Genomic DNA, 273,271 nt, shown 5'->3' on the forward strand with positions numbered 1-273,271 from the left:
AAACCTTATTATATACTCTCAATGTTTGTCAGAATGAGGGTCATGAACTCAGTGGGTTGTGAAATCAATGAAGTGTATATCCTGAGGATTTGGGAAAACTAAACGAAACAAATGGGATAGCAAGTATCAGGGTGGTTGTACCTAGTAAGTACTGAATCATGAAACTTTTATTGGGTCACAGTGCAAAATACATCTTTTCACTGTCATGGCCAAAAAATTCTAAAGCCACTGTTTTCATGAAAGTCACATGAATTCCTTATTGTACCAGAAGTTATGATAATGATAAACGTCTGAATTTTATGAAACCAAAACAAAAAGGACTGCTCTAACTCCATGCTAAATACAATATTTGCTATTCCTTAAAATCAGAGAACTGTAGAGCTGAAATATCTCATAGGCGGAAAACCAAAACAGAATTTTAGAGATTTGTGAAGGCCAGACAGCTGTTAGCGGGGCCTAGACCCTAGGGTTTCTGATTTGTACTCTATTATTCTTTTACTTGTTGCCATAAGTTGATATAATTTTTATTTATACAATATAAAGATTATTTCTTTATAATAAATAAGAAAATTAGGTACAAAATTCAACAAATCACTCCCAGATAGTAAGTCAATGACAGGTTACAAAACTGCTGAAGGCTTTAATTGAAGGAAAAAACTGCTTTAGAGATACTTCGGTGCTGAGGTCTAAACAGGATCCAGCTAATAACTAATTAATGTAATACCCCACGTTACTAGGTGGGGCCATTTGGTTTCTCGTTTGAACATGTAAGTGCCCTGTATACACGATTTTGAGAAGACTTAGCAGACAACACATCAGTGAACACAAACCACCTGTAAGGTAAAGATGCAACGATTAAATAATGAATCAAAGTATGCCCTCCAAACCCTCCAAACTCACACCGTTTTTAAAAGAAAAGGAACTATGACGTATTGAGACATCCCTTACCAAAACAAACAGTAGTTTCTGCACATTTTCTTTTAGGCAGGCCTCTGAAAGACTCCTTCCAGTTGAAGTCTTGAAAATCAGACCTAAATTTGTGCCTTTTCACTCTTGTCTCATGATCTGTTCTAGAGAGGGAGTGTCAGAAACCGGTCAGTGGAAGTTGGAAGTATTTCCTTTTCCATCCCTCTCCTCCCTGGAAAGTTGCCCACAGGAGTCAACGCTAAGGAAGTGGGCCTGGGCTTGGATTCCAGCAAACTCTGAAGTCTCTGGAGCCCAGGTTGGTGTTATCTCTTCCCAGGAAGCTCCGAGCCACACAGGGCAGAAATCATTTGATAACTTAATCTTGGTGAGAGGAAGAGACGCTAGGCCTGTGTGTGTACTCTTGTGATAAACGGAAGCATCCGGGTGACTCAAGAAAGACACATGGCATCGTTTAAAACTAATATAAACTAATAAAGCATAAACAACTTAAAGGGGGGAAGAAGCACATCCCAAAAGAAAAAAAGAAAAAACGTGCTAGGCGTCTGGTGTCCGGAGGGGAGGTGACCGCGTCCTAATGACCGGACCGGAAGGTTCCCGGGGTTCTCTCCGGGGAGACGGGTCCCCGGCTGGGAGAGCAGTGGAGGTAGGACGAGGTGAATTTCCTAAAGCCCAGGACCGGCCTTTGGACCCTCCCCCTTCCTATAATTAACTCAAAGCAGGTCCCGCCAGTCGGGGTCCGTGGCTCTCCTGGACTGCCACCTCCCCTCGCCCATCTCGCGGGGAAGGACAGGATCCCGGGTTGAGGGGAGGTGTGTGGGTCGAATCCGGGCCACTCGAGTCCCCTCGTGGTTTCAAACCCTGACCCTGCCTGGGGCCAGCCGCCGGCGGCGTCCTCCCCACTCCTCCCCGCTCCTCCAGCGCCGGCCGCGCCCGCCCGGGCGGGCGCAGGGGGCGCGGGCCCCGGCCTCGCGTGACGTGGGCGCAGCGGCGGGAGGGGCCGCCCGGGGGGCTCCGGCCGCCTTATTAGCGCCCTGCGGGTCGCCGGCAGCGAGCAGACGGCCGCTCTGCGAGCAACAGGAGCCGGCGAGCGGCCCACTCCTCCCACCTCCTCTGCCTGCCTCCTCCTCCTCCCCTCCGGCTCCTCCCGCCCCCACCTCTGTGCGAGCGGCGGAGTCGCCCTCTCCCTGCGTCTTTCTCCCGCTCCCGCTCGCTCGTCTCTCTCTTTAATACTTCCCCCTGCTGTGCTCCAGGGGACCCAAGCATTCTCAGCGCTAACCTTAGGGACCAATGGTGCTCGAAAAGCCTAGAAAAAGCCGCTTCGGGCAGAGATAGTTGGAAACCCCTCGTCCCTTCCCCCTCTCCTGGCGCAGCCCGTGCCCAGCTCGCAGCACCTTCTCGCTCCTGCACACTCTGTTTGGGAGGACGGGGTGAGAAGGTGAAGTGGAAAGAACTGCAGAGCAGAGGGGGCCAGTCTCAGAGCTCAGATTTCATTTTCATTGAAGCAAAGCACGGAAGATCAGTTTTTTTTTTTAATTCTGTTATTTTTTTCCTTTTTTATTTTGATTTTTACTTTTTAAGAAACTTATTTTGGGGGGATTTGCTCTGGGCATTTGTTTTGCCCAGTGGTTGAAAAGTGAACTCGACTCGTGATGGTTCTCCTGTCACTTTGGTTGATAGCAGCCGCTCTGGTAGAGGTTAGGACTTCAGCTGATGGACAAGTAAGTGGAAAATAATAACAATAAAAAACTCAAACCCAACCTTTTCCCGAAAAAGTTCCTCCCCTCTTTCCCCTCCTCTCTCTCCTCCTCCCCCTCCCATCCTTCCCTGTTATCTTGTGCATTCACGAACGGTGTTTCAAGGGCTGGGTGCAGCGTGCGGGGCTTTCTGGGGGTGGGGGTTTGAATTGCACGGGAGGTTAGGACTCCCACTCGGGGAGCCCAGGCTTGTCACACCTAGGGCTTCACTTTGCGGCATTCGTAACAATTCCTGGTGACAAACTGCAGCCAATTCGCATCCTCGCCGGGCCATCTGGGTTTCCCCTTTCCGGAGGGCGGTCTGGGCGCTTGAATGAAGTTCTGGACGCTGGGTCCAGGATCCCAGTACTCTGGTTGCTGCAGCCGGAGTCGGGTTCGCGGGGCTTTCTCTCCTCACTGACTCACAGCTTTTTCGGGCAGCCGGATGCGGGGGTTTCAGGAAGTCCTTGGGCCGGACAGGGAGCGATCCAGTAGACACGTGTCCTGGGAGGACCGCGGCCGGGCTGGGGTTTGACAGTTGTGGAGGGGGGCCCGGGGACGTTTCCTGCCCTGCATTTTCCTGGGCAGAGGCTGGAGGCGCCGGCCGCTTTTCTCCCCTCCCCCTCTGCACAACTCCTCCTCTTTTTAAAGCTAAGTTGAGTGCAGCTCTGTTTCTTTTCGGCCCAGCCCCCACCCTTTGGAGACTCAAGGTGAAGCCCGATGTTCTCAGAAGAGTCCTTGAGAAGGCTCAGCGGGACAAGCCGAGCCGTTTGTAGTAAATCATCAGCGCAGGGCCGGTGGGACTTTGGGTACAGAATTTCTCTGTGAGTTTTGGTAGCGTCTCTGGTCCTCCTGGTTCGACCATAGGGTAGAAAGTATAAAATTGTCGAGCTGATTTCTGACTTCAAATCTGATAAATCAGACTTCTTTTTGCACGTATAAATTCAGAGCCTTTCTTTTCTACCGCTGAGGAGTTTTCAGAAGAGAATATTGAGTGTCAGTATTTATTTTTGCTGGCTTCATGAATGTTAAATTAAAATTGAAATGAGCAAACAACACCCTGTCCCAAATTGTTATTGAACTAGTTCATGCTTCTGCCGCAAGAACCTTCTACAAGCGGAGGTGCAGCCTTTAGACACCAACCCCGGTCTCCAGCACCTCCTGATTAGCCAGCTCCTGAAAAGCATTAATGGTAGAAATAAAACTCACAAGGTGATAAGATGAAACCCAGTAACTGTTTCTTTTTCTTACTTTTCCCCCTCCTTTCCAGGCTGGTAATGAAGAAATGGTGCAAATAGGTAAGCCTTGTTCTCAGATGTCACTGTTACCTTAGTAGAAAGTAGGGAATGAAGTAAGCTAAGCAAAATGCTGTTTCTGAAATTTCTACCATTGATAGTTAAAGAAATAATTTGTAGTCTAGGAACTTTTCTATTCTTCTCTTCCTATTTCCAGAGGAGGGTCCCACTTTCCTCAGGCTGAATTGTAGTGATGTAAAAATTCTCCTGCAGTTGGACTTTTCAGGTGTCAATTTATTGCTGTCTTTGGACAAGCCACTGGTAGGTACTTGGAGGGTGATGGAGGGGCTGGAAGAAGATACCAAGATAAAGCAAATTAAATCAACTTGTATAGCATGAGGAGCACATCTGATTAGGAGAGAAACAAAGTGTAAGAATGCTACAAAGAAGGGGAAAATGAAGTACAGAGAATGGAAAGTTTTCTCTTAAATTTTTCCAGCTTTGAGTAATCCCTCTGATGACTTCTCTTGTGCCATCTGCTTTAAAATAATTATCTACTGATGTATAAGATTCTGGTAGGCCTTCTGCAAATAACATCTAAAACCTCAGTATTACTTGATGATATGGGAATTATTCCCATTTTATGGGTGAGGAGACTGAGGCTCAGAGTGTGACTTGTAACATGTCACTCCAAAGTCCATGGTCTTTTTAAAATCTGTTTATAATAATATATTTGTTCTGAATTCAAAGACTAAAAGTCATCTGGCAGGAAGCCAGACTCCATTCAAAGTCTTTTTATACACACATTTAACTTGGGTTACCTTAAAAGATACTTTTCTTTTTGGCAGAGTATTAATCTCTGTAAATTGTGTATTTGTCAAGTGATTTTGTAAAGTCATCCTTTAGACGAAAAGTTTTTATTACTGCAGACACAGTTATAAGTCACTGCCTGTGTGCTACATGGCAGGCACAGTGCTAGTGGCTTTATGTGCCTTGTGTCACCTAATTCTCCCCTCTGTGCTGGGGGGGGGGGGGGACACATTGTGCCTAGTTTAGATTTGAAGGAAATGAAGCTTGAGAGGTCAGACAGCAACCTGCTGTAGTGCATAGTGGAGAGCTGGGGGGATTCCACACTTGTAAACTAATGAAGGGACCCCAAGATCCAGGCCCAGAGATATCTGTATGCAGGTGTGTATCATCCTATGTCCGAACGCTCCCTTCCTACTCAGTGCTTACCGTTGTTAGAGCTCCTTCCCAAACCTAGACCTCTGCAGGAGGAGCAGGATAAAGGGGAGGAGACTGACTGAGAACTGCACTGAGAAGATAGTGTCTGTGAAGACACATTTGTCGTTTGTAGTTGCTAGCATTCAGCCATCAATATGTATCTTTTGAAAGAATTTTTTTTTTACCAGTCTTCAAATAGAGAAAACAAAGCTGTCTTACTTTTTATTTCTCAAACATTTGATTACTTAAAGGTCCAATGTTTTGATATATAAATTAAAAAGCTAATTTAAGATTACATATTCTACAAGGAATAAAATAGATTGCTTTGATTAAATTTTCAGATGGAATTAGCAAGCTCATATGTGAAAGGCCCAGGGTTAGACTTTGGTCCAGTCTTTTTGCTCATATAACTACTTTAGTAGCTCTTTTCTTCAGGGAAGAAAGTAGTACAAGTACGCTTTAATTTGGTGAGAAAGAGATGAGTAATGATACTATTAGATTGTGTTGCTGGAGGTTTATTTGTTCCCAAGTTCCTCTGCTTTATGAGATTTCTCCTTTTTATTATTATCATTTCTATTTACCATTTTCAAGTTGAGTGGAGAGAAGAAATAAAGATAAAAATAGACTTGACTCCTCAGTCTTGTGATTGCAGAATTGTATCATATGGCTTTGGGTTATAACATTTATGTAGTTTTTAAGAGGAATTTAAAAATACATTTCAAAAATTTTATGTGCAGTAATGAGATTTCTTTCCCCTGTTCCCATGCATAAGGGGATTGCTAACCTGGAGGTTTGGTAAAATGTACTCCTCTACATATAATTAATTTTTCCCCATAATTGATTTAAAAACAGCTTTATGTATCTGCTTGGAGGTGCTATTTGGTCAGTGACACAATTAGGAAAGACTAATAAGGTTTGTGGAATTAATTAGTTTATATTTATTGGTCTATAAATTGGCTAGAGAAAATTCCATGTTTCCAAATAATTTGTGAATAGTTTACTGTCTCAGGAAGAGATAAATATGAATTAGTAACAAACCACAAGTTTTTAGGAAGCTGAATTAAAAACAAATACTTTCTATTGAGATATAATACACCTGCAGAATAGAGTGTGTAAGTGGCACCTTGCTGATTCCTCACTAAGGGAGCACATGTAGGTACCAGCACCTCTGTCCATAAAAACAGCGCTAGTGCTTGGGCCACTTCCTTAGCACTAGCCCCACACAAAGGATGACTTGATTTCTAACAGAATAGATTAATTCTGCCAATTCTGTAAATGCTTTTAAAGACTAGAAACACAATACATACTTTTTTAGTATTTGGCTTAGGAAACCAATTAAAAATATATATCTGATCTGCTTCACCCCCCTAGGCTAGAAAGGCTTTTATTTAAGTGGGAGAAGGCAGTCTCTGATGGGGGCAGGTTAGAAAATACACACACACACACACACATACTCATATACTAACTACTGTATATAAAAATAGATAAACAGCAAGTTTCTTCTGTATAGCACAGGGAACTATATTCAATATCTTGTAGTAACCTATAATTAAAAAGAGTATGAAAAGGAATGTATGTCTGTGTGTGTATGACTGAAACGTTGCGCTATACACCAGAAATTGACACAACATTGTAAACTGACTCTACTTCAATAAAAAAGACATATATATATGAACCATGAAGTGTATAGTATGGGATATGACTTCTTCCTTCTTTTTCCACCTAGTGGAAAAATGCCCTCTTGGTATGTGGGAAAGTATAATTCACTCTCAGGAAAATGGGCAAATAGGTTTTGAACTGTAACCTAGTTTGCCGCTCCTTTGTCAACCAGAGAGGAGCTACCTACCTACCTCCACCCATATATACGCACATACACCCATGTCTACATACATACACAGTATATACATATACCCACAAGTATGCACATACACATACACACATACATACAGGTGCACATGTGAATGTGTATGCACTGTGTATGTATGTGTAGAAGTGTTTTGTAAGATCAGGAGCATACTTCTGTGGCATCTCAGGAGCTCTTTCATTTCTGTCTCAGAATATGGCCTTGGTAGATGCTGAGGGTAATTGTGGGCAGCTCGCTGGCAGACCTCATTGGGTAAGGAGGCTTGTTCTGTGACACATGTGGCTTAGGAAATAATTATAGTTCTGTAGAAATTGGAGAATCTGGAAAAGAATTCTTTGAGTCCTTTTGTTTCAAAGTCACGGCTGTGAGATTGCCTGAGTATCATCAGAGGAAGAATTGTGAGGCTCTGGTGCTCAGCTCTCTTCCCTCTCCCCCTCCCACTCTTGGAATTGGGGCATGCCCATCTTTCTCTGCCCTGATTGTTTCCCAGTTGTTAATTCCATTTCATTCTATTCTTAACAAAGTTGCTGATCTTGTCCTCTCAAATATCCAGTTTCCTGAGAAACAATTTTTCATCATTTTCAGGTACTTGTTTGGGTTTCAAGGTGTAGTGTGGGTCACTGTACCTTCTCCTTGGCACAGAGTATGTGTTTCCACTGGTGTAGACCTCTAGAGAGCAAAGACTTTGTCTTGAGGACTGCTCTATTCCCGTACATAAAACAGAGCTTCGTACCTTGTGACTTCTCAGATATTTGTTATTTAATGCATAGATCTAATAAGCAGGTTATTATCATATTGGGATTTGCCTGTTTCTGAATTTCCTAAAATGCCCTTGTTCTATGTCCCTCTCCAGGTTTAATTGGTCCCCAGGAAAATGAGGATTGAAACAATGGCTATACAATTAATTGTTCAATGTTATCAAGGCTTCTTGTGACATCTTTTCTCACTCCACAAAGCCAAGGACCTAGGCTTATCAGTTTTTACACTTTTGTGGTTGTGCTCAATAAATGTTTGGCAAATTGAATTGAATTATGTGCAAGGTTTGGAGTGTCCACATTTTGCTCTGAAGTCTGTTTGGGATAACTTGCCTTGTTGCTGGCATCAGTGGAAGTAAAATAAGCTACGACTGGCATCTGCCGATCCAGTTTGCAGCAGCAATACTAAAAAGTGTCTTAAAGGAGGTGTAAAGGGATCCTTTGTAAAATTTTTGATTTCAGCCACCTAAGCCATTGCTCTTCCTTGTAACTAAAGAGCATACACTTTACTGACGTAACTCCCACTCCTCTATTGAACATCAGAATGATTAAAGTCAAATGCTTTGAGCTTTAGATGAAGATGTTATTAAATGCAGCACGTTACCTGTCACCAGCAACTTACTGCTGTTTAGCTGAAATATTTCTTCCTCATACTTTTGTTTTCTTTTGTCATTGTACCAAATCAGCATAATATTACTCAGAAATGTTAAGAAATCTCCAAGGTCACGTCTGTCTCCAGGATGGTTATCTTTAAGCATTGTTCACTTGTGTGTAGCCAACCTAGATTACCTTGGAAATTCATTAGGGACAATGCCAAATTGCCTGCTAAAATCATGAGTGGTTTCAGTATGAAGGGCTTGGTTATACTACTTTGACTTGATATATCGACAGTGAAGACTTAAAAGGAACCTTAATGCTTCCTCAAAGAGGATTGCTATTACAAGAATTTTGGGAACCCTCTCCTTAGACTTCCTTAGATAGAGATCAGCATTTATTTCTAAGCTGTGCTACTTCTATTGTTATAAGTTGCTGAATTATTCTTTTTAATTAATCAGCTTTTGTTCTGATTGTAGATGCTTTATATGTGGCCATTGTAATTATCTTCTTTTTCTGTATTCCCCAGATTTTTGACAATCATCACAAATATCAAACTGTTGTTATAATTTAGCATATTCTAGTCAGTCTTCTTTTAATACACAGATTGTGGGCGATTTTTGGTATACCTGTTTTTGTTTTGTTTAATATTTTAGTATAATTTTCCATATCATTACAAACTCCTTGTAAACATCATTTTCATCCCATCATACTAATAGCCCTTAATTTATGTAATTATTTTCCATTTTCTCATGATAGTGAACAGTGCCACATGATGTTGTAAGTAGATTATTGCCTTTTTCAAATGACCGCTTTCAGAGAGAGCCCTAGAAGTTGATTCCTGAGTAAAACCACATTAGCATGCTACATTTTGACAAATAACTTTTGAAGAAGTTTGTATGACCTGAGGTCCTGTGACCTTAGCAATATAGGAAAGTGTTGATTTTAAACATTTTAATTTGGCTCTGTTCTTCTTGACATTTGAACATAATTTTAAAATATTTGGTTATGCAGTCTCTGAAAGTTGCCATGAATTAATCATGTTTCTAGTTATCAAGTACCTCAAAGTATGAACAATTATATTATTAAAATGTTTTGGTTTTTTATCGGGACTGTAAGAAGATTTATCTACCTCGTAGGACAGAATTTGAGAGTTGTGTATTCTTTAGAATGGATCAGAAAGCGTGGGAAGAGCCTTCTAGCTTAGGAATCTCGGTGCCCACATGTAATTGATCTACCCCAATTTTCCGAGTACGTTTACATGACTTTGCTGACTAACTGTAAATCTGTAGGAGAGATTTTGTGGTAAAATGTCAGTCTCTTGTTTATAAAAATGAGGGCCACAAATTCATCATGATGAATCTTAGTGGAATTTAGAGTAAGTTATGAGCAGCATGAAACAGTCTGTCTTGTTCTTGAAATGACTGATAAAAATAGTATTTAGGAAACTTATAGAAAGCAAAATAGGATTAAATACATGACTCTTCAGATACTTTAATAGTAAATTACATTTCCTACAATTTTTCTTCCTGTTTAGTACATGTAGTTTTATATGTACTAATGCACACAAATAAAAGCAGAAAGAATGATTGAAATAATTACTTATATGAGTTTGAGTTCTCCTTCTTATATGTATGAAAACCTCTCTTTTTTGCAGGTAGAGTCCATTTGTTAATCTAAACTCTAGCCAGTACATGCATTAGAGGACCTATTATTGTTCATTGCCTCTTCTCCATCAGATGGTCAGGGGCACAATTCTGCTCACTGTGTGGTTTAAAATCCTGACTCTACCACTTTTCTGGCTGATGAACTTAACCTCTCAAAGCATCATTTTCTCGTATGTAACATAGGCATATTACTACTACTTACTTCATAGGGTTTTTAAGAAATATTTTTTAATTAAAGTATAGTTGATTTACAGTGTTTCTGGTGTACAACAAAGTGACATTCTTTTTCAGATTCATTTCCATTATGGGTTATTACTAGATATTGAATATAGTTCACTGTGCTATGCAGTAGGTCCTTGTTGTTTATCTATTGTATATATAGTAGTATGTATCTGTTAATCCCAAATTTAAAATTCATCCCCCTCTTTTCCCTTTGGTAACCATAAGTTTATTTTATATGTTTATGAGTCTGTTTTTGTTTTGTAAATAAGTTCATTTGTATCATTTTTTTAGATTCCACATGGAAGATTCCATATTAGATTCCACATATATCATATGATATTTGTCTTTCTCACTCTGACCTACTTCAGTTAGTATGATAATCTCTAAATCCATCCATGTTGCTGCACATGGCATTTTTTCATTCTCTTTTATGGCTGAGTAGTATTCCTTTGTCTATACGTACACCACATCTTCTTTATCCAGTCATCTGTCGATGGACATTTAGGTTGCTTTCATGTCAGCGCTATTGTAGATAGTGCTGCTAGGGACATTGGGGTCGGGTATCTTTTTGAATTAGAGCTCCCTCCGGATATATGCCCAAGAGTGGGATTACTGGATCATACAGTAACTCTATTTTTAGTTTTTTAAGGAAACTCCATACTGTTTTCCACAGTGGCTGCACCAGTTTACATTCCCACCAGCAGTGTAGAAGTGTTCCCTTTTCTCCTCACCCTCTCCAGCATTTATCATTTAGAGACTTTTTGATGATGGCCATTCTGTTCTTACTGAAGTACTGCTTACTTCATAGTGTTTTAAAGGATTCATAAAATGCTGGCACATGGTAAGCAAGCTGGAATGATAGTTATTATTATTAGTATGTCTTAGTCTATGCTTTTTAAAAAAACACTTATATTCAAGGAAAGCTACCTCGTTCCAGTCCCTACATTTCTGATAGGTCTGCCTGCCACCAGGGCTTTCCAGGAATGGATTTAGTGTGTCATGGACTTGTAAGCTCTCCAGACACTCAGCTCACCATGTGACAGCTCTTTAAGAGTTCTATTTTCATGTATTATCTTCATGTTGGTATCTCATTTTAGTGTTGCTTAATATATTGGAATATAGCAGTAGGGGGAGGAGTTGAATAAGGAATAGTGCAAAAGCAGTTATTCCATATGGATTCCACACCAACTATATCTTGTGTATTCTATTTTTCATTTCACCTTATTTCTTTTTTCATTTCACCTTATTTATTGAAATTCCTTCTTTCTATTTCACTAAGAGAAAGTTCCTGTATTATTCATGACTCCTTTGGATGCAAATAACAGGAACCCAGTTGACAGTGGTTAAGGAAAACAAAATTGATCAGGTAATCAAAGTCAGGTATAGCTGAATCTAGGGCTCAAATAATGTCAGAAATCAGTCTCTCTCTCTCCCCACTCCCCTTCCTCTGTCCCTCCCTTTTTCCCTTCCCTCTTTCTTACTTTCTCATTTTTCCTCTGTGTTGGCTTTTCTTCTCTCTGTCAGGATAAGATTGTGACTGTCCTAGTTGTGGCAAAGGCGTCACCAGCAACTCTAGGCTATCAGTCTACTTTTCTCCCCACTAGACAGAACTCTTCTGTTTTGGCAGTGCAGTAATAGATCCAGGTAGGTCTTTTACTGGCTACCCAGCTCAAGTCATGAGCTTATCCTTGAACTGTTCACTGTGCTCAGGGGATGCAGTGCTCTGATTAGCCGGGATTGAGATGTTTCACTCTTGATTTACAGCGACTCAAAGTGGAGTGTGGGGTGCTTAACTGGAGGGAAATTTGAGGTTCAGTTAAAAGAAAAAGGAGGGATGAATGCTGGGAAGCACTCATGTGCATTAAGGCCACAGCTGTGAGGACTTCCAGCACATTGCATGGGACCTGGAGGCTGTGGCAGGTAGAAGAATGGCCCCCAAGATATCCATGTCTGAATCCCTGGAACCTGTTTATATGTTACATGGCAGAGAGGAATTAAGTTTTCAGATGGAATTAGGTTGCTGATCAGTTGACCCTAAAATAGGGAGATTATCCTGGATTATCCATTGGGGCATCCTTATAAATGGAAGAGGGTGGTGAAAGAGAGACTTGATTGGATGTCACTAGCTTTGAAGATGGAAGGAGGGAGCCATGAGCCTGGGAGTGCAGGTGGCCTCTGGGTGTTGAAAAAGGCAAGGGGACAGATCACTTTTAGCATTTACAAAAGAAATGCAGCCCACTGACACTTTGATTTTAGCCCTGTGCAACCTGTTTCAGACTTCTGAACTCCAGAACTATAGGATAATATATTCGCATTGTTTTAGGTCGTCAGGTGTGTGGCAGTTTGTTACAGCAGCAGTAGGAGACTAATACAGTGGCCTAGTGGACTGTCCTAGTTTCTCATATTTTTGTCAAACCATGATCCAGACTATTTTTTAAATTATTATTTTGGAGTTTTTTTTTGGAGGGAGTGGTAATTAGGTTTTTTTTTTAAATTTTTTTTTTAAATGATGGTAGAAGAGATTGAACCCAGGACCTCAGGCATGCTAAGCATACACTCTACCACTGAGGTATACCCTCCCCCACTAGACTATTTTAGATCTGGAAAATACAATTACTACAAGTAAATTTTTGGTGAAAACCTTTAAAAATTATATCCACATTTCTTATCTGTCATATTTTCTCCTGCCTTTGGCCCTGAGTACAAATGCTAATTTTCCTGGCTTTAAATTCTAGGCTCAATAATAGCCTTTAAAAGTATTATCCATTAAAAAATTTTAAGATGTGTGAAAAATATTAATTTTTAGAATGTCTTAATATTTTTCTTGCATGTGTAAAATTTCCAATGCTGATAAATATAACCAGTAGAAGTGCTTCTTTTAAAACTAAGATTGGAATGTTATTTGGCATTTGGGCCTCATTAAAAAGAAAATAAATCTCCTCTGCTTGTTATCCTGTTATTGATTATTTAATCATTTTAAGATGTAGCAAAGAAAGTAAATACTTGGATATTTTTCTTTAAAACAGTTTTTCTTTTCTTTTCTTAAAAGATCTCCTCTTACCTGATTTCATGTTCTGGAATGCTAGAGAATGTGCTGTTCTTTCCTAAATGACTCTCTTGAACATAAACATTGTGCAATTGCAACAAATATTTATGAAAAATCCAGATTAAAAAAAATGAGAAGAATTTTTAAGTTCACAACTATTTGTTCTTTCTTAATAATGAGTGGGGGAAAAAAAAAGCATCTCCTCCCGCAATCCCCCAATAGCTATGAAAATAGATTTGCAACTAAAATAAAAGACATCAAAGAGTTTCTTTGCCTTGTGTTGATAAGAGCCTGGAGGAGATGAAGTGAGGAAAAAAGAATTTGGCTGGGTTCAGAATTTCAGCATGTGTCGCGATTAATTTTTAATTGCCTTTGAGAGAAGATGTGTCCCTTTCTCTGTTAGTGTTTACAGCCTTGGTGAGCGCTTTGGCATGTGATGTCCTCTTTAACGTCCACTCTTCACCCCGCTCACATCTTTCCTGGAGCAGCTGGCTCCTGTCATTTCTGATGAAAGTCATTCTCTTTCCCTCGGCTCAGGATTTGGAAATGTTGTTGTTGGAGCTGCTTCTTTAGCAGATCTTGAAAATGCTTATTTGATTTCATTCTTGTGGCCAGATTGTTGCATACTGAGAATTTATACCTGATAAAGGAAATTGCCTGTGTGACTTTCTCTATAGTAGGGCAATCAGCCAATTCATGGGAGAGAATCCCAGTCTCTGGGTTGGGGAATGGAGCATGAGTTCTTACAGCCAGCTGAGACTTCAGGCCCTCTGTTGACATGGAGCTTAAGATCCCTTCTAGCCAGCAGAGACCCTGGGTTTGGGTGGGAATGGAGTGAGGAGAGGCCTGAGAGGTGCTGGGATACAGAAGGAATCTGATATTGACTTCCTTCTATGGCTCGAGGTAGATGATTATGGTGATGGTGATAATAACACCACCTAATTTTTCATTTAGTGAAATGTTATTAGGCTGACCAAGCCCTTTATATACCTTATCTCTTACTCCTGTTTTACAGGTAACCTTTCTGAGCCTTGCTTTTCATAGTTTGCTCACAGGATGCTAACAGGATTGCTCATACCAGCTTGAAACCAGAATTCAAACACAGTGCTTTTTGACTCCAGACCTTTAGTGTTCAACCATTGTACATCGTACCCCATTTCCTTTCTTGCTTGGGAACTAAAGTTGCATTGCATCAATCACAAGTATTCCAATAGTCTGTATGCCTGGGGTGTCTTTGCTCTTAATCAGATCAGCTAAAAATTGCTGTGATACACGGGAACTTTGCACCACAGCCCTCCGGGTCCTAGCAGTGTTGACTGTACTACTGGAGACTTCTCTTACTGTTCTATCATGTGGTCTTTGTAATGTGCAGGGGACATCTAGTCTCCTCTAGGGGACATTTGTGTAGCATTCTACAATGTAAAGCATCCCCAGCTGCCTGTCCTCAGTTGTGAGCACATGTGGCTGAATGCATGAAGGAGTTACGGTGATCTCCAAGCTAGGCCGCAGGGTCCTACTGTGAGCCCACTCCCTCCTGAGAATCCCCACTTCCAAAAGTAGCCATTGATTTCTCTTTTTCCCCAAAGACTGATGTCCACTGGGGACATTTGAACACATTTAAGATCATACCTCTGCCCCAACGAGCTTAAAATCGCTGAAAGGACAAGAGGTGAGCCTGTAACTTTTCACCTATAGGGATTTTTATAACTTTGATGCAGACAGTACACAGCCGCAGGAGTTAGGAAGCTTGGACCAGGGGGTCTGTACTCTAGACAAGTTAGCAGGGGAGGTTTCTTGGAAAAGATGGGGCTTGAGAAAGACCATGAGGGCCAGGTTGGATTTGCAGAGATGGAGAGAAAGCAGCAGGCCTTGCCGCCGTTGATGCAGTAGAAGGGGCTCTAAAGGCAGGGGTGGTAAGTTGGGTCTAGTGAGCACTTTAAAATGTTTCCATAGGTAACATGGGAGATGATGTCAAAACGCAGTTAGAGACCAGACGCAGAGGGCCTTAAATGACGAAGTTAAGTTTTGACTTGGGTTAAATTACCTAACTTTGAGTTTCAGTTTCTTAAGTGCAAAGAGAGGGGGTTTGATTAGCAGACGGTCTTACAAGCAGTTTTCGGGTCCAACATGGAAATAAAGATATTAATTTTCTGAATCTATTTTATCCTGAAGTAATGATGAGATAGTTGAGACTATTTAGAGAGAATAACAGAGTAATATTAATATCTAACATTTATTGAGTGCTTACTATGTGCTGAATACTGTGTTAAGCACTTTGGATCAGGCTGTTTAATTTTATAACAAGCCTATGAATTCAGTACTATTGAATATATACATATATATAAATGAATCACTATGCTGTACACCGAAAGTTAACACAACATTGTAAACCAATCACATACTTCAATTAAAAAAAAAAAGATATAGTGAAAATACCTCTTAGAAAAGAGGAGGGGGTGGAGCCCGAGGCTTTCACTTGGGCAGGCAGTGCGCCGTCTAACGGGCTCCCCCTCTGGTGTGTGTCAGCCCCGCTGGGCTGGGATAGGGGGCCTGCCCCTCGGGAAGTGGAAGAGAACCCGGGGCCTAGGAAGAAAGATGATGTGGGAGTGCCAAGCTTTGCAAACTGCTTATCTTTCCCAGACTTGCCAGTCACATCCAGCACTCTTCTTTGTGGGGGGAGGGGTGAGTTAAGGGGGATGGAAAGGCCTGGAATCCTCAGAAAAATCTCTCCTCACAGAGAGCCGGAGTAGATGAAAGACACTGCACCTCTAACTTAAGACAACATAACGCCTTCAGCTTGAGATGGCACTTCTAACTGTAAGAGACAAGGGTGAGATGGTTTTTCAAGGTCTTTTTAATTCTTGACCCGCAGAGTTATAATCCTATGAGTATCAGAGGGATTGCAGAGTGGGGGCTAATTTCCTGCCGCCTGTTCCTAAGTACCAGGGGCTCTCTGTCTGCATTCCAGGAGGTCTGTTTTAGTGATTAGATCCATTTTTGTTGTTGTTCTTAGTAGTTTAAAATGTAAGTTCTGGATACTGTGAAATGTTTGATTTACAGGCCAGCAGGAACTGTGAGAAACAGACCCAACATTCGCAAGCAGATTCTGGCTATAGAGGTATATGGCAACTTGTGTGGTTTGCTGTCATCGATTGCTTGGTGGTAAACTGCTATTTGGAAAAGAGGATGCATTCTAATTTTAGATACTCCTTCAGGCTCAAACTGCTCTCCTTCATTCATTCACTCATTCACAGGTATCTACTGAGTGACTTCAGAGTCAGTTTTAGACACTGGGGAACTACGGTGAAGAGAATGGATAAAAAATCCCTTCCCTCATGAAACTTACATGGTAGTAGGTATAAAGAAACAATGAACAAATAAACATATAAATAAAATTTATAGTGTCTGAGAGGGTGACAGATTTTTTAGGGGAAAAGTAAAGTGCAGAAGGGAGATAGTTAGGAGGTTGTTACTGGTGGTCGGGGGAGCTCTGAAGGAACTGAGGGGTGGGTGAGACGTGCAGCTGTCGGGGGAAGACGCTTTGGCAGAGGAAATGGCGAACACAGTAACCTTGAGATGAGAGGTCCCAGTGCTGGCCCTTGGGGGCCAGTTACCCTGCGTGGGCCGGGTTTTAAGAGCGACATGATCTGCCATTTGAATTACTCTGGCTCCATTCTGAGGATGACCTAGAAAGCGGAAGGACAGAAGCAAGGGGAGAGCAGTCATGGTCTCATTTTAAACTGAGCTGGTGGTGCACTGGACTAGGGCAGTGGTGGGGGGAGTAGGGTGAGCAGTGATCAAGAGTCTGGAGATAGCCTGCAGTTAGAGTCAATAGGATTTGTTGAAAGATTTATGTGTGGTGTGGGAAGAGTTAAGGATGGCTTAGTTAGGCTTTTGGTCTGAGTAACTAAGAGGTGGAGTTGCCACTTACACTGAGGTGGGCAGGAAGCACAGATGTGGGAGCAGAAAAGCAGGAAGTTGCTTTTGGAAGTGTTGAGGTGCCCGGTGAATACCCACAGGGAGAGGGTCTGGGGGCGACTGGCTTGACAAGAGAAGAGCTCCTGGAGGAAACCTGGGCCGGAGACTGAGACTGGGAAGGCGTTCAGTGTCACAGCATGGGATGTGTTCACCCGGCTGGGGAGGGGAGAGGTGGAAGAGGAGGGGCCAGGGCCAGGTCCTGGGCAGTGCAGTGTGTACAGGCCAGGGGCATAAAGCGGGGAGAGGAGGGAGGATGAGAAGGGGAGATGAGGAAAGAGGAGAACCAGAAGAGAGAGTGGTGTCCTGGAGCCTAGAGGAAATGTGTCAAGAAGGAAAGAGAAACAAACGGAGTCAGATGCCACTAGTCAGACAGGTGAGAAGGTGGAGTCTTGACCATTGGTTTCAGCTCATGAGGTTACTAATGATGTTGACAAGAGCATGATTGGAGTGGGTTCCAGAAGGAACAAGGATGGGAAAAGAGGAATTGGAGAGATCTCATATAGTCACATTTTTGGAAGTGTTTTGCTATAAAGTGTGGCGAAGTAGTGAGGAATTAGCTAGAGGCAGATGTGGCATCAAGAAGGTTTTTTGTTCAAAGTGGGAAGTATGGCAGTTTATTGATTTGCTGGTGGGAATGACCTAGTGATGGGAATGACCTAGTGATGGGAAAACCGATGAGAAAAGAGAGAGAGGACAATGGCTGAAGCCATCCTGCAAAGGCAAGAGGGGCTAGGATGGGGTACGCAAGTGGAGGGTTTGCTCTTGTCTAAGACCACAGACCATCCATACTACAGGAGGCAATGGACCAGGCATGCACAGATGCCAGCGGGTTGTGGACAATTCACTGCGTCTGAGTCAGGCTTGGATAATCAGTGACCACAGTGTGGCTTTACAGTGGCCCTAGCTCTCTGTGCTTGTGGAATTTACGGCTCATGAAAACCTTTACATGCTTATTGCTGTGGCCCTTCAGCCATCCCAGTTGACAGTTGTGTAGTTTCACATTTTGAAATTGCACATGGGCACTACTTTTAATAAGTATCTAATTTACATTTAAGTTACAGTAGTTTAAATTTACCAAATCCTCTGCATAATCTCATCTAAACCTCTCACCCAACCTATGAAGTTGAGACTGTTATTAACCTCCAGTTAACAACTGAAGAAACTGAGCCTAAAGGGAAAATAAAGAACTTGTTCAAGTTCATGTGTTGACTTAACTTCCTGCTTTCAGACACTGCTGTCTGTTCCTCGGTTGTGGGCTGGATTGCTTTGTGGAAGTATTTGAGTGTATGAATTGTATCATTTCTGAGTGCAGTTAATTAACATTGGTTTGCATATGTGATTGTAATCTGAGATTAAGTACTTTTGATACCTTTGAGCTTTCCCCACCAACCCTTTATTTTTCTCCCCAAGACCAAGAATTTTTTTTAAACTTTTTTTTTATTGGGTTATAGTAATTTTACAATGTTGTGTCAAATTCCAGTGTAGAGCACAATTTTTCAGTTATACATGAACATATATATATTCATTGTCACATTTTTTTCTCTGTGAGCTACCATAAGATCTTGTATATATTTCCCTGTGCTATACAGTATAATCTTGTTTATCTATTCTACATTTTGAAATCCCAGTCTCTCCCTACCCCCCCCCCCCCCCCGGCAACCACAAGTTTGTATTCTATGTCTATGACCAAGACCAAGAATTTGACAGTCTTTTATAGAACTTTTTGAAGCTACACTAGGGGAAAAATTGGTTGGCTGCATGCAGGTGGGCAGAACATCATCCTTCATGGGGAAGTTTTCCTTTGTAAGTCAGATCTCAGTTTAGGAATTGACAGTAGAATGTTCCATCTATTCTGCAGGGAATGAGTGCAGAGGAGTAGGATCTTCAACTTCCAGATGACCAGAATTGAAAGTTTCCCTTGGCTCCTTGTTTGCTATGCATCAGGCCCTCTAGGCCGCTTGCCTAGAGGCAACTAAGGGTAACAATGCTCACCCACTGTGACTGGTGTGGGAATTAGAGAAGATACATTCTTGAGCACAAAGCACATTACCTAGTATTTATTCTGCAGTAATGGCAGGTGACTGGGCGGCTCCCTTGTCAGTTCCCTTAACTGCGTTCAGGGGATGGTAGCCTGAGGGGATACCAAGTGCATGTTTTCTTTTGGTTACTTTAATTCCCACCTGGAAAATGACTCATTCAGAGTTTAATTTCAGAAATTGTTTCTTACGCGTGCGTTTTAGGAATGGTTTCTTATTTAACATCAGAGAAGACAAAGCTCTATAGAGGAACACCATCTTTATTTTGAGTAAAAATTCAGAAGATATTGTCTGACAGTAGAAAATGGAGCCATCCCAGAGAACCTAGGATGTATGGTTTGCTGTAAGCATGAAGCTCTGGGTATCCTCTTGGGTGCAGAGGAGATGGCCTGTATTCTTCTTAAATTTTCTCGTTCTCCAGTCACTTCATCCAGGCATCAGTATATTGTCTCGATTTCGGTTGTGTGAATTCCCTTTAGCAGAGATGGGAAATTCATACATTAAAATGAAATACTGCTTTTCCTTCCCTTGAAACAGAAAACTGATGGTTCGAGGAAGAGTTACAACTGGGCTTGTTGGTGTAGCCAGATGCTCCTGGGCCATGGGTGTGAAGTCAGCACGTGGTACAGCGTAGACAAAGCAAATGTCCTCCGGTTACTTCTGTTACTTACACATCGTAAACAAGTCCTACTGATGAGAGACGCTGGTCGGTACAAAATCTTGCGTTAAGATGACACTGAGAAGATCGAGTTGAATGGGTTTCTTATCCTCAAGGAATTAATTTGGGGTTAGCTTTGTCAATCCACATCCAAAAGCCCAATTCATCGCTTCCTGTAGAAACTTTCCCCTCCATCACTTGGCTTCTGTGACACTTGAGTTCATTCCCTAAAATGTTGAGGTTTTTTTTTTCTAAACCAGAATTTACAGACGTATTCACCATCGATTTGGTTATAAGGGAGACAGTCTGTGTGTCCTGCTCACACCATGCCTAGTGTGGGTCTTTGGGATGTAGGGAGCCTGTGAAGCAGGAATTGTGTTGCTGCTGCTCCCAGTTTGGAAGCCAGGCTTCCCTTGACTCTGTGATAGGACCATCCTCACTCCTTCTCTGCCTAGTGCAATCAGGTTACTTGCTCTATGCATTGAATAAAGTAAGGGATATTTTGTTTAAATACATTGGTCATTATATTACTGTACTCAAGGAATTTCCAAGTTGCAAAACACGTTCATTTGTGTTCTGGTACTTTACACATTGTTTGAGGTATTAAAAAAAAAAAGGAAATAATGAAAACATAGTGATTCTATAAGGATGCTTTAAGAGCATAAGTTGTAGGTTCATTTATGGGTCTCATGCTCTAACGTGTTTGATGACGTGCATGCAGTTCCCACAGGTGAGCAGTATTTGTGAATCATATAATTTTTTTCAGGGCACTTTATTATACAACAGGACTAGCCTTAGGCTAAAATTATGGAGGTGGGGAACTTTAAAATTCACGTTCTCAGATTTTCCTTTCCATGTGTTCTTCCTTCATCCTTGTTGCCCTCCTTGTTTCTTTCTATTCACTTCCTTCTGCCTTCAAAATCATTTCTGTTATGGGAGAAGTGGTTCACTTTGTGTGTTATCCTTCCCAAGGGTGTTTGCATTTTAGCAGACACAATACTCAAATTTGGCTAAACTTGGGGAATTAAGTTCTAATCGTGAAATTCAGTTTAATGCATAAGTGGCCACCCGTGTTGTAACATAAGACACATCGTATTCAAATGAGTGTCTGTCCCATGTAAGGAATATGGTGCCAAATGGCAATGCCATTTGTTCTTGACTAACCAGTACTGGTATATCCAATTTATAGATTTTTATTTCTTCTTTTTCACCCCATTCTCCTCATTGGCTGAAAATGTTCTGTGATTTATGGTGCCGCACATGACGTGGCAGAGTGAGTCTCTGGGCTTTAGAGTATGACTTGGAGTCATAGCTGAACGTCACACTTATTTGACCTTGGACGCACACCTCTGAGTCCCAGTTTCCTCACCTGTAAAGAATGATTATTAGGGTTGTTATGATGGAAAAATACGTGCAAACCACAGCATCATAAACCACAGTGTATAAATTACACTGTAATGTAGGCTAATGGTAGATGTGACATAAAGTATCTATTATAATTAGTATGCATTCTAGGATTCTTACAAGGAAAAAATTAAAGCAGAAAAAAATTTCTTCTACATCATATCAACTTTGTTAAAAGTTTGTAGCAGGTCAGTTATGCCAATGATACATTAATTAGGAATATGTCTTGATTATAAGCAAGCCAGGTATAGTTTATGGAAAGTTATTATATTCATATTCTCAAACATAAATGAGATGAATATTCACATTGCAGTAAACGTTTTTAAAAATTGAAAGAAATGATCTCTTGAACACATTGAATGCATTTGAAAATGATTTGCATTCTCAAAATTTACTAATCTTGAGATGATTCGAGAATATATTTATTATGCAAGTTAAGGGACGGTCTTGTGAGGTGGTCATGTGTTATGTTGCCTGTGTTCTCTTGTTGCACAGGGTTCTACAATTCTATTTTTCATTCCACAGATTTAACAGGAAAGAGACAGAAAGAGTATGAGCTGGTGACTCCAGTCAGCACGAATTCTGAAGGACACTACCTCTCCCACATTCTTTCTGCAAATCACAAAAAGAGGTCAGCGAGGGATGTGTCTTCCACCTCTGAGCAATTGTTCTTTAACATCACAGCATTTGGAAGGGATTTTCATTTGCGACTAAAGCCCAACACTCAGCTAGTAGCTCCTGGCGCTGTTGTGGAATGGCAGGAGACATCTCCGGTGCCTGGGAATATAACCCACCCTGTTAATGACCGGCAACCAGGAAGTGCCTCCGAAAGAGTCTGGAAAACAGAGCCTTTGCAGACTAACTGTGCTTATGTTGGTGACATCATGGACATTCCGGGAACCTCTGTTGCCATTAGCAACTGTGATGGTCTGGTAAGACTCATTGCCTTTTGTGTCTGATGTTTGCAGGTGTTTGGGAGTGCGGGGTGGCTGCAGCATGGTTTGGAAGGTGAAAGTGGAAAGAAAGCCTCATTATGATATTTTAAGTTCAGGAAGAAGCGCTAGAAAGCATTATACTTACTATCCAAGATGTGTGCTTTGGCTTAATTTTGACAGGAAGACAACATTATTCTAAGAAACCAAAGACAACTATTTTAGCATTCTTTGCTTATATTTTCACTTGTGTTATGTTGAGCAATTTTATTTCCTTATTTCTTTCAAAGCATTCTGAGAACTTTCTAAAGAAGCAGAGATTCCTTCAAAGTGATAGTATTTCAGTTTTTATGTGGAAAGGTTGGATATTTTCTTTTGAAAGCATTCTTTCGCTTCCACACAGAATGCTAGAGTGGGGAATGAGAAATTTGTTAGAATTTGTTCCAATAGCATTACTCTGTGAACATCCTCTTTGCCTGGTGACTTTGGCTCATTTTTTTTTTCCCTCTATTTTTGAATAACAGGCCCCTATCTTGCTCTTCAGTTTTGTGGTTGAGGCCAATAGTAACTTATCCCGCTTTACATGCTCTGAAGATGGGAAGTATTTTTATTTATTTTGTATCTCCAGATGTTATTTGAAAAGCGTGTCAATGTTTATGCCTCTTCCCTTCACAGTTGACTCCAAGTCTTTGTTCAAAAAGAGCAACCATTTTTCCTCGTATGGTTGCCAGGCTGCTGTTTCTTGGGAGTTTAGAGCTGTTCTTTGTTTCGTCTCTCTACGAGAGTTCTCAGAATGCTCTTTGCAGTCCTGCTTGTAATGATTCTGCTTTGGCGGGTCCTCCAGCAACACCTTGAATGCTCTTCTGCGGCCCTCCCCGTGCGTGAGCACAGCCCAGAGGAGTTATGGTGCTGTACGTTTTACCAAACGCTGGTCAGTTCCTGGTTGTAGGCTCTGTCTGGGGGTCTTGTACTGCCTCTTGATGTTCCGTGGGGTTTTAGGAATCATCATAGGAAACTGAATAGAGTGTGTGTGGCAGTTCCAAGTCGGCAAATTGGACTTCATGTCAGTTTAGGATTCGACTGTCGCGTCTGGTGCTGGACCATTTACTCTGGGCTTGGAAGGCACGAGGGATCTCTCCAGTTCCTCTCGTTTCACACAAACATTCAACAGACCTGGATTAACTAGGTCGTTGAATTAAAAAATGGAAAGAAAGCACATTCTGGAAGACTAAGCTTAAAGTATTTGCTAAGAGAGCGTGATTCAATACTACTCAGATGATAACGGAAATAAATCACAGAAAGGTAGTTTTATAATAGTTCTAAGTAAAATATATTGAGTATTAAACCTCATTCAGTGTTATTGTTTAGTTTTTATAGCATAAAAACTATGTACATTTTATCTCCTCAGTTTAGATTGAAGCTTGGCATATAAGATTTGAAGCTTGAAGATAAGTTTAAGGAAGACAAAAGGCAAAGAATTTTAATGGTTTATCATAGTGATTTTTAAACCTGACTTAGCAATGAGTATTTTTCTTCTTGTGCATGTCAAATTATCTAATCATATAGATACAGAAATCTGGGGCATTAACGAGTTGTTTTAAGGAAGAGGAAAATGGATACAGAACGTGACTGAACATTGATTATTAGGATTGATTTCTCATTTTTAAGATACAGTGTTAGCTACTGACATCATGTATATGTTGATATAGTGTGTGTGTGTATACAGCAGTACCAGTGTATACTACAAGTATCCATTTGTTCCATTCTTTGATCTGCTAATTAATTAATTAATTAAAAGATATTTGTAGGAAGCCAGTTATGGGCCAAGCGCTATCCCAGGCACTGTGAAATGGTAAAGGAATGATCACAATCACCGTTCTCATGGAGCTCAAAGATGTTAAATTTGCCGGGGATTTTAAGTGTCAAAGTATCTGGCATATATGCACATGTGTACATGTATATGTATATATATGCACATGTGTTTAAATCATGTTTAGCTTTAAAAAATTATGGTAAAGGGAAGTATGTTCTGGAGAGATTTTATGAGTGGGGACAGTTTCAAACCAGACATAAGTGATTCAGGCCTTGAGCTTGATCCAGGGAAAGGGTGGGGTCTGGCCTACAGCAGGCCGTGCTGACTCTGTGGGTACGCAGAGGCAGAAGCCTTTCCTAGAGTCCAGCTCAGAGCAGCTATGAGCTTGGGAGGAAGAATAAAGATGGTGGTGGGAGAGACAGCGTCATAGAGAGCAGATGGTTACACTGGAGGGGTAATGCCAGTGGCTACTTCATTAAGCTGGGGACAAGTTCTTAAAATTGCAGAGTTGCACTGGTTGGGGTACACCTCTTAGCAGAGATGAAACGGGAAGTGAAATTGATGGGAATGTAAATAAATTTGGCTGATTAGCTGATTCCTCAACCCTTTTTGTTCCTTTAACTTGCTATATAGGGATTTAAGCTTGACCTTCTTGACCTGAGGAAGGGAAGCAGGGCTACTCAAATAACAGACATGCCTGAGGATTAACCTGACGGGCTATAAAGCCATTGCCCCAGGAAGCTCTGAGATACTAGTCAAATCCAAGTTTCCTGGTAGAAAGCACGGCCACTCCTGGCCTGAACATACCAACGGGAAGATCCCTGTCCAGCAAATGTAAAGTTGTCTCCCGCTATGGAGGAGAACGGCAGTGAAGCCCTACCTGGTGTCGATGGGATTCCAGGGATTTGATTTTCTACATGTGTCCTTTGAAGCTCTTGCTCATAGAAAGGGAGCACAGGCATTAATTTTTCATTTCCATTAGAGAGTTCTTAGCATGACCTTTGCCCTGAGTGAAATTCCTTACCTCTTTATTTTTATTTTTTACTTTTTGATCTATGTATTTATTACTTATTTCTACCACCTAGAATATTGCCTGGCGTAGTGGGCACTCAGTAAATATTTGTGAATGATTGAATGATTCAAATGAGACACTCTGTGCTTTTTCCTATGTGCCGTTTTACTCCTGAACTTTAATTTATGAAACTGTGACAACTGTTGTCTTTAGTTCTTTAAAGGCCTTTAAAAATGTATGGATTTATTCTTTTAACTTAGTCATGTTCCAAGTACAGGTTGAGAAATAAATTAATTGCAACAGAGTGCAGTGTTTCTGTATGTGTCCATGTCTGCAAGGCTGTGTGGAAGCATATGGAGAGGTGTAAGATGGTGGTTGTTGCTGCTACACAGTGGTGGTCAGTCAGACCCATATCACTGACTTGGGGCACCTACAGCAGGCTGAGAGCAGGAGAATGAACCTGATCAGTCAGGCTGCTTCCCGATGTGCTCAGAGGAGGTGTGCGTCTCACTTTGGCCTCAGTCTGGCCTTAGACCCCTTTCCTCTTCTTTCTCTAATGCTACCTTGTTTAAGTTTGAAATGGGCAGTGGACTGAGACAGAATTAATTTTTATTAAACAGAATTCTTTAATTAAAAAAATAGTGCTATTCAAAGTGTCTCTGTAGACTCAGGTTTTTGACAAGATACATGCAGAGAGTGAGACTATATACAGAAACTTTTTAAACAATGTAACAGTTATTATATTTGTATTGAATCTAATAATTTTTTTTAAAAGTTGGGGCTGGTGTTTTCTGCTTTTTTTTTCATTTCATTTTTCTAGTAATTAGTTTTTCAAAATTATGGGTCTGAGGCCAACTGGGGAGAAAAGAAACTTTTTTTCCTCCAGATAGTTTGAAAAGCAAGCAGTAATGCTCAGCTATTTTTAATCCTTTGGACATCAGAAACTTGACTGAAATAGGTAGATTTTACTTATTCCAGGAACCTGTATGAAATGACAAGAAAGTTATTTTAACACGGGCATTATTGAGGAGGATAGAAAAATGCCGTGAGTGACATTCAGAGCCGTGGTCTAGAATGTGACTAGGCTTAGATATGCATAATGACTAAATTGTTATTCTGTGGGTTTCTGAAATCAACGTCAAAGTCTTCTGCAGGGAGGAACTGACAGTGACTCTCAGCCAGTGTGGCCAAGGATATCTATTCCTGTCTAGCATGACCTTTTCCTGTTCTTTGCCACGATTATCATTTATGAGTGGCTGCTAATTCTTTACCAATTCCAGCTTTATGCCTGCTCTAGTCTGTCCTATTTATGGGTGAGAATTTATGGGTGAGATTATTGCAATGTTCAATCACGGGATTGTCCTTGTTTTCTGACAGCATTCAATTTTTTAAAAAGCCTGCTTCTCTGGAACCTCTTCCAAATTACTCATCCAAAGCCTACATCCCGTTAATAGGTTCTTTCTAAAGCTCTCTCACTGAGAGGCTTGCGATTCCCTCTGGTGTGCGCTCAGCTCCGTGCAACATGTAATAAACCCAGCTTGTCAACTGGAGATGTGTTCCTCGTGGTCCTTGGCCTGAGGCTGGAGAAATGCTTTTCCTCTCTGCTTCTGTGTCTCTGAAGCGAGAGTCCAGTGGTCAGGAGTCACGGTGATGGCAGGCGTTTCACACACTTCTGAGCGCGAAGACACGTCTGCCTGGGAATCCCTGTTGAAAGTAGGTTTCTTTATTCCACGGAGCCCTGGCACTTGCCCTGTAACACCATACAGTCTCCCCTGTGAGTAGTGGTGGCTCACAGTCATATTTTGTGGTCTTCAGATTTGCCAAAATAAAGGGTCACTTGGTTAGTGGGCTTTATGTCATGTATTCACAACATAAGGAAACTGGATTTTTCTGGACTTGCTAGAACAATACTGCTGTGTTAATTCCCCTGGATTACCATCAGTGGAGACTGATTGGGAGTGGAAGAACTGACTGGTGTGGGCTGATTTTACAATCAAGGGAGCTTATCTGGGACAGAAGTTTTCAGTTTTTTTTTTAACATTTGGGATTCTCCTTCAAATGAAATCACTGGGGGTTACCTAACAAAATAATACGTAAAATGGGTAAGCTCAGGGAGGGCCAGGTGAAAACACAGGTAGAGATGCTCTTCCTCCTGCCTGGTGCTCACTCCAGACCACTTGTAGGTGCCCTGGGGCGTCTATCGGGGATCTTCTCTATTACAGCAGGGGTCTCAGAAGCTTGAGGTTAACCATCTGGGGACCATAAACAGAACCTCTTTTCTAAAATATCTGGTAGTCACATCTGGTTAGTATTGCAGTTATCTGATCCTTTTTAGATTTGGGGCATGGCCAGATGAAGTCTTTGTGGACAGCTGCAAATTTACAAGGAAAACAGTCTTAAGACTTCTCTGCCTTAAGACTTATGCTTTGGGACTTGGTCTCTTCAAATGTATGTTCTTGCCTTGCTTATTTCCTTAAGTCCAGTTCCAGAGACACTTTTTAAAAAGTCTGTTTTAAAAGGTATTGTGAGCCAGTGTGCTTGGGCTTGAGAACATTTGACTGGAGATTATAAATACCACTCAATCTGGTAAATGAAATGTTTGGTACTAAAAATAGTTCCAAATCTGTAGCTATTTATAGTGGACTCAGAGTTTTCAAGGACTGATGCTTAGATGCTGACATTTGAACGTCTGCTTTTATAAGGCAAACCTGATCGTTAAAGGCCAGGCACCTGCCACATTTTTCTCCTATGGAACATGTCTGTCGAAGGTGTCATGTATTTTACTGAAGGCACAGAGGGAGATGTGTGTCTTCACAGTTTTCATGCTGATGTAAGAAACCTCAGAAGGTATGAGGAATAAAGGACTGAAATTTTGTTTCACGTCTGGGCACCTACACGAGGCTGTTTTAGCAGTGCATGATTAGAAGACACTCCGAGCCCCCATACCTTGTAATTTCCAGAAGTTGAAGGGGAAAAGTGGTTAAGTGTCCTCTAATTTAACTAGTTTGGGAGAACCAGTACCATGACAAGGCCTCACTACTTCTCACCTGAGATTTAGCCAAGTTGTGGCCCTACAGTGTTAATCCTCGTGGTGAGTAGTGCCTGCCTGGGCTGGGTCTGGGCTGTGGATACATTTCCCAGCCTGCCTCCTTTCTCAAGTGCATAGGCAGCCAGTTTGTGCTTAGCCAGGGTGAAGAAGGAGGGTTTGGCAAAGTCCTTGATCATTTTCACATTTTGCATCTAATTTGCATCAACCCAGAGTCATGCATATGTCAAGCCTTTTCCAGATTTTTTGGCTGCAATTCTCTTGTGTAATTTAGTCGATCTTATAGAAAAAATACCCAAGGATGTGAGTTTGGAATAAAGTTGGAAGTGGAAAAAAAAAAAAAGTCTAAATGTTTTCAGATTTTGAACTTACTTCTTTTTAATAGTTATTTTGTAGTTAATCTAAACTATTCATGTTTGTTTATAAGTACCACTTGGTCAGCTTATGATTTGATTTACATCAATTTGATTATGATTCATTTCCCATTATCTTGTCTAACTTTGGTATAGTGGTACATTTTTTAATTAAGTTTAAAGATGAGTTAAAAATTGAGAAAGAAAGTAAATATGATATTACACATATTTCTTTGTATAGGAATGGAAAAACAGAAAGTAAAAGGGGAGGGAAAGTGCTTTTTCTTTCTGCTCTTGGCCTGGGAAGTAATGCTTGCTAGTCTTTTCAGTGCCTTGGCAACTAGGGCTTCATTATACCCCTAATATCGAGTTTTAGATACTCAAGAAATGCTTTAGGAACTGTAAAATAGTGATGACCACATCTTTAATATCTTCTTCTGGATAAATTATCTTTAAAACAAGAACAAAAGCGCAGCGAGATATTGATATGAGGCCCTTGTGCATAATCAGGCTTTGAGGTCACAGAGTTCTTGTAAATGAAACCCAACCTCAAGGTTCTTAACCGTAAAAACTGTGTTATTCATTTGTCTTAATAATCTTTGGCTTTAGAAATAGTGATCACTCAATAAAGCATTTTGAAAAGCTAAGATATGTAGAGTGTAGACTAATTGCTGTGGGAAATACTGAGACATAACCTTTGTCTTCCAAGAGTGCTGGAAATAAGACACGCAAAAGCATAACCAAAGTACAAGGCAGAATGTTTTAAACTCTCTAAGACTAGAAGAGATGGGCTGTGAGACTCTGGATGATGGAAAGATTGTTTCTGCCTTGAAGGATGGTAGAAAGTTCCTGGAGAAAGCAATATTTGTGACATCAGACAATTGAAAAGAGAACCATGTATGTGAAAGCGATCACTGATAATGGCAGAGGATGAGATGGCGAGGAGGAGGAGCCTCTGAGGAAAGTAGGAGGTTTTGTGATGGCCATTAAAACGAAGAGACGATGGGGTAAGTTGATTTCGTGAACTCTGTAACATATATAATGAATACACGGGAGAACCAAAGTAGTCTTGGTCAGTATTTACCTTAATATAGGATCAAATATGATACAAGAGAGAGAGACAGAGAGACAGAGAGAGAAGGGGGGTAAATCCTAGAGATGTGTCTCAAGGCCGAAGTCAGTGGCTGTGTAGGTGATATTGACAGGCTTGCCCGGGCATTCGGAATGAGAGAGAGGCGAGGATTCCTGTTCCTTGATTATGTTGCTTTCTTCCTAGAAAAGTTTTGCGAAAGTCATAGGACCTTCTGTGGAGTTTAGGGAGGTTTTTTTTTTCTCTCAGTAACTTTTTTCTCAGTTTTGTTCCCCACATGTTCTCTTAAGGGGGTTATGAACAATGAATTTGAAAACTCTGACTTCTCCCATCATCAGCCTTCATCTTTTCAAGTTTGGTGAATTAAGTGCCTTGTTTAGTAAACCTCTTTCTATGGCTGTACTTTCTTCCATCTGAAATGTTTTCCTCACTTTCTTATTGTATTTACTTATACAATACTTATATGTTCTTATGCCTTACATCTTTCTGCTCTCTCAGGAGAATCTCTAATATTGTTTTAGTGACTTGTTTACAGCATAAAGAGTAATTTGATCAGCTCTACCTAACTTCCAAAAAAACAAAACATATAAGAATAACCCTATCAATAAATGAGTTGCTTTTGATATTAAATTCCATTTTATTTTATGTCATTTAACATATTTACTATACTTATATGAGTGTGTGTGTATGGAAATATATGTATATATGCATACATAAATATTTATACACACATAAACACACAAATGTATACACATACGCACACATCTATATGAAAAACCATAGAAAAGGCAGAGAAAATCAGTGTTTAATTACATGCTTTGATTCAAAGGCCAGTGACAAATTTGTTGTTAGGTCTTTAGTACTGGTGGCAGAGCTGGATTGGCCCTAAGGTCTGTGGACAACAAAGCGCCTAGTGGTTCCCATGCCTCAGGCTACCTGAATGTGCTCCTCATAATGTGGGTGGCTGACAAGGAGGCCAGGACATTTATTAACGTGTATATTTTTAATACTGTTAGAAATATAGAGAGATTAATCAGAAATGCAATTGAAAAAGGAGGTTTTATCTTACTATTGTCAGTCTATGACAATGAAACTAAAAAAAAATATTTTGGAGAAAAAAAACCCAATTGTACTTTTTGTTAAGGTAGGCAGATTTGAATTCTCTGTCTCTAAAATAAGAAATTTTAAACACTTGTTTTTTTTTTCATTTATTTTCAAAGGAGTTGATTACTTTTTGAGCAATATTAGACTTCGCTAAATGTGTCAAGAGATTATCATTGCTCTTATTGTGGTTTAATTGTCAGTTCTTTGATAAACAGGTTCAAATCTTCCATAACTATAACAAATTTCTAAAAATTCTGGTTTATTGATTGAAGAAACAGGGATATATGATTGCACCGATGTCTTAAGTCCAGAGTCAGTAGTCTTAAAGAAACAGAAAGACAGTATATAGTCTGATCAGTTTTGAAAAACATTATCTAGTTTACTTTTATAAAATATTTAGAAGATACTAAATTTAGAGTTTTATAGTGCGAATGATCAATAAACACCAAAGAAGAGGAACAGCAGCCAAACTAAGTATTTTTAGAGTTATGATACTTTGGAAGAGTTCAGTTTGGTAAAATCTAAGTGCTATTGATGAAAGAAGTGAAAATTTTGTAAAATGGTTGAGGGAAATGGCTCATGCTGGGAGCGGGCGTGGTGTTGGTTTAGAATCAGGGAAACCTGGACTCCACTTTCAGTTCTACTGCCTATCAGCCTTGTGACCTTCAACAAGTTATTTAACCTTTTGGAAGTCTTTTTCCTTCCGTGAAGTGGGGAAAGTAATGCTTGTTAGGTCAAGGCCTTACCAGAATGTTGATGCGTCTTTCACACAGCCTAGCTCTAGGAAGTTGCTGATTGTTGCTACAATCCCTTTCTTTCTTTTTCCATTTATTATAATTACTTGTCCTTAATATTTTCATAATTAGTAATAATGACGATGAGGATTAAGTTTGCAAAATAAAAAAGGCTGCAGTTATCTAACTCAGCCTGTGACCTGACTTATGGAAAACACAGTCTCCTGTGAAGTGAATACTTTGGGGGAAAATCCTGTAATTTTCAGATCACTTTCTCCACCTGATACAGGGCTCCTTTAGCATCCTCTTCTCTGAGGGATGCTCTGATCTGTGCTCTCCTGAAGACTCTTAAGGATGGGAGACTCACTCCTTTCCATCTTCTTTATATACATATACAGCTCTGCCATGTAGAAAGTTCTTGCTTAGATTCTATTTAGAAATATAAAGTGAAAATATCTTGTTCCGTGTATTAGCATCTTCAGAGTTGATAAAGGTGATGGTAACTGTGATTGACCTCTTACTGTTGTTATTATTATAATACTTCAGTTTTATACAGTTGACCACTCAGTCATTCAGTGCATGTATGTACACAGCACACTACTCCTGCTTTAGAAACATTTCCCTTTGGTGGTGTGGTATAGCCATGGATGGAATGGAATTAATGAGGCATAAGTCATAATTTTAACATCTCTCTCAGGCCTTTCGTTTTGCTCAGATATTTTAAATTATGAATCTCAGAATGAGACATTTTGGGGATAAAGAGTTTGGTGGCATTAGGTGGTATATACTGTTGCTCAGGGTCTGATTTTCTTTTCTTGTTTCTTTCATATCTCCTATTTGGTGATGTTAGTTAATATGCTATGCTATCTTATATCTATTTTTTTCCAGTCTAGAATCTTCCATTAAAAAAAAAAAGCATACAGCAGAGAGGATGCATTATTTACAGGTCTATGGAGGCAATTGGGATTGGGGGTGGAGATAAAGGTGGCATGGTGGGTCCCTAGCTTCAACTACCAGAAAATGCATTTTTGAACTAAAATGGCATATAAAAGTAGGCTTTTGGGGGTCCTGGTGAGTTTTTTGACTAGCTGATAGAACTTTCCAATCCCAATTTAAAACATATGAGATTTCTGGAAGGCCTGCTTCTGTCCGGTGGTGTCCTTCAATATGGAAGATCTTTATAGATTGAGAGGGCTGTGCTGTTAGAAGCTTGGGTGTCATGTGAATATAGCGGGACCCAGTCTGAGCAAGTAAGCCCAAAAGAAAATGAAGAACAGCACTTAGAGAGAGATTCTGCAAATGTTAGCAACCCAAACACAGTGGGAAACGTTTTATTTAGCATTATCTGTGAAATGTGATGCTTTCTAACATAGTGATTGGAATCTTGGGGTAGTACTTCCTTTGGGCTTGCAGGATATTTGATCTTGCTTATAGGGTGCCAATATGTCATGCTTTCCTGCCTGGCTTCATATAGTCCTTTATTTTGCATACCTGGCTCTGAGGATGGTATTAACTGGCTGCCAGGACAAGAAAACAGACCAAGCATAGTGATGTGGGCCCAGATAAAATTAAGTCACCGTGAGAGCTCTGTTTCTATTTGGTCAGCTGCACATCATTGTCACATTTGGCTTGAACTATGGTACCACACCAAGACCTAGCATAATGGTGGGGGAGGTCTCCAGAAACCTAGTATATTGGCCCTAGACCCTAACCATTAAACTAAAAATTTTAGGGAGAGTTTTTTTTTTGTTTTTTTTGTTTTTTTTTTTTATGTGCTATGCTTGGAAACATTTTAGAAACATGTTAACCTATGAAGATGTTTAAATTAAATTTGGGCTGTACTCATGAAACTACCTTGTTATCTTCCCCATGCTTAAAAATTAGGGGTTTGAATTAGATCTGTGATTTTTTTGTTGTTGTTCTACCTGTTGGATCTTATGTTTTGAAATATTTTGTAAACCAGATAAATGATTTATCAAGTAATTAATCATTTAACCTATCTATTAATAATCAAAAAATAATAATACAAAATTGTGCTGGTCTAAGTCCCCAGTGAGTACAAATTACTCTCCCTCTGTACTGGTTGATGATCTTTTCTAATAAAAAGATTAAATTGTTCATTGACCTGTACTGTTCTGTTCAGCCTTATGACGTAGAGACAGTCATTCACAGATCTGCATTGCTGCCTCCACTGGTCCCTAGGAGCCCAGCGACTTAAAATTAGGAAACTGCTGACTATAAGCTTCCTGAGATTCCTTCTGGAACTGTTGTTCTTTGACTCTGTAACTAAGTTTGTGTTCTGTTTATCCTTACGGACAGTGCAGTCCTGGCCCAAGGGAGAAATCAAAACATCACACTAACCATTATTCATTAATCCTAGTTTGGAGTGGAAATTGCATGTGTATTACCTTTGAGATATGATTACTTTCTAATAATGCTCTTTCTTTCCTTCTTTCCTTCTTTCTTTCCTTCTTTCTTTCCTTCTTTCTTTCCTTCTTTCTTTCCTTCTTTCTTTCCTTCTTTCTTTCCTTCTTTCTTTCCTTCTTTCTTTCCTCCTTTCTTTCCTTCTTTCTTTCTTTCTTTCTTTCTTTCTTTCTTTCTTTCTTTCTTTCTTTCTTTCTTTCTTTCTTTCTTTCTTTCTTTCTTTCTTTCTTTCTTTCTTTCTTTCTTTCTTTCTTTCTTTCTTTCTTTCTTTCTTTCTTTCTTTCTTTCTTGTTTATTTTTAATCCACTAAGTATGCACAAATCCTGTGTTCTTGAAGACTTCAAAGAACCTAACTGCTATTACCATTTTGGGAGATATTATAGCTTGACTCCTAATGCAATGTGGAAATAATCAGATTAGAGAGAAATCTGCCGATCTGTCTACCTACCTATCTACACGTGCATGTGTATATTAGAGAAATATATTTAGAAGTTTATAAAACATTAATAGCAGAAGGGACTGCCCCTTGGATATGCTGTACGGGAGGACCAAGTTACCTCATCATAGCAATGTTGTGCCAGCTCTGTTGATGCAGCCGTTTCCCTGGGAGAGTTCCTCATACATTGCATTTGAGGAAGAGCTAACCGATGCTGAGAACCATCATTCTTCCCAAGGGGCCGCTAACCTTAGTGTGCATCAGAACCTCCTGCGGGCTTGCTGAAACATTGCTTGCTAGGTGCCACCTCACAGTTTCTGATTTAGTAGGTTTGCAGAAGGACCTGAAAGCTTACATTTCTAACATGATCTCAGTCAGTGCCAGACACCATAACTCAGCTGTCTGCTTCTTGTTTGTGTGCAGGGATACTGGATACTAGTTTTTCCCAGCTGATCTGCTTTCTCTGGTAAAAAAAGTTTGAACTTTTTCTTTCTTTTGGTCTGTAATGCTGTCTTGGCCCTTGCCCACTGCCCAGTCATAATTCCAGCCAGTTTGACTCAGCACCTGTCAGTCCCACGTTGGATTAACTGTGCACAACTACAACTTCCTCTCTTGGTCCTCTTGCCCGGAGGCTGCATGTACGTTGGAAGCACTGGTAAGCGCTATCTCCTGAGGCCAAGCTCTGGCAGAATACAGAAACTGTGAACTTGGACAAACCGCTTAATGTGTCTGATCCTTGGATACCTCTTTTGATTCATGTAAAGATTTCCCAATGGTAGATGGAGCTTGTATCCTCATTTTAATTTATTCAGTAGCCAGCAGTCACTATGAAGTGCTTGTAAGTTTCTGAAGTTACTTTGCTTTCAAGAACTGGTGGCGGGACTGTGCCGTGGGGCAGCACAGAGACCTTGAGGTCTTCAGTCATCCTGTGCTTTAACAGTGTGGGGGCATCACACTTTTTGGGCTCTCATGAATCAAGCATGTACTCTGTCCATACACCAGCTCAGTGCTACACTGAGCTGTATCTACACTCTAAACCTAGATGATCTCGTGTGATTTTGTGGCTTCAAATATCATCAAATAGCAATGACTCCGTGGGTCTGGCCCTGACCTCTTCCCTGAGCTCTAGACTTTTACGTGTGTCCTGCTTCCCATTCAGCTTCTCCACTTGGATGTCAGGTAGCCGTCTCAAACTTAACAGTGCTGAAGATCGTCCCTTAACAGCTACCCCTGTGTGACTTCCTCCAAACAGAAAAGTTTGAGCCATAATTCTCAGGCTGCAAATATAGGCTTATGCTAGACTCCTCTTTCCCTCATCTCTTTCGTAAAACCCATGCATAAATCTTCAGATTGTTCTCTAAAATATATTCTGAATCTACATATGAAATCTCCAATGCTACAGCTTTGGTTTAAACCATTATCCCATTATCGTTTCTCCCCTGGATACTACAGAGACCTCCTGGAGGTTTGCTTTTTGCTTTTTTTTTTTTTTTGGTCCATTTGTGTCTCTCTTCATCCTTTACATAAAAGTTGAAGTGACCTTTCTAAACATGATGAACTTTTCTTTGTTTAAAAGCTTTCAGTTGCTTCCCATTAAAATTCACATTCTTGCCATGACTTTTAAGACCCTATGTCCGTAGTTCTAATAAGCACTGTGTCTCATAATCACCTAAAGAGCTTTTAAAAAAATATAGATGCCGAAACCCCAGCCCCAGCAATATAGATTCATTTAGTTTGGAGTAAAGCTCAGCATAAGTAGACTAAATACTGCTCTAGATGTTTCTTTTCTTTTTTTTTTTAAACATTTTTTTATTGAGTTATAGTCATTTTACAATGTTGTGTCAAACTCCAGTGTGGAGCACAATTTTTCAGTTATACATGAACATACATATATTCATTGTCACATTTTTTTTCTCTGTGAGCTACCACAAGATCTTGTATATATTTCCCTGTGCTATACAGTATAATCTTGTTTATCTATTCTACATATGCCTTTCGGTATCTACAAATTCTGGACTACAGTCTATCCTTTCACACCCCCATCCCCCTTGGCAACTGCAAGTTTGTATTCTATGTCTATGAGTCTGTTTCTGTTTTGTATTTATCTAGATGTTTCTAATGTGCAACTTGAGTTGAGAATCATTGTTCTATCTAGGAGGCCTTTAACCTTAGTGGGCATGAGAGGGCTTGTTAAAACATAGATTTCTAGGTGCCACATGAGGGTTTCTATTTCAGTAGATCTGCAGAGGAGCCTGAAAATTTGCATTCCTAGCAAGTTCCCAGGTGACCCTACGTTTGGAGAACCACTGTTCTGCAAGATCTGGTCTTGGCATTTTTCTCTGATATCATTCCCTTGTTCGCTACGTTCAGCCCCTCTGGTCGTCCTTTGTCTTTCAAATCCAAATTTTTTCTGTCTCTAGCCCTTTGGAAATGTTGTTTTTTTGTCTCAGAACATTCTTTTCTAGATCGTTAAATAGAGAGTCCTACTCATCATTTGGGTGTTAACTTAAATTCCATTTCCTCAAAGAGGACTTTTTTGGCCTTCTAGCTGAAACAGAAACCTTGATCACTTTACACTATGGTAGTGTTTTCAATCTTACTTGTAGCCATTATTGGCATCTAAAATTTATCTTGAATTTGTTTTTTACATTTATTGTTGAGGGCTCTCTCTACTGAGGACAAGGACTCTTTCTTCTGGGTCTTGTGCCACAATGCTTGGCACACAGTGTTTGCTCAGCAAATCATTATTGACAAACTGAATGGTGTGAATATTGGCATCGGGAATTGATTACCACTTTTGAAAGGTGAATTATAGACCTTCCTTGATGTGTTTAGATTTCCCAGTGTGTAACTTTCACACACAAAGGGAGTGCTATGAACTTGAAAGTTTTAAGGTTCCTAAAGTTTCGTGTAAATCAATTCCATCCTCCTGAATAGTGTTTTAATGCTGTGGTTTCACAAGTAAGCTTTTTTTTCCCCTTCTCATTCTCCATATCTTCTTCTTTTACATATGAGCCAGTGAAGGGACAATATCATTTTGATGCAAGCCCACACTTGAGTTCAACACCAGAGTCGAGGTACAGTGCATCTCTTAATTAATTTATTCCTGTGAAGCAACGGAAACGTATAGAAATCAGCACGGCAATGTGTTGCTTAAAAAAAGGATAAGATTTTTAAAGAGACATTATAAAAATATTATACTTTGGACTAATTCCTTGGAAGAGAATGAATATATTGACTTTTTCTAGTCAAGGTTGTGACTATAGCAACCTATGGTTCTTCTTTCTGAGCACTGATTGCACATAAATTGTTTGTTTAATGCTTTCCCTCTGTTAAACTGGAAACTCCATGAGAGTTGGAACTGTGTCAGTGATGATCACTCCTATAGCCACAAAACCAGGCATCATGCCTGATAATGGTAGGCACACAATGAATATCTGATGAGTTACTGAATGAATGAAGACACAGTACATAAATTCCTTGTCGCTGTACTATAATCTGCTTGCTACCACCTTTCAGATTTTATGAACTTTAGTTGAATAAATGCTTCTTCTGTTCAGAAAGCCCCTCCTTCCTTTCCCTTTGGTATCCAGAACTCTGCCTTGTAACCTTTTATTTCTTTTCCTGGTTTCTCCTTGATGGAATGTAAAAAGGATCCTCAAGCCAAGTACAGAAAGCCACACTTCAGTTTCTTGGATCGTTTGATTTCTTTTAAGCAACTATTGGTTTTTCCAACTTTTGTGTCTCTCAGTAACTCCTAGGATTCTTTATATTCCTGTGAGTGAGTTCTCTCTCTTTCTGTTTCTTAGGAAGCAATAAATAGATTGATTAACATCTGGATAGAACTTGACTGAGTCATTTTTTCAATCAAGAGTACTGTGTACTTTCAGTGCTGGGGATGCAACAGTGAACAAAAACAGGCATAGTATTTGCCCCCATGGAGTTTAGATAAAGTGGGAAATACAGGCTTTACTTTTTACAAAGTCACCCAACTGAGTAAAGATAAACTGGCATAAATGCTATGAAGAAAAGGGACATTGTTTTATGAAATAAGTAACAAACTCATCTGACCTAGGCTCGGGATTGGGGAAAGTTTCCCTGCAGAAACGGTATTTAAGCTGAGTTTTTAAGGATGAATAGGAGTTCCCTAGATAAGGTGCTTGCTGAACACATTTTAGGAAGTAAAAGGGTGCAGAGACCACAAGGTCATGTTACCAGGGTTGACTAAGATAAAATTTGACTTTCAGAAGAAAACTAATCTGTCACTGTTGTCCTCCTGAGCTACCACAGGTGTTTTATCTGTGTTTTACTAATACTAATACTAGTTAAAAATTTGTAAGCACCGATTATTGTGTGCCAGACCCAGACCTGCCCTTTACAGGAATTATCTTAATCCTGACAGCAGTTCCCATTTATGGATTAGGAATCTGGGGAACTGAGTGTCCTGTCTCATGGAAGACCCCAGTATCTGCATTCAGAACCTGAACTTTTGACTGTTATGTTGTCCTGGTTCCCAGAGGGTGTTCCTAATATTTCAGATAGCTTGGACAGCTTGCATTCCAACATAGACACATATGGATCTCTCTTTGTTTATGTATTTCCTGTCCATATACTTATGTATATAATGGTGTATGTCTGTATGTTTATGTAAAATATAACCTTGTGGGTATCTGGGAGGTATATAGATAGTAAAAAAATATATATTTCATTAGTATATTTTGAGGCTGAAAATTGGATCTAAGGACTTAATATCAGTTTAACAATGAAAAAAACTGCTGATTGGGATAGATGGATGAGTATTAATAATTAATAAATGGAATTGGGCTGTTGTCTATCAAACTTGGGTGCCTAACCACAGCAGGTGTGTGAATTTCATTAGGGCAAGTGAAAATCTTCTGCGTCTGGCCTTATCCTCTGCCGCTAAAGCAGCTCATCTCCATCCACAGTAGCTGCTTATAGCTTTAAATAGCACACCCTGGACTCCCTCTGCCAACTTTTTTCAAGCCAGCCAGGGTTACAGTGGGGCCATGGTTGCACGGACGATGCTGTCTGTGCGAGGCCAGGGAAGGGGTTAGCGAATTGGCCAGCTGCCTGGGCACCGGTGCAGGGAAGCCGTGGAGCAGTGCAGCAATTTCCTGCTTGGGGTGAAGCCCTAGAAGGCTGGTGCTGGCTAATCCCAGATTCTTAAATTCTTTAGTGATACCTCACTGCTCCCCTTCCACGCCCCTGTGTTTTTCTCCAGGGAGATTTGATTTGTGCTATTCACAGGTACACGGGGGATGATTTAAGGGACCCCTGCCCTGACTCAGAGTCATTTTGCCTGGAATTTTCACTATTAGAAAACGCAAGTGTCATACTCTCTAGTAGTGAGTTTCTAACTTAGATTAAATCACATTAGCAGTTGAGCAGGCTTGCTCCTGAGGCCACTGACGGGCTGGGAGAAAGGACCAGTGAGGAAGACTGAAAACATGAAGCATAGGCCAGGAAGGGCGGGAAGAACTGGGCAGTGCCTGGGAAATAGACCTTCAGGAAGGAGATGAACTAAAGAAAAGGACTGCACATTTTCTGCTCTTCACTCTTTTACTCAAGTCTGATCTTGACTTTGCCCATTTCTCTTTCTTTGGAGAATGAGACCGAAAGAAAATCAGCAGATTTATTCCTATAAATTCCTTAAAGTGTCACTTCTGTCAAGGTGATGAACTCTCCCACACCAGATAGGGCTAATAATTGGCTTCTTTTCTGAGTTATCCTAATTGTCTTGGCAGACGTATATGTGTTTTACTTTATTTTTTAACTTCTGATGCCCCTCTAATAATTGGTGGCGTTTCAGGGAAAACTTTGAGGACAAGGTTTTTCCTTAAGTTATGTCAGAGGGGTGGGGCACTTCTTAATGGAAGGGACATCTGGTCGCGCCTTACGTCTGGTCCTTTTATCTGATCCCTGTGCTTATCCAGGGCTTGTCCAGCATGGAGCATTCTTCCCCAGGGAAGTGGCATCTCCCAGAAGCGTTTACTCTGACTCAAAATGAGTGAGTCCTGAGACTTTGTGCTTTGACTGTCGATAATGTGGAGCAGGGACCGTCCCCAGGGCGGACCACCCTGGAGCTGTGAGCACACCTGGCAGGAACATAGAGGCTTGCGTGTTCTCCCAGGGTCTCAGTCAGAGAGCTGCAGGTACAGATCACTCACATCGTTGTAGATGGAACTGACGCCCAGGAAGTCCGATGATGAAATCAGCATCACATTTCTAATCAGCAGCAGGGAAAGACCTGGGACCCAGGTCTCACTACTCCTGTCTCCAGTGTTTCCCTGTCGACCACTGGGTTATGAATCCAGAGTACTTTAGAGAGATCGCGGGGCAGCTTCCTGTTCTATCCAGTTCTAGTTTTTTCCTTCTCCTCAGCTCGAATACTTGGTTTGATGTTGTAAAATTACTATCCATTCCAGTATTTATTTGAGCTATCTGCCCTATGCCTAGTTCTCATGACGTATCATACCAGTTCTGTACTTCAGAACGTATATATCAGACGAACAACAGGCATTTTACTTAAGAACAGTGAAGAGCACGTACAGGTTAAGGGCACAGACTCTGGAGTTGGTGAGCAGCGTGAGTCCTGACTTCGCCACATCCCTAGGCATAAAACCATCCCAAGTGTCTCATTTCCTCATTAGTAAAGTGGCTATAATAATAAATAATAATTTAATAATAATAATAAAACCTGTTTCATGGGTTATTGTGAGCAATACATTTTCCATGTGAGCACTTAGTCCTGTACCCGGGATTTAATCAAGTTAAATATTATTACTCTTTTAAATATGATTGGTTTTTATAGTTTATTACTCATACAGATTATCATTGCCTCTGCTTTATAAATCATGGAACATTGTCAGCATGTATGCATTTAGAGAGAGTCCAGGGCTGTTTTCACAGAGAAGCAGTTCTGAGGGTCAGGTGAGTGTAGGTGCCTGCGTGCAGTCCCGCCCTCCTCCTGCCTGCCCTTCTCCCTCCCCATCCCTCTCCCCTCTCTCCTTCTGTTGAAGTCTCTGCTGTTGCTGACTTTTCAAGGGACTCAAAGAGATCATATGTTAGGACAATGTCAGCTAAGCATTTAAGGAAAGATCAAAACCAAGACCATGTGAAGAAAGCTAAAAAGGACTCTTTCCGAGTATGTGACCTGAGCAAGATTAAATACTTGGGAAGTAAAGGTTGCTCTACAGTTTTTGGCAGTTAAAGCTTAAAAGGAAATCTATTAGGTCTCATAGTTCTCATTTCTTGATAATAGAAAACAATATACATTAAACCTTCAGAGGCAAATGATTTTTTTTTCCCAGAAAGGCTAAACTCAAGTCATAATAATTGTAGACCTTACTCATAAATCAAACATTGATCTTAATAAACTGAACTTGATAGACAACTTAGTCTTTGCATTTGCAAGTCACATTTTCATGTTATTTTTGCCTTTTAATGTGATCTAACTATAATCGGGCTGTATGTTAAAGCTGTTGTTCAGATTATGCATGGAAGTGCATAATGCAGTGTCGGGTGAGTCGCTTTCAAGTGGGTTGCATTTTGCCATTTTCTAAATTTTTTAAACTAGCAAAGGCAACAGGGATGAGTCATGAAATTATTTAAATGACTGTTTAAAAGCTTTTAATACAGATTCTTCATAGTTAATCTTAATTAAGATTTAGTGTAATGTGTAGAATTGCTTCACATGTTACCTTACACAAGGTAGACAATAAGTTTTCTTGTATATTTCATTTTAATTTGAGAGTGACGTTTGCATACAATTTTACTGTTTGGTTTAATTTGCTTTCACAGTACTGAAAAACGAAGTACTTGTAAAACATATAGGACAATATTACTCTCAGGGTGTTTTTTTATGTTAATTGTGTAAACGGGTAAGAACTCTAGAAACTGCTTTTCAGAAACAAAACAACTAATTACTCTGGGCTTGTGTTACCTGTATGAAGTTATAAAGAAATTGCCTCAAAATTCATTGGAAATGGAAAGTTTTTTTTCCTTTAATGCATGTGTCAAATATAGACTGAATAGACACCGCCTATATTTTTTTTACTTTTCGTATTCAACTTTTACAATAGTTAAATCTTTACTCTTTGTTATATGAGAGATTATTGGGTATATGACTATAAGGTTAAAAATTAGGTAATTAGATTCAGGCATCAGCATCCTCTCTCATTCACTTTTATATGAGCCCTGTCTGAAAATAAAGTAAGAAAAATATTACTTTCTATCTTGTGGGGTTATGGTTGGGATTTTATAGTTTTAAAACTTAAAGCAATTCTGTTAAACAATTACGAGTGTGAGGAAATTAGCTCACTTTGGCATTCTCTTAGTCTTAAGTATGTCTTTTTTCCTTTTATTAACTTTGTCTACCATTAACATTTTAACTTTTGTAATGGTTTTAACTTTAAAAAATGTTTTAACATTGTCAGGAATGAAGACTGTTCTTTTTTTTTGGTTATGATTCATTTGTACACCAGTTTCCAAAAAAGCTCTTACACAAGGTGTAATGATTGAATAGAATTGAACCTGTGTGTGGGAGACTTAGAAGTTAGTTTGATAAGTACAATCATCCTGTTTTTATTCTAAAGTTAGAAGGAGAACAGTTTAAGTTTAGAGAATCACTGTTTTCTCACCACAGTGCCTGGCATGAATCACCAACTTTGTAGGTAACTTCGTTTCCCTTTCTGTTTCTGGCCTCTGAGTCTCAAGCAACCTTAAGTGTTCTGTGAAGTGCCCTCAACATGCAAGCATTCTGTCATCTCCAGAGGATTAGCACCCGGACAACGTAAGGAGATGCTGCTTATCCTGTTCTGAGAGAGAGGAAATTTCATGGAAGTGAAATGGAAGTTGAATGGAGAGAAACTAGCTGGAGTAAATTTTACTTAGTGACCTTGCAGACTGGACCAGGTGTTAGAAAGATCAGAATCCGTGGTGAGTGTTGAGGGTGAAGTTTGGCCCACTGCACCCACTCAGAAGGTCAACGGTGGGAGGAAAGGTTTCCAGTCTTTTTTTCCAATTATGGATTTGTGTGTAGGAGAAAGGATGTTCCATTTCCTATTTGACTGTGAAATGTCCTTCCTTTGGGGTCTCTTTTATTGTATTGGCTCCAGCAGTTTAACCTGCCATCTCACTTAGGCTTCATTTCTATAGAAGTTTCCCATGTTTTTACTTAAAATTCTTGAGCTTTCTTTCCTTGTTTAGTTAAGGGGTCATTTAAAGCTCCATGTTTTAGTGGGAAGTTTTGGGGCCATCTCAAATAGAAATTTAGGTATTTGACATTATTTTAGAGATCTAGGTAGAGCAATGCTATGGTTAAAGAGCTTGGAAACTTGTTGAAATCATTTTGTTTGCTTGCTGAAAGCATTCATTCATATGTGATTACTATGGCTTGACTTTTCTGAGAATTGCTCTTTATTATAGTAATGGAGGTAGATAATAAAAGCTATAAATAACTTCAATTTAAATAGAGGATATTATTGACAAAGATAGACTTCAACATAAACAGTAGGCAATGCACAGTATTTGGCAATGTACAATATACTTTCACATATAGTTTAAGAACTAGTCAATTTTGAGGATGTTTCTCTGTAGAATTTGTTTTTGGAACAGTTATAAGGAAACTCACTTTTACAATGAGAATATAAATAAATATTTATTGAGTATTGGTTACATGCCAGACACTCTGCTAAGTACTTTATATGTATTATGTTTAATAATATAAAAATATAAAAATAGGTAAGAGAGGTTGATCACCGACTGTATAGAATTAGGCTTAACTACTTAGGGCCTGGATTATTTCACATAAAGTTTATAAATATTTGGATTGATTTTTAAATGTTGCCAGATAATCATTAATTTACACAATTTATTTTATTTTATTTTGCAATTATAGGTTGATTGTTTATATGAAACTATATGAAATGTTTTGGTGAGAATATAGATTATTCAAACATGGTCTTTGAGAATTTACAGCATGGTGAGGAACAGTGACTATAGTTTGAGTTTGGGCAGAAATATGGAAAAGTGTGGGGCACAGCTGGTAGACTGGTTAGCTACATCCAGGAGAAAATTATTGCATGAAAATCTGATGAGCCTCCTGAAAGAGAGAGTTTACCTCAGGGAAGAAGAATTCGGCTCTTCTGAGCTTGACTTGGTCTTGGGCATTGAGGGATGGAACAATTCTAAGCATAGAATAATGTTTCTTCTTCATATTTTTTTTTTTATTTCTGTAGCTCTCAATAGATTTATGTCTGAGTTCCATGGAAATATAGGAGGACATTTAAATAAAAACCGTGAGAGAAGCCTTGTTCACAGACATATGGGAAACGTGTCTTGGAGTCTTCCAGAAATACTTGTGACTTATATGGGCCTAGGAACCCCATATTGGTGACATTTAAGTTATTACTATTAAGACTCACCTGATTGCACCTGTAGATGGGCAAGGCCTGGTAATACAGGGGTTACAGAAATAACTGTCATACTAATGAAAATGCAGTGGAGATACTGAGAGAGAGAGAGGTGTGGCGAGATGGACAGATGGGCATTCAGAGGACAGAATGACAAGAATGATTACTTCCATCTCCCTCCTTGTGGTCAAGGAAGACTTCAGGGAGGTGAATCTTAAAGAATATTTAATAGTGAAACATGGAGAAATAAGAAAGAGAGGGGATGCCAGTCCATATGGAAGAGAATATGGAAGTAAAGACATGGACATAGCAAGTATGGGGAAGGACGGCAGTGAAAACTTTAGTTGGCTTCATCATAGAACATTGTAAAGAGTGGCAATAAACAAGAGTGTCCCGATCAGAATTGTATTCAGGAAAGTTAATTAAATAGGTTACATGGTAGAAAGCGACATAGAAGTAGATGTGATGCAGAGCAGTTCGAAAGCTAGTGCAACAACTATGATAGTCTAACGCAATACAACACAGTAACAGGTAGTATGATTAGGAACCAGAGAAGCAGCTGTGGACAGAGTGAAAGGGGAGACATTCATGACATCGCTGAGTGGATTTCTATGGTTTGGCAACAAAAGTGGATGGAGAAGAAGAAGAGAGTGTGTCTAGGGGTATCAAAGATGAGCTGAAAGTTTTAAGCTGGCATGATTAAAGAAATCCGGAAAACAGAAGAACACGGGAAGAAAAATGTGATAAATTCTCCCTGAGACACAGATGAGCAGGCTGTGCAGATGGAGATGTTTAGCAGACAGCTGGAAGTTGTGGGAACTCTGGAGAGGATAACATGGCCAGGGACAGGAGTTGGAAGACTTGTGCATGAAGGAGATAACTGAAGCTGGGCCAGTGGATTGAGTTGAGGTTGTCCAGATAGGCGAGCTGAAGTAAAAGTTTGGAGAATACCTATTTTTAAATAGGCTTTTTAAAAAAAGCAAATTTAGGTTTAAAGCAAAATTGGGCAGCAGGTACAGAGATCCCCCCATTACCCCCTGACTCCACATGAGCAGAAAATACCTGTTTATAGAGCAAGAAGAGCAAGAGCCAGAGGAAAAGACAGAAGTGACTGAGCAAAGGGAACAAAACTCCGAGAGTAGAATGTTTATAGAAACCAAAGGATTTAATTTAGGGTCAAATTTAAATTGGTGAACAAATAACATTACATAATACTTTTTGTTTGGAGTGTTCTTGTTAACCCAAATAAGGACAAAATAGCATTCCTAGAGTAATTATTAGAGGATCTACTAAAAAATAGCCACAAGTGATTGTGACTTATGTATTGGTATCATGAAATATATCTGTTCATGGTCGACAGCTAGGTATTTCAAAGTTTCTCTTTAAAAGTGTAAAATATTTTCCCCAAATCTTATTTTTCTCAGGTATCAGAAAATCACTTAAATCCCTTTTGACTCATCTTCCCCATGTGAAAAAGGACCATACTCACTGTTTTCTAATGTTGCCTTGGAAAATATCTTAGAAAAGTAAAATAGAAATGACTCAGTTTTTTAGCCCAAGAGTTATTGAGAAATTTTAACAACTAATCTGTACTAACCCTCTCCTTCAGTCTGCTTATAGACTAGTCAGAATCGTTGCTGCGAATGAGTCATTGCTGAGGGACAGAGCAGAAGCAAACACTCCAATTCTTAGCCTGGTAGTAGAGAGGAGGTGTGGAGGGTGAGTGAGGTTTGTTTATGCAGGGGAACTTCCATATTGTACTTTAAAGACTTACGTGTGTTTTATAATGTGCACATTTGTTTATTGCAATTTGTGGATGTACTTTTTGAATTGGGCATATAACTGTGCATATTATTCTTCATGGGGAATGATATCATGCATTTCCATGTTATTGTGTTTGTTATTTGTGTGTACTCTGAGCTAAAAGTTATATGCCTGATGTGAATAGGGATATATGTGGCTTTTAAAAATAAGCATAAATTCATGGGCATTTATTTATATGACCCCTGTGGATGGGCAATAAAGTATTTAACGTGCAAGTCAAGAGACAAGGGCGTTTAACTCTGTATCGGACATTAATAACAAGAGACATCGAGTCCTTAGGAAGAAAATAGACAAAGTGCCTATAGAGTTTCATGTTAGGCTAGTAGAATAAATGCAAGAGTGGCTCTTGATTTTCCATCATCCTGAAAGGATTTCAGGGAGGAAGTAGTAGAATTTTATAGTGGTTTAAATGCTCATTGAGAAACACTGCCATACAAACAGTGGACCAAAACAAGGTGTGTTCTCAGCATATCCCATCCTTATCAGTTGTTTGTTGTTGTTGTTGGCAAGAGAAATAGTATTGACTAACGTGGAAAAATACGAAATACTAGAAGTATATTAGGTAACTCACAGAAGTTGAAGGAAAAGCCAAAGAGCCAAGTTTCAAAAAGGCAGGACCCAGGACAGCTCACAAACTCTCAGTCAAAATCTGTTTCTAGGGAGATTGGAATAGTTGGGTTTCAACCATTATTATCATGTATGGCCTTTCTCTAGATTCACATTCCCAGGAATGAGATCCCAATTAGGTCATCTTGGACTGGGTCACCCTTTGAAATCTGGCCTGGTAATTAATGGATTGAGAGGACTTGCTCTCCAAAGAGGCATGAGATGTGGTTACCACAGGAAGGAAAAAGAGATGCTGGACAGGCAGACACAAGAAGCCTGCCGTAGACAGTGATGGTGTTGTAGGTCTTTGAAAAAAAAAGTGAATAAAATGGACTTGAGAGGTCTGAAACCAAATCTAGAATTATACACACTCACATACGCAGATACACACACTCACATATGCAGATACACACACCCAGTCGTGTATTTTATACGCTGCTTATGGATGATCTCTGCCGCTTTTTTCCTTCATTCACTACTCTTATGGTTGACATATTGAGTAACATACTACAGGCTGCTTTTCTTCCCTCAAAGAGAAAACTTAAAGAAATACAAGAGGCCCCCAGAGATACATTATTATAGAGTATAATATATGACAAGTGCTGAGGTGGAAGGTCATTTTTTGGTTGTTAATGAAGGCAGTTTATTTTTTGTTAGGCAAAGAAGTGTGTTCTCACATCATTTTGTTTGAGTACAATTTCTATTGACTTCCATGAATATTCTTATCTGTCAGTAGGCATAGATTCTCCTGCCGAAATAAGCTTTTCCTTCTGGTGTACCGTTTGGTTTCTGATCCAGAACTTGATTTACTATAATTAGAAACATGTACTGTGCTGTCAACAAAAATCTAAAACTTGTCACTGACTTTGTGAATGATTGTTTTAGATAGATTCTCATTTTATTTTAATAAGGGGAAGAAATTTCTCATTGTAGTTCACACATTCTAGACAAAAGAATAAAAAATATCATCTGAAGTCATTTATAGATCTTTCAGTTTCCAGCAGTGGTTCTCAAACTTCATTTGGCATGAGTCTCACCTGGGGAGATTGCTAAAAATACAGATGTCTCGATCACCATCCAGAGATTTGGATATTTATTTATTTATTTATTTATTTAGTTAGTTATTATTTATTTATTTACAATTGAAATATAGTCAGTTACAACGTGTCAATCTCTGGTGTACAGCATAATATCCCTTATAAACATACGTAATTCATTTTCATACTTTTTCATTAAAGATTATTACAAGATTCTGAACATAGTTCCCTAGGCTATTCAGAAGAAATTTTTTTTTATTTATTTTTATATATAGTAGTTAATATTTGCAGATCTCAGAGATTTGGATTTGATCAGTCAGGATGGGGCTCAAGATTCCAGTTTTATCAAATATTCCAGATGATTATGATGTCTGGGGACCACACTCTGGAACATCCTCCTCTAGATGGTTTTGTATTAGCTTGTGAACAGTGTCAGAAAAGTAAGAATTGTGTGTAATTCGTTCAGAGGTTTGGAATTGAATTATTATAACAATGATCATTCAGGTCACTAATTGTTGAACTACCCTTTGACTCAAGTGGGCCAAGAATTCTGTTCTTACTGAAAATGGTAGATGACTTATATGGAAGTTAATGAGAAAGGAAAGTCTGTGAGTGAATTCTACATTCTTAAATAATATTTTAGTTCTAGATGCATCTCATTTACTAATAACATGAGTTTTGTTTTTTTGTATATGAGAATATTCCAAGGTGTGTTAGAACATTCTTCTCTTTGTTCTTTCTTCTGACAAGTCAGTATTCTCTGATAAATATATTACAGCAGATGCATAAAGACTGTAGTTTTATCCTATATTCCCTTGCAAGTTGTATTCTCGTGGATGTACTTTTTCTTCTGAAAACAAAGTGGGTTTTTTCCCCCAGGTTTTTCTAGCAAAAAACTTTTTTTTTTTCACATCTGTCTCTCTCAACATGAGATGGTTTGAGTTGTGATGTCATTTTTTTAAATTAACTGTGAATGGAGCTGACACTGTCAGTGATACAGTGGGAAGGACGCCAGGAAGTCAGATTTCCGTTGCCAGAGGCACTGTTCATCGTATAAAAAGTTACAGGGAGCAGGTAGACCAGCATGGAGCACAGCAATCAGACGCAGTGTTCACTTTTGAGCAGAATTATAAGCATTTAGCATATCGTGGTTAGCTGTATAAGACAAAGGACACATTTTACTACATGTAATATGGGAAAAAATGGGTTACATACTAGTCCTTTCAGTAATATCTGAACATACATAGTTATAATCATCTGCAGAAGCATCCACATATATACATAGAAAGGCTAGACAGCCACATGGCTGATACCTAAATTTTTAAATTACCATAGCTTTTCAAAGTCTCAAGTAAGAAAAGCAAATCTAGTAGGTTTTTTGCCTTTTAACTGAGCTGAAAAAGGCCCTCAAAGCAAAAATAATGGCCTACTTTTAGTGGTGTGAATGCAACAACATGTTTTTTGCTCAAATTATTTAGGCAAACTTCTGTATAATGTCAAGATTAGGTCAGTTTTAATGTAAACAGACACTATTTTTCTTATGATGATCATTAACCTAGGACAAAAAGCGCTGAGATTTTGTTGGAGGAGGCTTGGTCATATTTTGAACACTAGTGCCCTAGCTGCAGAACCCTGAATATTTGTGAATCCTATGGCACAGTGTGTTTAGGGGTGTGAAAATACGCTTTCCTTAGAAGCTTGGCTGGAATTTTATGATATTCTCCTGGGCTAATAATTATTGAGCTATCTTCTGATAAAATATTTTAATGTTTAATTTAATACTAAATGGTGTATAGTAACAGAAAGATTCTCATTGATGTGTCTTCAGTCATATCATTTCCATAATATAAGAGATGGACATCTTTTGCAAGTTCTTCAAAAGAGTATGTTTGTAGGTACATTTTATAGAACATAAGTAATGACATTAAACTAGTAATAAAGGTGCTAATTCTACCACATGCCAAGGTCCACCTTATTCTACTTTTTTCATCATGAAACAAAACATAGTCTGGATTTTATGGTAGGATCTATATACCTGTTTCCAGAGTAGAAGTTTCTGTAGCCTTAAGTGATAGGATAAAATACGCTGACATTTTATCTTTACAAAAATCATTTCTGAACGCTTTTGCCCTTCCATTTTAAATTTGTGGATTAGATAGGGAAGAAACCTTCAATTACTTGGCTTGTGTATTTAATAACTTCCCTGTAGAAAGACAAGCAAAGCGTGCTTTGAATTCAGGGCTGTGACGACCACCAAAGGTGAGAACTGGAATGACTCCAGGAAGAAACACAGGGTACTAGAAATTATTACTGTGCAAAGTGAGAGGTGAGGACAGGAGGAGAGAAGTCCCTTTAGGTTTTGAACTTTCAAAATATGGAATCAAAATGAAAGATTTTTACTGATGTGTGGCTGAGTGTTATTGTTATAATAAATGGATTATTTCTTAGATGTATTTGAGTTGAAATACATAGAATCATAATTATCATCTTCAGAAACCAAATGGGAAAAGAATGTGCAAAAGAACAGAAAACCATAGAGAGTGGGGAGGCAATTGGGCCCCCTACTCCCCCATGTCTCAGCTTTAAAGAGTCTTGCTCATTCTGTTTAATATCTGTCCTCTTAGACATGTCAATGGATTTAAAATGAGTAAGTCTTGTGTGTTACCTACAGGAGCGCCAACTACCTCTGACACTGAGCAGTGCTGCTCCTGGTGGGCTGGAACCAGTCAGCTCCGTCGTGGTGGCAGCAGTGGTGATACTGGGAGTGGCAGGCACTTTTACACTCCTCTGCCGCGCGGAGGGATGCTTGTGAGGGTTAATACTCAACAGGAAACAATCGTTCGACAGATTGTGAAAGTTGTAAGGGATCAGGCTGATGCTCCTCCTGCCTCTTCAGACTTGAGGAAGGTGAGATCTGAATGCCATGGTCACGACAATCCACAAGATGGAGTTATTTTACACTGCTAAAACATTTCCAAAATGGACACTTGCGTGAACAATGCTGCTTTCAGCAAGACCAGGCACAAAATAGGAACACTTGATTTATTACATTCAAAGATGTGTCTGGAAATCTGCACAAAAGCTGCTGCTTTGATGACCCCTTAATCATTCCAGTTGTATCAAGCCTGTAGGTTGAACATTTACTCTGTAGGATTAAATATGCTCCTTTCCTATGCCATGTTTGTAGGAAATACAGCTGGATCTTGGGAAAAGTCTAATAAACTTCTTTTGAAAAAATTGTAACTCATTTCAATAGATTAAATGGAAGAAATGAGAAAAAGACTTTCCCATCATAGTCATCTTCTATCCCTTAGCATAATGATTGGCACATAGCGGGCACATGGTCTGTCTGTGGCGAGCAAGATCACTTATGTGGGAAGACGTAGAACAGACATAGTGCTGAATTGAACTAGGACATAATCTGTTAATTTGTTTCTGTGCAACATCCTTCCTGCTTAGTAGGTCTGGTTTATGCTCCTTTTTCCTTTTTACCATGCTGACATGTATATTCCAAGAAGAGTCTTTTCCCTAAATTGTTTGTAATGTTCACAAGATCTGGGTTGGTAGCATACCTAAGGGATCTGTGCTATTGTGGGAAAGTGGGATTTTTTTGCTGCAAATAATTAAGGAATCATTCAACTGAAACAAGTAGGTGTGACTGGATGATTTTCCAGGTATTTGTTTGGAATTGTTATTACATGTGTTGTAGCCTCAATTGTGTATTTCTATAAAACAAGGTTTTGAAGCAGTTTGACAGTATTTCCCTGCTCTTTTTTCTCTTTTGTAACAAAAAGTAGTGAATATCACCTGCATAATTTCTGAACATATAGATGATAATATATAAAGTATAAGCTCATTGATAATGTAAACATAGCCTTTTTAATTTGAGTGATAAGAAACTGAATTGTGTAACTTTTCTGGCTATAGCAATATGTGTAGAAATTTTTGGTCTCAAACACAAAATGCAAAAGATTTGGACGGTTCTATATGTTTTTTTTTTTCTTCTTCAAATGTGGCCAAGAAAATAGATACGGAAAGGGCCAAAGTTTTTACAAATCAAGCTTTATAAGCTCATCAGAGTTCTTATTGATGGTAGTGCCTATTTGGATTATTAAACTCTTTTTAGCAGAATAGAGCTCTTTACTAGTTAATACAATTTACCAAGTTTGTTGGCTTGGCTTGGCTTTTCAGAATATAGAACCTGACTTTACAGTGATATGCTTTGGTTTATACGCAAAGGGAGAAAATAAGACACTGAATATATAGGGAAAGGTATTGTTAATAAGAGTCACTATGCTGTACACCAGAAACTAACACAACATTGTATATCAACTATACTTCAATGAAAAAAAATAAGTCACTGCCCGGCATAAGACTGTGCACTCATAGTAAATCTGGAACCAAACGTGATAATTACAGAATGATGTAACTGATTGTCTGTGTATGTTGCCTGGGGCTTCTGTCTCTCTTCGTGGCAGCCTTTAAAATTTTGCTTTGCTGGTTGGCCTTGTGACTCTCTTCTTTACTGTCATCTAGTGGGTTGTTTTTGGCTCTGAGCCACCTCTTAAGGAGGTCATTGATTCTTGTGATGGAGCGAAATTACTTCCTGCAAAATTTTAAGGACCTATTTTTAGCACAGGCATCTTTTTCTTTCTTCTCAACAGAAGAAAATTCTTGTTAGCTTTCTTCCTTTACTGTCTTCTGTTTGTTTTTCTGAACGTTGAGTCAATATACTCTATTAACGTACATATTTACAATGAGTCATGTATTCTGTGAGAAAGATGATGACCTAAGAGTCAACATACCTTTTATAAAGCGTGTAAAACCTCTAGCCCAACATCTGACATAGAGTAGCTACTCTGCTTCTCCTCTTGAGACTTGAGAAAATTTCAGCCTCTCAGTATCTTTTTTAAAAAATTCTCATCTATAAAATAAAAGTAGTGAATAAGCACAGTTTTCATTAAATCCAGTCAACAGACAGTGATAGCTTACTGAGCATTTATTATTTGCAAGGCTCTGTTTTACCCTACCACCTTTTAAAACTAACGACACAAGGTGGGGAACTAGGAAGTGATGGAGCAGATGAGAAGTGAAGCCCGTCAGAGTGGGGCTGAAGTGTTCCATTCGAGCTGTCACACCAGCTGCTCTAAGCAGTGCATTGACCGTCAGAAGCCTAGATTCTTCCCTCAATTTATGAACTTGACACTCTTTTTTCTTCAACTATTTCTTCCATCTGGTAATTCAGTCTGTTTGGGAGAAGCAGCATTTTTTTTCCTCCTATGTCTGATTCGATTTTTTGGTATTAGAAATCTTCCTACTTGAAAGTTTGATTTTACTAGCTTTTGGTTCTCTTGATCCATTCTAAAAAATACACGTCCTGAATGTATTAACCCTGGAGGACTTGTTTCAGAGGCATGATGGAGAGCTAGATTGCCAGTTGTCTTTGTGAAATAGGCGTAGAATCTGTGGTTCAAAAACTTTTATTTGCAAATGGGATCCAGATAGGGCTGTGTGCATTGGAATAAGCCAGGATATAAGTAAAGTGTATGAATATCAAAATTTGGTAGTTTAACTAGTATAGAGACAAGTATTGACCATGAGGATGAATGTAAATACTGGGTTTTGAAGTAAATTAGAGTTGGATAAAGCCTGGCTCTGCCACCTATAAACTTTGTTACACCAGGCAAATTTAATTGATTTCTGTAGGCCATAGTCTCATTTATAAAGTAGGAACAATATTTTCTATGAAGGTTTTTTGGTCTGGCTTAAACTAAGATAACGTGTAAACGCCCTACTACGCACTGTGCTTTCATGAAAGTAGATACATGGTTGTTATGTCTGTTAGAAGTTTAGAAGGTATGAAAAATGTAAATACGGCTAGAACCAGCAAGCGTATCTCAGGAGAGAAAAGAAAAGAAATTAGGGGTTGAAAACTAAGGAAACTTGAAAAATGGAAAGTTGGGAATTAAGAGAACTGGAAGAAAGATTTCCTTGAATGATTTTATTGTGAACATACATTCTCAATGATCTTTTAAAAAGTCAATAACCTGTTAAACCAGAATGCAGATAATTAAAGCTTGAGGGTGACACAGGCAAACCTACCAAGATTTTGTTTTAGAATAGGTTTGATTTGTCTGTTTCCATGATCTGCTCAACTTTTATAGTTTATACCAGATCTGAAATCACTACTTGATAACTGAACTTTAGTCTGAATTGTACAGATTTTTAGCTTAAGCCCTTTATGAATGAATCACTGTGATTAGCACATCTGTAGAGGTTCAAGAAATGGAGTAACAGAGTTGGAAACAAAATATGCAAGAGGAGTATACTGGACCATGTGGGGATATTTTGGACGATTGTATTTCTTTGAACTGCGGATCTTATTCCCTGTTTTAGTGTTTGTTGTCATGAAAATAATCACAAACCCACATGCCCAAGGCTTAATGAAAACCTGGTGGCTGCAGAAATAATCAGAAGTATAACATGCTGCAATTCTCTTGTTAACCCATTTCACCTAACTTAACATTTCACACAGTATTTTAAAAAAGTTTTGAGCATACCAATCCCATGCAGAAGCTTGGTTTTTAAAAACTTTTGTAATCTGGGAAATTGATGAAAGAAAGAGAAATAATTGAAAAGGAGTGGCATTCATAATCCAGCGTTTTTCAAACTGTAGAGAATTTTTAGTGCTGTATAGTTTTAGAAATCTATTCTCAAGAGTTGTCTATAGCCACTGTTTGACTGCTGTGTTACTTGAGTATCTTTAGGTGCTCATCTTGAGTGTAGGCTGTAATCACAATAATATCAATAACCCTTACCGTCACTCTTTGCACACTTCCCGCCATGATGCCTGTCTTCACCGTCTGGGGAAATTCGTAATTTTTTCTCTATGAAACTTGTGGGTACAGCAGATTTACTGTGAGTAGCTTGGGAGTTCACCCCATTTCTGTTAAGGTGAATATAGAAACTCAAAGGAATTGAATTTTCCTGACCTCATCTCTGGTCTGGTGTAGGAATGCAGAGCAGATGCAGTGACTCAGATGTAACTCCATCTGTGCCTTAATAAGATTCAGACACACTCATCTGTCTTTTGGTCTTTTGTTCTTTTGTTCTTCTGCTTAAACCTTCTCTACTCAGGGAGTATTCTGGTAAGACATAGAGGGTCAAGCTTCTGAGTTTTGAGAAGGTAAAGGTAGTTGTTTGTTTAGTGAATGATATTGAAAGAAATAAATATTTTAAAAGAAAAAAGGAGGCCAGTAGCTTTCAGGACATCACTTGAAGAACTTCACACATGAAACTAGGATTGTACCCTTATACTTAACATGCCCTGTAATTTAGTGTTAGGTTTTTAAGGATTTATTATTCATTTGCTTTCCTTTTTTATACATTACAGTAATTCTGATGTATTTAAGGGAGCATGGAATTGGGGTAGTGGATGGGGAAGGAGGCAAGGTTATTTTAGAATAGGAATATTGCAAATAAATGCCATCTTAATGAGATTTGGTACTCCTTGGCTTTTTCTCCATACTTTTATCCAAATCATTATATTGTTTTGCAATGAGAATGGACGCTAGGGGCAGTGTAAACCTCCCTGAGAACCACTGTTGGCAACAAATTTGTTCTCCACCTGATACCAAGGTAGACCACATGTGTTATATGTCTATTTTGGAGACAAATGAAGAGTGTGTTTCTTGGAAGTCATTGTTGAGGAATTGTTATGCTTCTGGAAAGAAGATAAATAAAAGAGGGAGGGCTTGCCATCAACAGAAATGAAATGAAAACATTTATTATAAGGTTAATCACTGTTACTGCCCTAACCAAGACTAGAAGATTTAGTTTAGCTATAGAGTTTAAAAACTCAGATTTGTTGAAGTAGAACTTAGATACAGTGAAATTCATCAATTTTAGGTGAATTATTTGATAAATTCTGACTATTGTATACAGTCATGATTTTTGAAAAGTCCCTCATGTGCCTTTGCAGTCAGTTGCTTCCAGCAACCACTGATCTGCTTTCTTTCACTATAATTTTACCTCTTTTAGAACTTTTTACAAATGAAATCATACACTAGGTATTTTGATTGTGTGTGTATGTTTGGTTTCTTTCAATTATCAGAAAGCTTTTGAGCTTCAGCCATGTTATTGCTGAATCCATAATGTGTGTATTTTTATTGCAGAATACTATTCCACCATATGGATACACCAAAATTTGTTTATCATTCACTAGTCAAAAAAGACCTTTGGATTTAATTTTTTGGCTATTGCAAATAAATCTGCTATGAACCTTAAGGTAAAAGTCTGTGTGTGGACAGGTTTGCACCTCATTTAAGTAAATAGTTAGAAGTAGAATTGCCAGATCATACAATAAGTGTATGTTTTAATTTTATAACAGACTGTCAAACTATTTTATGAACTGGCCTCACCATTTTTCATTGCTCATATCAAGGTAAGAGAGTTCCAGTTCCTCTACATCCTTGCCAGCATTAGGTAATGCCAGGCTTTTAAATTTTAGTTGTTCTTCTGTGTGTGTAGGGATATCTCATTAAGATTTTGATAATTTTCATTGCTGTAATGACTGGTGACGTTGAGTATTTTCTCCATGTATGTATTTGTCATTCACATATCTTCCTTTTGAGATGTGTAAATCTTTTGTTGATTTTAAAAAACAGATTGTCTTCCTGAGTTAAAAAATTCTTTTTCTATTCTGGATAATAATATTGTATTTTCTTCTGTGTGTAGCTAGCCTTTTCATTTTCTTAGTTTTTTTTTTTAAGAACAATTTTTAAAAATTGTGCATTCTAATTTTTTGATGTTTTCTTCTATATTCATGCTCTTTGTGTTCTATTTAAGAAATCCTTAACAAACTCAAAATGCTTTGTTTCCTAGAAATTTTGTAGTTTTGGTCTGTATAGTTAGTCTAATCTATTTAGACAGATCACTTCCACTTTATTTTTCAAAATTGCTTCAGCTATCCTAGTCTCTTTCCCTTTCTGTATAAATTTTAGAGTAATCTTGCCTGTATCTATTAAAACTCTTGCTTAGATTTTGATAGGAATTGTATTAAAATTGTATCAAAATTTGGGAAGAATTGATACCTTTGCTATGTTGAATCCTTCAATCCATGATCACAGTATATCTTTTTGTTTATTTAGATCTTCCTTGATTTCTTTCATGAGTATTATGGAGTCTTCAGCATATAAGTCCTGTGCATGTTTCCTTAGATTTAAACTTACTACTCATCTTTTTTTCCCTGAATGGTTGTAAATGGTGTTGTGTTTTTTGATTTTAGTGGCCACATGTTCATTACTTATAAAAATATACCTGTTTTGTGCATGTGTATCTTGTATAATGCTACCCTGGTCAACTTACAGATCTATGAAGTGTTTTGGGGGGTAGATTCTTTGGAAAGTCCTACATAGACAACCATATCATCTGGAATTAGGGACAGTTTTATTTCTTCCTTTTTAATCTTCATGTTTTTTAATGTCCTCTTCCTGTACTATGTTAAATAAGAATGCTCAGAACAGACGTCTTTGCCCTGTTCCCAATCTTAAAAGGAAAGCCTTGAGTCTTTCATTAACTATAATGTTATCGATAGATTTTTTTTTGAAGATACTGTTGATCAAATTGAGGAAGTTCCCTTCTATTCCTATTTTTCTCAACATTTTTATCATAAATGGAGTTGAGTTTTGTCAGATGATTTTTATGTATCAATTGATATGATCATGTGATTTTTCTTTTTTAATACACTTAATGTGGTAGATTGCATTGATTGATTTTCAATTTTGACCCAGCCTTGCATCCCTGGAATAAACCTCATTAGGTCATGTTGTATAATTTTTTATACTGTTACATTGTTGAATCCTATTTGTTGGTATTTTGTTAAGGATTTCTGCATCAGTATTCATAAAGAGTATTGATGTGGAGTATGCTTTTTCTTTTTACTGCCTTTGGTTTTGGTATCAAGGTAATATTAGCTTCATAAAATGAATCGGTAAGTGTTCCTTCCTCTTCTGTCTGCTAGAAGAGATTATACGGAATTGGTATTAATTCTTCTTTGCCCATTTGGTGGAATTCTCCAGTGAAGCCATTTGGGCCTGTAGATTCCTTTTTGGGAACAGAAGGATTTTCAAAGTTATGAATTTGATTGCCTTAATAGTCGTAGGACTATTCAGGGTATCTATCTGATACTGGATGAGTTGTAATAGTTTCTGGGTTTTTTTTTTTAAAGTAGTTTATTTTGTCTGACTTGTCAAATTTATGTTTATGGAGTTCATTGTATTCCCTTATTATCCTTTTGATGTCTGTAGGGTCTTGAATGAATCTCCTGTTTCATTCCAGATATTAGTAAGTTGTGTCTTCTCTTTTATTTAATTTCAGTCTTGCTAGAGACTTGTCAATTTTATTTAAGTTTTTCAGTAATCAGCTCTTTGTTTCATTGATATTCTCTTTTCATTTCACTGATTTCTACTCTATTATTTCCTTCCTTTTACTTGCTTTGGGTTTCTTTCACTCTTTTTATCCTCTATGTTCTTCAAGTGGAGCTTAAAATTACTGATTAGAGACTTTTCCTCTTTTCTAATGTATTCATTTCATACTATAAATTTCCCAATCTGTGCTACTTTAGCTGAGTCCCATAAATTTTGATATGTTGTATATTCATTCATTTAATTTTTTAAAATTTCCCTGGAGAATTCCTCTTTGATTCATGAGTTATTTTAAATGGTTGTTTAATTTCGAAGTGTTGGGGGAATATTCCTATTGTTTTGATTCCATTAGTTTTATTCCATTGTAGTCAGAGAACACAGTCTGATTTCAATTATATTAAATTGGTTGGGATTTTTTATGGAGTACAGTATGGTCTGTTTGTCTGTGGGCTCATGAAGGTACGTGTATTTTTCTGTTCTTGGGTGGGATGTTGTACAAACATTGATTAGACACTGTTGGTTGATGGTGTTGTTGAATTCTTCCATATCCTTGCTGGTTTTCTGTCTAGTAGTTCTGTCAGTTCTTGCAAGAGACATGTTGAAGACACCAGCTATAATCGTGGATTTGTCTATTTCTCCTTTCAATTCTGTCAGTTTTTGTCCAACCTATTTTGCAGCTCTATTATTTGGTTCATATACATAAGATTCCTATGTATTCTTGGTGGACCGACGATTATTATTATATAATATCTCTTTCTGTGTCTGGTAATTTTCTTTGCTCTAAGGTCGATCTTATCTGATATTATTGTAGCCAGTTGTGATTTGCTTTGATGTTTAACTGACATATCTTTTTTCATTCTTTTACTTTGATCTTGCTTATATTATTACATTTGAAGTGAGTTTGTAGATAGATTGTAGTTAGCATATAGCTTGGTCATATGGCAAGAGAGAGGATGCTTCATTACTTCTGGGCAGAGGGTGGGAGTTTTGGCTCTCCATGTGATCTCCACTGATAACACAAGGGACTGGGGCAGGGCTGGTTACCGACTGGTGGGGATGAAAGTTCCAGCTCCCCACTTGGCTTGCTGCCACACATCAGCTAGAGTGTTGGGGTGGCTCATAATAGCATTGAGAAGAGTGGAAGGCTCTTCATCTTGGCCAGTGCTGGTGTGGTGTGGGTGGGGCCACTGTTTTTTTCTGTGGTGTTTGGCTGAAGTAGAGATGTTATTGTCTAAGGTTTTCTATCTTCTGAGGCTGGCCCTTTCCTGTCCTTTGGCTAAAGAGATCAGTCTTTTGTTGGAGCTTTTGTGTTTTGTCTGTGCCTGTTGTTATTTCTTACTTGCCAGCTTTTTCCTCTCCAAGTCTGGAGTATATGAGGCAAAAAGACAACCCAGCATCTCACCATGGGTCCTGAGGTCTCTAGCCAGTATCTCTTCCCTTCACCTTTAGACCTTATGTTTGCTGTATATATGATGTCCGGGGTATTCAGTTGTACTTAGTGGCAGGAATCCCTAGTTGGAGAATAGGTCTACCCTACTTTCCTGGGTATGGAAGTCCATAATCTGCATTCAAACAAGATTTCTGAGATCTGTAGCTTCAGGTACACATGTTAAATAGCAAAGCTTGTGTAAGTTAGTTACCATTATTTTTGTTAATCTTGACATTTCATTCTTTTTAGGAGTTTGGAAATGGAGTACCAAGTTACCTTTGTTGGAAATTTTGCTTTACTGGACTTCATGCTAATTTTTAGATGAACGTCTCCTTCACTCATATTCACGATTATAAAATATTACAATTAGGTTTGAGGCAACTCAGATTTACCAATGTCTTAACATGAAACGAATCGGTAGTAAAAGTTTCCTGAGGCGCTTAAGGCATTCTACAGCATGAGCTATTTATAAATAATTACTTTTACCCTTCATCTTGACTGTCTTTTGTGTGGCATATCCAATAATTATTACCACAAGAGCACTTGCTAATACAATTCTGATTTTTCTGTTATACACATTGGGGATTCAGTAGAACTGCAGAGTGACGTAAGCAATACTTCCCCTGGATGGAATCCAGTTTTTATACCTTCTTTTCAAATATTTGTTGGGAAACGGAAAAGATGACATTGTTAGATTCTTAACTTCAAAGAGATTTATAACATGATCTAGTAGGTTAATTAGCCTGTTTCGGTGAAAACAGTAAGAAAACAATATGCTTTTCATGGAAACAAAAATTTATGAGTCACTTTTAAGTTCAAAAGCACTGTTTATGTGCCCTTAATATACTGTATAAACCTACAGTGAATTGCTTTGCATGCTGTTAAAAGATATTTCACTAGGGATCTTTCCGTATTTGGCAGGTATTCTGCAGGAACAGAGGCTAACATTTTATTTTCAGAAGAAAAATGATCAGTATGTAGTTTGTTTTTTATAGGCTTCTTTTCTCCTATGGGGCATGAAATTTTGGCCTTGACAAAAACAAGAGATGTAGTGGAATTGAGAATGTATGAATATCAGAATATTTACAAAAACAGTTTTACTTTTTCTATTTGCCATTTGTATTGTCAAGTCCCATCTCATTTTTTCCTGGACCAAGATTTCCAGATGTGAAGTAATATCACTTTCAAGACCTCAGTTCTCATTTCTAGGTCTTCCTTGAATTTATCTTAGGAATTTAAAGTATCTGCTTTATGTTGCATAATTTTTGACATTCCAGCTTCAGACTGAGGGAGGAGTGATCTCTACTGATAGCCTTCTTCAGTGGGGGGATCTTGGTTTCTCTAAGATAGTGGTTCTCAAACTTTCTGACCTTGGAACTCTTATAGTCTGAAAAATTATTGAAAACTTCAAAGAGATTTTGCTTATATAGATTACGTCTGTCTACATTTAGCAGATCAGAAATTAAAGCTGAGAAAATGTTACAATATTGATTTATTAATGTATTTAAAATAACAACACTAAACCCATTATGTGTTAACATAAAAAACTTTTTATGCAAAAGAGATGTATTTTCAAAAAAAAAATAGAAGGATGGCATTAGTTTTCATTTTCCCAAACCTCTTTAATATCTGGCTTAATAGAAGTCTGCTAGGTTTTCATATCTGCTTTTGTATTTTCATAGGTTGGTTTTGGTTGAAGTATGTGAAAAAAGTTTGATTTTATGAACAAATGCAGTTGGAAAAGAAAGTATTTTAATAGCCTTTTCAGATAATTAAGGATCTTATTTTATCCTGTCCTAAAATTTAACAAACGGTAACATTTTAAGGGTTAGTTGCAGCGTGGAATCTGAAACCATATCAAGTATTTTTGTACTCTGTTACATTAAAATCCATGTTGTTCTTCCAGTGGATCATTTAGCCGTGTATGATTTTGTAATTTCATGCGTTGGTCGTTTGGAAAATATTGGTTCACTGAGTTATGAGATATTACAATATCAACATTTGTTAATATATTCCCAGATAGAATCAGAAAAAAAGTCTTTTAGGGTTGGGTTGTTGTCAGGCATACAGTGGAAGATACAAGTACTCCACAATTCTAATTTTCATTGGAAAGCTTGAATTTTATCGTTGGCAGCAAATCATGTCAGTTGTTTTCCTTGAAGAGGCAGGCTTGCTTTATTCATTTTCAAGATGTTTGCCAAATACCCAAGTTTGAATAACCATAATTTATTTTAGTTGTTATTTCAAGTGAGAATGATGTTCCCTGAAAAAAAAGTGGCTAGTTCAAGTCACACCTCAAACAATAGTGCGTAAGTGATCTTCCTTGCGGTCTCCCTTATATTTTGATATGTGATAGAAGTGTGATTATGGTTGTGTACTTCCCACTGTGTCACAGAATATTTAAAGTTTTGTGCTTAAGGCTAAAGATTTAATAAAATGTGTTACTGCTTTCTCAGGACGTTGTTAAGTTCAACTGGCCTTTTGAAAATTATTGTGATTACTGTAGGTGTTGGTGATAAGGAGCATCGTGGCAGCCAGCACAGTGGGGACTCGATGCCTAGAGTCATGCTCAGGTGCCAGAAGTTTCACTCACCATTGCTTTTGCACCATCAGAGCAAATGTCAACACAGTGAAAAGGCAAAAACATCTGCATATTAAGGTGAAACTAGTTTTGACCTTGCAGAACCCCTTTAAGAGAATGGGTCTCAGCATCCCCAGGGATTCACAGACCAACCTTGGAGAACCACTGCTCTAAATCATGGATGTATAGGATAATGTATGTCATTGTTAAAAATGCTTACTGTTATATATATTTTTTCATCTTTTTATTCTTTGAAATTTAAAGGAACTTCTAAAAATTAGTCCTGGTTATCCTCTAGTCTGAGAAGTAGGTGGCAATTAGAGTATGTGTCCGAGAGGTGGAGAAATCCAGTCAGTGTGGCTAAGCCACTTTGCCTGTGGCCAGGCACAGAGTGACAGGATATGCCGAAAGGACTGGAATCCTGATTCAGAATGAAACCAGCATGAGAGCCAGTATCTGCCTAGTGATATTGAATGTGACCTGAAACCAACTTGCTCTTCTTATCATGTATGCAAATTTGAAGTCTTCCCTGAGAGAGTGTCTCCAAATATATGGCACACTGAGAATATTTGAAAGAGGCAGACCTGAGAAACTTGTGTGCGCTTACCATTGAGATGTGAGGACTAAGACAGCAGTAAGGAGGGAGGGAAGCAGATTTCTTCATGAACTCATGCGTGCCAGGTGCTGTGCAAGTCACTGAACGTGTGTTACCTCATGACAGACCTGTGAAGTCGCTATTATCAGACTCGTTCTAGAGATGATGCAGTGGCGCTTATGATGTGAAACAGCTAGCCTGGGACAGCATTGCTCCCATGGGTTGGAGCTGGAATTCAGACGATCTCTTTTCACTATAATGTGGCGTGCTCACATCAGTGCTCACGAGGCTCTTGGATGACACTGCTAACTGGTTAGTAGCTACTCTTGTCTTCTAAGCACATTTCTGAATATACAGTCAGCTCTCTATAGCCACAGGTTCTGTATCCACTGATCCAACCAACTGTGAATAGAAAATATCCTGAAACAATTCCAGAAAGTTCCCAAAAGCAAAACTCAAATATGCTATGTGTTGACAACTATTTACATAGCATTTGTATTGTATTAGGTATTAAAGTAATCTAGAGATGATTACTCATCTCTATATGGGAGGGTGTGCATAGGCTATATACAAATACTATGTTTTATATAAGGGACTTGAGCATCCTTGGATTTGGGTATCTGCGCGGTGGGCGGAGGTGCTGGGACCAGTCTCCCTGGATACCAAGGGATGACTGTTCATTTACACCCTTCAGGCTTAGTTTTTACCTTTCTGGGAAAAACAAACACAGTTTTGTATTCATTCACCCACTAGGGGGGGCAAGAGTGCTAACTTGTTATTTGGTAATAATTGATGAGTAGGGTTTAATTATATGATTACAGTATAGTTTATAATTGTATGTACTGTAGGATATTGTATATGAAAAATTCTGATTGATTATCTAACAATTATTCCTGGTAAGAAAGATGCTGTGCTGTCTTCTTATTGAAACTGAGGAGACTGCTTTCCCTCTAAATATGAAAAATAAACAAGGTATAGCTTAAATTAGAAGTGTGTCTGTCAGTTGAAGGGAGGGATCATGTGATGGGGTTGGCAAAATCAGCCATGAACCAAGTCAGGAGGATTCAAATTCTAATCTCGTTTGTTTGTTTTAATACATGCAAAATTCAACACTGTTAGTTTAACTTCATTATGATCTGTTTAATGGAGTGGTGTCTGAAAGAAATAATAAGATTTTTCTAAGACATTATTTAAGCCCTAATGGAAAGTATTACATGCCTTATGGTATTTGGATAATGCTTTTCTTAACCATTATTTCTTATTCCATTTAAATATGGCTAGGTATAGAGTACCTCTTAAAATAAGTGATATATCCAGCTCCTCATTTATATAATTGCCATGTGGGTAGTTTACAGTAAAATTATGAAGTACTTTAAAAAATGAAAACTGTGAACTGTGAAATAATTGCATGATATTTGCCATCAATTTATTTGTATTTGGAAATAAATTTGGCTATTGTCCCTTAAGACTCCTGTAAGACTTTGGATGATGATTACTGTGGAAAAAAATTATCAATTTCATGAACATCATAACCATGATAATAGAGAAACTTTACCAACCAGATTCTTATCTGTATGCCACGTGTATTTTTCGGTTGAGTAAGGGTTTGTAAATGAGGTGATCTAAAATAGTTTATTATTTGAATATTTTTAGATACAGTGAAGATTTTCTTGAGCTCTACATAAAGAGTTTTTTTCAAACTCTGAAAATCTCTGAAGGATTAAAAAAATAATATATCTTTACATGATTCTGATTTTGAGGAGGTGTAGATGTTGGAGCAAAATGGGCCTGGGATCATAATCTTCTTTGCTCCGAGAATATAGGCCATGTGATGTTGAGACGTAGTTTAATATCTTTGAATGTTAGAATGTGATTGGACTGTGGGTTGCAGTGGGGTGATAACCACTGAGGAAACAAGGATGAGTCATGAGTTGTCCTATTTTCAAGGATGGCAGTCTAGTGGGGGTGCTGTACCAGTAAGTGAAGAATTACAATGAGATGTGATGAGGTAAAGTGATGCAGACTGACTACTATGGCATCACCTAGAGGGACACCAACTCAGTCTGGGACACACGCCATGAGGATGCTTCAGAGGAGGTAAGACTTGAAGCTATAGGACAAGTAGGTATAGAATGTAGAAAGCTGGAAGGAAGGAAAGTTTTTAAGCAGAGGAAATAGCATGGGACAAATCATGGTGGAAGAGGCTAGTATGAATTTTTAAATTGTGAGAATATAGAGTAAAAATGGGATAATGCAAGAGAGTACGTTGGAGATCTACAGTGGGGCTGACACCAGTGTATCCTGAGTGTATATTAGTAAGTGTGGAACTTCTTTCAATGATAGGAAGCCATTCATTGCATTTGTATAAGGCGTGATGTGGTCTTGTGTTTTAGGAGGATCACTGGCACGGCGCTGGGGAGAAGTCAGAAGTAGATCCAGTGGGAAGTGATGTGTCCTGAGATAAGGCTGTAGTAGTGACACTCGAGATGGGGGTCGGCAGATGCCATGGGTAATAGCTATGTATCGGATTAACAGGAGGGAGTGAAATCAGGAGGTTTGTAGGGGGTTGAATCTGCTGACTGGGCAATTGGAAATGGGTCCTGAAGAGGCTGAAGGGAGGAGGCCTAGGGTGACTCTTAGGCTGCAGGTTTGGGTGACTGTTTGGAAGAGAGAAGCAAGCTTTTTTGAGGGGCGGGCTTGAGCTGGGAGTGAAGATTCAAACAGAATGAAACACAGCCTTGTTTGAGTACTTTTAATGTACCAGGGATACAGTAAGATTTTTAACAATATGTAATTATCTCAGTATCCACTGAGGTAGTACCATCTGTAATGGACAGATGAGGAAGCAGGTTCAGAAAGCACGTATCTGACCTCAGATCATGTAGCTGGAAGTGCTGGAACTTGGAACAAAGTCTAGGTTTATCTGACCCTAAAGTACAACGTTTTCCCACTCGGTTATTTTGGGAATCATCACATAGAGCTATAGTTGAAGCGATGGGAATAAATGAAAATGTTCAGGAAGAGTATCTAGACAGAGAAGAGACAATGGTCAAAGATAGAACTTGGGCAGATAACATTAGGTTTAATGCAGCCCACCAGGAATATATAGAAAGTGCAGCCAGGGAGTAGGTAGAGGGTAACTAGAAAAAGCATTGTGTCCAAGGCAAAAACATCAGAATCATCCTTCAAGGCTCTCATTCCTTCTCATCCAACACCTCCTGTCCACCAGCAAATTCTGCTGGCACTGCCTTCAGAATATATCCAGAATCTGACCATGTCTTCCTGTCCAAGCCACTCAGATTTCCTATGCTCTAACTGGATTTCCTACATCTGTGCTTGGTCCCATACCATCCTTTCTCCACCCGGTAGTCAGACTGAAACTTTCAAAATACAGATCAGGTTGTCACTCCTCTGCTTAGGACCATCCAGCGGTCTTCCTTGTTATTCAGAAGGTAATCCAAACTACCACAGCTCACAAGGCAGCCACGACCCTGCCCCAGGCTACCTCTCTAATTTCTATGTTGTCCGCCAGGCCACACTGCCAGCCACAAGCCAGGTCTGCTCCCATCTCGACCTCTCCACTGACTACCTGCCTAGAATACTTTTCCAGCAGAGCTCTGTCAGTTCATCAAAGAGACCTTCCCCAACCAACCAGTCTGAAGTGGCACCTTCGATCATGATATTCCACTTCCTCTTTCTCGTTTTCTTCATAGAAGTTTTCATCACTGGACATATTAAGCTGGCTTGTTTGCTTTGTGTTAATTGCCCTTAGAGTCTCCGCCCTATGCCCAAGCTTCATGAACGTAGAGATTTTGCTTTTTGTTGTTGACTCCTGTATCCCTAACATCTCAAATACAGTAAATACTCAAAAAAATTTGGATGAATGAATTCAGCCAGACTTACTTTTAAAAACAAGTAAATCAGATCGTGACCCCCACCCGTGTATAACCCTCCCCTCCCAGTGGTCTCCCATTACCCCTGGAATAAAATCCAAACTCCTTTCTGTGGTCTACAGGCCTTTCATGATCTGGACCTTGGCTGAGACTGACCCTGAGTCTTGCCACTTCGCCCTGGCTGACTATATGCCAGCCGCTTTGGCCTTCTTGTTCTTCCTGGAACTTGCTAAGCTCATTTCTTCCTCTTGCTGCTCCTTCTGCCAGCCACTCCTTCTACATGGTTGGCTCCTTTTGATCCTTCAGATCTTTGCTCAAGTATTACTTCTGCAAAACGGCCTCCCTACACTATCCTTCTCTTAAAACAGTCCTCCCAATACTTGGGCTTCCACCTCAGCTCTTCCCAGGACTCGGGCTAATTTTTATCATTGTAATTGTCACTGACTAAGCAATAGTATTCTTTTATTTACTTGTTAATATTCTTTCTCCCAACCTGGGTTGTAAATTTCATGAGGATGAGGGCTTTTTCTGTCTCATTTTCTATCATATTCCCAACACCTAGAGAACACTGCTTGGAACATCCTAGATGCCCAGTACTTAAGAGGATGAATGAATGAAATACTTCTCCCACTCCTGTGAGGGTGGCTCATTGTTACCATGGATACTTGAATCCTCTTTTGGTGACACACAGTTTAAATAAATGCCTGAAACTTCTAGGATGAAGGTTATGAAGTTTAAGCATTAAGTAATGAGACTGCCTTTCCAAACTGGCTCATGGAATTCTGGTACATCACTTTATAGAGATTCTTTGTGCACATTCTTGGGAACACAAATCTCTCAAGTGTTCACGATTTGTAATTTTTCTTTTTTTAGTTGTTGCCAAAAGTATTTGACTGAATTAGATTGCTGGTTCCTCAAGGAGACTGAATGCCATATTCTCTTTTGTATCTCTAGTGCCTTACCCAGAGTTCAGCACAGAGTAGACGTAGATAGTCCACAAATGTTCATCAATAGTAATTTTTAAAATTTACATTTAAAAATTTAGAATTTCCTGTAAAATATTTTCAGTGTTTTTAGGTTTCAGAACTGAGCCTCCCCTCCACCATCTCTAAGAAGCTTAACCTTTAAGAAATATTTGGCTACTGACAAACTGTAGAAAAGGAATGAAGGAGGGCTATCCCATACTAAATTTAACTTCTGTCCACCAAGCTGGAGTAACAGAGGGGACCTATAATCATTTATTCACCTCCTGTAAACTCCCTATTTGGATGAGGTCGGGGTGGAGGCAGGGAAGGGCTCTGTGGCCCAGCATCCTTCTTTACTCTTATTTTCTTTCTGATAAAACAGCCAGTGTTCAGTGTGGCTCCCAACGTTTTGGTTTGGGGATTAAAAAAGTGAGCAGCAGGTAGCTGTGACGCAGGTTTTGCATAGTCACTGAGCTGCACACACCTTAAGCCAACATAACCAGTGAAAGGTGGCAGTGTTTGAACTGAATCTACGCTTTTTAGATGGGGCAGCACCTTTTCCATAAAAGCACGTTTATACCGACTCCTTAAGAAGTTTAGACTGGAGGGTTGTCTCCAGAAACTTGCCCCCCTTCTGCCAAGCCCCATTTGTTTGTCTTGGCAGCCTGGCTGTGTCTGCTTGGCTGGTGCTAATGCTGGGATGTGAAATTGATGAAACACAGAGCTCTTGATCCTTTTCAGTGAGGCTTCTATTTGGTTAATGGCAGGGTACAGCTCTTTGCTGCTAGCCACCTGTAACTGGCCAAGTTTAAAAAAAATATAGGTGCAGAGATATGGAAGAGGAAATTTTTCTTTAAAAAAAATCTTACCAACTACTTCAGTTTTTGTTTGTTTGCCTGTTTTAATATCCAAAATAGGTTTAAAAACACTGAAAAAGACAATAAGAAAAAATATCACCTAAGTCTCAGTACTTTCTTTGGACAGAAGCAGTGGAGAATGGATACTCTTGTTGGGAGAGGCATGGAGAATGGAGACTCTTGTAATGTAGTTAGGGATTTGGGGACCTGTGGGAAGATATTTCATTACCATAATTAACCTTGCTCTTCATCATGACTTTTTTCTTACCCTTTCTTTGGTCTAGATAGGATTGTATTTTTCTTCAGATGATTGCAATATGTGATTCTACTTGGCAAAAATAGTCAAGCATAGGTAAGCTGACCAAAATATGAAGAGGTTTGACTTTTTGAGAATTTGGGCATTTCACAGCCAGGGACCAACTGTGCCTGTGTGAAATGCACCCATGTTGGTATGGTGCACTTGGGATCAGGCCAGCTTTGGCCTTCATGGCTGTTCCTTGTTCCAGAAGGCTTGGGCCGTGACTAGACTTTTCAGGACTGACAGCACAGAAGGGAAACGAGTCTAAATCATCCCTCTGGTTTCTGTTTCTCCAGAGGGATTTGAACCAGTGCTGATGTTGTTACAGGTGTTGATAGTTCCCGAAGGTTGGGGACTTCATCACTCCCTCACTCAATTCAGGCTTCTGCTCAAACCTCCCACCTCTCAGAAGAGTCAAAACAGCAAGCCCCCTCCCCAGTCACTGTTTAACCGCTTCCTTGCTTTATGTTTTCGTAGCAGTTATCATGATCTGAAATGACACATTTTTTAAAAATGTTGTATCTCAACTGCAGCGTGAGTTCTCTGAGGGGAGGGATTATTTTCTTACTCACTGCTTAACCCTCAGTGCTCGGAACAGAAGTCCAGCGTATAGTAAGTGCATGATAAACGTGTGTTGAATGACTGAATAAATAAGAAAAGGAAAGGAGCAGTGAAGGATGGAGTACAGAAAGGAGCGAATGACTGTTTCCCAGATAAAATCATTCAACATGTCTCAAGTTCAACCAGGACAGGCAAGTCTGCCAATCTTGCACATGGGAAACGTTTATGAGTACTTTTAATAAAACTTTGTGTGAAAACTGAATTGCATGTAGCAAACATATCACTTAGCCCAAGTAAATGAAATTATTAAGTCAGCCAAAGATCAGGGAATATGAAAACATTTCTTTGTATGGTTGAACTGAAGGATTGAGCAGAGAAATCAAATTTGTTTGAATAAAGGTGTTAAAAGAGTGTGAGTTTGGAACTTTTACCATTGGTCCTAAGAGTACATTTAAAATTCACTTGCCTACAAGACCCTCTCTCTTAAAAGGAGTAGGTTTGTCAATTTTGGAATCTCTATTATTTGTGTGGATGAGTTCTCTGAGTATACCAGCTTTTATGGTGGTGCTATAGCACACGTTGGCACAAACAGATGGAATTGACAGAAGAAAATATCTCCCGTCCACTAGAGAAAAATGTTTAAAGGGGATGTTTGATGCATAACAGATGGCATGAGAAGTAGCCTGTCAAATTAAGATTGGTGATAATGAATTAGTGAGCACCCTATAATTAACTTAATTAACTTCCAGTTAATCATGATTGTATTTCTTACCCCACTGTATGTCCAATTTCTATCTGATTCAAATCATTGTATTTCATATTTTCTATTTCATATTTTTATATACTTTTACCATGCAGATTTATCTGTTTTGTTTTACTGTTTCCTAATGGGTGTTTTGTATTTCGTCAGATTGATATCTTAGAGTTGAGGCTGTATGGAGAGCAAGGCTATCGTGTGTTAGCCATGTGCCTGGCATGTAGAATACATTTGATTTGTGGTTGCTGATTTTAATTGAATATTCCAAATGTATTTGGCCTTTGCTTTATGACAGGACATTTTGTTTCTTTCTGGTTATTGATAGCATAGGTAATGATGTGGTGACTACCTGAGTGCCTGTGGCTTCATGATTCTTTTGACTTACGGTCTTATAATGAATTCCAACAGGGAGATTCTCAGTCAAAGGTTGTGAATATTTTTGTATCTCTTGATTGTGAATGGTGACATCATTTTGCAATGATACTTCCAAAGTTTGAATATTCCTTTGGTCTTATAAATAAGGTTTGTTTGTTTGTTTGTTTGTTTTACCTTATCTAGCATTTGTTGTGGCTTTTCTTCTTTCTGACACTTTATAGCTAAAAGTATTCTCCAAATTTAGATATAGGTAACAACTTATTTAAATTTTCCTTTTAATTCTAAGCCTTTTTTGAAGTGTGGTTATAGCATGTTTATGGCTTTTATTAATATATGATTTTGTTATAAAATATGCATCTCAATGTTTCAAGAAATGGATAGATCTTTGAGCTTGGACACTTATTAATTATTGTTGCTAGCTTAATTTTCAAATCTTTTTTCATGTGGGGTCTTTAAAGTGTTGACATTCCTAAAGTTCTTTTTCCTTCCTCTCTCTCAGTTTTTTGAAATTCTGGTGGCTTCTGAAGTTTTTTCAAATTGTTAGCACACATCTTTATATGACCTGTGGTACAAAATAATCATTCCTTCCTCAGCTTGGTTACTCTGTAGAGGAGCAAGATAAACTGGAAAACCCATCTTGAGCAGCTCCAATAAACAAGAAAAGAAATCTGTGACTATTTAAGATAACCATATCTGGTTAAAAATTATCTAATGACCATTTTTTTTTAAAAAGGAGATACTCTCAATAGTTAACTTTTTGTTTTTTGGTTCTATTTAAAAGTTTGGAATACTAAATTCTACCCCTTTATGCTAATAGTGTTGTTACTGACATTAAGATGATAGCTGTTAGTAATAGTAAGTATAATTTGAGATTTGTACACATGCAAGACACTGGATTTCCTGTGCATTTTCTCATTTAATCCTATTATTATCCTCCTTTCACAGATGGTGAAACTGAGGTTTTGAGAAGTTAGCAGAAACTTTTCCTAGAGGTCGACATAATGTTCAGAATTGGGTCTGTCCAGTGTTAAAATACCGTACTTTTAACTGTGATGCTGTGCTGCATACATTGGTTTTGATAATTTGCATTTATCCCTAAGTATTTCTTTTTAGAAGTATTTCTGATTGTGTGGATTTGTATGACCATCATAGTCAAAATATTAAGTAAATACATTTAAAATTTTTATCCAGAATATTCTTGATGACCAGATGTTGATATACACTGGGAAAGCCATCGTCTAGTCTCTCTGCACAGTTCCTAGTTCTCTCTAAGCCCTACCCCCTAGTTTCAGTCTTTTCCCTAATCCTAGGCTTTTCCCTTAAACAGAGTCCTCATCCTTCACCAAACTCCAGAGCTAATCAAAATAAAATTGATTCTGATCTTGAACATTTCTAATACATTCGTTATCTAATAGTAGTTTTTATATTTAATGGTTTGCAGTGTGTAAAACACCTCTGAAAAGGCAAAAGGACTTTGTGTGTACAAAGCTGTATTTCATTAGCATTTTTCATTAATATTTCCTATGTTCTGCCAGTTTTTGGCAACCAATGCCCTATGGGCAATAAATAAACTGAGCTTGGTAACATTGCGTCATTTGTGGTCACCAGTTTCCAATAGAATATTTAAGTGTTCTCTCAAGGTCCTTGTTACATTCAGCCCTGCTCTTACTGAAAATGGCACATATCAAGCAGAAACCCTTTTTGGTGTCTGGAGTTAGTCACTAAATACCTATTTGAAATCATGATCATTATTTAATTTAGAAGTTCTTAAACAGGGGACCACGTAGAGGGCTTCAGAATATCTTAGAAGAGCCTGGAGTGTGGGAAGAAAATGTGTCACAGGACTATCTTAAAGAAAATTTCTGAGTTTTCATTATTCATTCAGTTACTCATTGAATCATCATTTGCTCAAATTCCACAAAAGAAAACTAGACCAGAGAAAGTTATAAAACCTTCATATTGTCAAAATGTCATCTGCATGTATTTAACCACTTCTACTTCAATACCAGACTTCATTTATTCATTTTTATTTTTTAACATTTTTTATTGAGTTATAGTCGTTTTACAATGTTGTGTCAAATTCCAGTTTAGTACACAGTTTTTCAGTTATACACAAACGTACATATATTCATTGTCACATTTTTTTTTTGCTGTGAGCTACCACAAGATTTTGTATGTATTTCCCTGTGCTATACAGTATAATCTTGTTTATCTATTCTGCATATGCCTGTCAGTATCTACAAATTTTGAACCCCCAGTCTATCCCTTCCCATCGCCTTTGGCAACCACAAGTTTGTATTCTATGTCTAGGAGTCTGTTTCCGTTTTGTATTTATGTTCTTTTTTTTTTTTTTTTTTTTTTAGATTCTACATGTGAGTGATCTCATACAGTATTTTTCTTTCTCTCTGGCTTACTTCACTTAGAATGACATTCTCCAGGGACGTCCATGTTGCTGCAAATGGCGTTATGTTGTCATTTTTATGGCTGAATAGTATTCCATTGTATAAACATACCACTTCTTCTTTATCCAGTCATCTGTTGATGGACATTTAGGCTGTTTCCATGTCTTGGCTATTGTAAATAGTGCTGCTATGAACATTGGGGTGCAGGTGTCTTTTTGAAGTAGGCTTCCTTCTGGATATAGGCCCAGGAGCGGGGTTACTGGGTCATATGAATAGCAGACCTTTTAGATAACCTATTTTGACCATCTTTTCTGTTCCTATTTTTTGGTCAAGTTTCCTATGCTGAATGCTAGGCATTTTTGTTGTTGTTGTTGTCTGCTGCTCTCTTTGTTTTTAAGGCAAAGAGGGCGTGGGCATTTGGTCCATGTTTTTAATTAACGTCATGATCAGTTTGTCTCTAGTTGTGTAAGTGGCCATATTTTAGGGAGAGGGAAGAGGAGGCGCAGGGGTGGGGGGAAGACTGACTATAACTTGGAGACTGTGGACCTCTGGGATGATTGGCTGATCTGAGCTTGGATATTTGAAACCTGTTATTTCAGTGATGTATACAGTATACTCTAATAGTCTTAAACACAGCCCCAGGGTTCCCTCTTCTCTCCTGATGGTAAGAAAATGAATTAATCAGTTTCTTTTCTCCTCATCATCACGAGGGCCACTACCTCCACCTCCAGATATTGCTAGCCTTTGACTCGCTCGATTAAAGTCCTGCTCTCATGTCAATTAGGATGGACTTTAGTCCCAGAAGTGAAAAAGGAAGCAGTCACTCAGTGCCAGGGAACCCCTGTCATCTGTGGCTACTCACTCTTCACTTTGTATCCTCCCTCCCTAAGGTAAATTACTGCCTTTCTTATAATTGTCTAGTAAGTTTATTTCGTGCATGAAAAAGCAGACAGAGGGTATGAAAGAAAGACATGGAGTGTGCTGTAGAGTTTAAGGATAAACGTTGGTTTGAATTAGTCTTTCATGATTCTAAGAGAGGACAGTATTTTGTTACAGTTAACTGCTGAGGGATCTGTGTATCCTAGACCTGCCACCAGTTAGCTGTGTCATCTTTACAACTCAGGGTGAGATGGACTTGTAGTGCTGCTACAGGCTAGGGGTAAAGCTCGCAGCCTGCTCAGCCCACAGGGAGTCCTCACTAAATATTTGTTTATTGGTGACTTGGAGGCATCTTTTGAAATTTCCCAGTTTTAGTGATTTATCTAGGAACTACTACATTCCATTTAAAATAAGACGACGACTTCTATTTAAAGTAAAATATCCAACAATCTATATTAACTAATTCCAGAAGCATGTAATAGCTAATCTGGAAGTGACTCTTATTCCTTTTGCCTGCCTAGCTATCAGATCGCTGAACATTCCAAACCTATTCAAAATAAAATTGATTGTGTTCCCTTAAATTGCAAATGAATTACAGTGTTATTACTGTTGTGTGAGTATTTAATGATTTTCAGCTTGTAAAAGTAAATGATTTATCTCTAATGTTTGCTGTGTTCTGCCAGTTTCTTGTAAGTGATGCCTATCGACAATGAGCAAGCAGAAGCCCATAAAATTCACTCACTACTGGAGGACATTTTGGGTTACTAAAAAGAGCTCTCTTCATTTATTAATTTTTGATTTTCCTTATAAATGTAGCACATCTTGATTTCATTTAGCATTTAGAAATGCTAAAATAATTTTAAACATAGGAGAAAAAAATTACATCCCTACAACTCAAAGGTCTGTATTATTTAAATTTTGAGTAATGTCCTTCCATGATTATTTCTGCAAATTTAAAACTGTTATCTCTCAAGAAATGCCATTTTGAATCCATTCACTTTAGTATATTTCTGCTGGATTTTCTTCTGTCTTTTGATCCTTTTGTAATTCCTCTCTGTGGGCTTGGAGCACTACACAGGGAGTGCTCTGTTTAAAAGCAAAACAAGTGAAGAAGCAAATATACACAAATAAATAATGAACCCACAATACAAGAGGAGCCCACCATTCTAAGCAGCATGGTATGTGGAAAATGTACAATATCCCCAAACGGTGGCCTCGCATGGAAGGTAGGGATCACGTGGACGTGACCGCTGGTAAGGCTCAGTGGATGCCTTTGTAAATGAATTATCAGCATTTTCAGCAGGTCTAAGTACTTTAAAAAATCACTTAGAAATTATTTTAAATGTGTTTGTCTTTGACTCTAGGATATAGCGGATATCTAAACAGCTCACTAAGGACATTGCTGGTGGAGGGCATACAAATGCCAGGGGTGGATTCAGGTTTCGTGGGATCTGAAACCTGCATAAAATTAGGTTACAATACTGACTATTCATTTGGCATGAGAAAAAAAATCCCTAAAATTACAAACTTGCTAAAGCTGACCAATATTACTATCATCTCAAGATCCAGAAGAAGCATAATGTTTTTTATTAAGTGACTGTTGGCATATTTCTGTGTTTTTTCCTTTTTTTTTTTTTTTTTTTTTGGCTCCCATCCTTTAATCTCCTCTTTATCACTGATTTTGCAATATCATTTTTTTGTAGAGAATATGGAAAGTTAAGTCGTTTTTTTCCTTTAGGGTGGTGGATCAGAATTAGTATTTTATTAATGATAACTGAGATGCAAACAACACGTGCCTATTACAGATAATAAAGATGACGTGCCATCTCTATTGTTTATAGTACTGCTACTGGATTGTGCCTTACAAACAAAGGAGTTCTGATAAATTCAATCTTACGCATTTCTCATTAAAAAAAGGAAAAAAATCAGCACAGATAGAGTGCTCATAATTACATATGTTCAATTATCAAATATATTTCTGACAAGGGTGAATTTCCATTTTGAGCAGGCACTGATGAAAATCAGTTCCTTTGCAGTTTTGCATATCTGAGGACTGGGAGAATTTTCTGCAGTCCAGATTCTGGCTTCATACATTTCAAACCCTGTTTCTTCTCCACTAATCATACACTTCCAGGCCATGCACTTTTTCTGATTCTATCTTTGTTTCATCCTCATAGTGCAATTAATATCCCTTTTCTGGTCTTCTTCAATCTATTACATTTTATTAAGGTAACTTTTCAACTAATGTGATTTTATCTAGGACAAAGCCTACTAACTGATAAGAACGATAGTAATAGCTAATAAGTGTCAAGCACTGTGTGTCAGGCTTGTGCCAAGTTGCTGTGCCATCAATCCTTGAAGCAACTCTCTGGAGTGATTGCTGTACTGATCCCAATTTTACAGATGAGAAAACTGAACTTGGAATTTCTGTTCAGGTCTGCCAGACTCCCAAGCTTGCGACTCACTTATAATGGGGTAGGTTTGAATCCAAACATGACCCTATGTTTTCATTAGTATGAGTATAGTAATATAATATTAATAATATAATTACACTAATTCATACTATATATATTCTAATCACAATTCCCCATATCTTTGGATTTTCTTAATTTAGTGGTTCTAGCCCTTCTGACAACAAATCATTTTATAGTAAGTTATCTATAAAACTAAAAATGCTTATGTCAGACGGAATTATTAGAGTAAACTTTTCAGAATTCTATGCAATAATGTATTATTTTGTAAGCAGAAAAGATCCAATACTTAATTCAAAAAATTAGTACCACAAAATAAAATAACCAGTCCTTATGAGTTGAAATACAGAATTTACTAATTTCATTAATATTTTTCATTCAAATTGCTTTTAGTCTTTGTGAATGAAAGTAAAATGTTAACGCTCCTCATCTTTGTTTTAAAGTTTCAGAAGTGTGTGTGTCTACACATATTCCCACCAAATTGGCAAAGTTAATACAGCCTTAAAGTCAAAATCTATCCAGTTCTTCCTTTTCTCACTGTAGAACGCGAAGTTTGGTATTTTTGGAGGCAGAGAGTTTCTCTTTTAACTCCTGAAGCTCACTTGGTGCTTTACTTAAAGTTAACTATCATGACAACCATTCCTACTGAGTTTGCACTCTGGTCCTTGTTTTAACACACTTGTCTCACAAGCAAAGGGAAAGAAAATCAACAAGTGCCAGTCTTAAGGATGGCCATTGTGTACTGGGACCACACCACTTTGTATTTGTGTTACTTCATTGTTCTCCAAAGGGTTATTATCTAACCGAACAGATTTATCTCATTTAAAATGTTTATTAGAGATATTAATATGCAGGGATTCTGGAGCCAGATGCTTGGATTTGAATCCCACCTCTACCACGTATGAGCAGTGTTTTCCTTTAAGTGATTTAGCCTTTTTGTGCCTCAGTTTCCTTATCTATGCAATACAAATGATTGGAACCCCGAGCACTACACACTAAACTCTCAGTTAAGTCTTAGCTGTTATTTTTAACAGCAGGCAGGCTCTGTAGTTACAAGGAGGAATAACTCTAGATGTATTAGGACTGGTTCTCTGCAACTATTTCTACTACCAACAGGCATGAGGTTTTAAATGGTATTATCAAAGATTCATCAGGAACCTCCTAATAAATCCAGATTCCCCTCAGAGGGGTGATAAGTCATCATTTCCACATTTTTGAGGTGTAATTAACATATAACATGATATTCGTTCCAGGTGTACAACATAATGGTTCCATATTTGTATATCTTGTGAAATGATCTGTACTGTACTTGGTTAATAGATTTTGTTTTTCTTATGATAAGATCTACTCTCTCAGCAACTTCCAAATGTGCAATACAGCATTAGTAATTATATTTACCATGCTGTATGTCACTTCCTTATGACTTACTTTATAAATGAAAGTTTTTATTTTATCTTTATATGGAAAAGTTTTTTTTAAATGGAAAAGTTTTTATTTTTATTTTCATATGGAAGTTTGTACTTTCTGAGCCCCTTCACCCATTCGCCCACCCCTCATCTTCTGCCTCTGGCAACCACCAATCAGATTCCACATACAATTGAGATCATATGGTGGTATCTTTCTTTCTCTGTGTGGTGATTTTTTGGGGGGTTTTTGTTCATTTGTTTGTTTGTTTTTTAGAATGTTAGTGGGTGGTGAGAAAAATGAAATGTAATAAAATAAAGCAAAGGTTTGTGGTCAAATACATTTAGGGAGCATTTGGTTAAGCACTCTAGCTTCTTTTACAGTAGGACTCTTCAGATCTTTTGATACACAAATATAATAACAAACTTCTAAGTAGAGTCAAAGTACAGAGCAATGGCTGCAGGGGGATTTCTCACTTCCCCAGCCTCTCCTCGACCTTCTTTAAAGACCATTCCTCATGTTTATTTTTCTTTGAGGCCAGACTCTGTTATACCCCTTAGGAGATTATCAGCTTAAGATGTAGTAGAACAACATTTGACAATTCAACATGGCAGATAGTTGCAACCAAGATTGTGGTTTCAGGCTGAGGGAGAGGCTGTGAAGGAGGTGGTGATGGGAGGTACCAAAGGCAAGGGAACCTGAGTCACTTGGTAGGAGTAAATGGCTAAGACCATCTACACTGCAGAGACCCCTTCCACTCGTGCATAAAATTGGCTCGTATGCATTTGTATTATGAGACCTGTAGGGATGCAGACCAGTGCTGAATTTGATTTAATAAGAAACTTAGTTGAAAACAGGAGCCTGGTTGCTCAGGCAGTTTCAAAAGGAGGGTCTTACTGGATGGTGGACTTATGTGCTAATGTGCTGTTCCCTAGCCTGATACGGCAGCTTGAGAAACAGTTTCACTGGGAAGCAATTTGAAATGTGAAATACCCGAGTCCTAACTTGTGCTTCCTCAAGGTAATTAGGACAACTTTGTTTATGAGAAAAAAAAGGGAGATCGGTTTTACAGAAATACCCCAAAACATGTTCATTGACTGGTAAACATACTATATTTATTTAATTATGTTATGTTACGTTATGTTATGTTACATTATGTTCTATTGATTATATTAATACAGCAAATGTATTATACATACATATATTATAAAATGACTCTGTTGTTATAGTTGACACTTTGCAGATGATAAAGTTATATAGCTGGCCAATACTTTTTAAGATTTCCAAGCACAACAGCTTTTATTTTTGCAAACAGTTTCTGTTTTTATAAATGTGATTCCATGAATAAAAGGAAAAACAACTTTAAAAATATTTTTTACTGTTTAAAACCTCCAATAATGATCCACTTACATATGAGCATAATGGGTGGATTATATATTTCCTTCAACATACATCATTTACTTCTGAAAAATATGTTCAGAAATATATATTGGGTTTTGCTTTTGGTTTCATTATTTTGAAATTTTGAAAAGTATTTGGAGCCAGTTAGTGTAACAAACTTTTTTCCCCAGTATCATCAGTATCATGCTATTTCTGCATCTGTAGTTACAAACTTCTGGATCTGAAAAATGTTCAATTTACATCATAAAATAGCATTGGCCTTATTTCTAAATATACTGGCATTAGAACAGGGCTAGCTTTTCCACTAGTGCGTCCACACCTCTTTTAAATATTTGGTTTCATATATTTTCTTTTGATTGCCAATCTAGTATATTCATGGTTTGCTACCATTTTGGAACCTGCCAGTAAGAAATGACCTCAGACATTATTGAGAAATCAGTGTCATTCTTTTCCCATTATCGACTGTTTTGTTTTTTGTTTTGCCTTTTTTTTTTTTTTTTCCTTTGGCTGACATCTGTTCTGAGCAGCTCAGATTCATTTTAGCCAGGAGGCAGTCACTTTGTGCTAAATGTTAGTTGACCTTCAAGAATCCATAGATCCAGCCAGGATTGGGTCAGACTTGATCCTTTCCAGTTTTAGATACCTGGCCAACTTCTCCGGCCAGAATTCAGCTTTGACACTCCTAAAGGTCTGCAGATGATTTCATGAAAAGGTATGCTGTCCTTCCACTTGTCTGCAGTCTGTCTCTTTAGTGCAAATAATGGAAATTGTGTGTTAGTGCTATTTTCTTTTGGAACATCTTATCAGATGGCAGTTTCTTTCTTTCTGCTTTTCTTTACTTTCTACCTTCCTTCCTCCCTTCCTCCCTTCCTTCCTTCCTTCCTTCCTTGCTTCCTTTCTCTTTCACTGTCTCCCTCTTTCTCTGTTCACTTCCTCCCTCTCTTCCCTTTTCCGCTCTTCCTCTTTATTTCTCTCTCCCCTCTGCCCCCAACACATTCCTTCTCCTATTCCTCCTATTCTTTTTCTGAGAGTAGTGAGGGATGGAAACATTCATACACTGTTTTTGTCTATCTGAACCGTCCTGGTTCTTTTATGAAGGTCCTTCTAGCAAGGCAGGTGAGAGAGACTGTCATGATTGCACCAGCCACCAGCTGGAATGGACCAGTATTGCTGATTGAGAAGAACTTCATGGAGACTGCATCTTTGTGGGAGTAGAACCTTTGTCACAGATTAGGTTCACCGTAGACATTCTTGATGTCATAATCATGGCAGGCCTTATGTGTATTTGTGGCATTGGCACCATTGAAAGTCTAGGAAAAAATTCTCTAGGACAAACCAGTTGCTACCTCTACACAGGCAGGGTGAAGCACTGTGTTGTAAAAGACTTCTGCAGAGAACAGCGATTTGGAAATAGTCACAGGATGGATTAAATGTAGATTTTTGTAGTTTTGATGCCTCTTACACAGACGCATAAACAAGTCTTGCCTGAAAAACTAAATGAGATGTCTTTTTCTAGGGCAGGAGTGCCTTACATGCTTTTCCTTAGTGCCAAAGCCCAGTCACATGGCCCCTGCAGCATATTTATGATCACAAAAGCTGGTTACATCATTCAGTGCCTCTGTGAAGTACAAAAATATGGTTCCAAGCAGTGGTCATATAAAGAAAAATGTAATACCGGCTTTGTCTACCCCTTTTCCAAAACAAACAGTGTAATATAACCTTTGAGACAGATCTGGAGTCATGCACACCAAGATTATTAGTGTCATTTTTCAGAACAGTGTATTGAGGGCTTAAGAGGGCAGGTGAAGCACTGTTCTAGGTGGTGGGGCCACCATGATGAGAATGCCAGGCAAGGTTTCTAGAGAGAGATGGATAGTAAACCAATAAATATACACAAAATCAGATTAATAAAGGACTAAGTGTGACGCAGAGAAATAAAACACGGTGAGGTGACAAGAAGTGACTGAGGTGTTTGAGGTACTCAGGGAGAGGTGATGTTTAGGTTGACAGCGGAAAGAAAAGAAAGTGTGAGATTTAAGGAAAATCAGGAGGATCGAGAGGCAAAACATATCAGGCAGAGAGAACTGCTAAGGAGGGGAGCTTTGGGTTAGAGGACAAAGTCAGCGAGACGGGAAAAAGTCACACCTTATATTGTAGACCAGAGTAAAACGTTTAATTGTCGGTGCCATGGAGGGTTTTAAGCAGAAGGATGATGTAGTACGATCTACTTTTTTTAAAAAAAGGTAAACTTGCTGTGTAGAGAATGGAATGGGGGAGGGGCAAGTCTAAGGAAGAGACTTGTTTTCAAGGTGAAAGATGATGGTGGCTTGGACCATAGCAGCAGTAAGGGGGATGAAAAGGAGAGATGAATTTGGGATAACTTTTGAGGGTAGATTGACAAGATTTGCTGATAAATGTGACTTGTGGAGTGAGAGAAAGAGAGGAAACAGTGGTTAAGTCTCAGATTTTGGCTGTGAGGAAAAGTACTGATGGGGTATTTCCTAAAATGGGGACCTCTAGTGGGGCAGTGGGTTTAGGTAGCAAGTTCAAGAGTTCTGTTTTGGCCGTGGAGAGTACGAGAGGTCTGTTAGATGCTCCTGTGGAGATGTGTCGAGTAGGCAGCTGTATAACCAAGACGGGAGCCTCACCATGAGGACAGGGCTGGAGATTTAGGTGACACCAGCAGTTGGAGATGCACTTTAGAGTCACGGGATTGGATGGGATCCCCTAAGGGAGGTAAATTGTCAGAAAAAAGAAGGGGATCCAGAACAGAGTCTTCATGCCCCATTACAAGAAGTATGGACATTTTATGGGTTAGAGAAAGATCTAGTAAATGAGACAGACGAGTAGTCAGTATAATGGGAGGAAAAGGAAGAGAGTATTATTCCCCAGAGGCCAAGGGAAGATAGCGTTTTCAACAATGAGTCAGATGTGGCTTTAGGTTTGGTGGGATCTGAACTTAATCAATGCTAGGGTCTTTTTAAAGATAAATAATGTAGAATTATTAATACCAATTAGGTACTAATGTGATTATTTAGAATGAGAAAGAAACCTTGGAAAATCACAAAGTAAAGAGCTAAAAAATGCCACACATATCACAGAATTCAGGAAAACATAATTTTGTTAATTGAAACACCTGCTGCACTTACATAACACTTTTTCTTCTACTTTTTTGTGGGGTGTACTTATTCTGGTATTGCTTCTTTGTATTACAATTTTGTAATATATTTTATAGAGAGAGTAGACAGGTAATTAGCTCAGTATTTATCATGGCTGTTTGAAATTATAGTTTTATTATTGATATATTTAGAAAAGTTATTTTAAGTATCACAGCCTACTACTGATAATGTCATGTAAAATTTTTAGGATTATTGCCAAAATGTGGAAAGCATCTCTCACATTTCTTTCATAGATGAGCTTTAAGATTTCAGGGCATTTCAAGTTTGCACACACACTGACTGATCATAAATAATCTTTGACTTGATGATACTCATCAACTAGTGTATTACTGATGTTTTTGTAACCCAGGAAGGCGTTTCTACCCTGGGGACAAGTAGCAATAACTGAACTACACAAGAAAGTTATGTGAACCACAGAAATAGACCCCACTGAACCCACATTGAATATACTCCCGACTCAGTTTCTATCTATACAGATCCCAAAAATGCTCACCAGAGCCTCCCAACATAAGGGCAAATGTGATAGAGGGGAAGTCAAAGTGAAAGAGACAGCAGTCTTAACAAGTTGAGGATAACATATCTTATTTTTTGCAATGTGTCATGGAAATGCTTCATGGAACATTGTTAAGGCCCCTCCCTGGGCCTTAGATGTGATGTTTGCAAAAAAAAAAAAAAGGGGGGTCTGAACCTTAAACTTCTTTAGCTTCCTCTGGAAGCAGAGAGTAATAAGGTGAGGTACACACAGGACAGGCAAAAGATCAGGTGAGATGAAAACAGAGAGGCCTCCATTGGATTTATACTCAAAAATTAATTATTTTGGGTGAAGAAAATAAGTCTAGGTCTTTGGTGAAAATTCAGTGGAAGTAGCACTGTGATGGGCCTGACAAGTACACTGGTGAAACCTGCAGGCCAGCAGGGACACGTGATTACGTTTTTAGACATGAACTGCACGGGGTGACTTCCCGTTTTCCTCTCTGAAACAAAGGAAGAGACAAACTAGGGCTGACACTTGCTGTGTTAGGGTCAGAATTTTTGCCTTTTAGAGTCATTTGTGTTCCTTTTTTTTTTTTTAACTTTGTATAACCTTTTGTTTTATTATTTTATTTTTTTTAAATTGAAGTATAGTCAATTATAATGTGTCAATTTCTAGTGTACAGCACAATATCCCAGTCATGCATATACATACATATATTTTCATATTCTTTTTCATTAAAGGTTATTACAAGATAGTGAATATAGTTTCCTGTGCTGTACAGAAGAAATTTGTTTTTTGTCTGTTTTTATATATAGTAGCTAGCATCTGCAAATCTCGAACTCCCAAATTTATCCCTCCTCACTCCCTTTCCCCCAGTAACCTTAAGATTGTTTACTGTGTCTGCAAGTCTGCTTCTGTTTTGTAGATGGGTTCACTAGTGTCCTCTTTTCTTTCTTTCTTTTTTTTTTTTAGATTCCACATATGTGTGATATCATATGGTATTTTTCTTTCTCTTTCTGTCACTCCACTTAGAATGACAATCTCCAGATGCATCCATGTTGCTGCAAATGGCATTGTTTTATTATTTTTAATGGGTGAGGAGTATTCCATCGTATAAATATACCATGACTTCTTTATCCAGTCATCTGTGGATGGACATTTAGGCTGCTTCCATGTCTTGGCTATTGTAAATAGTGCTGCTATGAACATTGGGATTCTGTATCTTTTTGAATTAGAATTCCCTCCAGATATATGCCCAGGAGTGGGATTGCTGGATCATATGGTAAGTCTATTTTCAGTCTTTTGAGGAATCTCTGTACTGTTTTCCATAGTGGCTGCACCAAACTACATGCCCAACAACAGTATAGGAGGGTTCGCTTTTCTCCACACCCTCTCCAGCATTTATCATTCATGGACTTTTTAATGATGGCCATTCTGACTGATGTGAAGTGATATCTCGTAGTTTTGATTTGCATTTCTCTGATAATTAGCAATATTGAGCATTTTTTCATGTGCCTATTGGCCATTTGTGTGTCTTCATTGGAGAATTGCTTGTTTAGGTCTTCTGCCCATTTTTGGATTGGGCTATTTGTTTTTTTCTTATTAAATTGTATGAGATGTTCATATATTCTGGCGCCAGTCGCATCATTTGCATCATTTGCAAATGTTTTCTCCCATTCCATAGGTTGTCATTTTTTTTGCTTATGGTTTCCTTTGCTGTGCAAAAGCTTGTAAATTTAATTAGGTCCCATTTGTTTATTTTTGCTTTTATTTCTATTGCCTGGGTAGACCACCCTAGGAGAACATTGTTAAGATTAATGTCAGAGAATGTTTTGCCTATATTTTCTTCTAGGGGGTTTATAGAGTCTTATGTGTAAGTCTTTAAGCCATTTTGAGTTTATTTTTGTGTATGGTGTGAGGGAGTGTTCTAACTTCACGGATTTACATGCTACTGTCCAGTTTTCCCAACACCACTTGCTGAAGAGACTGTTTCTTTTCTCCATTCTATGTTCTCGCCTCCTTCTTTATGTTTAAAATCTACTGTCAAATGTGTAAATGAAGTTGTAAGTGATTGAGATGAAGAGGAGTATGGAGCAAAGACATTTCTCAAAAAAATTTAGATCCTTTTTGCCTCATGTCTCAAAATCTGAGTCGTTTTTGAACACAAGGAAAACCTAAGTAGATTTAACATCTACATTTTGTTAAATTTATTTACAAAATGTGCTGTCAGGGAGAATGTTTTGACTCAGATTTTGCAGTGATTGAATACCTGATAACTTTATCTGCACTTGACTGAAGTTCTGTTCTTGAAGTCAAATAAATTTGGGTTGGGATCCTATTATTCGTCTAAATAGTCATCAATATTAACTGCGTGAAAAGATGTCAGAATGGAAATTGGAAAGTAGAACTTGGCAGAATGGCGGAGGGTGATTGTTAGTAACAGGCTCCCTCCATGGTCTCAATGATATTGCTCCTTTTTCTTGTTCTCTTTGGCAGTTGGGATAACAGTAAAGAAAGGCATAAGGAATTCTCAGACATTTGTATTTATTTAGTAAGCTCTGGCTGAAGCCAGGGACCTTGTAAGATCAGCAATCCTTTCTGCTTAATAGACTGACCAGTAAAAACATTTGCCTTTGATAGGATTGGAGCTCTGATTGAAGACTATCAGGGAAATGGAAAATGGCAAATGGTGCTGATGTTTAGACTTGCTTTAGACCCCTCGAAATTCTCTTTGTTTTCTTTACTATATTGTTGGATTTCAGAAAAGGCTATTTGGCTTATGAAAAATCATTTTGTTGTTTCCTTTCTTGATACTTAATAATATCACTTTTAGATTTTTAATTTAAATTGGCAGATTTGTAAAGGAGGATGAGAGAGGAAACTTGGGGCAAATTTCCTACGTGCTTGATTCAGCCAAACTAGAGAAGGGGTACAAAAAAATCTTAGGTTAGCTAGTTCTATCCAATGACTATATTCTGAGTTGATGGTGAGTCAGCCTTTACATGACTAGTCTAAATACTGCCCTCCCAGGAGTCTGCTCTGCACATATTGGTGGAGAGCTATGGTTTGTAAGGCTTCAGATTAAATTAACCAGGGATCTTGTCCTTCATGCGATCCTTCCCGTATCTGAAGACTTCAACATAGCCTTCCCTGCTGTAGGTTAAACAGCCTGTTTATTTGTTCTGCATGTGAGATGGTGTTTGGATCAAGCACTGCTCTGATCACCTGTCATTCTGAGGTGGTTGTTCACCTTCCTTCCTGGAAGGGCTCTGACTTTGTTCATTGTTCTACCCTCCCAGTTGATTTTAGGGGACCCTCCATTTCCTCCCATTGCTTTCCCTCTCCCCTCAGTTCTAGGCAACCGCTGATCTATTTTCTGTTTCTGTGGATTTGCCTATTCTAGGCATTTTGCATAAATTGAATCATACAGTATGTGTTCTTGCGTGATTGGCTTCTTTCACTTAGCATGTTTTTAAAAGCTCATCCATGTCATACACATATCAGTTCTTTATTACTTTTTATTACAGAAGTGATATTCCATCATATGGCTATATCACATTTCATTTATCCATTCTTCAGTTGAGGGATGTTTGGCTTTTCCACTTCTTGGCTATTATGAATTATCTAGTATTATGATCTGAGTTTATCCTTTGCTTCTTCCAGTTTGCACCCCAACTCACAAAGTAAAATAGGTAAAAATAAAAAGTCAACTATTCTATCTTCCTTTGATTATATCCAGGCTTTAAATGCCATTTTCATGTGTGAGACTAACTGACCACTTAATTCCTTAAAACATGTTTATAGCTTCACACAAACAAGAAGAATGAAAGAAAGAAAGCTGAACACACATCCAAACACAAATGCTCATATATTTAAATCCCCAGATTTAAAAAGTTAGAGAAATTCACATGTGAACACATTACCTTTAACACAGACAGTAATTGTAAACCTGGGTTTAGATTTAAATTGGAAAAAAACACCCTGAGGTGTTTAATGTTTATCTTTCAATGTCCAGGATAAGACCATGATGACAGCTACTAACTTATTTTTTACAATCTTGGAAAGACTTGAGAGGAATAAATTTTTATCATGAGTCATACACGGAAATTTGTGTACCTCTTTACCTCTCAATTTAGAATTTGGTGATAGTAGCAGGGAATCCTTTCCTCATTTGCTTTTCTAGGAATAGGAAAAGGAACTGTCTGTGCATTTATGTGTTTGCATTTCCTCCTGAGAAAGGAAGTCAGCACCGGACCAGTTTTCACTCAGACACGCACAGCAGGAGCAGTGTGTGTCCTCTTGCCTGCTGCCACCATAGCCAAAAATGGAGCTGCTTTTTAAGTTTCCTGCAGGATGTGGTGATACATACAGGGACTGTTCACTAGGGTGATTACTTACCTGTGTTTCAGTTCCACAAATATGAGACTCTGTCTTCCTTGGATAGCTGTTCTGCTGCCCATTAGGCTTGTGTTGGTTGGAACTGGAGATCACACTTGAATGACCACAGAGGATCACCAGAATGACTGGCCATCATTCTTTTATATTGCCAGGATTTTGAGGAATATTGACCTAATAATAGTGAAAAAATGAAACGAGACTTGTTGAACTGGGAATATGAATGAGTTGTCCTGGACCTATTAATTAATTAACTCATTCATTCATTCATTTTGTTTCCCATTCTGGTGTCTCTGGGATCACAGATTTCTCTAAATGGAAACATTGCCTGTTAAAATCACATTAGTTTATTGTAATATGGATTGTGCTGGATTACCAAGGCTTAAGCTGCTCTATATTTTGTGAAAAGTTAATTCCATGAACATTTGTGAGAGTCTATCAATGGTCAGGAGTGTGCTGAACAAGATACCGTGGTGACCCTCAGTCAGATCATTGTATAGGTGCGGATAAAGACATTTTAATTCTAGAGGGTAAGCTTTGTGATGGTGGGGACTCAAACTGTTTTTACTAAACAATGCACATCTATTCCCAAACATAGTGCTTGTCACTCAACAGATGCTTGTTGAATGGCTGAATGCACAAATTATATCATGAGACGAACATGGAAGGAACTGACTTTTACTGGTGAAGGAGGGAGTTTTAGGTATACACATCTTTTAACTGGGTTGTGGTGACTGAACAGGATTTCACCAGGCAGATAAGAGTAGGGAACTAACTTTTGAAAATTAATTCCCATGTTCCAGACATCATGATGGGTAAGTTTCATAACTTTCATATTAATTGGTCAAAGTAGTATTACTATTGGAGCATTATATAGTAACATATTAGTATATACTATAATATCCTCTTATTATTGTATTATTATTATTATTATTACTATTACTATTACTATTATTATTATTATTATTATTATTATTATTATTATTATTATTATTATTATAAAACAAAGGGGAAAATTGAAGTTTGGAGATCTTAGGTGACTAGAACTTCCAGTGGTGAATCTAGTCTTTGAACTTAAGGATATCTGTCACCCCTTTTCACATGAGTGGCAAGTAACATCCTAAATAACAGCCAAAGATCTAATTTCAAGATGAAACAACAGAAAACTGCCTCTTTCTTGATACTATCTAAAATGCACTGGTAAGTTTTTTCATGTAAAGCTACCTTTCCTGGCACTCTGAGCAGTCCCTCTCCAGTGCTCCCCACCTAGGTGATTCCTCTTGGGTGCTCCCCTCTGGTATCTTTCTCAGAAACCAGCCACCCACTGTGGGAAGCCCTAGCTACATGGAGAGGCAAGTCTTTGAGTTATGGCAGTCTAGGTGCTAGATGTAAAAATGAAGATTCTTCAGATGATTCTAGACCTCAGCCATTCAAGTCACTTCCAGCTCTTTAAATCTTCCCAGCTAGTCCCAAGACATTTGGAACAAAGACCAGCCATCCTTATTGGGCCCTGTCTGAAATCCTGACACACAGAAGCCAAAGAACACATGATGGCTGGAGCTACAGCAGTCATCTGGTGACCATGAGGAAAAGGCTATGAGAATTTCTCAGGTGTCAGCCTCAATATCATTAAGTTGAAGAATCAACGAATGTAGTCACTTAATGAGGAGTTTTGTTAAGGCTTCAGTTTCATTTTAACGTAGTTTGGGGAGCACCAGAAAGTGGTTCTGTGTAGGAAAAGGCTAGGAATATTTATGTTCGTAGCTACAGTATTGAGTTGACTGATGAATAAACCAAGACCAGCTCTTTGTTTAGCTTTTTCTTTATGAGAAAAATGCAACCTCTGATGAGAGAACCATTATAACAGAGTAGGATGCTTTGAATCTGCAGAGGATTTTTGGTACATAGAATGAATCATGGACAATTGTAAATAATGTGACTGCATTTTTTGGTAACAAAATCTCAAGAGAATGCTTAGTTGTTCGTGTAATCTGTGGACATACACAAGAGTTGGAAACCATACAATTTCTAAATCAACTCCTTTGGAATGCATAGAGACCAAGGTATTTTTTTTAATTGAAGTATAGTGAGTTTACAATGCTGTGTCAGTTTCTCATGTACAGCATAATAGTTCAGTCACACATATACATGCATGTATTTGTTTTCACATTCTTTTTCATTATAAGTTACTGCAATATATTGCATATGGTTTCCTGTGCTATATGGTAGAAACTTGTTGTTTATCTATTTTATATGTAGTAGTGGTATGTGCAAATCTGAAACTCCCAATTTATCCCTTCCTGCACCTTTTCCCCCTTGGTAACCATAAGTTTGTTTTCTATGTCTGTGAGTCTGTTTCTGTTTTGTACCTAAGTTCATTTGTCTTTTTTTTTTTTTTTGATTCCACATATAAGTGATGTCACATGGTATTTTTCTTTCTCTTTCTGGCTTACTTCACTTAGAAATAGCAATCTCTAGGTCCATCCATGTTGCTGCAAATGGATTATTTTATTCTTTTTTATGGCAGAGTAATATTCCATTGTATAAATATACTACAACTTCTTTATCCAGTCATCTGTTGATAAGACATTTAGGTTGTTTCCATGTCTTTGCTATTGTAAATAGTGCTGCTATGAACATTGGGGTACATATATCTTTTCGAATTAAAGTTCCTTCTGGATATATGCCCAGGAGTAGGATTGCTGGATCATACGGTAAGTGTATTTTTAGTCTTTTGAAGAATCTCCATTACTGTTTTCCATAATGGCTGCACCAAGCTACATTCCCACCAAGTGTAGGAGGGTTCCCTTTTCTCCACACTCTCTCCAGCATTTATCATTGTGGACTCTTGAATGATGGCCATTCTGACTGGTGTGAGATGATACCTCATTGTAGTTTGATTTGCATTTCTCTGATAATTAGCGATATTGAGCATTTTTCATGTGCCTATTGGTCATTTGTATGTCATCATTGAAGAATTGCTTGTTTAGTTCTTCTGCCCATTTTTAGATTGGGGTTTTTTTTTTGTTATTAAGTTGTATGAGCTGTTTGTATATTGTGGAAATTAAATCCTTGTCAGTCTCATCTTTTGCAAATATTTTCTCCCATTCCATACAGTGCCTTTTTGTTTTGTTTGTGGTTTCCTTTGCTGTGCAAAAGCTTATAAGTTTAATTAGGTCCCACTTGTTTATTTTTGCTTTTATTTCTGTTACCTGGGTAGACCACCCTAGGAGAACATTGCTAAGATTTATGTCAGAGAATGTTTTGTCTATGTTTTCTTCTAGGAGGTTTATAGTGTCTTGTCTTATGTATAAGTCTTTAAGCCATTTTGAGTTTATTTTTGTGTATGGTGTGAGGGAGTATTCTAACTTCACTGATTTACATGCAGCTGTTCTGTTTTCCCAATGCCATTTGCTGAAGAGACTGTCTTTACTCTTTTGGTATATTCTTGCCTCCTTTGTCAAGGTTAATTGACCAGAATTCTGTGAGTTTATTTCTGGGCTCTCTATTCTGTTCCATTGGTCCATTTGTTTTGTGAGACCAAGTTGTTATTCATTCCTCTGCCTTATCCGCAGAGTTCGATCCTAGTGGAGGAAGCTGCTCAGCCTCTTTCCAGAGAGGAGAAATGGAGTGTTTTATGCCCCACTTCATTCACACAGGGCTGAATCCCCATCTCTCTCAAACACTGATACAGTTCAAATAACCATTCATGAACCCTCCACCTCTATCTCCCTCCATGTGCAACATTAATTTGAGATGGATCACTTCTAATAGAAAGTTTTGTGGTAGACAGTGAATTCTTTAGCAGGACACCAAAATCAGTAACCATAAAAACTACTAATAAGTTGGACTTCATCAAAATTAAAGATTCTTCCCCTTATAAGTCTCCATTAAAATCAGGCAAGCCACAGATTAGATTGGGAAAAAATATTCACAACATATATATCTTAAAAATGACAAATGAATATACTGAATATTTAAAGAAATCCTACAAATTAATGATGAAAAGATGAACAATCTATTTTTTAATGGGCAAAAGAATTGTGCAGACATTTCGTAAAAGAAGATATACAAGGTGTAAATAAACAGATGAAAAATACAGGGTAAATTCATATAGATAGAATACTACTCAACAATAATTATAAGGAACTACTGATCCATGCAACAACATGGACGGATCTCAAAAGTATTATGCTGAGTAAAAGAAGCCAAATTCAAAGATCTGCATATACTGTTTCTATTTATGTGAAGTCTGAGAATAGATTTTTAAAAATCTGTGATGATAGAAAGGTGGTTGCCTGGGGATGGGAGAGAGAAATTGTCCTGAAAAGAGCATGAGAGAACCTTTTGATTCTGACAGCTCTGTCTTATATTTTGTTTTCAGTGTTGGTTACAGAGTTATTTACAGTTGTGAAGACTCATTGTACTGAACACCGAAGGTCTGTGTTTTTATTGTGTATCAGTTTTACTTCAGTGAAAAATGACACACAAAAGTAGTCATTTTCTCATCAGAATTATTCTAGTGAAAGAGTAGAAATCTAAGTTGAATAGATATATTTTTCCTCTATGGGACTTAGTGAAATTATTTGGATGTATTTATGGATAGGCAAAATTGGCAAAGTGAGAAATTTTAATCTTCCTGAATTGTTCCTTTTGTGTATGGTTCTCACCTGCACTGTGCTGTATCATAACAGGAAGAACTAAGAGTGTGTCCAAGGGCATATGGGAATGAGCTCGTAAGGAGGTTGCTTTGGCTGGTGCAGAAAGTGTGACTGTGCATCATCGTGGGGCGGGTGCTGAAGGGCACTCAGTGTCTGCTTGTTGGAAGAATGAATTGGCGAAAGATAAGGTGTTTGGGGGACTGAATGGCATCATGTACTATGCTAAGAAAAGAAGTTCAGGCTTTCTTTTCTAGGAAACTGATATTCATGAAAGTTTTTAAGCAGGGAAGTGATTCCCCTTCACCCACACACCCTCCAGAAGTTGACTAGGCTTGTGGAGGGTAAGCTAAAATTTGGAGAAACTGAAGACAGGGATCTTATTGTGTGACTGTGATGTTTCAGCTGTTGAGCAGTTGATCTACAGTAAAAATATCTTTTAAATTCTAATGTTTTCCCAGATTTTGATGAGAGGTTATAAAATGGGATCAGACCTTTGTCTTTTTTGAAATATGTTTGAAAAATACTATGAAGCTCATCTGTCACTTGTATGTTTATTCCTTTTTTATTATTAATATTATGTAATTATTATTCTTTGGGGCAATTAACTACAAGTGGCTTGTATCAAAATTATGAAGTTTGAAATATTAGTGGTATTTCCTTGTAAAATATTTTGCTTTTTTCCTATTTGAAGTAGAAAAGCTGTCAACTAATGTTCTTTCTATCTTAGGAAAATTTGCATTGACATTATAAGACATGATTCCTTCTTAAAAATTCATGAATATCCTTCTTAGTGAGCTTGTAGACAACCGAAGAGTGAAAAAAACTCAAAATAAGTAAAATTGGTGAAGGAAGTCACATTTTTTCTTTTAGGGGATTATTGCTTTTGGAAATATATTTTAAAGTTTCAGCAAACACCTTTTTAGAAAATGATTTATTTAAACAAAATTACTATGCCAAGGTAAGGCTTATACCAGTAACATAGCAACTGTAGGTACACATTTAATTTTGTGAGAAAGATGGCAAGAAATATGGCTTGAGCTTGAAATGAATGTCTATTGCCAAATCAATAATGTGAAAATATCTCATATGAAGAAAAACCACTGGTTACGATGGTGATTTCTTATAACATTTTAATCTAAATAATATGATTTTGTCATTCATGTTTTATAAAAAAAAGAACCTTAGGAATTGTTAAAATATTATATTGGTCACTGTTAGTTATTATATACATACCATTTAAGAAATACTTCATCTAAAAAAAGGAAAAAATGATGGAAACAGATGACTGCATTATTTGACTAAAGGCTTACTCATACACAATTTCATTTAAAAGGAACTAAAAGGTGATGGAGGGAAAACGTGGTTTGGCACTTGAATGTCATAAAGCAAATTTAATATACTTTATTCAGTAAAGCTTTTTGAAAAAATGAAATAATTCTCAGGAAGCTAAATACTTTTATTGTTGCTCAAGGTAATTAATTATCAGAATAGTAAGAATTCTCATTGCATTTTGTGAATAAATATTTAGTGGGATGGCATGTAGTACTTTTCTTTCAAAAAATAATATATTATTGGTGGACATTTATTAAATTACATTAGTTCAATCCCAAGGCCCCAAACCACACAAAATTAAATATAGCTTAATTTTGACTTTTCCTAATATCATAATATAACATATCAAGCCTTTACTTTGCATATGCTTAACTGTGTGCTACTTGGAAGATTCCACTGATTTCAAATTAGTACTCTATTATTAAACACTATGTAAAACTAATAATAAATATGTATAGCCAGGAATTAATAGGTAGACTTGTGATTTTGAAGGGATAGCAGTATTTAGTGGATGTTGTGATGTTTTTGATTTTGTTTTAGCACTTCTGTTCTTCCAGTATAGCATGTAGTACAGAGAGGGTGACTAATTGTCCTTGTCTGCCGCAGACTGAGGGGTTTCCCTAGGACATGGACTTTTGGTGCTAAAACTAGGGTAGTCCCAGGCAAACCAGGAAGGTTTGCTCTGTGTCCTCAAGACCTTTTCAGGGGTTTTGTTATTTAAAAATTATTTTTATAGTGATACTAAGACATTATTTGCTTCTTTCACTCTCATTCTCACTCACATGTACTGTGGAGTTTTCGAGAGTCGGCGAGAGGTATGATGCTACAACAGATTAAATTGAGAAACGCGTAGGAGAAACCGTCTTTAATTAAGTCAGATGTAAAGAGATTTTTCAAGAATGTAAAACTCTCTTTACAAAATTTTCTTTGTTTTGAAAATCATAGTTATTTTTCATAAAATGTATTATTTATAGTACCGTGTAATGGATTCATTATTTTATTTTAAATGAATTAATAAATATTTTTGTTTTAATTTTTAGTATAATAAGTACCAAGAAACATAATTTACATAAATGAAGGCTCTTTGGGAGTCCTCAATAATTTTTAAGAGTGTAATTACGAAGTGTCCTGATACCAAAAAGTTTGAGAAATACTAATTTGGAATTTTTCTACATTTAAGAAGAAACTTTCACTTGTGACCAATATCATACATTGAGCCTTCGGCAGGCTTTGTTTATAGGGCCGTGAATTCTTGTCTTACTCCTCTTACCTCTCTGTGTAATTAGGCTGCTTCTCTGTGCTCTCATTTCTGTACATGCAGAGTAAAGGAGGGTGCTTTTAGTTTACTCTGGCTAGTTCTCACTCTAACTCACAATAGCTAAAGTTCAACAGGAAGGGGGAAAAACAATAAGAACCACAACACTTGTGGGAACTTAAAAGTATTAAGCAGTTCCATCAGACTAAACACCCATCATATTTAATGGAAAGAATCTTGTAAATAGTAAGGGCACTTTTTTGTTTCTCCAGAACTGCCTGTGTTTTGGCATTACTGCTATTCATGTGTTACCTATTATTGATATTTATGAATATAGACATACACATGACTCCACCTAGCAGTTGTAAGACCGGAAAGAATTCTTGTTTTCTTCACTTTCTGGGCCTGAGTTCTTGTTAGTACTGAAATAATTAAAGCCGAGCCATTCTAGGGGAGCTCATCCTACTATTGCTGCTGGTTCATAGTGGGCCAACAGGCAGACCTGGCTGTGAGCTTTGGAACTGGTGAATGTTGCTGACCACTTAACACCATCAGAAGGTATTCTGTGTCGACCTAAACGCACTTCAACCTGAACACTTACTTGAGAGTGATACATTGTGATAGCAAAGGTGTGGGCGGAAAGATTCAGGAAGATTTAATGAAATGTGTGAAACACTCTAGACTCCGCCTGATGCACATCAGATCAACAAATGTAGTTCTTCAAAATAACAAATACTTTAGCCTCATGTTTGATGTGTCCAGGTCAAGACTTGTTTTGCAATAAGGTATAAATTTTGTTTGACACATATGCCTTCTCCTTTTCTTGGAATGGTACACGTTCGTTAATGTTGCATCTCAGAACAAGAACACTGGAAGAAACTCAAGGCATGAGATGAGTGCTGCAGAGCAAGGGTAAATTTAGAGGGAAATAGAGGGAATTAGGAAAAGTCTTTATCTATGGAGCTTGATAATGGACATTTGCTGCTACCAGACTTCTAGCTGGAGAGATGCTTTAGCATTTTAATGTGACTTGCAGACAGGGTGTGGCTCTTGATCAGGAGCTAACATTAATGATCAAGGTCAGCTGTGGTTAAAGCTTGTTTTTTCCATCATAAGAAGATCATCAGGGGAAAAAGTCAGTATATTTCAGTACTGTAAACTGTTTGAGGCTGTTTCAGCCATTTGGCAGCTCTATAAACAGAGTAGGGTTTCATTGAAAGAATGAGAACTGAGAAATATATGTTCTTTGCCTTCCAGCTGAGGTGGACTCTGTTCCAATGTAGAACTAGCTTCTGGGTGTTAATTTTAAGAATTGCATCTTGTGACTTTTTTTCTGAAAATATTATAAATATCATAAATAAGTATCCTGAAATATATAAAAAGTTTGACATATACTTTTCTTTTGATGTGAGCTAAATTTAATGACTATGTAGAAAATGTGAAAAGGAAATCCATTATAGGTTGTTGGTAACATCAGTGTAAAATAAGGTGAATGGGCTCAAGGTGATTTCCAGGATAACTCTCAGTTCTAAAATTCTTATCATTTTACTAGTTCTTTTTAAGACATAAGTATTATGCTCTTTATTTGAATTTTTAACGACGTAGAGTAGTGTATCTGTCACGGTCCTGGTGGGGAGCAGTGACATTCTTAAAAAGGTTTCATTAGACGAGTTTTGTTTAGGGACTCTTTAAGTGGGTGTGCGCAGAGATAAGGAAACCAGCATGGGATGCTGAGGCACCCAGAGCCTTGAGTCTCAAGCACTGAATGTTGTTTTGTCCCAGGGTCTCAAAGGGCAAGGCAGGGAAATGGTACTAAAGTTGGGGCCATGGAAGGGAGTACTTGAGGAAACTAGACACTACCACTCTCAGATATTTTGTTTGGTAGGGAGCAAAACAGACAAACACCTAACTTTCTCTTCTCTCATCTACTCACGTAGAGGATCTTATGGCCCAGTCTAAGACGTGGCATATATTACTTCCACCGGTATTCCATTGGCTAGTATCTGAATATATCTACTTGCAGGGAAGGCTGGGAAATGCAGTCTTCTGCTGTGTGCACAGAAAGAAGAGGAAAACACAGCTACATCATTTATTTACTTGTTTATTGTCTTCACTAGTATTTTAAACTTTATAGGGCAGGACTTTGTCATATTCCTCACTATATCCCAGTTCCTAGACCAGTGAATGAGCCACAGTAGGGACTCAAACATTTTTGTTAGGAGGAAGTTTCACAGGAATCCATGAATCATTTTGGCCATTCTGCCATCATTCTTTCTTCCCACTGTTATTTATGCCCACTGAGTGTTCTATTTGTATCACTTTCATTTCTCTCCTTACAGCTTTTCCTTTGTTCTCTGGTTTGATTTATGTTTTGCTTTATGGGTATTCAGTTGGTCTAGTAAAAGGGGCTCCATTGATGGAACCAGAAGCCATCCTACAGTCTTAACAGTTCCTGTTCCATTTTTGAATTCCATTATATATTCTCAGGTTTCCATCTAATTGGTTACTATTTATTTGTTGCTGATGCCTTCAAATTTCCTTTGCTATTGTCCCCATCAATTTCTGTTATAATCTCTTGCCTCATCTCAGGACTTGTCTCCTATTCCCCCAAACTTTTTCCTTGAGTTCTTGTAACAGTTTTGAAAGCTTTGTCTCTATCACCAGACCTTCCATCTCTTCACTATACAACTTTGTCTAAACAATTAAAAATAATATGTAAGTATCAAGTATTTGCTTTTATTCACTCCATGTCCTTCTTCTTCTACCTTAACTCTAATTCCATTCTTTGTTTTCCATTGCTGTGTAACAAACCACCCAGATTTGGGTGTGAAACAACAGCCATTTTATTATGCTCATGGATTTTGTGTGGCAGGACTTCAGAAAGGGCAAGAGTGGTTGATTTGTCTTTGCTCCAGAATGTCTGGGTCCTCATCTGGGATTGCTCAAAAGAATGGGAGTGAGTGAATGGCTGAGTGTTGGGACTATATGGAGGTTTCTTCATTCACATGTCTGGTGATTGGGCTGAGTGATTCAGAGGCTTGGACTGTTACCAGAGTGCCTACCTGTGGCCTCTTCATGTGACTTGGACCTCTCACAGTGTGACAGCTGGTTTTGAGAGGAAGCATTTGGAAAGAGAGTGTTTCTTAAGACTGTGGCAGAAGCTTTAAGACTTCTTCCAAACTAGGCTCAGAAATCATGCAGTGATAACCTCCACTACGTTTTCTTTCATTACAAGTGAATCACAAAAGCTGCCCAGGGTTCAAGGGGAGGGCAATTAAACTCTTCCTCTTGATAGGGGAGTGGCAAGGTCATGCTGAGAAAAGCAGTTTGGAATGGGAGACTGTGTTCTGGGCCATCTTTGGAAAATAAAATGTGCCACATTAACATATATCCAATTCATGGGATTTCCTCTGTTTAACTCAATGAGGTTGAAATGCCCTGAGGCTTTGTTACTCAAAGTGTTATCCAGGGACCAGAAGCATCCACATCATCTGGGTGCTTATTTGAAATTTAGAATCTCAGACCTGTGAATCAGCATTTGTATTAATAAGATCTCCAGCTGATGCATTTAAGCTTTAAAGTTTGAGAAACACTGCCCTAGGAGCCATCAACCCTGATGCCGCTTGCCAATCCAATGATTTAAATTATATTATTTATGTATAAATTTATATATATATTATAAAAATATAACCGTAATTTATATATAATATTAATTGTAATCTAGCTTCTCTTTTTTGGAACAGCAAATATATCTTTCTATGTGTACCCTCCAAATGTAGTATAATGCACAATCCTGACTATAATAATTATTAATCATTAATCTCCTTGACTCAGGAAGGTTTGGAATGGCTATGTACTTTGGTATGTATTATAATGTTATAATGCTATTTTGAATAATTTCTAAGGTGAAAAAGTTAAATTCTTTTGAATTTTACATTCCCCTTAAACTATTTTTTAATTGTTGGAATTTATAAAGCTTTTTCTTTCCTGTGACAGCTGACTGTTAGTATATACCTATTTCCTGCTAAATGAAAGAATATGATTTAAAATTTTCCTTGTAACTGTTAATTTGACAGCCTGACTCATTCTGCAAACTCTTAAAAACCTGAGAACTATATACATATTTTATTATATCTTTAGTAGATGACTATTATGTATTTTAATTATTACATAGAGTTCAATTCACAGATTCCATTTACTCATGTTTCCTTTAAATAGTCATCTTTTTAAAATTTGTTTTAGCATAAGGGAGTAAATATCCCAGAATTCATTTTGATTGGCACATTATTTTTAAGCAGTTTTTCTCAAACTATAATTTGCAGACTACTGTTATCTGCAGCATTTAACAAGAAGTGCTTGTTAAAATTGCAGATTTCTGATCCCCATCCCAGGCCTTTTGAATCAGACTCTCTGGAGTTGAAACATGGAAAAATCTCTGAGGTTGGGACCTAATTTCTTTGGCACACTAAAGTTTGCGACCTACTTTACATTAATCTTATAATAATATTTCGAGTTATTTGTCATGGGAATGAGTGGGTCTTGGAATATTGGCAGGGCACAGCTTTTCAAATACACGTCTTTCCTGGGAGCTCCACTATTGGAAGATAATTTAATTGGAAGTCATTTTTGTGATTAATCTAGTAAAACTCTTGTAGTTTTTCAGATTATGAAACTTGAGTGCCAAAGAACTTAAATTAACTTTCAAAAGTCATGCTAATTAGTAGCAAAGCTATGATCAAAACCCAAATCTTGTGTGAATCAAGCAAGATTCCTCTTTTATGCTAAGATGAAGTAGGTTTCATCTTATCTTTAAGCCTGGCAAGTATGTTAATGGCAAGATCATAAAGGAAGTTCTGAACATTTAATCAGAAGGGTTCTATTGGTTTCCTGAACTGATCATATTAATAAAGTGAATATTTGTAGTCTTTGATCCTATTAGTCATCGAATTCAAGTTTTTTCTTAGCAATTTCTTATATATCCTTATAAATCTCATTGTGACTTGGGGAAATTATCAGATAAAATGCTTTGCTGTGAAAAAACTCAATATAAAAAACTAAATCTGATATGCTAGGTATGATTTATTCTCTTTATGAAAAAGAACCAAAGTTTTCTTTAAATAAATAAAGTATTTATATGCCATACATTCCACAAATGTCAAATGTTTATGAAAATCATCTTATTAGAGATTTTTAAGACTTTCTGAAAATTAGGGTAGAGAGAACCTCTCCCTACATTCATCTCCAGACTCCGTCCCCTTCACATCCTTCTCCCTTCTTCACTTTTGTATCCCATCCTTTCCCTCTGTAGTTGTACAAGCACAGCAGCTATGAGTGAGCCACAGTAAACATGGTTTCTTTGTAGGGTGTGCAATCATTAAACTGACTTTTAAATTGCAAAAGGGTACTTAAGAGTGTTGCATAATTTTAGTTTTTCCATTTTCTGCTTCCTTCCACAAAAGAAAAGATCAACTGTATTTTCCATGCTTGAACATTTTTTGATGTTTTACCTTTACAGATATTTAGCAACAAATTTATCATGACTGTTGTGGCACGTCTGCACTAGGCACATATACAAGGAGGTGGAGGAGGGCCTAATGTGCATTCTTAGTGTATAGTGAAAGGTGCAAGGACTCCTCGGAAGTTCCTGTTTTGTCCCTCTGCATCTTGCTCATGCTCATTCTCTCGTTTTGCTGAATTTGGAACCTAAAGCTCGGTTGGACTAGCTTTTCTTCTCTTCTTTCTTTCCTTTTTAATTCATTAAAAAAAATTTTTTTTTGCCCTTTTGTTCTTCTCTTATTGGCTACTTTGATTCAGTTTCTTTGTTCTTATTGATATTGTTGGTTTGTTTTGTTTTATGTTTTAAACAACGAGAGGCAATAAATGACAAAAAACGTGCTGTTTTGGTTCACATAAGCCCTCTGCCAAGATTCATGAGGTTATATCTTGGGTATGCATATTTATTAATATAGATGGAATTCACAGCTACATAAAATCATCACCCAAATTAAAAATAAATGCATTTAATACTTATATTTTATGTTGTACAACATCAATCATTAAGAAATTAGAGGAAAACAAGATTTAGAGTCATGAGCTGTCACATTTTATGCTAAAAATGATAAAAATAATTTAGCCTCAACTTTTTGAGGGCTACTCAGATACTTGTGAAGTATTGAATAATGCTAAACATTGTTAATACACTTAAATCCGATAATTTACACATTTCTAGAGCAATATGCTTTCCTGTTGCAAATTAAACCATAGTGTCTTAGTTTTCCCTTGAAGTATATAGGGCTTGTGCTTTAACTCAGCAAGTACCTACCTTCTTCAATATGATAAAGATATAGGGCAGTTTATATGCATTCACACAATAAAATATTGAAAATGGAAAACTAATACCCAAGAAAAATTCAGTTTCCAAGGATTCATGGCACAAGATTATCTTAAAGGTAGAATACAAATTGGACTCTGAGTTTTCTCACAGATATTGGTTAATTATATAATATAAAGTGCTTGTAAAATAAAAATGAACCTGTTTCTCAGGAGAGGCAAAACTGTTCCTATTAATAAATCTGAGAGATTGTTCCCCCCTGATGCTAACATAGCAAACAGAGTATGATATTGAGAGAGGTCCTCAACAGCAAACATACTGTTGTTACACTAACGAGCTTCCTAGGGCTCTTTTTGTGTAATCTTCATCAGAGGCTGATGTTCTGGCACTTTTACATAGTTGAATGAAAACAGTCTTATTGGTGGCCCAAATAATGATGGCCTCGCTTAATGGTAAGGCAGGGGCTGGTAACGGAGATTAGAGAAAATAAAGCAATTAAACCAGATGTCTAGAAAATCCTTTAGCCTTCAGTAAATCTTCCTAGAATTTTATTTCTTGTAACCTAGATTTTGATAAGAATCAGGCAGCAGAGGCTTGGAGGTTATGCTGTCTAATAAAGGAACTGAAATGGCGATGTCTAATGTCACTGGTTAAAGTTAGACCCAATTGCTTTAGCAATTAATTGAGTCAAGATTTATTCAGTCAAATGGCTTTTTTTTTTTTTAAACTTGTGACTCTAGCTCTAACACCTGCCTGACTAGAGGGCCTATTCACTCCCTTCACAGAGAAGATTCTGCAAATATACATTCAGTGTCATCAATTTGGGGGATTATGTTAGATGCTGTTGAGATTCAGAAGTCACTCTGAAGGGATCGTTGTTGAATGAAACTCCAGCCAAACCCACATAGAAATACAGAATTTGATCAGATTTATTTTTTAGTTCAATTGACATCTTACTCAACATCTCTTAATTTCCAGGTAGTAGAACAGTTGACATAAATAACTATAATAAAAGATTGACTATGGTAAGTGCCATAGAAATATAGATAAAATGCTGGGAGTCCAAAAAGAGTAAAAATTACTTCTGGCTTTAGAACAAGGGAAGACTTTATGGAAACCAATGGCATGGCTTCAGGGATATTTTAGCTACTTCTCACTCTTCGTAAACTCTATCCAAATGCATTCCAAATAATTAAGCTTCTTTATGTAAATAAAGAAATAATGCTTTTGTTTGACAAATACAGCTTTTGAGTCTGTTCTCCTCATTCCATTTTCTAACAGTTCTCAACTACGTTGCCTTCTCCTGTGCCTCCTCTCTCGAAATTTTGAGGGTGTCATTGAAATTCTAACCAAAATTCAGGAAAGACATGAAAATCATACTCGTATAATAATACCTGTCCATTCTAATGAAAAAATGGAACTAGGCAATGAATTTTATTGACACATTGACAGAATAAATGCTGAAGGAAGCAACACAGTAAAATGACAATTCTCAAAATGTGTTTTTATGAACCTTAGTGAGCTAAGATGGAGTTGTTGTACTGCTAAAGTACAATTATAGTCTTTCTTGAATATTATATTTTACACTTATTCTCTCTCACATATACACACAACATTAATATAAAATTTTCTCAGTGTGTCTTCTAGGTATTCAAAACTAAACTAAATTTAATTAAACTAGCTTAATTCAAACTTAAACTAGAAATTTGAAACTTATTATTGCTTTTCTATGGTATGACCTAGTATAAGATTATAATCAATTTGCACAAAATAATGGATATTGAGTTAGCTCAGCTTCAATTATGTATTGCATTATTTGGCACATATTTCTTGGCCTTCTAAAAAAAGCTATCTAGCTCTCCTCTCCTTCCTTAATAGATTTGAGAATCACTACAGTAAAATGACATTTAAGTGTCACAATTAAAAATAGAATGTTTCCATAGCATAAGATTTTTTAGAATATCTAGCACAGAATTTTCAAGAAAAGGTTAGTAATTTTTGTTGGAATTCTTTTTAAAATGTCTTTTATATGATTTTCATTTTAAACTAAGTTGAACACGAATTAGTCTTTTCTTGGTGACTGCTGTTTGCTATTACAGACATGCAGAGACTGGAGCTTTACATTTGCTGTAGTGCTTTACAGTCTTACAAAGAGCATTTACAGACATTATCTCATCTGAAGCTCCCTGGACCCCACACCCCTTACCCTTGTTGGCCATTTACATTCTGATGCGGATTAGGAAACCATCTAACCTGGTTTATTAGAATTGGGTGTCAAATATAGCTGTGAGGACCCCTCCTAGTGAATAAGGAGGGTGGCCTTTGTAATAGCTGTTTCCATGCTCAGAAGCTATTTGGCTTAATTCTGGTTCTTGGCAGTGTTTAAGCTGAGTGATGTAGCTGGAAGAGTTGCCAGATGAGAGGGGACTTATGCAGCTGGCTTTTTAGCATAGATCATTGTTTTATAAATATCCCCTGAAAACTGATGTCAAAGGGATTGTATGAAGATTTAATTAAAATATAATAAAATATTTACTACAATGTGCTTAATGCTGTAAATACACATAGTAAATATTTAAACAATTAATCTGTGCTAAATCTTGGAAAGTAGTTTGAGAAATACCATAAATAGTTTCTGTATTTTTACATGGGATCATAGAATGGTAAATGTGGAGGGCTTTGTGTCATAAAGGGAAATTTATGAAGTATTGTCTTGATACCGTACATCAGTTAAAGAACATTAAAGATGGATTAGAAGTGATTGCATCTGTTTAAACAGAATCCTTCAGCACCATATGTAATCTTGTGTGTGACATTTCTAAATATTTCTAAGTTATAATTTAAGAGTTGTAAATTTCTGGAAGCATTATAAATAATAGTAGTACTTAGAATGTCATGGTCTGAGACTTCTTAATTTTATATATATTGGGTTTTATTCCTTTCAGTCACTCCATTATATACTGTGAAATAAAACTATAGGGCTTGAAGGCAGGAGTGTGAGTTATTTAATATAATAAATAAAAATGCATGATCTTTGAGCTTCCAAAAATATTCATTGAATGCATGACTACCTAAATGAATATATTAGTGAATAAAAGAAACTTCACTACTTAACTGTTGGTACTGATGATTTTTTACATGGGACAGTCTCATCTAAAAGCATGAGTGCCTTTTTTTTTCTTTTAACTGAAGTGTAGTTGATTTACAATATTGTGTTAGTTTCAGCTGTACAGCAAAGTGATTCAGTTATATATATATATGTATTTTAAATTGCATTCCATTATTGGTTATTACGAGATATTGAATGTATTTCATTGTACGATACAGTAAATCCTTGTTGCTTATCTATTTTATGTATAGTAGTTTGTGTCTGTTAATCCCATTCTCCTAATTTGTCCCTCCTTCTGTTCCTCTCCCCTTTGGTAACCGTAAGTTTGTTTTTTAAGTCTGTGAGGCTGTTTCTGTTTTGTATATAGATTCATTTGTCTTATTTCTCATATAAGTTGATATCATACAGTATTTGTCTTTCTCTGTCTGACTTACTTCACTAAGCATAATATTCTCCAGGTCCATCCATGTTGCTGCAAATGACAGTATTTCATTCTTTTTTATGGCTGAGTAATATGCTATTGCATACATATAGCCCATCTTCTTAAGCCAATTTCCTGTTGATGGGCATTTGGATTGTAAAAAAATGCAATTACTTTAAAAAATAGTCACTCCATTTTTGGTAGCGACTGAGGGCAACATAGTGTGGTGGGAAGAGCAGCAGAAGAATCTACCTACAACGGCTCTGAATAGTCTAGGGTCTGGAATATATTTGGCTTTACCACTTGCTCTTTCCACTGCCTCTTCAGCCCTGCTACTCTAATTAGACTCTGTGTGTGTCTGGTTACCTCTCGCAGTCTTCACTCTATGTGTCTTCTTCACTGCAGTCACTTTTATTTTGATGAAACTCTTTCCTATTTAGATGCCCATGACATTCTACTCTGTTTTCCTCCCATCTCCCTGGCCATCCCTTTTCAGTTTCCTTCTAAGATGTTTTGTTTTCACTTGTCCATTTCTTACATTAATTTCCTCATCTACCCTTCCTCAAATATTAGGCACCTAGTTTGAGCCAAAAACTGTCTGGACCCTGGGATACAGCAGTGAGTTTGACAAAGTCTATGCTTGATAAAGTTTATGTTCCAAAAGGGTGACAGACAATCACATAGGTGATGCCTTGAAGTAAAAAAGGCTGGGATAGAGAGGGAAGGGGAGGCTAATTTATGTAAGTGGGGGTAGTGCCAGTGGGGCCAGGGACCATGTGGCTCCAGCAGAAAGAGCAAGGTATAAAGTATTAGGAGAAGCCAGAAAAAGAGACAGTGTCAAGCCATGCAGGGCCTTGAAGGCCATGGTCTTCAGTTCAGATCTTAGGAATTTCCTATGTAGTAATAGTCTAAGATTCTGGAAGTATTTCTCAAGATTCTCTATAGGCTCTTCCTCAAATCTCTTTGTGAATTTTTTTTCTGTATTTTATTTTTTTCAAGAATTTTAGCTATTGCCTCTGAGAAGACGCATTGTTGGCTGTGGCAGTTTTTCTGAATAACAATTCTGCATTTCTCCACTGCGTGTTGGGCATTTTCACCACCACCTCAAGTGAACATGCTTAAAACTAAACTAATTTTCTCTCTGCCTTTCTAATCAGCTTTCCATTTTAGCTTTTCTGTTTCTGTGAATGAAAGTATTCGTTTCCTAGTCACTCAACTTCAAAATTTAGGGGTGATTTTGGATCGCACCTTCCTCTCTTCCTTTTTCTTTTCTTCTCATTTTGTCATTCAGCAAATATTTATTGAACATCTAGTTTGTGCCAGGCACTGTTTTAGGCACTTGGAATACACAGTGAACAGAGTAGACTAAAAGTAATACCTGACCATCCCTATTCCCAGGAGACTGTTGGGACGTTGACAGTGAACAATGGACATGATAAATGGTTATGTTGGCTAGTGTGTTAGAAAGCAGTGTGTACAATGGGAAGGATGGAGCAGAGCGAGAGGGCTTGGAGGTGCTGGGTGGGGAAGCAGGTGCGTAGTCAGGGTGTGCGTCATGGGAAGTTAGGCAAGGACCAGAAGATATGAAAGAGTAAGGCATGTGGAATTCTGAGGAAGAAGATCCCACAAAAGGAAAGTGCAAGTGGAAAGTGCCTTTCTGGTTCAAAGGCCTTAATAAGGGCACTGTCTGGGGTGTCGCGCATCATCGAGGAGCCCTCTGTGGCTGAAGTGGAACCAGCAAGGGCGCGAGTAAAGAGACGAGGCCCTAGAGGTAGAGGTGCTGAGAGCAGGGGAGGCTGAGTGACCTACCTAAGAACTTTGGTTATTCTAAAGCATGGAAGGGGAGCTCTTGGCAGCTTTAAATGTAAGCAGAGAAGCTTACGTTTTAAAAGGCACCAAGTATTTATTTTTGCCTGTAATCACTCTTGAATTCATTCTTTTTTCTCTTTTTCTCTTGCCATTACATCCTCTGCTACCTGAACTTTATTTTAGCCTCGTGCTTGCTTATTTTCTGGACTTTCTTCCACTTGGAACATAATCATCAGAGAAATCTTTTAAACACTGCCTTGTTTTAGTCCATCTGGTCAACCATAGTTGTTGCTGCTGGTCTCCATTCTTCATTAAAATTCAGACGCAAGGTGACACAAGTCCTCCATGCCCTTATTTTCCAGAACTGCCCTGTGCAGACTCTGCTCTGAATGAATTGGTTACCCACTGTCCTCAAGCGTATCTTGGGCTTTTGCACTGGACAGCCTTTGCTCAAGCCTGAGCTGTCTCACGTCTAATGCCTCCTCTCACACCACCAGCATGGCAGTCCTCCCACCTTTTGAAGATCATCACAGCCTCTAAAAATGCTTCTCCTTCCACCCCTTACCACTTATTCATGTCATTTTTCATCAAATATGTATTGAAGGCATATTTTATGCAGCGATTGTGCTGGCACTTAAGGAGACAAAGGGGAGTGAAGAGACACTAGTCCTTCTCAGGACCTGACAGTGCCAGGGGGAGACAGAATAATAAAGGTAACATTTAGGTAAAGCAACCTGGGACTTGTGTTAAGGGCCATGAGAGAAAACACATTGCTCCGAGTCAGAATGATTGGTTAAGATGGGCCCTAATTCAGATGGGAGCACCTAATCTATGTGGGAATGAGGAAGTCAGAGGATCATTTCTAAGGAAACGATACATATGCTAAGACCTGGAGAATAAAAAATTGCCAGCTAGGGGAAGTGTGGCATGGTGGAGAAGGAGCCTTCTAAGCAGAGCCATTGGCATTTCAAAAGCCTGGGGCTGTAAAGAGCTTGGGACTATCAAAAGAAAATCAGAACTGAGCAAAGGCCCAGCGGTCTGGGGTGCTGTAAGTGCAGGGGGAGTGGCGAAGCTTGAGCATGACAGGCAGGGCAGGTGATGCAGGCCTTGAAGGCCATGGTGGAGGGTGTCACTTTAAGTGCAATGGGAAGCAACTGAAGTGTGGTAAGTGACGGAGTGACACCATCTTATTGAGGTTGAGACTGCCATCTGTTCCTCAAAATCCATTTGTCTTTCTCCCTGGGCACACAGCCAGATTCCATTTCCTGGCTGTCTTTGCAGTTGGCTATGAGCCAGCCTTGTGACTGTGCCCTCCCTGTGCAAGTAAGTGGTGGGGGTGGAAATGACCTGGACCAGCTCGTAGAAACCTCCCACGTGGGCTTCCTTGTGCTGTCGTTCCTTCTGACTGGGTGTCCTTGGGATCCCGTTTGGAGATGGCAGAGCCACTGTCAGCCTGGACACCTGCATGGCTGTGTGGAGCAGAGCCTCTCCCCCAGCTGACTTAGAACCATGCTGAACTTTTATGTGAGCAAGAAAGAAGCACCTGATGTTTTGAGCTGTTATGTGTTCAGTCCATTTATTACCACATTCTAGTTTTTTGAAAATAGTGTGCTATGTGGAAATGTGAGACTGAACAATAGCAGTGGCCAAAGTGAAGTTCCTATAGGGACTAGAGTGATTTCAGTTGAAATAGATTTTAGATAATTTTGGATGGAGAATCAGCAGCTCCTGTGGACTGTTTGCTATGTGTGTTAAGCTTGTGGGGAAAGATGCTCACTTGATTTGATTTTCAACCAACTGCTTGCTTTCTAGACTTCCCATAACATACCTCACTGAATACCTTCAGGCATATATTTCATTTATTTGACTAGATTGCCCTCAACTGGAGGGTAAATGAACCATGTCTTTGAGAATGTTTTATTTTACTGAGATATCTAGTACAGGCTTTAGATAAAGTACTCTTTTCATTAAACTTTGCTTAAATTGATGAATAAGAGGGTAGGCTCTCAGATTTCCTGTCCATGGAGTTATTGGAGGTTATGTGACCCAGCTTTTGTCTTACCATTGATACTCCCTCAACCTCGCTTAAATTTCCATTGCCTTCTAAGAAGGAGGATTTGCTGTGTTAAATTTTACCTGTGGCCTGGTGGGGAAAGTAACATCACGGGGCCTGGGATTTGAATGTTTGCAATAGAAGATACGTAGAAAAGTTTAATAGCATGTGGGCTAATCCTTACTCCCTTCCCTATGACTTTCAAGTGTCCCCAGTAGCCATTGCCTGTTGCCCAGAAGTTTCTGGCTGCTTTGGTGACCACTGTTTCCACCCAGGGTTAGGCACTCATCTGGGAGAATCGTGATCTATAGGCAGTCTCATGACAGGAGGTAAAATTGTCATCCAGATGAGCAGTGATGAGGTCTGTAACTAAGGAAATGGCAGTGGAAAGAGAGGGATGAAAGAAGAATGCAAGAGACTTTACAGGACACGGTGCCTGAATAGATTTGGGGCAAAGAAAAGACTAGAAAAAAGATGAATACTGATAAACTTCAATATATAAACTTAGATATACAACAGACCTGTGTTTCCATGATAAAGCCAGTTAACACTGCCTCCCACCAACAGATGGCGTTAGTAATGAGGCTGGACAGTTAAGCCTTGGATGTGGTACTGCTAGTTAACTTGTTATATGTTTGCTGTGCTTATACTTAGCTTGGGTATGTTTTATGAGCATTATTAACCCATTCATGCCTGAGCAGGGCAAATAAGTGATGTTGAAAATTACTGGTAAAAAGAGATATGGAATATGACACTAATGCTAAAGAGATTAAAATGACAATTGAAAAGCATGAGAAAAATGTTGGAAATTTGACCAGATGAAAACACAACTCCAAATACTGGATTTATATGCCTTGGATGTGATACATATTTTCAAAATAATTATAATTTATTGGAGTTGTGTCTGGAAGATCAGCATTACTATGGAATGCCCACTAGCTCAGCGTTCTTTTTAATGAAGGCCAGAAGTTTGTTCAAGAGGGTAAAAACTAAACATTGTGAAGGAGATGTAGTGGTGTTTCTTTGTAAGACATGATCACATAAGTTCAAGGGCTGTTTGCATATGCACAACATTTAGGTAGGTGTAGAAATGGCACATGGAGACACCATAGCTTCTAAGAATTCCCTGTGAGGCTTACCTAGGGGAAGAAAGGGACAGAGTGTATCTGGTGGGAGAAATCAGATTGAAAATGAGGGGCCAGGTTCAAATGCATCACAAAAGCTATAGTCGTAGGCACATTTGCTAAAAACAAGTGCTGTTTGGCAAAACATACCTACCTTCCACGTCTGTGCTGCTTGACACAGAACAGTAGAGCCATTAGATCAATGGTTAGAAGGGGTGGGAATCACTCCCCCCTCCCCCGTTGCCTGTGTACTGTGAGGGCCAGTGACCTTATATTTGAAAATATAGAATAAGGGCCTCAGAAGAAAATATGCCTTGGGTGTGATACATATTTTCAAAATAACTACAATTCTACATTAATACATTATTTCTTCAATTCTATTTTCAAAAAGTGTACTGCTGTTTAAATGAATATCACGTATTAATATATGACCTTTACACTAGGAATATGAGCTATAACTATTTGACTGCAATGTGGACTTGATACTTAAGGAAGAATGAATTTCAGACAAAGTCATCATTTCATTTCTCTTTACCTATAGTACTCAACAGTATAGTTCTGGTGTTTTCTAAATAAACAAAAGATGAAAGAGTCAGAAAAAACACTCAAGAGGTAGAAGGAAGGAATTGAATATAAAATAACATTTTCAATCAAAAGGATGAGGCTTGAGGAGGGAAAAAATATGTAAAATCATGAAATTAGATTAATACGGGACAAATGTGAATTAGTTCTTAAAATAAATACATATTAGAAATGTGAGGTTTCCAGTGAAACTTAAGAGGCTATTTAAAGACAGAAATAACCTTGTGTACTGAGTGTACCATGGAACTCATTCCTCTTACACTGTAGTGGGATAGCAGAGAGATGTAGATGAGTTTAAAAAACTACCTTGCCTTCATGGACAGCAGCTCCACAATGGGTTATTATGGGAAATTAGAGTTGTTTCTTGAATTTATGTGCCCCATAATATTTTTTAGAGATAAAATACCAAGCAGAACATATAAATGTAGTTCTTTTACAGTCTAATGGAATATATAGATTGTATGATTTTCTTATTCTTACCCTGTATGACATTCTTATTCTATCTTATGTGAATTTTTTATTCCTACCATATATGAATTTCTACTTTATCTGAGTAACTGATATTTAGTAGTCACTTAACCACTTTAAATTTACAACCAAAAGTGGAAAGAAAAACCACCAGTTTTCAAAAACTGTATTCTTGCCACTTAAAAGGGAACTTGTGAGCTAGAGATGATAGGTATTTCTCTTAAAATTAACACATTTTATGCTTTCTTTAGGCTGGAATGATAAAAAGTGATAATGATGAGTATTTCATTGAACCCTTGGAAAGAGGTAAGCAGATGGAAGAAGAAAAAGGAAGGATTCACGTTGTCTACAAGAGATCAGCAGTAGAACGGGCTCCCGTAGACATGTCCCAAGACTTCCACTACAGAGGTAGGCATCTTTGACAAGCCTTAATAATTAACTATGATTTTAAGACACTATGGCAAACACTCTCCCATCAATTAAGAGAATGTGATTGTCATGTGCTCTTCTATAATGTGGAGATAGTGAAAGAAGTTTATATCTATTAATCATGAAATATGGCTTGCCTTTTTTAAAATGCATGGAGGACTGTGTTATAGGCATTATTTTATTTCAGTGCTTTATTGTATCCCCAAATGTTTGTTACTTATGATCTCTTTTAAAGTTTCACATTAAAACGATCTTTTCTCTAACATGTTAAAATTTGAAAATATTTGTGTCTTTCAGAAGTATCTAAATTATGCATTATCAATATTATTTTAAAACTTTTAAAATGAGATATGGCAAAGAATTGTATTTTATAAGACCAGCATGATAGATACATTTGAAATTAAGAATGCTATTTGTCTATTTTGCAAAGCTTTTTACAATGTAGAAGAGACACATGAGTTGAACGATTCTGTCAAATTTTATTACAAGGTAGGCTGGACTGCTAAAGTCAAGTAAATTATGGCATATTAGATATTCTATTTTTGGGTTTTTTGTTTGTTTGTTTTAATGAAATCTGAAAGCAACTTGGCATTAGAGATGTTTTTATAAGTTGGGTATAGAAGTTCCCTTTATGGAGAAGAAAGGAAATTTGGAAATCTATGTTTTTTTTTTTAAACCAAATCTCAAAAAGTCCATACAGTTGATCTTCGAACAGTGTTGGGGTTGGGGTAATAACCCTTCTTGTAGTAAAAAATCCAAGTATAATCTATAGTCTGCCTCTTAACATACACAAGCCCTCCATGCCTGAGGTTCTGTATCCACAGATTCAATTAACCCCGGATTCAACCAGCCATGGATCAGCGGATCATGTTTAGCATAGAAAAAAATTCATGTATAAATGGACTCGAGCAGTTCAAACCTGTGTTGCTTAATGGTCAACTGTACTTTCTTTTGCCCAGCCAACTTTCTGAATTAAAGGCAATGGAAATTTCCCTTAAGGAAATATCAGGGATACAAATAATCGTCTTAATTTAGTGGCCATCTGTCTTCTAAATTAATGGTGTCTTTTGAGAGTTGTTACCTGGTTATTAGTCTAATTTTCAGATGCCACCAGCTTCTCTTACTGTGTTGTACTAACAGGATAGTACAGTTTAAAATAAATTTAAAATTAATATTGCCTGAAAAGTTTTTGAAAAATTTCTGATTTGAAACAACAGGATTATATTAATAGATGCAGAGGTATGAAACGTGTGCCTATCCCAGAGGGTCACTGTGGTGTAATAGAATGAAAACACACTTTGCCGTTAGATAGACCAGTGTGAGTGACAGCTTTACAACCTCAAGTTGTTCTGTTACCTTAGATTAGTAGTTAACCTTTTTGAGCTTTCTTTCCTCTATCTGTGACTAGAGAATAAAAATACACTGCACAATTGTAATCAGAATTAGAAATAATATATGCAAATTGCTGAAGGTAGCCCTCAACAATAAAAGGTGCCTAGTTAATGCTAGCTGGTATTATTGTTATTATTCATATTAATTATTTTGTGCAAAAGATTTGTATGTTAGGAGTTTTGTTAAAGTTGAATAGTTAGATATTGCCTGCCCTCATGTTGTGAATATATTACCATTAATTCTCATTTATAAATATTTCATGTTTTAAAAATGTCACTCTAAATCAGAAGACTGATTAGATCAAAGGATAGTAAGATACAGTACTTTTCCTATAGTCTTGATTGTTATGTGTTAATAATGTCTAATACCTCTTTTGAGGAAATGGTCAAACGTCTTTTAGGAAAGCATAGCCCGCATGTTATGGAATGGTCTTGGAGGACTGGAAATCAGGTCAGTCTCTATGACTGTCCTTCCATTCACTCCACCTGTCCTAGTCTAGTTTCACCAAACTACCCTACTGCTCCATTTCAATCTCTGAAAGTATTTCTATAAATATCAGTAGCCTGGTATTAATAGGGGAGAAGATTAATTTTTTCTTGAAATAAGAAAATTGCAAAAACTATTGTTTAATATCTATTATATTTTAGGTGCTAGACTAGGGGAAATAATTTAGAAGTCAAGGTATATAAATTTAAGAGAATAGGATGGAATTAAGATAATTTGGCACACTACTTTAGGAAATTATTAAAAATATAAATTCCAGTAACATCAATACCAATATATTCAGGTTATATGTGTAATAATTTTAAAGAATGCAGACTCTGAAGGCTGTTTGAGTTTTTCAATTGCAAATAGATTACTTTATAGTAGAGGTAGGTCACAACCTGGAGTAATATATTTTGGAAAGGTTTTCAACAGTCATGGGTCAAAGCAAAAGGGGTTCCTTTGTTAATTCTCAGTTACTTTAAAACTTGAACCAAAATGGAACCATTCAGTTCTCTTAGAATATTCCATGTAAACTCTAGTATGAGGTTAACAATTTTTATTTCCTTACTTATGCAGTTCTGATAGAATTGATTTTCTGGTGATATCAATTTACCTCTTTTAGAGAGTCTTAAATTATAACTATGTATTTTAAAAGATTTTAAAAGTGTAAATATCTTCCTAAGGTAAAAAGAGATTCAGATTCAGAACTTGAAATACCATACAATAACTTTTAGATTCTTCTTTTAACTTCTTGGTTACAGGACTGTGAGCCAAGCTTTTCCATGGACTAACCATTTTCCAAGTAGTTAAAGTTAAGAATATATTTCTATAATTTATTCCATCATTCTAAAATGTAGAATTAACTAGATCTAGGATTAGAAAGGTACATTGATTTATAAATTAAAACTGCAGCACCATATGAAATAGTGCTTCTTTATCGGGATCAACATAGGTTATTATTTGAGGAGACATGAGGTCTCTCTTCAGAGTTATAGGAAGAGGAATAAAATACATAAGATTAGACTTTGTTAGAAAGAGAGATATTTGAGAGTCATGGTCTTCATAAATTTCTCTGCCAGAAAGTCATCAGGAGGAGTTTTAACAATAATCAAAGGCACTTATAACCCCACAGTTTCATCAGCAGAGTCCCTGTAAATCAGTGCTCTGCTGTATTTTGTTAGTTGTCACAGTGATTGCCTCATCACATTTCTTGTTTTGTCAGCTTAGCAATTCAGAACTGTCATTCATTTGAGGTCTATAATTTGTTGCAAGTGCTCTAAATTAAAGCCAATTATGATCTGAACTAGGTGAGATGGAGAGAAGGGCCAAACTGATTGAGACTGATGTAAAACTGACAGGGTTGTTTGATGGAGTAGATATTGGTGGGAGAGAAAGAATAATCAAGGCTGACTCAGATTCCTAATTTGGAAGACTAGAGAATTTGAATATTTCAAATGGGAAGTAGAAATAGTCTTGATGAAAGATGACAAGTGGGTATAATTTTGGATATATTAAGTTAAAAGAGCCAATGGACAGCAAATGAACTAAAAAATGCATAACATATTTTCATACTTATGTCCCCAAGTCACTGCAAAGAATGTCCTTATATACCTGTCGTAGTAGGGATGTTTAGAGGTTATCTGGGGAGTCAGGTGCCAGCTATTGTCTCATGGATGCCTTCTACTCTCTCATTCCCAACTCTGTATCCGTGAGAATCAGAAATTGAACATTGCACAAGTTTGGGAGCACATGAAATATGTTTGCTACCTATCACTATAGGAGAGAAGGCATTATATCCTTAAAAAAATAAAAATAAAACAAAAATTGTTCTTCTACCATACTTAAGAACCCTAAGTTAATCCACTTGACTGAATGCAAACATCTATTTTGATTCCTGATCTTTAAAAATATTTAGCTAGGTTTCCAATAAAAGTCACAGCTTTGAACCTGTTGAGATTATGTATTACATAATATAATTCAACAACAACAAAAAAGCCTCAACCATTCCCATATATTGTACAGATTTTCTTTCCTTGACTCTTAGTAGGAAGTTATATTGTTTTTGAAATGTGGAAACATATTAAATAGCTGTTTAAAAATATATTGAACTTGTAAAATTACAGATACAGTGCTCTGCCATAGAATTACTCTTTTAAGAATAAGACCTAAAGCAGTTTTACATTTGGCAATATAAATAATCTCTTCCAGTGCAGAACTGGCAGGTATTCATAACACATAGCACTGCCAGGTTCTGGCAAAGGAACACCATCCTTTTCATTAAGCAACAAATATAAACTTGGCATGCTTATGATAAAGAAACTTGTCTGCTTCGTCATGGGGAAGAATTGAATTTAGTTCTTTTTCTGATTTCTGCTTTGGGAGTATGGAAACCACTTCCATTCTGGCATCTTTAGGTTGGACAAAATTATTTTATATTTTACTGATTTGAAATATTACTTGGTAACAACATAGCTAATAAACTATTAAAGGGTCCTAAAGTTCACCTCCGCTGTTGAATCAGTCATCGATCTAAACTCAGATAAAAACCAAAATATACTTCTGACCATCTCTGAAGAATGTCTACATTATCATCAACAAGAAGTTTGCTGTAGGCAGTCTCTTTTGGGGGCAGGGAGGGGTCTGTGCTTGTATGACATCATGCAGCTTTTCATATTTTTTTATTTAATCCCTAGGCCCTTAGGCTTCTCCCTTCAAATTACAAACTATTCATTCACCAAAAGCTTTGTGTTAAAGTAATTTTTGTAATTACTTCCTACCAGTGGGAAACAAGGAATAGTAAGCCTTTATCTCCTAGCTTCCTTTCAGGATTTTCATTTTCCTGCACGAACCCAAGTGCTTGTGTTGCTGGTGTGGTTGTCATGGTGCTGTGAAGGAGTGTCTTTGTCCCAGGTGGGAAACATGTACAAGTCAGAAATGATTTGGGAGTTGCTCCTGGTTGCCAGGGAATGAAGCCATGAAGCAAAATTAGAATAATGGGAAGACTATTCCTTACTTTACTGACACTAGGAACTTCCTAGGCACAGAGTCCTTCCCTGAATCTGTAGACACATCAGCAGGTACTATAATCCTTTGTATTTGAAAGTTCTCATGACCTATGCCCCAATCAAAGAGAAACATGGGTGGGCATTGTAACCCACAAAAAAAAATCCAAGAGAGATTAATTTTAGCAGATGTTTTCTTATTAAATGAAGCTTGAAACATAACATTACTAAATCATTAAGATCTGTCAAATAGCAAAATTCTTCTAGGTGGGTGTTAAATGATAAATGTTTCACAGCGGCGTAGTTTAGTTATGTAATCTAAAGGTCAGCTATTTGTCAAGGCTACTACCATTGGATTCATATGGAAATACCAATCATATTTATGGAATTCCTTTTCAGGTTGGTTTTGTATATTTCATCATCTTGGTATTTATAATAATTATAGACAAGGCAATTGAAACCTAAATTACTATATAAAATAATCAAGAAGCAGAGTGAAGCGTAAAGATCTTCAGATGTGAGACATAAAGGATAATGATACTTTATTTCCTTTATTAACATGTCTTACTGGGCCTGTTCTATCTCTTCATGGATAGATACAACAAAAGGAGTTTTTATACAAAGTAGAATTGAAGTGTTATAGAATGTAACTCCATATTTTTTAATGAATTTTTTTGTGTTTTTTAAATTAAAGTATAGTCAGTTTACAATATTGTGTCAGTTTATGGCGTACAGCATAATGCTTCAGTCATACATGAATATACATATATTCATTTTCATATTCTTTTTCACCATAAGCTTCTACAAGATATCAAATATAGTTCCCTGTGCTAAACAGTATAAACTTGTATATCTATTTTATATATACCAGTCAGTATCTGCAAATTTTGAACTCCCAATTTATTCCTTCCCACCCTCTTCCCCCCAGCCATAAGTTTGTTTTCTATGTCTGTGAGTCTGTTTCTGTTTTGTAAATAAGTTCATTTGTCTTTTTTTTTTTTAGATGCCACATATGAGTGACATCATATGGTATTTTTCTTTCTCTTCATGGCTTACTTCGCTTAGAATGACATTCTCCAGAGTCTTCTATGTTGCTGTAAATGGCATTATTTTATTATTTTTTATGTCTGAGTAGTATTCCATTGTATAAATATACCACATCTTCTTTATCCAGTCATCTGTCGAGAGACATTTAGATTGTTTCATGTCTTGGCTATTGTAAATAGTGCTGCTGTTAACATTGAGGTACAGGTATCTTTTTGAATTAAGGTTCCCTCTGGATATATGCCCAGGAGTGGGATTGCTGGATCATATGGTAAGTCTGTTTTTAGTCTTTTGAGGAATCTCCATACTGTTTTCCAAAATAGCTGCACCAAACTACATTCCCACCAACAGTATAGGAGGGTTCCCTTTTCTCCACAGCCTCTCCAGCATTTATTCTTTGTGGACTTTTGAAAGATGACCATTCTGACTGGTGTGTGGTGATACCTCATTGTAGTTTTGATTTGCATTTCTCTGATAATTAGCGATATTGAGCATTTTTTCATGTGCCTATTGGCCATTTGTATGTCTTGAATTGCTTATTTAGTTCTTCTGCCATTTTTTGGATCGGTTTTGCTTTTTTCTTATTAAGTAGTATGAGCTGTTTATATATTCTGGAAATTAAACCCTTGTCTGTCTCATCTTTTGCAAATGTTTTCTCCCATTCCGTAGGCTGTTGTTTTGTTTTGCTTATGGTTTCCTTTGCTCTGCAAAAGCTTGTAAGTTTAATTAGGTCCCATTTGTTTATTTTTGCTTTTATTCCTATTGCTTGGGTAGACTGCTGTAGGAGAACATTGCTGAGATATTTTTAATGAAGTATTGAATATAGAAATACACAAACTGTATTGGGAATTCAGAGTCGTTGGTTAACTATTTAGTTATTGGTACAGCATTAATGGAGAAAGAGAATTGTGAGGTTTCAGATATAATATCTGGGTGATTGAAGTGAAATCAAAAGTAGTTAATTTATCTTAGGGTTTAAAGCTAATTTAGATAACTTAGGTAAATGTTGATTCTTTTTTTTTAATATATATTTTTATTGAAGTTGAGTCAGTTTAGAATGTTGTGTCAATTTCTGTTATACAGCACAATATTTAAGGCATACATGGACATACATATATTTATTTTCATATGCTTTTTCACCATGAGTTACTATAAGATATTGAAAATAGTTCCTTGTGCTATACAGTATGAACTTGTTGTTTATCTATTTTGTATATTTTCATTAGTATCTGCAGATCTCAAACTCCCAATTTATCCCTTCCCACCCCCGTCCCCTACAGTAACCATAGGTTTGTTTTCTATGTCTGTGAGTCTGTTTCTGTTTTGTAAATAAGTTCATTTCTATTTGTTTTTAGATTCCACATATGAGTGATATCATATGGTATTTTTCTTTCTTTTTCTGGCTTACTTCACTTAGAATGACATTCTCCAGAGCCATCTATGTTGCTACAAATGGCATTATTTTATAATTTTTTTATGTCTGAGTAGTATTCCATTGTATAAATATACTACATCTTCTTTATCCAGTCATCTGTCAAGGGACACTTAGGCTGTTTCCATGTCTTGGCTATTGTAAATAGTGCTGCTATGAACATTGGGGTGCAAGTATCTTTTTGAATTAAGGTTCCCTCTGGATGTATGCCCGGAAGTGGGGTTGCTGGATCACATGGTAAGTCTAGTCTTTTGAGGACTCTGCATACTGTTTTCCAAAATAGCTGCACCAAACTACATTCCCACTAACAGTATAGGAGGGTTCCCTTTTCTCCGCACCCTCTCCAGCATTTATCATTTATGGACTTTTTAATGATGACCATTCTGACTGGTGTGAGGTGATATTGATTCTTCAATGATTGCCTGCTAGAAGTAACTATATCAATTACTGACTCATGAAAGAACAGTTCATACCAAGAAAAAACTTTTGTTTGTATTTAAAATGTGTTTGCTCTTTCTGAAGATAAAATATATCCAATTATCAAAATATACTCAATGTTTGGTTTTATTCATCCACTGCTTTTGCTTATGAGGGATAGACCCTATTTTTAGTAAAATACTAAGTACATTTTGACTCTGCCCATGCCAAGCGTGCCTGTTTAAACACCTTTTAAAGCCTGTGCTTATGTTCTTTACACGTGTGTCTTACAAACTTTCACATTAATAAGTGGGAAGGAAGCATTTGTGTAAGGACTTCATTTCTGGAGGTTAAGTAATCTTTGGCTTCATTGTTTCTGTTTCGAGCTAGTATGATTGATACTTTCAAAGAAGATGTTTTCTGTAAAGTTGATTTTATTTGTATTTATCATTGCTTATTTTCTAAATCATCAGTGATTAACTTTAAATATGAAATTTATTTATGAGGATCACTGCTATTTGCCTCTGATCATCTTCATTTGGTATTCTGCAAATAAGTATTGCTTATTTGTGTGGGGGCTCTTGCATCCCTGCAGAGGATTCAGGTGTGTTATTCTCAATCCTCTTTTTTTTTTTTTAATTGAAGTATAGTCAGTTTACAATGTGTTGTTCATTTCTGGTGTACAGCATAGTGATTAATTTACACCTATATATTGTTTTTCATTATAGGCCATTACAAGGTATTAAATGTCATTCCCTGTGCTATATAGTAGGACCTTGTTTATCTGATTTATATACTGTAGTGTGTATCTATATCCTCTCTTTATGGGATCTTTTTACCCCTGTCTCCCTGAGGGGCAACTTTCAGGCAGATGAAGTAGAGATTAGTAATATATGTTAAAGAGAAATGGAACAATGGGGGAAAATAAGTATAGAACAGAAAATAGTATTTTGATTTGAAAATTGTTTGAGATTAGATTATGAGGACTATGAACTGAAATGTAAGGGCTATACTCTGGCCAAAATAAACGCTTCTTTAATACATGGTTTTGCAAAGGAAGCTGAATACTTGTTCTTTCTAAATACCATAAATTGTATTCCAATTTTCATCTGTGATCCATCTAGTCTAAATATCTAAATTTAAAAATCCTTAATGGAAGTTCTTGAAGTTAAGACTTTGTATAGGATGGAAAGATTTATTTTAGGAATGACTGGAGCCATTTCAGTACATGATAATATAAAACTTACAGTAGATATGCAATTATACAGCATATTCCTATATCACTTCCCAGTACCTTACTACTTAGCTGGAAAAAAAAATCTTTGAAAAGAGGCATTAGGTTCAAATTGGGTTTTGTTTTTGTTTCTGTTTTTCATCTTTCACAGCAGCTGTAACCACTTACATGCCATTCCACGTTAACTTGTTCTTTGATTCTGTGCTGAGATATTTGTTCATTATTTCAGAACTCTGATGAATAATACCAAGCATCCTAAGATTTTGTGTATATTCTTGTCCAAAGGACAGTCTTTAATTGTAAGTATTTTTAACACAATACCTGTGGAAGGCTTTATTTCTTTGGAGAGTGCTTTATACATTGCTGTGTGCTCTTTAAATGTTAAGAATAATGTCTAGTGTGGTACTAAAACTTTTTGCACTCTAACTTCAGTCCTCTGTTTTAGCACGTTGGCAGGTTCTGTTTCCATGTTTTCAAGTTTTATCAGGTCTAACCTCAGGCACAAAGGGGATAAAAGCTGTGTCTAAGCCTCTTTGGGTGAGATGAATGAATGAGGAAAGCAGATCCTTTTAATGTCTTGTGCCCCAGCTAATAAAATGTCACTGAAGAGCCTTTTAGTAACAAGAAATTAAGATATTAGGACAGCCTTTTAATTTCTTCATTCCCAGTTTTGGTTGACATATATAGTTAAAGCCAATATAGAAATTTGATGCAAATAAACACTCTCCTTCCTCATTCGGTGGCCCTGGGCTTGGCTTTTGAGTCTAGAGGGAAGTTCCTAGGGAAATCTCTGCTAGGTGTGCAGGTGCACCTGCCTATTTATGTTTAAAGGAGGCACAGTTAATTTAACCAGGTTGGATATGTTGTTTCTGTCTCTTCAACATCCTTCTCTGTTCTGTGATGACACAACATTTGAAAAGTCAGCAGAGGCATTTGTAGTTGTTGCAGGGTTACTGTCATCTGAGTCCCCCTGGGCATTTTTTGAACACTGTCACTCAGTAGTACTCTTCCTCTTAAATTTATGGAAGGTGTGTTCTAACATCCTGTCATCTCAGACTTCTACAAGTTATTAATGAACATTTATGATATACACTGGGGTTATTTTAATAGATTTGAAATATATAAGCATTGATGTTGGACAAAATTATCTGAGTGGACAATACCACTCAGATTTTTATTCTTGAGTGAAATCCCAACTCTTTTGGACTTTTTATCTTTCCTAGTTAAATGGCCCAGTTATACTGAGCCTCAGACCTCAAGTCACAGTGTCCACAAGCCCTTCACTCCTCTCCATTTCTTCCTTTTGTGACCTTATGACAACTTTGATAAAGCAACTCAAATAACTTGAATTAACTTCAAGTTTTGTATCCCAAATAGAAATCAAGGAAATGGGAATCCAAGAATTTGCTCTAAGCAGTAGAAATTATGAAGCTGGATCTTCCTTTTATTACTAGAGTGGTGACTTTGGAGCACAAGTTAATTCTTTACAAATATTCATGGAGAAAAAAAAAGGCAGGAGAGAAAAAGAGTCCAGCTATCCTAAATGTAGATTGCATCACATTTTGACTTCGTGCAGAAGTTTTGCACGTTGACTGGTACATGGGCGCCTCTGGCTGGCCAAGTGGCCCTCACCGGGCATGCCCTTGCCTGCGTGGCTGCTGCTAGCTCTGCTGGCCCTCACTGCCCGTTTTTCTCAACTTGAGTCCAGCCCTCTCTCACCGATGCAGCCGGACACCCTGAGTTCTGGCTAGGACACCTGTTTCCCCAGCCCATGTGGCCCACCTGCAGCTCCAGTTGTGGAACTGCAGTGATGCTGGTCAGCAGCCCTTTTCCACAGGCTCCCTAGGAAACTCAGATATTGCTGTTCTTACAGCACAGGAACCAAGGGGCATCGTGGCTTCCTTGGCTGCAGTTGGATTGACATGCTAGCAAATGATGTGTTCTCCTTCCCGAGTCCCCCAAGTAGAGCAGGCGAACAGGCTTTGGCCCTTGGAAGTCCTCAGAGATCAGTATGTTTTGGTACCATGTTCCTTCTCTTTTGAGACTTGGCCTTGAAGGGCACTGGGAAGAAATCGGAATCACTGTCTCCTCATTCCTATTTGTTTCCTCGTCCTAGAGGCAGTCCAAGATCAAAAGGGCCAAGCTTGCCTTTTTTCTTCCTCCAGTTAAATGTTTTTTCCTCACTGCTCTTAGCCTCACGATTAAGACTTATGATGGCCAGGACTTTGTCTCATAGGAGGAAAACATAAATGAAAACAAACAAAAAAGTAAAAACCCTCTGTATTCTGGTCACTAGACCTAACGTTGATATGTTTGTTATGTGAGAACTAAGAGGATTTAGAAAATCCCTTTTCTCTTAGCCTACAGATCTCTTTTATTTTGACAAAGCTTATTTGGACTCCAGAAGTTGAATGTTAAGTCTCTTTATATTTTTGATGCAACAATCCTAGTGTCCAGCAGCCTCTTTCCTTTCCCTTTCCAGCCTCCCAGCCAGTGCTTGGGGATGGTTAGTGAGTCATCTATGCACAAAGGCAGAGAAGAATGCTTTTATTTTCCAAATATCACCTCCATAGCACAAATTGCCGTATTTCTGTGGTTCACATTGTTGTAGTTCCGTGTTGTTGTAGTTGCAGAAACTACATATATGAAGAGGTTGTTGAATGGGCTCTTGTCAGAGTTGTATACCCTCTATCCTTTCATGTATGTAATTTGGGATGAAAAATGATAAGATGTCAAATGCAAAATGGCAAAAAAAAAAAGGTTAAAATGGACTAATGTCAGAAAAAATAAATTTTATCTTTATAACTCAAGTATACCTTACCTCATGATTTGTAATCTTAAATGTATCACAAATACGGTTTTGGTATCCTGAGTCACTAGGAGAATTTTGGAATTCTCAATTTTCCAGTGTCTATACGTCTAAATTTGGAGCCTTAATCCTCCTTGATGATTATTTTCTTTTTCCAACTAATATCTTGCAAATACAGAATTTTCTCCCAAATTCCCCAGTATTTTATTTGTGATTAAAAGAAGAAATCAAATTTATTCTCTGTGAATATAGACTCCTGAAGTTTTATTTATGACATGATTAAAACAAGAAGTGAGTTTTATGCAAGTCAGAGGATAGTAGTACTAATGCAGTCCTCATGAGCCCATTTACTTACTTTTGCAGATTCTTCTAACTTTTGGTCCAGAGATAGAATGATGGTGTTGAAAGTGACAGAGGTACCATGTCCAACCCTCCTTCAGTACAAATAGGGAGGTCATCTGTTTTAGTCTTCTTCAATTCTTGGCAATAACAAAGGAAAAATTAAGACCAGTCATGAAGTCCCTTACCTTAGGTCCCCAGCTCCAGTAACTAAAGCTGAAAAAGAACAACTTAAATGTGATAGACAGCATAAAAACTAAAGGGAAGGGGAGACCGTAAGTGCTCGGTGTTCAATCCATTGATAATATCCCTTATATTTCTAGGTATAGAGGCAAAATATGTGATTGTTTCCAAAAATATATTTTGATTGATGTAAGAACATCTTGCATAAAGAGAGGGTCACACACATTCTCTGTTCCACCCACTTTGCACACGTACTGTAACCCCACCTTAATGGCCATTCCTGTGAAAGGTATTTCATAGCCAAAAGAATACAGTCCAACTGTGTTAAATTTCTTAGAGTAGAGTTAGCCAAGGATATCCTGTAAAAACAGACTCAAACATTTGAATAGGATCTCTTGAGCCAGTTTTAAAATTAGATCTTCAAACTGGGTCTTTAGAACACTGAAGACATCAGAAAGTCTGAGAGGTGGCTTTTTTTGGATACAAGACTATCTAACATGTATCTTTTTAACAATCCTTACTATTTCCTATCTCACTGAGAAGGGAAAAAAAGCTCACATTTTTCAGGTGATTTGTAAGAAGACTAAAACATTTATCAGAGATAGAATAAATGTCTATAGCTTATGCCTTCAAAAAGTATGAAGACATAATATGTAGTTATTAATGGTGAGTTTTAGGCAAACACTTAGCGTATTATTGACACAAAATATATTATTTTTATTTGTTTACTGGGTACTTAATATACGTTCTCCCATAAAGTATAGTAAATTTTCCAATTGATTGATTAAAAAAACATACAATTAAACTAAATCATTATACAATTAGCCTTATAATGACTGATCTAGAAAACATGTTATGCGCCTTTAGCATATCAGTGAAGGCTGGAGTGTTTGAGTGTCTCCTGGTCGATAAGGAAGGGTGCCAGGATTTAATGGCTGGGAAGAAAGGAAACATTCCTAAGGAAGCAAGACAAAAATTTAAGTAGAGACATAATGGTGATAATATGGTGGTGAGATTATTATTAATAACTAAAAGTAAAAAGAGCACGTGTATAAGTCATTATTACCTCAAGGGGCTTTTTTTGTTTTGTTTTGTTTTTTATATAATAACTATTCCAGACAGATTGATTCAATGTCTTAGCTGTCATTGATGTGGTGAAAATTTTTTTTCCTTTAGTATAGTTTTAGCCCAAAGGCTTATCATTAAATAGCTTTGTGACCTATGTCAAGTCCCTTAACCTAACAGTGACTCAGTTTATTCATAGACAAGGCAGAGAAAATACTACTCCTTACTTCAAGGGACTGTCTTTGGATTAATCTGATATGATATCAAGCACTTGGTTTTAATTCCTGACACTTACCAAATACTCAGTGATTCTCTCTGACTGCTCTTTGATCATGACCACGTTTTCCCTTTGTGGTAGTTTTATAACCTTATAAGAACCACCAGCCATCTTCCTTTGAGCGTGTGGTTTGCTAGACGTTTTCATCACAGCATTGCTTTTGTTCTTCTCCCTTTGGTGTCATGCAAATGCTCACCCTTGTGTTCTGCTTTCAGCTTCTAGGAAATTGTTCTTCCATAGAATTTTCTGGATGATCGGAACTTTCTACTTCAGTGCTCCCAATATGGTAACCACTAGCCATAGGTAGCAACTGCGCTGTGACTAGTATGCCTGAAGAACTGAAGTTTTTGTTTTATTTAATTTTAAGTAATTGGAACGTAAAGAGCTGTATGTGCCCAATTGCTCTTGTATTGGACAACACAAGACAAGGAGTTGCTCCACAGGTATATATCTTGATGGCTTTCAAAATTCTTTCATATGCCTTATTTCATTTGATTCTCCCAATAATTATGTGGCATAGAATAGCTGGAATTACCCCAGTTTTTCTTGTTTGCTCAATATTGTTTATTCAAGGTCTAGCACAGGGACCAGCAAAGAGCAAGTCTTCAATACATATCGATTGAATGAATGAGTCATTAATTCTGAAACTCAGACGTGTTAGGTACCTTGCCCAAGAAAAATTACTAAAAATGTTTCCCCACATTCTTCATTTGATGAAAAAGTGGTGGTCTTGCAGGTACTTTTTAAACTGAGCAAAAGGAGCTTTCAACTGACATTTGTCAGGAAAGTAAAAACTGAAATTCTATGTGGGACAGCCAGTGTGACAGACAAGAAGACCCACAGTGTCAAAATTCCTTTGTAATTCATAGGAGGAAATTCCAAGGAAGGGAATCCAGAAGGAGCACTTATTGCCTCAGATGTCTGTTTATCAAACCCAGACTGTGTAATGAAATTCCCTGTTGATGGTCTGAGGGGACTTCATTACGTAGTCTGAGTGCTGGGGGTGGTCGTGGAATGGGACTCGGGAATGGGGCATCCAGCACAGAAGAGGCTGTGGGGTGCTCCCGATCTGTGATGTAGAGCTTGCCTTCCTAGTCACCATGGCACCTGCCACACACTCCATTTCTTCTTATTCTGAAGGCTGTTTTCTTCTTTATGAACCTTCATGAAGATGCTCATGGGTCTTAAGTGGGAGATGCAGAGAGTGTGCAGTTGGATGGTATAGGTCTCCTCTGTCTTCATAAATACTTGGCTGGAACTTGGGCCCTTTGCCCCTTTGCAGGTACTTTTTTCCATCACACTGTTGCCAAATTTCTGTGAAGGATATGTCTTCTGCTTTCTTCTTATCACTTCATCTCTTATCCAGCTCCCTCTCAGCTTGGCTCTCATCCTCGGCACTTTACATAAATAATTTTCTCCACATACTGAAAGACACTTAAACATTTCAACAGTTTTTTGGACCTCTTTTCTTGTTACTTAGTACATTTTCCCACATATTCAACTTTATCCTACATAGATTTTTTCTTAATATGTCACGATTTGCCATTTATTCAGATCCACTTTTCTATATACAAATAAAATCTTGCCGTTTTATTTATTCAACTTTTATACATCGTATGTTTATTTCTTCTGCTTTTAAGGGAATTATATGTATATTGAATGGACCATCTTAAAATTATCTTTTATTTCTTATTTTCATGAACGTACAGAGTACTAGTTACTTCTGAGTACTTACACTATTACTCTGATTCAGCTTTTGTGAATACTAGACTATTGTTATTTTTAACTGAATGCCTTGAATTTCCAAGAATATAATCAAGTCATCTGAAAGTAATAGCTTTATGTATTATTTTCTCTTACTTCTGTATCTCTGGCATAACTTAATAAAAATTTCCAAATCGCTGCTACATAAAAACCGTGAACATAGATATTTGTTATTGTTGTTCCTGAGTTTACAGGGACTTTCTCTCAGGGATCTGCTATTGACTATAATGATGACATGTTTAGAAGGACTATTAATTTTATTTATATATATATAAATTAAAAGATTATATATATATAAAAATGGAAAAACCTTCCATTCCTTTTTTTAAAAAATACCTTTATGGACATAATTATACTAATGATCCTACCTAGTTTCATACTTTTTTTAAAATAACTTCCAGTATCATCTTCACCAAATATCCTTGACTGTTTCTGATATGGATTTTGGAGGCTGACAAACCTGGATCCAAACAGCTCTGCTTCTGATTAGTTCTGTGACCTTAGGTACTTTGGACAACTTCTTCAGACACCATTACCTCAAGTATAATGTGAAATTCTGACTATCTCATGATGCCATTGGTGATAGATGGCCCTCCACAAGATGGGCAGCCACCACACTCTCTTACATCTTTCCCTTTCTTCTGTTACCCCTGCCAAAACAATAGTTTTTCTCCTTCTCTCATATTTGTCTCAGGGAAGACCAGATTACAAAGACCTTATTGTACAAATTAAAAGATAAATTAAAAAATCAAAGCCCAGTGTACTCATAGAAGTGACATAGTTTCGTGATATGTATTTTGGAAGATCTGCCTGCCTTCCATCCCTGCGGAGTTAAGTAGAGGAGCAAGAGAACAGAGGCAATTTGGCGGCTGCTGGAGTAATCCAGATGAGAGGTGATGAGAGCATCAGTGTCTCCTCCAACATGAAAGAGGAGGAGTGGGTGGCGTTGAATGCATTTGAAGAAGCAGAGCAAAACAGTTTTTAAGGCTACTTTCATGTGAGGCTGTTTGTGATCATTACAACCATTACGTTTTTAACTTTTAAAATTTCTAAGTAACGTGCACAACAGAATGCCATATGCCATCTCTGGCCCCCACCCAATCTCTGAGCATAATACTCAGGGATGGGGCAGAGAGTTCTCTGTTACATGCATTACTTGGTTGCTTTAATTAGTATACAGAAAGAACAACTTTAAAAACTTTAATTATGAAATAGTTATAAATATCCCAATATGACGTGCTTCAAAAGTAATGTCATGTGTTCATCCTTATGGAAGTAAAAAGAGATATTTTGGTGCCTGGTTAGATGTACGTTTGGTGGAGACATGTAATGTAGTTAGACAGACATTCTTACTGTGTCCCTGGTTTGTTAACACTTCCATAAATTTACACTGTTTTCTGTTTCTAGAATATCTTCTTGTCACTTCTCTTCAGTGCTCGTTATCCAGCTCGAGTGTCATATTTCAATGAAAGTGTTTTTTTCCCCCTGAAATTCCATAGTTCACACAAGTTCTTTTTTATCACTTTGCCACATACCATCTTATAATATGAATTATTTCCTTCATTTATTTAAATCTGGTTTTCAGCTCCTACTATTTCATTTAATTAAAAAAAAAACCCAAAACTCTTTAATGACAAACTGTGCTGCTGCATTTTTCCCTGTACCCACCTTACTTCTCTGTGACATTAGACTTGCCCTATGGCTTTCATGTCTGGAATCTTACTTGGATTTCTTTTGTAGCCTCCTTCCTTGATAACCTCTCCTCTTCCCATCCTTCACGTGTAAGTCTTCTTTCAGGTTTTTTTCCTTTTCTTTTCTTGTGTTCTGTATCACTGGTGATCTTGGGGAGAATTGCACAGTGGTATATGTCATCCACTTTCCTCCTGAGCTCCAAGACTGTATATTCAACTGCTATTTAGCCACCTGCACCTGGATATCCCACAAAGACCTCTAACTCAACATGGCCGTCATTGAGCTCATCTCTAACCACCCACCAGTTTCTAAGTTGCTCCTTGATTCTCCTATTAGATTTCAGTCTTAATGAATGTCCTGGCACCCACCCAGTTAACCCTTCTGATTTTAATATCCCTTATCTAGTTGGCAAGCAAGACCCACACATTATCCACCCAGAAAGCACTCAAGATAGCCTCTTCAGTCTCCTTTGTTTCTACTTTTATTCAGAGCCTGACAATTTTTGTTTTGAATATTGCAGCAGTCTCCTAACTATTCTCCTATTTCTAAACCTGACTGCTTCTAATCCATTTTGAGATAGAATGTTACCAAACTTTGTGAATTATGTACCCACACCGTGTGTGTGTGTGTGTGTGTGTGTGTGTGTGTGTGTGTGTGTGTGTTTACCTACACAGAAATGTATTAGTATAGCTTATACATACAGAACTTGTGTAACATGTTTTATAGGACATTCACAAAGATGGAATTATAAAGAATGTAAAAAAGATAATTTTTGTAGTTCTATTTTTCTCTCCATATTCCAGTGACCACTCTTACATATCTCTGTAGTTTAAGTACACTGATATCCTGCTTCAGAGATTGCTACATTTGATTGAGGATATAGTGACCTTTGTGAACTGAACTGTGTCACTATTTAGTCTAAAATTTGTAGGTCATTCCCCATTTCTTATTGGATAAAATATAAACATTTTAGCATTGTCCTCTGGAACCTGGAACCTATTTATCTATTTTTCTCTCTCTTGTTTTTCATTAGTGACTCCCACTCCCCCTATATACTCTTTATTTGAAGTTTACTAAACTCTAAATTTCCTAAACACACATTTCCTCACACTTTGCCTTCTTATTTGTCCTTTTACATGGTAGACTGCATATCTCTTTTAGAATGTTGGAAGGTATCTTTATATCAGATTTTACCTGGTAAGCACTACTAGACCATCTTTCTGAGAAGAGAATAAATACTTGCCATTGGATTTTGTAGGATCTAAAAGGTGGGGATAATGATTTTATCTTACATCTGAAGACTAAATGAGACAATTAACTTCAACCCCTGGCACATATATTTTGCCTATTTTAATTCATACCTACCTCTTATTTTTGTCTAACCTCATCCAATAATGTCCTCTGAGAATGAACATTAAAATTTTATTTCCCTTCAAGTTTCTTATTCATAATAATTTAAGGGAAGTCTACTTTTTAAAAAACTAGCATTGGATACGATTGAAAAAGAGTCTACCATTAAGACAGATTAGAGGGGAAAAGTAGAAAATGCTTTGAGAAAATGCTCAGACAGTCATTGTTCTACAGGAATACTTTCCAAAAAGAGCGAGATAGAATTTTTTTCTAAAGAAATTGTATTCTGTAGAGTAGAAATTCTTAGTCTGCAAGGGTACCAAGAGGTCTACAAATTCTCTGAACTTAGTTTTTTATGTATGTATAGATTTGTGTTGTCTCTTCCCTCCCAGGGCGGTTCTATACCTTGTAAAGGATTTTCATAGGGGGTCCACTATTTTAAAATTTGGGGAGGATAACTGTCCTCAAACTGTTTCAATATTCTTTGGGTAATTTGATTTGCTTTTTCAAGCCATTTGTATATATTGAGAAGTAAAGGGGTGAGAAATAGATCTTACTTATGTAGTGACTATGTTACCTAACAACTACTGGGCTTTTAATATCAGAATATTAATTGAATAATATACCTATTCCTCATTAAAAAGGCAAAATCTTACTTTTCCCTTTTAAATGTATGAGTAAACTACTCTAGTCCAATATTATCTACTAGCTAAACATAAAAAGATGTGTTTGGGTGAGAAGGAAACAGGTCTCAGTGTGCTTTCTTTTCAATAATGCAGAAGGTAACGAAAACTATGACACCCCTCCCAACACGTAGGACACTTTTGTGTTTGAAGGTTTAGGAAATGTGTGCCACAGAAATAAATGATAATGCTTTGCGCGAAGAGATCTTCATTATCTCAGCCAACAGTGGTCTTCAGAAGCAATGACATCATTGTTGCTTCACTGACTTCAGAATTCAAGCAAGAGCCAGAAGCCTAAGAACTTAGGCAGCTCCTTTGTCAGACAGAGCGCAGAAAGGAAGACACAAAGAGCCTCCCTTTGAGTCATGGCAGGCTTTGCGACTCCTTTCTGGGCCCTTTGTGAGAGCACATGACTGGACTTGTAGGAGATTAACCCCCTTAACATTTCTGTAAAAAATTAAACAGATGCAAAGCAGCTCCATCACCTTTTTTCCTCTCTGCTGTGAATTCAGCATTATGGTGGGCAGTGAATTATTTTGAATTCCCTCGGAGAGACCAGGGCAGTCAATGGGGACTGGTGAATGCGGGCCCTCTGAGGGGCTCAGTTGTGGGTTTTCTTGGGCTTTCACTGTTCTTTAGGGCATTATTCCCCTGAAAGAGTTCCCTCTAAGAGTGGGGTCAGTCTAGAGACCTTTATAGTGCTTGAAGTAATCCACCCTTTAATCTCTTCCTTCCTGTGGGAAAATCAGTACAAAAAAAAAAAAAAAAAAAGAATGAGCTAGTATTTATGTCCAGATAGAGACTGTTTAGACTGTTTACTTTTAATTTAGTACTATTCTTTGCATGCAAATAGCTTGTTTTCAACTTAAGTTCTTTAATAAAGAAAAAAATTTTTCCAAATATTAGTATATGATTTATGCTGATAATTTTAGCCAGTCATATATGAAAACTGGTGAGTGGATGCTCTTAGTTCTTAACTGTTTCTTATCCTGGGTTATCATGTCATTAATCCAGCAGATATTGCATTATTTCTTACAGTAAGTACATACTATCTTTTTGTTTTCAGGTGAATGATCTCTACATCTTTTTATTTTCCTGGTTTTGAGTTTATTTACATATTGTGTATATGGAAAGGGTTGATTATGTATTTTATCATTGTATGTCAAAATACTGTATTTGAAGGTAACAAGATTTAACTCTTGACTTTTCATGACAAAATTGGTGACAGTGAGAACACAAATAACAATAATTTCCTTTAGGAATGGAATAATTATTGAGAGATGGGATAGTGAGAGAAGACTTTTGCTTGGTTTTCACTGCTCAATGTTTAAAATGCAATTGTGCATTCATTTGTTACTTATATATTTGAAAAAAATTTAAACAACAAAGAAGAAAATGTATTAACCTGGGAGAAGTACTGGCCATTTTAGTTCAGGTTCTTCTGCCTATTGTGGTTCCAAGTTTATAAAGATTGTAACTTATAGCAGGCTCCATTTTCAATCTCAAAACTCCAGATCATTAGGAAGAAGAATAGGCGATGAGGAATAATATTTCCATTGTAAAATATGTGAAGGATAGAAGTAGAATGTTTTTTCAGGTACAATTTTTTGAAGACAGAATGCATCACAATTTCCTTTCTAGTTTCCAACTGTTAGAAATAAAACAAAGTTAGCTGCCTCTAGTTATCTTTGAAATAACAGAGTAAAAAAAATGTGGAAAAATAAATTGGATTTAGACAAAGCAGTCAATGAAAGAATTTGAATTCCTTTACCCCTTTGAACTGTCTTTCTCACTTTCCCCCTCTAGAACTTGAATAAAACTGGTGACTGCCTTAAAATTAGATATCACCTTACCCCAGTGTTTAATTTAGGGACACTCAGAGACAAAATTATAAGGGTAATTTGGATATTCAGGTAAAGTGCATTTTTAGTTACAGTGTTATGGTGGAATCATATGATTTTCCCACTACTTTGGATTAAGGGGGTGGAAGTTTTTGATATGTAGGAAGACAAAAAGAAATTGGTGGGGTAGGTAGTGATAGATAGTGCAATACTGGGGGAAAACAGATTTAGAAATGTGAAATCCCTGAGCTCATGGAGCACAGAGGCCAGTGCAGTAAGGAAGGCTCTGGGAGGGAGCAGTGCTGGGATTAGTTAGAACTCTTATCCTATCAGTGTGGCCTCTCCTCTGGTCTCTAGATGGCATGATGAGGCGAAGAGACCCAGCTGTAGCTGCCTATCTCTGGTGAAGCTTAGGAATTCTGAGCAGCATAGTATACAGTGGAAAGGGTCTTGGTCTCTAGGAGTCAGGGAAGATATGAGCTCTGGTCCTCATTTGCCACTAGCAGTGAGACCTAAGGGTCTTGCTTCTCTGTTGTGCTTGGAGCCACCCTCCAGATGGACATACTAGATTTGAAGCTCCTTGAAATTTCTTTATACTCATGGTGCTCAGCATAGGGCCTGGCACCGAGATATACTCAATAAAATTTTTGAGTGAAAGAGTGAAAATACATCACTTTTCTGATTGTAAATCTAGAATGGGGTTGGGTGGTTAGAGTAGGTTGTCACGTTTCCTAAGATGCCTTCACGCTCTTAAGTCCAGATTTTAGGACATCTAGTTAATGACTTTTCCTACACAAGCATCCCATCTGTAATAGTCTTGACGTATTGTCATCCAGCTTCTCGGCTTCAATAACTAAACCCTCACTATCACTGTGTAGTGTTTCCTCATTTTTAACCTGCTCTATTTAACATTTTGCTGGTCTCCAGTCCTGCTTCCTTTTAGGAAGGTTTTAGTGAGATTGAACCATAGAGAACTGCCATGTGTAGGTCCAAAACAGTTGAATATTGACAATTTCAAATGATACAACTAAAGTTCATTATCCGAACTGTAGTCACAGAGACTTGGTCCCTGCTTTAAACGTTGCAGGAGCTTCTCTACCCCGACTCCCACTGTTCCGTCTACAGCCCCTTCTTATTTCGATTCACAAGGACTTTGACAATCTGACCCTCTCTTTCCCCTCTGGCCTAAACTATTACCAATCTCTTTCACTGTCTACAATTCAGCTGCACAGAAATCTCAGTTCCTGGACTGCTAAGCTTTCTCTCAGTGTGGGCCTTTGGGAATGTAATGTCTCATGCCAGAAGTACTCTCATTTTTTTCCTTTCTCCTCCACCCGTCAAACCAGTCGCCTGGCTGGACCAACACCCATGTTAGCAATGGAGAAAGACAGTATACATATAAGTAAACATGAACTATTCAGTATTTTAGAAGTGAACAGTGCTATTGAGAGAAGGATTTTCTCCCCTGTGACTACCCTGACCCTGCATTTCCAACGTCCCACTTAAACAAGGGACCACAAACCGAACACAGTAACACAGCTGTGGTCTCAGGAGCAGAGGCTGCAGTGGGACGGAAGACGAGTGCCCTTGTCTGGGGCCTTTTAATTCTATCAGTACACTTTTCTAAGGCAGTCAGTTATCCCTGTGAGCTCATGGTGATTTTCCATTGCCCTGAACATAAAAGGAGCTTAAAAAAGAAAAAGTTTGGCTAGAATTTCTTTTTTCTAAGAGCCCAGGAAAAAGAGGTCATCATTGGGAAGTTAGGAAGTCATGATAATTTTCAGGAATAGTTTATTTATTTTTTAAAATAACTTTCAGGTATTTGTAGAACAGCTTAGGAAATGAAGTGCTTTCCTAGACAGGTGTTTCTGCTCTGCTTTGGAATACTGGTAGGGGAAGGGCTACTGAAGCCTTCTTTTAATTCACAGGAGAAACATATCCTTTTGCTCCTTCCTGTATAATAACATTAGCTTTGCCAAAATTATGAGTAATCAGTATAGGAAATGTAGTTATTTTTGGTTGAATATTGTGTTTTCATAAAGTATGAGATAATAGGAAATGAAGTGGGCAAAATAAGTAAAGTTAAAAATACAGGCTTTGGATCTAGGCTGCCTGGGTGAATCTGGGCTCCACTTTAGACAGTTTGCTTCAACTTTCTGTGCCTCAGTTTCTGCACATTTGAAATGGGGGAAAATGGTGTCTTCCTCCTTGGGTTCTTTCAAGAATGAAATGAGGTAAATCGCTTAGAACAGCAGCTGGCACAGCATCAACAACATCATCATAAAATAAATGGACTTATTATTATTTTAAATATAAGTGGTCATGCAGAGCCCCAGGGGCTGTAAAAGAGTTGGTTAATATTTCATGATGTAATTCTTATGTAGAATTTCTCAAACGAATACTACAGGGCTGTGGTCACTCTATAAAACCTTCTAGAGCTTCCTACTTGTATAAATATGTTTTTTCTTTCATGTGCTTTCTCTCTTTTTTTTTAGACTGGTGTATAGTTGATTTATAATATTGTGTTAGTTCAGGTGTACAGCAAATATTCCATTATTTTTTCATATATTTTTCCATTATAGGTTATTACAAGATATCGACTATTGTTCCCTGTGATATATAATAAATCTTTGTTGCTTATCTGTTTTATGAATAGTAGTTTGTATCTGTTAATCCTGTTCTTCTAATTTATCCCTCCCCCTTCCTCTCCCCTTTGATAAGTTTGTTTTCTGTGTCTGTGAGTCTTTATATTTTGTATATAGATTCATTTGTCTTATTTTTCATATTCCACATACAAATGATATAATGAAATATTTGCCTTTCTTCTTATGACTTAATTCATTAAGTATAATATTCTCTAGGTCCACCCATGTTATTGTAAATGGCAGTATTTCATTCCTTTTTTATTGCTGAGTAATAATAAAGCCAATTGTCTGTTGATGGTCACTTGAGTTGTTTCCATTTCTTGGCTATTGTAAATAAACCCACAGCCAACATAATACTCAGTGGTAAAAAGCTGAAAGTCTTCTGCTAAATTCAGGAACAACATAAGGACGCCCACTCTCACCACTTCAATTCAGCATAGTATTGGAAGTCATAGCCATGGCAGTCAGACAAGAAAAAGAAGGAAAAATTATCCAAATTGGAAGGGAAGAGATAAAACTGTCACTATTTGCATATGACATGATACTCTATATAAAGAACTTTAAAATTTCCACACAAAAACTATTAGAACTAATAAACGAATTCAGCAATGTAGCAGGATACAAGATTAATATACAGAAATCTGTTGCATTTCTTTACACTGACAATGAAATATCAGAAAGAGAATGTTAAAAAATTCGTTTAAAATTACATTAAAAAAACCTACGAATAAACTTAACCAAGAAGGTGAAAGACCTATACACTGAAAACTATGAAACACTGATAAAGAAAACTAAAGATGATTCAAAGAAATGGAAAGACATCTCACTCTCTTGGATTGGAAGAATTATGGCCGTACTACCCAAAACAATCTACAAATTTAATGCAACCCCTATCAAAATACCCATGACATTTTTCACAGAACTAGAAAAAATAATCCTAACATTTATATAGAACCACAGAAGACCCAGAATTACCTGAGAAATCCTGAAGAAAAAGAATGAAGCTGGAGGAATAACAATCCCAGACTTCAGACAATACTACAGAGCTACAGTAATCAAAACAGCATGGTATTGGCACAAAAACAGACATATGGATCAATGGAACAGAATAGAGGGACCAGAAATAACTCCCCACACCTACAGTCAATTAATCTTTGACCAAGGAGGCAAGAACATGCAATGGAGAAAAGACAATCTCTTTGGCAAGTGGTGTTGGGAAAGCTGGACAGCTACATGTAAATCAATGAAATTAAATATGGTTTTGTTATATAAAATTCTTTATGTAAGCTGAACTTTCAAACATTTGAAAAAGTATTATTTGAAAACATAGGATATTTGCACCTCTAGTACATTTTAGATTTGGAAGTATCTGGGTTAGTGGTAGAGACCAGACATATATTCTCTCCCATTTGTGTTCATTCTTTTTATCACCAGTTCTTCTCTTTTCCCCGTTTGTCTCTACCTTTCTCTCACTCATTCTTGCAGGTATACACATACATACATGTGTGCAGGAATCTAGTCTTTCCCTTCCTTTCTCTCATCTTCATTAGGAAAATGTAGGTAAATAGTAAGCTGAATAACTATTGTATATTGGAGTTCTAGAGAATTTCATCTCTTGTTCAATTTTAGTTAATGTTTCTAGAATATATGAAGAAACTTTGTGGCTTTATTGTTAGAATGGTATATGTGGGCCATTCATGATTGATTGACAGATGACAGTTTAAATATTGATCTAAACTCATACTCTTTCTTTCAGGTACCCATTATCTGTATCATTCCAAAATAATTTTCAGAATATTTAAAAAATCACTTCATTTGTGACATACTTTTATGGATCTTGCAACTTTTTTGCTTAACCTTGAGACATTTGGATTGATTCAAAGCTGTTTCTCCACTGCATAGTCCTTCCTAGTTGCTATTAATGGTATACTCCAATGAGAAAAGGTTTCCTTTTTGTATGACTTAAATGTTTTGGCCATTTTTAATTTTCATCTTTTAATTTAAATGAAACATTTTAAAGTTTCAAAAATGAATACAAATAAAATTACTTATGTATGTATCAGAACTTTAAACAGCTATCAGCATTTTTTCCAAATTTGCTTTGAGTGTTTCTGTTTTTTTAAAAAAAATCTCACTATTCATTCCTTTCTACTCCTTCCTACCTGAGGGGTATTCATTAACAAATGTTGACGTGAATTATTCTTGTGAATGTTTTATGTCTTTACTAGATTTATATGCAATATTAGTTAGAGTATATTTGCAGGTAAGAGTTAACACAGTGATCCTGAGACTACTGTGCTTAGAACGGCCTGTCTGCAAGGTTGACCCTTGGCTGGCAACTGAGAACTTGGATTTCAGGAGGTTCCTACCACTCCCAGAACTGGGTTTACTGGGCTTTAACCGTACAGTGTGCTTGTGTGGAACACCTGCTTTCTTTCTGGAAATCTGGAATTTCGAATGTGCCAGGCTTATACAACTAGCCCCCAGCAAAAATCTTGGATGCCGAGTCTCTAAGGAGCTTCTCTGGTAGAACGAATTTCATGTGTCATCACAAATCATTGTTGGAGGAATTAAGCACATCCTGTGTGGCTCCACTGGGAGAGGACTCAGGAAGCTTGTGCCTGGTTTCCTCTTGGCTTCACCCCTGTGCCTTTTCCCTTCTCTGATTTTCCTTTGTACCCTTTCCCTGTAATAAATTTTAGCTATGAGCAATGACTACATGCTGAGTCCTGGGAGTCGTCCTAATGAATCATAAACCTCTGGGTGGTCTTGGAGACCTCTAAGCTGCTGCAGCAAGAGACCTTAGAATGCAGTGACTTGAACAGGAGAGAAATGTATACATGTTTTTCTAATACAACTGTTTAAAAGTTGAAAGACCTTTAGGCTGACCAGGATCAATGGCCAGTTAGCACACACACAAGTTACTGGGGCAGTGCACATTAGGGAAAACTCATGGGGAAGGCAGCACTGGGGGTGGGGACATAGACCCTCTGTTGTCCACCGCATCGTAGGGTAACACACGTAACTCTCAGAGATCTTGGTGACAGACTTTGGGAGATGGCTCTCTGTATTTGGGCTTTGGTGCTTTCAAGCTGCATGATTAGTGAAGGGCCAGTTCCTCTTCTGGCATGATCCTGGGTCAAGTACAATAACAGTATGACACAGCAGGACTTTGGTTCCAGGTCTAGACTGTCAGCTGTGGGTTGGAGGTTGGGAGAGCACCAGCCCTTCACATGGCATGATCAGTGGCCTTGGGTCTAAGCTCCCAGTTGCAGTTACAGCAAGCTGGCAGTGGGATTTGTTACACCAGCATTCACTGTTGAGAAGCATCTTTATTTCTCCCTATGCTAATGGAAAGGTTTCTAATAGTATTCTATTTGCAAATTGGTGAGTATTTCAATGATCTGAGTATCCGAGAATGTCTGTGCCCTAACCTTTTTGTCTTCCCCTCCTTTAAGTATTAAAATCTATACTCCTGTTTGAGGTTTTAACTGAGGTTTCCTGCTCCCCCTAAACCCTCTCACCTTGCCTTAGCATCCTTCCTCACCTGGCCGCTTAATGAGGCTGACACTTCAAAAAAGCTTTTCAGTTCCTTCTTTATTTTCTTTATTGCAAGGTCAAGTTTTAATTTAAAAGACTGTTGTTTATATTTCATGTAGCATTTCTAGGCTTTATTTCATGGTGCTTTTTTTAAGTTCACAATATTCCTTTATAGTTTGATTGTAACTAGTGCTTTGTTGGGAAAGATCCATACTGGAATGGCATTCAGGACTTTGTTGTTTTTAAAAGCAAGAGTGGCCAATTAAATAATTTAACACTCTGTCCATTTGACTAATTCATAGGAGAAAATAGACTCATTGATCAGCTCATGAGTGGGCTGACTCCATCCACTGTGTATTTTATTGGTAAGGTCCTTTGTTTAGCCTTCCTCTCCTTCTTCCCTCCTTCCTCCCTCCCTCCCTAACTTCCTTCCTCTCTTCCCCTCCCTTTCTTCCAAATTCTTTCTTATGGTGATGCCTGTTGACCAGCCCGAGAATTCTGTTTTTGGCTTTGTTGTCCAAGGAGCTGAGGATGAGTTTGTCATTGGTGGAGCATAAATAAGTTTAGGAGAGCTGTTCTTATAATTTATCCAGATACAAACACTGCAAGTCTTTCTTTTTGATATACTACTCCCTTCCAAAAACAGTTATAAATTCACAGGGAGGAAGGCCATTAAGGGAAATTTGTTATTCTCCAGTAGAGAAGATGCTTGTAGAATTGTGTCTGTCTTATCTATTGTAAATGTATGATTAAACAAAATACCCCAGTTGCTTTTATTTAAGAATGGCCTCTGTCCCTTCCTTTCCTCTCTCCCTCAATCCTTCTGCCCCTCAGTCCCTCTGTCCCTCCCTCCTCTCCTTTACTCCTTCATTTAAAAATGAAATTTGGAGTTGCTTAATGCCAGCTGTAAATAAGACCGTGCACCCTAATGGACAAATCACTTAGAATCTCTTCGGTGAACACTGCTTGTATTCCTGGCCTCGGCTTGATACCTTACGTATTATTTTCATTTGTCACAGAGAAGTAGGAGCAGGGTGATAGCGTTTAGACAGAGCAGAACCATAATTTCTACTGCAAAATGAAAAATATACCTCAGAATGGGTACTGTTCAAAGGTGGATGTTAATACTGTCTTTTATATATGAAGAACAGCTCATTTCTTCAGGACTGAATAATATGTTTTCAGTTATTTTCTATCTCACTAACAAATAGACAGATTGGCTGCCAGTAATTACGTGGTAATTACCTGGATTTATGCTTTTATTCTTTGATGTTAGAAAATTACTTCTTCAGTGTCTGATGTTGCTAAATAACATTCTTTAGGAACTTGCAAAAAAAGCGGCTTTCTTCATCTTTCGTTAATTATCTACTATAGGACAACAGTAAATAGCATTTTTGAGTCTGAGCCTTTTAATCAACTAGGGAGAGACAGACCCCTTTGTGTTTTGACCAGTAGCACTGAAGTTGCCGTGGGCACCAAACTTCACGTTACTTTCAAGGGGAAATTTTGATAGTACTGTGTTCACCATAGCAAGTTCACCCCAAAACTGCAGGTGCCTCTTCTTGCTAACTAACCTTGTGCACTAAAGCTAGAGTGAGAGAAGACACATCCATGACAACCCCAACACTGCACCTCAAGCCTGATTCCCTTTCTCAAAGTGTCCTTGGTGACGTGACAGCCTAGTGTTACTTAGGAGACTCAAACACAGAAGTACACAGTTGAATAGTACCTGGTTTGTGATGCCATTATTTGTAGAAGGTATTTTTTATTTTTGTAATTATTAATGATAAAAGAAATAACAAGAGAGAGGGTTTAGCTCAAGTGGTAGAATGCATGCTTATCATGTACAAGGTCCTGATTCAATCCCCAGTACCTCCTCTATAAACAAACAAACAAACAAAATCCCCCCCCAAAAAAACTTTAAATAAATAAATAAATAAATAAATAAATAAATAAATAAATAAAAGAAGTAACAAAGATAGGTGACTGAGTATGGCTTTCGGATCACAAGCTTAGTAACAGCTCTAATTCTTTTTATTATTCTTTTTTATTGACGTGTAGTTGACTTACAATGTTAGTTTCAGGTGTACAGCAAAACAATTGAGTTATACATACACATACATACATTTTTTTTCAGTTTCTTTTCCATTATGGCTCATTATAAGAAATTGAATATAGTTCCCTGTGCTGTACAGTAGGACCTTGCCACTTACTCACTTCACATACAGTCATGTGTATCTGTCAATCCCAAACTCCCAGTCTATCCCTCCCCCTCCGTTTTTCCTCCTGGTAACCACAGTCTGTTTTCTATGTCTGTGAGTTTATTTCGAAGAACAGCTCTGATTCTTACAGTTACCAGTCATGTAGCTGGGGAGCAGGACTAAACGTCTGTAGACCTGTTTCATGGTCTACAAAATGGGTCTAATAGCAGAGGATGCCTGCTTCACATACTTGTTATATGGATTAAATAAAATGTTTCATATGAGAAGCATCTTTTAACGTGTAAATATCTTATGAATTTTAGTTATCTAATACTTTATATCAGTTAATAGATTTAGTCCTCTAAAGGGAATGTACTCAGAATTTAAAAAGAAATTCTAATTGGTAATTTCTATCTTGATAAAATCTATTAACCTTAAGAAATTAGATAGCTTTCTTATTCTAAAACTCCTTTAACAGCCAGAAATAAAAAGGTTCTTGAGATTCTGCATAGCATTAGTTATTAATAAGTGAGTTTTCATTTTGCTAAATGAACTCTGATGTGTCAACCACCTATTGTATTTCTATCATTCACCTTATTTTTCAAATAGGTGTGCTGTTGAATAAGATTTTCAAAAAAGACATGCTGGTTCACTGTACCGAGGATCTGCTTCATTATGGACCCTTAAAAACATCATGGTATTTTTTTTTATTGAAGTATATATAGTCAGTTTACAATGTTGAATCAATTTCTGGTATACAGCAGAATAGTTCAGTCATACATGAATCCGTATATTCATTTTCATATTCTTTTTCATTATAGATTACTATAAAATATTGAATATAGTTCCCTGTGCTATACAGTATAAATTTGTTATTTATCTGTTTTATATGTAGTAGTTAGTATCTGCAAATCTCGAGCTCCCAATTTATCCCTTCCCACCCCATTTCCTCACTGGTAACCATAAGTTTGTTTTCTATGTCTGTGAGTCTGTTTCTGTTCTGTAAATAAGTCATTTGCCTTTTTTTTTAGATTCCACACATAAGGTATCATATGGTATTTTTCTTTCTCTTTCTGGCTTACTTCACTTAGAATGACAATCTCCAGATCCATTCATGTTGCTGCAAATGGATTATTTTATTCTTTTTTATGGTTGAGTAGTATTCCATTGTATAAAGATACCGCAGCTTTCTTATCCAGTCATCTGTTGATGGACATGATTCTATGTCTTGGCTATTGTAAATAGTGCTGCTATGAACATTGGGGTGCATATATCTTTTTGAATTAAAGTTCCCTCCATATATATGCCCAGGAGTGGGATTGCTGGATCATATGGTAAGTCTGTTTTTTTTTTTGAGGACTCTCCACACTGTTTTCCAAAATGGCTGCACCAAACTACATTCCCACCAACAGTATAACTACAGTCCCACCAAAAGTATTCCCTTTTCTCAACACGCTGTCTAGTATTTATCACATCACAGTGTTTGTATTGATTTTATTTTCACTATTTTTCATGAAATGGTACAGTGGATTTAAAGGGCAGGCTCTCAAGTCAGACTGCCTGTGTTTGAATTCTAGGTTCAAACCTAATAGATGTAGAGTATTGGAAAAGTTATTTACTATTTAATTTGTGACTGGCTCATAGAAATGTTGTAATGGTGCCCTGGGTATTTGTCCAGTTGCTTCTCTCTCTCTCTTTTTTTCTTTCTCTCGTTCGCTTACTTTAACACTTGAAAACATTTGAAAAATAAGTCAGATTATTCCTCTCTTTTATTGCAGTAATCATATGATTAATTTTTAAAAATTAGAGAACTAAAGGAGAACAGGATTCTTGTTTTCTGTTGCTTGATTTGTCTTTGCAACTTGTCCTTTGTCAATATTTTTGAGTATGAATTTTAATTTCAATATGGTTAGAAGGACACATATGGATGAAATGTGCATTTAAAAATAAGAATGTATGTTTATGTATAAACATATGCCCATATATATATATACACACACATATATATACACAAACACAATTTGGATGGAAAGAAAGATGTGAAAGAGAAAAGAAACTCTGTTTCAGTTACTGACTATAGGAAATAATTTGGTTGACAAATGATGTACTTTAGGGAGATTACTAAGAGTGTCATTTCTTGAGTGAGTATGGAGACTTTACAAAGAAATACCAATATAGGCTTTTTGGTATAACCTCATAGCAAGTATGTACCCATATAGATAACAGCTGAAAATCAGAAACGGTACATATAAAACATGAACACCATGAAAGTAGACAACTAATGCCAGGATAGTTTATCTAGTAGGTAATAGAATACTTAAAAACCATGAAAAAAAACCTGGGGGATCATTGAACTGAATGAATTTTGAGTATAATTAAAAGCAATTGATTTTATGTCTTTCTGATAAATTGAGAAAGCCCAATTTAAAAAAAACTTAATAATTAAAAATTTTTATAATTATGAAACTTTCGAAATTTCACTGTTTTTCTTGAAATCTACTTTATCTGATATTAGTAAAGCACTCAGCTATCTTATACTCACTTTATATATGCTGTCTCTTTTATGATACTTTTACTTTCAAACTGTCTTAGTGTATTGTTTGGTCTAGTTTTTTTTTTTGTTTTTTTTTTTTACTCATTTTTGTGATCTCTGCCTTTTGTTTGGAACATTTCATTTAATTATTGATGTGGTTGGAGGTTGGTCTTATGTTTTACTATTTGTTTCTGTTTGTCTTACCTGCTCTTTGTCTCTGTGTACCTCTTTTCTTCTCCTGGGTTAATTGAATATTTTATGTAATTTCATTTTAAATTATTATCTTCTTAGCTATATCATTTTACTTTTACTGGTTATATATATATGTGTGTGTGTATATATATATTTAAATGTTGAAGTGTACTTAGAGTTAACATCATACCAGTTAATATAAAATACAAGAACCCTGAAATCACACAGGCCCATTTACCACTCCCCTCTCCTTTATGTTATAATTATAACATATTACCTACATCTGTGTTATGAACTCCACCATTTGTTATATTTTTTTGTTTTAAACATACATGTTTAAAGATGAAGACTAAAAGTATTTTATATTTACCCACATAATTTATCTTTCTGGTGAACATTATTCTTTCCTAAATGTCTGTTACTACTTCCCTTCAGCTCCAAGAACTGTCTTTAGTATTTCTTGCAGATCTATCTTACACCTCAGATTTTTAATTCACTGAAAATATTTGTATCTTGCCTCCATTCGTGAGGGCTATTTTCAGTATTTTGCAAGTATTTCGAAAGTTGACAGTATTTTTCTTGTAGCACTTTGTGATGGTTATTCCACTGTTTTGGGACTTCCATTGTTTCAGTTAGACGTCAGAGATAATTTCATACTATTTTTCTCCTAAATATATTATTTTTCTCTTACTGTTTTCAAGATCTATTATCTGTGGTTTTAGCAGTGTGACTATAACATGCCTACATATGGTGTATTTCTGTTTTATCCTGTTTGGAATTTACTGTGCTTACTGAACTTTCAAATTTGTATCACTCACCAGATTTTGAAAATTTTTGGTCATAATTTCTTAAAATGATTTTTTGAATTATTTCTTGCTTTTTACTTTTTCTCATAATCCAGTTATAGTTATGTTATACCTTTAGATAGTGTTTTAGAGATCACTGAAGCTTTTCTTTTTCAAATCTTTTTCTCTTCATTCTTCTTAGATATTTTCTGTTGATCTGTCTTCAAGTTTACTAACTTCTTAATCTGTCGTCTCCAATCTATGTTAAGTCTATCCCCTTGATTTAAAAAAAATACTTATTGTCTTTTTAGTATTTAGTATTTTAGTATTTAGTATTTTTCAGTTCTCCTTCATTTTTACTTGTTCATTCATTATGAATATGTTTGTCTTTATATCATTAAGGAATGGTATAATTTTTGTTATTTGATTTTAACATCTGACTCATCTCAGATTCAGTCTCAATTAATTGCATTCTATCTTGATTATGGATCATGTTTTCCTATTTCTTTATATATCTAGTAATTTGAATGTATCTTGGACTTTTTGAAGGATACATTTTAGAGACTCTGAATTCTGTTATAGTCATCTAGATAGTGTTAACTGCTATTTTTCTTTGTTTTAGGCAAAGGATTTGACTGGAAGCAAATTCTAAAATGCAGTCTCATTTCTTTTAGTTTTAGCTGACTGCATACAGTCTACCCTAAACACACATAGTTTAAGGGTCAGGCTGAGATTTGAGCAGAGTGCCTTTGTAGAATTTGGAGGTCACCATCTACAGCTTTCTATATTCTGAGATCAACCCCCACCCCCCACTTCCCAACCCCATCCCCACTCTTTAGGTGCTGTGGTGCCCAAATTCAGTACTTTCGTTCTTTGAGCTAGTAAAACTACAGGTTCTCATTTAAGTTTCAGTCATCCATGTGGATCAAACCTCAGAAAGAAAAGCCTTAAAATCAGGACTCACAATGTGCCATTCTATTCTTCCAAGTGTCAATTCCCTTCTAGTTTCTCCCTGCATTTGCAGGAAGTCAAGTGACTTCAGGAAGCTTTTTCTTCTACTTTGCCTAGTGTTTATAGTTAATTATAAGAGAGTTAATTGGATAGATACTACTCAGCCATGCCAGAAGTGAACTGTTGTTATTTATTTGAAAGCATTTATAAGGAAGTTGTACCAACTATAAATAAAAAATAGTGGGAAAAACATTTCTTCTTGAAACAGAAGAACTTTTCTATTCACCGGATATGCTAAGGCAATAAACTTTGCTTCAGGGAAAGACCTATTTGTCCAGCAGGAGATAATTTAAATAAATGTTAACCCATACTAAATTACTACTGAAAACCCCAGAGTATTTTAAAATAACTGCCTGAAAAGAAATATGTTACTTGATGATAGATCTTCTTTGTACCTTTCTTTATATTCAAACCTATAAGTTACATAGCATTATTTTTAGCATTTGCCAAACTAGGTGTTATAATTCTTTTGATCCTTACCTATTTGGAATTGGGATTGATGGAGATAGGAGGGGAGAGTAGGAATATGCAATAGTGGATACCAGTTATGAAAGTGAAAAGTCTGAAGGTGTTCTACATGTCTGGGGGATATCTGAAAGAGTCTTAAAATGGTAAGATCAGGTAAAAGGTAAAAGACTGAACTGTAGAGAGGAATACACTGTTATGTGTCAAGAGGAAAGGAGTAGGGGTTGAGGCAGAGGGCAAAATCTCTTAAATGAGCCACAGTGATTTATACACACAATGTAGTGATATAAAGTTCTTGCAAGACTGGCTCATTCATGGAATTTCTTTACCTTGTTGAGAAGTGTCTCATGTGTGTTTGTGCACGAGTGCACACTTGGTGTGACAGGAGAGAGAGGAAGAGACAGAACAAGACAGCGACAAAGTGAAATAGTGTGTGCACATGTGCATTAAGAGATGCAGTTTACGAATAAAATTAATGAAAATAAAATAATGTTAAGTGCTGTATTAGTTTTTCATTAATTTATATTTTATATTTTGCTTTCATTAATGTATGGAAGATCATTTTAGTTGTACTCAGAGCAATCACTTTATCTTTATTTTTGCTTCTGCCAAGTCTTTATAAAGTTACTTGTCAGGAGCTTGACTATTCTGTGAAAGTAATCTTCTAAAACAGAGTATTATTCCTTAAACATTTTTTAACAACTAAAATTAACTTTTAAGAGGCAATTATTATTTACTGTCTCTCCTGGAATTTAAAAGTTACAATAATTTATTAGTTGGTGGTTGAAGATACAGAAAAATATATTTGAATGTGATATTGAATATATTTTAATATGATGTCAACCAAATTGTCCTATGGCTTCCAAATTTCAGTGTAAGAATCTAATCAAGTAGCTTTCAGTCAGTAATATGCAGCAAACTGGTCCACAGCTTTTTGTACAAAATACAAATTCTTGGGTTCCATCCCAAAATATTCTTATTTAATAATTCTGGGATAGTTCCTAAGCATCTGTTATGTTAAAACATTGTGTGGGATTCTTGCTCTACAGCTAGGCTAAGAATGACTGGTATATCCTTTAATCCCAACTCAGATTTAGGGCTCCCCAGGATAATTGTGAATGGAAATTAAGGGAGGAGAGGAATTTCTGAGTGGTCTTACAAGTTAGATCTGTGACTTCCCAGGCATTTAATCCTAGGGTTATTTGCCTGCAAACAACAGAATATAGCTGTACTAACTTAAGCGAAGAAAACAGGAATTAATTGAAAAATCCTGTGTGGTTCAAAGAATCAAAGAACTGAACACATAAGTGTTAGACTTACAAAAATGAGGCAACTTTGAGACATTCATTTGCAGAGTCATTGAGGTGCTCTCTGAGTGCTTTTGTTGGATGAGTCAGTTCCATCAGCTTTCAGTCATTTTAAGTCTCTTCTAAGGATTAAATTGTAAAAATGGAATCTGGTTGCTTTAGCAAAGGTCCTGTGATTGGCAGTTTGTCAAAGTTGCCTTCATATATGCTAAGCATAGAAAAATAAGTAGATTCTGCCTTTTGATTCCAAGGCCCCTCTTCCCACCATATATACAATTCTGAAAATTCCCCTACCTAATATAAATGTGGAATTCCCTGAACATAGATACAAGTACTCTTGTATCCCAATGGAAGAGATCCTAAAATCATACCTGTTAAGGCGTCACTGTTCTTCAGTCTAGGTGATAGCTATTTTTCCTCCAGGTTTGTTATATTATTATCTAAATATTCTGTAACCTATAAACCAAATGGTAAATAAAGATACCCCTTTACTCACCATATAAGTGAGAAAAATTACAGAAGTATTTATTTGTAGTATTGCAAGTTTGTTTTCTTCAAGTGGCTTCTGGGTCAAAACTTATATTTATAGTTTCTTTTATTCACTCTATATTCTCCTTGTATTCACCAAGCATCTTAGCCATTGAGGAATTTAAAATAACGTGGGCATTCAGTTTCAACTGCCCATACAATGAAACTATTGTGTTTCCTGACAAAATATTCTTTTCTGTGTTATTAAAAAAATCAAAATCAGTAGTACTCAGAATCACAGAGTTAGGGGGAAACTGGTATTTAGTCACTGAGGTGTCATTTTTAAAGATTCAACTCCTTGGTTCATGAACCTTGTATTCTGGCATTTGTTGAAACAGTCACTAGTTCATAGCATAAAATAGACAAGAGATTAACTCAGTCTCACAAAGTTTTATTTCCGAAATAGAGCTTTTTAAAAGGCATTCTTTTGGGTACATAGGGGGGAAAAGGTATGAATCTTAAATGTTAACCTATTGCCTTGTTCTTTTGCTTGAATTGAACTTGGATGTTGGAGGAATTATTATGTAAGATACATAATGGTTGTGTAAGGAATTTAGATATGATAAGGAACACTTATGTTAAGCAATAAAAGTAGATCTAAATCCCAAACAAGTTTCTGTTTCAGTGAGAACAATTGCTTAATCTTCCACAGTGAAATTAGATGGAATAGGCATTCTGACCGGCCCTTTTAATATGATGCTTTCCCTTTGCCATGGCACTTACATGTACTGTAATTGGGTTACTGGTGTGCTGTTATAATGATTACCCCCAACCTTTGGCACTAAGTATTCTTGTCTGTTTGCTCTAGCATGCCATACAGGTTTTATCATTAACTATGTGTGCTGTGATGTGAAAAAGGTTATGAGGGTATCTTCCGTCAATGTATGGCATCATAGTGGGGATGGCTCCTGTACCTGGCAAACTGAACCATCAGCAGTGGAGAGATTCAGACCAGACTTGAAGAGGTTAAGTTCATGTTGTTGATCCCATGTCTTATTCACTGCCAAGCTGGCTGGACAAGGAGAATCACTGACATGTACAGGAGGAGTTATCTTGTCCATCTGACTGAGAAGTTGTTCTGTAGGAAATGTCTAGTGATGATTTATAGGGGATACAGAAATTTTCAGATTATGGTTACATTCCAAAAATTCTATCCCAACTTTTCCTTTAAACTTCTTGGTCACCAAAATTCCAATTTTATTTTTTCCCATGACTCTGGTTACTTAGGTAGATAACCCAGGAATTGACAAGTAGATCCTAACCTTGGACTGTTTATCCTCCCACACAAAGTCACAAATGCTGCATAGTGATTAAATTCAGCTGACTCTAAATTATCATTCTTCATCGTTTTTTCACTCTGGCTTTGAATGGGCCTCTAACACTTCCACGTCCACTTCAGCATAATCTCTGTATATCCTGCTGAAGTATCAAGACAGACTAGAAGTTTTTCATCTTTAGTTGATTAGTAAAGAGGAACTCCCAGGAGCATATTAGTGTGAATTAGGGGAGAGGCAGGAAAGTGTTAGGAACAGGCACACATGCGGTGTCATGTGAACAAAATGATCAACAATTTGTGCCTTCAGGACCTGATCCCATATAATGATCAATTTTGTTGAATGATGGAGTTGGACTGCTGTTGGATATGCCAGTCAAAATAGCAAATTAATTAGATAACACTCAATTCAGGAAGAATAGATTGCATGGTTACCTGGCATCCCATGGTCAGACATTCAGTATCGCCAGAGATCAGCAGGATTGAAGAAGCTATTTTCTTAAAAAAGAAAGTTTTTCGCTTGTGTGTACTTGGCCTTATTACTATACCATAAAACACCCAAAGGCTCTGCTGTGATTCTCTTACTGAAACTGACCACAGTCTTTATATGGCACGCCAGTCTGTGCGGGTTCTTCATATTCTATTTGGTTGTCTGATCACAGTGACTAAGAATAGAGCAACTTGCACTGTGCCTTGGGCTAGCAAGAGAACCCCCCTTTTTTTGCCCTGGGCCCCTCAAAACCGGTAGCTTTTAAAAATAATGTGGAGAGTGGGTCAGTAATAAATGTGACTTCCAAAGTCAGAATGGCTGAGAAGGTGTTCTTACTTCTCAGTGGTTGAGTATTCCATAGGTAACAACTTGTCCTTCTCTATGGAAGAAATATGTTGACATGCTCTAAACCAATGAGTCCTTAAAAACTACTGAGGTAGCAAGATCATGTATTTCTGTGGGATTTATTTCTCAGTCTCTGCCACACATTTGTTTTATAAAGTCATCTGTGGTAACTGCTGCTTCTTGCTCTCTAGAAGCCGTCAGGAATATGAATTCAGTATTGTAGACTAGAAGGGTGCGCTGTGGGATTGTGTGAGAGAGATTTGTTAGATTCCTGAGGCAGAATGACAGGTATACTGCTAGCGCTGCCCAGTAAAGACAGTTTGCTAGTGGTGTTCTTGTCTTAACAGAATAGAGGGGAAAAAGCAGTCCACTTATCAGATGAAACCTGCATTATGCGAAGCAGGCTTTGTTAATTTGATCAGGTCAGCAAACAATATCTGGAACAGCAGCTATATAATTATAATCACCACTTTATCACTTTTATAAAAACCCACTATCATTCTTTAAATCCCATCTGCCTTTTGCACTTACCCAAAGTGAAGTGTTAAATGGAGAAGTGACAGGAATCATCACTCTTGAATCCTTTAGGTCTTTGAGTTTATCATTTTCTCTGAATGGCTCGATAGGAATACAGTAATTTAAAAAAAAAATTACTGTTTCTAAGGAGTCAGCGCCTCAATGGCGTCTACAAGTCTTCTGTATCATAATAGTTTTTGTACCACAGTCAGGAAGCTCATTTGGGAGTTTGAGTATTCTGATGACTTCTTAGGATATACATTTCAATATATCCTTAGAATATTGTAAATATCTATAGAAAGTTCTTGGGTATCCACTGGCCCTACAGTAAAATGTATTCAGGTTAGAATCACTCACATACTCTTTGATCGACACAAAGGCCTTCTGTGTCCTCACCAACTATTACTGTTTTATAGTAACGTGCTCTGTTGATTGTTTCCATCCCCACTGATCCAGAATATATATGATGGTTGAGAAGGCACGAGGAGGAAAAGGATTTGGGCAGATAAAAACAGTGGCTATCCATTGGACAACCTGACTGGGGGATGGTGCTAATGATAATACTAATAATGTAAGTAATAATGACATGTGAATACCACTTTATACTATATGATATGCATTGTCTCATTTGATCTTTATAAGAATCTTATGAAGATTTTCTTTAGTATCACAATGATTATCACCACTTTTATTGTGGAAACTGAAGTGAATAATGATACCATAGATTCTCAGAATTTCAGAATAGATAATTGGTATATGCAGAACTCGAGTCCCATATTTGTGATTAAAAATTAAATGCTGTTTTCAGTCTATCATATATTCTAGACTATCGACTCCACGACTGATTTGAACTTATTTCTTACAAAATCATGGAATGTGAGCAAGGAAAGAAATTTTGATGACTGGGTGATCTCTGAATGATTTATCTGGCCCACAGGTTTATTAGGCATTTTCATTTACCTGGATAACTACTTGTACAAGAGAAGTTACTTGCCAGAAGTCCAGTATGTGAAGGGGATGGAAGTGAGCTGTGCCGTGAGGGTCTCAGCCACTGGCTTGCCTTGCCCCTGTGGCCTCTGGAAAGAGCTTGATTCAGGATCACTGGTTGGATAGCTGGTGTGGTAAGAAGGATATTAAGACGGCCCCAGGATTTCCACCCATTGGTATATATTCCCTGTATAATCCTCTCCCCTTGAATGAGAGCAGAACCTGTGAATGATGGCATATCAAAAGGCAATGATTCTGCGTGGGCTTGACCTCAGTAGAGAACCTCGTTAGGAGCAGGTGAAGTGTTAGAGAGCTGTGCTCCTGCTAGCCTTGGAGAAAATAAGACGCTATGTAGTGAACTGCCTGTGCCGCCTTGTGACAAGACATTAAGCTGAAGCCACCTAGGCTTACAGTCAGCAAGAAAACTGGGCCCTTAGTCATATAGCCACAAGGAAGTGAAGTATGCCAACAACCCAGACTTTGGAAGAGAACCCCAAAGTTTAGATGAGGGCCTCAGCATGACTGCTGACATCTTGATTTCAGGTTTGTGCAAACCTGAAAAAACAATACAGTTGAGTCCTGTTCAGACTCTGACCTATAAGAACAGTTCTGCCATGGCTCAAGGTGGCAGAGCTGCTGGCAATGGAAGTATGTCACATCAGATGGCAACTTGGAATACTGCTAGGTTGACATAGCTTTGGAAAAGGCTGGACAGAGAGGCAGATGGATATCAGTCATGCTCTGTGAGTGCTGTGTCCTTTCTCTTTAGTAATCTAGGTAGGCCTTTCTAAACTGATGTTTCAGATCTGGAAAATGTAAAAACAAATATATACATATACATATACATATACATATACATATACATATACATATACATATACATATATACACACACACACATATATGTATAACTTATACATATATATATATAACTAAATCACTTTGCTGTACACCTGAAACTAACATTGTAAAGCAACACAACGTCGATAAATTTTTTTTAACTTTTATTTCTGAGCAGGCTTTGACAATACCCAAGTGGAGTTATTCTGCAAGAATATATAATCTTAAATCCTTTTCCCCTTTTGATAGTTCTCTAGTGTCCTGAAACTTCTTATATGAATTCACATGGAATAAAGAAACAGAGGAAGAACCAAATATGCTCATGCAGTATCTTTTAATTAACAAAATGTGGGCATTTGGTCATTCAGAGACACCATCCTCGGCAGTGCAGTGTAAGAAAAATATGAAGCATTTTGTATCTTCAAAGGAGGTACTGGCTTTATTCAACACCTCTGGCTGGTGGACCTTGGAGGCAGTAACATACTCATTTTTCAGATGAGGAAATGTACCCTTAGAACAGAGATTCTCAAAATCAACAACATCAGCCTTACCTAGAAACTAGTTAGAAATGCACGTTTCAGGCCCCCGGCCAAGACCTATGGATCAGAAACTATAGGGTTGGGACCAAGTGGTCTGTGGTTAACAAGCCCTCCAGGCAGCTATAATGCACTCTCGTGTTTGGGACACACTGTCTCAGAGGGTCAGTGACTCAGGCCTTCAGTGATGTTCAGTCTGGGCTCAGAGCCAGGGCCTTCTCCACCTTACCCTTCTGCCTCCACAGTAACAGGTATTTGTCGAATGTCCAAGGTAATTTGGAATAATTATGTGTAGTCTGTGTTGGGGTTAACACTAGATGCTGTCTTGATAATATCCTCATATTATAGGAGCTGTCCAATTTAAACATAAAGCAGAGACAAAGATGAAAAAACAACTGCTGTATCCTGCTACTTCCATGTATGTAAATACCTTTCTTCCCCCTGTATGTGACATTGTGAATGAAATTTTTCTAATTTCAAACATTTACCCTTTTGTGTTTTACTTATATTTAACAGTATATGGCACTTACATATAATCTGTTACGTTTATTTCAGCATACGTATTTAAACTTTCAGACTCTAATGGATATTACCTAATGATCCTCTTTTGATATTCATCTTAAATTTACCTCTCTTGTATTTCTATTGCTGCCATATCTCTGGTGTGTAGCATTTTGCCCCTTTTCTTCTTTTTTTAAAATAATTAATTAATTAATTTTTAAATTGAAGTATAGTCAGTTATAATGTGTCAGTTTCTGGAGTACAGCATAATGTTGCAGTCATACATATATATACATATATTTGTTTTCATATTCTTTTTTGTTAAAGGTTATTACAAGATGTTGAACATAGTTCCCTATGCTATACAGGAGAAATTTGTTTTTCTTATCTATTTTTATATATAGTAGTTAGTATTTGCAAATCTCAAACTCCCGAATCTATCCCTTCCCACCCCCTTTCCTCTGGTAACCATAAGATTGTTTACTATGTCTGAGAGTCTGTTTCTGTTCTGTAAATGAGTTCATTAGTGTCTTCTTTTTTCTTTTTTTAGATTCTACATATGAGTGATATCACATGGTGTTTTTCTTTCTCTTTCTGGCTTACTTCACTTAGAATGACGATCTCCAGGTCCATCCATGTTGCTGCAAATGGCATTACTTTATTCTTTTCATGGCCGAGTAGTACTCCATTGTGTAAATACACCACAGCATCTTTACCCAGGCCTCTGTCAATGGAGCCCTTCTTCTTCATCTTGTACATTGATATCTAGCTTTGCAGCCTTCCCCTTTGTCTCTGGTATTTGCCTCTATAGGATTTTATGCCACATAACGTCCTGATTATAGCTCTGGGCCCTTCCTTAATTTCTTTTTTTTTGAAGGTACAAAGAGACTCTTGGCAAAATTCATGATAAGAGTAATTATTTTTCTCCTTTAGAGCATAATGATTCTTACACTGGAATATATTTTAATCTAGTTCCCTCTGTCAAAATTTCAGAGTTTTTCCCCACCTACTAAAAGTACATCCCTTTTCATGGACACAGATCTTTAGTCTGTCATGCAAGTTCCTGCCTGGTATGATCCACTGCCTAATTATCATTCTTTAGATCCTGGCTAAATGTCACTTTTGGGGAAGGCTTTCCTGACCCTGCAGACTAGGTCAGGTCAATCATCATACGCCCTGGGAGTGCCAGGTACTTTCTCTTCCCAGCACTCATTACAGTCTGTAATCACGTATCTATGCACTTACTTGTTCAAGCTCCATCTTTTCCATTAAAGCTCTTGAAGGGCCAAGAATCTTTCTGCTTTACTCATCATTTACTTCTTAACACCTGGCAGAGTGCTGGGCACTTAGTAGGTACTCAGGAAATATTTGTGGAATTGAATGGACTGAACTCCCAGAAATACATTGGCTGCTTGGGGGCAATTCCTTGTGCTAAAGTCAAGTTTGCTGGACCGATTTGCTGACACACAGGGATGAAACAAAGTATTTACTCAGGATCACCAGAAACCGGTTACTGAGTCACGGTTATGGGGCAGAGAGTCAGTGCCTCGCCCAAGATCTGAAGGGTGAGATAAGCTAGAAATAGAAGAAATGGAAGAATTGGTAATAAAATAGATAGCCAGGAAGGCCTAGGTCAATAAGAAATATTGTGGGAGGAAACATTCTCGGAACCAAGACTGCAAACAGCAATTTTCCGTGTTGTAACCTGTGAGATCTGGGAAGCATTTCTGAAGACAATAGTGAAGAATCAGAACACTAAAGCTTAGGTAGTGGCTTTTGGGGTTTCTTAGAAATACCTACTTTCATTTAGAGGTAGTAATTACTTATATCAAGGACAAGAGGTTTAAAGGATTCTAATCACTAGAATTCAGGGTGCTAGTGAGAGTACTTCTTTGCTAGCCCTTTCTGTTGTCATTTTTTTGATGTCATAGTAACAGCTTCCAAATTTAAAAATAAATTCCTTTCACAGCATTTTAAACCAAGCAACTATGCAAAAATATAATCAGTCACCTCATTCTCTTGAAATATATAACTGAAATAGCAATAAATAATTCACCAATGTGGACAGGATGGAAGAAACAGAAGTGGAAGAAAATTTAGTGTAAGGAAAAAATATAAAAATCTATTTATAGAAACGTTTATATTCATATTGCCTAGTTAATAATTAGTGACATCTTTTACTTTCTTCTATTTATAACTTTCTTCTCCCTTCTGCCACATAAAATTATCCAATTTTAAATAATTCATATGTATAATAATTCTAGTGCAGTCCTGAAGGAGATGATCCCTTGCGACTGGTTTTCTTTGCTTCTAGGTTAGTCGCTTAATGCTAAAAACAACTCTTGGCTTGGATGATTGAAAGCATAGCTAGAAAATAATAATAAAAAATTCTATACCAGAAAAAGGAAGCTATTCCCAAACATGTTAAACAAGTAGTCTGCCACCCAGTTTTTTTAATTAAATAAATATATGTTTTTAATTTTGTTACAATAGAAAATATATAGAATGACATTTGCAGTTTTTCTTCATACTGCTAACATAGTCATATGTAGTCATAGTTTTTACATTGACTTTATATCCATCTTCCTTGCTAAATTCAGTTGTTAATTTTTACAGTTTATCCATAGACTCTTTTGAGTTTCTGGATAGGCTTTTCATTACAAATTTAATTTCCTTAATAGATGTAGTACAATTTATATTTTCTCTTTCTTCTTGTATCATTATTAGTAAGCTGAGTTTTTTGAGAAATTTATTTCTTATAAACTTAAAAAATTTATTGGCGTAAAGTTGTTTGTGATATCTTCTTATTTCTAAGGTTTTTTTAAGGATATGTAATGACCTTATTCTCTTTTTCATTTCTTGTATTTGGAATCTGTACTTGTCTCTCTCTGATCTTTATAGAAGTCTTCAAATATTACATCATTCTTTCCACAGATTTATTTTTTGGCTATTTTTTAAATTGTTTATTTGTTTCTATTTTATTTCCACTTTTCCCTCTATTATTTTATCTAGTTTAATGACTTTAATTTTTGTTCCATTTCTAACTTTCTGAGATGAATATTTAGGAAGCTGGTATTCACCCCTTCTTCTTTTCCTAATTTAGGTATGCAAGGTTATACATTTTTCCTCTAAATGCAGCCTTATGTGTGTCCCACAAATTCTAATATACTATTATTCAGTTCAAAATGGTTTCTGATTTCCACTGTGATGTCTTTTTCAACACGTAGTTTATGCGTGTGTTGCTTAATTTTCACGTGTAAAGTTTTTTGGTTGTCTTTTTGCTTTTGATTTCTTGCTCAAATCCATTATATGGGGAGAACACTGAATGATTTCAAATTTGTTTACACTTGTTTTATGGCCCAGCATATTATGGTCCAAAAATAGACAAATGTTCCATGATCATTTGAAAAGAATGTGAATTCTGTCATTGTTGGATACAATGCTGCTTGTTACCAAGTCAAGTTTGTTGACTGTCTTGCTTATATCATCTAGAAATGTACTGTTTTTTCCAAATCTGTTTGTTCTTTAGTTAGTGTTAGTTTTTTAAAACTATCCACTATAATTAAAGGGTTTTTTCATCATTTTAGTTTGGTCAATTTTTGCTTTACATATTGTAAAGCTATATAATTAGTTGCATGTGAATTTTAAATTGCTGTATCTTCCTAGTTGGTTGAATTTTAAAAATCTTATAAATGGCTTCTTTATTTTTAGTAATGCTCCTTGCTTTAAAGTCTAGCTTTCCTGATACTAGTGTAACTACATCTGCTTTATTTTCTTTAGTATTTGCTTGGTGCACCTTTTCCCAAACTTTCATTTTCAATCTCTCTGAATCTTAGTATTTAAGGTGTGTCTCTTGTAAGTGGTATATTGCTGGCTTAGAATTTTGGTGCATGAGCATCTTTATTTTTTTTAATTCAAAAATATGTATTCAGTTTCCACTTAATGGAATTATATTAGTCTCCTAGAGCTTCCAAACATAGTAGCACAAACTGGGATTCTAAAAACAGAGATTTATCCTCCTGCAGTCTGTAGGCTGGATGTCTGAAATCCAGGTATCAGTAGGATTGGTTCCTTCTGGAATTTCTGTGGGAAAATCTGTTCTATTCCTCTCTTCCATCTTCTGGTGTTAACAGGCAAGCCTTAGCATTCCTTGGCTTGTAGACACATTGTTCCCCACTTCTGTTTTCACATGACATTCTCCCTGTATGTCTGTGTCCAGATTGTCCTCTTCTTATAAGGACACCAGTTACTGAATTAGGGCACACCCTAAGTCAGTATGACCTCCTTTTAACTTGACTACATCTGCGGTGATACTACAGATGGTCCCCAACTTACAATGATTCGACTTACGATTTTCCACTTTATGATGCTATGAAAGTGATATGCATTCAGGAGAAACTGTGTTTTGAATTTTGAATTTTACTGTTTTCCCAGCCTAGTGACATGCATACAATACTGTCTTGTGAAGCTGGGCAGCTCCCAGTCAACCACACAATCATGAGGGGAAACAATGGATGACACTTAAAGCCATCTTGCAACCATCTTGTTTTTCACTTTCAGTACAGTGGTCAATAAATTATATGAGATATTTAGCACTTTATTATAAAATAGGCTTTGTGTTAGGTTATTTTGCCCAAATGTAGGCTAAAGTAAGTTAGACTAGGCTAAACTATGATGTTCAGTAGGTTGGTGTATTAAATGCATTTTTAAATTAAAGCATAGTTGACTTACAATATTGTGTTAGTTTCCTTTATTGACATCACAATATTTTCAGCTTAGGGGTCTGTATCAAGACATGACATCATTGTAAGCAGAGGAAGATCTGTACCAGGGCCTAGGATTTTACTATATCTTTTGGCAGGTTCAACCACAACAATAGTTATTGATATATCTGGGATTGAATCTGCCATCTTACTCTTTTCCTATTTGTCTTGCCCCTATTTGTCTTCCTCTTTCTCCATTTTCTTGCCTTCTTTTGAATTACTCAAGTATTTATTATTCCATTTTCATCTTTTATTAGCTTAAGTGTTTTTTTAATGCATATCCCAAAATTACAATATTCACACTTTAATTATTATAGTTTAATATAATTTTGATACTTCCTAGGGAAATGCTAGAATATTAGACCAATTAATCTCATTTACCACTCCCTACCAACATTTCATTGTTGTTGTGATATGTTTTAAGTCTGCATATATTTTTTCAACTCCCCAAAATGGCAAAGATTCATTTTCATTGATCTGTTTTTTCTGGCGCTCTTCTTTCCTTTCTGTACGTTTTCATCAGGAATCACTTTTCTTTGGTTTTGAAGGACTTCTCTTAGTATAACTTTTCCTGAGGGTAAGCCGACAAAGGTTTTGATCATTTATTTGTTTGTTTTAGTTCTGCTTATCTGAGAATATACTTACTGTTCCTTATTCTTGAAGATTATTTTAGTGGACTATTTTCTTTCAGCACTTTAAAAGTATGATTACATTCCTTCGGTCTTTCATCATTTCTATTGAGACGTCAACTTGCCAGTCATATTGTTGTTACCTTGAAAGTAATGTTTCTTTTTCTCTATGACTGATTCTACAATTTTTCCCGTTGTTTTGGTTGAATGAAAGAGTAGAGAGCTAGGAAATACAGGCTATTTTTGTCGGTGTTACTTTGTTAATGCCTCTTGTCTTATTTACAGGTCTTTTGGATACAGTGCTCTTCAAGTCCTAAAAGTGAAAACGATCTGTGTTTAAACAGGAGGACTTATCATGCTTTGCGACATTAAAGCTTTTAAGCACTATGAGAGACAGGGGAAAGTCTTGGATGCAGTTTCCCACATTGGTAGCTTTGGCATTGGTTGCAGTGGTAGAACTTGGGATATTCACCTTAGAGTGAATTTGCTTTCCATTTCCTCAGACCATAACATTCATGAATATTTATTGCCAAAATATCTTTAATGTTACCATATTTCATCTATATTATCCATCATATCTAATTCATTTTTCCCAACATGTTGACTTGAAAGATAAAACCAATATTAAATACATTAACTTGTATGTGCATTAGTTATAGGTTTGGTTCTTGGTGTGTTCATTTATATAACATTTATTGAGTACCTTCCATGTTTCGGGAGCTTTGAATATTAGAAAACAAAGACTCTCTCTTTAAGATACTTCACTGTCATATACCAGAATATCGATGCTAAAATATATCAGTCTATGATAGTCCATGATGACTGCAGCATCTCTTTAGGTGTGGTACCCTTGGGCAGTGCACAACCTGCAAGACTGTATTCAGTGGTCCTGATGTATAATGCACACTTCATGCCCTCAGGGAATTCCCAGTGCAGCCAAAGGAAACAGTCACTAATAATGCTATAATGCAATTGTGTAACACATATAATAAAGTATGAATAAAAAGTGTGGGCAACATGAATGACCTTGTGGTGTGGGTGTGTGGGAAATGCTTCCAAGAAGAGGTTGTGTCAAGTATGAGTAAAATATTTAGCAGAAATACAGGGAAATGGAATTTCAGTGTGAGTGATTTTCCAGCTGTGCTGGAAATGTCTTTTATTTCTCCAGCTGATAACCTGCTCTCCTCATGACTGCACAGCTGTGTGTACCTTTATGCGATTATGAGGTCATATATGGTAGATACTAGCTTCTGAAACAGTTTTGCTCATAGGTGGTAGAAAAAAATATTGCCCTTAGCGTTTTTGCTCCCACAAGTGTGAAATTCCTCAGCCATTATTTACTGAATGCCTCCTTACATGCTAGGCTTTGTATTCTCCAGGGACTGTGAACACAAATAAGAATGAATCAATGGTCAATTCCTCAACAACTTTACAGAACTAGTAGGAGAGCCAAAACGAACAGAACCTTAAAGTACAGTATAGAAAGTGCAAAATAGATGTACTTATAAAGTGCTGTTGTAAATATAAAAAAATCTTCCTGGAGGCGGTTTAGGGTTTATATTCCTTTATTCATTAAATAAGCATTCTTGAGAAGTTGTACATAAGTCTACTTTCTTGTCCGTTTGCTTTGTTTTTAACAGCAGTTATTGATTTTTTCCTAGTTATACTAGCACCCACAATTTATGGAAAAGTAAACCAAACTTAAAAAGGAAATTCTTTTTAGTATATATCCCTCTAATATTGCTTTTTTCTAGGTGTGTGCTGTTGTGTGCATGGTCTGTGGTTTGAATTTGGACTTCTTCATGTTTATTGATTTCTTGTTTTCACTCATGCATCACTGTGGACTTGATGGCTGCTAGGTTCCTTGACTTTTCATGTCCTTGCCAATATTTTATTGTGATGGGCAAACTCTTCTTAGGTAGAATAACAGTTTTTGGAGTATTAGAAGAATAGCCATTATTTTAATGTACTACGTTGCAGATTTTTGGAGAAGTCTGTTTTACACCCCTTAAGTCGTTGTTGAATCTGTAGAGGTTCAAACTGGGTATTCCTCAGAAAAGTAGGATAGCGTGTTAGCTCAAGAGGAGGGACTTCGGAACTGGACTTCCTGAGTTCCAACACCAGCTCTTCTGCTTCATTGTGTGACTCTAGGCAAGTCACTGTTTATCTGTGGCTCACCTTACTAATCGGTAAAATGGAGACAATCATATCAACTATTTTGTAAAGTTACTGTGAGGACGAATTAATTAACATATTAAAGCTCTTTCAGTAATGCCTAGAAAATAGTAAGTATTAATTTTGTTGTTAATGAGATGTATATTAAATAAGAAAAAAAGAGAATCTTAAGAAAAATCTTTTATTACAGTAAATATAGTATATGTTTCATACCAAAGAGAGAAAACAGAGATGTTTATTAGTATTTATATTTAAAGTATATTTTGAAAGAATAGTTCAGTTGGCAAGTTTTTAGTGTAGAATCTTAAATAGAAATATTTAAAATGACAGAAAAAATATCTTAAGTATGCAAGTCTATGTGGTACCAATGAGCAAAATATTTTGTAGTGTCTTTTAATCTGGTTTTTTGTGTGTGTTTGTGTGTGTGTGAATTTCCATACTACAGAAAACCATTGGCATTCATTCTTCTCGTTGGTAACGTATGTTCATTTATGTAAAACTGTACATTTCAACAAATAACATTTAGTGCTCCATCTCGCAAAAAAGATCTCTTTACTTACACGTAGAATGCAAGCAAGCAATGTATTTGTATAAACTGTTTTGCTATGTCACATAGTCAAAAATTTGGAAAACAAAAGTCACTAAAAAGGAATTTTCATTTGACATTTGTTAACTCCTGTGCAATCTCATGAGATCACGATCTTTCAGGTCAAGGGTCTGCATCCCTTTCAGCTTACTGCAACACTGCTTGATTTAAACTTCATCATGATTGCAATATCTGTCACTGCCAGAAAGTAGGAAATTCAAGGGAAAAATATATTTATTGTGTGAAAGGCATTGTTCTAGGATTGTTAACACACATGTGAACTATACAGGGATAAGTAAATCAAATACCATCTAGGCAATCAGAGTGATTCAATAACTATACAGCCTCGCCCTAATGAAAAAAGGATTGGAAAGACTAGGACTGTCACATCCAAAGTCAGTGACCTTGTGAGAGTAAGAAACCACAATTGCCTTTTCAGCATTGGAAACTGGAATAATGATTTGCTCAATCTTTCTGTCCTCATCCCTTAGAATAATTATTCCTACAGTTCTCTTTAATAAAAAAAAAAGTGTGCATTCACTATATATAAATTAATCCTAATGAAATAAACACTTAATCTTTCAGTGTAGTTTACTAATTTTGCCAGCTTCTTAAAAATAAGACTTTATTCCTCTCTGGTCTCTTCAGTCTTTCTCAGATTTTTCCCCTATTTTCTTTTCTCTATTTCCTTTTTGTTTGTTTCTTTTGGAAGGCCTCACACCTCTCTGGTTTTCATTCTTCCTAGGTAAATTCAGTTTATAATCTCTCCCCTATGGTTTGTGTGTGTGTGTGTGTGTGTGTGTGTGTGTGTGTGTGTGTGTTTCTTGTATATATATTTTTTATTGAAGTATAATCAATCAGTTTGCAATGTTGTGTCAGTTTCTGGTGTACAGCACAGTACTTCAGTCATACGTGAACATACATATATTTTGTTTTCATATTCTTTTTCACTGTAAGTTACTACAAAACATTGAATATAGTTCCCTGTGCTATACAGTATGAACTTGTTTATCTATTTTATACAGATTAGTTAGTATCTGCAATCTTGAACTCCCAATTTATCCCTTTCCACTCCTTTCCCCTTAATAACCATGAAGTTTGTTTTCTATGTCTGTGAGTCTGTTTCTGTTCTGTAAATAAATTTGTTTCTCTCTCTCTCTTTTTTTTTTTTTTTTAAGATTCCACATATAAGGGATATCATGTGGTATTTTTCTTTCTCTTTCTGGCTTACTTCACTTAGAATGACAATCTCCAGGTCCATGCATGTTGGTGTAAATGGGATTATTTTATTCTTTTTTATGGCTCAGTAGTATTCCATTGTATAAATATACCAAACTTCTTTATCCAGTTATCTGTCGATGGACATTCAGGTTGTTTCCATGTCTTGGCTATTGGTTTAATAATGCACATTGGCCTTTAAAATTGTTGAACTCAATTAACCCTGAGTTTATATGTTAGCAGACTTATATGACTCCAGTCTAAGTTTGAGGTACCTCTCTTATTAATAAAAAAAATAATATTTTAGATGGTGAAAAATTATTATACATATTATAATTCTTAACCAATACAGAAAGGCATTACTGCAGTTACTTTCCTTCTTGGATTATTTAATACATTAATGTTATTACACTGATATGACTGAGAAAACTGAAATCTTAATAGCAGATAAAAGATTTATAAAGTTTTTGGATTAGAAGAACATGTATAATTTAATGTTTATTGTGTTAGGTTCTATCATCCAAGCTAAGTATGATCACATAGAGAAGAACTATCACATTTTAAAAATAATTAGATCAGCAAAAAATGAATAGTTCATGCTGCAGTATATAAAGCAGTGTATCACAAATATACACCCAAACCACCTGACTCGAGATCTTCTTAAGTGCCTCTTGAAATGCAGATTCTAGGGCCCATTGTAGACTTAGTGCAGTAGAGTGTCTGGGCAGAGACCCTACGAATTAGGTGGTTCATATGCACACAAGCATGCTGTAGAGCAACCATGTTTCTTTTTTTTCTTGAAGTTTAGCTAGAATGACAGCTGGTTTTATTTAAAGACCTATAAAGTATACTAACGGAGTATCCAACATACATAAATACCAGAGTAGTTTATATCATGTCAAGGGTATGGAGGGGAGGCCTTTTGAAGAATGATCTCATAGGCATTCTTTGGCAGAAACCTGGCAAATGTCCTGCGTCCTCTAGCTAGGCTTACATTAACCTGACATTCCACCCCCTAGGGAGTACATTTTGTGACTTGATTTAAAGTGTTTTTGTTATCAGGTCACTTTTTCGGGAGGAGAGAAGGCAGTCTTTGTGGGGGGCCTTTTGCCACTCTTGTGTAAATTATTTTGCATCAATTTAGATTTCTATATTACATCCTTCAGAGATTTTTATCAAGTTCTCCAAAGTTCCATATTTCCCTACCCATGTGTCAAAAAAAAAAGCATTGGCATATGAGAGAGTAGATTTATATTTAAATCTCTTTGTGAGGTTTCTTTTGTAATTTTTCTTGGTCTATAGCATATACACAGTAAAGTTCACAAATCTTAAGTTTTCAGCTCAATCAGTTTTTACAAATGTAATCATCATGCATATCAAATTATAGAATAATTTCCAGCATCCCAAAAGCTTCCCTTATACCATTTCCTAGTTAGTAACCCACCAAAGGTAATCACCATGTGAATTCTATCAACATAGTATTGTTTTAAGTTTCCATGAAATTAGTATATGTGATATAAATTAAATCATGCAGCATTTGTTTTTTGTCTGGTTTCTTTAACCTAACACTATATCTATGAGATTAGTCCATGTTCCTGTGTGCAGGAGCAATTTGGTATTTTTTATTGCTTTATATTGTTCTTTTGTACAACTTAGCATGGCATTCATCCTGTCTATTTTCCAGTTTTAGCTATTAAAAATAGCTATGAATATCCTTGTTTGTGTACTATGATGGATGTACATGTGTGCTCATTTCCGCTTAGTGTTTACTTAGGAGTAGAATTGCTGTGTCATGAGTGTGCGTATACTAAGCTCTAGTAGATAATGCTAGGTGGTTTACAAAGTAGTGCGCCACTGCACATTCCCACCTGCAGTGGAGGAGAGCTCCAGCTGATCCAGATCCTGCCCAGTGGTTGGTAGTATCAAGTTTTATTTTCCATTTTAGCCATGGTAGTAAGTATGTTTCATCTGGCTTTAATTTGTCTTTCCTAATGTCTAACAATGTTGAGAACACTTATATGTACCTATAGGATATAGACTGTTATTTTTGCGAAGTGTATGTTTAAGGACACTTCTAAAAATTGGATATCTGTCTTGTTCTTATTGTTTTGCAGGTGTACTTACGTATCCTGGGTATGACTGCTTTGTCAGATATGTTTTGTAAATATTTTCCCCAACTCTGTGGCTCAGTGTCTCTAAGTATTAATGTTTATAGATTCACTGTAGAGGTCTAGCACATCTTTGTTAGTTTTTTTCTCCTGAGAATTTGATCTTTAATATCTTTTAAAAAGGATTTTTTTCCTTGTTTGTTGATAAAGTTCATTTTTTTATTTGCTATTAATGAATACGAGTACTTACTCTCTACATCTTTGTTAACATTACAAGTTAACAAATTTACTTTTTTTATACTAAAATAAAGAAAATGGTCTGACACTAATTTTAATATCCATTTTTCTTAAATAAATGAAGTTGAGGATTTGTTCATCAAAAAAAATTCAAGTGATTTTTCTATATAGGTTTCTGTATTCAGTGACTTGCTTAATTCACTTGTTAATCCTATAGATTCTTTCGGATTTCTATACAAACAATTGTGTCATCTGGAAATAATGACATGTTTATTTCTCCCTTATAAATTATGATTCTTTTTTAAATTTTACTTTCTTGCTTTATTGAGTTTGTTTGTTTGCTGTTTTTGAGACTCTGTGCATGTCTGCAAATGACTGAGAAAGCACTGTAAATACTGACTTGAGTATTACAAATAAACTTTAGTGAGTAAGCAAATTCACAAATACAAAATCTGCAAATATGGAGAAATGACTGTATTTTATATATGTGTGTATATACATATACATGAACTGTAATATAATTTCATATAATGTTATGGTGTGTTTCTTTGCATATATTAGGATGAGATATAATTTATTTAATTATACTTCTACTCTCAGATGTATAACTTGTTTCTAGTTTTTCTTTGATATTACCACTTCTAATACTATTAGAAACTTCACTAACAATTAGCTATTATGTTTTCCTTTTCCATTCTCCCTCTTTTTGCACACTGATACATCATAATTCATTTAAATCCCCATTTTCTTTAAATGCAAGCCATTTACGTACCAATATGTTGACTCATTTTTTTTGTTGTTTGACATTTATTGATCTCTTAATGTGTTTCAGGCTCATTAGACTACTTTTTAGCACATTTCCCATTTTAAAAAATGGATACAATCATCCTTAGATTTTTTTTACTCACAAAAGTATTCTGTATTCAAAAAAAAAATTATGTCCCTCTGTTTCCATTACCATGGAGACAATATAACGAAGAGTTCCAGAGCAAATAGGATAAAGTTGCACCTAACTCTGACGCATCATATGCTTATGTGACCACAACAGTGTTAGAACAAATAATATGTAGTACATACCTACCGTTCAGCCTTGTTGTTATATGGAGTTATGTGCTATGGTGAGTTTTATTCTCTGTGATCATTCTTTGTTTTTTACCAAGAACTTATTCTAATGACCATCAAACAAGAGGGTAAACATAGCACGTGAATTTACCTTTGAATGCTTTTTTTTCTTTTTTGGAGTTTTGTCTTTGCAAATGTTAGTGGAATAGTCCTCTGGGACTGCTAAATGTATTGATTAGAGTCAGATGAGATGATCCTTAAACAGGGAAGACTTTGATTAATTCCTTTAAGGATCTTTTGAAATATTCTTTTATTCAGATGGACAACATTCTAGGCTGATGAAATAAGAAAAGTGGCAATAATGAGTAGACTATGTAATGACAAATAATTAGGTTAACTCTTCTAGAGAAAAAATAAAACTGCACTACAAAAACAGATAAGTGATTTAGGCAGTGAAATGTTTGGCCAATGACAAAAAGTTTAGATGTAATAAGGAAAGGAAATTTGTACTAACAAATGCTTTTTGGAGTAACATTTAAAGAAGATAGTTTCAGTGGCCAAACATAGGATGGGTATAGACAGAAAACAAGGAAAGAGAATATACAGTCCAGTATAGACAGCCTGGATGCAGAAAGCACAGATAGAATGGCAAATCTTAAGAATTTAGGGTAGCAAGAATTATCAGAAATTAGCAATGGCCTGATGAGACAAGCGAAGTGAAAATGACTTCAGGGTTCTGATTGCCTGAAAAGGAAGTTCAAGAAGATTGTTGAAGGATGTATTATATGGAGACAAGTTAATGCTTTGAGAATAATAATGAGAAGACATTGGAACAGTGATGTAGAAATGTCCTGTAATTCAGGATATGTAGCTAAGGATTAAAAATGTATAAAAATTCTATCACTGAATGATTTGTCCAAGGGATCATGTGTAAGAAGCAAAGGGCCTTGGGTGATTCTCAGGCAACTGGGGATGAGCACAGGATCCAGCCAAGAACCACCTAAAGGGACATGGAAAACTAGAAGTAGGGAGGAAAACTGTGTCAGGTCAGAGGACTGCATCAGGGAAGAGTACGTGTGACGATTCACTCAGTTGAAGAAAGCGAAATGGACTAGAAACAGAGACGTGGTTAGAGAAGTCCTGATTTGGCTCAGGTCAGCTTCTGTAAGGAAGCAGCTGTAGTGACTGTAGCCCGTGTGGTGAATGGAAAGGGGTCAGGATGGGCAACTAGAGGTTGGGGAGTGAATGTTATTTTTCATTTTCAAACCACACAAAGATAAAATGTACTTCCAGGAATGTTTTGTCTAAACAAATGCTTGCACTAGGTCAAGGGGTTTATAAATATTACCTAAGAGCACCTGGCACATAATAGGTGCTCAGTAGATGTTTGTTAAATGCCCGTGTCCTCTCTCACCCCTGTCTTGTACACACCCTATGGCTTTTGGTGCATTTTCCAAATACTAAAAATTTATTAATCATGATACGAGTGAAACAGTTCTATGGAAATGAAAGCTACACGCCAGATTGGAAATAGTTCCTGAGGGACACAGGAGAGAAAAATAGAAGCATTAGGCAAACTCCATAAAAGAGTAGAATCACAGGAGAAAAATTCTCGAGGTAGGAGGGCCCCTGCTGGTCACATAATAGCCCAGCCCTCTTATGACATGGCTGTGGATTGCAGGCCCAGCTTTGTTAAATAGCTTACCATATATGTGTCAAGGTTCAGTTCCAGGAAATTGAAGCCACACTCGCTATTTTAAGCATGAAAGGATTTAATATAAAGAATTAAGTGCACATTAAATTGCTGGAAGGACTGGAGGAGTGGCCATGAGACTTGGGCTCCAGGACCAGTTCCCAGAATGAGGCAGCTGATTGGTCCACCCAGGCAGCTGCTGTTGCTGCACAGGTCAGGGAGGGGACGAGTGAGCGAGCTGCCCCTGGACCTGCTGACTCCATCACTTGCCACAGAAAATGCTCTCTGAGGATAACAAACTGGCACTCTGCTGCTGTACTTTCCTCTCAGCATCCACACAGCTGACAACCGGACCTCGAATGTTATGATGGAAAACCCCCAGTGCCTCCCCAGCCACGTTTGCCACTTCTGAGTTCACATCTCACATGAGTGCATCCAGTTGGCTGAACCAAATGCTCACCTGGGAGGCTGGCTGCAGGCACACTGGGGCTCGCCATTCCCTCTCCTGTAGGAGTACGCAACGCAAGGAGGTTGAAATGGATGTGGACTGCCAAATCACTGTATTCACTCCCCTGCTGCCACACCTGGGAAAGCACATCACTGCCGCAAGAACTTGGAAGGCCTGTTATCCCTGAACACAGGTGCACAAAAGCGAATTATGTAATTCAGCCCTGCTTCTAGAAATCCCCTTCTGCTACCGAAAGGCCTCTAAGTAGGGTGACCACTTGATTTGTTCAAACTGGGCCGCATCCGAGAGTGGAGAGAAAACGTTACTAGTATTGATGTCAGGATAACAGGCATGGTGCAGAACTGCCCCAAGAAAACCGGCCCTGAGCCTGTGTAAGAAGTATTCTTCCTGATCTTGCTTCACCTTCCCTTAGTGATCACATCTGCCAACACAATCTTCACCTGATTTTTGCTCCCTCCACTTTAGAGTTCTGTTCCCCCAGTATTTCAGCGCTGTTCAGGTCATCTGCACACGCTGTGTCCTTGCCTGGAAATGGCCCTCCCTGTTTCTCCACGTGTCTAACTTCTGTGCATCTTTCAACATCCAGTGCAGCCGTCACCTCCTCTGTTGAAATGTTCTCAGGTTCTTCCAGGTAAAGTTGCTTCTTCTTCAGTTACATCCTTGCCTTGCATGACAGTATGTGTTTATTATATTTCTTTCTCTCCTATTAAGCTGTAACTTCCTCCATGACAGGAACTGGGCTTCTTTGCCCTTTATTCCTAGAGGCTAGATCAGATTCTATACTGGAAAAGTGCTCAAGAAATGTGTGGAAATAGATGGATGGAAGGAGTTAAGGAAGAGAGGAAAGAAATCAAGTAACAAGAGAATGAGGGGAACAAGGAATAGAAGGAAAAAGAGAGGAAAGGAAGGAACAGGGGGCCAGGAGGTAAGGAGGTAATGAGCCTTTTCCAGTAATTCTAACATTTGTATTCATGAGGATTCTTCTTATATTACCCGTCTGTTAGACCTTCAAAACGACTGAGTGAGTTGAGATTAAATCAAGGCACACTCATTTAAAAACAGACTTGCTGCCTGCAGTCTGGATTTCCCATCTGATATTTGAAGACAGATCAGCACTTACTGACTTTGATGACAGTGAGTGGTTAATGGTTTCACTCCATCTGTGTTAATCTATCAAATATGTCATCCCTCAATTTGAGTGGAACACATAAATGTTTAGATTTCTTGCACTCAAACTGCAAAAAGATCTTTCAAATCTAGAAAGATGAATTTAGATACAATCAGACCCAGTGCATCAATGAATCATCCTTGTTTCCCTTTCTGTCACTTTTCACAAGACAATTCCTTTTCTGAGTGGGTAGTTTCATCCTGCTTGTTGTGGCCCTTGCTGCTGATTTGAAGGGATGACCCACAGTGAACCTATTTCTAGAATTTATTTCTTGCCTTCACTTCTGAAACATGACTTCCTGAAGTCCACCCCCAATTTTCTATCATCTAAATATGATTTATGAAAACCTAGTTTGTAATTCTCTAAAAAATTCAGTGCAAAACATTTTCAGCAAATATTTCAAACATCATGTTCTTTGGACTGTAAGGGGATACCTATGTTTGCTAAGGTTTTAATTTTTTGAACTCGCTCCATGTTTGTTTTAAGTAACAAGCAGCTTATTTTAGGGGCTACTCTTGGAAGACAGTTTCTTTCTGCAAACACATTTATAGTGAGTGCCTCTTGGCTCAGCCAGCTTTTAATGAACAAAGAAATTCACATTGTTTTATGAGAAAGGTGAATAGAATTTTTTTGAGATTTACTGAATACTGCTCAGCCTTAAGTTTCTCTCCCTTCAGAAGATACTATGTGTTACAAGGACACATTCAAGGAGATTTAATATCTCATAAAAGTATGATTTTTGTACTAAAAGAGTGTTGTCAGGGTTTTTACACTGAACATTTCACTGCTACTTAACTTCTATAAATCCGAGTAAATGCATATAGAAAATCACTTAAGGAAGGCTGAAAGCCTATAGAAAATTCTAAGTCATGTTATATAGAGTAACATACCTATAAATCCAAGTTTCTAAACCACCTTATGATATTAGCAAAACCAAATTAAGTGAACTTCTGCTCTCGGCCAAGATGGAATAACAGAAACTGGATTAACCCTCCTACTTCAAACAGCCAGAAATAGGCAGGATATATGAAACAGTACTTTACAAGACATTGGATATCGGCAGAGAAAGACCATGATCCCTAAGAGATGAGAAGCAAGTGAAGTGAGCCTCAGCACTTCCCCAGTTCACTGCCTGAAGGGTTTCTAATCCAATCTCAGGGAAGGGGAACCCAGGCTGAACCTGACAGAGTTGAGAGGCCAGAGCTGAGAGTCAGGGAGATGAAGGTGGCCAGCATTCACAGGACTGAGTCTGGGAGAAGGGAGAGCTACACAGAGGTAAAACTCTGATATCTGAAGAGGTTCCCCTCTAGTATTTGTTGCCAAAACGTGGCCTCCATAGCCCGCTTACCAAACTGATACTTGAAGACGGAGTTTTGGATGAAGTAGAAATGGCAACTTTTATTTCATTGCCAGGGAAAGGAGGTCACAGTGGGCTAATGCCTCTAAGACTGTGAGCCTGCTGGGGGAGAAGGCAGGGGGTTTATAGTAAAAGTTCAGGAGTTCAAGGGGCAGAACTAGTTTCCATAGAGATCTCATACCAGGTAAAAATTGTTGCAAAATTGTTCTTGTTTTTGCAGATACAGTGGTCCCTTTCCTTCTGCTGGGTATGAAGTTCACCTCTAGCTTTGGGACTGTCTTAATATTCTTGTACCTAGAGCAAAGGATGCATAGGAAGGAGCCCCATGGGGGAAAAAGAAATGAAGTTTCAGGGATGGTTAAATTCAGAGTCTCCAAGTCATCACTGTAACATAATTATTCTCTCCATTAGTAATCTTCACTTTCCCCTTCTTACATTAAACCTAGACCAACAACTCTCCCATATTCACCCAAGCACCTTCAGTGTTAAATTCTGCCAGTTTCAAGCTTGTAGAGAGAATCTCTTTCCTAGTAGCTCCAAATAAAACAGTCCTAGGTAACAGTTTCATTGGCATGATTTAGGCCATCTGCCCATCCAATGACTGGAGAGTCATGGAAATGGAATATCCTACTTGGCCATGCCGGGATCAATGCCCATGGCTGGAACTGAATGTAGAGGGTGGAGTGGGGAAGTGAGACTGGGAGGGCTGCAGATCCGTGTAACTATATGAACTGCCTGGAGAAAGAGCTCCCCCACACTTAGAGTTGCCAGATTCCACAAATAAATATACAAGATTCTCATTTAAATTTGGATTTCAGCTAAACATGGAAGTTTTTAGTGCTAGGTGTGTCCCATGATAATATTTGAGACAGATTTACACTAAAAAAAAAATTGTTATTTATCTGATATTTGAATTTAACAGAGAATACTGCATTCTGTCTGACAGCCCTTCCCACACCCAAACATTTCAGTGACTTACTCAAGAGACGGTTGGAATGGGGCTGAGCAAGCAACAGTGACAAGAGTCCACTACTATAGGAATGAAGTACTGTGCCTTTCAAAAGACATTACCAAGCCAAAAGAATGTGGAAGGGATCTGTAGGCAAGGAGACTACAGTAAGAGAAATGAAACATAAAATGCACGAATGCAAACTAAATAGAATAAAAGAGACCAGTGGGAGACTGTTACTAGGAAATGTGGGAAGAGGAGGACTTGGAAAGGAGGATTCAACAATGTGAGTTGACTCTGTAACTTCCATTTCCCCCTCCTCTTTTATTTCAAGCCCCCCTTTATCATTTTAAATAGGATCTCAGTACTACTCAAGAACCCACACTTTTCCTAACCATGTGCTCCAGAGGAGGCCGTCCTCAGTAACAGGTTAATTTTCGGTTAGAATAAGATATATGGGAGTTCTGTTCTTTGAATGATTTTTACATGGCCTTGTGATTCAATTCTGGCCACTGAAACATGTAGTTAAATGTACCAGAGGGCTTCCAAGAAAGCTTTTCGCCTACTTTTAAGAAAGACATGCATGAAAACACGATTTGTCAAACCTGGCTGTGATGCTGGCATTGGTGCAGCCATTCTGAAAGAATCAAAGAAGCTAATCTCAAGATAAAGCCTGTATACCAAGAATGGCAGGATATGAAAAAATGAAAGAACTATGTACTTGATGATCTATTAATGAACTGATTAACCCAGGAATCACCCTACCTCTAGACCTCTCATAACATAAACTAATATGTTTTGTGATTGCTTAAAACACTTTAAATAAAGCTTTATTTATTTGCAGCTATAAACATTCTAACTGGCATGTAGGAAATTATTATTAAAAGTCAGGATTTTCTATGTACATGAACATTGAGGTGGCTGTTCTATTTTGTTTGTTTGCTAATGATCACAAACTCAAAGCATGAAAACTTTTTTTTTTGACTTGGAATGTAAGACATTTTCCATTTTAAAAAATGCCATATGCTTACCCCTTAAAGTAGTCAGTGAAAACAAAAGCAAACGTGTATTTTAGAATTAGAATTTTAGAATTAGAATTAGTACTTTAGAATTAGTATTTTAGAATTTTTCCTTTCAGCAAAAAGGAATCACGGAAACTAATATTCATTCAATGGTAATGTCTTTTTTTTAAAAAAAGCAACAGTTACTTAATGAAACTTCAGAATTGACATCATAAATTGGCCTGAATAGAGTTCTTTGAAGTATCATTATGGAATTTCCCAGTTAGTGAAGGATTCAGCTGCTTTTTCACAGAAACATTTTATATCTTGGTAGAATGATGCCCCCATATGTGTGGAGATGCTGCTACTGTATCTTTTTTGGAGCTATAACAATATAACTTTATTTAAATTATATCAATGCCAACAGAGTGTCATCAGAGTTTGCAACACCCAACACAAAATGTCACTGCTTTCATTCCTTGAACTTGCCTATTGCCTTCTCTGTGATTCTTCAGCCATTTAAGCAGAAAATGATCTGATAGGGTGTCTTTGGACATGATTTGCATGATAATCAACTTCAGTTTTTCCTATTCCTATACTTATGGGGGCGCAGGTAGAATCAGGCACAGAGGTATCTAAAATTTCGTCAAAGTGTGTGTGTTTGCTTTTAAACTTTGAAGCTTTATAAAGGTGTACACTATTAGTAAAAGGTATATTCTAATACCCTGACTAGATCTGCTTAAAGTAGAGATTGCAGAAATGATTTAAGCTTATGCAATTGTCTGTGACTACATGATACAAATTCAGCTTCAATCTGAATATAAATCTGGCACAGCTGTGTGGTTCCTAGAGTTAACCCCTAAGGAGTTCTTAACCTTCTCAGGGTCTACCACGTGTGGGCACTCAGTGAATATGCACTGAGTGAAGATCAGGGACATCTATAAGCTAACTCCAATTTGATATTAGGTTTTTAATCTACTAAGCAAGTTTGTCTCATTGGATTTAATCATAATTTTAACTAAAAGTAAACATCCTAGATTCTTCTCTGCTTTATCTACTTTTGTGTATGTCTGTGTCTTTTTATTGGAGTATAGTCTGTTTACAATGTGTCAGCTTCTGGTGTACATCAGGAAAGAGAAAGAAAAATACCATATGATATCACTTATATATGGAATCTAAAAAAAAAAAAGACACAAATGAACTTATTTACAAAATGGACAGAAACTCACAGACATAGAAAACAAACTTATGGTTACTAGGGGAAGAAGAGGGTGGGAAGGGATAAATGGAGAGCTCAAGATCTGCTTTATCTACTTTGTGCTTTGTATGAGCTATCTTTACCCTCAGGCTTTCTGAAGTTGTCAACAATTCAGATTTTCCTTTACTAATTCCAGATTTTTTCTCACCTCTGTATTAAAAGAACTATAACCATTTGATTTGTGATACATAAGGTAAGATGTAGGAAGATTTAAAAGGTATAGAAAGCTTATCTTAATGGGAAATTACCATCATCATCATCATAGCAGCAGTAAATGCTGTTTGTTGAGTGCTTATATCTAAGAGCTGAATATAGTGTTTTTACTAACATTCATATCATCACAGCAACTCTGCAAAGTAGGTATTCTTATCCCAATTTGCAGAAGAGAAAACTGAGGCTCAGAGAGATAGGCATCTTAAGTAAAATCACACTGCCAGGATGTGACACTGCCAGGATTTGAAGCCAGGCATGTCTAATTACAAAGCTCGTGATTGTTACGTTGTAAAGTAGGCACACTGGGAAAAGTTATGAATGAAGATACTTCATAGCCTCAGAACTATTTGTAATTAATAGGTCTGTGTATAAATAAAATGTGCCAGGAGTTATTCCACTGTGTTTCTTTGAAATGCTTGACATTGCCCACTTGATAAATCATAGGCAAGAACCTTGTACAGCACAGGAGGAAACAGGGACAGAAGTCTTCTTGATTGAATAAAAGCAGTGATTGAAAGAAAAAAGCTTCCTTCTTCCCTCTCAGGTTCCTCATGCAGTGGAAAAAGAGATTCTCTTCTCTTACCAGAAAACCACGTATTTCAGGAGGGATGCGAAGGCCAAACCAAAGGTGTTTTAGAGCAAAATGAACTGTCCTTCTGAAATACGTATTCAGCCTTCTTCATTCATGCATCAGACTTAATGACATGATGACATTGCTAGTATGTTTCCATTGGACACTGTTGCTGACAGTTCTGCCCAAAAGAGCCATTTTTAGAACTGGGAGCTTGTGTATGAATTTCCTATTTGCACGCTAGCTATCATGACCTTTCACATTCTCAAGTGTGTGAAGAGACTTGAGGATGAATAGTAAAGTTGTTTGCAGGTGTAGTCGCTTGCCCTTGATGTGGGTTTACAGCTCTTAAAAACAACTTTTGAGGAAAGCTTTCTGTTTGATGTGGATAGTGGGAAAGGTTATTGACATGCTGTGGAGCCAATGTCATTCCCTGATGAGGAGAAAAGTCTCAGTTAATGATCTAGCGTTTGGCCTTCCATCAGAGTGAATTACAGTATAGCTTTCAAGCCTGAGTAGTCACATTCAGAGCTTGTGCCCATGTTCGAAGGGGAGGGTGCTGGTGTTTCCATATATTTTTAAAAGTGGCAAGGGTGTGAGTGAGATCTGTACTTCCACTACTCCTGATCCTATGTGGCTCGGGCTTGGTCATCCATCTTCTTGGCCCAGAGACACCACTTTTCCCCCTCAACTCTACTATAACCACAAAGGTGGAGAGGAAAATGCCCATTCATTAATGTCAGACACTGATTCAAATGGCTTACAGGCCCCAGCACAACGTTAAATAAGCCTCCATATAAAGCATGAGTCAGAATTGGTCCTGGCAGACTTGTTTTTAGATATGTGGTTGTTTTAGACATCAAGGCAGTTTGCAAAAATATTTTCCAGGTTTTATATAATTTGAAATGGAAATGAGTATTCTTTCAGTTCTATACCCGCAGCTTTGAATAGTGTCTTTTGTTTTAGTATCCAAATGATACATTTCACTTTTCAATTCACCAAAACATTTTCTTCACTAAAATGATGGTAACCTGAAGGCAGATAATCTAGAAAATTAGAACCCGAGACTGCCTCTCACTCTTTCTCTACGTAGATAGAGGATATAAAGATATATATATATGTGGATGTCTGTTTCTCTCTCTGTGTAAATATGTGTATGTTTTTCTCTTTGGAAAGTTGAAAAAATTAAATTCCTTCCATGACATAAAATAGTTTATACTTCTACTTTTCTGCAGATACATGTGATTTTCAGACTGATTTCTTACTTTGGTATCTCACGAATTCAGATATATAGCTATCGAAATGACCTGCTCTCCAGACAATGGCCAGTGCAAATGTGAAGACCTACAGTGTCCCCACATCAGCATTCACAAGAAGATCAGATTCATAAGAAATAAAGTAATATATGGTGACCGATAATCATATTACTGAATGCTATTGTGTTGCCATGCTCTACTCTGATTTTTAAGTTAAGGCTATTGGAAAAAGAAGCAACTTAAATTTATGTGATACAAATTCTACACTCCATGATTAAAGTAACTTAAATTAACCACTGTAAACTTACCAACCTGTGATTTTTAACCTTATAGGCTCCATGTGTTAGCCTGCACATGCTCTGTACTCCCACTTTCTTTGTTCTGCACAGAGGATGCAGCTGGAGGAAGACTAAACTAGTTTTATCCTCCTGGAATAGTCTGGCGTGGTGGCACTGCTCTCTGTGCAGTAATGTTATTTTACTCTCAACGTTGCTGCCCTGTGTTGAATTTATAGGCAGTCTGTCTAATCACATGTATGTGCACATTATTGAAGGAATAAACTGAGAAACAGCATCTCAGTGACTATGGACGATAATTTAGGCCCCCTCAAAAGATCTGTTTTTGTAAGAAGCCCCAAAAGATCTGTTTTTGTAAGAAGTTATTAGAAGGACCATTGGGGAAACTGAAATGCCTGGGTTCCTTTTGTTTCTCAATAGAGTCGGATCTGGAAGGCCTTGATGGTCTAGGTACTGTTTACGGCAGTGTTGACCAGCAGCTGAACGAAACCATGAGGCGCCGCAGACACGCAGGAGAAAACGATTACAACATTGAGGTGCTGCTGGGAGTGGATGACTCTGTGGTCCGTTTCCATGGCAAAGATCACGTCCAAAACTACCTCCTCACCCTGATGAACATTGTGAGTAGTGACTCCTTTTCGAGGCTTTTCAATCTTTTAATTCGTATCTCCTGTTTTGCTCAGAGCTCTTGGAAGCCTCAGTGAGGGCTTCCATGATTGTGCCCCACATCCAAAATATGTTCATGACTGCATGCAGTTCACATAGTGATCTACATATTTAACAAGCAAGGTGCAAAAATAAAGGAAGCATGAAGTCAAATTTTCTTTTGAGTGATCAACTAGTTTTCGCTTGTTATCGAAGGGAAATTCTAAATTTAAAAATTTATACTGAGGTGGAGCTATAACGTGAATTACAATTTTCATTTGGTTTGGGGGATAATCAAAACTCTCAAGACTTTGTCACCTGACTGGATGTGGACAATGAAGGATGAGGTAGTTCTTTCCAGCATCATTTTGCATCCCAGGGTGACAAGGAATTATTGAGGCCTGATAACTCTGTGTGGATGCTTGTTGCTAAGCTTTTGAATAGAGTGACATTTTTCAACATTATACAATTAACGGTAATATATGTGCAAAGCACAGCCAACTCCTGGCCCAGTGCTGCAGTGCAGTTATAAAGGACTCTTTAAATTTGTTCTTTATTTCTTCTCTATGAGCCTTAATCTTATCCAGAAGAAATTTAGTCAATATCCTCCAAGTGGTGTTCTTTTTTCTCTTGTGAACTGGCAGAGGGCAATTGAGGAGAAATAATAAATCATCTACTTCTAAAAGGTAATTGAGATAGTACTGCATTCTATTTTACATATTTTATCTCCTAGAATTACAAAATACATATTATATTGATCTAGCAAGTATATTACCTAAGCCTATTCTCTCTCTTTCGGACTTTGACTTTTTAACGGAATTTCTTTGGGTATCTTACCTTCTTTTTTTCTATACTTAAGATTAAATTTTGAACAATTATACTGGAGAAGAAAAATTATTAATTTTATTAATCATGATTTTATTTATTCTAATATTTAAGCTAATATGTTAAATATATATTTTGTTCATTGAGGTGCCAGCATATAAAATTCTACGTATACCATGTTTCAGTGAAATGAAAGATGAGTATAGAAACTCAGACATATTTTTGTTTGTTCATTGGCACTAATTCCTGTTATGAGGACCAGTTCTCACCCAGAAAACAAATCCCTGTAGAGATGTTATTTGCACTTGCCTCATTCGTTGTCCCTCTGGGCTGCTTTCTCCTACTACTAAGGAGTCAGTCCATCAGTTCAGACTTATCCGGTGCCTAACTGGTGCTCAGAACTACAGAAGGCTCTTGGAGTAACACAGCAGGGATTTGATATGGTTCTTGTCCTCGCAGTACTTACAATTTAGTCAAGAACAAAAAAAAGAGGTAAAAAAATGCAAAAGTTGGGCAATAAAAGGCATGCTATTATTAAGACATATTGGTAGGTGCTAGGTTATAAATTCTGTAAGACTTCAGAGGGGAGCAACAGTCACCTGAGCTGTGAAGTGTTGAGAGTGTTAAGTTGGGACTTGGGAGGCAGAGGCTTTAGTTGTAGCTCTGTTACTGGTTGGATCATATCTCCTTCTATAAATGTTGATCTATTGCCTACTATACGCAAGTCTTATCTTAGACATAGGGAATGTCCCAATGAACACAAAAGAAACTCTACTCTCTTGGTACTTGGAATAAGAGACAAATAATAGTCAAGAGAAGAAATAAGTATGTCGTCTTTGGTAGTGATAACTACCAAGAAGAAAAATAGATAAGAGTAAAGGAATATTGTCAAGGAGAGAGGAGGAGGGACTATTTTGAACAGGAAGTTAGAAAAAGCATCTCTGGGATATCATGTGGGCAGAGATAAAAAAAATTCTGTGAGGAAGAGAACCAGACAAAGAGTTGGAGAAAAAGTGATCCAGTCTGATGGATCATGTTTTATAAAGGAAAAAGCTACAGAATCAAGGAAAATCTACTGACTTACAACAGAGTCACAAAAACCAAAAAGAAAAGAAATCAAGCTAATACAAAAGAAAATTATCAAACCACAAAAGGAAACAAAAAGAAAAAGAAAGGAACAAAGAAGAAATACAAAATCAGCTGGAAAACAAAATTTTAAATGGCAATGAAAACACATTTATCAGTAATTACTGTAAGTGCCAATGGACTCTAAGTGCCCCAATCAAAAGATATAGTGTGGCACATTTGATGATAAAACAAGAACCAACAATATGCTGCCTATAAGAGATCCACTTTAAGGTGAAGGACACATATAGATTGAAGTGAGAGGATAGAAAAAGATATTTCATGCAAATGGAATGACAAGAAAGCAGGGGTAGCAATATTCATATAAGACAAAATAGTCTTTAAAACAAAGGCCATAAAGAAAGATAAAGAAAGACACTATATAATGATCAAAAGAACAACACAAGAATAGAATATCACACTTGTTAACATATATACACCCAATATAGGAGCACCTAAATATGTAAAACAAATACTAACAGAGATACAGGGAGAGGTTGATGGGAACACAGTAATAGTAGGAGACTTTAATACCCCATTAACATCATTGGACAGATCTTCCAGACAGAAAATCTGTAAGGCAATGGAGATACTAAAAGACAAAATAGAACAGTTAGACTTAGTTGATGTTTTCAGGACCTTACATCCCCCAAAAATAGAATATACATTTTTCAAGTGTACATACAACATTCTCTAAGGTAGACTACATACTCAGACACAAAAGAAGGCTGAACAAATTTAAGAGGGTAGAACTTATTTCAAGCATCTTTTCTGACCACAATGGAATGAAACTAGAAATCAACCACAGAAAGAAAAATGAGAAAAAAATGACAACATGGAGACTAAACAATATGCTACTAAAAAACAATGGGTCAACAATGAAATCAAAGAAGAAATTAAAAATACTTTGGGACAAATAACAATGACAACACAACCACACAAAATCTATGGGATGCACCAAAGTAGTCTCCAGGAGAGAAATTTATAGTGATACAGACCTTCCTCAAAAATAAGAACGAGCCAAGACATGGAGACAGCCTAATTGTCCATCAACGGATGACTGGATAAAGAAGATGTGGCATATTTATACAATGGAATACTACTCAGCCATAAAAACCGACAACATAACGCCATTTGCAGCAACATGGTTGCTCCTGGAGAATGTCATTCTAAGTGAAGTAAGCCAGCAAGAGAAAGAAAAATACCATATGAGATTGCTTATATGTGGAATCTAAAGAAACAAACAAACAAACAAACAAAGCATAAATACAAAACAACAGACTCATAGACATAGAATACAAACTTGTGGTTGCCAAGGGGGCGGAGGGTGGGAAGGGATAGAAGGATTTCAAAATTGTAGAATAGATAAACAAGATTATACTGTATAGCACAGGGAAACATATACAAGATCTTATGGTAGCTCACAGAGAAAAAATGTGACAATGAATATATATATGTTCATGTATAACTGAAAAATTGTGCTCTACAGTGGAATTAGACACAACATTGCAAAACGATTATAAATCAATAAAAATGTTAAAAAAAAAAAAAAGGAAACATTAAGAGCTAGGAGAAAAAAAAAAAAAAAACAAGAACAATCGCAAATAAACAATCTAACCTACCACGTAAAAGAATTAGAAAAAGAAGAACAAATGAAACCTAAAGTCAGCAGAAGGAAAGAAATAATAAAGATCAGGGAAGAAATAAATAAAAGAGATTTCAAAAAACAATAGAAAAAATTAATCAAACCAAGAGTTGATTTTTTGAAAGAGCAAACAAAATTGACAAGCCTCTGGTCAGGCTCACCAAGAAGAAAAGGGAGAGGACACAAATAAACAAAGTAAGAAATGAAAATAGAAAAATTACAACCAACACCACAGAAATACAAAATACTATAAGAGGATACTATGAACAACTATATGACAACAAATTGGACAATCTAGAATGTGAGTTTCTAGAAACATACAGTCCACCAAAGCTGAATTAAGAAGTAGATAACTTGAACAAACTGATCAGTAGAAATCAAGTAGAATCAGCAATAAATAACCTCCCTGCAAACAAAAGTCCAGGACCAGATGACTTCACTGGGGAATTCTACCAAACATACAAGAAGAACTCATACCAATCCTTGTCAAACCCTTGCAAAAGATTGAAAAGGAAAGAGTACTCCCAAACTCATTCTATGAAGCCACCATCACCTTGATACCAAAAGCAGATGAAGACACTATCAAAAAAGAAAAATATAGGCCAATATCATTGATGAATATAGATGCAAAAATCCTCAACAAAATAGTAGGAAAAAGAAGCCAACAAAACATAAAAAAGATCATACACTATGAATAAGTTGGATTCATCCCAGGGACACAAGGACAGTTCAATATATGCAAATCAATCAACGTGATGCACCATATCAACAAAAGAAAGGACAAAAATCACATGATCATCTCAATAGATGCAGAAAAAGCATTTGATAAAATTCAGTATCCATTTATGATAAAAACTCTTATTAAAGTGGGTATAGAGGGAACATATCTCAATAATAAGAGCTATTTATGACAAATCCACAGCCAGCATAATACTCAATGGTGAAAAGTTGAAAGCCTTCCTGCTAAAAGCTAGAACAAGACAAGGATGCCCACTCTCACCACTTCTATTCAACATAGTCTTGGAAGTCCTACCCACAGCAATCAGACAGGGAAAAGAAATAAAAGTGATCCAAATTGGAAAAGAAGAGGTAAAATTGTCACTATACGTGGATGACGTGATACTATATATAGAAAACCCTAAAAGCTCCACACAAAAGCTACTAGAGCTGATAAAAGAATTCAGCAAGGTAGCAGGATACAAGATTCTCATACGGAAATCAACTGCATTTCTTTACACTAACAACAAAATATCAGAAAAGGAAAGTAAAGAACCAATCCCTTTTAAAACAGCATCCAAATAAATAAAATACTTAGGAATAAACTTGACCAAGAAAGTGAAAGATTTATACACAGAGAACTATAAAATACTGGTTAAGGAAATTAAAGATATCTTAAAGGAATGGAAAGATATCCCATGCTCTTGGATTGGAAGAATTAATATTGTTAAAATGGCCATACTACACAAAGCAATCTATAGGTTTAATGTGATCCCTATCAAATTACCCAGGACGGGTTTTCACAGAACTAGAACAAATAATCCTAAAACTTACATGGAATCCCAAGAGACCCAGCATTGCCAAAGCAATACTGAAGAAAAAGAATGAAGCTGGAGGAATAACAATCCCAGACTTCAGACAATACTACAGAGCTACAGTAATCAAAACAGCATGATATTGGCACAAAAGCAGACATATGGATCAATGGAACAGAATAGAGGGACCAGAAATAAACCCACAGACTTATGGCTAATTCATCTTCAACAAAGGAGACAAGAATATACAATGGAGAAATGACTGTCTCTTCTGCAAGTTGTGTTGGGAAAAATGGACAGCCACATATAAATCAATGAAGTTAGAATTCTCCCTCATACCACACACAAAAATAAACTCAAAATGGCTTAAAGACTTAAACATAAGGCAGGACACCATGAAACTCCTAGAAGAAAACATAGGCAAAATATTCTCTGACATAAATCATAGCAATATTTTCTTAGATCACTCTCCCAAGGCAGAAGAAATAAAAGAAAAATTAACACATGGGCCCTAATCAAACTTGTATGCTTTTGCACAGCAAAGGAAACCATAAACAAAACAAAAAGACAACCTATGGAATGGGAGACATATTTGCAAATGATGTAACTGACAAGGACTTAATTTCTATAATATGTAAATAGCTCATACCAGTTAATAACAAAGAAAAACAAACAACCCAATCCAAAAATAGGCAGAAGACCTAAACAAGCAATTCTTCAATGAAGACATACAAATGGCCAATAAGCACATGAAAAAATGCTCAGTATCACTAATTATCATTAAATACAAATGAAAACTACAATGAGGTAACACCTCACTCCAGTCAGAATGACCGTCCACAAATGATAAATACTGGAGACAGTGTGAAGAAAAGGGAACCCTCCTACACTATTGATGGGAATGTATTTTGGTGCAGCCATTATGGAGATTCCTTTAAAAACTAAAAATAGATTTACCGTATGATACCAGCAATACCACTCCTGGGCTTATATTTGGACGGAACTTTTTTTTTTTTTTTTTTTTAGGCTCTATAGTTTATTTTTCCTATTTATTTTTTAAACATTTTTTTATTGAGTAATAGTCATTTTACAATGTTGTTTCAAATTCCAGTGTAAAACACAATTTTTCAGTTATACATGAACATACATATATTCATTGTCACATTTTTTTTTCACTGTGAGCTACCACAAGATCTTGTATATATTTCCCCGTGTTATAAAGTATGGTCTTGTTTATCTGTTCTACATTTTAAAATCCCAGTCTGTCCCTACCCCCCATCCCCTTGGCAACCACAAGTTTGTATTCTATGTCTGTGAGTCTGTTTCTGTTTTGTATTTATGTTTTTGTTTTTCTTTTTGTTTTTTTTAGATTCCACATATGAGTGATCTCATATGATATTTTTCTTTCTCTTTCTGGCTTACTTCACTTAGAATGACATTCTCCAGGAACATCTATGTTGCTGCAAATGGCATTATGTCGTCGGCTTTTGTGGCTGAATAGTATTCCATCATATAAATATACCACATCTTCTTTATCCAGTCATCCGTTGATGGACACTTAGGCTGTTTCCATGTCTTGGCTATTGTAAATAGTGCTGCTATGGACATTGGGGTGCAGATGTCATTTTGAAGTAGGGTTCCTTCTGGATATATGCCCAGGAGTGGGATTCCTAGGTCATATGGTAAGTCTATTCCTAGTCTTTGGAGGAAGCTCCATACTGTTTTCCACAGTGGCTTTCTTGCTTCCCTCTCCCACTCTTAATGATTTGGATGTCTTCTTTTACAATTTTGTGTCTATTCTATTTGTAATTCATGGTAGTTATCACCTTTCCAGTTATGAGTTTCTCATTTTTGTAGCATCTTGCTGCTTTTCTATTTAGAGTAGACCTGCCAATATTTCTTTTAGCATGGGTTTAGTGTTGCTAAACTCTTTTAGTTTTTGCTTGTCTGTGAAGTTCTTTATCTCTCCTTCTATTCTAAAGGATAGCCTTGCTGGATAGAGTATCTTAGGCTGCATTTTTTTCACTCAGGACTTTGAATATATCTTGCCACTCCCCTCTGGCCTGTAGTGTTTGTGTAGAGAAATCAGCTGAGAGCCTTATGGGGGTTCCCTTGTAACTCACTCTCTGTTTTTCTCTTGCTGCCTTTAGGATCACTTCTTTATCCTTGACTCTGGCCATCTTGATTATGATATGTCTTGGTGTGAGTCTGTTTGGGATCTTCCTGTTTGTGACCCTCTGAGCCTCCTGTACTTGGATATCTGATTCCTTCTTTAGGTTTGGGAAGTTTTCAGTCATGATTTCTTCCAATACCTTTTCATACTGCAGAATAAAGAACAATACCTTTGTTCTTTCTTCCCCTTCTGGAACCCCTATTATGCGTAGATTGGCATGCTTTATATTATCCCATAGGTCCCTTATATTGTTTTCATTGTTTTATTTGTTTTTCTCTTAGCTGTTCTGATTGGGTGCTTTCTGTTGTCCTGTCTTCTAGGTCACTTATTCATTCCTCTGCATTATCTAGTCTGCTTTGTACAGCCTTTAGGTCAGCTCTCTTCTCAGCAAATGAGTTTACTAATTTTACTTGGTTCTTCTTTATAGCTTCTATTTCATTTTTGACATATTTTATATTTCCAAACACTATCTCTTTCAGTTCCTTCAGTACTTTGATCACTCCTTTTTTGAAATCTTGATCTAGTAGGCCATCAATGTCTATTTCATTGATCGTGCTTTCAGGGGATTTCTCTTGATCTTTTAATTGGGAGTGGTTCCTCTGTTTCTTCATATTGCTCATATCTCTCTGGCACTGTGGCCCGGTGGGCAGGCAGGTCACTCCCCCTCCCGATGCTGCAGTCAGATGCCTCGCTCAGGAAAGGCAGGTGGGTGGATCATGCCCCCTCCGAGCACCGCAGTCAGGTGCTGCATTCCTGCCAGGAAGGCGGGTGGCCACCCGCCCTCTCCTGGTGCTGGTCGCTTCACTGCTCTGTGCAGCTGCCCACTCTTCCTTGGGTCAGTGCTCTGTAGGCAGGCTCGAGGAAGACTGCAGAACAGCCCCGCCTCTGCTCTGTGCCAAATCTCAGCTCCTTGTTTGTCTTGGTGGCGTGAGTTCTCTGAGGTGCCAGGGCAGAAAGATCCTATCTGCCTCGGGCTATAAACAAGTCTCAGTCTTGCCTAGGAGGTTGCAAAGCCCCTGGGTGCGGATTCAGGGCTCAGCCCCATCCCCGCCCGGGCGCTCCCACAGGAGGAGATGGCGGCTGTGGCTGTGCCCCACCTCTTCTCTTGAGAAGCACCCATAATGGTGCCGTGGGTCTGAGGAGACAAAGGCTATGGTGCCCCTCCCCCCAGGGCACACCAGCCTTGCTGCTTTGCTTTTTTTACAATTTATGGGGGACCGAGGTTGTTCTGCTCCATATCCCCTCCCAGCTACAACACACAGCACCCTGCAGTCCCCCAAGGCTGCGTCAGTGCCTCTGCCCCAGTTCTCCGCCCAGCTCGGGTGGCCTGTCCCGGTTCCCAGCTGCCGGCTCGCGTCTTGGACTGGGTGTCGCGGGGACCCTTTGTGCCCGTTTAACTTAGTTCTGTCAGTCAAGGGGTGCTCGGAGCAGATCTGAGCCTCTGAGGCTCCCCCTCTGTCCCGTTGGCCTCTCCTTTGGAGTGGGGAGACCCAGCGAACGAACGCTAGTCCTCCTTTGCCGCTCCCTTCCCACGGGACCCATCCCGCACTGTTTTGTTTTTTATTCTTTCTTTTTTCCTTTTCTACTACCTGATTTTTGGCATCTTTGTCTTTCAAAGAGGGCAATGTTCTGTCAGAGTTCGGCAGGTGCTCTATTTGGCTGAGTGGGTCCGTAGATGTGAGTTTTGGTGTATTTGTGGGAGAGGGTAAGCTACAAGAGTCCTCCTACTCCACCATCTTGCTTCTCTTTCTCTGGAGGGAACTTTAATTTGAAAGGATACATGCACCCCAATGTTTATAGCAGCACTAATTTACAATAACCAGGACATGAAAACAACCTAAATGTCCATTAACAGATGATTGGATAAAGAAGATGTGGTATATATATGCAATGCAATACTACTCAGCCATAAATAAAGAATAAAATAATGCCATTTGCAGCAACATGGGTGGACTTGGAGATTGTCATTCTAAGTGAAGTAAGCAAGCAAGAAAGAAAAATACTATACAATATCACTTATATGTGGAATCTAAAAAAAAGGAAACAAATGAACTTATCTACAAAGCAGAAACAGACTCACAGACATAGGGAACAAACTTATGGTTACTAAGGGATAAAGTGGGTGGGATGGGATAAGTTGGGAGTTTGAGATTTTCAGATACTACTGTATATAAAAGAGATAAACAACAAATTCATACTGTATAGCACAGGAAATGATATTCAATATCCTGTAGTAACCTACAATAAAAATGAAAAAGGATGTGAAAAGGAATATATGTATGTATATGTTTGACTGAAACATACTGTACACCAGAAATTGACACAACATTGTTAACTGACTACATTTCAACTAAAAAAAAAAAAAAAAAAAGAACTCAAATTTTTTAAAAAAAGGAAAGACAAATATAAATGCAATAGCTAAAATCAAAGTCACCCTAGTCATCTGATTTACATCCTCTGTTTACCTGGATATGTGTGTATAGCCAAGCAAAGCAAATGAAAAATTAATATAAAGTTAGAAAAGAAAAACAGAAAAAGCTACTGAATCAGGAGAGTTTGCAATACACACCTAAGAGTTATTGTTTTTTAAGCACAATGGATAATTTTGATAAACATCCCTAGTTAAAAATCATAGTAGGGCAATGAAGGAAAAGAGCTGAAAGGAGAGGATGGGGAGAAATCTTTGAAAATTAACAAATAGAAATGAAATTTCTTAGAATGAAAAATAGAAGTAACTAGACTATCAGGGAAATTTTTCCAACAGTCTTTCTTTCTCTTGATAGTCAAACAGTGTTGGCAGAAATTTATTAACACGTGAGCTACAATGAAGCTTAGCTTACTGAACTCTGAGTATTCTAGGCTGATAAGAACTTTTTCTTGATCTGAATATAGTTTTTTTTTTTTTAAGTCTTTTGACTTGTTAATTGCCACCTCTAGGGCTTTAGTGCCCTTATACCATTACTTTTCTATGGGATATGTCTTAACTGCTACTGGGAAAAAATACAGACATTGCTGGGAGGAAAACCAATGACATGAAAAGAATAGGTACCAAGTCTTACTCTCTCTTGATATAAAATAGTTCCTCACAATATTCTGAAGGTAAAAGGAGGAAATACCCTAAAGACTTTTAGGATAGTCAGCTTATAATGATAAAAGGCATTTAATGATCAAGAACAAAAGAAAGAATTTCAAAGGTTAATTCCATCATTTAAAATTTCATCCTTGAAGTCTAATGTCCTATAATGCAGGTGAGCTCCATCAAGCTGCTTCTAAGAAAACAGTTTGGTGTGATTTATTACAATAGAAGGCTTTGTTTTCCAATGTATTTGGCTTTTCAGCCATTTCCTTTCTCTGCCAGAAGTCATTTAGGTAAAACTTACCATTGACATGTCCTAACAAAGAATCACACCTTAGAACTCAGGAGGAAAAAAATAGAGGTGATCTTTTCTAACCTTTCCTTTTTAAAGATATGGAGATTGAAGACTATTGTTAGCTTACTTACCTAGCGTCAAGTTACCTAGTTAATGCAGGACCAGACTTGTTTTGTCTCTGGCTCCAGATTTTAATTCCACTTCACTTTAACATTCATGTTAATAGTCATTACTACACAGGTTGCAAAAATATATCTGAAGGAGATTTTGTAATCTGAAGTGAAGAATATATACACTCAGTGCTTTGGTTGGACCACTCAAAAAAGTAGGCTATGATAAGAACCAACGTGTAACATCATAGTGACACCACTGATCTTTACTCTTTTCTTAATTTTCTGACCTGGTTTATAGTTATCAACTCAAACCTCAAAACTCCAACTAATCAAAATAATATAGGAGTCAGAAGCATGTATAGTAGATAAGAACAATGGCTTTAAACTTTTTTTAGAGACATGGATTTATTTATGAATTTGAGGCAAACCAGGAAAAATGTATTATATATAATAAAGTCCATTTGAAACTCATCCAGATAAGAACCTTGATATAGACCCAACATAGTCACTCCCAATTGCCAAATCTAAGGTATATGAGCAAAAATAATGATAGCAATGGATTATAATACATACAGTAAAAGAAATTCTTGTAAGTTCATACAGACATAAATAATTGAGTATGTAAATTGTTTACTAATACAATATAATAATTGACTAAGTAAGTGGTAGGGGGGCAGTTCTTCCCTATAGTTGAATTCCAGGTAATAAATGTAGCAGGAATGATAGAAGTAAAAAAACAAATTACTAATTGTCAAACTGTAGAGTAATAATTTTTGCAGGCAAGTGTCAGCAACAAATGGCAAAATTAGTGGATACAAATATAATGAGAAATAGGATATATACATAGTCCCAAAGTATCTCTTCACAAAGGAGTTATTAATCACAAAGGGAAAACTAGTAACTTTACATTTGTGAAAGCTGGCACAAAGCATCTTAACCATGGGGTCAAAGTTAATCTTACCCCTAATGAGTCTTATTAACACCCTGTGTGTCCTGATACAATGTTCTGGAAGGGCCCAACATAACTTTTGTGATATTATTGGTAAAAACTCATAACCTGAATTTAATCATGAGGAGTTATATCATAATAATTCAAATTGAGGGGCATTCTACAAAATAACTGACCAGTACTCTTCAAACTATCAAGGTCATGAAAGAAAAAGAAAAACTGAGGAACCGTCCCAGATTTAGGAAGACTAAGAAGATATGACAACTGAATGTCATAGATTGGATCATGGACCAATAAAAGGATATTAGTGGTACAATTGACAAAATTTTAAGTGGATCACTAGATTAATTGATCACATTAATGTTAATTATCTAGATTTGTACTATGTACTGTGGTTATGAAAACTGTTAGCATTTGGAGAATCTGGCTGAAGGGTATGTGGAAATTCTTTGTTCTATATTTGTAACATTTTTTGTAAGTCTGAAATTATTTGAAACTAAAGATAAAAGTTAAAGATAAAAATCAGTGCATTAAAAGAACCCCAGATTTGCTGTTTCCCCTTGTTTCATTTATTGTGTTTTTAACCTTTAAAGGTTATAACATAAAATCATTTTTTTTGAGACTTCAATTATGGGTAGGGATAGGTTGTCAGAGAGAGTTATTTATGTGTTTCTGCTAAGCACAAAATGAGGAAATATGTGATGAATATGAGATATAATAGTAAATAAAATCAATATTGAAAATTATAAACCATTACTCTTAAACATCAACTTTCACTAAAGCATAACTGACATACAATAAAATATGCATTATAAGTGTACGGTTTGGTCAGGTTTTATTCAAAGTTACATTTGTTGTTTCAGCATAGTTTTCTTCCATATATCTTCAGAGTTTATAGTGAACAATTGAGTCTTGCCTGTCTGTCTTCCCTTTCTTAGTTCATGGCTCTCTTAGGCACCCATTTATTCAACCAGAAACCTTCTAATAGGATAGAGATGTTTCCCCCCAGGGGATGCACTTTACTAGGGGAAATTAGGTTTATAAATTAATATGTACAATGCAATCTAGAAAGTGCTAATTGATTGAAAGCAAATATAGATTCTGGACTATGAGGAAAGAGTATTAGAGATGCCTTTGAAGTAGGGGAGTAAGGAAGGCTATGAGGAAGAAGTGTGCTTGAACTAGGCCTTGAAGGTTATTTAGAAGTTAGATCTTTGAAGAAGGATGACAGGGAATTCCAGGCAGAGAAGGTAGTTAAATATTCAAAGCTCCAAACAGATGCACAGCATGTATTTGAATTTGGCTATATATAGGTTGCATGAAGGAAATTAATGCAAAATAAGAAAATGAAGATAGATAGCAATTATACGACTCCCCAGAGAGGGTTTCTCCTCTTTGTTTAGTTATATTTAAAAACTAGTTACTGAGCCAACAATGGATGGATATTTACTACATTTAAGACATAAGGAGGATATAAAGAAAATTCTTGGCAGGTTAAGAACAGGAAGCACAAAGTTTAGTGAAGATGATAAAATGAACTCTTCTAAATGTTAGTTTGATTTGGAAGAAGTACAAGCTGATGCTGTAGGATCATGCCATTTTTGTTATTGTTGGAACTGGTTAAATTTTTTGCCAAATTGCTAAGTGAAAGTCAATTAAAAGGACATAAAAGACAAGTGTTCCATCTACTCTAATCCCTTTGGAAGCTAGAATTTCCCGCAGCCACTACAACACCTAACTAGTATTTACCATCATTTATCTTGACTCTACAAACCACTGGCACTTTTCTTTCTTTACATATTCAGTTTTACACACTTTGGTGATGGAGTCTGAAGGCATCACTGTCTTATTGTCCTTTCTTTGTCTGTTGCAATGCTTTCCTGTTTAACATATCCATTTAAGACAGGATAAAGGGAAGATTAGAGAAAACTAATATTCCGAGATTAACTAAAATCAGCCCACCTAACTTGCATCCAAAAGGAGTCCAAAAAGTAGATCAAGGGTTGGTTTTCACAATCGTTAATAAAACTGACATCAGAATTTGAAATCCACATATATTGGGAATAGTAGGCAAAATGTCACATGAACAGTATTTTTATGAAAGTGAATCTGTTTATTCCTTAAGCATTTGTTGAATCATAAACACAATGATCCCTACCTTCAAGAAGCTGATAATATGAATCAAAAACCAAGAATGCCATCAGAAGCATATTATTGTAATCCCTTGACCTTATAGATGAGGAAGTAACCACATGTATATTCTATACTATTTTGGTTACAGTAGTTACTGTTGGTCAGAAGAAATAAAGTATGTCAGCTTCAGAAAACCTCATCTTTTCACAATTTCTGTTGTGTTCAGAATCAAGGCAATGGGTAATAGATATCATGGCAATTAAAATCCACTTTCACACCTTGGTTCTGTGGTCTCTCCAAAATAACTTTCTTCCCATTGTTTCTTCCTCCCCTGCTTCCCCATTTTTCTTTTCTGGTAATATTTCATTTATCGAGATCAGGATCAACTCTCAGCTCCTATGAGGCTTTCATAAATCATTTCCTTTTTCTTCTAAAATGTGTGAATTCCTTGGCAGCAGCTGCCTAGTAGGTTGTTTGTTCCTTGAGTGCAATTACTATACGTTATTAAGCTTCCTATTTCCAACATCAAAAAGAATGTTGGCCACATAGTACACATCCAATAAAAATTTAAATGATTCAGTCTTTTAATAAATATTTAATGCTGTATACCAGGTATTCAGTTGGGAACACAGAAGACATTTAATGCTGTATACCAGGTATTCAGTTGGGAACACAGAAGGCCTTACTCGGATTACAGACTGGTGGGGAAATCAAGTAAAGACATCGAAGGTTATGATAAGAGCTATACAGGGCACCAACAGTTTGCCTGGAAAGGAAATAACAGGGCAAATGGATGATAGGGATTCTGCATTGACAAGATGGTCAAGAAAGCCTTTCCCCAGAAGTGATGGCTAAATTGAGATTCAAAATAAAAGAAAGAGCCAGTCATTGAACAAGGGCAAGTGTTTTGGTTACGAAAAGGAAGCCACTGTGGCTTGAGTTAAGCATACAAGGAGTCAGGTGGAGCTTGACAAAAAAGGCAAGCACCTTTCCGGTCACGGGAGGAGATCGAATTCAATTTTGAGTGAGTTAATGGGAAGCCATTGAAGGCCTCTTTCTGTGTTGTAAAGAATAGAATGGAGAGGTTTTGGGACAAAGAAGACAGATCAATTGGTTATCAATTGTAGATGTCTAGGCAAGAGGTAATGGTTTATTAGACAATGGTGGTTGAAATAATAAGGGAGTATTTATGGTAGAATCAGTAGAATTTGTCAGTGGATCAAAGAAGGGGCTGAGGCAAAGGGAGGAATCCACCATGATGTACACTTTTCTGACTTGACTTCTGCTGGATGATGGTGGCATCCATGCAGATGGGGTGGTCTATGAAAAAAAACATAGATTGTGTGGAATCAAGGTTAGTGATGAAATCTTTGAAGATGTGTGAAATCATCTAGTTTTAGGTCTAGGTTCAAAAGAATGATTCAATGTTATTAAGGATGGAGGCTCGTACTACTACCAACGAACGTTTAGCCTGTGCTCTGTGCCCAGTCCTGTGCTGTTTCGCATGAATTATATAATACTCCTCAACTATGAAATATGTTCATTTTTAGCCCCAGTCTGTAAATTAGGGGGTTGAGATTTGGAGAAGTTACGTGACCTTCTCAGAGTCAGACAGCTAATGGGTGGCACAGCCAAGACGAGCCTGGAGGGACTTTTGCCACCAGAACCCAGTGATCTTCCTCCCTAAGCTTTACTGACTCATGTTACAAAGTCGAGGCGTTTTGTATACCCACTGCAAAATACAACTCTGATGTCTTTACTTCACCTATTTCTGTGTCTTGTTAGAATACCATTCAAGTCACTGAAATTGAGAGTTCAATTACTTGCCTAGTTGAATCGAATCAGTCAGCAATCTAGTTTAAGAGTCTCTCTAACAGGGTGATAAAGCAGATTTTGCCATTAAGGGGGTGGTTTGTTTTCTTTCAATGTGCCAGATGTTCCCTGTCACCAACACTTTGCTGTGGCAAGTATCCCTGTCATTTTCGAAGATCTATGAAGTGATCTGGGTCTATTATGTCTATTAAAATTGTCAGTGCCCTGCAGAGAATTAAGTCTATGCCTTAATCTCAGGATTTACCAAAAGAAAAGAAAACAATTCGTTTAAAAGGATGCCTCCCAGTATGAAAAACAATCTTGTACTTTCCAGTAATTCTTAATAATTAAAAGAGAATTTGTTATTTTTTTTAACATACTGATATTGGCTCCTATGATGGATAATAAACTAATAACTCATAGATGTGTTTTCTGGACGTGGCAGACTTCCCTACCTCATATTTTTTAAAGAAAGTATAGTATATACTCCCCAGAAGTACTCTAGTCCTCATAGAGCGTTAATGGACTTACTCAAAGGTTAGCAAATAAATGTGATTTTGGTTACTTAATGATGATTCAATCTCTACACTACTTTTGATTTCTTAACTAGTGTTTCTGAAAATGTTGAATGTGAGTGCAAGGCAGATTTATCTGAGGAGTGTACATGTTCAGGCAACTAGAGCAGATCATGTAGCAGTTTTCTATTTTGGGTTATTATCTTTAATTATCTTTAATCTATTTTCACACCCTAGGCCAAGTCCTGTTAGATTCTAGGGGGACAAAAATTAATAAAATTTAGCTCCTTTTCACAGCAAGCTAATTCTAGCAGGTAAAATTTAAAAATCAAGAAATAATAATAATAAAATATGATCAGTTCTTCAAAAGATTAAGCCACAAAGTACTATGTAAACATTAATTGAAAAGAAAGGGATGTGGTTTGGCAAATATGCCATTGGCAAATGAAATCTTCACAGAGGATGTGTCATTTGAGTTGGACTTTAGGGAATGAACTGTCATTTCTCTGCTAGAGAAAGAGAGGTCTTGGGAGTCTTGGAAGATGGGGAACAGATTATAAAAGAATTCTAAAAGTGGTAGTTCATGATGTGTTTGGGGACACTGGAGATATGTCTGTTGGTGAAATTGAAGAGTATTTAGGGGAGATGGCAGAAGATAAGGCTAGGCAAAACTTCTGGTCTACCTTTAGAAAAATATATGTGCCATTCTAAGAAGTTTGAATTTCATCTTGCTAATTTCATCTTGCTAATGAAGTGTCACAGAGGGTTTTAAAGAGGGTCAGTCTGTGTTTTAAAAAGAATTCTGGATGAATTAGAATGATTTGGAGGAAGAGACTCTGTTAGAGGCTGTGCTATGAACATAAACACATAGTATATAAGTGCCAGGATTGGGGGACACACCACAGTCTATCTGGCTTCAAGCTCCGTGTGGCTTACACTACCCCTCCCTGCCTCAACAAAGTGTCTTAATGTCCCCAGTATGGATTGAACATACCAGGTCACAGAGACAGAGTGGAGTAGACACAAGTCAGTTTAGCTGCCTCTTATATAAACATGTACATTATCCCTGTAATATCCTGTTACCCAACAAAAGTTCATGAGCCCGATGCACTGTGAGACCAAACAAACTAAAACATCAGAGTTTGGATCAGAGAAAGGTTTGTTGCAGGACCAACCAAGGAGAACAGATGGCTTGTGCTTGAAAAACCCTAACTCTCTGAAGGTTTTCAGGGAAAAGTTTTTATAGGCGAAATTTGGGATGACATGTGTGTGTGACTTTCTCCTGATTGGTTGGTGCTTAAGTAACAGGGTGGTGTTCCGGGAATCTTGTACTCACCCTAAAGTTACTATCTTTCACCTGGGTAGGGGCTTTAGTTCCTGCAGAAGAACTTAAAGATATTGTTATGTATTTCCCTTGAGGAAGAACCAGGACCCAGCCCCAAGGCTGCGCTATTGTTTCTTGACCGTTCCCCCTTGTTTCTGTATTCCCTCCTTTCTCTGATTATTGAAATATTTGAATCTGCCCTTTGGAACTCAGGGAAAGTCAGGGAAGCTGTGAAACCTATTTCCTACAAACAAGAAATGGGACACACAGAAATGATTTGTAACAGGGAGGACCCACCGGGTCCTACTGTTTCACTGGACCTGTAATTCTAGAAGAGAGTCCCTACGCCACAGGTTAAACTAACATAACATGATAACCAAACAGTGCTGCTGCCTCCAAGGTTCCTTTGCTTTTAACTGAAAAATCAATTTAAAAGAAAACCTTTTTTTCCTGGGTATTTCCCCACCTGTATTTTTTCCAGGGTCCTAACACACAGAAAAGCTTTTTTGCTTGCTAAGCGAATCGTCTTTCTCGTTCCTGAAGAAAAGAATCAATTCTATCTGAACTTTTGGTACATTTCCACTGCTCCAGAGGCTGGGAGAGTTTGTAAGGTCTCATGGCTGAATGCCTATACTTGATGCTCCCAAACTCCTTTGATACTTAAAGGAAGTCAAAGCATAATCAGCATAAAAGGGCAGACTTATGCTTATGGTTATCTGACCCTGATAGTATGCCCTTCTGGAGAACTACTGAAATGGGCCCAAATTACCCAAATGAAAACATTCACAGAAGTTTTAACAGGTTGTTGCAACAGTCCAAGCTACTACTATACATACAGAGCTGCTGGATGTGGAGGTGGACAGGAGGGGACAGGTTTAAGAGATGTCCGCAGGACTTGGTAATAGATTGACTGTAACACTTGAAGAAGAGGAAGGAGTCAAGGGTGATTTCATCTTTAATTGTGATAGAACATGCAGAGAGAAGAACAGGTTTTCAGGAGAAGGCGAGTATTTTGTGCAATACACAGGTACACTTCTGAATAAATAGATCTTTTCCTGGAGTTGAACAGATGGCTCTGGCGCAGGAGAGAGGTGAATCAGTGAGAGATATTTGGAATTCATCATCCTATACATAATTGTAGGAAGAAACAGCAGTGGAGGAAATATTGCAGGTAAGTATGTGAGAAGAGAAGAGAATGGAAAACTAAAGTTTGAGACACACTAACGTGTGTGGGCTAGGCAGGGGAAAAGGAGCTAATAATGCTAAAGAAACAGACTAATATCATTGATGAACATAGTGGTAAACAGTACTAAATGCTACGAAATATGGTTAGGTGGCTTATTTTTTCATAATGAATATTAGTAAAAGAGGAAGAGGAACTCCAAGAAAGGGAGTGATCGGATATGGGAAATGGAGTTGATATTTGGAACAAGTGTCTTTAAGGAAGTGGAAAGAGCTTAGAAGGAAATAGAGACTTAGTGCTTCCACTGTGACAGGAAGAGAAAGACAGGCAAGGTGGTCGTCAGCAAAGAACAGACATCGGCATTACGTCGGTGTATTTGCATTTCAGATGTGCTAGTCATTTGGGGGAAATCTGTGTAACTTCTCTGGTTCTCACTCTCTTTTTAAAGTGATAAAAGTGTCTTCTTTGTCGGGTTTGAACTTTCATGATAGTGGAGGGTGAGCTTTTGCACTTGTTCTTCCCTTTGCCTGGGTCGCTTGTTCCCCAGGTAAGCGCATGTCCATTCCCTTCCAGTCCAGGGCTCCCAGCTCTGACTCCTCAGGCTGCGGTAGCTTCTGCCTCTCCCACTCGTCCTCTGTCTCATCACTCAGATTTACCTTCTTCATCACATCTATTGCCATCTGAAGTGACCTTGTCTGCATGTCTGTTTGTGCTCATTTTTTCTGTGCTTACAGCCTATTTTACCTATTAGAATACATTCATGGGATAAGAACAGAAATGCAAACTCATTTATTATTCAGTTCCCCACCCCTCGGACAGTTAGGCACGATTCAATTCAGTAAATATGGCAAGATATGTCATTAAAAAGTAGTTACTATTAGTCTGAGATTGGAGGTGAAAGAAGAGGAGATGGCAGGTTAGGAGCCAGCTACCCTCTCTGAGCAAAAAGAATGCAGAGTAGGACCTTGTTGTTTCTCTATTTTATATATAGTCGTAGCTGCAAATCTGAATCACAGTGATGCACACCAGAAACTAACACAACACTGTAAATCAATTATGCTTCAGTTTAAAACAAAAAGAATATAGAGGGCAGGACTGCAAATCCAAGCAGGTATGTGTTTGGATCTTTTCATTCTACAAGAGGTGATTGTGGATAGAGTAATGTTTTCACAGTCCATTACAGAGTTCTTTTATGTCCAGCTAAAATTACCCAGGCTATCTTGTCATCACTTGCTTGCCTTTAGTTAACCTCTTTTAAAACACCCAATGTACATACCATTTCTTTGCTTCTATGGGAATAATATTACTAATGATGGCTGAGAATTTTTATTTTCATATTTGCAAGGCCCAGGCACCATTAAGCACTGTACATACATGAGCTCATTTATTGCTCTCAGCAACCTTATAAGGACAGTAGTATAGTTATCCTATTTTACAGATGAGGAAACTGAGGCACAGAGACAAGTAATATGCCTCAAGTCCCATAGCTAAGAGCAAGCCCAGGCAGTTTGGTTGTGGAGCCCATGTGCTTACCCACTGAGCTACAATGCCTCTCAAGACCTCATCCACCCATCTGAAAGGAAAATGGATGTTGCTTTGTTGAGGCCAGACAAAGCCGTTCATCAGCTAGTCAGACAAAGCAGGTCAGCTTGTCCTGCCAGGGAAGTGTCCTGGGAGAAACTGTCCTGTCTGGGAACCAACCTGGAAGGAATTTTCCCTTCAAGGAAAGGAATACTTGATTTGATTTTACCTTTTTTCCCCTCCCTCACATCACTGGCAACCCCTTCCAATTTAAGGTCATCTGAAAATTGAATTAATGTTTTGTTTATCTCTTCTTTCATGTAGTTTAATATATATCCTGGGCTCAACCCTGAACACCTCATAGAAAATCTACCCATGCTCCCACTGATTGGCTGACATGGTGAAAGGATATTCAGTTTTGCATAGACAAACTTTGATTTGCATTAAATAGTGTCAAGTATATATCTTCTTAGAATGTTTGTGCTTAATGCTTTGCTTATGACCCAAAACACTGGTTATAAGTTTCAGCCCTATCTTTTCTTTTCTTACTCAGTTTTTCCAGTGATCTGCTCCAGCCCTACTTTATTTTTCCCAATATATTTTTAGATTATATTGATCATCAAAAAATCTTTCTTTGGAGTAAATTTTGAGTCTAATTCCTCATTTCCTTAAAGTTTACGTGAAGGAAATTATGATAAGGAAGTAAAGTTTTTAAGGTTTATCAATATGCTTCCTCCATCAGTTTCTTAAACTCAGGGGTAATGAATCACTGTTGATTATTCTAAAATTAGATCTCTTGTGTATAGTGAAAGTGTCTGCAGGTGTGTGGAAGTGTAGCAAGTTGGTGAAAACTACTAACCGTGGAGTCAGACCGCCTAGGTGTTCATCCTCTGTTCTGTGTACTAACTATGTGACCTTGGGCAAGGTACTTAACTTCTCTGGGCCTTAATTTCATTAGATGGAAAATGGAGATAATAATATCTCTAAAGTTGTTGCAAGGATTATTTGAATTAACATAGGTAAAGCATCTAGAACAGTTCCAGAGCCTGGAAAGACCTTTATAATGCTGTTTTCTTTGTTGTTGATACTCCTGTTACTTAGGGAAAAAATTGCTTTCCTTGTCACTATGAGTTATAAAAATGCTTTCTTAACAAATGGTATTTTAGTTCATCTTGACAGGTTCAAATAGTTAATTCAGCCTAATATACTTTTAGTTCTTTCTGTGTATCATTTATTGATTTTAAAATTGGTGATTAATTTATAGCCAGATCATAAGTTTCTTTATACCTCTTACATAATGTTTTAATCAATGACACTGGAAAACAATCTTAATCAAGATAACTTCAATATTTTTCTTTGTTTTTGAGTCCAGTGACTCAGTGTTTTCCTCAGGCTAAAATATTTTAAAATTCTTATTTAATTTTCAGGAAGTTGTTTTACTTATGTGTAAATATACAAAAAGGCAGACACACCAACTGGTATGTAAGTACATTCAGGTATGTAAAGCAACTTGTCCTTCACCCCTCTAAAATGTGCATACTGCCATCTGCTGGAAAGAGCTTTTGTACAGCATTTACAGAATATTTTTGAAAAAAAACATGTGTTAAACGTTTTTCCCATTTTTTGTCATAATTTAAACTACTTCTTTGAATCTATTGAGAGCAAACAAACTTACAGTGTAAGAGTCGTCAAGTCCTTTTCAGTGAAAACTAAGATGGGGACAGTGTGTTTTATTTGTTTGTTTCGTCTTTTCAGGTAGATCATGAAAATACATCCACAAACCTTTGAAATTTTTGCATGGATAGGTAGAAGTGTGCTAACGTGCTTTGTATTTTGCTGAGGGCATTTGTGTGACATTTTGCTTGATTTGAACAGCAACCATGTGAAGTAGGCAGAGCAAGTATGATCATAATTTGCCAGTGAGAAAACAGAGGCCCAGAGAGGTTAACCAACCAACCCAAGGTCACTCAGTTTATCAGCGGCATAGTTGGGACCAGAATCCAGGTCTTCGAGTATGTCTCATCCCGTGGTGCTGATTATTTCTCCAACTCTCATCATAGCCTCCATGTCTCAGAGTGTAAAAACATTGCATCCTGTTCCTGGCCAGATGACGAGCAGCCAAATTATTAACTGCATTTTATAAGTGAATAATGTACAGGAAACAACTTATTCAAACCTTGAAAAGCAACATAATAAATGATATCCTAAATAATGTATTGTGCTTTGCCCAATACAGACACCTAATATTTGTTGATTTGCCCCATTGAAAGAATATCTTCTGCTATGTACAAATATTGCCTTATTATTTGATTATTTCTACCCATAATAATTTAGTTATACCTTGAGACAGTTTCACAGATGTGTGCTGACTCAGCATTCTGCAGCTGATTTTGGTTTCTACTGGAACACCGTGTTATCTGCGTAGCCTGGCATAATAGTGATTTTTGTTAAATAATACTTTTCTTTTGGCGAATGGTAAATTTGACTTTAAGAAAGTGTCTTTTTATTCCATCAGGTTATAATGTAATATTGCCACTGAGAACATGACTTTTGTCTATTATACTTTCTCTGCATTGTACTGATTTTAAAATGTACCAAGTACAAATGAATTTGCGAATTTAGGGTGATGATATATTATACATTACACTAACTCAGATATTACAAACTATTTGTTATGATTGCCACTTTTCATTTATTTTATTTTATTTTATTTTCTGGAGGTTGGGGAGTGAACCCAGGACCTTGTGTTTGCTAAATGCGCGCACTCTACCACTGAGCTATACCCCACCTCATTTATTTTATGATTCTAATAGTTTTCTGATATATGTGTTTCCTATAACATTTAGAAGTGTAATTGTCAGTGCTCTTCTGCAGTGGCTGTAAGGGCCTCCCTCCCCTGCATCACCTCTCCTCCAGAAATTAATTCATTTCTATTTGTTTATTTTTGTTTAGTTTAAAATTTTATCATTTCCCTATTTTGTGCATTTACTAACATTGATTGCAACATTTTTTTTAATATTAAATGCATTTACATTTCAATCACATTAAGCTAAATACAGGTTATAACTTTGTGTGTGAAGCTGTGTTGCTAATTCAGCTGCCTTTATGAGAAATCTTTGGAATGTCCACGAGTCTCTAGATGAATGTGACAGGCCTGGCTTTGGACTTTTACATGTATTGGAACTATGATGTTGGATATTTCATCTCAGATAATTAATCCAGAAGAGGAAGGGGATTCAGGATTCAGTCTTCAATTAGGCAGTGTGAGTTATGGAGTAAGGTAAGAAAATCTGGCCATGACAAAAAGGGTCATAAGAAATCACAGCTTTGGGGCCAGGATTCTTTTTTCTTTTTTTTTTGACCTGAAATCTTCCCCTTTAATAGTGTGAACCCTTGGGTTTTAGTTTTATTTGCTGCAGATATACAGAATAAATGAACCCCTTTTCCACATGGTGACTATCAAGTCTTCTTTCTAGGTTTTCTTTCCTACTTCCCACACTCTAACATGATTTAGTGTCCCTCTCTCCTTCTCATTCATAAAATTTTTGAGCAATTTGTGTGCGTGAATTAAATCTTTCAATTCTTTCCCCAGCCCTCTGAGGTGATAGTATGTCCATTTGATTGAGGCTCAGAAAGATGAAGACCGCACGAGCAATGATAGGTCAAACCGAGATGTCAACTGAGACTACTAGAGACCGCCCAGCATTTTTTATGTGACACATTTTCTAAGCTCCATGCTGTTTGCTTAAAGAGAAGCCTGGATACCTTCCTGTTTGTCTACACCTCTTTTATAAAACAGAGCAGACAAAATGAACTCAATACTTCAGGTGTTCTCTGGTCTATAGTAAAACAACTTGGGCATGACCTACCAGCCTGTATACCTGTGCACTGCAAGAGTGAGTTGCAAATTTTTTTCCACTCCTTGGCCTATCTTGAAGAGGTATTAAATTGGGTCTTACCATTGTATGTGTGTGTTTGTAAATGCATGTGTGTGTGTGTGTGTGTGTGTGTGTGTGTGTGTGTGTATACATATACGTATATATATACACACATGCATTTTTCCACTTAAAGGGACCCTAAATCTTTTCTTGTTAAACTACACTTTGTCATCTTTTGTATATACTAGCTCTCCTGGATCTTTTTCCTTTATCTTAGTAGTTCTTCCCTTTTTTGTTCCATCTGCAAATTCAATAAGTATTCATTTTAGTCTGCATTTAAGGCCTTGATATTTTAAGGTGTTCTGTGTAGTTGCATTAGATTCCTAAAACATTTCATGTGAGATTTCTTGGTCTGTTTCTTGGTCTTTGTCACAATTCACAATTTTATGATTCAAGGATTTCTTTTTCTTAGACCATCCTATTAACCTTGAATTATATTTCTTTTTAAAGCTTCTCTTCATAAGACTGTACCTATCTTTCTTCTGTAGGTTATAAATTTGCTGTGCCTTCTGTCCAAACCTCCTGGATCTCAAGTTGAATTGCTGTTGATTTTCCATCCTTCTTTTAATTACTGTGACAAATGTTGGTTCCCTGTTCCTGAGAACAGCTAAGAACTTTGAAATCTAGCCAGATAACTCCACCTTTCCCATTTCTGCTAGCATTTGCCAACTAACTAAGCAATCTTTATTCACAGTGATTTTGCACTAGCATAACCAGAGGGTATAAGCCTACTTTATATTCATACCCGCCAATAATTTACCATGTGTTTTTGCATGTCAGCTAATCTCTGTGGTCTTTATCTTTATCATCTGTGTAAATCTGTGTTGGACTATGATCTCTGAGGTTGCCTAAGTTCTAATATCTGATTCTAAAGTATACCAAATCACTTGGAGAAATTTTAATTTAACATTTAAAACTAAGTAAAAAGCAGTGACTCAACTTTGACCTTCTGAGCTATACCCAGGATGATATTCATATTATGTGTACTTAGCAATTCAAATATTGAAGGATTTCTATACTGTAGGACTTCTAAATAACTGTTGCCTCAGCTGCCCCACTCCTGGGCAGGGTGGGGAGGGCCAGTGGGAGGGCCACCCTGTTACTGGCCCACAGATAGACCACCACAGCTCCTGTACACTGGCTCCATTTCCAAGGGCACCCCAACTAGACATAGCACCCCCAGTGGTGAGGGGGCACTCAGGAAGACATCTTGCCCTTTTCCTCCACATGGTTGCAGCCACTCACGGCTGGCACATGCTTGAGCATAGTCACCCTCTTGTGGTTGCTTGTTGTGGTTGATGAATGTTCTGTGTGGACTGTAGTACATGTGGACTCCTAATGTTGCAGGAGAATAGGACACGAGAATCCCTGGAATGTGTCCCAACAAGTGACGGTCCTTGGCTTCTCGCAGGAAAGAATTCAAGTGCATGCCGAAGTAGAGTGAAAGTAGGTTTATTCAGGCAGATACACTCTCCATAGGCAGTATGCGGGCCATTTCAAGGGGCAAGAGGTGGCCCCAGGGCCACCAGGGGTCTTCCTGGAAACTGAGAGCAGTTTAGGAGACACACACTCCATAGACAGAGGGCTGGCCATCTCCAAAGGCAAGAGAGAGAGTGACCTTGAGGTGTGGGGTGGTTAGTTTTTATAAGCTCAGTAATTTCATATGCTAACAAGCCGGGGGAGTATTCCAACTACTTTCAGGAAGGGGTGGGGATTCCCAGGAATTGGGCCACTGTCCACTTTTTGGGCTTTTATGGTTAGCCTCAAACTGTCATGGCACCTGTGGGAGTGTCATTTACCATGCTAATATGTTAGAATAAGTGTATAATGAAGCTCAAGGTCTACTGGAAGTCACATCTTCTGCCATCTTGGGCCTAGTTGGGTTTTAACCAGTTTACGTCCTGTTCTCAATGGCTGTGTCATTCTTTCAACGGTTGTGCCCTAACCCCTTCCCTCCTGTCTCATTAACGCTATAGTGGTTTAGTGAAGTCCTTTTAAAGTATATTCTCTTTGTTCATGGTACTGTGGGCTTTATAAAATCAGCAATTCACATAACCAAGAATTACTCTTAAGTTAACAGTAAATGATTTCATTTCATTTTCATTCATTTTCATTCAGTTTAAACTAAATTTTTAAACAGTGACTTGACTCCAGTATTTGGAATTGCATGGCTGAGCCCTGAAATGTTGTGCATCCTATGACATCCTTCATATTGCCTTTCTCCTAGTTACTATCTGCTTTGTTTCTAGGTGAATGAAATTTACCACGATGAGTCGCTCGGAGTGCATATAAATGTGGTCCTGGTGCGAATGATAATGCTGGGTTACACAAAGGTAAAATGTGAATGATGAACATTAAAGATGGGGTTAGCAAACATTAGCTTACCAAAGCCATACCTGACCTGTGGCATAGATATGTCTCACATAGACCTCGGTTGCTCTGAACTGATGGAGAGAAACCGCCACAATGAACTGAGCTCTCTAAATTAGAGCAGATGATGAATGATTTTGGGGTTGGTACCGTTTGCTTTGTTTACCTCTGTCTAATGGAGTTGGAGATAATTATCCTGGTTTTAGGCATGACTGCAGGGATATAATGAATGGATACTGTTGTAAGGAAAGAGAATTCCCTTAGTTCATCATCATCATCATCAAATTTATGATTCATTTATGAATTCAAAACATCTGTATTTAGTACCTACTGTATGTCAGGTGCTTTCTAGGTGCTGCTTCAAAAATATTAGTGAAGCAAAAGAACAGAGATCCTTACCCTCCCATGATTTGTTAAAAACCATGTTGTACATGCATATCTTTCCAGTTAAGAAAAGTGAAGCACACAGTGAATTTTTTTTTAATTTATAAAGTGTTTAATCTTTTTGAAAACAAAACGTTGGGTCAAAATGTATATCATAGGCATTTTATGGAATGTAAATTTAGCTGGCTTTAAAATGGTACTAGATGTGTCCCTGTCCTTGGAAATAATGGAATAGACATAATAGTCTCTCCCTTTGAGGAGAAAATACAGGGGGAGTGACTAACTGGCAACTTTCTTGATGTTCAAAATTACATTCACCCCTCCCATAATTAATCCTCCTGATTATGGAACACTAGTGAAATTATGTATTTAGCAAGCAGGAAAATTTCCATGTGGTTTCATTTCATTATGTATTAAAATTTACCATTTTCTGATGAGAGGGTGTCTTTGATCTTTAGTTTATCCACCAACCTGACCTACTTTGTGTCTCCAACACTGAATGCAAGTCAACTCCAGCTGGAGATGTTAACAGCCTTCAATTGGTTGTTAAATCATTTGTTTGGAGAAGTAAGTGATCAGCATATAACAAATCAAGCTTTTTTTTTTTTTTTTTTTGAGATTAAGAATGTAAACACTGATAACAACATTTGCTGACATGTAACAAAATTCTCAAGCCTGTCAGCCAAGTAGGGACTGATTTGGGATTCCAAGTTCAGTTTCTCATTCCATCAGAACTACTCTGGGAAGTGTGGCTCCTGGGCTCTTAAAGGATGGGCCCTTTCCCTCTGAACTTTTAACTCCTGACCATAATGGGATAGTAGCAGCATTCCAAGGAATGTCAATCCATCTCTCAGAACTGAAAAATCAGAGTATATCCCTCTTCACTGAGGTAAGGTAAAAAAAAATGGTAGTTTTCTTTCAGTGTGAAGTTTATATAATTTGACCGTTCTTCATAAATGAAGTTTTGACCAGCTTTGCCAGCTCATTGAAATACTTACATTTTTCCCATATGGACTGAAAAAAAAATTGAAACTGAAGATCTTTCACTTTAACATCTCTGGAAAAAAAGTCTCATGCCCCAATCTTTCCCTCTGTCCTCTATTTTTGTTCTTAATATTTATGAAACTGAAAATCTCAGCTGAATCAGGAATTCATACCAGAATTTTTACCCAATTCATTAATATTGAATTGCTTCACAATAGCACATCTCAGTATCACATATTTCCACCAAATGTAATGTCAGTCACCTTTCACCCAGGTAATACTGATCATCATAAAGGTATCCCTCATGGGCATTTAGAATTTCCAAGTGAAAGTGGATATCTAAAAAAGCCCCCAATAATATTATTGTACATTATTTACTTACTGTAATCCCAATCATTAACTTCCCAGGGAAAGTTATTAAAAGCAGCCTTGGGGAGATGCTGCGTATGTCCTTATCATGTTGTTCCCTCCTAGTCCATCAGCCTCATAGAAAGGGGAAATCCATCCAGGAGCTTGGAGAACGTGTGCCGCTGGGCTTGCCAACAACAAAAATCTGATCCCAATCACTCTGAACACCATGATCATGCAATTTTCCTAACCAGGCAAGACTTTGGACCTGCTGGAATGCAAGGTATTTCCATTAATATGTAGAAGAAAAACTTAAGGGCATGACTTTTCAAAAGTAATCCTAAATCAGGGAGTTTGTTCAAATGTCCAACTCCCCACCACCACTTTCTACCGTGCCCCAGCCAAGCGTAGATTTTCTTTCTATTGCTTCCAGTGACTTCTGTGGAATTCAGCACGTTAAATGCCACTTAAATCCCATAATAAATGGCACTTGCCTCTACAATAATGGGTGTGCATGTGGGTTATGGAGGGGATGCTATAAAATGCAGTGTGATTTCCACGAACGGCTGGGAACGGGAGGGGAGATGCCATGAGAAACGTCTGCTGCCAAAGGCCTTTCTTCCCAAGTCAGTTTACATTTATCTAATAAATTCTGATGCTGACTTTGGGAAAAAGTAGACTGACAATTTTCTTTTCAGCATTGATGGAATTTCTGGCTCCCTTCATCAGGACTGTGATACGAAAGACCATTCACTATGGCAGGGAGACAGAGCTTAGTTGGTGGGCAGAACAGAATGCTAACCCCAGGCAGTCCTTTCCCTTAGGAAGGGAGAAAATGCAGACCGAGTGAATCTTTTTAGAGCCCGTTACCTGTGGCTTTTCCCCGAGACTGTGGCACAATGCTAGCAGTGAAACAATTCTGCCTCTGTTTCCTGAAAAGCTTCCCCCCTACACCCAGGCAAAGGTCCAGGAGTAATTCTTAATGGGTTTTCTCATAAAACGAAAATAAAAGTAATTGTTATTCTCTACAGGATATGCTCCAGTCACAGGCATGTGTCATCCAGTGAGAAGCTGTACCCTGAATCATGAGGATGGTTTTTCATCTGCTTTTGTTGTAGCCCATGAAACTGGCCATGTGTAAGTCACTGTTGACAGCTATAAAGAGGAAAAAAAAAGAAAGAAAGAAAGGTCTTTTCTTCCCTGCTTCTCTTGGTATTGTTCACACTTTGGGCAGAGTGCTCGCCAGCATGCTACTCTCGTCCCTTGCCAAGTGAGAGGAGCTGACAGCGGCGGAGGGATCACTCGCTGCAACTAAATGAGTGACTCTGGCTTGCAGAGACACTCCCAGGCTTTTCGTAACTATCTAATGAGAAAGGCATTTCTGTCAGATTTCTCTCCATTTCCCAGTTTCTGGGACTCATCCACAAAAGCCACATTGACGTAAAAAATACCTGTTCCTGGTACTTAATTTCAAAACAGAAATTACGCACTTGGCCCATATGATGATTCTTAGCAGTAGCGTGTCACTTTGCATTCCAGGTTGGGAATGGAGCACGATGGACAAGGCAACAGGTGTGGCGATGAGACCGCAATGGGGAGTGTCATGGCTCCCTTGGTGCAAGCTGCGTTTCATCGTTACCACTGGTCCCGGTGCAGTGGCCAAGAACTGAAAAGATACATCCAGTAGGTCCTTCTGCATGTCATGGGAGCGTTATAGCAGAAATACAGACGTAAAACAGGCTCTTAGGAACTAGGTCATAACAGAGCTCCCAGTGAATGGAAACTGTTGTTCATGATAAACATTTTCTTGTGACTCAGCTTTGGGCACAGTGATTCCATAATGTAATTGCACTATTTTAAGCCACCAGCCTAGAATCTAAGTGAATTTTTAATCTGTGCTTTCCTTTTAGTAAATTCTTTATGGAATCTGTGACTAATGATCAAAGTTGATGTGAGGAGGAGGAACGAATGGTCACGTAATGCCTGCAGGGTATACCACCTACATCCTGTATCCTATATACCATATAGGTGTCAGGATCTGCCCTGCCACACCATGTGGGAGTTCAGCTAGGGACACGAATAAGGTTGTCCTGGTTCTACTGCGTTTCTAAGTATGCTTGGCTTATTTTCCTGGGATGAATGAAGACGAATGGCCTTTTTCTAAACAGAACTGAAACCAAAAACCTTGAAAGATGTGGCTTTGTCACTGTGCTCTGTGATCTGATGAAATTCCAGAGTATGTAACCTAAGAATACTTTTTCATTAGAGCATGATTACAAAAAACAAACACTTAACAATGCACAATATTTTCCTTCCTACAGCTCCTATGACTGTCTCCTTGATGACCCTTTTGAACATGACTGGCCCAAACTCCCAGAACTTCCTGGAATCAATTATTCTATGGATGAGCAATGTCGTTTTGACTTTGGGGTTGGTTATAAAATGTGCACTGCGGTATGTTACTCACAGTCAATTTAGATTTTGCATCTTGAAATCCATTTGTGTAGTTCCTGTTTGGTGAGCTCTCCAGACTCACTGGTGCAAGACTGTCTACCGGTGGTTTTGTGTTTGCTGTGTCACTACCTGCTAAAGCTAAGCTTTAAATATACTATCTTATTTAATCCTTCTGATAGGCTAGAAGGGAGTTGGGATACTTTTATTTTATAGATGATAAAGCCAGGACTTATAGCGATTAAGCAACTTGCTTAAGTCACACATCTGGTAAACAAGGGCTTTTTATATGTTGGAGCAAGCTCTATATGAAAAAAGGATATTTCATCAAAAGAAGTTCATCTGCTGTTTTAAATGCTCCACACGCAGATACATACAACTGTTTGGTCTGGAAGGCATATGCTGTCCGCTCCTAATTACCTGCACTAGTGTTTAGACCTGAGAATTCTAAAGCGTTGGCGCCATTTTTGTGGAAATGTACAATTTCTGCATTAGGTTATAGGAATCAGAACAAAAAACCCAGGTTCAAAATGAGTACTAATTTTATTAAAAAAAAAAAAAAAGCTATGACCATAAGGCTGTATGCAGATAATTAGTGGTGTAGACAATGGATATATGGGTAAACTGGTGTTTGATATCTGTATTTTAAAATCTATCTAAAGAATGATAAGATGTTTACCATTAGAAAGAGAGTAGGTGAGAAAAAAGTACACACATTTGGTTATGATAATGTAGCGTTTTAGGAAAATAAAAAACATTCTTAAGAGTGAGAAAGCTAAGATTCTGGTCTGGCTCTGCAACTGCCTTACTTGTATCCATCACCATAGTCTTTCTTTGTAACCCATATTTCTCAGCCACAGATAGTTACCAGGATCAAATATATGGAAAGTACTTTATAAATCACATGAATGTATTGTGATGTTTTGTTAACACCTGGAATACATCATCTCATGTAGAAAACTTGACAAATGTTTTCGGCTTTAAGTTGGCTCACTAGGATGGGCATTTTTATTGTTTATATCTGACTAGGTCATACCCACAGGGATAAAGAGAAGCCATTTGATAGCTTCAGAGCCACCAAACCATTATAATGTTTTCATATTTAATGTTCATAATAATTTCTCTTTTTAAAAATGTTTAATTTTAATATTTCTATGATTTTTAAATATTTATTTTGTCTTAGTTGCCAACTTATAGAGAATCTGCATGCTAATTCTCTTTAAAATCCCAATACTGTTTCTTTGAAAACCATAAGATAGAAATAGTGTGCAGAATATTAAAAGTCATCTAGAGAATCATTGATTATCATTGTTATTTTAGAAAAGCAGAATAAAAGTACCCTACACTTGAATTCTGAGGTGGTGGTGGTTTTTGTTCTTTTCCTTCCCATGCCACAACTTTGACTGTTGACTTGGAATTAAACTGTCCGAGAAACATGACTTGAGGAAACCGTAGAGCAGCTGTGGTTGGTACGAGTCATGCCATCTGTACGTCCCTGAGAGTTTGCTTCTTTCTTCCAGTTCCGAACCTTTGACCCATGTAAACAGCTTTGGTGTAGCCATCCGGATAACCCCTACTTTTGTAAGACCAAAAAAGGACCCCCACTTGATGGGACCGAATGTGCTGCTGGAAAAGTGAGTGTAATCTGTTTATACAATGAAGATGTTAGACACGTTGCATGATAATCATCTTTTTTTTTTAACATTTTTTATTGATTTATAATCATTTTACAATGTGTCAAATTCCAGTGCAGAGCACAATTTTTCAGTTATACGTGAACATATATATATTCATTGTCACATTTTTTTCTCTGTGAGCTACCATAAGGATAATCATCTTTAAAATGACATGCATGGACACTTTTTAAGAAAACCACAGTACCTCACGTTTCATCGTGGTACTGTGTTAACATCGTGCACTATGTCCCGCGGCCGCTAGGACAAGTCACCATAGACTCAGCGGCGTAAAACAACGGGAAATTATCTCTCCGTCCTGGGGGCTGGAAGAAAAAAGTCAGTTTCACTGAGCTGAAATCAGTGTGCAGTCAGGATGGTACTCCCTCCAGAGGGTCTAGTTGCGAATCTGTTCTTGGCTGTTCCAGCCTCTGTGTCTGCCTGAAGGCCATGACATGGGGCTGCACCACTCTGACCTCTGACTTTGGGGCCACACTGCTCGCTTCTCTCCTGCGTGCACATTTCCCTCTGCCCCTCTCTTATAAGCGTACATATGATGGCATTTAGGGTCCACCTGCATATCCATGATAATCTCCCCATCTAAAAATCCTTATTTAATTACGTCTGCAAAAACTGTTTTTCAAACAGGGTAACATTTACAGATTTCAGGGATGAGGACCTGACATCTTTGGGACCACCATTCAGCCCACGAATTATAGGCTAAGCAGCAGCAGCTCAGCAGAGTATCTGGGCCCCTGCTAATGGGATTTGATGTACTGGCTGGCACCCCCACTCCTTGTGAAAGTTGTCCAGAAATCAAGTCATGTGAACGTATACAGGAGATTTGGCCTTGCTCCTTGGGGAAGGATGCCCAGAAGGTTTCAATCTCAACTTGTGTAGTGAGGATTGAATGCTCAGATACTGGCCAAGTGCCAAGCTACAGCACTCATGAGGGGAAAGATCACGAAACCCAAAACAAAGGCATGTTAAGAACTCAAGTTGAAGAGCCTTGACTAGTTTGGAAATAAGATATTGTAGATGGGACCAAAACCTGGCAAAGAAGATTTATATAGCTTTTAGTGCTTTTAAAGCCCTTTAAAGCTCTATTTTGAATGTGTATACACTGTACTTTCTATAAGAATTACAAGCATCATCATCATAATAAAACCCGCCATTATTCATGTTTAAACTATGTTAGGCACTCTGCTAGACACATTACATGCGGCGTGTCGCATTCGGTATTACAAACCTGTGACCGAAGAAACAAAGGCAGCTATGAGTTGATTCGTTTTTGCTGTATGAAAAAGATATCCTGTGAGCCAACTCCGCACATCTAACTTCCCTACATATATTTGTGTTCTGTTTAAATTTACCGAAGTTGAGTTTGAAGAAACACTTTCACTGTGTGTAGGATGAAAAAAACAAGTCCAGATGTCGGGAAGGAGAAGAACCAGCAGCTTCTGAGCATCTGCTGTATGCTGGGCCCACTCAGCTCTCAGCCTCTGCAGTGTCTGGGTTTTAGTATTCCCACTTAGACTTCTGGTCAGGGGGTCCTTATGCTACTCATGAGCCTTTCCAGTTCCCAGTTTTCCTCATCTGAAAGGGAAAGATAATCTGTCTGCCCTATCTATTGCTCAGAATCATTGTGAAGGGAGATTTCAAAAACTACATACAAGTGTTTTGCAGCATGTTATGATAATTATTTTCTAAGTTAAGGCATATAGTTTCCTGTCATTATTTGAAAGGGGAGCATATCATCCTTAAAAAATAAAACTCCAATACTATAAATAGGAGGGATGAAGGACAGACTAGCACCTGCTGGCAGGTCAGGTGCTCGGAGCATCCTTACTTAACCAGTAAGATGATGATGTTTGATACTCACTGGTCTATGGGTCATTTAAAAACTTGTCTGAGTGAATGTTATTTTCTCATTTTACTCATAGACTTAACATATGCAAGTCTAAATTACCCTGTGTATAGGGCACCTTGTTGTTGTAAGTGCTTTGGGATCATTTAAAATGCATTTTCACTTGAAAAAGAAAAAAAAAAGACAAGAAGTGAAGTTCTCCACCTGGGGTCCTTGTGTAACAGCTTCGGCTCTAGCACATGCGTGATCCCTGATTGCTTCTTGTCCTTTCCTCAGTGGTGCTATAAGGGTCACTGCATGTGGAAGAACGCCAATCAACAAAAACAAGATGGCAACTGGGGATCATGGACCAAATTTGGCTCCTGTTCCCGGACGTGTGGAACTGGTGTTCGCTTCAGAACACGCCAGTGCAATAATCCAATGTGAGTATAACTCCTGTCGTTCGGGTTATTTGGGGCGAGACCAGAAAATGCTTCAATGTTATGTTATTAATAATCTGTTTCGTGAAGTACCTGTAAAAGACAGACCATAAAAACTAAGGGTTTAAGTGTCTATTTGGGGTAGATCCCTATTTATCAGTCTAATGAAGAGTAGTCCTTAGTTAAGATTAGAGATTTTTGAAGAAATTGTTGTTTGGGAGAATTACGGAGCGAGCCGGGAAAGGGGATCACTGCGCCCTTAGGCCCTGGGCTCCGAGGCTGTGAGTCCCGCTGTAGGAAGCACAGGCTGTTGGCAGGAGCAGCCCGGCCACAGTGGCTCCCTCACTTCAGAGTTCGGAGTAGAGCTTCAGAGGTGGGCGGCAGGAAGATGGGGAAAGAAGGCCAGGGAACTGTTGGGGGCAAAGTTATCCATTAGTTCACTTGAATAACTTTTTTGAATCCCTGTTGTGCACTCAGCAACCCTTATTTAACTGGAACATCAGACTTAGGACATTCTTCCTTGTCTAGGGTTAACATGTGAGTACCCATTTTCTTTGGCCACAGGATGGCTCTGAGCCTGTCTTTTATAAAGACTGAGTGTGACATTCAAGTCTTCGTGGGGAGGGATGGTGGTAGCATTTGTAGAAGCAACAAACACAAAAATCATGGAAGTAAGAGCAGCTAAGTTTCACTATGAGCCACACTCTGTTCTAAGTGTTTTAAACATGCTAACCCGTTTAATCCTCCCGGTTTTTCTCTAAGGAAGAGAGGATTATGGTCTGCATGGTGCGTGTTAGGAAAGGGAGGCATGGAGCTGTGATCAGTGTTTCTTTGTGTTGCGTCTGCATGTTTTATATGTGAGAGAAAATATAATTTTTCTGAGACCATATGCCTCTTCTTGTTTCTTTTTTGTTTTAGATTTGTTTTTTGTTTTGTTTTGCTTTTTGGTTTTGGGGTTTTCGTTGTTGTTGTTATTAGTGGGAGTACCAGGGGTTGAACCCAGGACCTCATGCATGCTAAGCACATGCTCTACCACTGAGCGATATCCTCCCCCCTGTTTTTTGTTGCTTTATATACCGCCATGCAGTTAAAATATATTGTTTGAAAATAATACTGTTTTAAAATATACTGATTCAAGTTGAGTTTGGGGATTCTTTCTGTCACCCGCCTGGCAGGGAGAGGATAGTGCGTTTGGAAAGGAAAGCTTAGGAAGTATGAGTTCATTCACTCTGTGCTGGCAGCTCAGAAGCTCTGGCTTTGTGCCCTCCAGCCCTGTGTCTGCAAGCTTCAACTGCTGGACCAGAGCCAAAAGGCCTCTTTCAATATTGTCTTTTCTTTAGGCCCATCAATGGTGGTCAGGACTGTCCTGGTGTTAATTTTGAGTACCAGCTTTGTAATACAGAAGAATGCCAAAAGCACTTTGAGGACTTCAGAGCACAGCAGTGCCAGCAGCGTAACTCCCACTTCGAATACCAGAATACCAAACACCACTGGTTGCCGTATGAACACCCCGACTGTGAGTAGTAGACGCCCGCGCTTTTCCTGCTGTGTGGATGGTGACTTAGAGCTTAAGCTTTGTCAACACCGATCCCTCGGACTCTTGATCCCTGCTTGGTAACTTAGAAAACTTGGTGCTTATGGGGGTAAGTCCTCCTGGGTTTCCAAGAATCGGGCTCACACACGCCTTTCTCTGGTGAGGTGAGAATTATGGAATAGTTCCTGGCAAGCAGCACCACCACCGTCACTCCTGAAAAGACGAGTGGAAAGCAACTCCTGTGAGAGATGTTGAGTTTTCCGGTGCAGCTGGAATCCCTCCTCTAGGAGACGCTTCTGGAATATTGTGGTCTTTCCTTTCTGAATAAATAGAGGAGGATATAGTTATTTTACAACTGAGTCAGGAACAAGAAAAAGACCGTTATTGAATAACAACAGGCACTTCATGACCTTTTACTTTTGTACTGTACGCTAGTTATTAAGAAATGCACGTGGAAATCCCCTTGTCATGTTTCACTTCTTTCCCCTGAATTTTCGGTGAAATCTGTTCAGATGGGACCTTCTTGACACATTTCTTAGTTAAGTGAATAAAAATGAGTATTCACGGCATTATTGTGTGATGTAAGACACTGCAGAGTTCAGTTGAAAAACTGTTTTAAAGGAGAGATGCGTATGTGTAGGAATTCGAAGTTGCAGTGCATTACTCTGACTTATTTTGGTGAAGTGAGTCACATAAATTACATTAGATTTAATTAATGAGATCCTATAAGAGGCAAAAAGTATACTAGGCCATTGGGTTAAGCGAAAGAGAAACCCTTTTCAGTGCTTTAAGTGTCACTAAAATGAAATTGATTCTGAGTGGACGTTCATTGAACAGCTGTGGTTCAATCTAGGGTAGCCGTACACCCTGGTTGCTTGGGACAGTCTCAGTTTATACCTGTTATCCCTGTGTAGTTATTAATAGAGCCCCTTTTCACTAGCAAAATCACCCTAGGTTAGATGTCAAATTGTAGGGTCACCCTGGTTAAAACAAATATGCCAAAGATGCATACTTTCCCCTACTGCTTATTTTATCTACTGACACGGTGTTTTGTTTTCAGGAAACCACATTGAAAGTGTATATTTTAAAACTAATGTAAACTGTACTGTTCAACTATACCATTTTATATAAGTAGTTGACTTAACCGTCCATCTTATGCAGCCAAGAAAAGATGCCACCTTTACTGTCAATCCAAGGAGACTGGAGATGTTGCTTATATGAAGCAGCTGGTGCACGATGGAACGCGCTGTTCCTACAAAGACCCGTACAGCATATGTGTGCGAGGAGAGTGCGTGGTGAGTTCAAATCGCTCCCCCAAAGCTTCACACAGTGTCATACATTCTACCTTTCCTCTCATTCATCTGTGTATTTTCAAAAAATTTTTAACGCTTTCTTACTAAGATCACAATACAGTGAGAATCTATAGATAATTCAGTAGCTAAATTCGGAAGAAATTGCACTTAATAAAATCAAACTTTAGTCACTGGCAAAATCAAGATGTAAATAGTTTTCCTAATTTCCAGCAGATGCTTGTAGGGGTGGGGGAGGGTAGTTACTCGGATGCCTCGCGGCCGGGAGTAAGGCGTGGGAACCGTGCTTTTGCTCTGACTACTTTATAGTAGCCATCCGCCAGTATAGTCCTAAGTCTTTTTTTTTTTTTTTTAAATTCAGTGCCAGATGTGTTTTATCTTTTGTTTAAAAAGTAATGAAATCTTCTCTTTCTCCCTCTTTCGCATCCAGTTAATTCTAAGTTTAAACACTGAAATCCACATCACAACAAAAGTACAAGTACTTGAACTAAAATTTCCCTGAAAGTAGGGATGATTGACTGTGGATGCTGGGGGAAATATTTCATTAGCCTGTGGGAAATTTGTCCTTTGATACCCAGAGTACCAATCGTTTGGGTATATAGTGGCTCTTTAAGAGACTGAGTTATTAAAACCCAGAGTTAGAGTGGAAGTTTGGTGCAGGCTGCCTGACTGTGGGCTCGTGATAAAACAGATGGTGTATCATTCTCCCGTGTGCTGGCCTTTACTTGGCATATTAAAGTTTGCATTTAAAACGTTCCCTCCACAGAAAGTGGGCTGTGATAAAGAAATCGGTTCTAACAAGGTTGAAGATAAGTGTGGTGTCTGCGGAGGAGATAATTCCCACTGTCGAACCGTAAAGGGGACCTTTACCAGAACACCCAGGAAGCTTGGTAAGATGAGGTGTCTCATGAACTTAATATCCTTCTCTATGATTTGCATTTTTGAGACTTCTCTTAGGAATGCAGCATTTTCTCTCTCTCTATAAAAAATTAGCTGCTGATTTACTTATTCAGATTACCTTTTTCGGCATTACCTAAGCAACTTTGACAGTTCCTACTCCATAGCATCTATGATGAAAAATTACCTACTAAATTTAAATAATGAACAAATAAAACCAATATCAATTATAGTAGTTACCTAAAATCCATGTTTTGTTTAATTTTGTATTTTTAATAAAATGCATTATGCCTAATTATTAGAATTGTTTATTCTGACTTTTCTGCTGCACATAAATTACTCATCAGAAGTTAAAAAAAATCATGAAACTTTAAATACAACTTTTAAAATATTACATTTATTTTGCTTCCTTTCTTCTTTTATTTTAAAAGTGAACAAGTTTATCCTGTTCATAAGTCTATTAATGTAAGGTCCATATTTCACATAATATTTAAAATTTTATATTAAACAAGTTTGAGGCATATACGACCAAAAAATAACCTGATATACAACTGCTTGTGTGTGTGAATTTCTGTGCTTGTTACACAGTCAGTGGCCTGGACTTAGGCATATGGTGAAGGTTCAACAGATGGAACCAAAGCAACAAATAGCATGCAAAATTATTAGTATTTTCATAATATTCAGCAGAATTTTCATAAAAGATTTAGATACAAACATTTATGAATGAATATCTTCTTAAGTTTATAACAAACATCATTCAGTTATTCATTAAGCATTTATTGGGCAAATGTTTCTGGGAATTCAACATTTAAAGATAAATTTAATGTGTTACTTCCCTTGAGAAGCCTCTTACATCATCCAAGATATAGTCTCTTAAGGAACGATAGAAAAAAGATAAAACAAAACAAAAACAACGAAAGATTTAGTTTACTCAGAGCACATTGACATGGTGGTAATTTTTCCTTGTAGAAAAAGAAAAGAAAGTATAAAAAAACTAGTCTTTATTCAAACAGAATAACTGTGTTAGTTCTTTTTACTCCCATTATACCCCAGCTACCCAACTGAAGCCATTTCCACACATACCAGCTTTGTTCCTTGATGTGTTGAGGAGGGCAGAGCTAGGTGACTGTGTTCTAATCTGTTTTCCTTAGGCATTCCCTACTCCCGTTACTAATGTCTTGGCTATTCCTGTGTGATAATTTACTATGCTTTCCATTTTGAAAACTGTTAAAAAGCAAATATTGCCATTTCTGGCTGATTATCTTATTTTAATAAAGCAAACAGAATTAGAATTATACACATATGGTTTTGGTGGAATAATGTGATTTTCTCCATCTTAATGTGAAATAATTTACCATGCTCTTTATTGCAGTTATGTGTTATTCTTTTAGGTGTAAAATAACTCGTTTTGTTTTATTTCCAGAGTAAACTCATATGAAGAAAATGGGTTTTGCCATATTTATCCATTCTATATTATGTGTAACATAAGGTAGTGATTTTTTTTCAGATACCTCAAAAATTATGCTAAACCTGTGAATCAAGGTCAGAAGAAGAGAAGAAAGCTTTAACCAGCCATACGGATTCAAACTGTTCAGAGATAATCTAGCATCCATTTCTTTGCACTAATGTTGTCATCACAGTTATTCAATAGACTAATTAACCTTTTCCAACAGGGAAAAATTTAAGCAAGAGGTGCCATAAAGAATTCAAGTTGCTGGAAAATGAAATCTGCAAGTATTCAACTTCAAATCCCCTATACCATTTCTCGTTCACGCTTGGTCTTACTTTCATTGACTATTAACAGTTTATTGGCATTAGCTAACTATTATAAATGCATTTTGACTTCAACATATAAAATTATGGAACGTATTTTCTATATTACCTGATAAAATCTACATAGCTTATAGTATAGTCAATTAAACAGCAAGACTTTGATAAACACGAACCCTTAACTAATTAAAGACATTCTGTTTAAGGGAAGACAAGAGGCGCCTTCACTTTACCCAAAGGAGCTCGTAATATTTCTCTTGCTGAAACAAGGGAAGCTAAAAATGTACTGGGTAAGTTGTAGCAAACTGCGGAAAGATGGGCATCCATGAATGGCACCAAGCTGTTTCCTGCACTTGGCATCTCAAGCATATTACTCTAGCTATTGGTACTCCAGCAAACATGGTACATTTCATAGACTGAATGTGACCCAGGCTCAGGTGCTGAAAACCCTGGCCCCAAAATGACCCCATCATTTAGAATAAATATTTAGAAAAGTTAGATAAATCTATCCATAGGTAAAAATTGTCCATATAGAAAAGACAGAAAACCCAGATTTCTTTCTGATTCCATCAGCAATTTTGTATTTAAGACTCAATTTTCTGTCATTACTCATCTATAATAGATGAATTATATGTTTCATAATGTAATAAAGGTGTGAGTTGCATAATCTTCCTATATTCATTTATTTTTGATGGAAATGAGGGAAAACATCTTGTTTTCTCTGTTTGCCCTGACTATTGTTGCTTTATCGTTATGATCTTAATTCTAAATGATCTTAAGGTAATTTTTAGGATACGTGATAATACTAAGAAGGTTTGGCATTATAGGACAATGACTGTAATATCACTGATAACTGACTTTAAAACACAAGACAATTTATTAGGCAAGTTGGTTTTGTGATTTCTCAATTAGAAGGTTGAGCCTAGGGTGTATGTACCACATAACTTGCAGACATTTTTCCAACCAAATCTACACCAGATATTTTAAAACATTCCCAATTAAAACTTGTTTAAAGCCTTAAAATTAATTGCTGATCACATGATAAGTGAAAGCAACTCACTGATTTTTCTTTTGTAATTTCTTTAAAATAAGGCAGGCTTTGAAATATGAAGAGATTTCATTAATTAGAATTTTAGCTATCTCTGCTTACCACTTAGGCTTTTAAAATAATATATAAGCAGACAAAATATCTCAAGATATTCACCAACTAAGTGCACCAGAAATTGTACCCATTTGAAAGGATGGTTTAGAAAATTAAAATCACGTACAAAGACACAGAAAAGTATAGAACTGTTGTTGACACAATTTGTAGGGTCAACACAAAATAAGTAACGAATGGGTTAGAAACAAGATTAACTTCTTTCCCTGTATTTAAGAATAAAAATTTTCCTCTGATCTCCTGCCAGATGTCACCAAAGCCACCAAAGCTTTGAGGTTAATTTCTGAAACTGCTTCTTCCAGTTTATGGATGCCCTCTTCTGCACTCAGGAGCAGTAAGAATGAAACAGTGCTCAACTAACCACGGTTGTTGCTTTTGTTCTCTCCTTTGCTTCCTCCAATATTTACTACACATGCAAAGGGTACCTTAAGATGTTTGATATACCCCCTGGTGCTAGACATGTGTTAATCCAAGAAGACGAGGCTACCCCTCATATTCTTGGTAAGTGATTCTGCCCACTGGCTCTGCTGTAACATGCACTTAAAATGAGAAATGTCAAAGAAATAATATAGATAGATAGATACCAAGATATATACATATATATCTATATATATCTATATATACATACATACATATATAGATATAGATATATATGTATATATCTTGGTATCTATCTATACATAGGTGTGCAGGATTCAAAATTATTTACAAATGCATTATTCTGTAGTTTTTGTTGGTCGTTTCTCCCAACTGTTCCTTCTTTAAAACAAGAAATATTCAAAACTGGCGTTTTAATTTTTGGTGAGACCTGAGTTGGTTCATTATTGCATGAGGGAAAATATCATTTGGCAAGTTTGAATTTGCTCTGTATTAGGGGATGAGAAGAATAAAGATTTTAATAAAATGCACTAAATTAAGGAATAATATCAGAATCATTTGCCATATTTATGTTGGCACATTCGTTCTGATATTTTGGTTGCTGTCATGCTGTGTGCCCCTTTCTACCTTTTTTAGTGCATTTTAAGTTCTTTGACTGAGCAGCAAGCACATCTGGATTTGACTAGTCTCATGAAATTTTTCCTGATGTCTGTATGTGTCCAGTTTCTGACTGGCACATGCAGATCCATTTTCTGCATGTTTTCTGTTTATTATCTGCAAATTGTTCCTGTTTATAATTTCCAAAAAAAAGATTCTTTTCCTCTTTTATAAGAGGATCATGTAGAAATGTCACTGTAAAGGGGTTTATATTCAAAGTGAATGTACAAATGTAAATGCAGCTTTCACATATTTCTTGAGCTATTAAAGCACTAAGAAGATTTCTGAAACTAACTCATCTGTCAAACCTATGAAAATTTATCGTAAATTATCTTTTTTGACATATGTAACTTTAAAAAATTGATTGTTTCATGGTGTTTCATAGACTTTTTCTTTTTAGAATTTAAAGTATATTCACTACCAGATTCCATAATAGCCTCGCTGTATAGCTGTAGTTCTTTCTCCAGTAATTGAAATGCCCTATTTTTTATTCTAGAATTTTTCTTTGGAAAAATTAGACTAGTTTAAAATCTCAAGAGAAACAAATGCATTTACCTAAAATTACTCATATTTTCTACACGTTGTCAGTAATGGTAATAACTTTTAAAATTTTATTTTCTAATTTATCAGTAAATGCTGATGCACCTCCAAAATTTAAAAGCCTGTTGGTTATTTTTTTATCCATTAGAGAAAACATTTTATTTTATAATACATAGTACATATATAATATATTGCAAGTTCTATCACCAGTAAAGAGCATTTCCTAGCTATATAAGTAGGAATTCTACTGTGGCCTTAGAATTTCACAATCATAAGGAATAGTGTTTGTTGGCCTAAACAGTAGTTCAACTATTTTGAGTACCTATAATATTTTGACTTAACTTGAAAGAGATACACAGTAAAAAAAAAAAAAAAAAGACATTATGGTATACACTGTCCTAGTATAAATCATGTGTATTAATTGTTGTTGAAGTAACCATTATTTTAAAAATACTTCCAGCTTTCTGAGGAAATAGGATGAATAAATTAGAAACTGTTAACCCCTTTGGCAGTGTTTTCAAATGGGAATATTTGTTAATTTTTATCTCCTCTTCAACCATCTTGCCACTGTTTTTAACTAGTTAGCAATACTTCCTGAGAATTTTGAATGCCTAATGAAGGGAACGGGAAGGACATGGGAAAATGACTCTCATTTGGATTGCTTTGATGCTAATAAATATGGTCTTTCATTTATAGAAGGGTTTAGACTTACTATGGATCTTCAAAGCTGTAATATAAGAAAATAAAATGGATGCCGGTTACTCATTTTTCTTCCTTTAGCAATTAAGAATCAGGCCACAGGCCACTATATTTTAAATGGCAAAGGGGAGGAAGTCAGGTCGAAGACTTTCATAGATCTTGGCGTGGAATGGGATTATAACATTGAAGATGACATTGAAACGCTTCACACCGATGGACCCTTACATGACCCGGTTATTGTTTTGGTATGTGGCATTACAGGCTCGCTGTGTAGTTGGTTTAGCTAGTATTTTTTATAATTAATTTCTCTCAAAACATTTTTACCTTGAACACTGAATATTTAGATGCTTGTTTTTTATAATTCCATTCATCCTTTCCTTTTCATTCTCTAGGCAACTTTGTCATATATTTTATTACACATACATTATAAACCAAATAATTTAGTATTATGATTTTTGATTTTAGTAATCAGTTATCTTTAAAGAAAAGAAAAAATAGGTTTTTATATTTACTCACATGTTTACCATCTCTGATGCTCTTCATTTTTCCCTGTAAATCTGATTTTCTCTTTAGTATCATTACCTTCAATATAAAGAACTTCCTTTAGCGTTTCCTGTGGTTTGGGTGTGTGTGCCAGCAAATTATTCTCTCAGCTGTCAATTCTCTGAAAATATCTTTATTTCATCCTCATTCTTAAAAGATATCTTCCCTAGATATAAAATTTGGGGTGGCTAGTTTGGCTTATTTTTCTTTCAGCACTTTAAGGATTTTTTTCTGTTGTTGTAGGGAGTTCTGGGAATTTGGGAGCTGAGCTAGGAAATAGATATGACCATGAGATGGCAGTTGCACCCACACATATTATCCGGGTGACCTTAGCAGGTTGCCTGCAGGGCCACCATCAGGAAGGAGACAAGGGCAAGGGAACTCCTGGTTGGTAAGAGAGGGACTAGAGAAGGGGTTTTTGTATCTGGACGATGTCACTCAGCAGCACAGCAAGGAGACCCTGGGTCTGAGAGTTCCAAAAGGCAGCAGCAGCCACTTGGGGTCCTGAGAGCCACAAAGTCTTCTTTATAATTAGCAGATTTGGGGTGCAGTTTCTTAAGGATGTGCAAAGCAAGCAGACCCTAGATGGCTAGAAATCTACTTGTTTGGGTTACATTGAAAACAATTGGATGTGTGAAAATTTGAGTTTGGTGTCTGAGAGCTTTTGAGCTAATGGGTCTCAGCCTGCTGTGAATAAATAAATAGGGGCCAATGTACAGGAGCCATTTTTGACTCATTTATATAACATTTGTCTTCTAGAATCCATTATTCATGGTAAGAAGCCTGCCTCCTTTAGATTGCTGCTGGGCACATAATGTGTCAGTTTTCTCTGCCGCTTTTTTACAATTTTCTCCTTATCTTTTGGTTTTGTTTTGGTTTGTTTGTTTCATAGTCTGTGACATGCTTGGTTTGCATTGGTCTTTGTATGTATCCTGCTTGGGGTTCACCAAGCATCTTGGCTCTGTAGTTTGATATTTTTCACCAAATTGAGGTAAATTTTCCATTATGTCTTCAGATTTGTTTTATTTTTTCCCCCATCTCTCCTCTCTTCCTAGGACTCGTTTACATGTATGTTAAACCCGTGGACTTTGTTGCCCAAACCTCAGACTTTGTTCATCCTTTTATCATCTTTTTCTTTTCTCTGTTCTTCAGACTGGATGATTTCTGTTACGCTGTGTTCAAGTTCGCTGACTGTCATCTATAAGTCTCCAGTCTGTCACTGAGCCCATCAAGTCATGTTTTCATATTGGATGGTGCACTTTTGTCTTCTAGAATTTCCACTTGGTTCTTTTTTGTAATTCCAATTCACTGCTGATATATCCATGTATTTTCGCTCATTATGTCCAACTTTTCCTCTGAGCCCTGGGTCTTCATGTTGTCTGCGTCTATGGGCTGCTTTTTTTTTCCTCTTGATTATGGTTCACATTTTCCTTCCTCTTACACTGTTGTTATTGCACACTGAACATTATGGATGATAAGTTATAGGGTATTTGGTTTATGCCTTCCTTAAAAGCATTAGGTTTTATTCTGGCTGGCAGTTAAGTTATTGTCAGCTCCTCATGACCCTTTGAGGCATAGTTTATTCTTTCTTAGGACTGGTTTCTTTCGGTTTTGTCCTTTTTCTTAATGCATGGCCTTTCTGGTGCCTCAAGTGAATCCCTGACGTGTGAGGGAGGCCGTAAGAAGGCCTAGTCCCTCGGCCCTGCCTGTCCTCATATATCTCCGTCCTGCTCCCAGCCCTGCAGTGGCCACTCATTGGTAGATGGCTGGGTGTCTTGGCCTGGGCTTGCACAGACCAGCCCTCAGTCTAAGACCCATGCAGCTTTCTGGGCCACCCTCTGTGAAGCCCCCTTCTGTTTTCAGTGCCCTGCCCTGAAAGTTCCAAATCCTGCCCTCCTCCGCCTCAGCTCAGTGGGGCTGATGTCTTGGTTTGGGCTCCTGCTCCCTGAGCCAGGGTCCAGGACCTCACCCTGTCAGGAAGCCAAGACCTGGCATGTTTGTCTTCTCAAAGGGACCATTGTCCTTTGCCATGTTATCCATTGTAAGAAAAAGAAAATTCCTTCAAACATTCTATCCAGTTTTATTATTTTTAATATCAGGAAGGCACTTCTATTACTTCCTCATGGATGAAAGCAGAAGGTATCAACTTGATTTGAAAAATATTGTTAGATTTAGTATATCAATATTCATTGGATTATCTATACAAATATTATATTAATACAAAATCAAATCATCCCACTCAATTCCAAGTCTTTTTTTTTCCCTTTGAAAATTGCTTGTCTCTGGTAAAGTGTCTGTTCAAATCTTTTGCCTATTGTTAAAGTTGGTTGCTTTTTCTTTTGAGTTTTCAGAGTTCTTTATATACACTCGGTATAAGTCCTCTGTGAAATGTGATCTTCAAGTATTTTCTTCTAGGCTGTAGTTTCTTTTCCTTCTCCTAGTGGTGTCTTTCACAGAAAAAATATTTTAACTTTATTGAGGTCTCACTTATCAATTTTTTCCTTTTATGGATCAAGATTTTGGTATTATATAAGCCTTTTTTTTTGCCTAATCCAGGGTCAAAATATTTTCTTCTTCTTTTATTTTTTTGGTAAGTTTCATAGTTTTACAGTTTATTTTCACCATTTTAAGTTTAAGAGCCACTTTAAGTTAATTTTTATATACATTTGTATGCATTAAGTTCTTAGTTTTGCACGTGGATGTTTATATGATATATTGCTGCATAACAGATTACCTCAAACTTGGTGGCTGAACGCAAGCAACATTATAATCTCATCGGTCCTCTGGGTCAGGTGTCTGGGAGTAGCTGGAATGGCCAGTTCTGGCTCAGGGCATCTCATGGGGTTGCTCTTTGCTGGGGTGTAGTCCCCTCAGGGCTCCACTGAGGAAAAACTGCTCATTTCCTAGCTCAGTCTCATGGCAGCTGAAAGGCCTTAGAAGATGGCTCCCAGGTGTCTCCAGGTGGTGGCTGGCAGGCCTCTGTTCCCCACTACGGTGGCCTCACCATGGGCTGATTCAGTGTCCTTATTGGCACATGAAAGCTGGCTTCCCAGAGTGAGTGATTCAAGGGACTGAGAAAGTGAGTGAGTACAACAGAAGGCAGTCCTTTTTAACTTCATCTTAGAGTGACATCCCTCCACGCCTGCTGCTGTTTGCTGGAAGCAAGCCACTGAGTCCAGCACACACTGCAGGGGAGAAGAATCACTCTCCACTTAGCGAACAGGGAAGTGTCAAAGGATTTGTAGACACATTTTTAAAGCCACCACAATGTCCAGTACCACTTCTTGAAAAAACTATCCTTTCTCCCTTAAATTGCCTCTTCATCTATGTCAAAAATTAATTGTCCAAATTTATGTGGGCTTATTTCTGGACTCTCATTCTGTTCCGTAGGTTAGACAATTTTACAGGAAAACATACATTAATCAGACTTTTTTAAAGGTTACTTTAAGTTTGAGTGACTGGCGCTCAGGAGCTCTATTTTTCTGGTATGTCATTGCACTACACGCTCTTCGGCGGCACAGGTGTCTGCCCTCAGCCCTGCTGCTTGACTGCCGGGACAGGATGCCTCAAGGCCGTGCCAGTGATAGTAGTGTGCCCCAGAGCCCCGTGGGCTGGAGATAGAAGGAAATGTGGAGCCAGGACAGGGGTTGTGGACAAGCAGTGCTCAGTTGCCATGACTTTTCTTTTCCTCTCTGAAAGACTGGAACCCCAGGCTTGGAGGCCTGGAGCATGGCGGTGAGGCCATCTGGGGCTGAAAGCTTAGACATCTGGCCACATATAAGGGCCACTGTAGGGGTTGGTGCTTGATTTTTAATGCTGTTTTAAAAACAAAGACTCAGGGAAAAAAAGAGATAGCAGAATGCAAATAACTAGATCCTTCACCTTAGCAGGTTTAGTATCAAACAAAGCTGTTTCTGGAAGTTTAGTTTAAAATACTAATGAATTGCATGTGTTTCTCCCTTTGTGTAATTGATCTAATCCTATAAAAGCTACATGAAAGTCAGTAAAAACTGGTTTTTAAAAAAGAGTGCTTTGCCCTAAAAAAGTAAAAATTAAAAAAAGGAAATGAGGGTATATTTGCAAAGTTTATGATAAAAAGAATTAATATCCCTGTTGCATGGATTATTTTAGGAAAAAAAGATATGTATGCAATAAAAAAAAAGAGAACTGACATGCACATGCATTGCAAAGTGGATAAATTACAAGTGACCAATAAACTTAGGAAAATTAAACTTCATTATTTATCAAATAACTAGCAGTTAAAACAACAATCTTTTGCCCATTCAGTTAACAAAGATGAAAATGATATAATTTGTAGTGCAGAGTGGGAGCATTTTCATATACTTACTATGAAAGTAATAATTGTTTTACCTGTTCTGAAGGGCCATTCACTGGTCTGTTGTAATAACTATAAAGAAGTGGTTTTACTTTTTAGCACACTAAGGAAAATTGGAAACTATCACAAAGGTGGGAATAAATTTTAATCAAAATGTAAGTGTTTATTTGTATGATTAAATGATGCACACTGTCTAGGATTAAACACTATGCTGACATTTAAAAATATGTTTTCAAAGAATATTCACTCTCTTAGGAAATGACACACAGTGTGTATGACCCATTAAGTGAAATAAGCAAGGCCACAAAAACATGTATGTACACACACACACACACACACACACAAAGAGATAATAAGCAAATATCTTGAGAATATATCCCAAAACAATGAAAGTGACTTAGTTTTCTCTGGTTGAGTAGAATTATGGTTGATTTTTATTTTCTTTATATTTTTCCATTTTGTATTTTCTGGATGAAACATTATTATCTTTGTTATCATAACAAAACAGTTTATTTTAAAGAGTAATTTTTAAATACACTAAGGAGATAAAGAACTTGAGGAAATCTGTGGTGAATCTTACTGTAAGGTTATTATTTTCATAGTACAAAATTTTTCTTACCCCTCAGTATATGTATTTTTTTTATGTTTTACGGTCAAATATTTTATATATTTGTATTGTTTTCTTAAACAGGGCATACTTGTATTATAGAAAGAAAAATAGACTATGTTTGAAAACTACTTGAAAGTCTTCCAGTTCTAATAAGATACATATTCTGAAATATTTGTAATTTTTCGTTCAAACATAGCCCTCTCTCCGGTGACTTACATGTCTGTTCCGTGTGTGTCAGATCATACCTCAGGAGAACGAGACCCGCTCTAGCCTGACGTATAAGTACATCATCCACGAGGACTCCGCACCTACCATCAACAGCAACAACGTCATCCAGGAGGAGTTAGATACTTTTGAGTGGGCGTTGAAGAGCTGGTCTCAGTGTTCCAAACCCTGTGGTGGAGGTAACAGTTGAACACATTTGTTGTATTAAAATGTAATTCATATAAAAGCCAGTCTTCTTCCTTCTACCTTAAGGATTGTCTCTAATTGAGGCTACAATCTGAGAAACACCGAGCATAACAAAAACATAAAGACAAAGCATTTTTACTGAACTCAGCATCTACAGGGGATATGAATCCATTCATAACAAAGGTAGACCTTCTTAAAACCCCCCTGCCCTTTCCCCTGGGGTTCTTTTGTCTCGTATCCCTGGAGTGGCACCCTTAAGCACTTTACTCTTCTCAAACTCTCCCAGATTCAGTGTCTTTTGGTTCTGGCCTTTCTTCTCCAATTTCGCTTTCCATGCCTATGCATTTCTTCTCTGATAGTGTTAATAATAAAAAAGCTCTTAGTTGCACTATGTACCAGATACAGCTTTAACTATTTTATATATTAATGCATGAATACTCACAATGGCTCTATGAGGTCAGTACTATTATCTCTACCGTACTGACGGGGAACTAAAGCACAGGGAAGGTGAATAATTTGTCCCAGCCATAAGATACAACACCAGGCAGGTCATCTGGCTTCTAAGTCCATGCACTGACTGCATTCTGCTGCCTCTCTGCTCTCTCCTGGAGTATATCCATTAGTTCTCCTCAGAGTTTCTCAGTTTCTCCCATCATCCATTTCTCTAGTTCAGAACAACAAATGCTCCAGAATGGAGCTGGCCCAGAGAGGATTCTCTCACAATAATGATACTGAATAATTGACTACAAAAATTATTCATAGTAAGGAATGTCCAGGTAAATATTTCATGATTTTAATTTCAAGGATGTATTTCAAAAAAATTTTCTTCCCAGACGGGGCATCAAATATTTTCAGTTAATTGAAAATGACACTTTATTCATCATGAAATGCTTATTTAATTTGGATCCTCCTTCTGCTGCATCGTCAATCCACTTGATCACAAGACTTATCAGATACACCTTTTCATACCTACCAGGTCTATTGCTCCCTCACCAGGCTTCCTTCACGACTTTGGCAGGGAAGATTACTGCAAAAGTCTCTTAACTAGTCAATTAATTTTGATTTTCTTCTCTTCTCTTATTTCCAGGATAGTCTTTCTTAAATGGATGGATGAATGAATGAATGAATGAATGAATAGAATTATATTGTTTCCCTGATTCAGATCCTTCAATCTCCTAATGTGTTACCCTAAAGATGCAACATAATTTATGTCATATTCTTGCCCAAAGTGAAAACCTGAATCTAATCATTAGAAGACAATTAAATAAACCCAAATTGTTGGATAGTTTACAGAACAACTGGCTTACATATCTCAAAAATATTAAAAGATAGAAAGAAGCTCAGACACTGTTCCTGATTAATTCCATGACAACTAAGTGCAGCTCATGGTCTGTGATTGGAAAAACATTCCTATAAAGAACATTTTAGGGATAATTGATAAATTTTGAATATGATCTGTGTATTAGATAATGGTATTAAATTTGTGTTAAATATTCTGAATTTAAGATTATATCGTGGTTATGTAAGAGAATGTGCTTGTTATGAGCTATATGCTGAGGTATTTTGAAGTGAAGGATCAGAATGCCAGCAACTTACTCTCAAATAGTTCAGGGACATTTTATATAATGTGTATATATTATGTATATTATATATTATAATTAATATATATCAAATATGGTGACATGGTAACACAAGGTTAATCTAGATGCAAGGCATACACATTTCATTGTGCTTTCCTTACAATGTTTTGTAGGTTTGAAATTTTTCAAAATTAAAAAGTATATTTTTTTTCTTTTTTTTTTTAAACATCCAAGTCAGTGCTTGGGAAGACCTTTAATAACTCCCTATGACCTTCTGTATGAAATCCAAACAGTTGTCTGGCACTCAAGGCTTTTAAGATGGGATCCTTTCCCATTTCCTACCCTCTTCAGCCATTCAAAGAGCCCTGCAGTTTCTGTATGTCATTTCCTTTGCTTGGAGTATTATTCTGCTTCATTCTCTTTGCCCAGTGCTACTTGAACTTCAAGGTTCTGCTCAGGGAAGTGCTGATATCAGCTTGTAAGCATTCTCTGGCCCTTCTCCAGCGAAGTTAGAGAGCGTCCCCTCTGTGCTCCTTTGGCGCCCTCTACAGTAAACTATTCACATAGCTCTCTCGAAGCCCACGTCTCTGGATGTTGTCACCGCAGTTTTCATGTCTGTCTCTCACACTAGACTGTGCTTATCAGGGCCTAGTTCATTCACAAGTACGCAGTTGATTTTTAATACTTCATAATATTTATTAAATGTACATTAATAGGTAAGGATTTTTGTTTCTTTATTTTGCTTCTGGAACTTCAGCACCTAGAACAGTGCCTGCCTGATTGTATGATTCAGTAAATATTTGATGAATGAATGAATGAGTGAATGATCAAATATGTAACAGAATGAATAAGTGATTAAGTCAAAAGAAATGTATTTCCCTTCCCAGGTTTCCAGTACACTAAATACGGATGCCGGAGGAAAAGTGATAATAAAATGGTTCATCGCAGCTTCTGTGAGGCCAACAAAAAGCCGAAACCTATTAGAAGAATGTGCAATATTCAAGAGTGCACACACCCACTGTAAGTGTTTATTTTAACTATCATATCCTAAGGACAAAATAAAAAGGATTTAAATGACTTTAGCTCTTTTTAGTTTTAATTTGATTTTTAGTCAAAACTTAAACGTGTACCAGGTTTTACAATGCTCAGATCATTTCATGGGAATTATATAAAGCTGTAGTCCTCTGTTTTTTTAACCATATTTCTGCTTTTCAAAAACAACTACTTTTAGTATTTTTTATTGAAATATAGTATTTACAATATTGTATTAGTTTCAGGTGTACAGCAAAGTGATTCAGTTACATATATTTTTTTCAGATTATTTTCTGTTATAGGTTATTACGAGATATTAAATAGTTCCCTGTGCTATACAGTAAATCCTTTTCACTTATCTATTTTGTATGTAGTTTGTATCTGTTAATCCCAAACTCCTAATTTATTTCTCGTCCCCTCTATTTTCTTGGTAACCGTAAGTTTGTTTTCTGTCTGTGAGTCTGTTTGTTAATATATAGATTCATTTGTATTATTTTTATATTCCACATATAAGTGATATCATATAATATTTGTCTTTCTCTATCTGACTTCCTTCACTTAGTATGATAATCTCTAGGTCCATACATGTTGCTGCAAATGGCAATTATTTTTATGACACACATATGTATACACAACATCTTAAGCTATTTGTCTGTTGATGAACATTTAGATTGTTTCCATGTCTTCAGTATTGTAAATGGTGCTACTATGAATATTAAGGACATGTATCTTTTCCAATCAGAATTTTCATCTTTACTGAATATATGCCCAAGTGTGGGATTGCTAGATCATATGATAACTCTATTTTTAGTTTTTTAAGGAACCTCCATACTGTTTTCCATAGTGGCTGCATTAATTTACATTTCCACAAACAGTGTCAGAAGGTTCCCTTTTCTCCACACCTTCTCTAGCATTTATTATTTGTAAGGTATTTTGATGATGGCCATTGTGACCAGTGTGAGGTGATACCTCATTGTAGTTTTCATTTGCATTTCTCTAATAATCAGCAATGTTGAGCATCTTATCATGTGCTTGTTGGTCATCTGTGTGTCTTCTTTGGAGAGATATCTATTTAGGTCTTCTGCCCATTTTCTGATTGGGTTGTTTGTTTTTTGATATTGAGTTTTATGAGCTGTTTGTGTATTTTGAACATTAACTCCTTGTCAGTTGCCTTGTTGGCACATATTTTCTCCCATTCTGTAGGCTGTCTTTTTGCTTTGTTGATGGTTTCCTTGTTATTCTTCTTCTTTTGATAGTTAGTAACTACAGGCTTCCATCACTCCAAGTAAACTATTTTTGCTTCTACTTCTTGAATTTTTGTGGGGAGAAGTGGGGTGAGGCTTTAGATTTTATGTATATTGAATTTCCACCATGCAAAGTGAGGATTTGACATTCTTTATAGCTTTCTCCCAACACTTCCAATATTGATACAACCTCATTTGCTGATATTGCTATTTGGAGTTTGTATTATTTTAACAACATGTGTCTCTTTTAACAGTTGATCCCTTAGCATGCTCTAATTCAGTTACTTTTCTTTGAAAATTTGTTTCTTCTAGAGTAACTGAATGTCTTGATTTTTTATGTCTTATTGTCTACTACTTTTCACTCATTCATCCCCATGCCCACTTCCATGAGTATCAGTCTCCTCTAAATTCTACGTACTCGAGTATCCTGTGTCTTCTTAGAGACATCTCACAGCCAGTTCTCTGTGGCTCAGGTCTTGCCTGAACTCCTGCACATCCTCACCCTGGGGTTTCTTTTTACCGTCTTCCCAGGGATTCCCTGCTGCACATCTCTTGTGTTGGAACTCCTGTTTTCTGCATTCCTTTTGTAGGCTTTTACTGTATTCATTCATTCTGGCAGGTTGCATGTTTCAGTAACTTCATGAGAAAAGTATATACAAAGTAAAATTTTTGTATAAGAATTAAATTCCTATACACCTAAGAAAAGTACATAAGAGGTTAAAGTTAAGGGTATATAAGAAATCTTTCTTCTACTCTCACTTTTGATCATTTGAACACACACATATGGATACAACTCCAAACTATAATATATTTTCCCTCAGAATTTTTAGACTGTTGCTCTGTTATTTTCTAGACTCTGGTGTTGCTGTTGAAAAATCGTTTGTCATTCTAATTTTCAATTTTCTATGTGACCTAACTTTTTTTGTCTTTCAAAGTTTGTGAGATCATTTTGTTCCTAGTATCCTGAAATTTCATAGTGATAAAATTGCCTTTGTACTTATTTTTTCTCGTCTATTGTGCTGTATACTTGTAGATTTTTTAAAACACAAAATCGATAGCTTTCACCTCTGGGAGATTTTCTTGTGCCTTTTCTTTGACAAAGTTCCCCTGTGGTTTTCTTTCTTTTCAGTATTCTTTCTTTCCGGGAAATTTGAAGCTAGGCTTCCTAGACAGATCAGTTTTCTTTTCTCTCCTAGGAATTATTGTTCCTCTTGCTGAATTTTTCCATTTTTGCTCTTATGTCATTAATATCCAAGAGAGCTTTAACACCCAAGTGCTGTTTTGTTCATCAAATGTTCCTTTTTCATGACATTTGATTCTTATTTCACAGATATGATATAGTCTTATATCTTTCTAGGCTCTTAGAGATTATTTCCTTTTTTTGTGTATTATTTCTTCTGTTTCTTTTTTCCCCTCTTTCATCATTTGTATTAGAGACTTCTGTGCCTGGTGATCACTGATTGTCCACATGCATGTAAGAATGCAGCATTAAACTGCTGTATGATACCTAGGAAAGTTAAGAGAATAGACCCAGAGAGTTCTCATCACAAGGAGAATTCTTCTTTTCTTTTCTTTTTATTGTGTCTATATGAGATGATGGATGTTAACTAAACTGTCATGGTAATCATTTCACAATATATGTAAATCAAGCCATCATGCTGTGCACTTTCAATGTATACAGTGATGCATATCAGTTATTTCTCAATAAGACTGGGAGTGGGGGAAGAATGCAGCATTAAAAGGCTGATTGGAAGCTTCCTTATGCCCCATACTTGTTTGCTGGTTGGCTCCACTGTGGGGTGAACCTACTGGGCTATGTCATTGAAAGACCCTCAGTTATTTGTACATTTAGGGATTTTCTAATGACATGATCAGATTCTATAGAACAGAATCGATCTCCTACCTGGGGTACAAGCCTGTCTAGTAGCTGTGGTGGAAGCTGTACGTGTAGAGGCATCTGGGGTCACCTCGCCACTCCACGTGTGGGCTTTTACATAACCCCTTGTTTTCTCTGTGGGCTTTTTCTCTCTTGACTGTGTCTGTTGTCCGTCAGTTAAAAGTCTGCTTCACTTTCTACAGAGGATAACTCTCCTGTCTTCTTCTGGGTCAGAGGAGGGGCAGTGACCCAACAGGACTAAGGAGATCGGGGAGAACAGGGAACAGGAGACCTAACTCCTTGCAAATAGAATTCCCACCAGTGCCTCTGCTTTCAACTTTGCCTTCATCCCCATTTTCTTTCTTTCTTTCTTTCTTTCTTTCTTTCTTTCTTTCTTTCTTTCTTTCTTTCTTTCTTTCTTTCTTTCTTTCTTTCTCTCTTCTCTCTTTCTTCTTTCTCTCTTTCTCTCTTTCTCTCTCTCTTTCTCTCTTTCTCTCTTTCTTTCTTTTTTTGATTTAAAGTATTTTATTTTCTTTCTCCATGTAGGAAGACTATAAAGTTAGAAAATTTTACCAAAGTTTAATAATATAATAATCCTTGATTCTTTAAAACAGCCACCAGCTTTTTAGCTCTGGATACACGGTTACACAACCCTGTGGGACTGATTCAACCAGAACTATCATTCTTTCTCAGGAAAGCACAGAGACAATCTTTTTCAAGAGGCCTTGCATTCCAACTCCACAGACTGAAAAACTCCTGTTACAAGACAGAAGCCAGCTAAGGGCAAGAAGATCAGGCTGCGATCAACCTACTCACTGCCCTGGGGCACACAGGGCTCCCATCCCCATTTTCACAGCCTCACTTCCACCTCTGGCCACTAACACCCGTACGTTTCTAAGGTCCTGCTGTCACACCTCTTTGATTCTCAGCTTATACTGCAGACTTCACTTTATCTTTCTTAGGTCTGCTGTGTTAGTCGCCATATATCCAACTGCTTCTCTAGGTTCCAAAATGGTCTTTTGACGGCTTCTTCTTCAGTTTTGTTTTGTTTTTTTTTTTTTGCCTTTTTTGGTGTATACCATTTTGTTTAGTTTTTATTTGTCATTCTGGGAATTTCAGGAGAGAATAAAGATAGTCAAAATTATCTATGACAGTGAAGAATATACTTCTCATGTAATGCCTGTCTTCAAATGAGTCACTATCGAGAGCTTCAAAATTGAGTAAAATTTCTTAGTTGCCACAATCCATTTCGCTGCCAGTTTGACAAGCTAAGGCGGTCTTAAACTCTGAATAGCAAAGACTGTCAAGGTTTTAGCCTGTTTATATCTTTCTGCTCCATATATACAGAAAGAAAAAAATTGCAGAGGGAAAGTAACTTTGGAAAAGACGAACAATTTGCCCCCATTAAATACTGACAGACTGATTACGATGACAGCCCTTTGGGACATACATAGTGAGAACTGTCTGTGATGTTGTAGCCACAGCTAATCTGGAGACTGCTAGGGGGACTGACATTGACACTGGGATTTGGGACTGTCCCTTGGGAAATTTTTTTTTTTAATATCTCTTTGGAAATATTTCTATCAGGTGCATTCATAGTAGCAGTTTCTGCTCAGGCCTGGATGCACACGACCTTTACCTTTTAGTCAGGCCCAGTAAGGGCCAATATGAATAACTGAATTTTCCAAACAGGGTGAATATGCCAGGTAGCCTTCAAAGCAACAACTCTAGAGGTGGAACGGTAATTGCAGTCAGAATGTTAAAACATGAGTAAACTCATGAGGTCATGAAAAAGCAGCAGCAGCAGCCAAATCAGCCTGTGGTAGCAGGCATCAGATGGATCCCTTTTTCTTAATTTCCTTTCGGATATTTAACACCACGATTTAATACAGCTGAGAATGAGTTGGTGCTATTTTTGAAAACCATCATCATGCCTGAATCTAACGGGACAACCTTAAGATGAATTTCAGAAATCCTCTGTAGATGATCCTTTAGGGAAAAAAGAAGGTTTCAGAGTCACTGGGAAGCAGAAAAATATTAAGGCATGAAAAATAAAGGTGTCAGAAAATTCGAAGATTTTTTGCTTGATGCATCCATCTTTCTGAAACCGCCCCAGGAACTGCAGTTCGCCCCTCTGGGAGGCACGTCACTCAGAGCAGAAAAGGCTAGGCTTGCGGGGCAGGATGTTCACTCTTAACCACCCCCTCCACCCCCAGCTGGGCCGCGGAGGCGTGGGAGCACTGCACCAAAACCTGCGGCAGTTCCGGCTACCAGCTCCGGACCGTGCGCTGCCTCCAGCCACTCCACGACGGCACCAACCGCTCTGTGCACAGCAAGTACTGTGTCGGGGACCGTCCCGAGAGCCGCCGGCCCTGTAACAGAGTGCCCTGCCCGGCCCAGTGGAAAACAGGGCCCTGGAACGAGGTGGGTGTGCGGATTCTGTGCGCACGTGTGAGCTTGTGAAGCTTTAATCTGGTTTTAGTATCAGGTAGGCTTTGTGTGAATTGAGAAACTGTGGCAATTTGGAATCATTAAGCCCCTGCAGGTTAGGAACAATTAATATTTGAAGACAGTGTTTGCATGTAAGATTAGTTGACGGGGGGGGGGGGGGGGGGACCAGGTTTGGGTATTTTGATGACTCAGAGGCATCTAAATGGGGACTGATCTGTCTCCTGTCTTTGTTAATTGCACCCCTTCTCCTGGATACATTCCAAATCCCTGACCCTGGATGCAGGGCGCTGTCCCATTTAGCCATGCAAAAGAACTCTTCTGTTTTTCTTTTTATAGAGGTATAACTGACATAGCATTATATTAGTTTCAGGTGTACGACTTAATGCTTTGATATTTGTATACATTGCAAGTAAATCCCACTATTACTTTTCTTGTTCGAGATCTTTTTTATTCCAACTCTTTGTCCCAGTTTGAGTAAACTTCTCACTGTTCCAAAGACCAAGATGGTTCCAGCTTCCTGCCTTTTGGCTGGCCTACCCTTTCCCCTCTTCCTATCTAACCTGCTCACCTTCATCCACCAAGGTTCAGTTCCGTGGCCCAAAATACCACCTTCCAGGGGTGCCTCTCCCAAAGTCCTTCCTCTGCATCCCAAAGGCAAAGAGGCCTACCTCTGGCTTACTGATCACAGCAGTGTGCTGTGACTCCTGTCTCTGAGCCTGCGCTCACCACTAGTCCATGCACTGCATTTCTCAAACACCATGTGCTTTGCTTCCCCAGCGCCTAGCTGGTGCCTGTCCCAATGTTGTCTGTTTGGTGACTGGCTGAATCAGTATCTCTTTGCCTGTATTAACTACAGGTCTTTGATATTTCTAAAGACTCTAAATGAAGAATCATGGGGTCATAGTAGAGTAGATAGAAGGAGAGGGCAGCAAAAAGCAGGCAGAGAACAAAGGAGGGAGCAGAGAGCAGGATAGGGAGGAAAGGAACAGGCAAAAGAAGGTGCCTGCACAGGACCATGAGGATAACTCATGTCTCATTCTCTTCCGAGTCCTGGCACAAGCGTCCCTCCTCTACCGCTCCCACCGAGATCAGTAGCATGGTTATTTCTGGGCTTAGTTTTAGAGCAGTGAGCCCCTTCCTTAAAGAAACGGATGGGAATAGAGTTATAGTAGTTCCAAAGAGGTTGAATTAACCAACATAGGATGTCAATAAATTCGCCACCTGTAAGTAAAGTGAAAGAATGAGAAGCCCTGATCCATGATCAGCTCCCTAAAATGGGCTCCACTAGTGTCTTTAGGAACTATGGCAGGTGTTACATTAGAATAATGGCTTCTTTGGCATCCCATGCTTACCACGTGTCAGGCAAACTGCTTTACATACACTGTCTCCTTTGCCTTCCTTTTGTTCTACAACAATTCTATGAGACTTTCAGAAAAAAAGCAAGACGCTCAAGCTGGTAAAGGATGGAGTTAGGGTATGTACCTAGGGTTCTCTGTCTCCAAAGTCACTATAACACTGCATCATAGAGTAAGAACTCCAGCACTATGTGTATGCTTGTGTGTGTATTCTTGTGTGTGTGTATGCTTGTGTGTGCATGTGTGTGCATACATGTGCACGCGGGGGAAAGAAGAAAGACAGGCCTGGTGGAATAAATGTCTGTAATCACAGCCTTTGTTTCCATAGTGTTCAGTAACCTGCGGTGAAGGGACGGAAGTGAGGCAGGTCCTCTGCAGGGCTGGTGACCACTGCGAAGGCGAAAAGCCCGAGTCTGTCCGAGCTTGTCAGCTGCCTCCCTGTAATGGTAGGTGTGACACTAATTGATTTCACTATTCTGAGAATGGTTTTGAAGCCTCAAAAAGCAGAATTTCCTTTCAGGAAAAGATCTGGATTTTCCATTTGCTTATTGAAAAAATGACCAAAGGAAAACACACTTGAAATACCAGCCCAATCCAGCTCTTTAAGATGGGTGTTTGTGGCAATGTCCCCCACCAGTTAATACCATAACCACTGCAGACTCCCTGGTTCCCAGTATGTGGTAGTGCTGGGGTGAGGGCGGTGTCGTGTATGTGTGGTGTCTGTCAGCTTTCTCGTAGGAGCTACTTTATTTTCTCTGTTTGATTTTCTTTATAACTTCATAATTCAAAGGCATAACCATGGAGAAGGGTTTGCAATATTTTACTAAAATTGCTCAATTTAGACATGTAGATGATAAATGTCATTCACAAAGCCATTTCCAGTATTTGTCCAGGCATTTCCAGGGACTTCAGCAGGGTGCTTTCGAAATAGATACCTTGTACATACACTAAAATTTGCCTGACCTACTCTTGCTCTATTACGAAAGCAGTCTCTCTTCTCTATTTTAAAGTACAGGTCTTTCTCACTTTACAATGGCATTACATCCTTGTAAATTCATTGTGAGTTGAAAGTGCAGTCAGTTGAAAATGCATTTAATACACCTAACCTACCAAACATCACAGCTTAGCCTCTCCTACCTTAAAGGTGCTCAGAACACTTACGTTAGCCTATAATTGGGTAAAATCATCTAACGCAAAACCTATTTTATAATTAAGTGTTGAATATCTCATATAATTTATTGAATACTATACTGAAGGTGAAAAATGGAATGGTTGTCTGGGTACAGAATGGTTGTAAGTGTATCAGTCCTTTGCCCTCGTGATCTCATGGCTGATCAGGAGCTGTGACTGGCGCCCTAGCCAGCATCACGAGTGATTCCACATATCACTAGCCCAGAAAATATCCATGTTCAAAATTCGAAGTACAGTTTCTACTGGATGCATATAGCTTTCACACTATCATAAAGTCAAAAAATCTAAGTAGGGGGCACGGTGTAGCTCAGTGGTAGAGTGTGTGCTTAGCATGCATGAGGTCCTGGGTTCGATTCCCAGTACCTCCATTAAATCAATCAATCAAATTACCTACTCCCTCCCAAAAAAATCTGAGTGGAATCATCCCAAGTCAGGGACATCTGTGTAATTCAGTTTGCTATTGTAAAATCAGTAGCATGTATGGATGGTTTCAGTTGCTATCACTCTGTCTCCTCCTCCTTCCTTTCTGTCACTCCATGCACCTGTCTCTGTCCTCTTGTCTCATTTTGTGTCTCCACTTCGCTCTTCTCTCATTTCCTCTGTCAGGTTTCACTCTCTCTCTCTGCCTCTGACTTGCTGTCCCTTGCTGCCTGTGTGTTGCTCATTTCCTGTGTCTGTCACATACTGCTTTTCCACCTCTTTCTTCTTGCTCTCTCTTCTCCATCTCCTACCTAGTCTCCCTACCTCTACTCTCTGTCTCTCTCATTTTGGCTTCTCTGCTCTCTCCTGACTCTCCTTTTTCTCTCCCCCACCCTTTCTAACACCTCTCTTGCCCCCTTTTCTGGCACGTGTGTCTGTCAGTCTCTTTCTTTCTCTTGCACTTTCCTCTGTCCTTTCCCCACCCTCCCTGGCCTCTCCCTATCTCTGCCACTCCCTGTCTGTCTCTCCATCTCCCCTACCCTGCCTCCCAGTCTCCTGCCTTCCCAGCCTTCTGTCTTTCCCAACCCCATGTCTCTTCCCCTCTGACTCTCTCTGTCTGTCTGTCTCTCCCTCCACTGCCTGTCTGCTCCCTCCCCCATCTGTGTCATACAATCTCCCCATCCTCTCCTTACCCCCTCCCCTCCCCCCACCCCAAGCTTCCCCTTACATGTAATTTTCCAACTTCAACGCCTCATGACAGCTGTGGACATTGCTTTGCCCACTATTGAGACTTGGAACTAAAGAAGTTGCCTTTTCCTTGGTCTCCAACCCCATAAGTAAGCGATTGACTGAATATTGACACCTGCTGAATGTCCTTTCTTTTTTTTGAGAGAATTGGCCAGGCACTATTTTATCAAATGTGTTATTTCGTGAGGAAATTTCGGGCTTCCAAAGAAACCTTATGGATTATTTCATTATAAATTTTCTTGTGAAATGTGGGGTGGCATGAACAAATATGACCATGAGGGGGAGACAGAGGACTTATACATTTAATCATTTTTCTCTGGAAACTATGTTTGAAAGTAAAAAACACAAGTCAAAGCCCAAAGAACAAACTTTACCCAGTTAGAAGCTGCAAAGTTTACTGTCACCATAATATTTTACTTTTATTAGGCATTACTGCCAGGAGGCCAAATACTTTTTAAAAAAATTTTTTTTGAGGTGAAAGTAATTAGATTTATTTATTCTTCTTATTTTTTTTAATGGAGGGACCGGTATTGAACACAGGACCTTGTGCATGCTAAGCACTGCACTCTACCACTAAGCTATACCTTCCCCTGGAAGCTAAATACTTTAGATCTTAAAAACTGATAGCTATATATTTCTGCAGATATGCCCAATTGCCAGTGAGAATTTGCTTGATTCTCTACCTTAAGCCAAAGAAAAATGTTATAGGCATAGGAAAAGTAATTCAGATATGATGAGGAACTGGTGCTTGAGGCAAAACCCATTAATGTGATTCTCAGGCATTTACAACCCAATTAGATGATTACCTTAGCTAATATGAAATACTCAGATACATCATGCTGTATCATAGATGTATAAATGCCAGTTTGGGACGTGGACATGGCATTGCAACTCTAACAAAGTATAGGTTTAGCCTCCACTGACCTTACCAACTGAGCCTCCTCTTTTTTCCTTCCCCCTCAAACTTTAGAAAAAGGATGTAATTTCTATGGCGAGTTACATAGCAGGTTTCTCACCTAGCTATATAGAATTACCCAGTATCACCTTGCAATTGTAAGTGGTCTTCTTACACAAATGCCACAATTTACAATTCTTTGCATTTGTTAACCAGGTATCAGATCACTACCTCTGTGTTGGACTGTGTGTGTGGACTCTGTCTAGGATACGCCCTGGAATGGCTGAAAATAAGTACAAACTAACATTTTCATGAGCTCAATATTTGGATTTTTTTGAAATCTAATTCTTATAACCTATAATCAGTAAAATTTTAAAATAATAGAAATACTATGTACACACACACCTACCAAGGGTTTTATGTGTGTGACTTTAGTCTTCTTTAAACAGAAAGTACTAGCAATTCAATGAATTAAATTCAAGAACCATGCATTATTCATAAGAAAGTTGGTACACTTTACTCAGATTTGTACTTTCAAATAACAAATAACCTGAGAATGTTCAACAGTAAATATGAAACTATTGCATTCATTCTGGAGAATATTCTCCAGATCAAAATGGTATCTTGATTTTTCTTTTGGTAACATAGTTTTAAGATTTAATTTGCTCCAACAGGTCTTTAGTATTTATTTTGATTTTAAATTTAATATAGAGATCACTCTATTATAAAGACAGATATACCATAAAATTAACAAAACAGATACCCCTCTATATCTTAAAAATATAATAAAATGATTTCTAGTTTCTCATTCTAAAATCAGATGTGTGTTCCTATAGGAAGAAAAAAATACCGTTGGTCTGAAGAGTCTTGATGGACATGTGAAAATGCTGGTCAATTCAAGTGCTTTGCACATAGAGGATTACTTATTTTACAAATTCATCCTATCATTCATATTTTTGATGCAAAGACTCATGTGAACAACTTCCATCAATGTCAGATTTTACTTAAATCTTTTTATATTTATAAGCAATTTTATTTTCTTCTCTCCTATTTATTTTTATTTATATCTATTTCATTTTACATTTAAATTAGTTGATGTACAATATTCTGTTAGTTTCAGATGTACTACATAGTGATTTTGCATACATTATGCATAGTGTATTTGCATATATTGTGAAATGATCACCAGGATAAGTCTAGCAACCGTCTGTCCCCAGAGTCATGACCATATCACTGGCCGTATTCCTTATGCTGTGTATCACATGCCTGTGGTATTTATTTTATAAATGGAAGTTTGTACCTCTCAATCCCCTTCACCTATTTTGCCCCCTCCCCTAGCAACCACCCATTTGTTCTCAGTATCTCTGATTCTGTTTTTGTTTTGGTTTTTTTGTTTTGTTTTGTTTTGTTTTCAGATTCCACATATAAGTGAGATCATACAACGTTTGTCATTCTCTGACTTATTTCACTTGGCATAATGCCCTCTAGCTTCATCCAAGTAGCCTTCCTTTTATGCTGAGATGTATTATTTTGTTTTCTTTTCGTCTTTGCAGATGAGCCGTGTTTGGGAGACAAGTCCATATTCTGTCAGATGGAGGTGCTGGCCCGATACTGCTCCATACCAGGTTATAACAAGCTATGTTGTGAGTCGTGTAGCAAGCGCAGTAGCACCCTGCCACCTCCCTACCTTCCAGAAGCTGCTGAGACTCAAGACGATGCTATCTTTAACCCCAGTGACCTCCCTGGCTCTCTAGTGATGCCTACATCTTTGGTTCCTTACTATTCAGAGACTCCTGCTGAGAAGAAGAAACTTTTGAGTAGGCTCTCTTCTGTGGGAGACCCAAATGCATATGCTGCTTTCAGTCCAAACAGTAAACCAGATGGTGCTAACTTCCCCCAGAGGAGAGCTCAGCCAGCAGAAGGTCACACTCTGAGACTGGCTTCCCCACCCACCGAGAGTGGCCACCTCAGTTCATCTCCACAAATGGCTGCTGCCCCCTTCCTTGCAGTCAGTGATTCCATAGGTGCTTCTTCTCAGGCAAGAACCTCAAAGAAAGAAGAAAAGATTATTGACAGGAGACGTCCAATAAGATCATCCACCTCGGAAAGATGAGAAAATGAACCAAAAAGGCTAGCAATCAGGAAAATCCGGACAAGCTCCCTCTCCCCATGGTGCATACGTCTTATTTAAAGTGGAACTCTCCATAAATCGCCGACTCCTTTTTTCTGCAAGTGGAAGAACAAAAAAAGTGCGGGTTCACTTTCTAGTTGCTTTCGTCCTCCTTTTGTTCTGCATTGACTCGTTTACCAGAATTTCTTGGAAGAAAGCACCAAAGATTATTAACCGAAGGAAAGTGAAAGTTGCTAAATGTGTTGGTCACTTTCTAAAGCCAAGAAGGGACTGGAGCCAACTGTGCATATCAGCTGATTTTTTTTTTTTTAAAGTTACGGTCAAAATAAAAAAGAGGTGCCAATGGTTTACACTTTAACAAAAGGTTTTGAAAATGGAGCAAAGAATTTCTTAGACTTGTATTCCTATTTATCTATATTAGAAGTATTGTGTGAGCACATTTGCAGCTGTTGTGTAAATACTGTATATTGCAGAAATCAGTATTATTTTAAGAGATGTGTTCTCAAATGATTGTTTACTCTATTACATTTCTGGATGTTCTGGGTGCCTGTCATTGAGTATTGCCTTATTTGACGTTCTATGGGTTGATTTTCAAAGCAGACTCTTTCAAAGAAGAAGTTAGAATCACCACCACTGACAATACAATGGGTTTATGTCGTGTGGTTTTGTTTAATCAACAATGTGATACCTAAATTACAGAAAAAGGAAACAAACAGATAAGCTGCAGATACAGAGATTTCAGCTTACCTATTGACCTTCCATCGTTTAAATAAAAAAGAATAAGATTGGCGTCTTAGTAGACTTGTAGTCACAGGGACCAGGGATCAGTTAAGGAGCCTGTGCACAGCAGAACTGAATCCTCTTACCAGGACCTCAGTAGATGCCACTGAAGTGTCCTACGTTCTTGTGTTGTTTTTAATTTTCCCCTGGTTGACATATACAAAGAGGTATACTCGTGGTTCTGTGATAACGACAAAGGAAAAATGTTCTGAGATCATTTGTATGTTGGTACCCGAGGAAGACATCACTGAACCACAATTGACAAGTATAGTCAGGCTTCAGGGCTCTGGAAGCAGGTTCAAGAAAGCATTGGTCAACAGTTGCAATATTTATTTTCCGCATGGTTCATATCCAAATGTCCACAACCACAATGCATCTGACTGCAATAATGTGCTAGTAATTTATGTCAGTGATCACCTTACTCACAGTGAAGCCAGAAATGCTCTCTCCAGGGAGTAGATGTAAAGTACTTGTATATAGAATTCAGAACTGAAGATATTTATTAAAAGTTGATTTTTTTCCTTTATAGTATTTTTATGTACTAAATATTTACGCTAATATCAATGACGTATTTTGGTAAACTAGAGAGACATAATTAGAGATGCATGCTTTGTTCTGTGCATAGAGAAGAAATTTAAGCAAACTACAGCAGCCAAATCAAAGAGCTAAAATTGAACAACATTGATGTCATGCACACCTTTTGCAGTTTTAAAGTAGTTAGTGCAAAGTTGGTAACTTGTTCCCCTTCAATGACACATAAAATAGTACAGACACAGATAGCTAGCTGTTTAATGAACTAGTGAATTAGAAACATTTTTTTAAGTATGTGGAAGAGATAAGTACTTCATGGATTACACTTAAAAGAAAAAAGGAAGATAAGTGATGTCAGCAAAATCATTTTGAGTTCAGTTCCTGAACTAGCTAAAAGTACATTATGCAAACTAAAACGTAGGTATGTTAATCTCGCAAAGCACAGAATGTGCAAGGACTTTTGCATTATAACCATGGGAAAAACAACAGCTTCACCTATTGACTCTGTACCTCTAAAGAATCGCTGCTACTTTGTGCAAGACTTTTGAAAGTCAAATGAATTAGGTGAATTCCAGATTGCAAAACAATCCCTGAGCTTCGAGTAGAAGTCCTTTTTTTTCTCTCCTAAAAATTTCCCCGGAATGAAGTTCTCTCTAGTTTGCTTGCATGTGCGTAAGTCTGGTCCACAGGGGAATGCAGAGAAAGCCGGTCACACACATCCACCTCCCATAAAGATGTACATACTCGTTACACTTCTGACCTTTGAGCTTCCTTTTCTACTAAGCTAAAAAAAAATCCTTTTTATCAAAGTGTACACTACTGATGCTGTTTGTTGTATTGGGAGCACGTAGCAATAAAATGTTAACAAAATATAGACATGGCTCAATCGAGATTTTATCATTAGAGTCATCACAGAGTAATGGAAACCTATTCTTTCCTCCTACAAAGTGAAACAGTATCAAGTTCATGTGCTGCTTGGACTTTCTCTAAAGAGGCTCAAATAAGACGATAGTGTCTCCTATTTTCATTTCAGGGTGTATCGTAATACTTCTTAAGTAAATTTTAAAAAGATAAAATAAGAGGTTACGGGGGTGGCTTTTTGCTTAAGTCCATCCCGCAGAACTTGAGGAGACAGAAAATGGCAATAACGCTAGTTGTACTGTTACCGGGAAGAGGGAAATAAGAATTACCTTGGTTCTCAGTCACCTGAAAAAAAAGAATTTTTGATGAGAGACAAAAAGCATGATATAAGCAAGATTTTTATTAGTAAAGTGAAAAAGTAGTAAAAGTACACTCCCGAGAATTGGGAGCGGGCCAATCCAAGAGAGAAAAGGTGGTGCCATTCCTTTGTTTTTCCCATTTTTATATCCTGGTTTCATGACTGATGGACAACTCAGGTTCCCTGCGCTCTGGCACGCCCGTCCTCTTTTGGGGAGGTTCTTTGGGTCAAGTTACACCACGTCCCCCTCCCATGCGCAGCTGCAGCACTTTGATTTTAGCTGGCTTCTTTTACTGGCCCTCATTTAGAGAAAGTAAAAATTTCTGGAGTCCCTTTTCCTGAAGGCAGACACTGCTGCCATTTTCTGGGTTGCTCCTTTCCCCTTCCTCTCCCCCTGCCCAGTGCTCATTTCCATCTAAACTGCCTAACAGTACAAGAAGGACAAAGGGCCCTTCTATTTTGAAAAAGTGCAATCCCAGAGTGGTTTTTAAAGAAAAACTGCCACCAGCTTTGGACCCTGAGTACTGGTGGGAACACATCACCCACAAGTCTGGAGTGTGGGAAGAACAGGGCATCACAGAGGAGAGTGTTTCATTATGTAACAGGGGGACACTGTTGTGCCACTTGGTTACCAGTTTAAACTGGAAAGGCAGAATGACTCAGGCTTAAACTCCACTTCATACCCGAATGAACGTGGGTAATCTCAGATTTCAGTTTCCTCATCTGTAAAATAAGAGGCAGAATTGTCAAACATGATTGTGTGGCTGCTGTTGAGAAATGAGATCATACAAATAAAGCTGTTCACTTGGGGCCCCACACAGAGTAATTCACAATAAATAGTATCATCTTCGTCCTTGGATTTCCCAAGCCGCTTCCTCATCACCTTCATATGTGACAAAACCTCAGCTTTCCTTTAGGGTCTCCAGCTAGTCTGACTCATGGCCACTATGTCTCATTAGTACTGGTAAAGAATGTAGTTTCAGGATCTAAAGACAAACAATTTAGCTTTAAAAGTTGATAGGAAGGACAAACCCATTAAAAATGACGTTGTCATTGATTTTGAAGAATTTTAGAAAAATACACCCACTTTCTCTTTGCAAACTATAAATAGTGAAACTAGAGAATAATTATGTATTTCTGCAAAGATGGTCAACGGTGCCGTACTGCCCCAAATTATTAGCAAATAAAATGTTTCTCACATATTTACATTAATACACACTGCAGAAGTATCAAGCCATTTCTCTATACCTATCTTATATTTTCTTTGTGAAGCCACTTAAGTGTAAGATAGAAAAAAAATCAATTAAAAATGATGAAAACATAGATAAGCCAGAAAAGTTACTACTTGTTTAAAAAGTACTAAATATAGAAAAAGATTAAAAAGTAAAAAACTACAGTAAAATTGCTTAAAATGCAGCAAAATAGGAAACCAGCCACCCGTACACAGGCATTATCAACACATCAATTAATATCAGAAACTATTTGGGGCCCAGACACTTCTGAATAATTCACTTACAGCTAGTGATAAAATTTAAAAATTAATTAAAATGCTGCCTAACCAAGCAAAGCATAATCTACTGAAATGAATTTGTCATCAAAAACACAAATTCTGAAATGAAGCAAGGTGTTACAAATTTCTGTGAAAGTGTTGTAGAACTTACCTAAGAATCAGAATTACTCCTGAATCTCCCCCATCCTGACATATGGCAGGTGCGTAAGAAGCTGATCATCCGCTTCGTGGTGACAGTAATGTTACTGCATTAACATCATTGATTGGAAAGACTGCTCTTGTCCAGTCAATTCAGTTTCAAATAAATTGTTGACCAATTAGCTTTCAATTATTTGATCAATAACAATTTCACCTGGGGCTGAGGGGGGTGTGTGTGTGTGTGTGTGTGTGTGTGTGTGTGTGTGTGTGTGTTTAACTACTAAAAAAATAACCCAAAGTATTCTGTTGTCAGGGATCAAAGCAATTATTCACAGCCAAGTGTTATTCATACTCATATCACAAGTGTTAATATCCTGCCCTACAGGATCGCTCCAGAAGCTTGAACCCAAATAACAAAGCTCTTCTACAACCCACTACTGAATAAACAAGTGATGCTAAAATTCCAACTGTAGCCATGCAAAGAATAATTCTTTTCAAATTAGTTGCTTGTGGAGACTTAGAGGGAGAGATTGTCATTAGCAGTTCTGTTACCGGGAAAAGGGAAATAAGACTTACCTCGGTTCTTAGTCACCCGAAAAAAAAAAAAGAATTTTTAAAGAAAGACAAAAAGCGTGATATAAGCAAGATTTTTAGTAAAGCAAAAGATGGTAAAAGATAGTACACTCCCAAGACTTGGGAGCAGGCCAATCCAAGAGAGGAAATAATGGCGCCGCTCCTTTGTTTTTCCGGCTTATATCCTGGCTTAGGGGCGTTTTTGTGATTGAGTAACGGCTCAGGTTCTTTGAGTGAGCAGGCTGATTGACAGCTCAGGTTCCTTGTGCTCAGGTTGATTGACAACTCAGGTTCCTCGTGCTCTGGCACACCCATCCCCCTTTTGGGCAGGTCCATTGGATCAAGTTACGCTGGGTCCTTCACTTATGCGCAGCTGCAGCATTTTGATTTTAGCCGGCTTCTTTTGCCGGCCCTCATTTAGAGAAAGTAGAAGTTTCTAGAGTCCCTTATCCTGAATGCAGACATACTGTAATTTTCTGCGTTGTTCCTTTCCCCTTCCTCTCCCCCGTCCAGTGCTTTTTTCTGTCTAACTGCCTAACAGTTCAAAGGTGAAAACAAACTTCTCCATTGTGGAAGATAAAGGGCCAGTTGATGTGTTCCTATGACAAACAGATAATAGACCTAAAGGCCACAAGAAGCTATGGTGCCCTGACTGAGGGTGTGGGCACTGAAGTCAGACTGCTGGTTCAAATGCTGGTTCTGTAGCAAACTAATTGTGACTTGAGTGAATGACAATGTGCCTAAGCCTTAGTCTTTTCATCTATAAAATGAGGATGGTAATAATTCATTGGGCTGTTTGAGCACAAAATTAAATAATTTAGGAAAAACCATGAACACAGGGCTTAGCAGGCATCAAGTGTTCAATAAAAGTTTGCAATGATTATTTCTTCCAGATACTCTTTTTAAAAACTTGTATATCTTTGTATAGATGACCAAAAGACCCCACAAGATCCAATTTCACTTTTTTCAAATCAAGGTCACAATTTCCACAAAGTCCCATCCGCCTAAACGTGTCCAGTGTGTCCTAAAAAATGCGGAAACAAGATCTGAAGTAGAGAGTTGTGTGAGCACTGCGTATAATGTAACAGCTATCATTTCATAAAAGGCATAAGCTGGCAAACAAAGCCAAAGATGAGCGGAGCTGCTTTCTCCACAGCGGCAGCACTGCACACAGGAGACTGTCCCCAGACTTGGCTGTCTCCAAATCCTCTTTCATGGGTGACACCCTTCTTCTGGGGCCCGGGACAGGGGTTGTGGCTATTACATGCAAACTTCAATTATAATTGGACTATACTATACACTTTGTCCCTGGATAAACAAAAACCTCTGTTTCCTTTGCATTCTTCACGAGTCCCTCGCACTCTGCTTTGCCCATTGTACAGACTTCCTAACTACTTACTCCAGGCTCTCAGGCTCTGATACGCAATGCAGATTTCCTGGAGTTATGACTGTGGTGCCCATTCTGTTCTCAGCTTTTTCATCTCTCCATTACCATACTTGTCAGCATCAGGAACTAGCTAACGTTGATGCAGAAAGGACCTTTAGCTCTAGTCTGGTACTTCTCATTTTGCAGGGATAGCATTAAGGCCCAAAGGTGAATTTTCCATGATCTCACTTCTGAGTTTGAGTAGAGCTGGGGTTAGGATTGGAACTAGTCCAGAAGTTGACACAGCATTGTAAACTGACTATACTTCAATAATAATAATTTAAAAAAACAATTGGAATTAGTAGAGCAACTGTCTCAGTCTATGACCAGTATGCTTCTATTCTGTAAAAATAAGGGACTCCAATGTAAAGGAAGGCTGTTAACCTGGGATAAGCAAGGGTCTATGTGCTCAACCTAAACAAGTGAGCAGAAGTATGCATTCTGAGAGAGAAACTCTGAAGGCTTATTAGTGAAGGATATTATACTCCCAAATGAGCCCATTGCAACCGTCCACACTGCAGAGGAATGTGTCCAGCTATCTGCGTGGGACATCTTCACTTATGTGTATTGGATACTGGGATGAGTCCTTTTTTTCTAGTCTAATTTCCAGAAGATCTATCTACATGTTGAGATGTGCCATTCTGGTTTCTCTTTTGGATTTCTCCACTCTGATTTTCACATCTCAGATGTTGCATGGTGCCTGGAGGTGGTAACACAGCCTCTGGCTGAAAGCTTTCATATGTATAATGTTCTCAACATGGAGCTCAGACTGTCGGAAGCAACAGCCACTCTGATTCATTCTGCCTTTGCTTCGGATTTTTATGGTTGTTAGAAATGCTTTTGTGTGATGTGGGTGGTCTGGTTCTGTAACGTCCTTCCCTCTATAGTCATCCTTCGACTTGAAATCTTATCCTGTTCTCCTACTCAGACTCCCGAAAACTTACAAGCACGCTCACATCTTCCTCATCATCAGAGAAGGATCAGACTTCTGCTTGAGTCTACTTCTGCCTCATTAGCCAGGATCTGATCTCTTTTCTTTCTTCACCACCAAACTTCTCAAGACGGTGGCCTAGCGACATGGTCTCTTCTTTTCCTCATTCCCTGTGGAGTCCAGCATTCACCCTAGAACCCACTGTAGCCTGTCTTCTGCCCCAAGTACATGGTAGAAAGAGCTTTCCCAAAGACTATGGTTCAACAAATTTCTGTGGAGCTCTGACTGTGTGCCAGACACTGGTCTAAGTACTTAGAACACAGTAGGGTGCAAACTGGGAAGAATCTCTGCCCTCTGACTGGAGCTTACTTTGTAGCAGAGGAAATAGAGAAACAATAGTCATAATACATTGGTTTGCTATCCAGTATGTTGAAAGGTGATAAAAGCGTATCGTGGGTGAAATAGGATGTCAGTGGTAGTGCTCATTAGTAGGTGATGGGAGAGGGAAGACTTGAAGGAGGTGAGAGAATTTGGGGAAGAACATTCCAGGAGGAAGGAATGAGTGCAAAGTCCCTCAGGTGTTCTTTTATATCTTTGGGTCCTTCCTTAACTTTTTATACTCCTAACCCACAAAACCCCATCCCAGTTCTTTCTGTTATTGCACCTTTATTGTCCCATAAAACTTACTCCACAAAATGAGCTCCTCCTTACTACTTCCTGAGTTTTTCAGATGCTAAAAAACCACCACCAAAGGGAAGAAATTAACTACTAATTAACTACTTGATGATTAAGAGCTCGCAGCCCCCAGACCTGGCGCCTAGGGATTGATAGTGGTGACCGCCCTGCCCTGTTACCTCCACATCAGCCAATCAGAGAATTGTGCACGCGCTGATCACACATCCTGTGACCACCCATCCCTCCTCACCTGGCCTTTAAATAGGCTTTGCTGAAACCCTTCAGGGAGTTGGGGGTTTTCTTGGGCATGAGGCAGCCCATCCTCCTTGCTCAGCCCTGCAATAAATCTTTCTCTGCTCCAAACTCTGACGTTCCAGTTTTTTGTCCTCATGGTGTGTCTGACACACAAACTTGCCTTCGGGAACATTACTATTTATTTCATGAATGTCTCTCTCTCTCTCACACACACATACACATGTACACACATACACATGTACACACACATACACCCCCTTCCCTTCCTATTCCTGCACAGTCCAACCTTCTAAAGACTCCAAAAGCATTTTACTGAAGTCTTGTGGAAAGTGTAGTGTCCACGTGGGTGAGGAGGGGAGAGTGGGGGTTGCCATACACCAAAAGCAAGTATTTTTTAAAACTCCTCTTTATAAAAGTCTCTCCCTGAAACCTCGTGATTCCAAACAGCTGCTTCTTGAAGTTCTCTGTGCTGCCCCACAGAACTCCCGGCCCCTCTCTCTCCTGGCTTCTAATTCTTTCCTCTAGTAGGAGGCATCAGGCACTTTTTCATGGAAGCATCTGTCCTATCTGGGTGTCTTCAGTTCCACCACCAGGAGGCTCTTGCACTTAATCCTGAAGAGAAATGATGGCAGTTAAGAGAGTGATGGATGTTAGGTATTTAGAAGATGAATTTTAATTCTTTAGGAATCAATCAGATATGAAAAAAAGGATGGAGGTGAAATTACTCAGCAGATTTCTGGCTTTGTGCCACATTGTATTTGATATATTAAAATGTGTCTACCTCCTACATTTTATATAATACTTGATACAGAAAATTGAAAGGCTATTTATAATATTGTTTTGAAAATATGGCTATGAGCAATTCAAATAGTTTATAATTTTCTCTGATTTCCCTCACATCACCATGGATATATGGAAATTCTTGCAAAGTGAAGCAAATCTAATTTACAACTAGTTCCCAAGAAATATTATGAATACTAAATTTAACAACATGACGAGTGTAAACTTATATTTTGTTTGTTCCTAAATATTTACTAATTTTTATTTTGTATTCTTATTTTTCTCTTGCTGAGCAAATAATATTTTGGGGAGGGGTTCAAAAATTGGATAGGCCCGTGAGAAGCAGAGCATCCCTGGGCGCTGTGCTTAAAACTCCTAAAGAACAAAACAGACGCAAATCTAGCAAACACTACGGTCACTGGCAGAGCCTTGTGCGTGGACCTCTGGGAGGTGTCTATTCAGTGGACTGTCCTGTATTTCTGTCTAGAAGACCCATTAGAAGTCTTGCCAAGTTGGTTAGGAGCAATGCTCATGCCCCGGGGAGTTGGCTCTCCTTTTAGAAATTTCATAAAGAGAAACATAATCTTGGAGAGTATTATTAAATTAGAGTTTGTTATATTAAAAGAAAAATCAAAGCAGAATAGGTTACTTCTCTTGGATAGGACTAGTTTAAGTACATAACCTTATGTTCTCCCTCTCCAAAGGCTCAGAAGTCAGCTGGGCTTTCGTTTAAGTTCAGATGTACTTCACCTTAAGCTGCAACCTACCTCTGGCAAAAGCTGCCTTTTGAAAGGCCACGGATGAGTCATACACAGTCACAAAACTCATTTCTGGTCAAATGTTAGGTGGCTTTAAATTTGAATGGTGGAACTCAGAGGTGTCAACAGTTTTTTGGAATGTGAGCTCTGGGTCGCCTTACAATTTCTGATGGCTCATCATACACACAAGCAAGAACAAGTCAAAGGAAGAAAACCTGTCCTCATGGACACAAAAACACACACACTGTCACTGTAGCAAGCAGGTGTAACATGCTGGCAATAATCATGAAAGCTTGCATTTGAATTGGCCAGAAGAGTGAGTTCATAAAACACTTTCTCAAGTAAGCCTCATTTAACCCTCTTTCTAAACAGATGATGAAGGTTAACACTTAAGATATTTGGAATTAAAATGAATGTAGAAGACAATGTACTCTGAGAAAGTTGTAAGAAAAGAGATAAACTCAAGTGAACGCTTGCTCCAGAACTAACACTGCATCTTGCTTACCCTACAGGGTCCATAGTGTTGGGCTTAAAATAATGCTTGTTGATGAGGCTAAAAAATGCTTGTGCACAAGAAAAAAAGAGTAAAAGCCAAAACATATCTTAGAAGTATGATCAAAATAACTGGAAAAGAAAGGTCTGATAAAACAAAATTAAAAAGATTTCTTAGGTGCAGAACTTAACATAGCCTTTGATATATTTAAGTAAGTTGTGAAATCTTTGAAAGTGGAATAGGTGAGAATCCACTTAAGGTTAGCCATAGAAATACTTGCCTTTAGACTCCAGAATTCAGAAGTTGCAAATTTTAAAATACTAGTAGTAAATTCAAAAGTTAGTGGATTTTGTGGCTATTTTACTTCTCATCTCCCAACCATAGGGGACTAAAGATACGGCTCCCTAAATTAGATTGGATGGTAATAAAGACAGGAATTTAATTGACTCCTTTATATAAATCAGCAAATTATGCATAGATTCAAATAACTCTAATCTGTACAAATTAAGAAGCTTAATTTGCCCTCAGACAGCCTCTCGATTTGTGACAAATTGCAATTAAGAGTCAGTATGTGGTAGAAATATAGGCAAACCTGGAACAGAATTCATACTGTCATTTATGAGAGACATACTTAAAGGTTTTGAGTATCTAGTTCCTTGTCTTTAAAATGAAGGTGATTAGATCCACTTCACAGTACTCTTGTGAGATAACGAAGGAAAAGGCTGTACTGAGTTCCTGGTAGGTCCTCACTAAGTGTTAACTTTGATCCTGAGACGTCAGACCAGGTTCAGGTATGGTCATAATGTTTTTGATTGCACTTGAAATGTCACACAAGTGAAGTGTTCACTATAAAGAGCAAATTCAAACAATTACTCTGACATGAAGGGCTCTACAGTAAGATGAAGTATCTACACATATGAGGACCTTATTCATTATTGAGCGTTTCCTCGTCATTTGGGTCTTATATTAATCTCTGGAATATTTGCGCTTCCACTAAACCAGTGAAGCAGTGAGTTTCAATATTTGCTTCCCGCTCTTGGAGTACATCTTCCAAAGGACACGGTCCTGACACCTTGACTGTTCGACTTTTTGATTAGATAGAACTGTAATTCATTCATCTCTCTAACCGCCATTTATTGGATTCCTAATTGTAGAAGGCACCTGAGTCTTGGCTACCATCACTCACCTGGATGGTATAATAACCTCTTAAGTGTTTTCTTGACAACCCACATTCTCCAGCTTAATTAAAGTAATTTTTCTTAGGCCTCCAATCAGAACCATGTTCCCCTCCATCTGAACCACGTCAGAATGTTGTCTCCAAGTATGGCTTGTATGGTCCTCCATGGCCTGGTCCATCCATCACTGCAAGTTCATTTTGATCCTTCCTCCCGTCCCCCACTATTTTTCACCCAGAAAGATGTTTTACAGTTCCTTCGATGCCCCGAAACCTCCCCTACTGCAGGAAACTTGCTGTTTCCTCCTCCTGGAAGGCTCTTTCTCACTTTCTTTAAATATTTTCTTCTCAGCCTTTCGTTCTCAGCATGAGAAAAATGCTAGTTCCGCTGAAACATCTTTCCCTGTCCCCACAGCTATGTGAGGGCTCCTTTTGTTCTCCTTGTTGTATTATCCGGCACAGCACTTTCATATCATTTTGTTTGTCACCTGGTTGTGTTTCGTTCTGTTATTCACGTCTGTCCCTTGCTGGAATACACTCTGCAGGAGGAAGGAACTACCTGTCTTGCTCACCTTTGTATTCCCAACACTGGATCCTCACATTCTCTGTGGTGGGTGACACAGACGTAGAGATTGGTGTTCGGTGGACGAGGTGCTCACTGGGTGTTACGGGAACGAAGAAACCGGGCCAGGTTAGGATGGCATGTCCACAGAAGCAACCCTATTACCTTTCCCTCTTTCTTCACAGGGCCTACAGATCCTGTAGGTGAGCAAAGGGAAACTGTTGTGGGACACAACGTGGCAATGGTGACACTCGGGTTGGTAAAGAATTACCAGAGACCAAGAAGAGTTTAGGAGAGTTTAACAGGTGCGCAGCTATAGGTAACAGCGGGCCACACGGAGGTGCCTCATGAGGGTGGCCGAGCAGGGACTTTTACTGGGGGAGGCGGCTGTGCACACAAGGAGTGGGGGACTGCGTGATCGTTCATGCACAGCTACCTGGTTGGTTGTAAGATCTGTCAGGGACTTCGCTGAACAGTAGGTTTTATGACTCTGATAAGGGCAGGATGTGAACCTGTCCGCCTAGCGTTTTGTGAGAAAGGCTACTTCCTGTGGCGGTTTAGCTTTGTTAGGGTAAACACACATCAAGAGATATTTTTATTCTGCAGAAATGCAAGTATGGGAAGGTCCTGCAGTGGGGAGTGGGGGTTAAGGTGTCAGTGGGCTCCCGGCACACAGAGAGCCCACGGGTTTTATGACTCCAGAGAGTGCCAGCCGGCTCCCCAGAAACCATTTCTAGGGGCAAAGAACAGTATGCCTGTACTGTCACAGCTTTTGCGGACAGAGCTAATGAGTCCTCACATTCAATGTGGTATATTTGTACTAATAAAAACAAATTTTATTCATTAGTAGAAACAGAAGTTAAATAATTGCAGTTTCTGGCCCAGTAGGAAACAGTGCTTCACTGAGTTTCAACCCACATATACTATTAAAATATTTGTTCAATTAATTAAAATTCATATCTCAAATTTTATTTCAAAAGGGTCACTTCAAGCCTCAGGGCTCTGCGTCTATTTGCTAGGTCTTTTATTACAGGGATATTTTTACTAGCAATTTTTTTCCCTTTAAATAGACATAATTATTAGATGAAACTGTCTGCACCGGGGTCAAAAAAGAGCATGACGGAGGTCACTGATTTTGCTTCTCTTCTTACGAGTCTTCCGTCTCCCTTGGTGGGAGGTGTATTTCCCAGTGTGCTTCAGGGAGCAGCACTGTCACGTGGTTCGGGTACGCGTTCATGAGTGGAGCGGGACCACTCTGAGCGTCAGCATCTCAGCAGCCCTTGGGGTGACCGTGGGAGGCTGCTCTGCTCCCCCTTTCATCTTTTCTTTCTTGAGAAAGTGTGGCATGAGCTTTGGGGTCACATAGATTTTGGCTTAACTCATGGATTATCACTTATTGGGTATTTAATACTCAGTGCCTCAGTTTCATCTGTAAGTAGGGGGTATGAAAAATATTTGTAGGATTATTTGTCAGGGCTAAATAAAATCATGTCTGCATGCCTGACCCAGAGTCACTGTTATTAGTGGTGGCCTGGTGTTATTCTTGGGATAGCAGAATGCCCTGGAAACAGATGAGCTAATTTAAGTAAGATTATAGGTTACAGCGGGGCCTCGGGCCATTTGTCTTCTATTTGCACTTTATGTGCCTTTCTTCTTTCCTCCTTTATCCTGACTACCTCATCTCCTGTCTTCAAATCCAACCCTCAGAACTTGCTTTCTGCCTAATATTTAAATTCAGTGTTCCACTAATATTAATTAATTAACCAATTAATTATTTAAGGAAAAAATAATGAAGAACCATCTTTTGGCTGACATTTTGCTTCTACCATGTCGCTCCCATTAACAGACCTCGAAAACATACATCCTGAGATTAAAAAATTAGATTTCTTTTTTTGACAATGATACCTATTAAATACACATCTAGTTGAATGCAAATGTTGTGTAGGTTTTATATGCATATATTATGAAACTGTACTGTCTAGAATTTTCTTCTAAAACATGGAATACTAAATTTATGATACAATCTAAAAATTTGTTGCAATGAGAAATAAAAATATTAGAAATTTTAATTAAAAAATGCATACCCAAGGAGAATGAATCCACTACTACAGGTAACATTTATCAAGCTTAATACATCCACACCAAGCACTGAGTGAAGCCCTTTTGCTACATTACGTCATTAGTTCTCACAACAGCACTGTGAGGTGTGTACCACGACTGCTGCATGCTTATAGCGGAGGACAGTTTGGTTTAGGCTAGACGTAACTTTGTTATAAAGTCCTCCCCTACAAGGGGAAGACCTCCCAGAGTCCTACTTGAGTCCTAACAGGAGCCAGGCTCCACAGTTCTTTCTTTTGATCACCAAGTACCTTCTCCAAGTTACTTACCCTCTGCTGACACTCTACCATCTCCACCGTTGTGACATGAAAACACGTGCTGTGGTGGTTATGTGCCTTGTGCAATTTCTCATGATAGATAGTATAAAAGGAAGGAAAAATTCAGAACACACTTGCCTTAGTCTGCTTAGTTATTTTGTATGTAATATCTTTATTTCTTTGTATAACGCTCATTTTCCTTGTCTTCTATTCCTAAGCTGGCTTCACATAAATAGAAAGTCCTATATTCTTTCAGTTTCATATTGTATATAACCTCAGCACATCTGTACTCATTCCAAATGATTCGTTCTGTCCCATCGCTACTGCTTGAAATCCTTGATCTTCGTTTCCCAATTTAACATTTTGAGGTACAGTGATCAATTATCAATTTTTTTACTTTTTCTAATGGAAATCAACTTTCTTAGCTTCTGAACATCTGCTAACCATTATCAAGGGTATACAACATTTTATTCTATTGATAAATCCATTCCTCTTTGCCATCCCTGATTTTTATGAAATTTATCCTTTAAAATAATTGAGTCTCCTTTTCTCTTATTCCATTGTTCTTAGCTATAATAGTCTATCTTTTTCCTGGCAGAAAAGAGCTTTGTTTAAAAATAAGCCTCCAGTTTCCTCAACAACTTCTGTCATTATATAAGGTTATTTTCTAAATCCTATCATTGTTAATTTTAAGACTTTGACATGAACTCATCAACTGAAATAAATGCACAGCCTAAAATTTGAGAGTTATGTTTTAATTGGCAGACATTTCTGAGGGGTTCGAGCCTAGGATGACAGCCTCTCAGATCGCTCTGAGGAACTTCTCCGAAGAGGCAGGGGAGGAGCTGGGATATATAGGAGCTTTACAACAAAGACCAGGTAGTTGGAACATTAAAAGATTACTTGTTAACTAAAGAAAATGAGCTATCTCAAGTTAAAGAATTAAGTGCTTTTCTGTGTATGGGAGGAAGCAAACATTTGGGCTCATTGAATTCATTCGTTTGACAAGCACCTAGCTATCTAGGGCCAGTGTCCTGTCCTTTCTTATTCTGAGTCCCCTCAGGGTGCACCATTGTGAGTGGCTGCAGAGGCTGGGCTGCAGCCTTGTCTTCACTGGCGGGTGGCATCAACGGCTGATGACTTGATGGCTTCAGCATTCTTTGTTTACTGATATAGTTTGCAGTATTTTTCATTCACAGTCTCAACATCTGGCATGGTCAAGGCACTAGTCTTCAGTTTCTAGACTCCCTGGTGTCCAGGTGACACCGAGCAGGACCATGTGGGGCCTTCCCAGGACATACCCCTCCCCCATATCCTCTGCGGTAGCTCCTCCCTGAAGGACCCAGGCAACAGTATCTCCTGCATATTTCCTGAGTTTTTCAGAAGCTGAAAAACCACCACCAAAGGGAAGAAATGAACTACTTGATGATCAAGAGCACGTGGCCCCCAGACCTGCCGTCAAGAGGCTAGAGTCCTCTGCAGGCATGACTGTCTTTCGTGTCTCTTCATGGATCACAGGCACAAATTCCAGGGGGTAGTCCTGTGTGTCACCTGCAGTGGATTTTCAGGCCATGATGTCTAGAGTTCAGTAACGGGTCATTCTAGTCCTTCAATGTGCCTGTGCGATGCTCCATCAAGGGGGCTGTCAGCATGCTGTTTCCTTAGCTGCCTTTTCCTCTGTACTCTGCAAAATGAGCTTAGACGTCTTGGTTAATCATCTTTTGTTTCTACCTCATGGGCCTGGAGGGAATAAGATGTATGATTTCATGAGAGGAGTGGAACTCGAATTCCAGTCATTGGCTCATGCATTCTATCTTACATGAGGGAAGAGTCTGGTTCAAGTTAGAAATGAAAGTTTTCAGTGGTCAGTTTTGTTGACTGGTCAAAATTATTACCCATTTGTGGTTCATAAAAATAAAAAATAGACTTAATCTCTAGTCAAAGTGACTTAAAAAAAATCCTCAAGTGAAGATAATCATAAAATTATTCTTGACACATTAGAATCGCCACTCTTGTGACCAGAACACTGTTTTCTGCTAGATGTAACACACCTCTCTTTGTATGATTTAGCCATTGACTTCCAAGTCCTCATAATTATCCTGGTAGATAGATATTAACATACTTCATTTTTTATGAGAGCCTATCAACTGTGAAGCTTTGTTGATTTAATTTCACCTTTTTTCATGGGCAGTGGGTTGTAAAACTACCACAGAAAATGTGCATGTTGATTACAAGTGACAATCTGACTTCAAAAACAAAATCAAAACAAACATAGATCTTAAAATCAAGGTTATATTATCTTACACCAATTGAAAAAAATGAATGTTAAATAGGTTAAATGAAGATGATATTTTTCTCATGAAGCAGAGAAGTTGAGTCATTTTCCCTGAGTCTTCTCAGTAGTACCTGACAGAGCCAGCACGAGGACCCTCTTGTGTCTCCACACTCTGAAGAGGGGAAGGCTGAAAACGGGCCCCCATGTCCTAAACCTTGGTACCCGTGAATGTTATCTTAGATGACAAGAAAAAAAAAAGATCTTTGCAAATGTGGTTACATTAAGGGCCTTGAGCTGGAGAGGTTAAACTGGATTATCTAAATTGTCCTAAATGCAATCACATGTATCTCTGTAACAGGGAGGCAGAGGGAGATTGGACCACACACACAGTAGAGAAGGTGGTGTCAAGGTGGAGCAGGGAGAGATCTGAAGAATGTGGCCTTGAAGATTGGAATGGTGTGGCTCCCCCAGTCAAAGCATGCTGGTGGCCATGAGAAACTGGAAGAGGTGATGAATGAATTCTGCCCTAGAGCCTCTGAATGAAGTGTGGCCCTGCCAATATCTTGATTTTGAATTCTGACCTCCTGAATTGTGAAAGAATAAATTTCTGTTATTTTATTTTAAGTCATGGAGATAGTGCTAATTTGTTTACTTTGCAGCCAAAGTGGTATGAATAATCTGGCAAGATCAGGCAATATCCAAATTTCATATTCTTCTCCCTATTCTGTTGCTAATTTTTACATAACCTACAGTTAAGAAGTTAAGAAGATGGCTAAAATGAATAGCAAAATAGGAATTTTTTTCATTACAGAGATGTGACTACAAAACACGCTATGACTTTGGGGATGAATTCTTGTGGATTAGTCAGCAAGGAGGGTGTATTGACATGGGTGAGGAAGGTTAACTTAGGCAACCAAAATGTCCCACAAAATTCTGCTGAGCTCTGGCATGAGTTACCACGGGCAGACTAAAACTGCTTAATCCTATGCATAGCTTTATAAGACAAAACCATTGTAGAACTCACTGATGTGTGTGAAGTGTCTTTCCCTAATTCATCCTCTTTTCTCACACCCTATAGAACCCTGCCTTAGTTCCCCTGAACATCAGATATTACTTATCTCAGTATTTTTTATCAAAGGCATTCATGTTACTTCAAATCTCTGGAGCAACATCACTTGATTCTTATTTGAGACAGCCTGGTGACCATATAGTACATCAAAGGATGAGAGTTTCAGATTTCAGAGCCGAGGATATACTCCTAGGGACATTAATTGGAAATGGATGGGTCCCCGATCTCCAGCATCACGTTCTGCTGGGGGGAAGAAAAGCATTTGGAGTGTGAACTACCGATACTCCTGCTTTCCCTGAGACGCCCATGTGTAGCCTTACAATACACCCAGTTTCTCCAGGTACTTGAACGCGTCTCCAGTCTCTGCAACTAAGTGAACTTTTATCAAAAATATTTTTTCTCAACTGTAGTTGACTTATGTGTCTTAATCTTATATCTACCAACCATACTGAGCTAGTTTCTTTTGCTAATTTTAAAATCTGTCTGTAGATTCTTTGTTTTTTCTATGTAATAATCGTTTTAACTGTGACTAATGGCACTCTTATTTCTTCCTTCCCAATATTTATTCTCTTTCTTTTTTAATATCTGTTAATGAACTGGCTGGTTTTACAATGTTGAATTCTCATCTGATTCTTGATTTTAAAGATTATTCAAAGGTTTCACTATTAAGTATGATGTTTGTTGTGTAATTAAAATACTAGCTTTATTAAGGAACTCCCCCATAGTTTTAGTTTTCCAGTATTTTTAAAAGATTATGAACAAGTATCTTATTTTATCATAGGCTTATTCTGCTTCTATTGAGATATGGTAATTTAAATGCATTTTCTAATGTTAAACCATTTATGAATTCCTAAGTTAAATCAAAAGATGTATTTTTTTAAAAGCATCTATACATTGTTGGCTTTGATTTGCTATTTATTTAAAAATTTATATCTATGTTCATGAATGAGATTGGTCTGTATTATTACTTTTATTTGCTGCCTGGGAGTAACTGTTTGCTAAAATTTACATGTAGTATTACATACATTGAAGACAGACATTTACAATGTGAACTGTATATCATGGAATTAATTTATATGCTGCATGTTAGTAGATGGTGTAATCTGTGAAGCACCACACGAAGGTTAGTTATTGTTATACTTTGTATAAAATCTTTTTGTGAAGATATCTGTCCTCTAAAACAATAAGCCTCCCTGAAAACATGGGTTATGCCTCATTCATTTTTATTTTCTTAGCACTCTCCCAAGGCAAGATGAATATTTGATAAGTGAATAAGCATGTGCTTCAAGAAGGACTGTGTGAAACCTCATATTTTACTCCATGACCTCTGGCTCACACAGACAAAATCAGGTTACACGGAAGGTGACTGATGGCTTTGAACATGAAAAGAAGAAAATAATTGGCAAGACAAGTACATGAGTGTTGAGAGGAAGAACTGGTTCTAATTTTGCCTAGGTACTAAGGGAACAGAGAGAGAGGAGAGCTTCCAAGACACTTTCACATTAACTCAATATATTTAGTTCACTCTGCTGCCCCCTGGGTCTCAGCTAACCCACCTGAATACTCAGTGGGAAACAGGAGTTTATATGGAGGAAGACATGCCTACATCATTCACACAGCATCGCTTTTGGAATACTTACTATGTTTATCCATAGAGAAAATAATTGACACCACATTTTTGAAATATACAATTGAATAAATAATTCTTTTAATGGTGGATTTGAAAAGATGAAAGCTATTCAATTCGTGTGTTCTTTTGATTTGTGAACATTTTTCACATTTTAATTTACTCTAATTTTTTTCAAAAGTGCCTGAGACGCTTTTTGGTAATATATCCATGATTGAAGATACTCCCCAGGGCAAATGACTTCATGAAAATAATTCTGGAATTACCCAAATTAATCATGAAAGTTTTTTGACGTAAAAAAGTAGTGTAGTCTTTGAGTAGGAAAAAAAGAAGCTTGACTCCAATACTGTAGAGACTTCCAGACCAATACGATAGCCTGCTTGCAAAGACTCATATGTTCTCTTCAAAGTTCCCATTAGAAGTCCTAAAGTGGTAAAGAACTGCAATTCCATTTAAAAGCAAAGCTAATTCACTATAAGAAATGGAGACAGGAGAAGTTACAGTTGCAGGCTGCTAATTTTGGATTAACTGAGAAACAAAATAAAACTAAACACTAAAATTACCGTCCAGCCTTTGGAGATTTCCCCTTCTAGCTGTTAAGGAATAGCTTGTTGCTGACCAAAGCTCCCAGGAGCAACTGAAAAGCTGAAGAAAAAAAAAATAGCAAAACGATGAAATACCCCATCTGTTTGAAAGCTTTGGACTGCAACAAAGGAGCCAAGATTCCAGAGGAAAAAATGAAACTCACTGAGATGAGTTTGGCATTTTATACATTTTTCCTTTGAAGCGTTTGTTGCTTCAGAAGCTGCATGGTTAGAGATGCTTAGAAGTCGAGCAAAAATAGTTGTTAAGAGGTGCGGAAACTGAAGAGAGCTTTGAACAATCTTGTGAGCCTTTGAACAAAAATAAGTTCAAAATGAACAAAGCAATGAAAAAATGAAGTGTCAACCCAGGAAAGAAAGGCAGAAAAGTGAGCTGCTTTTCTTCTTACAGTGTTCGGTGATTGATTCCTAACCAGCGGGAGCCACAAATTGATGATTTTTTATTCCTCACAGGGGTATGGGCTAGCAGTTTTGAAACTACTTTCCATTTCTGTAGGTCCAAAGGCCAGTACTGGTATCACTGGACTAAAATCAAGGTGTCATATGTCTATTGTTGAGCAACAGTTACGTCGGATATTCTGTAAGATTGTACATAAAGAGAGCCAGGTTTCTCGCTGTCAGAGAAAGTTCTAAATGAGCAAAGAAGCAATGCCGGAATGCTAGAATGAACCCTCTGCTTTTGGACTGGAGTGAGTATGAATAGATACAGGTATAGAGATATTGTTAAAAGATAAACTGAGGCACATTAAAATTTTCAAGATTTTATTCGCGCAAACAATTTGAATTGAGCGTTGCCAAACTGGAAGTGGTGGGGAGCATTCCATCGACAGGCGCAGGAGAGAGGTTTTTAAAGAGCCTACATAGAAGAACAGCAAGGGAACTGTTAGACTGGCTAGAGCTCAAGGGGTTGTCTTATTGGGAAAGCCTGGCTGGCACTTTGCGATTGGCTGTTCCTACGTTTCACTTTCTCATAATTCAGTGCGTTGATTCTGGCTTGGGTTTGGTTTGTTTACATAATGGCTTCCTTGTTTAGTTATTTTAACATTGTGTGTGTGTGTGTATAATATATAATACACATGGTCATATGTGTGTGTGTGTGTGTGTATGGCTTAGAACAACCGAAATTTGTTAACTTACTGTTCTGTAGATCCGAAGACCAATACTGGTATCACTGGGCTAAAATCAAGGTGTCAGCAGACATCCCTTTCTGAAGGCACAAGGGGAGAATCCATTTCCTCACTTTTTCCAGCTTGTGGAGGCTTCTCTCTGGTCCTTGCACATAGTCCCCTACATTTCAGAACCAGCAATGGGGCGATATCAGATCTTTCTCCTGCTACCATCTTTCTTTGGCAACAGCGGGGAAATAGCCTCTGTTTTTGAGGACTTGTGATTCTATTGGGCTCACCTGTTTTCATCCAAGATCATCTTCCCCATTTCACCGTCCTTAACCTCAATCACACTGCAGTGGCCTTTTAGCCATATAAGGTAACACGTTCCCAGTTCTGAGGATTATCATGTAGAGGTCTGCTTATCTGTCAGTGTACGCTTTATATATATTTGGGGGCTATATTGTTATCTGCATTTACTTGCATGTAAGATCAGAATTTTTGCAATTGCCTTATGAAATACAACTGTTCTCATTATGTAATTACTGATTTTATTGCTACTAATGCTCTTCACCTTAACATCTAATTTGCCTCATGTTAAAGCAGCCCCAGCAGCGAACTTTGGATGGTGAATGCAGAGAGAAGGAAAAGGACAGGGATGACAGGAACGATGCATGAAACAAGATGGGGACCAGATCTTAGAAAGCAGGCACTCCCAAGAAGATTTAAGGAAAAAAAAAAAAGAAGCAAAAATAGTAATGAAATCTATGATATAAGATAAAATTTCTGATTAAAATAAACATAAACAACAATCTTGAGCCTGAACACTGCTGGCATTCTCCAAAGTCTCATTAAAAAATGATGAAAACATCATCCTTGAAATTTAAAAACAAAGAAAAACTCACCTTGGATTCATTTCAAAAACATGAACCATAAAAAACAATATCAAAATAAGCAGCCGTGTGGCAGAAGTCAGTCTGACTAATTTTTCCCATATAGGGCTAACTACCAGGAAATGCTGTGCTGAGAGGAAATTTATGATTCGTAATTTTATACTCAGTAAGCTTTCATTCTTGTGTGAGGAGAAGAGAGAGGAAGTCCGAGATATGCAAAATACAGCTGTTTTTAGAAATCTTGCCTTCATCCTGAGTAATTCCTTTTATTCTGGACATCCTCCTTAATTATTTGATTCTTTTTAAAGTGATGAGGAATGCATTCAGAATATCAAAAGACAAAATTGCCAAAGAAGAAATATAGTAAGTGTCCAGTCTCACTAAAAACACAGTTTAAAATTTTTAAAATAAATTTTAAATTGTTAAAAATTTAAAAATAAAAAACAATTTTAAAAGGCTGTTGTGTCCTTTTTTTTGTCTAGCAATACAGAAAATATTCAAACAATAAAAGGCTTACTGCCAAGAAGAAAATATGTTAAATATACTGTGCAGATGGGTTGCCAGCCAGCAACCCAACAAGTTCACAAAAATGTATTTGCTGGAAAAAAAGCGGCCTCTTGGGAGATAACTCAAGCTTGTTTGCTCTGTCTGACACATGGACCAGGGAGGCCAAGGAGAAATCAATGTGCAGAGTCCTCAGGACCCTTCTGGGGGTGAGAAAACTCAATGAACTGAGCCAGAACCTGTGATTAGCCTGTCTGCTAACACTACAGATCCATGCTTGCATACAAGGCTGAAGGAGAGAAGAAGAAACTGATAGAAAACTTTGCAAACCACTGGAGACCGAGCAGGTGTGTTAGGAGTTCCCTCATTTACCCATTCATTCAGCCAAGGAAGTGTCCCCCACTTCCTCAGCTTATTAACGATGGACCTCTGCCAATTGGAGAGATGTAAAATACCAGTGGTGACACATGGTAGAATGGCAATGGTGGCCAGTGGAAAGCACAGTCACCAGCGGAAAGAAGTGACATCCATTTGGAGTAGTGGTGTTTGCTGGGTAGCAGCACCCAGCGGAGAACCTTATTGTCCAGACCATGATGCTGGGTACTGAGTGTACCTGGTAGCATTTTGCTAGATGCCCAGAGGGACTTTTGGAAGCGCTTGTGAAGTCAAGATTTCATCTCTACCTATAGTTACTGAAGCTTCAGGGGAAATGGTTCATGTTTGTAAAAACAAACAAAAAAGTATGAGGAAAACACTGAAAAATATTCCATAATAAAAAGTTAATAATGCTAGCTTTGGGGTTGTAGGTGGATTTATTAGTGACTTTATTTTGTGCTGGTTTATTTTTTATATTTTAAAATATTTTAAATAAAAAAATTTACAGGAAGTTATACATAAAATACGATCATTAGACAATGAAACTGTGATGCTTTTGTCAAAGTGAAGCTATTTCAAATTGGAGACACTGAATCATTTGTAGAATCACTGGGGAGTCTGTATAATGTAGTGGTTGCTTGGAGGTTCCAGGTTCACATCACAGAAGCACCACTTCCTGTTCAGATAACCAGTGGACAACTCAACATTCTGGACCTCTGTTTCCTCAGGTGTAAAAGGGGGTAACAAGGGTGTCTACCTCTTAGGCATGTTCATTTTCTTCTCTGGCTTCTTGAATCTGATTATCTGGTTAAATGAGTAGTAGAGTTAACATTAAAACTAAAATTAATATTATTAGTTAATATTAAAATATAAAATATTAGAAAATCATCTGGCACATAATAAGCTATTTAACAGACATTAAAGCACATCATTGGGGAAACTATTGAAATTAAAGGCTATATCACCCAAATTATGCGGGGTTTTTTTGGGTAGCATTCTATCATGTTTGCGTTTGTCTTTGCCTTACTCTCAGTACAGCAAAGACAGAGACTTGCGGTAGGAATAGCATTAAACTTTATTATAGAGGACCCGATTTCTAGACCTGGCTTGATTGTGTACTCTATGTGTGACCTTGAGAAATTCTTCATTTGTTAAGTGGAGGCTAATTTTGATCATTATTTCTGTAAAAATTTAGTCATAATTGTTTTAAAAGCTTGATGGCAATCATCAATAATCTTGTCTTTCTTAGAGCTAAGAAGAGATAATGAGATAAAAATAAAGACACTTTGAGAAATGTGATTTTAATGTTAGAGCATAATGCGCCCTTAATTGGCGAGTTCAGTGGAAGGTGAATGCAGTCCATTCATGATCATTATTCCTCTGCATTTGATTCATTCTGTCTCTGGAGGAGAAAGCACTTTAGTTTTATTCCAATTGTATACTAAAATTATATACTAAATGTATAATCATATACTGAAATTATAGTATACCACTGCACATATTTCAGCCTTATTCATTCAATCAAGAAGCATTTAGTGAACACCTATGACGTGCTATGTATTGTATCAGAAACTGGGAGATCAGACTATGGTCCATCCTGAAGGAACTCTCAATCTAACAGGGTGATGATAATAGCCCCTATGTATATAGGGTTTATTATATAGCTATTGTGTGTGTGTGTGTGTGTGTGTGTGTGTGTATACATATACATATATATATATATACTCTCACATATTTAATTCTCTGTAGAATGAAAATAATACCCATGTTACTGTTTTGACTAGGGATTGAATGAGTCAATGTAGATAAAGTTCACACCACATACCTGGGGATATATAAATGAGCATTGTTTTAGAATTTTTGGAATACCAATAATAGGAAGTGATTTAAACTAGGTTAAGCAAGAAAGGATGCTTTTAAATTTTTTAAATTTTAAAATTTTATTTATTTTTTTTTAATTGAAGTATAGTCAGTTACCAGTGTTGTGCTAATAGCTGGTGTACACATAATGTTTCAGTCATATATTTACATATATATTAGTTTTCATATTCTTTTTCATTATAGGTTACTATAAGATATTAAATATAGTTTGCTGTGCTGTACAGTAGAGACTTGTTGTATATCTATTTTATATATAGTAAGTGTCTGCACATCTTGAACGAAAGGAGCTTTTTTGCAAGGATATTGTGGGTTCTCATGGAAACTTTAGGGCAGGATCACAGAGAGATCTTAGGAGGAGTCTGCAAAAGATATGTTACCTCTTTTTGCTGCTCACCAGGCATTTAGTACATTCATCTTTCTTTGTCGACCAGGCTTTCTCTTTTTTTTTTTTCTTTTATTTTCTCTGCTCTACTGTGCCCCAGATAAGCGAGTGATGGCCACTTCACATTTCTTCCATTCTTCTCTTCTTCTCTCTTTAACCCACGCTGAGTCCCGTGTACAGCCCTGGCCAACTCAATTATTTCCAGAAATGCAGGATCCTATGGTATAAACGGGAATGTTGGTGGCTACACCTGTGGTAAGAGTTTGAAAAATATGGGTGTGAACCAGATAGACTCTTCAAAAGATGCCCTACGCTTTCCATAAGATACCACAGTACCCTTATTTAGAAGCCCTTAACAATTCCCACTCACAGAATAGAACTGGAAAAAAAATTGAAGTAGATTTCATAAATGCAGGTAAGGCCTGTAAAGTATTATGTCTCAGATAGAATTTACACACTCTAGTGAACATTACAAACAATTTACTAAATTGCTTATGCTTAATTACGACGCCTCACTCAGCAGCAAGTGCACGGCTGTATTTATATGTTTTCTGTGCTTAAATCAGTAAGTTGCGATTTTAGGAGCACATCATTCCGGAATTGCAGGCTGTGAAAGAGACTTCACGTGCTAAGTGATGAACACACAGAGGAAGGATCTTTCAAATCCTGTTTTTACTAGTAACTATTCCCAGATGTGGTTAAAATAATTCAGTGCACTTTTCTCCGAGGTAGTATGCTGAAAGAGTGCAGAAATAAAGGAATAGTCCCTCATGTGCATGTTGAGAATGCCAGAAAAAAATTGCTCATCCAAGTCAGAGTAATAAAATTTACTGTGGTGAGTTATGGTATTTCTCTATAAACACTAAACTGTCAAATAATTAGATTGGTAGTTTGTCTACAGAATTATTTAGATGTCCTTTGATTTGTTTATCTATCATACATGCCATATTTTTATATTAATAATGACCTTCAAAGAGAGAAAGATATTTTATCTGTAGTGAATTATTAATCATTAATTATAAAAGGACATAAAACATTTTCTGACATTTAATATTTCTTCTTTTATGTTAAATGTTATTCCCTATTGTGTTCTGACCTTCAGTGTGATTAATAACTATATTTATATCTACATTTCCTCTGAAGTAAAATTTCAAATAAATTATCAGATCTCCTTGTACATATAGGAATGACAGATGTCCTTTTGAATGGATGCTATCTGCTAGTAAGAGTGTCCTTAACTGTAGAATGCTTTGGCAGGATGTGTCTGATTGTCCAGGATTGCTTATGGTTAAGAAACCTGAAATCTATGGATTTATGGTGCATGAATTCCTGGAAAATGTTACATAAGCTGTGTAACACTCTGATAAAATGGAGATGTTGCAGGACTTAAATATCTCCCTCTGTGTAAGTGATACGATCTCCCACGTCAGAGGACTTGTGTTAATCTGGGACCATAGCATATCCCAATATTGCATTGGACTGTTCCAGGTCTTTCTTGCTTCACCTTGGTCTCCTAATTACTAGCATTTTTGAAACTGTTTGTAAAGCTTGATACCGGGGAAGATCTCTGATTCAACAGGTGGCTGATTTGACAATCTAGCCCTTTGTTATCTCAGATCATCTCTTAGAATTTACTAGCTCACATTCATTTTGTTAGAGATGAAGAAACAGAGCAATATTTTTTTTGCTTTATTAGAATTTTTACTTTCTTAGCATTACTTATTGTTGTGCATGAATAATTGTATTTATTTATTATGAACAACCTACATTTGATCTATGGTCACATTGGCATTTTAAGTAAGTGTTATCATCTTAGTGATGCCAATGACCTATTTGTCACCAAGAGTAAACATTTCAAGTTCAGGATTGTTTCTCACCCACAGTCTGTAAATTGGTATATAGATCTTTAAATCTGAAATGATCCCGCATGGTACTTGGCTTCTTTGTTGCCTGCTGAGAATTACTTGGAAACATTTTTCCCTGCACTGTACTTGTTGCTCTCTCTCTTAGTCAAGGTTCTGCAGAGAAATGGAATCAACAGAATGTGTGTGTGGAGGAGGGTGTAAGGAACTGGTTTATGTGATTGTGATTCTGGAGGCTGGCAAGTCCAAAATCTCCAGGGGATGCTGGCAGGCTGAAGACCCCAGGAAAAGCTGATATTACAGTTCAGATCAGAAAGCCACCTGCTGGCAAGAAATTGTTATTGCTTAGGGGAGGTCAAGCTTTTGTTCTGTTCAGGCCTTCAACTAATGGGAAAAGCCCACCCATATGGAGGGCAACTGCTTTACTTAAAATCCACGAATTCAAATGATAATCTCACCTAAAAATCCCAGCACAGAAGCATCCACAATCATCTTTGGTCACTGTGGCTCTGCCAAATTGACACATAAAGTTAGCTATCACGCCCTCCAAAGTACCCATCTTCCATCCAAGCATCTAGTTTTGCGTGAATTTTCTTTTTTTTTTAACAGATTTCACCTTGTACCTTCACTGATCATTTTGATAACTCTTCAAACATATTTGTTAAGCAAACATGGGTGATCACACACACTCAGTTCTGTGGAATAATACTTTTGGGAAGAAAAGCAGACAGTAGCAGAATCAGATGTGTGTGGGTATACTGCTACCCACAGAATTCTGAAATAACACACAGGGATCTAGTCACACGAGACATCAAACTCCAGGAGAGAGACCCTGTCTTTTGCTGCATGATTCGAGAAGCAAGAGTCCCTGCCCTGTTGTGACTATGGGTTGGGATCCAGTGCAGCTCTGCCTCTTCACATTCGTTGGTTGGAAGGTCACCAGCCGCTCTTCCGGTGTGATGAGAAGTCTAGGGTTTACGTCTCACAATTTTAGCTATGTGGTGGGCCAGTGGCCTGATGTGCTACCTCAGTGTTCTTCTTGAATTAATTGCCTAAAGGATTTGGCTATAGTTGGTCTCCATGGAGCTCTGTTGGACGCCAAATCTTCTCTGAGTGGACAACATGGACAAATTAACTCTTGTCTAACTTAAAAACATTTTTTCATGCTTTATGAGATGCATTTATCCATGGCTGACAGTGCATATGTTTGTTTTCATAATCTGTGATCTGAAAATTAAAGTCCTTTGAAACTATCTTAATAAGCCATCCATATCTTTACTTTTCATAGGTAATGTTTTTCTATCTCTGTCTCCACAATACTCAGCCATCAGTTTGTCAGGTGAATTGTCCTCAGACACTTGCTTCAGAATGCCAGTACCCATCCCACTGAGAGTCATCAGATCGCTCTGCTGAGAAGCATACACAGACATGTACCTTTCTCAGCAGAGTGTCTCAGTCATTAATCACAATGCCTGGCTCTTCCTTGGGGGTCTGGATTGAAACATGCCTTCTGTTCAGTGACGCCTGCAAGATTTTCCTAGTTCCTTGAGTAGCTTTCTATTGTTTGCTTAGAATGGTGTTTTTCACCCCTAGGCACATGTTTAAATCCCCTGGAAACTATCAAACTAACGGCATCCCACTACAGACCAATTAAAAGAGAATATCTGGGGATGGTGATCAGGTGTGAGTGTTTCTTTGAAACTTTCCAGGCGATTCTGAAAGGCAGCTGGAGTTGAGTCATCGCTTTGGCAGAGTGCTTCTCAAACACTAAGATAAAATGAGTCATCTTTACATCTTGTTAAATTTCAGATTCTAATTCGGTACGTGTGGAGCAGGGCCTGAGATCCTGTATTTCCTATTGGGGACCACACTCTGAGTGGCAAGGTGAAGTTCTTGGTTCCCTCTCAGTGGTTTTACCTTCATGTCGAAATATGTCTTTATTCTAATTTGTCACCTTTATTCATCAGTATTCATCAAGTGCAAATGTTGTGGACATGACTTTTCCCTCTCTTTCCTGCTAAATAGCAACAATCCTTTGTGAGATGCAGTTTTGAGCTTCCCATTTTTACATCATCTGAATGTTAGAGCCAAAAAGAACCTTAGAGAAGAATCTGATCCGGTAGTTTCAGGAGTGCTCCCAGAGCCAGGAGGCCTGAGAGGGCACTTGGGAGGTGTGGGGGGAAAGTGGATAGGTGCAGACGAGGCTGAAATCCATTCCAATGAGGAAATTATACGTTTTTGGTTTGTTTCACTCTACAATGTGTTATTTCAGTTAAAAGGTTTTTCAGTTGAAAAGATAGTAGGAAAAATACTCATTTTGTCATTTCAAAGATGAAAAACCTGAGGCACAGATGGTAAGTTATGTACTTAAGTGCATTAAATATTCAGTAACAAATTCATAAAGTTTCTGTGAATGAAAAAAAAATCACTGGCAACATTAAGTTATAGCACCTGCTAACTTTACAGTGTGAAATGGGATAAAACCATCTCATGGTAATTTTGCCTTTCGTGTCTATTAATATACCTGTGACCTTGTGTTTATGTATACGTGAGTCATCAAAGATACAATGGAAAAAAATCACAATAATAATTGTATGCCTCCAAGCACATAGCAGATAATGCAATAAACCACGGAATGAAAAGATTAAACTGTACAAATATCCAACAGCTCAGCTAATGCACACATTGGCATTCCCTTCCCTTTATTTCTTCCGGCTCTTCTAAGAACCTATGGAGTTGTATAGCAATCAGAAGTTGCTGTATACAGTATTTTTTCTACTTTATGGATTATAATCAACCTTGATTCTCTCTTCTCTTTGGAGGGAGGCAAAAATAAGACATACAACTGCACAGTAGGGGCAAAGAGATGACGTCGCCATCTTTCTGTAGTTACGTCCTGTAGTGTGACAGCATCGTGCAGCATGGCCACTGGGCAGCACCCAGAAAAGCCATAGTTGAGCAAGTAAGCTAAAGAAAACGTGACAAGGTATTAGCAGGGGGAGACTGGTGTACGGTCCTCCTCAGTGCTTGTGATAGGCTTCGCTCATGTTCATGCCTGGAGAAAAGAGGAAGCAAGGGCTATCTGCTGACACCTAGAACAATTCATTTGAAACTGTGGTTTCAGAGGATGTATGAGTGACTTTCTAGGGAATCCAGGGCAGAGTGGAAACAGGTGTATCTATCTTCTGTGATCCTTGATGTATTAACCTTCTCTGTGCTATGGAATTTCATCAAGTTTGTGTTTATTATAAAAATCCAGTTTTATGTTTGACATTATAGGGCATTAATCTTCAATTATCTTATTTCAACACATTTAAAACTACATTTAAATGAAAACATTTTAGCTTGTATTTCTGTTTCAGTCAGCAGCATATACATAGTGCAATTATAGTTTAGCTTCTAGGTAAATGCCTCTGCATGTGGAGGTTGGAAAGAATACAAAATATCATGGGTGGGTTGGAAGGACCAGTAAACCTTGCTTTTTCTTGAAAAACGTTTCCCAGTTCTCTGCAGTCTTCCTCTATCTGTGTTCTGTATTCTTTTGTGGTTCACCCATCAGTGTGATTCTATCTACTTCCCATCTTTTTGCAAAAATACTTTATATGCTAATTACCACCTCCTGTTCTCAGCAATGTTATGCACTTATTGCTTTTGGTATATTTTGTATTACAATTTGAATGTTATTATGAGATACAAGGAAGATGATCAGATTTGCTCCTCCAAATGCATTAAACACTTAAAATATTTTCAGTTTTTAAAAAATGTATGACACATCCTTGTTTCATGCCACATGTTACATCAGCTTCCCAAGTATAAGTATTAAATAATAGCAAACTAATCATGAAATTGTTTAGAGGTTAAATTCAGATTTTGACTCCCTTGAATTGAACAGGGAAATGCTATAGACACAAGCCATAAAGATATAAAACCATAAAACCATAAGACCTTAGTGTTTGCTGTGGTTCATTAGATTCTCAAGGACAAAAGTGAAAGTCCTGGAGTCAGCATGAATAGTAGGTCAGCAAGTAGCAGGTACACCCATCACTCTTCACTTCATTTTGAGCACTGGGATAGGTCTGTGTGATCAAGACGCAGCCCAGTTCTCTCACTCCTCTCTTCATCTATAATCTTTCTTGGTAGGCAGTTTCTAAATTGCTGGCCTTGAGGAGAAAGACCCGGACAAGACTCTGTCCTTTCCCCCCCATTTTGCTAGTTTATACTGAGTTAAACTGGCAGCCCTGGTCTTAGACCTGCCAGTCTGAGCAACCTTTGGCTTGACCACCTTGAGCTCATAATTTCAAGGCTCTTCATATCCATCAAATGCTTTTCTGATGTGAAACCAGAGTCCTTATAACCACCTGTGGTTCAGTGGCATTTATTTAATCTAACCTTAGAAGAATTAAAAATTTCATTCCATAGGAAACCTAGTTCTCTTTCCCTGTCTTTCTACAACAATGGATAATGGACACTCTGAAGAAAACATCCCGAAGAGGATAGGCACAGAGAAGTTATTGTCTCCATGATTTTACTAGATTCAGTTACGAACCCAATTCTTGGGCATAATTCAGTTTGGAACATCTTGATTCCTAGCTATATGCTCGGCATGGAATGGAGGAATAGGGGCTGGACAAACTGAGTACACCATAAGCATTAAATCAACACGCTTACAATTTCCCTTGGAAAAAAGAGATACTCATAGAACGGATTGGAAACGATGTATGGCAGCAGCTGATTGGCTTCTCACATACCTGACACTCACAGTACATGCTGTAAGAATCCACAAAGTGGAAGGATACTTCATGTTTCTAGGCTTCAGCTTTTGTGTCTGTCTGAAGTGGTGGGTAGTGAAAACATTTACCTCATAGTATATAAGGATTCAGTGAGATGATGACTGTAAAGAGCTTAGCACAGTGCACGCCACATAATAAACACCCATTAAATGCTGATACCAGTTAGAATTTGGCTCCATTGCTCCCTTATTACTGTGATCTTAGAGAATTCCCTTCACCTCTGTGAGGTCAGTTCCTCACCTGTAAAATGGGGATACTTACTGCTGCTATATGGTAATAAGGTTCTCCACTAAACTGCACCACTAACATCAGGTACAATTTTATGAGAGCAAAATTTACGTCTCTATCTTGTTAAGCCAATATATTTTTGGACTCTGTTATAGTGGCTTGACCTTTATCCTCACATCCGTGTATATACACATACATAGTTACACATCAAATAGCGTAAGTGTTTGAAACATCTCTGATCATCAGAGATGAATACCCTGAATTAGGGAGCACTTTTACAGATTGCTGAGGAAAAAGTCAAATAATCTAACCAAAAAGAGAGCAAAGGATATGAAGAGGGAATTGACTAAGACAGAAATGCAAGTGAATATGATGGGGTTCAGAGGAGGCCGTCCCAGAAAGTGCCACTTTGGCAGGCGGATTATTTCAAGCTGAAGATGATTAAGGACCAATAGACTCAAGAAAATCTCTTTGTCTCTCCCTTAACTGCCTAAAACAACTTAGATAGGGAGCCTGTCCCAGAAAGAGGGCTATTATCAAACATACATATCATTTTTTACATACGAAAGACTTCACGTGGCGTGACAAACATTCCTCTACCAAACATTTGTTCCC

The 273,271-nt window shown here is 37.7% G+C and overlaps 1 protein-coding gene and 1 long non-coding RNA gene across 4 annotated transcripts; one reads left to right on the forward strand and one right to left on the reverse strand.

The window, feature by feature from the left end:
• Window positions 1-1,885: 1,885 nt before the first annotated feature.
• Window positions 1,886-243,067, forward strand: ADAMTS3 (ADAM metallopeptidase with thrombospondin type 1 motif 3). 3 transcript variants are annotated; one of them, XM_032458332.1, is made up of 23 exons: window positions 1,886-2,645; window positions 3,931-3,958; window positions 21,869-22,275; window positions 110,925-111,081; window positions 176,237-176,436; window positions 198,110-198,178; window positions 202,870-202,953; window positions 204,833-204,989; window positions 205,738-205,843; window positions 206,246-206,389; window positions 207,028-207,160; window positions 208,678-208,791; window positions 210,974-211,119; window positions 212,457-212,632; window positions 213,812-213,945; window positions 214,727-214,850; window positions 218,207-218,287; window positions 220,142-220,305; window positions 225,788-225,953; window positions 228,428-228,560; window positions 233,909-234,116; window positions 235,827-235,944; window positions 240,305-243,067. In XM_032458332.1, exons 1-23 carry the CDS (start codon window positions 2,577-2,579, stop codon window positions 240,862-240,864), a joined length of 3,678 nt encoding a protein of 1,225 aa, XP_032314223.1. In that variant the 5' UTR covers window positions 1,886-2,576; the 3' UTR covers window positions 240,865-243,067. The 3 variants fall into 3 exon arrangements, with proteins under 3 accessions (XP_032314223.1, XP_006188750.1, XP_032314233.1); XM_006188688.3 differs by lacking the exon at window positions 198,110-198,178; XM_032458342.1 differs by lacking the exons at window positions 1,886-2,645; window positions 3,931-3,958; window positions 21,869-22,275; ... (1 more) ...; window positions 176,237-176,436; window positions 198,110-198,178 and adding an exon at window positions 201,877-202,066.
• LOC116657134 lies at window positions 36,203-47,189 on the reverse strand. The gene is made up of 3 exons (XR_004312141.1): window positions 47,177-47,189; window positions 40,577-40,578; window positions 36,203-36,298 (listed from the first exon to the last, which is right to left on the reverse strand). It is a non-coding gene; the product is annotated as an uncharacterized LOC116657134 (long non-coding RNA).
• Window positions 243,068-273,271: the final 30,204 nt, after the last annotated feature.

The sequence above is a fragment of the Camelus ferus genome, chromosome 2 (genome assembly GCF_009834535.1).
Source record: "Camelus ferus isolate YT-003-E chromosome 2, BCGSAC_Cfer_1.0, whole genome shotgun sequence".
Taxonomy (NCBI): domain Eukaryota; kingdom Metazoa; phylum Chordata; class Mammalia; order Artiodactyla; family Camelidae; genus Camelus; species Camelus ferus.

Coding starts and splice junctions, on each gene's coding strand:
- ADAMTS3 (XM_032458332.1), top strand. CDS start 2,577: ATGGTTCTCCTGTCACTTTGGTTGATAGCAGCCGCTCTGGTAGAGGTT. Junction 176,437..198,109: donor TCCTCACCCTGATGAACATT/GTGAGTAGTGAC, acceptor TTTAATTTTCAG/GAAGTTGTTTTACTTATGTG. Junction 198,179..202,869: donor TGGTATGTAAGTACATTCAG/GTATGTAAAGCA, acceptor CTTTGTTTCTAG/GTGAATGAAATTTACCACGA.